The 288,358-nt window shown below is 43.4% G+C and overlaps 1 protein-coding gene across 2 annotated transcripts; it reads right to left on the bottom strand.

The window, feature by feature from the left end:
• Nucleotides 1-97,293: 97,293 nt before the first annotated feature.
• On the bottom strand, nucleotides 97,294-270,175 carry Srbd1 (S1 RNA binding domain 1). 2 transcript variants are annotated; one of them, XM_021186295.1, is made up of 21 exons: nucleotides 270,123-270,175; nucleotides 267,359-267,438; nucleotides 263,916-264,096; nucleotides 261,047-261,418; nucleotides 254,801-254,967; nucleotides 252,411-252,528; nucleotides 250,825-250,963; nucleotides 245,654-245,750; nucleotides 244,948-245,083; nucleotides 241,385-241,488; nucleotides 235,760-235,867; nucleotides 228,763-228,920; nucleotides 225,147-225,237; nucleotides 224,441-224,548; nucleotides 181,527-181,618; nucleotides 174,951-175,033; nucleotides 116,508-116,614; nucleotides 114,277-114,453; nucleotides 113,006-113,161; nucleotides 101,056-101,240; nucleotides 97,294-98,121 (listed from the first exon to the last, which is right to left on the bottom strand). In XM_021186295.1, the coding sequence occupies exons 2-21, from the start codon at nucleotides 267,436-267,438 to the stop codon at nucleotides 97,832-97,834; spliced, it is 2,949 nt and encodes a 982-aa protein (XP_021041954.1). In that variant the 5' UTR covers nucleotides 270,123-270,175; the 3' UTR covers nucleotides 97,294-97,831. The 2 variants fall into 2 exon arrangements, with proteins under 2 accessions (XP_021041954.1, XP_029327424.1); XM_029471564.1 differs by having other exon boundaries at nucleotides 113,006-113,158.
• Between the last annotated feature and the right edge of the window lie 18,183 nt (nucleotides 270,176-288,358).

Below are 288,358 nucleotides of genomic sequence, written 5' to 3'. Positions count from 1 at the left end.
AAATAGAAACAATTAAACCTTATTGGGTTTATTATAGAGTTTGTCTCTGGTTAGCTATTAGGTTTCTGCACTTACATGCTAATTTCTGAGTCAAGGAATCAGAAATCTCCCCCAGATTAGGTACCTACCACAACTCAGCAGGCTGTGCAAATCAAGTGGTATTTACACTTCCCTGAACGTTCCCTGCTTATGTGGGGTGCAGCACTGAGCGGAAGCCAGTCAGATGAGGGCCAGGTTACAAAGGCAGAAGAGAAACTTCCATGCTGGATTCACAAGGGACTGCAGCTGGGAGACATGGGGGAACCTACATCTGACCAATTCTAATAGCAGTCTGCCTGAATACCTCAGCACTCACCTTTCCTGACTCCAAATCCCCCATCCTATACCCACTGCTGCTCAGCCAGCAGCCAGCTCACTATGTTAATGTCAAAAGCAATCACATGGCTCAGTCTTGTGGGCTCTGACAAAGACAAGCAGAACTTGAGGTCTTTCACCTATAAACTAAGATGGCTCTGCCCCATCTGGGTTCCTCTTTGAGCTCAGATCTCAAGTTGTGAAAGTTTAGTTACTTAAGCTGGGCTGCCTCATCTGTAAGATGGGGACTCCCTTCTGAACAGAGGTAATAAGACAGCCTGACACCCCCTCCTGAACACCACTCACTATTGTCCTATGTCCACTTTTATTTGGGGACATGTATTTTCCACTCCGGATGTAGGAAGAGAGTACCTGTCTGAAGGTCTTACAGAGTAATAGCATATTTAGTGCACTCTCTTGCTAGGTCCTCAGAGCAGCCCTCACACGGGTCCAGGACAGGCATCTCTAGGCCATTCATATAAGGAGAAGTGGAAGCTCTGAAGTTTTGTTTTCCTTTAAAAATACTAGGCAAGTTGAACATGGTGGCACACACCTTTAATCCCAGCACTAGGGAGGCAGAGGAAGGCAGATCTTTGTGAATCTGAGACTGGGCTGGTCTACATAGTGAGTTCTAGGCCAGGGACACAGAGTGAGACCCTATCTAAAGACAATACAAACAAAACACTAGACAGAACCAGCGCAAAGACCTGAGCTCCTGATCCCTGTCAAAGCTACACATTCAGTAATTATGCTCACATCATGCTGGGCCATTGGCTATGAATCTGTTTTACCCCCAGTTCTAGGTGCTCTTGGGGTTCCTCCACCCTTAGTTTGCCCGGTAGACCCTGAAATTTCTGAAACCAGAGTCTCAAACTGAAAGGACCCTGGCCTCAGTGGCACATTTTGGGGTTTAAAAATATCCCTATATCATATGTCTAAGAAAACAGAACACTGGTCTGTGGGTACTTCAGCCAAATAGCTGGCTACAACAGCCCCTCTCCCCTGCCCCCATGAAGTCTCAGCTTATTGGCCACAGAGAATTCTCAGTTCATCTTATAGCTTAAGAGGCTGTGTGTCTATGAAATACCATTGGTTTCACTGCCCCATTTGAAACCTCTTCTACATTTTAGTTCCTGCTAACTCAGCAAGACAAACATAGTTTGGGTTAGTGCAGGCAGAGAGAAGATACTCTTCTCCTTAAATCCAGTTCACTGGCCGCCAAAGCTGGTGTGCTCTATCTATCATCTATCCATCCATCCATCCATCCATCCATCCATCCATCCATCCATCCATCCATCCATCCATCCATCTATCCATCCATCCATCCTTCTATCTATCCATCTATCTATCTATCTATCTATCTATCTATCTATCTATCTATCTATCTATCTATCATCTATCCATCCTTCTATCTATCTATCTATCTATCTATCTATCTATCTATCTATCTATCCATCCATCCTTCTATCTATCTATATATCTATCTATCTATCTATCCATCTATCCATCCATCCTTCTATCTATCTATCTATCTATCTATCATCTATCCATCCATCCATCCATCTATCTATCTATCTATCTATCTATCTATCTATCTATCTATCTATCATCTATCTATCCATCCTTCTATCTATCTATCTATCTATCTATCTATCTATCTATCTATCTATCTATCCATCCATCCATCCATCCATCCATCCATCCATCCATCTATCCATCCATCCATCCATCCATCTATCTATCTATCTATCTATCTATCTATCTATCTATCTATCTATCTATCCATCCATCCTTCTATCTATCTATCTATCTATCTATCTATCTATCCATCTATCTATCTATCCATCCATCCTTCTATCATCTATCTATCTATCTATCTATCTATCCATCCATCCTTCTATCATCTATCTATCTATCTATCTATCTATCTATCTATCCATCCATCCATCCATCCATCCATCCATCTATCCACTCTTCCCATAAGCTCCTTGCTCCACCCACATGTATCCACTCATACCCATTTGTATCCCACTACAGGGACTAGTGAGCAGTCAGTACAGTAGTGATGCCACAGAGGCAAAAGACATAATGAGGGCCAGCAGCTGCACGGAGCTCAGTGCTCTAGACCTCCACGTCTACCTTGGCGTCATTGCCCCAGGAACTCCTTTATAGGAGCTCCTAATCATTGGCTCTGTAGTCGCTGAGCTCAGACACTGGATCAGATGTCTAGAGGTCCCCACAGTAAACTGTAGGTCACGCAATTCATCATGATCCCTCACTCCAGCCTACACTTTATGTGCTTCAGGGGACACCCAGCCGATGGTGAGAGAGATAAGTCCCTGCCAGGGGCCTGGAAGGTGAAGGATTGCTCTAAAATGGAAAAAGTTACTCAGGTCCAAAGAGAAGCAGCTGATTCAAAACCCCAGGGAGGAGAGGGAGCCACCCCAGGGGACTCCACTTCAAGTCTCCATTTCTCTCCTTCTCAGAGCCCCATGAGGAAGATGCACATGGCCCTTCTCTGTATTTCAGGCAAGCTCCTAAGAACAGGGCATGGCAGGGTCTTGACTCTGAGTTCTCATCTGTGACACAAGAGCCACACTCAACTGAGGAATACGACACAGGGTCAGTATGCACCATTCCCTGGAAAGGATGACCCTTGAAGGAGTGAGTAGGTAATTTTTTGTTTTAAATCCAGTGGACTGTGCACCTGCAGAAAACACTTCATTTTATGCCCAGGTGGTGACATCTACTTGAGAGAGAGGGTGGCAGAGAAAGACTTTTTTTTTTTTAAAAAGTGTGTAGTAGCTCTTTAAGAAGGAAGAGCCCTGCATGGAGCTAGCTGTTCAGAGAGGGGCTGATCCCTGCCTCCTAGTTTGAATGAGAAATCAAGATGACTGACCTAAAAACTAAGATGCAAGTCCCCTGCACCCAGCTGACTGTACTTGCTAATAACTCCAGGACCTGGGACTCCATCCTTCTTGCTGTGTCCTCAGGCCTCAGGGTCATTTGTCCCCAGGGGCACCATTCACAGTCACCATGAAGCCTTGTACACAGGCACACCCAGACAAGCTGATGGTAGGGCCACTGCACAGCAACATCTAGACACATCACTAAATGTTTCCAGCTGTCCCAAGGACCCTGTACTATATGAGGTGAGACCCTGCAAGGTTTCACTGTGGAGGCGAGGACAGCCAAAGGGCATTCCCTAAGCTTTTTTCTATTGTCCCCCACTTGATGAAAGACTTGTGGTTAAACCTTTATCTTCCATAAACATTGAAAATGTGGTTACCTTGATTTCCATGTCTCATTTTCGTTTTATTAAAAAAATGGCTTCCTTGCAGTAAAACATCTGATACTCTGGATGTTCTGCTGAAAACAGATGTTTCTCCATGTAATAGACGTCGGCGGGCCTCTGTGCGCCCACCCGCCTCACACTCACACTCAGACACACGTGCACACACGTGTGTCTCATGAAGAACCAGGGCAGAGTTGGCTCCTGAAGGGCTGTATTATCTGTATAGCTACAAAGGCCTGGGGCTGGAGCCCCTACAACCAAAACACCTATAAGTCAAGAGGCCAGAGAAAACACAAAAACACCAACCAAGGCAGTCCAGAGGCCTGAAACAGCGCCTAGAGCTCATGGCTTCTAAGTTCCTGCTCTAAATGTGTCTCCTAGATCTTGGTGCCCTGCTGGGTCCTGTCAGACCACAAGGGAGGACGGGGCGCATCAGAGCACCCTGCTCTTTCTGTTTCTGTGGGAGATAGGACAAGGTTTAAAACCAGGCAGGCACAGTAAAACCCCATAAAAACCCCACAACTATTTTTTGCCAAAGCTTCAAACAGGCCTTTGCCCGTCTTTCATCCCTTCCTTCCAAGTCACAGTCTTAAGCTGAATAGAGGCTTGCAGGAGCCAGGACCTTTGGGAAAGCCCCGCTCTCTTTCCCCCACACTGGACACATTATGTCTACCAGCTTTTTACTTCAGACATCACTCAGTCTTTTCCCCAGAAATCTGGTTCCCCGTTCCCTCTGACGGCCTCCCAAGAACTTGCCAAACCACCCAAAGCCCATTTCCTTCCTTTCAATATATATACTTTCAATGAGACTCTGAAAAATGAAGAATTATAAACACACAAGAGAATCACTCAGAAACTGCCTTGGGTGCTGTGAGAGCTGTTTCTGCAGGAAGGACTCTTCCACCCCTACTGTGCCCTGTCAGGATACCTGATGTCTCCTCAGCCTGTTTCTTTCTATTACCTGTCCTCTCTGCCTCTCAGGCTCATGTAGGATGCTGCTCGTTGCTCCCTTTGAGCCATGTTTCCTACAGGCTGATGCCCCATGCAAGGGCTTTCCTGAAATAGCCTTTGTTTATGTCCACATAACCTCATTCTCAATAGGGTTTGCGAGTAGTTCAAATAAGACGGGGCAGGGGGCAGGAGGGCAGTAAGTGGAGCGGCCATTAAAGCAAATGAAAGAAAACCAGGTAGAAACATAAGCTGATGCACGAATCCTTGCTAAGAAGAACTATAAATTTGACTCTGAGCTCCCAGATACTCCAGAAAAGAAGTAATTCTCCCAGTTCTAGAGCTCACTGCAATGCTAAGGTAAAATACAAACCACGTCTCAGAAGAATCACAGCTCTTCTGGGGACTGGCAGGGGATGGGGAGACTACAAAGCAGTTTTCACATGGATTTGCAAAGGGAACCCCAAGGCTTGTGGTATGCCAGTGGTTTTCATCTTGAAAACCAACACCAAAAGGCTCAGCTAGATAACTCTATAGACCACGTTCATTTTAGATCGTAAAGAAATGCACTAGACAAAGCAAGTTTTCCTGGTTGGAGGGCTCCATCCTGTGCTCTGGATGCTATCCAGACCCTCGGTCCCTCAGATGGCCCAGGCAGAACATGAGTCACTGCTTTGCCATCTTTCCTGAGGTATGAGTCCCCAGAGGGCTGGTGATGTCAGGGACCCCACAGCCTGAAGCAAACAGACTCCCGCAGGATCTTAAGGACAGAGCTGGAGTCTGGTGTGTGGCCCTAGATGATCTCATGTCCAGGCAAACCTTGGAAACCAGGCCACACACCAGCACCTCATTCATTTGGCTGAGTTGTGTGGTAAAACCTCATCCTGGGTATATGACCTTCACAGAAAGTGGGAGTCTCTGTGAATGACTCTGACAAGAGAAACACTTAGGGGACAAGAAACTCTCTGCTGTAATTTGGGAGTGGGACAGAATTTCTCTACCTCCTTCCCAGAAACAAGCCTTCTACCTACACACAGGCTACCCCAGCTCATCTTGTCCTCCCTGCCATTGGGGAAGTGGGTATTCTCCTTGAACAGAAACAGAGAGCAGTGGCAACCCCACAAGAGAGCAGAGGGAGAAGTGCAGCCAACTGGTCTACCATGGTGCACTGTCTAGGAGACACATAGGCCAGCACAGGCTCCCACAGACCCTGCTCTCAGCACGTTACCTCCACTCCGCTAGAGTGGAGGTACTAGAAGGAACTGCCATGGACCCAGCTGTTTGTCAGACATCTCATGTGTAAGAGCTTGGGGGCCTGATCCTGAGTCAGAGCCTGTTACTCCCACTTAAAACCTATGCGTCATTGGGAAGTGTTTTACTTAGTCAGAGGCCGTTTTCTTCATTTGTAAAAATGAGGTGGCGCTCCTGTCATGGGTTCTGCCAGGCAACATATGCTTCATTGTACTGCAATAATAAGAACCCCCACGTGTCAGAAGATTAAAACAAAGCTTTATTGTATTTATCCAGGCAAAGTCAGATCCTGATCCAGAGAGGTCCCCAGGGCAATTGTCCTCTGAAGGAAACCTCCACTGCATAAGCTGTTTCAAGCATTTGTCTGTCACCCTGTCAACTGCTTGCTTCCCAGAGGCCATTCAATACATCAGCCCAGACACATCACTTCCACACATCAGTCATTGGCCAGAACTAACCACAGGGTCCTGCCACCAACAAGGGTGTATCCAAGGACAATCAGAGAAAAGACCCAGTTGTAAGTAAACATTAAATATGGTGATGCTGAATGAGGTACTGAGAGTAAAGAAAAAAGAATAAAGAAAATAAAGTGATAAACATTTTAATAAAAATAATGAAAGATAATAAAATAATAAAAAATAATTTTAAAAGATAATAAAATAAATAAAATAATAAAAATAAAGGTAATACATAATAAAATAATAAAGAAAAAATGTAAATCTGTAGTCTGGTTTTTGCCAGAATGTTCATCTCTTGCTTTTTCTTCTGTTCTGGTTTTCTAAGCCCTGGTCCCACTTCTTAGCCTGTGGCTTCTCTTACTCTCTAGGCTCGGGTTTGCTTGTCACTTCTCCTTTTATGATGTTCAATACTCATCATGAGACACACATCAGCCATTGCAAGAAATCTGGATGCTGCGATGGCAAGAGGCTAAGGCTGAGTCCTCGCCTAGTACACCATCACACACACACAGGGCACTTACACTTGTCAGAGGTTGGCCACTAATGTTTTATCAGCACCATCATCATTGAACCGAGATGCAGGTGGGAACCGAGATGTTTAGTGTTAAACACAGAGAAAATAACATTCTTCAGGGGATGAAGTGATGGATCTTGATCCCAAAACGTCACTCTCTTACATGTGTGAAATGGCACTGTCGCTCCTGCTGAGTTCCCTGGGTTCCAGATAGGCCCCTGAAGGGCAGGATCCTGGCCATTTGTGCTGTGACATCCTAAATGCAGTGTTTTAGGCTTTGGCTAAACATTGACAGGTGCCAGATCCTTTGGTATGTGTCTCTAGGAAAACTCATCAGTAGATTCCTTTGAAGATCTCAATGGTTTCTCTCTATCCCTCAGGGTTTCTCTCTTCAGAAGTCTGTCTGTCTTCCACCCCCTAATTCTCATTACAAGGATAATGGACATAGCAGCAGAGTACACAAACCAATACCCTCCAGCTTCCAGCTCACTGGAAAGAAGCTGTCAGATGCATTTGGGGTATGCACAGCTTCCCTGGCTGTTCCCACTGAAGCCAGAGCTCTGGGGAACAGCTCATGGCTGCACTAATCGTAACAAGGCTCCTTCTACCATCACTGCACTTTAATGCCAGCTTTTATGCGGGCATCTGGGGATGTGTGTGCTTACGAGCAATTTGTAATGAAAAAAAGACTGACCTGTAGTGGAGCTGGGAGGAGAGGGACCCAGAACACCAGGAAAGAGGGGCCCCTTCACAGAGGCCGCCCCAGGCTCTGGGGACAGGGCAGCTGCCCTGGGATGTTTAAGATACCATTTGATCTCTTGTTAAGTCCCACATGGCTTCAATTTCCATGTGCTCTGAAAGAGAATGGAAATAAGAGTCAACAGATCCATTGTGTCTTTCATTAAAGATGGGCTCTTAATCTAAAAGCAGAAGAAGAAGAAAGGGAATTCCACTCATATAAAGCCTACTATGTGCCAGGACCATGCTGAGAGCTATACCATCTCATACAAACTTCACAGTAACTTCCAGAATTGAGCTTTGTTATTATCTACTGTGGTAGATTAAAAAAAAAAAGTTTAAAATAGCCAATGTTTTCTATCATGTCCCATTAAAAACTGGAGTCAGTTTCTCCATCCTTTGGATCAAGTTTCATGATTTTTCTCTGGTCAGTGGGGCATTCAGCAACATCATGCAATTGGGTCTTTGAACACTTTGCCACTATATAAGTACAGGTTGGCTTCATACAGAACTAGTGGCAGAACTAGGAGAGTTCTAGCTAGTCCAACCATCACAGCTAGGGCCACAGGCATAGGAGTAGGCTATCTTGGACCACCAAAAACCACATAAAGATAGCCCTGGCCTAAAACATTGCCTCCTCAACCTACAGAATCATGGGAAATATTCAGTGTCTATTGTCTTAAGTCACTGTGTTAGAGAAAGTTGATTTTTCATCAGAAGCTACTTGATATAGCCCTTGTAGTTCAAATAGCTTGAGTTAATTCTCCTAGCTCCCCCAATTAGGAAAACATCAGAATGAGGACTTGAACTTGGGTTATAGTCCATGCACTGGACGGCATGTCCCCTCCCTAGATCAGTGGTTGGTTCTCCACCTTCCTAATGCTGTGACTCTTTCACACAGTTCCTCATGCTGTGGTGATTCCCCAATTATAAAATTATTTCACTGCTACTTCATAACTAAGTTTGCTACTATTATGGATTATAATGTAAATATCTGTATTTTCCAATGGTCTTGGATGATCCCTGTGAAATGGTCCTTTGATCCTCAAAGCGGTCATGACCCATAGGTTGAGAACCACTACCCTAGAACATACTAGTGATGGAGGGAATTCCTGGGAGAAATTTTCCCTGAAAAAAAATGCTAACTCCTCAATAACAAAGTAACTGTCCCATATTGGGGGACACTGGCTCTCTCATTCTCTGAGGCTTTCTGCCTGAGTGGACTTCTCTTCCTACACAGAGCACAGCACAGGTCTACAAACTCCTCCAGGTAGAATTCTCATAATCAGCAGTGCCTTCTCCACTTCTCCTTTAAGAATTCTCTGTCCTCAGCTTGGAACATTCTTCAAATGAATGTGGCAACCCTGCGGGGTCTCTTTTCCTCAGGCTAAGAGACCCACCTCTGGTCATGTGCCAAGTAGTTCAACTAACCTTCAAGTGGCTCTGGGACCCTCCTTGCTTAACAGTTATTTTGGATCTACACATTCACCTCCTGAGAAAATCATTTCCTAGCCTAACAACTTGTCCTAAGAAAAGCATACATTCTTCAGACTCAAAGACCCCAGTGGCAAGTTGACTATGTCCCAGCAGTAAGCTCATGGGCACAGACACCCACAGAAAAGTCCTGCTATGCTTGCTGGCATGGTTTCAGGCAGCATACACACTCTAATACGTACTCCTGACACAGGGCCAACATGGCCTTTATCCTGAAGTGAGGGTGATTATAAGCAGAACTGGAAAAAATGGCAGTTATGTGTCTGCAAGTCTGGGCTCCTTTTCAACCTTCTGATTCCCCCACCTTTGAATAGACTCTAGCTCTTCTCTCACGTCCACACAAGGGCTTCGTGTCCTGAAATCATTTTCCCATTGCACGTTGTCTCCTCCCCTCTTCTGTTCTCCTCATCATCTATGTGGGAAAGGCCTCTATGTGGCTTCTCTGCTCTTATTTTGGGAGTTGGTGAGACAGGGTCTCACTGTAGTCCAGGCTGATGAGGACCCTGGTTGTTTACGCTGACACCAAATTCACAGAGAGCCTCCTATCTCCATCACCTGAGTGCTGGGATTACAGATGTAAGCCAGCACACCCTACTTTGTTCTGTTTTAATTACTTCTCATCCTCAATTGGACTAATCTAGGCTCAATGTTAGATTGGACTCTAATCACATCCGGAATTTTAGATATAAACTCTATCTGCAGTGAGGAGGAAAATTGTACATTAGTCTATTTCATTGCTTAAAAGTTGAAGTCTGAACCTGTTTTAAAATGCATAATGAGAAAGAAATCTTTTGATATGATTAATGGGATACATATGGAGCCCGGGATTTATGCTTGAAAGCAATTGTGTGCAAAGAAATTAGCAGATACTAATTGCTTTCGGGGGGAAAATTGCATCTTATTACAAACTATTGGATTTTTTAAAATGAGCTTCTTCCCGGCAGTGTGAACATCTGGATTCCCAGGAGCCAGAGGCACTGCCAGATCCTTCTTCCAGCCCAGATACAGCTTCTGCAGGTTGTTGATATGCTTTGTGTAAGAGGTACTGCAGATGGAGTCCTGTCTAATGTTTGGTTTTGCATCACAGAGTGGCTCCACAGAGAGCCTGGGAAACAGGCAGTACTAGTCTGAACTCAGCATGGCACTGCAACTCTCTAAAGCTCAAGCCTTAGAACCTCTTTTCTCACTGCTTTCTATCAGACTCCATCTTTCTATCTGACCCCCATTTTTCCATCAGACCTGTACCAGTTCACAATGAAGTCCTCTACCCTGAAACCACTTCCTCCCCCATTCTTTCCAGATCTAATCCCTCAGTTTTCAAAGCCCTACCCACAAAGCAACTTCTTCCCTGCTCCCTGTAGCTCTCAATTGATAGGGCCTGGGCCCCTCCCCGGCTCCAGCATGGAAGAACTGGTTCTTCTAGGGCCTGCCTCCTGCTCACCATAAGGAAGGTGAAGGTGAGGCTAGAAAAGTCCTCATAAGCTTGGACACCTCACAGACAGCACCAACAGATACCCTTCGCCTCAGTCTGAAGACTGATGTGTCAAGTTGAGAACAGTGGGGTTTCTGGAACTTCTGGGCTCTGCAGCATAGCATGATGCCTCAAGGCAGGAGCCTTGCATGGTCTCTTCAGTAACACTAAATGGGCTGTAACCAGGAATGGTCTCTGAACTGTATGCGAGGGCCCAGCTAGCTATGCAGCCTTGATTTTACTGACAGAGGAGTCTGAAATGCAGCCAGGCAGAGCTAATCTCTCAAACAGAGAAGCTGCAATTGTGATGGGGGGGCGGGTGTCTCACCTGCCACAGCGTCCCATCTCTCCTCCAAATGAAAAGGAGCAGACACAGCACCAGTGTTGTCAGCAGATGAGGTGCCTACCTTCTAACTTGGGTGCCGCTGACACAAAAGAAGAAAAATTTCTCCCCAGCCCTGAAAAAGGAGTGGGTATCTCCAGCCTCTCTCTTCTGCTCATGGAAAAGGCATAGGTTGTCTGTCCACACTCAAGAGTTCTGCCCTAAAGCACACACTTCACCAGAAAAGCAGTCACTTGGGCCTTTCACAGTCCTAATTCAGGCAGTGGGCAGAGCTTCTTAGCACCAGTGGTCACATTCTATCTTGTTCTTGGAAGTTTATGAGGCCCAGGTCATGCACTGGAAGCCCAAGATCCAGCCCCATCCTGGACAGCTCTGGGTTATCTGAGAGCTCTTGCCAACAGCAGAGGAAGATAAGCTGGACCTCCACCAAGACCCTGCCTGAGCTCTGCCTGAGGCACATCTGACTCTCAGACAATCACTGAGGAAATGTAGAGACTGAGGGAAGGTCTTTTTCCCTTACTGACTCACTCCTAAGAATAAGTGAGTTCCCTGTAGAGTATGGAAAATTAGCAGTTAATGAAACTAGAAGGCCAACTGGTCTACCTTCTACTCTGTGGTGTCTCTTCTGTGCTTAGTGGCCTACCTACAAGCCTGGAACCCACAGAGAATGAGCCACAGTCTGGACCCATTTCCCAAGAGCCCACCACATTCAACTATAAGCAGCTTACCTACCACATGCTCCAACACCAATGTTCCCCTAAACGTAGTCAGCCCCCTGCACCTCAGAGGCCTCTGTTGTGGGCTTCATGCTCACATCTTCTTCTTGTCACCAAGACCAGACTCCTCATAATATTCCCCACCAATTAATGGTTGTAATTTTAAAAGAACAATTTCTTAAATATTATCAAAGGTTAAAAATTTCTGTGTAACATACATATGTGGTATATATACATATATGTAAGCAAACATATATGTATATATATAAACATAAACATAAATATAAATAATTAATAAATATTTAGAAATTTCTGTATATTAAAAAAACAGAAAAAATGGTAACCCCAGAATAGGAGATACATTTGTAAATCACAAATTTGATAACTGAGTGATGTCCATGATGTATAATAAATTCAACAATAAGAAAACAATTTTTAAAATGGACAAAGGGCTTGAAAGGCTTTTCTGGATAAGAAGCTACAGAAATGACCAACAAACACATACAAAGATGTCACTGTAGGATGCCACCTCACTACCATTCAGATGGATGCTACTAAAAGTAAGTAAACAAGCAGCCAGTGTAAGTGAAGGCACTGAGTAACCAGACCCCTGTCCCTTACCGACGGGGACACAAATGATGGCACTCAAATGGCAAACAGTACAGTGGTCCAACACACAATTTGAAGGAGTTACCACATACATGTAAAAGAACAGAATTCCAGTCTCAAAGAGATATCTGGATGCCCATGATTATAGGAATGTCACGTTCAGTGGTCAAAGGGTGGGAGCAACCAGGTGCTCTCACCTAGTGTCAAAGACACTGTCACTGTGAGGTTAGACTCCCTGTCTCCGAAGCTTGGGGAAATACATTTTTGTGATTTGTAAACAATATATTGTATTTTGCCACAGTGGCCCAAACAGATTAAGATGGGTCTGCATACCCAATGGAATATTATTCAACTTTCAAGAAAAGAAATTCTGGCACCTGCCACAACACAGTTAATTCTAAGGATATTATGAAAAAGTCAAACATTGTATGATTCTATTTATCTGAGATACCTACAGAAGTTAAACTAATAGACAAAAAGTTGTGTTTTCAAGGGTTGAAGGCAGAGCTGAGGGGAAGAGGAAATATGGAATTTCTGTTTAATGATCGTGAAATTTCAGTACTAGATTGCATGAACAGTAACGTGAGCGTACCTAACGCTCTAACGTTCAAAATGACTATAAATAATAAATGATCCGATGAGAACTCTCTAGATTTGAGTCTCCACACTACCACTTCCTAAGAACTATGCTGACAGCTTGTGTTAAGCTATCCTAAACATGCCTCAGCATGATGTGTCTGCAGTACACCCAGCTCCGTAGAATACCAATTGAGAGCTGCTGTCTTCTAAGACACATTCATTCCCAGGGTAGTGTCTTCATAAGCACAGAAGCACAGGCTCAGCACCAAACTGCAGCCATCAACTAGAGTAGAGAATGCCTGACCACATCTTCTGTGAGGACTTTGCACCTGCAGTCCCCGTCAGCTCTACCTTGGAAATCCCCTTTTTAATGCATGATTTAACACAGGCTTTGGATTTTAAATGGCTGTTCCACCTAAAGGCCTCACATTTGGATTTGTTTAACTTCAGCTTAAGCATGAGTAATTTTCAGTCTAATAATGTCCCCCGTGTCTCACAGGACAGCACTCACCCTGAGACACTCTCATGAACTCAGAGATGTTGTAGAATACCAATTGAGAGAGCTGCTGTCTTCTAAGACACATTCATTTCAAGGATTCTCTGATTTCGAATGCAACAAGGGAGGACACAGAATACAGGCCATTGTGGACCTGATCTCAGCTCCTGATTCATCTCCCACCCCCAGCCCTGGCCTCCTATGACCCCAAATGTGGAATTGTCTATTTCAGCTCAGAAGTCTCAAGCCTTGATCTTTCTCCCTCCCCAACACTGCCTTCTAGCCAGGCATTTTCAGTGTGGCCACCAGCTCTGGATGCTAGTCTATCATGTGCTCTCAAGGGCAGGGTCCCATCCCTATTTTTAGAGACATCATCTGATGCCTCTGGTAATCATTGTGCATCTAAGGCTCTGCCAGGCCTTCAGGCTTCCCTCAGAGCTACCTTGACTTGTAGTGACAAAGCCTCAGACTCCCCCAAACCAGGATGTCTGTCTGAAGAGGAAAGGGGGGAACCCACAACCAAGGGGCTATGATCATCTCAATAAGTGAGGCCCAAGAGACACAACCTGGCAAGTATCTCCAGGCTCTGTGAGACAAAAACTACAGAGCTGGGCCAGGGACCCTTACAATCAGGGTATGACGGAAGAAAGGAAATAGAGTCTGAAATGCAGGAATGTTCTCCAGTTCTGGGTGACAGAACTTGCTAAAACAGGCATGCAGATAGAAAGACAAACACAAGCTCTTCTTACTCTCAAACCTGGAAAGAAAAGAAAAAGAAAAAGAACTAGAAACAAGTCACATAATCCTCTCCACTTCTGGCTCCACCTCCTCTTAAGGCAGAAGAGGAGGATGCCTCCTTAGCACCCAGTGCACAGCACCTGCTCTCTTAAGAACAGAGAGCTGCATGTAAATGGACAAATGTGGGGGTGACTGCCCTATTCGATCCCCATCTTCACTTGGAACCAAAACAATGGCTCAAGTCCTAGCACTGTTCCTCTTTGTGTTCTGCCCTTGAGCAGGTGTTTGCTCTCCCTAGAACCTTAGTCTTCACTATGCAATGGTGTCCATAATTACAGCTTACCAAGCAAAAGACACTGAATGGCCTCATAGAAGACCCAGCTAATAGACCAATGCTAATTAACGTCAGCCATTAAATGGCAGAAAATGCAATCTTCCCTTCACACAGCTTACCCCATTGCAGCCGCCTCCAGCTCCGCATGATTACTGAGTGCCTGAATATGGCTGGTATGAAAGATACCTTTGGAGAATACAAAACACACACTGGGGGCCTGGGAAAGGACTCAGCTGGAAAAGTTCTTGCCATAAGCATGAGAACCTGAGCCTGGATCCCTAGCACACGGTGCAGTGGCACACGCCTATCACCCCAGAGTAGGCAGAGACAGTCGTACCACAGGACCTTGTTGGAGAGCAAGTCTAGCCAATGAGTAAACTCTGGGTTCGATAAGAAAGCCCCCATCTCAAAAAATAACGTGGTTGGATAATGGTGGTGCACGCCTTGAATCCCAGTACTCAGGAGGCAGTGGCAGACACATCTCCAGGTTCAGGGCCAGCCTGGTCTACAAAGCAAGTTCCAGGACAGCCAGGGCTACACAGAGAAACCCTTTCTCAAAAACAAAAAACAAAACAAAACAAAACAAAAAGAAAGTGAAGAGCCATTGAGGAAGGAAGACACATGACAATGGCACATTTGACTACACACACACACACACACACAGACACACAGACAGACAAACACACACAGACAAACACCCACAGACACACACACATAGACAGACAAACACACACACAGACACACACACTCACAGACACACACACACACATATACTAGGAGTGTGTGAGTTTTAATAAAACCACAAAAAGACATCTTGTTACTAAATTGTATTGGATGTTGCATTACTACATTATTAAAGTGTCTCAAGTTCTTTTTGCATCTCTTAGTGTGGCTAGTGGGACATTTTAAATTGCATACTATGTATGGTTTTGTCCCCAGTCAGTGTTGGTCTAGATGGACCACAAAACACAGGAAATCAGTAACAAACACAAAAGTGTCACAGAACAGAAAGTCATGAGCAGGTTGTAGCACTTCGTGACTGCTTGCTGGCTGAGGGATTTATTAGCACATAACTCCTGTCAAGCCTCGAAAGGCAAACTGGCTACGCTCCCCCAAGCCTCTTCTCAGCAGAAGAGCCAGCAAGCAGTCAGAGTTGTGCACAGCTCTCAGGAAAATCCCATTGAACACGCCCTCATCTTTTTTTTTTTTCAAAAAAAGAATCTAAGGTTCAGAGAGGCTTGGGATTCAGCCAAGATCACACAGCACATCATATATTAGTCAGTGCTCTCCATTGCTAATTTTAGACCCTGTCAAAGCTTTTTATAAAGATTCCCAAATCAACTTCTGTAACATTTCTGACATACATTAGACAGATGAGAAATTGAGACCCTAACGTGACAAAAAGACTAATGTGTGGCATCCGTGGGGGTAGGCATAACCCTGTCCTTTTGTCCCCTGCTTTCCTCCCATTCCAGGTTCCCTCCTCAGATTGGATGCACTGCCTGCTTGTGTGCCCTCCCAGTCTTGTGGCCCACGGGCATTCTTCCACCTAAGTAATACGGAACCACACTGATCCTTTCTTCAAGGTCCAGGGGCACTGCCCCACCATTGCTTGGAAATGTTGCTTTTGGATAACGGAATGCAAAACACCTCGGCTGCAATTTTCAAATCAGAAACAGCCTCTAAATCCTCACTTGGTGCAGAGGAAGAGGTCTTGGGAGGATCGGGAGAGCCTTGGGAGAGCCTCGGGCGGCTCCTCCCTTGAGAAGCAAAGCGTAGAGGGATACAGAGATTACTGATCTTGTGAGTCTGTAACTGGGTGTCAAGCCAGGATCCCATGAGTCAGATGAATGAGTTCCAGCCTTACTTCTCTGTCATTCCGTCTAACACGGGAGCTGTGAGAGGCTGGATAACCAGGCAGGAGAGCAAGGGGACCACACCAGGGACTCAGGGTAGAAAATCACAATCCAAGCAGGTTTCCTAGAGGAGCAGTCGCACTGAAGTCTCAGAAAACTGCAAAAGCATTGTAAGTTATTCCTGGCAGGAAAGTGAGATCAGACCAACCTCTGAGGACATGAGACCTGGCCTGGATGCTCCTTCCCGGGGCTCTTCCAGGCTCTCCTTAAGCCCAGCTGTTTCAGCAGCCTTGGTAACACTCTACCTCTTGCGGAATCTTCAATCTATAATACAAACACCCCGGGAAGTTAGCTAGGCAAACATCACCACATTCCCTCTGCAGACCAGGAATGCCACCCTTGGGCAAGTTAGTGTCCTGGTTGATGTACTCCAGAAACACCAGGAACACTGTCCAAACTGAACAAAGGGCTCTGTGTTCTGCAACTCAGCTCTGCCTGGTCCTCACAGCTCAGTAGCCAGGCATGGGAGGCCGTGATTTTGTGGACCGCCCTTAGCTAGTACCAGGTACCACTCATGTGGCACTTTACATATGTGACTGTGCCCTGTGGCTCTGATCTCAGGACCTTTATTTTATCTCCATAGAACTTATCTTCCCTCTCACAATGAGAACCACAGTGCAGCACACACACACACTAAATGCTCAGTAGACTAACAGGCAAACCAATACAGATGTCGTGTTACAAGAGAAGGCTCTATTAGAAAAGGAATTTCAAATACCACTGTCACCATGTTAATTCAGAGGTCTTCCCCAGCAGAGCTAGCCCCACTTATTGTTCCCATGGTTTCTTGAGACAGGGTTTCTCTATGTAGCCCTGGCTGTCCTTGAACTAGCACTGTAAAACAGGCTGGCCTCAAACTCACAGAGCTCTGCCTACCTCTTCCTCCTCAGTGCTAGGATAAAGGCATGCACTACCACACCCAGCTTCACTAAGCCATTCTTAACTGAGATACACAAGCATAATATGTACAGCAAACTTCAAAGGCTTAGTCCAAAACATGTTGAATGTATGTTGAAATGATAATGTTAGACATGTTGGGTTAAATAAGTATTATTGGCAAATTCATTTCACCTACCTTTTACTTTTAATAGTATGGCTACTAGAAGTATTTTAAGGAACAAAGATGGCCCAGGTGACTTTGTATCACCCTGACCTGTATGTAGAGAGGTTTAATCTGGAAGGGAAAGGATGTGAGGAATCTTCCAGAGTGAGCCTGATTCACAGGAGGCTGGGCCTCTTCTAAACATTCATCCTGTGTGTGCCTTCATTTTTTCTGTAGAATGTCCATATTTTATCCTTCCACCTGTCCAACATGATTATGATTCTTTTCATTATCTCCCACCTCCAACTAATCCAAGTCCAAGATTTTCAAAACACACCTCAGGAGCAGCCTTTACCCACGCCCCCTCATTCCTGCATAGACATTCGCAGATCTGCCCAGCTGTGAACCATTGGGTTCAACCAACCGCCGCCTTACCAGTCATGGCACTAATCATGCTGGTCTCCCAACAGTTACAGGGTGGTCTCCCAACAGTTACAGGGTGGTCCCCCAACAGTTACAGGGTGATCCCCCAACAGTTTCAGGGTGATCCCCCAACAGTTACAGGGTGATCCCCCAACAGTTATAGAGTAGTCCCCCAATAGTTATAGGGTAGTCCCCAATAGTTATAGGGTAGTCCCCCAATAGTTATAGGGTGTAATAACTGGGCAAGTAAAGAGACTCTCATGTCTGACGACTCCATTTCCCTTCTTCTCTTCTTTGTGACTTGCTCCTTTTGAGACTTCTTTCCATGACTTTAGTGAGGCTGTAGTCACATGATTTTTATGTCAGGCACCCGAAGAGTTCTTAGTAGATAATTAATTCTTCTCTATGCTAAACCAAGTCTCCTGCCCTTCATAAAGTCTCCAAGATCTCAATGGACCCCACCCTCCTCCCACTTCCCAGCTTGAGCTACATATACAGTGAGATAAGTTACATTGACATTTTCTAGTGGTTTTCTCAGTATGCATCCTTCATTCCCTTTAGTCCTGTTGCTGTAATAAACATTATGACCAAGGCAGAGAGAGTTTCCTTTGGTCTACTGTTCCTGAGGGATAAGGGCCCATGATGGTGGGGTGCTGGGATAGTAACTGCAGCAAGAAGCTGTGAACCCTGTCTTCAAACCACAAGCCTGGAGCAGAGAGAGCAAACTGAAAGTGGAAGGAGGACTTTTAGCTCTGAAGACCCTGAGTGAAGGCCTTCCATCAGGAAGAACCTCCCCATACAGCACCATAAACTGGGACCAAGTAGTCGAATACAGGAGCCTGTGAGGGACATTCTCATTCAAACCACTACGGCTAGAGTTTGTATCTTGAATGTCTCCCAACAAAGGCTCATGGCTTAGAGGCCTGGTTCTTAGCTTGGTGCTACAGGAAGGGGATGGAAGCCTTAAGGAGAGCCTACTGCTGGGCAGGAGGTTGGGGTGGCGGGGACATTATCTGCAAGTCACTGGGAGTTTACCCTTGAAAGGAGTGCTGGTACTTCAGCCACTTTTCCTTTTCTCTATGAGGATTCGTTTTGTTCTGCCATACACTCCTGGGCTGCCTCACCCCAGGCCTAAAGGCAACAGGGCAAACCCACCATGGATCTGAACATTCAAAACTGTCATCCAAAACAGCCCTGGTTTCATTTGAACAACACTTTGTGTGCAAGTGGTACATAGCTCTGGATCTTTTTTCTTTTTTCTTTTCTTTTTCTTTCTTCTTTCTTTGTTTCTCCCTCCCTTCCTCCCTCCTTCCCTCCCTCCCTCCCCCTTCCTTCCTTCCTTCCTTCCTTCCTTCCTTCCTTCCTTCCTTCCTTCCTTCCTTCCTTCCTTCCTTCCTCCCTCCCTCTCTCTCTCTCTCTCTCTCTCTCTTTCTTTCTTTTTTATTTATTTATTTTGAGACAGGGCCTCTCTGTATAGCCCTGACTGTCCTAGAACTCACTATGTAGACCAGGCTGACCTTGAACTCACAGAGATCTGCCTGCCTCTGCTTCTGAGTGCTGGGATTAAAGGCGTATGCCACCATGCCTCACAGATTTGGAATTCCTTACTAAGAATTCTGTGTTTTACCTCCCCTTGGGGCTAACCTAAGATGTAAACGATGGGAACCCAGGCTACAGGCATCATCCACTGTGTTGAAAGCTGAAGCTGGATCTAACTGCATTTGATGCTTTGAGAACAGGAGTGCATTTAAATGTCTTGTATCGACTGTCCTTCCCCAGCCAGGTAAGCTGTAAAACTTCAGCGAAGACTGAAGAGCTCTTACATCAGCTCTTATATTCTGCTTGGCCTGAAGGCTTCTGATTTTGGGCTGGAGAACAGATCCAACTATCTATGGATCCAATACCAAAGAGGCCTCTTACATGAGACTTTCCCAGAGAGACTACTGTAGCCTCAGGAGGGACTTCGATGGGTGCTCGGGGAGAGACTGCAGCATCAGATAAATTGGATCCCGGGCAAGGGGAATGGAACAGGCTAAAGCTCATGAAACCCAGGAGTCAGTCCAGTTCCCAGTCCTTAGAAGAAATCCCCCGGCACCACACCCCCTGATGTTGTGATTGTCCAGAGTCCTCAGTTGCAGTAGATGAGTCTGAGCATCCATGCAGGGCTGAGTTCAAGACTCAGAACCTCCCTCCATTCATGTGTTAACAGGAAGGTGGTGTGGACACAGGGCCAGAATATACTTTCCACAGCGGACTCAAAGTCACTTAACAGTGAATGGTCCTGGGACATTGATGTGACTTCATCCCAAATTCTGAGGATGCCAGGACCATGCCACTGTCCTGCTAGTGGGACATATAGAATTTCTACACTCCTGAAGCCTGGTCTCTCTGAAGCCTTTATTTAAGAAGGTTGGGACCGCTTCAGTAGTGTGAGTTTGCTGATGTGTGTGGTACACACCTCTCTAAAGCATTTGAAGGATGTGTTTATGGTTTTTATTATCCTCACAGGCCTTTCTACTGAGCTTACATTTTTCTGACATTTTATTGGAAGTAAAAAAAAAAATCCATGAATGTGCAGTATATAATCACTGACATGTTCAGGAGGTATGGGGGACATTAAAGGCACTGGTAGGATTTGATGACAGCTGCCAAGAATCTTTTTTTAAGAGTCACAAATGAGATAAAGACAAAATAATGAAGACAACATAAATGAAAAAAAAAAAAAAAGAAAAACCAAAAACCTGGCGTAGACAAGAGGCAGGTGTTTCCCCTGCTGGAGTTAATGATCTATCGGAGTCTGCTGCTGCTGGAAACTGTGCAGATTTCCAGAAGCCTGGGGCTCAGAAGCTAGGGAGCGCACCCCCCCCCCCATGTCCATTCCTACCTATACATTATTTCGCAGGATCATATCCTGGCTTGGAAAGCGCTCTCTCCCATGTTTCCAGTTGTTAGAATCCCTGCCGATCTTCCAAGCCTAAGCTAGAGCCCCCTCCATCCCCAAAAGACTGCCTGACTTCTGTACCTCTTCCCCCATCCCACACCCAGACTGCACCTGGCTCACCCTGTCTCCTACTCTGTGACTTCTATCCCTGGGTCCTGGATTTCTTGGCCAGCAATGGAGCAGTCCCTGGCTCCACAACCAGGAACTCTGTTAGGTCAGGGAAATATCAATTGTGCTCTTACACACTGGAGCTCAGCACTATGGTTTGAATATCTCTGCCAAGACTCATGTTAGAATGTAATCACCATTGTGAAGAACTAGGCGGTAGAATATATGAGTTAGTAAGTCATGGGGGCTCTCCCCCTCTGAATGGATGTCTCCATTTATAGATTAATAGGTGGATGGATTGGTCCTCTTGAGACCACAGAAAACCAAAAGCTAGTTTGATTCTGTCTCCTGCGTGTGTCTCTCCCACCATACGATGCCCTGGGACTAAGACTCTACAGATACTCTCCACCTACAAGAAGGCCTTCACTGGATGTAGTCTCTCAGCTTTGGACCTCCCAACTGTAAGGAGCCGCCCTCACATTGGCCATTACAAGATGGCGCTGATGGCACTGGCACCTGTGTAAACAAACCATCTGCACACGCGCTGGGGTAGTTTCCCACCCCATGTGCTCTGCCTTCCCCGTGACGACAACTCCGGCCGATGGGCTGCAGCCAATCAGGGAGCGACACGTCCGAGGCGGAGGACAGTCCTCCATAAAAGGGACGGGTTTTCGCCATTCAGGGGATCTCTCTGGCTCTCTCTCTCTGGCTCTCTTCTCCACTGACTCCTGAAGGGGTAAGCAATAAAGCTTGTGCCGCAGAAGATTCCGGTTGCCCTGAGTGTGTTCTTACCAGGGGGAACAAAAGCGGCGGGCAATACCCAACCTCTCTCACTGTGAGATGAGTAAGTCTTTATTCTCTATAAATTGACAGTCTCTGATGTTTAGCCATAGCAACAAAAATATACCTAGACTCTCAGTGAGTCAATAGACCAGGCCTCGCAGGTACTGCAGTCTCTACTGTTGATTATTCTCCAACTACCCTCTCTTCCAGAAGTGTTTCATTCTGAAACTTTGAGTCAACTTGTTGTTCGTGATACAGCCAGACTGTTTTCTCAATGGAGGCACCCAAGGGAGCAGAATCATAAAAGCTGTGTACAGAGAACGTCCATTTTTGTCTCTCACTTCACCCTCTCATCTTACTCTTGACATGCCTGATGTTATACCACTAGGGAATAGTGGGGGTGGGTGGGGGCAGAAAAGCAAGGGAGAAGGGTTAGTTAGTGCTAGTTAGTTAGCCTGATTCCAGGTCCCATGGTGCAGAACTCAGATGCCCCAGGAAGCAAACCACAGGGGCATAATTCCTCAATACCCTTTCCCTTGCCCTGGGTTGAGGCAGGATTGGAAGGCAAAGAATATGTTCTGTGGATCCAGACCCCATCCCCTTCTCTAGCAGCAAAAGCTAGCCACACAGAGAGGGAAAGACTCTGAGGTCTGGTGAAGGATTGAGTACCTGGTGGTCAGAACCAGAGGATGGGTTCAGGGACACTAACCTATCTGTGCCTAAGACCTCACCTTCTGCCTAGACTGCTCCCTGAGACCCTAGTCCCACAGTCCCCCAAAGCAGGCAGACCAAGCCAACAGTGGGGGGTATTTGACACTCCAGTTTTGGAAGCCCCTCACTGAAGCATCGATTTGTGAGCTAGAACATTCCTCCAAGTTCTCAAGCACAGCTGGGAACCCACAAGTACCAGTGTTTGGGAGGAAGACATTTAATGGTGGGAACAACGCTTAATACACAGGACCATTCTGCACAGAAGACAGACGAGGTTTCCTCAACTTTTCTCTCACTAAAGGTACTTGTGTCTGCCCCAGGGCTGGTCTCTGCCCAATGGTGCCCATCAACCCTTCTCACTGCCCAGAAAACTGCCACTTCAGGCTTCTCTCCTTGGTAATGGCAGGATGGCTTATTGTCCTGTGGATTTAGCTAGCAGAGTTGGCCCTTGGGAAGCACCTGAGTATTGGCTGCCATGCAAAATCCTATCTGGATTTTCCATTAACAAACCTCTTTTAGGTACAACCGAGGGCCTTGAGAGGCCTGGAACCAGCATTGCAGAAGAGAAGGAGGGTACACAGCCTATCGTGCTGCTGCTGGATTCCCAGGCCCATCTCCCATGCACTGAGGCCACATCCAGTAACAGTGTCTGCATGTTAAGCACCCAATAATCTCCTGTGATCTCAGCATGGAAAAAGGGCACACCCTCAGTCTCTGTGCACTTCCCCTGAGGACCCAAGTACCATGTCACTGCTGTCCCAAGACCACACTGTTAACCACTACTGTAGAACAAGGCATGAAGGGACTCTTCTGCATTGTCTCAGTATGTCCCTATGACCCAGCACAGCGCTTTGCACAATGGAAGTGGTTAAGAACAACTGGCTTGTTTTGTGTGTGTCTTGATGCCTCTGTGGCCATCTGGCATGTAGCTTTGTAGGCCCTGAAGTTGAGAAGCCTGTTACCTTATGCACCTCAGCAACCAAGGAAACCACTCAGCCTACAGTCTCCTGTAGACATTGCATAAGCTGGAGGGCAGAAGCAGAGCCCATCACAGTTAAGCCCTGTCATGCCCAACATTATTAACTGGTCCAAAATAAGGAGTGAGGCAGAAGGTAGCTGGAGAAGGCAGGGCAGTGTAGTCCAGAGACAGCTGCCACAGCCTTCCATAGCCTATCAGCCATCTTCTTGCTGTTGTTGCTCCCGTTTCCTCCCCACCAAAACCCCTCTGCCATCTCTTCATCTAGAGTTCTGATTTTCTTTCCAGTATCTTTTGCTCTGTCTTCATCTTTTAAAATATCTTAAACAAAGACAAGGTACCTTGCTAAGTGCAGAACTTTAGTGGCACCTCTATTTGAGAACAAGGCTCTGCAGACCCCGGGTAATGTCTCCTCCCAGTGTGTGGCCTCTATTGCACCCGCTCAGATTTACAAAGAACTCTCCCATCCCAAGGCTTTCTTTAATTTGGCTCATGATGTACCCAAAACATTAGACCCCTCCAGACGTCTATCTTGTGTACCCCAGGGGCTTTTTTTTTCCATAGAGAATTCTCTCTTCAGGAGCAACTACAGTACTCTCTCTGTTAGAGCAAGTCATTAGGAGGAAGTGCTAAGACAGAAGAATAGAATTAGATCAATTTATTATTATCTTAGATTTTTAAAAAAAGTAGAAATAGAAAAGGAAGTCTAGACTTATGCAAATTAATTAAGGATCCAGAAATGAAATGAAAGAATACTACCATAAAGTCTGGAAATATTCTTATTTTACTAATTTTTATTTTAGAATGATTCTAGATTTGCAGAAGTTGAGAGAACAGTGAAGAGAGTTCCTATGTACCTTTCTGTAGGGATGGTTCTGATGCTAAGGTCCTGTTCCCCTATTGGTTCTTGATCTGTCAGTAAAGAAGCCATGAGCCAATTGTTGGTCAGAAGGAATAGGCAGGAATTCTGGGTTCCTGCAGGCAAGAGACAGACGCAGAAGAGAAAGGAAGAGTTCAATATGCTTTGGAGGGGGAAAAGCCAACCAGCCATGTGAGATCTCAGGCAGAGTAGCCACAGGCCACTTCTACAGGTGGAAGGTTGGGGATGTTGAGCTAGAACTGAAGGTGATCAACTGAAGTTGAGTACAGATTTAGGGTGCTGAGCTGGGAGTTCTGGGTAGGGCACATTAGCCAAGGTAGATTGAGGGTGCCCACCAATTGTGTCACTAAGGCAAGTTGAAATTGAACAACTGTGTGTGTGTCTGTGTTTTTCATCTGCAGATCCACTATTCTCTAAGTAGGGGCTGCTAGCACAGTCCAGCTCAGGTGGCTGGAGCTTAGGTGGGGTAGCAAATGTTCATAGCAACACAGTGTTTCTCTTTCTGGCTATCTTACTAACCAGACAATGCTGAAGGCCCATGTTCTTGTTAGGGCTGTGCCCTTCTCCAGATAAATAACATATTATGGTTTATACTCAAATGTCCTCCAACTCAGGTATGGAAGGCTTGGTCACCAGAGGGCGGGGTGATAGAGAGGTGCTTAGATCCTTAGGGATCTTGTGAGAGCCAAAGTTATGTTTTCATTACTGTGCCTAAGAGATCAATGAAACAAAACCACCTCTAACCTGTAAGCCCTGGCCCAAGGACAAATACTTCGAGAGATGCTGAAAGCTGTTGTCTGGGGGAGATAATAAATCACATGTCTTAACCCCCCTTAAGCAAGTTTGTGTGACTCAACTGCATCGAATATGTAGAGGGAGGACATTCATGAGGGAGGTACAAAAGCAGGAAGTACCTCAGAATATATGCTTGCCCCTGACTGGACATGATGGGGAATATGGTAGTCTAGTGCTTTTGTCTTCTTAAGCCTCTGAAAATGTGACTCATCACTATTTTCTGGGAATCCCAGCATGGAGCTGTCCACGGTCCATCATCCTGGCCAGTATTTATTTAATTAAAGCTTACTTCAAATTTGGCTCAACATTGTGAAAGTGACTTATTCCCTCCTGATGGGATTAACAGTCTGCTTTAGTGAATGGATCAAACCCATGATGGCGTTGTAATCTCCACTCACTTTCACCCTGTCTGCCATAATGGTTCTCCCTCTCCCCAATACTGAAAAGCAGTGAATCTGCCAAAGCTCTGAAACCCTGAGCCAAAATACAGCTTCCCGCCTTCACATGGTTTCAGATAGTCGTCAAAGGAAGAACTTGCAGAGGACCTTAGCAACCTCAGTGCCGCTCTCTCCTCAAGCATGCTTGCCTGCTTGGCTGGGAGGAGGGCTAAACCCTCTCCAGAGTCCCTCCTGTTGACTTCCTACTGTTTGCCATGCAGTCCAGACTGGAATCTGTCTGACAAGGAGCAAGAGAAGACATTGTCCAAGGTCTGCAGCAACTACAAGGTTACGTCTTCATAATGTATCTCCTCTCGCCTTACCCCAGAGATGGAGTTGAAAGATATTGAGCCTGAGCAGCTCCACCAGGGGGTGTTTTCAAGGTCACGTAACTAAACATAGGCCTCCAAAAGCTGGCAACAGTAAAGGGTTATGAACAAGCAACAACCAAACATTAATTAAAAATAGTATGCACAATGGATCCAAGATGTTTCTGGAGGTGCTTGTTCATGCTGCATCTTGTGACCTCATGACGGCCTGGGCTCTAATGCAGCAGAAGCCGTCTACACTGCTCATGTCATCACCACACAAAGCCAGTGAAGGCTGCCAGATGCACCTTAGCTCAGATTTGACTATCTCACATGTTCAGTTGCAGCACTTTTATTGTTCATACAAAGTTTTCTGCTCTTATAGAAACACATGTTTAATTACAGAAAACAGAGACTTAATAGTTTTCCACCGTCTTCCCTCAGGCATGTTAGCATATCTTAGGTTATGATAGAATGTTTGATCTTAAAAATTTCAGTTTGAGTTTCTGACTTAAGTTGCATTTTTAAACATTGCTTTTTAAAAAAAAGTCACGCCGGGCGTGGTGGCGCACGCCTTCAATCCCAGCACTTGGGAGGCAGAGGCAGGCAGATTTCTGAGTTTGAGGCCAGCCTGGTCTACAAAGTGAGTGCCAGGACAGCCAGGGCTACACAGAGAAACCCTGTCTTGAAAAACCAAAAAAATAAAAAAAATAAAAAAAAGTCACTAAATGAATTTTGGCTTGAGATAAGACAGAATTTCCAATAATTTCTTAAATAGTCTAAAACACACTTCTTCCATTTCCTATTACCTATGTGAAGTAGTGTTCTGAATATTGACAATTACAAAATAAAAAATATTGATCAACTCTGAAAACTGTTGAATATTCTCTACATCCAGCAGTATCAAATATTCAGCCAAGACATGACCTTTACATGAAAATAAACAAGGACATCCGGCTAATTAGTATGTAAATTTGCTTTTAATTGCTTTAGAATAAATTTCTTTATGATTGTGGTGGTTTAAATGAGAGTGGCCTCCATAGGCTCCTATGTTTGACAACTTAGTCCCCAGTTGACAGAACAGTTTGGGAAGGATTGGGGGGCATGACCTTATTGGAGGAGGCCTGTCACTGATGGTGGGGTTTGATTGCAAAACCCTCATGTGATTCCGAGTTCTCATTCTCTCTCTCCCTGCCTTGTGGTTGTGGATCTCAGCTGTCCCTTTATTCCACTGTCATGAACTGTAACCCGCTAAATCCATAAGCCAAATTAAACATGTTCTTTTATAACTTGCCTTGGTCTTGGTGTTTTATTTCAGCAATAGAAAAATAACTAAGACAATGATTTATTTTCAGTAAATGATTTATTTGCATATACCTGGGGCCTCGTGCAGTGTTCTTAGGTGAAAAGGGTTCATAAGTGGAGAAAGCTAAGGAATCCCTGACCAGAAGGCAGGGCAGATAGAAGAATCAAAATGCAGAGGCAAGGAGATCTGCTCTGTGATTGGCAGGTCCTGAGGATGTCCCCTCCCGTCCACATGTGACTAGCTACATAGTGTAAAGGTATCCCCTCAGAGTGCTGAGTGGAAAGGTGAAGACCAGGGTGAGCTATTCCTTACTCCAAGGCCTTCTCCACACAAAACTGGCTTGTCCAGCAACCTTAAGCCAGCCCTAGGCTATGCCCACTAAGTGCCCACCATAGATGGGAGGTAGGGAGATATTCAACATGCTTGGATATCTTCTTGACACTCCTCACTCCATCCTTCCCAGAGACATAACAGCACTCCCAGATGTGATGTGATGTGTCAACACCTTCCACCCCCTCAAACCTTCACGGGATGACAAAACAAAGAGAAGCAACAGGGCCTATGTCTGGCTGGCTCTGGTCTGCTCTTCAGAGGAGGCCTGGTTTATTTGTTTTGCTGAGCTGGCCAGCTGCAAGCTGTTTGGTTTGGGGCTGGGGGATTAGTACTGTTTTTCTTTAGGCATTTGATGGAGTCAGGTGAGAGGAAGGCTTTCCAGCTTAGGACACCCAGAATGTGGACTCTTGCCTCCCATCTCTCCCTACCAATGCTTAGAATTCCTCTCACATCAACCAAGGTGGAGGAGACTTTTCAAGGGAGGGTGATTCCTGGATACGGACAGCAAGAAGTCCAGTCTGCCTCTAGGTGAAAAGACCTCTACCCTGGGGCTCTATCCCCACCGCCACCCTCTCTGTCCCAAGCCCATCACCCACCCACCCACCCCTACCTGATATCCTAGTGGAAGTCTTTGTGTCAAGGCAAACAGGCAAAAGAACAACAGTTCCTCTCTCAGGCTACTGAGTTTCCAGGGCTGTCAAAGGTAGATCCTCAGCACTGCCAGGACTTGCAGTGAGCAGGATGGGGGGTGGGGGGGGCGTTCAAAGCCTCTTTGTTCTTAAATTCATAATTACTACTACCCATGATACCAATTCCCCAGTGTGATAAGGGCTACACACTTAATTCTAACTTAGATGATCAAACGTTCTTTCAGGGTGGACACATTTTTCCATGATCCGAAGAACTGGATGAAAGTAAGCAAATCGTGCCTGTTGGATGCCGAAGCTGATGGACAGCCAGGGGGATAGATGGAGAACTGGACAGCCAGGGGATAGATGGAGAACTGGACAGCCAGGGGATGATGGAGAACTGGACAGCCAGGGGGTAGATGGAGAACTGGACAGCCAGGGGATAGATGGAGAACTGGACAGCCAGGGGTAGATGGAGAACTGGACAGCCAGGGGATAGATGGAGAACTGGACAGCCAGGGGATAGATGGAGAACTGGACAGCCAGGGGATAGATGGAGAACTGGACAGCCAGGGGATAGATGGAGAACTGGACAGCCAGGGGATAGATGGAGAACTGGACAGCCAGGGGATAGATGGAGAACTGGACAGCCAGGGGGTAGATGGAGAACTGGACAGCCAGGGGATAGATGGAGAACTGGACAGCCAGGGGGTAGATGAAGAACTGGACAGCCAGGGGTAGATGGAGAACTGGACAGCCAGGGGATAGATGGAGAACTGGACAGCCAGGGGGTAGATGGAGAACTGGACAGCCAGGGGATACATGGAGAACTGAACAGCCAGGGGATAGATGGAGAACTGGACAGCCAGGGGATAGATGGAGAACTGGACAGCCAGGGGATAGATGGAGAACTGGACAGCCAGGGGGTAGATGGAGAACTGGACAGCCAGAGGATAGATGGAGAACTGGACAGCCAGGGGATAGATGGAGAACTGGACAGCCAGGGGATAGATGGAGAACTGGACAGCCAGGGGATAGATGGAGAACTGGACAGCCAGGGGATAGATGGAGAACTGGACAGCCAGGGGATAGATGGAGAACTGGACAGCCAGGGGATAGATGGAGAACTGGACAGCCAGGGGATAGATGGAGAACTGGACAGCCAGGGGATAGATGGAGAACTGGACAGCCAGGGGGTAGATGGAGAACTGGACAGCCAGGGGATAGATGGAGAACTGGACAGCCAGGGGGATGATGGAGAACTGGACAGCCAGGGGATAGATGGAGAACTGGACAGCCAGGGGATAGATAGAGAACTGGACAGCCAGGGGGTAGATGGAGAACTGGACAGCCAGGGGGTACATGGAGAACTGAGTGGCACCTATCTGTTACTACAGGCTCTTCACAGCTAGACTAGTCTTTCTGTTCAATCGTCAACAAATATTCTTGTTGCCATGTGCTAGCTGTAGCTTTAGGTCCCTGGCATTCATTCATTAACTAAACAAAAAGTCAAAAGTCTTTGTCCTCATGGAGCTAATATGCAAGTGTTGGAAACCCAAGGTAATAAACATTTGAGAATAAATAAATATGCATATGGGACGTCAGAGTGGGAGGATTACCATGGAAACAGAATCGAGTATAGCACATACGGATAGCACAGAAGATGCAGACATGGCAACACTGAGCAAGGGCTTGAGAGAGGGAGGGAGGGGGAGAAGGCAGGAGAGTGGGAGGGAGGGAGGGAGGGAGGGAGGGGATCATGGGAATGGCTGGGGACCAATCCCCATGGTATTGAGGAGCTACAAGCAGATCTGTGGTTGGCATGGAGTTGACAGAGGTAGGGCAGAAGAGGAGTTTGGAGTTTGGAGGTAGAGTTGGGTGGCCCAGCTGGATAAAATCTCCCATAAAACCTCAGGGTTATGAAGAGCAACTAGAAGATCTAAAGAGGAATGAAGAATGCCATGATCTGTTGTGTTCTCTCTCTCTCTCTCTCTCTCTCTCTCTCTGTGTGTGTGTGTGTGTGTGTGTGTGTGTGTGTGTGTGTCTGTTTCTCTCTCTCTAACAGTCACGGGTCCAGATGAACATCAATACAGTCCCAGCCAGGATGGTAACCATGGGGGTGATGAGCCTGGGTAACTAGAAGACTGGAACTGTACCAATCAAGACAGTGATCATTGTGGATGAAGACTCAGTCTTAAAGGACCAAGGAAATGAAGAAGGCCAGCAAAGAAGACTGAGAAGCAGCAGTTCCAGAGACTGAAAACAGAGACCATTGTCCTGAGGGCAAGGGAGAAAACAGCCCCAGAGGGAAGGACGTCGTGTGTGAAACACAGTTAAGACGACCCAGGCCCAGAAACACATGATGACAAAGGCATGATGGGCACAGAGACAAAAGGCTGAATGAGTCTGCCTAAGAGACATGGGAGGAGACAAGGTGTAAAAGTGAAACACAGAGAACTTTCTAGAGCAGTTTTGTGGCATTGGGAGCACACAGGAAAGTTTTGGGTAAAGTGAGGCCAAAAGAAGGCATTTTTAAACCTACAAGTCACAATCCCATGTATGTAGGCTGATAGGGATGACGAAGGAGGAAGATTTAGGAGAGAGTAGGAAATGGGGCAGCAGTGATGTCCTTGGCCAGCTGAGACAGGACGGGTGACACACAGGTGGAGAGGTCGGCTTTGCAAGTTCTTCCCTGATATTGTCAAGAAAACAGAGGACACAAGGGTGGGTGGTGGTGAGAGGAGGGATGTGTTCTGACCATGAAGACAGGAAGGGAAGCAGGGTCACCCATCAGGAGGAATGATGAAGAGGAAGGTGTTAGGGGTCTGAAGGGAGAAGTGAAGGTACAGTCTTTCTCTTGGCGAGTGGGAGGGTGCTGTGCTCAGGCCATAGATTGTGACAACCTGTGGGCATGATCTGGATGAGAACATTCAACACTGTCATGGTATTCCCCTGACTTCCAAACAAGCATGGATTAAAAGAAAGAGTGGACTCGATCATGGGTGTGGTTTTACAAGATGAGGGGGAACAGAGGCGTCAAAGGGACATGGAGGGGAGAGGTCATAATGACTGGTCACTGAAGGTAAGTTTCACTCTAGAAGGAAGGGTTTCTGGCTCAGTAAGTGGGAACATGTGGGGTCTTTTGCTTTGCCAGCACTGAGCTGTGGATGGAAAAAGTCTGAGCCTCATTGCTTGGAGCCATCATTAACTCAGTGGCTCTCTGATGACTTCATGGAAGTGACCTGCCTCCTGAACCTGCTCTCCTAATCAGCTCGCCAAGAGACAGGATACAGCATATGGGTTGGCAGAGGAACAGAGGTAAGATGCTGTCATATTTTATTAAACTTGCCATTGGGCCACCATGGAGAACCCCATTTGTTTTAAAAAAAAAAAGAAACCGAGCTTTCCTGCCTCATCAGTCAGTCTGCCTCAGCAGGAGTAACTCCAGCAGCTGCCTGGACCTTGGCCAGGCTTCTCATTCCCTCCATTGAACTGAAGGAGCGCCACCATGCGGTTGTCTGTCCTGACTTTCTGTAATGGTTGACTGCCCACCCAGCCTGACAGCCCCACCTCAATTCAGTCCTCTGAGTTCCTAAAGATGACAGAAGCTCTGTCCCTGGCTTCTAGGACCAAATCCTTGGCTGCTCTGCTTTGGTCAGCCTCCACTCTTCCTTACCTACCTGATCCTCATCGGAGATGTGGATGGCCATTCATTGGCTGCAAGCCTCATTCTTCCACATGCAGACCCAGAATGTATTGGTTCAGCCTCATCTACCCATTGGCTGACAAGTTCTAGAATCACGACCACAACAAGGGCAGTAAATACCACAGGGAAACACTGCGAAGATGAGATCCTGCTCTCCTTGACATGCGGCTGCTAGTCAGTCTTCTTTCTCCTTCTTTTCCCATGTATGCATATGTATGCATGTGTGTGTGTGTAAAATATGGACATGTGTATGTGCACATACACATGCAGGACAGAAGTTGATCTTAGGTGTCATACTTCACTGCTGCTCACCAGCGTGTATACTGGGCACAGAGGGCACTGTTCTGTTGGCTTGCTGGCCAGCGTGCTCTGAGTACCCTGTTTCCCTGCGTTCCCCATCCTCATCAAATCCCACAGTTCCCGGATTTCAAGTAGGCTGCCATGCCTACGAAGCACTCATGTTAATCCTGCAGACCCAGACTCCAGTGCTTAAACCTGAGTATCAATTTGCCAGGCCCTTAGGTGTCGAAGTCTGAGGAATAAGCACAAGTCTCTCTCCCACATCATCTCACTTAATTCCCCCAACAACCCTGAGTAAAAGCGGATCCTGCCCTAATTTTACAGACGAGGAAAGCAGGATGACAAAGCACCACAGAGCTTACTCGTGATCAAAATAAAAGCCAATACTGTCCGCCTCTGAAACCCACTATGGGAGAAGCAAAGTCACTCTGGGCGCATGTAAGACAGAACCAGAAGTTACAACCAATGTTCGCATTCAGTGTGACATAGAACTGGGAAGCCCGTGGCTCCAGGAAATGTCTTTGACTCCCCCAGCATTGGGAAGCAAGTCCAGTGGTTAATGGGCCAACTCCTCAGATAGCTTTGCCTCAGGGATGCCAACTGACCAGCTAGGGCTCTGGAGACAGGTTCAGAAATTCCTCTCACTAGCAACCATCCTCACAGCACATCTCATATGTTCAGGAGCATGACTCGGACACTAAGCAGAGACTCGGAAGCTAAAAGTCGTGACTGTGTCATGTTACCCAGAAAACGTAACTGTCGATTGTCCAGATAAGCCCCAAATCATCACAAATGTGCTTGAAAGTGAAAGATAGAAGCAAGAGAAGAGGTCAAAGGATGCAGCGTGCAAAAGACTTGACTGGTAATTGCTGATATTGAAGATCAAAGGGGCCCCAAGCTAAGGGTTGCAGAGGGCTTCTGGGAACGGGGAAGCAGAAGGCACTCACCATTTCCAGAGCTTCTCCAAGGAATCGGTCCTCCTGACAGCTTGATCGTGACCTCACAATAGTAGAAGAAAGCCATTTGTGAGGCACCAAACCTAACTCATTACAGAAACCATAGAAGAGAAGATTCACTGGATACCCCTTCCGCTACACACACACACACACACACACACACACACACACTTTGTTTCAGTCTTGTTTTCCGGTAGTTTCTGGGGTCCTATTTCCTTGTCAAGGTCTGTGTGTGTGTGGAGGAGACATGAAAGCTGAGCTGGTGCATGTCCATATATCCGCATGTCCGCATGTCTGCATGTCCTCATGTCCGCATGTCCGCATGTCCGCATGTCCGAGGTCTCTGCAAAAGCCCTACCAGCAGACAGGAGCTAACACTAGAGAGCAGACACTGCTCTCATTCACCCGACAAAGGAATGGGGTGCAGCGAACCACAGGTTGAGGACCAAGTTTTTTTAAGATGTGCTTTCTGAATCACACTGCACGGTCCCTGGGGTTCTGCAATGAGTCTTTCTGCCTGCTCCTGTGGAAGGCCATCGTGGGGATCGCCTACTTCTGCAGGGTTGGGCCACTCCTCAAAGGTGCTCAGTCCAAAGCCGAGGGGACCAGTCGGTATGAGCTAAATGGAGGTGGAATTAGCCAACCCTCTAATTCCAAAGTGTTTAGCTTTGGAGCACAAAAAGTTAAACACCTTCTTGCAACACATTGTAAACATGTCAGTGTGTTTAACATGTTACCCGTGCTCTGTTCTCCTGCCCATGTGTTTAGAAAAGAAACAGGTTATGATGTTTAACTAGTAAATGGATGTATGTGCTCATAGCAGCTAACACTTTTTAAACACTTGTGGATGCTTAAAATTATGATGTGTTTAAGATTCGAACAGGTTTGCTTTTCTACACTCTTAATCCAATGAGCGCTGGCTGCCCTCTTCCGCGCTCACAGAGCTCGTCCATCCACCTTGCTAGGCCGGTCTGCAACAACTCCCTGCAGCTGCTGACCGACCTTCTTCTCTCTCTTAGCATTTCCATGCACACACGGAACTCTTCTCAGGTGACAAAGTCAAGAAGAGGATAGTTAACAGTCGTTCTTCAGGGGATGTCTAGAACCCTGTTTAAAAGGGTTTTCCTGGAACCCTCGATGGGGCCTTACCAACTCCACTATATGATTCAGGAAATGAAAAACAAAAGGCTTCAAGTCCCCTGCAGGTCACACAGTGTGTAAGCAGGAGTGTAAGCAGGAGCAGGGTAGGGGTGAGGTTGGAACTCCAGGTGCTATGCAGGCTTCGCATGCACACTTGTCTTCTCTATCTAGTCTTTCCACACTAGCATCCAGAAAAAGGTGTGACACTTAGCTTTGATCTTCCTGGTGTGAACTCACACTGCATAGTGCCCTCCTGGGGAAAGAGCAGGAGTGGATGCCTACTCTTTCCTCTGCTTCTCTGCGTCCTCTCACCTCGGAGCTCTGTCTTCTCCTCTGAGCACTCTAGGTATCTCCCCACTTGTCCCCCTGCCCTCTCTTGTTTGTCCATTCTTCATGCGGTTCTCTTACCTCTAGGTATGCCATTACATATGACCCTAGCCACCCTTGTTTCTTGTTAGTGTCTACAGCACCTTGGCCTCCTTTCCATCCCTGGTATTTCCTGTTCTGGGGCATTTAAACTGCTGTTCCCAGGGCCTGAAAACCCATTCCTCTCTTGGTTCACTCCCACAGACACTTTTGAATAGCAAAGCTTCAGGAAAGCTTTCAGCCCAGGTCAGGTGGCCCATTTCTATGGTCCTAGCCTAACACCCCATGCAGCCTCCCCTAGTAGCACCTAATTACCATTTATTTAGGTTGGTTTCCACCTCTGAGCTCAGTTTCCAAGGAGAGCTGGTCTGTGGCTGTCTTGTTCACCATCGCATCCCAGTACCCAGTGCCTGACACATAGTTAGCACCTAATGAACGAGTGTCCGATGGCCAGCAGGACTTCCAGCTATCCTGTTAATCTTGAAGGAATGGAAAGAAAGGTCGCATTATGTGTTGGGGGCTGTGAGCGTAGTTTCCCACCTGGTGCAAGCTGTTTAATTTCTCCAACTCTCAGCCTGGCAGCAGGCCAGGTGGGAGCTAGCTCAACTCAGCAAATGTTTATGAAGCTGGCCAAGTGGAGGGGAACTCTGCTGGACACACTGGGGGGGGGGGACGCAGACAAGAACAGACCTGAGGCGTTTGGAGCAGCTTAGAGTCACCTGGGAGAGACAGTGATATTGGGTGGGTGGATTGGAGCAACAGTGGAGAGATGGACCCCCAAAGCCTGTGCAGTACTGGCGGGTGGCAGGCTGTGAGCAGGGAGGGACGGGTGAGAGTCAGGCACTAGTGCAGATTCACACTGAGAAAAATACCTGACGGAGGCACACTGAGGTTGAATCCAGGCTGTCCCCCAGTCAAGAAACGGATGAATGCTGATTCTCAGGCCCCAGCCCATTGGCTACCGCTGCCCACATGTAAGTGGATCTTCCTTACACAGTTGAATTTATCTGAAAACAGATGTGCTTAGATGTGTACCTCCTACGCGATTCTAGATCTAGTCAAGTTGGGGATGAAGACCAACATCTCAGCATGGTTGACTCGGAGCGGGTAACCGGCTAAGTAATAGCAATTATTTGGGTGACATGGCAGGTGAAAAGGCAAGACAGAAGCTGGGCAGCATGTCTATAATTCGAGCACTCCTACCAGGACATGTGAGGACAGAGACAAAAGAATCCCCGAAAGCTAGCTAGCCTGGCATAAGCAGTGAGAAACAAGATGGAGGATGAAGCCCTGCACCACGATTGACCTCTGAGCTCACAAGTGCTCTGGCCTGTCTGCAGGTACACTCACAGGTATCCAGGCATGCACACAGGCATGGACACATACATGGGCACACCCAAGCACACAGGGACACATACACATAGAGATTTTAAAAGAGGAAGGCAAGGGACGGGGTGGAGGGTGAGATCAGGAAATGGTTAAAGACACAGCAACTTATGAGATATAAAGGTAAGGGAAGGGGAGAGAAGCCCCACAAGAATGTCAAGGCTGCAAGCCTGAACCACGGGGACACTAAAAGCAGGAATAGTGGGGGCCAAGAGAAGTGGCGCAGGTCAGACAGGCTCACTGCTAAGCTGTGACAAAGCCACACCAACACCATGAGAGGCAACAGGAAATGCAGGTCTCAAAACCGGAACCTGGGTTGATGCCTCCACACCTACAACAAACAAAAGGCGCTTACGAAGAAGCAGACACTCTGGAACGTACTGGCCACCGTGTGCACAAAGGGCTTGGCAGTGCGTATGTCTATTACCAGAACAGATACACATTTTGTCGTCTCAATTTAGGATGAAAAAAGTGTGTCTAGTTGCTTTTTCTCTCTGCTTAGAGATTAGAATTCCAGCATGGAGAGGTGGCCTGATTTCCTGAGAATGAAACCGAGCCATGAGCAAACCCAGTAAGGCACTAGACTAAGATGGACCGGCTTGGGGGCCTGGAGTTACAAAGGAGTCAAAGAATCTCACCCCCATCACAGCATAGGTCCTCACACCTAAGCAAGGTGCACACACACACACACACACACACACACACACACGAATGCAGAGATGCATCTGGACTTTGAGTCTGTGAGATTGGCTAATGGGCGTCCTGCATGTAGACAATACACTTGTGACCAGTGAGTGAGCCCCAGACCTGCCCGGTGAATGTTAGTGGGTGAGACCCAGGTAAGAGAGCGGAATGGGCTCAGGAAGAGAATCTTGCCACAGTGGGAAGTGATATCAGACTTTCCAATCCAACCTTGAAAACATCAACACTTAAACAAATCAAGAAGGCACTGATTTTCCAGCACTAACCTATTTATTTATGACTAAATGACTCTTACTAAAACAGAGCCTCAGAACAGCGTGTGCCACCAACACTTTGGCAAATTTGAAACGGGTTTTCCTTTTCCTCATCCCCTTAAGTATAAGCATCTGCCCTTCGCGCCCACCCACCGGCATCTGGGGTAACAGCCCCAAAGCCACCCCCAAGGATAATTTTGATGCCATTTTCCCCAGCTTTCATTTTCTCTGTCATTCCTTGGGCACTGGGGGGGAGCAGGCTGGCTCCCTGCAGGTGGGTCCCAGAGGCAGTTGGCTCTTGAGTGCTCTGTGGGTTCCTTGCACTTTTCTGAGCCAGGTAAACGTCTTGGGAGGTACATTAAAGTGTTTAAACTTTAGGTTGAAAATAAATAAATCATCCATTTCCTGAGAACTGCATTACTCTGTGTATGGTATGGGTTCGGATTTCAGCTGACCATGCTCACCAGCATGGGGCAACTGTCAGCTGGCAAATCCTCACCTGAGGGCCTGGTGAGGACCTCCTGCAGTGCACGTGGGCTAACCTGTGACTGTGACTGTGACTGACCCCAGGACTCACAAGGGACAGACAAGGGCCAGTGCAGGGGAAACGTTACCACAGTTCTCAGAGGGACCATGTCTGAGAGAGCACTGTAGATAGTTGAGGTATCCTTATTACATTTTAATTTGTTATTTCATAGGAGAGGCACATCACTAGAGAAGTGAGAGGACAACATGTGAGTCCTGGGACTGTCACTTCTGAAACTCTTGGAGGCTGATGCCCTCCTTGGCTTGTGGCCCCTTTCTTCCTCTTCTAAGTCAATAGTGTACCATCCTCAAATAGCTCCGTCTCCATTTTGGCTTCTGCAGCCACTCCACCCTCTGAAACGCTGACCTTTGTGTCTCCCTCTAAGAAGGACGGACATTGGTGACTGCACAGGGCTCAGGTGGAGACTCTTAGGTACTCTCTTGGCTCTAAATCCTTACCTGAAGCCTACTTGCAATGCCCCCTTACTATGTGAGACAGAGTCAAAGAGTTCAATCACAGGTATGTATCTCCATGGTGTTCAGCTTTCCAGGAGACCCACATAGTTGCTTATTTAACTAGTCTCTAGGCCTGCTCTGCGGGAACTGGCCAGTGGAGATGGCTTCCAAGTAATGGTATTCTATACTGGCTACAGTGATAGAGCTTTTCTTCTGAACTACTTGTAAAAATTGATGGGAGAAATACCATACATGAAGGAGCCAGCAGACTCTGCAATGAATGGGAAATGTGAAAGAAAGTTCTAGAACGTTCTAAATATAAATAACACTCGGCCACTGTGAATACTTGAGATGTAACTGAGTAGAGAATCTTTATGATCATTGTTAAAGCCGACTGCACATTTAAAAGATCTCAACCCTGAGGCAAATACATCAGAGGAATGTGGACATTGTTTATCCCAAATATCCATGTGGGCTCCTTACTCTTTTCTTGAAGGCTACACGACATTGTTGTTGTTATCATACTTTTTAAATATCTGCAAAAAAAAAAAAAAAAAAAAAGAAGAAAAGAATGACTCTGCCATCAGAAAGCTTGCCTGGTAAAAACAGAGGGTCTCTGAAGTCAGAGTGACCAGGAAGTCCCAGGGGGTGACTGTTCCTTGGAGAAGGGACTGTGACAGCTGTCTGTGAGCTCCTGTGGCTGTCAAGTCCTGCTGTCCTATGTGCTCAGGTCCTAGAGTCCCCTTCTTTCTGTGTACCTTCCCTGACAGACAAGTTGGGACTTCTGAGGAAGGTAGATGGGCCCACTGAGCCATCTTGGACAATGAGGCTCAGTTTCCAAGATGGCACACTGATAGTTGATTACCCCTAGGCCTCTGCGGAGGTCAGCAAGAGGTGGTGAAGGCAGAGTCTGGAATGTACCCTGACTTCTTGTGTGGCAAAGGGAACACATGAGAAACCACAGTTTGAGGATCTCCACGAAACAAAGGAGAGCAGGCCTGAGCCCACCCGTCCTGGGATGGAAATGAGTGACAGCTAGCTTGGCACACAGAAGGAGTGGGAAAAATGGGTGCATTCAAAGATGGTAGGCCAGCCAGAACCTTGTGAACAACAGGAGGGAAACTGTCACACCACAGACGCTTCTGACCAGCCAACCCTTTCCACTGGAAGAAATGTACCGACCATAATATAAGTTAAAGAGCCATGGGTGGTCATGGGTGCTTGAGGGAAGGTTGGGAGAACACATGTGCTATGAGAGTAGAGTGGAGAAGTACTGGGGCTAGAAAGGGTTAAACAGGGATGGGGTATCAACCAGCACTTACGATACAGGGAAAAGCCAAATACTAAAATATTCAGCAACTATGAGATTTAGTTAATTTTTAAAAACCTCTAAAAATAGGTAAGAATGGGCAGGTATCTTAAACCAGAATCCTGGTGCTAAGGGTGGGATAGCGCCCAGTGAGTTACTGGCTAGAGAGCGCTCCCAGCACACACCCAGAGGTTTTCAGAACAATGAAGGCTGTTGTCATGGCTCTTGGGAAATAACCAGAACTGGGTGGCATTGCTGACGACACACACTTGACATGAGCATACAGATGAATCAATCTGGAGCTAAGATGGAAGCCTTCTTCCTGCTGGCTACTGTGCATGGAGCCATGGCTGCTAGGAGAGAGAGGTGTCAGTCATCTTGTCTAGCTCTGCAAGAAACCACTCTCTCATTAGATTAGAGGCCTTCTCCTAGGAAGAAATAAGTTCCAGGCACTATGCGCTAAGAACAGATCTACGGCTGAGGATGTCATAAGCCACTGGACAGAACCACTGACATTAAGCTAAATAAATACTCACCAGTCTGCCTTCTAAATATGTGTTTTTAGACTAGCGCAGCTGTCCACTCTGGCCAGTAACACTTCTTTCTGCAATGGGTGACAGTTATTAATACAGAGTCCTAACTGGCCAGATGCAGAGACGAAATGGCTGCCGAGTCCCGTCCTAAACTGGATCCAGGGAACATCACCGAAGAGGGGCCAGAAGGATGGCAAGACCTAGAAACTGGGCAGAAACCCTTGGAAACATCTTCCAGCTCTGACATGGCTGATTTAAGCATGGACACAGACTGTAGGTCTACCCACACAAGACATTGCACAAAAAGCACATAAAAATAAGACAGGAGGTTAGTGGACTGTGGGGTAGGCAAGGAGGGTCACCCTGGTGGAAGGAACTGTTTATGATGCATTAGAATACGTGTGTGTGTGTGTGTGTGTGTGTGTGTCTATATATACATATGTATGAAATGTCAAAAACTTAAATTATTAAAAAAGGGGAAAACCGTCCTAATGTCCAGACTTGTGAGCTCCGTTTGATGAAATACGATATCCATCCTCTAGCCTGGTGTCTGAGAGAACAGTCAAGTAAGAGAGGATCCTCACACTGTTAGGACTTAAAAGCAGAGTATCAAAAGCAATATGTAAGATTACTTGCCTAGCATCATCTAAGTCCACAGCCAATAAGTAAGAGTGTCATTAGATGTCCTGAGGAGAAAACCCTACTATTCTGTTTCCAACAACGTAAAGCTGCCTGTGCTGTTGGGACCCTCACCCATGTGCACCGTCATCCCTGCCTATGTCTGAGCAGGCAGTGACGAGTATCGCTCAGCTTCGCAGGGTCCTTCCCCCATGCAACATCAGATGCCCAGGCACGAATTCAAGACTGAACACGATTATTTTAAGGCCAGGCTTACGGTTCCTTTTGTCAATTATTTTTGAGAATACACTTGAGATGTATCATCTTCCGGCCACACCCCATTTATAAAACAAAACAAAAACTACCACTTAGGTTCATATAGAGCTGGGGTGTGGCTCAGTGGTAAAGCACTTGCCCAGCCTGCACAAGGCCCTGGGTTGGATTCCCAATTCTACAAGGAAAGAACCCCCACACCTAAAGCTGTCACATATTCATAAACCTCAAACCCACAGGCTGTTCCCAAAGGTGCCAGCTGCTGGCCTCTGCCAATGCTCTCAGATTAGCAGCAATTGCCTTGCATCGCTGAGAAACCAGCTGAAGGTGCAAAGGACGCCCTCAAAGCCCTCCTCCCCCGTAGGCTCACCACCATTGTGCCAGAACACAAACCCAAGCCTTTGCTAAGTCAACAGCTACTTAAATACCACCAACCCAGGCTTCAATTTGGGGGAACCGAAGTGGTTAGTTAGTTTGCAATCCAGCAAGGCTCCAAGTCAACTGAACTCGCCCCAGCCCCCATTTAGTTCAGGCTTCAGGAAAGAGATCAGCATGACACCCTACCCCTGCCCTCTGCTCTCCCAGGACAGCTAACCTAATGCAAGGTTGACTTTGCCTTCCCTTATGATTCAGTACATACAGGAGAATGATTCCCACACAGTGACCGTCTGCCAGTTGTCCCAACCTCAGGCAGCATGCGACCTCTCGTCTAAACTCAGAGAGTCCCGCTAGGTGAGGGGGGCTTCCCTGACCAGCATGCCAGGTTCCTTTTGGAACAAAGTAGAGATTCCTGCAAAGCTCGAAAGTCTCAGGGAATGCTGACGTGGCAAGGAAACTACTATAAAGGAAACGGAGTCCGTTTCCCCTGGCCGCATGTGTTTTGTAATCCCAGATTTAAAGACGTCTCATCCCTCACTATCCAATCAGGCGTACTTACTAATTTACTGCTCCCTGTCCACTGAAGGCCTTTCTCATGTTAATCGTTACCTGGGACTCTCAGTCAAACCTAGAACTTCTCGACATGGCAGGTCTTACCAGCTAGCTGGCTTTGTGGATTCTCTACCTCTGCCCTCCAAGGTGGAAAGTATGAGTGGAACGCCATGCAACCCTGGCATTTATGGGGGTTTCTGGGGATTCAAACTCTGGTCCTCACACTTGTGAGCTTCAGCACTGAGCCCCTTCCCCAGCTTCCTTTATCCCTTTGAGATAAGGTAGACCAGGCTGCCTCAAACTCATAATCTTTTGGCCTCTGTCCCCTGAGTAGCTCGGAGTACAGGCATGTACCACCACACCCCATTTACTACATATGAAGTACACCCGTGCCCACTCTGTCCCCTTCTCCTGGCCTCATTGCCTGGCCCCTCACAGCCCACCCTGGACTCACCTGCAGCCTTTACCGTGGCTGTGTCCTGCACATGTGTCTGTCTTAGGTCTAGAGCTACTGCAAACTGTTCTTCTCACCCCACCGTGGTAACTAATGGACGTTGACTAAAGCATTGATTGATTGGGTGACAGAGTAGCCAGGGTTGGAGGTACCCTAGTGACTCTTTGCACAAGAAAGGGGAGTCCAGGGCACATTCCAACCCTGTCAGCATTGGCTTAGCCCCTGGCGGTGTAAAATCTCGTGCCTGGAGCCCTGCAAGCTTCTGGTACCAGCTGCAATGTTATTGGTGGCCTGTGACTTCAAAGGCCTCTCCTTTTCCATGGCTGGGCCAGGCTGTCTGCTGAGCAGAAGGCCCATCTGTGCCAGGGTCCTGGGGACCCCTGGGAGCTGGGCCCAGCTTGCCCTTACCTCTTTCTTTCATATGCAAAAAAAAATGTCTTTCCCAATTTACTGTGGCCAGAGCACACAGAAGGCACACAGTCTGCCTGCCTGGGAGACTTCATAGACCAGTGTGCCCCAAGTTTATAGATAAGATTCTTCTGCTCAAAGATCTGTTTGCTATTGCGGCCAGCTGGGGCTCTTCTCTTCTCATAGTAGAGAAAGCCCTTTCAAGGGTGTGGTCAGGGTAACGCTGGATTCTCACTTGCTCTCTCTCTCTCTTTCTCATCTATCAAAGGGGGCGACCTAGAGCCTGGCCACTGCCTCACAACTGTCTAGAGGTTAACTATGAAGGAACAGGTGACAGAACTCCTGTCAGAAGTCATCAATCAATCCATACTGCTGGTACCTTTCTGTAGCAGATCTGAAACTCAACCAAGGATTGTAAGATACACCCAGTGTCTGAATCTCCAATCTGATACCCCCAGCCATGTTCCTTTGGGAGAGAAACCCAAGCCCTCTGTGCCTCAGTTTTGCCATGGGGATTAGTTAACCCTGGTGAAACACTTCCGTAGTCCGTGCTAGTGCAGGTGTTGAGGAAGTGTTTGCTGTTATTGTCATATCCATGGGTATGTCTCATCTTGCTTATTTATTCCACATGAATGAATGTGGATGATCTGCAATGAGCAAGATGGCCGTCTTCCAGTGTCTCTTCTTTCTCCCATTTTCTCTACAATACAATCAGGCACACAAATCCCAGGCTGGCAGGGAAATGAGGACAGCACAGCCTCTGTCTGTCTTCACTTACTTGTTCAGTGAAACTGGACAAATTTAGTAAGTCCCACACAATCCAGTTTCCTCCTGTGGAAAGGGGGTAAGAACAACTGGTTTTCCTGAGCCATATAGAACTTACATGGTGTTTCAGTAAAGCTACCATGAAATAGGAGCTGAACAGAGCACCTGGCCTAAAGTGGGCATCTAGTAAGTATTCATGCTCCCCGTGGCATGGAACGCGATAGCTCAGCAAACGCTTGGTGGGTGAAGGTCCTTTCTGAACGGTGTGTGTTCACTGGGGAAGTGGTCTCAGCAGCTGGCTCCACCTCCATCACTGCCACACATTGACAGTGGCCTCACTCAGAATCCACTAGATGGCTTGATTAGTTTGAACTCTTTGAGAGCCAGCACTACATCTCGTCCTTCACACCTGGCAGCATCTGGTCCAGCTCCGTGCAAAGCCCCTGCGACACAACTCCACAGAAGCAGCCCTTGGCCCTCTGAAATCCTGTCCAAGGAGAAAGTGAGAGAAGCCAAAGAAGACAGAACCACTCCCAACCCCCGCCGCCCAGAAGCTTACTGGAGATGGAGACTAACGGGAATGGAAACATGACAGCGAGGGGTGGGGGAGAAATACACACCATTTTGAAGTCTGCCCACCTGGGAGTCAAGCCACATTGAAAATCAATAAGGCATTCAAGGCTGGGAGCTCAGAGAGCTGACTGGATACCTGTTTGGGCCTCCTTTAAAGTAGGGAAGCCTTTGAAGTTGCAGATGACCAATAAAAATACAGCTGGCATTTACAACTTCAACCTTCTGTCTTTGCTTTCTCCCATGTTGCTAAGGCTCCACGAGAGGCTACCCCAGACAAGAATCTTGGCCTAAGACCACAGGGCCCCTGCACATTCTGCCAACAAGGCCAGGCTGTGTCCTTGGCTCCACTGGCTAAGAACTGATGATCGACCATGCAAACCTGTCAGGTTGAGCCATTCGAGGCAAGGCTTCGTGTCCCCAAAGCCTGCAAGATAATCTCAGGTAGACACACTTTACGAGGTGACCAAGATCCTTAGGAACATTCTTGTTCCCAGAGACCATCCCTCCAGTACGCATTCCCGCCCAGTGTCGCCTCCTTCTGCACTTGTTTAAGAGACACAGCAATAGAGAACCAACAGGCAAAGAGGCATCTACAAAAACGGAGAAAGAGACCAGAGCTAGAGCCTGACTCCCAGCAGGAGCAGGGAGGGAAGGCGAGGCATCGGAAGCTCTCCCTGTTTCTCTCATTTCTCCACTCACATCCATAACACGTTCTGGGACCTACTCTTCATTCAGTAAGCACAGCACAATTTCTTGGAACCAAGGCCTCATGGCCCAGCCAAAAGCAGGAGCCTTGGAGACATAAAACATGCAGGGGAAATGGGCAGGGCAGCCACAGGATGAATAGCTGTTATACTGCACAGTATATATAGGCGATGTCAGAGCTAATGACCAAGCTGAGCTAATGTCAATAAACAGAGAACTATTAGGAAATACATTTATCAAGGTCTTGTTTATACTCCTATTTGTCAACCAAATTATTTGTTTGACTTGTGGCCTCCTAGGTTTCTTACGGTCGCTTCTGTCATCAGCAGAGGCAGAGCTGCTAGAATTTCTCACATTGCCTCTCGGAGCTGTATGGTCAGCACATGGGTTAGCAGAGCTGTGGTGGTCAGCCTTCTCAGGGGCCTGCCTTCAGTTAACAGCCATTCTTTATAATCCGACGACTGCCTGGGCCTTAATTGATCTGCTAATCGCTGCTTCCTGCTTTCTGAAATCAGCTGGAGTCACTGACCTCTGAACACCCTCCTGCTTTGGGGGCTTGTCACCAGGAAGCAACTGCAGGCTGAAAACACAGCAGTCCAGCTAACAGGGGACCAGCCACTTTCTGAGAATGCCAGGGTCCAACTCCACCCCATTGTGATCTCCACAATGCGACCTCTCACTGGTCCTCATATCCTACCTCTCCCCCATCAGTACCTTGCTTCTCCCTGTGTCTCCTCATACTCCCTCAATCGCCCCCCCCCACCCACACACACACAATAGAATTCAGGGAGGATTTGTCTCTCTTCGATCTTCTTGGATTGTAATATCCATTTATTTGTTCTACTAACACCCGTCACTCTTGACTTTGTGCCCTATTCTCTGATAAGGCAGCTAAGTTCCTGGAGGGCTACCGATCTCCCGTGCCTCACAGTTCCGTGTTTTAATCCTCAGCCCTGTTCTTCCACCAATACACATACATCCGTATGTTCACGTGCAGTGCTGGGCCAACAGCACGCTCTTAGTGCAAATGTAACTGTCCTTAGGAGGTTGGTCCCCGAGGCGTCCCTGTTTAAGGCCCTGCCCGGAAAAAAACAGGTAGGCAATGATAATCAATCACCTTGGTACTACGTAGGTCTTTGCCTCCTTCATCCCCTCTCTCTCGCTGACTTCTGGGGTTTCCCCCTCTCTGAGCACGGGCTTCCGGTCCGTGAAATGATTTCTCCATCCCCAGTGACAGATCACAGTAGGTTTCTGAGTAGCAGGCAGGGAGCCCACCTCATAAAAAGTCAACATCCTTTATTACTTTGAAGGGAAAAGGGTGAAGGACCTTGTATGGGGTGAGACCAAGATCTGATTTCTCTAGAATCACTCTCGGTAATATCTAGCCTCGGCAGCCATGCTATGGAGGCTGACACATCTCAAAAGGAGAGTCTGGAAAAAGCAACAGGAATATTTTACCTTCTGCAAAGGGCTACTGTGCAGCGTGTCCCTTTGTAGTTGGGGGGTGGGGGTGGGAGCGAGTCAAGCCATCTTGGAAAAAGCAGAAAGCAGATGCGACCGTAATTGAACTTGGCAAGGGCAATAGAAACCTCGTTATGGGTGTTACAGGCACTCACACCTCAATTAACCTGGGGGGCCGAGAGCCTGGTGGCTGCTTTGCACAGATGTCTGGGGTAAGATTTAGGTGCCAGAGACTCCACAATCTAAAAACCCAGGACCCGTGCCCAGCTTGCGTGCAGAATCGCTCTCCAGGCTTCAGAGGCTTCGGCCTAGGAGAGTGCCTGGCCCCCGGGTGTCTCTCGGGTGAACCCCCAGTTGCCCGGGCCACCAAGCCCACCCCAGAGCAGCCCCTGCGCAGCCCGAGGCTGGCTCTGTTCCCACAGCCACGACCTGGGCCGAGTTTTACTGTCCGTCATTTACCATTCTGACGGGGCAAACAAATTTAAAACACCTGGAAATTTATGTCTCTGATGGGTCGAGTTGCACTGTTCCATTATATTAAATAATCCAGGCTGTGCGCTTCAAAGCAGGCCGGCCTCCTGGAGGCCGCCTGGGCGCACCGCCTTTGTTAGCTGAGCAGGAATAGGCGGCCTCACCTGCGCCTGCGCAGAGCCTGGAGCATCAGGGCCCAGAATCCTTCAACTGTGCCTGCGCCCTAGCAGCTGCAAGCTTGGGCCTAAGAGGCTGACCCTTGGGTACTTTTCGACCTCTCTGACACTTGACCTTTCTCCTCACCTGAGCACACTCAGGACTTGGGCAGGTAAGACCTGCCATTTACACGGGCTTGAGTTCAAAGTTTGAGGTCCCACTTCTCAGGAAGGTGTTTGCTGGCTCTAACTTAGAGAAAATGGTTTCCTCTCACCAGTTAACAACACGGGCACGGCTGGCAGCAGTGTGCATGGGCTGCCCCACTCCCCAGCCACATACCATGACCTGCACAGCATCCCTCACACTTACGTAGGAATCAAAGCTGGGGTTTCTGTGAGCTTCTGTGCGATTTTTTTTGTTAGTGTTTTTGTTTTGTCCCGCTATGTCGCTCTGGCTGTTCTGGAACTCACCAGGCAGACATTGATCTCACCAAGATTTACTTCTGCCTCTGAGATTAAAGGCGGGCATCACTTGCTGTGCACCCTGCTTGACCCTCCTGGGTGCGTGGGTTTGTTTGTTGTTTGTTTGTTTGTTTTCCCCCTCCCTGGGTGAGAATTCTAAGAACTTAAAATGTCCTAAAAGTGATAGGTGGCTTCAGATCCTGGCACTACAGCTAGGTCACCGGCAGGTATAGACACCACACATGTGAACTAGGACTGGTTTGGATGTTGCTTGGGTTTCCCGGCCACAGGAAACTTGGGCAGAGTCAGCAGCTAGAGGCCACCTCACCTCTGCTCTCCTGTCTGCAGATTGGAAGGGTTGTTTGAATTTCATACCACCCAGGACAGTGTCCCAGTCAGGAAGTGTCTACCTCTGTAGTTCTGCAACAGTCTCTCCGTGTCTCGAAAAAGCCCTGGAGCTTTGAAGTGGTTTGTTCTGGTTCTAAGCCTATGAAGAAATCTCCCCAAAGTCACTGTTACGGACAACATGGGAAGGACCCAGAGACACACCTCGATGTTCTCTGACAGAGTGTGTAGAAGAGACCCATTCATTGCTAACTCATTCAAAGACATCAGATGGCAGGAGTCAGAGCTGGAAGAAGAATCCATTAGAGCTACTGGCTCAAGCCTACTTGCAGGCAAAAAGGTGTGCAAACCCAGTGAAGGGGGGAGCATGCACAGCCCTGGGGTCTGCTCTAATGACTGAGGAGTCCCTCATTAACCAGACTGTACAGATGTGTGCAGCCAACAAGCTTAGGGTGTCTTCCAAGTTAAGTAACAATAGTACTTTATCACATGGTTGTCCCCAGTGCTCTCACATAGTGTGACTGCATACATGATTGTCCCCAGTGCTCTCACATAGTGTGACTGCATACATGATTGTCCCCAGTGCTCTCACACAGTGTGACCGCATACATGATTGTCCCCAGTGCTCTCACACAGTGTGACCGCATACATGATTGTCCCCAGTGCTCTCACACAGTGTGACCGCATACATGATTGTCCCCAGTGCTCTCACACAGTGTGACTGCATACATGATTGTCCCCAGTGTTCTCACACAGTATGACTGCATACATGATTGTCCCCAATGCTCTCATGCAATGTGACTACATTATCTATGAAACAGGTGGGCAGATATCTATACAGTTGTATATATGAGATACTTGGCATACTATAATGCCAGTGATAATGTCCCATGTGCCAGATCTCCATTATCTTCCATGGACTTCTGCGCATCCAGCTTGTCCTTAAGCAGTTCTTTCCCAGAATACAAACAAGGCTTTGTTAGCATTTTTATTCTTATTTAAGGTATAGATTACATTTCCAGTTATAAAGATAAGACTTGAAACATAAGATTATGTTTGAAGTATAATTTCCAACTTTGAAAACATTTAAGTCACACATAGAATAAAACAACCAACGAAAACGCAGCAAACCATTAAGCCGTGCTTACCCTGGCATTGTGAGAACGAGGCTGGTTTCACAGTCATCCTTCACCTTTCTGTGTATTTTAAGGCCTTTAAAATAGCGTGTGTTAATTTTGAAAAATTTAAAAAAGGGGGTATTTTTTGCAAATTGAGTTTTGGCTCAGCAAGGCATGCAGGAGTTAAGACTCAGCCTGGCCCCATCTGCATCATTGTGAGTTCAGAATGGCACCAATCCAGTTGGGGATGGCAATTACCAAGGGAGAGCTTGTACTTTAGCACCCCAAGGAAAACCCCAAATTAATGGCCGTTAGCCATCACAATGGCTGATTTCTCAGGGATCACTCCAATTAGGATCTTCTCCACGGCCTACAACACCAGCCCTCCAACTTCAGACGAGGGGCATCTGTGGCACAGCTGGAGCAGCTGGGCTGGAAAGTCAATCACTGCCTAACAACTGTGCAACTGATGGCCCATCAATCAGAAACATAAGTCGTCTGCTCCATTTATAACGCACATACATTCGCTTGCAAAGCTGCAAATGTGCTCGGCAGGCCCGGCACCTCCAGCTCTGGAAACAAGGCGGCACCAGTCACTTTTGCCTATAAAGACTCACAGCCTGGCACCCCTATGAGGACGGCTCCTACTTCAGGAGCCTGCCTGGCAAGTCTCCTTGGTCCTTTCTCTGCTGGCCCTCAAGTCTCCAGCCATTCTCTTAGGCCTCCTAATACACTCAGGGTTGGCTTGAGGGCTTTACGGGCTCTGAAAGGTGCCCACTGCCACTCTGTGAGAAGCTCTCTATGCATGCAGAATTTAAGGCCTTGTAAAATGGCTCTCCTGTCTGCCTGCATCCATTGTCCTTCCTTCCTTCTAAAACCCCAGCTGTAAAGGCGCCACCATGCACCTGTGATCCCACACGCAGAAGCTCAAGGGACATGGTGATTTTGAGAGCAGCCTTGGCTAAGCAGTGACCTATGAAGAGAGTAAGAGAGACAAGAGTCTGGGTGTGTGTGTGTCAAATATCTTTTCTCTAGATCACAGTTGGGTGGAGAACAGACTTATATGCCTTAAACACCCATATATGAGCTGACTTCTGGGATGGATTATTTTCTCAGGCCCACAGAACATTGCTTCACACATTTCAGAAAGTCCCTAATAGGTAAACTCTGAACAAATGCTTGACCAAAGACCTCATGTCTAGCACTGTCCACTTGAGATTATCCCAGCCACCTCTGCTCTTTCTGCCCCCTTACTGGCCTCTGGAGAAGGTGGGCAGGCATGAGGCATTGGATCCACTGGGCTAGAAAGGTAGCCCAGCTAAGATCAGCCAAACCCATTTCATGTATGTCTCCTAATCATGATGATAACAATTACTGTCCACTGTTTGTGAGTTCTGAGTTATTGTGTTTGATTCAAAAAGGCTGAGAAATAAACCCTGTCATTCCTGGGAATAAAAAACGAAAGAAAAGTGAAGAGGAAATAAAGGAAGAGAATATTGGATGAATGTTTATTATTGGTGTGTTTGACAGTATATTAAGCACTTTTCAAATGTGAACTAATCTGTCCTTTGGAGCAGACTTGAAAAAGTGAGGCACACACACACACACATGCACGCACACATGTATGCACAAACAGGATTAGATCCATTTTACACAAAAGGAATTAAGACTCAGACTCAGAAAGGAAAAAGAATCAGAGAAATTGTAGACATCGTAAGTATGTGGTGGATAAACTGGGATTTAAACTAGGGACATCTGATTAGTAATGAAATCTCAGAGCTTTCCAACTGTAGGAAACATTTTTTTCAACATAATATTTTTATTGATTCTTGAGGAATTTCATATCATGCACCCTGATCCACACTCATTTCCCCATCCTTCCATGTTTGCTCCCCGACCCTTGTGCCCTCCCAAAAAATAAATTAAAAAGCCCCTTCTGCTATCTATCACCACTGCATGGTCAAACCCTCAGTGGTCTTCTCTTAAACAGAGTCCTTCCCCTCCCATGCCCCCTGCTGGGTGCCATCAGTTGTAGGGAGCTAAGGTGAGCATTCTTATCACTGGATTGGGGGAGGCAGGGGTTGTCACAGAAGCCTTCCATGTTCCTCTCCAACTCTGCATCTGCAGCCATCGATATCACTGCAAAAGGAGCTAGCTTGCTCTTCACAGCTGGCAGGAGCGTGGAACATGGGCTTCCTTCCACATGGTTTCTGGTGACAGCACAGACCATGAACATTGCCTCTGGCTGCAGGAGGCCCACAACTCAGACAAGGCCCTTGGAAGCGGCCCAGATCACAGACGTCACCATGGTCTCAGGTGGCAGCACAGGCCACTCACACCAGTATGCCTTCCGCCCACTAGCAGTAGCATGGCTCACAGAGATCAACACGGCTGCATGGAGGAGAGCAGACCTCAGTCATCTGCAGGGTCTTTGGTGGTAACCTGGGCCACAGACATCAATAGAGACTCAGTCGCAGTAGTATCTTAGACCCAGACATGCCTTGGGGGCAGCATGGATCTGGACACTACCATGGCCTTAGGTGGCAGTGCAAGCCATCTGCACCAGCCTGGTCCTCACTGCTGTTGTGCCCAGTCACATCTCCAGTTCCACCTGTATCCACAGCACACAGTGCTCAATTTTCTCTCTTTCCTGTCTCTTCATCACATATGGTGATGTCCTGCCACCCTCTCCATGAAGGTAGGGGTGGCCTGGGTGTCTACTGCCACCTAAGCCACAATGGCAGGGTGGCTTGGGTCTGGTTTTGTTTTTAATTGTTTGTGTAATAGCTGTAGATGTTAATGGGGCTCACGTGACATCTCAACACACATTTGCAGTGCATCAACTGATCAAATCAGTGTAATTCCAGCTACAGTCCTGTGAGTCAGAGAGACCTAGGGAAGGAGTGGCAAGATGGCCTATTGGTTAAAAACATTTGCCATGCAATCCTGACTACCAGAGTTTGATCCCCGGAAACTATGGTGGAAGTAGAGAGCCAATTCCCAACAGCTGTCCTCTGACCTCTGCGTGTGCACCGTGGTGTGCACATGCCCCAGTCTCACCACACACATACAATTTCTTTGAAAAGTAAGTTAGTAGAATAGTTGCTACCATTGTCAGGACTTTTCTGGTTGGTTGATGGACCTGGAGCTCAGTATTTCTTTTATGTAGTGAAATGCTGGACTAAGAATAGTGCAAGATAATCAAGGCCAAAGTTCATATGACTCCTTGGCGTGTTTCCTGTGCCTCAAGCTAGTGCCACTCATCCCCAAGGCTAAATGGAACTTCAGGCTTCTGGCAGTGCCACTCCATACATTCCAATACAATGCCAGGCCACCTCTCAGTCCTGCCCCCACTCAGCCTAGAACTGCATACCGGGTTTGCCTAGAGAGAAGGTTTCTGAATCCCAGGATTCCCCAGCTACACTGGTGTCAAAGAGGGAAGGCTGAGCTATCTCTGCTATTGGTTTTAGCAGCTCTTCCCTCAGTGAGCAGAAGAGAGAGCTGCCAGGGGTCTTGCTCCCCTTCTGAGAGACCACCAGAAAGCTTGAGGCAGGAGAAGCATCCTGACCAATCATACTGCTCTGGGGAAGAGCCATGAAGCCGTGGGATGAGCTGTGCTCAGGGAGCTCCGAGGTACTAACAGGGCTCAGAAAGATTGGCAGAGAGCAAGGGTTGAGCATTTATGTGTGCCAAGTGGAAAAATGACTGAACCATGCAATGCCTTGGCAGGACCTTGGGGAGACAGACTTCAGGCTGTTAAGGGAAGAACAGGGGAAGAACAGAACGGCAGAAATGCAGGAGCCTTCATGTGTAGGGTCCTTCCCCTGGAGAGTCCTTCTGAGTGTGGACGAGCCCTTGTTCATGATGCTGTGAGCAAACATGGAGCAGAAGGAGCAAAGAGTGAGACCTGAAGGTCTTTCCTGCTGCTTCCACCAATGAATTTTTCAGAATTCTGCTTCTGTTTTAGCCGCATGCCTTTTCTACCCTGTCCTTCAAACCAAATACTCGCTGACATTTTCCAGCAACCCTGGCCAATCGCTGTGCCCAGAAGAGGTGGGAACATGAGAACTCCTTTTCCTACGTCTTCTTCACACAAAGATTTAAAGCTGTTCTCCAGAACTTTCCATCAACATGCCGTTATTCCTATCTGAGCTCTCTGTGCTGTAAAAGACAGTAACTTTAGATAAAATAGGAGAATGTTACAAAGATCGAGTCCACTCGCTCAAAACCCAGATAAATACCACCGAGTAAGATAAGCCAGCAAACAGACAGCAGATTAGCTCTTTCAGGTTAGCAGCCCCTAAACGTAACCCCCAGAGCCAAAGGCTGCATTCAAACCCATGATCTAAAATGCTAGGACTCAGTCCGGGGCTTACCTACTCAAGAAAGAGGCAGACATGGCACTCAAGAGTGTAGCTTCGGGCTCTGCTTTACCTGGAGAGGCTGGGTAAATAATATATTCTTGAATCCAGGACCCAGGGCCAGCTCCCACAGGATCAGGATAGGAGACCCACGCCATGACATCAGACCTACAGGAGATACCTGGACCACAGGACCTCTACAATATCACTCAGTGGAGGTAAATGCAAGGTTGGAGCGGGAAGGAGGGAGGGAGTAAGTGGGTGCGCAGAGAAATTGCATTCAAAATAAGCCTACAAACACAAATTCCAGAGAATGAGGAAAACTAGCCCCCAGAAAGTCATTGATGTCAAATGAAGTAAGAGCAATAGAAAATCTAGAAAGCAATTTTGAATAAGTAATTTAGGCAAAGAGAAAAAAAAAAAAGAAATTAACATTTAAAAAAAATAGGGGGCAGAAGATAAACCAGGATGGGACAAATATAGAAATGAAGAAAACCCAAAACTTTAGGGGGGGGATACAATTAATGAAATTTTAAAATTGAATAAAATAAATTCTACACAGGATGGAGATAGTTAAAGAGAAAAATGGCCAATCACAAGACAGAAGTAAGGCACGTCCTCAAAACGCAGCATGTAGCCAGGTGTGGGGTACTCACCCTCAATCCCAGAACGTGGGGGTCAGAGGCAAACTGAGCTCAGTTAGAGGCCAGCCTGGTCTACATAATAAGCTCTAGGCCAACCAGGGCTACATGGCATAAGGAGATAAATAATGAGTCAACATGTGAAGAAAAATAATTTATATAAGTGGTTTAAGAGACCTAAGGATAGATTGGATAATGTAAACATATTCAGAGATGCTTTATGTTATTAAAAGGAAAGAGAGGGAAAGAAGGGCGGTAAAAGGGAGGGAGGAAGGGAGGGAGGGGGGAGGAGGGAGGGAGGGCGGAAGGAAGGAAGGAAGGACAGAGAAGCTACATTCTGAGGGAGGAGGTGCTAGGAAATTTCTGGTAGTAAGGAGGTACATCTCATAAGCTTGAAGGTAGTCACTGAGTGCAGACAGGCTAAACCAGGGCATCTCTGTGGAGATGCAGGCCACTGGGCAAACAGGATGACATAAAGATGTCTTAGATCCTGCTTCCAACAGAGCTCAGGAAAGGACTATGCAAGGAACCTTGTGTCTGGAAGCTAGAACCTCTGGTTCTTTTTATTTTTTAAATTTTTAATATGTATTTTGTGGGTGCATGGGAGCCTTCATATGGTCGGAGGACGACTTGAGGCAGTCACCCCCACCACGTGGGATCTGGGGATTTCACCCAGGTCGGCAGGCTTGGAGCCGCCTTTGCCCACTGCATCATCTCACAGGCCTTAGAACTTCTTTCATTTGTTTTTAGATAAGGAGTAAGATCAGGCCATGCTGGGAGCTCTACCTGTACACCCAATCAATCCCACACGCTCTTTACAGAAGCACTAGGATTCCTGGGAGCTCTTAGTTCCATTTGCAGTGAACACAGATCCCCCAACTTTCTGTTGTAAAAGAAATCCCGATCCCTAAAGAAACAGGTCTTGAGAAGGCATCCGATTTCTTTCCTTGCCAGTTGGTGTTTTTCTTAACTGTAACTTTTAGTTTTTCCCACAGTTGGCCACGCTGGAAAGAATGTGGAATGAGGGGGTTTTACATGTTTGAGAAAGAGCACAAACTCTGGTTGGAAAAATGAAATCTCCAACCTGGAGCCCTGAGCGTGAGTCAAACTTTCCACAGTATCAGAATCTCTACTTGCAACTTGAGAAGCAAAATTAAGTTGTAATATTCCAGAAAATAGCTAGGGCCATTCAGAATTCTACTCCTGGCTTCTTGGCTGGATCACAAACCAATGTAGAGGCAAAATTTAATTACCTGTCAGGAACTAAATAAAAAGTCTGCTTCATCTAATACTCCCAGTGTGCAGGACAGCTATGAAAACAGCCCTGACACTCAATCGATTGGCTGTTTACAGAGGCCTAAGGAGGCACCAAGACACATGAGGAGGACACCTGGGCTGGAAGCTTTCACCGTTGTTTAAACGCAGTTGCCAACCGCTCTGCTTGCTGACCTACACTCAAGCCACTGCCTACCCGCAAGAGACCTTGCATTTCTTTAAAATATCCCATAATCTTCCTTCTCAGAGGTAAACAATGGCCTCTAAGGCGAGGCCCAGGGCACTAGGTTATATATACAAGAGAACACCGTCTCTCCAGGGAGAATTCTGCTTCGTGAGGTCGGTGTTTCACATCACACCCCAGGCTGCTGTCTGCCCACAGTAGCAGCTACCAGTGATACACAATAGAAAGACTATGTTGCACCAGTTTGGGAAACCAAGTTAGTTTGCATCCATTGCTATAGAATTCACCTTCCCCAGGGCTGCCTGGAGAAAAACCTACTCGGCCCACTCCCAGGACACCAGTGAGCCTGAGGGTGAATCAATGACTATAATTATAAAATGTCCCATGGGCTCAGGTGTTGAATGCTTGGTCTCCTGCTAGAGCACTGTTTTGGGAGATTGTGAAACTTTAGGAGGTGTGGCCTATCTGGAGGACGTAGGTCCTGGGCAGTGTCCTTGACTCTACTTCCTGATCTTATGAGATAAAGACTGCCTATCATGATGCTCTGCCCAAGTACGTGACATTGCGCCACCATAGTCTGAACCGTCTGAAACTGAACTGAAGGAAACCCCTCCCCTCTTAAGCCATAGTCTTGGGGGGAGTTTGTTCACAACCATAAAAGTCTCTTCAGAGAGGTGGAGAGAGCTGAGACCTGTGGGGGAGGCGTTACTCCACTGATCAGTTACTTTATTGTCTGCTGTTGAGAGTCGAAGGTCAGGAAAGCACTTACCATTTCAGTAAAGCCGTGCCACCCCAGCTTCAGGAGACCCAGAGGCGAGCTTTGCACAGCTCACCCCAGCTTCAGGAGACCCAGAGGAGGTTTAAGCAGTAGTTTGTCAGAAAGAAACCTCAACCTTAAGACTAAGGGAAACACTTTAAAAAAAAAAAATCTTCTTTCCCCAGCCTAAAGTCAGCAGTACTGGTTTTTCAGAACCTGGAACATTGCTGTTACACCTGGCTGCACCGCTTAACTTCCCTGGGCCTGAGTTTCCTAAAACACATTCCGAAAACCACCACCGTGTGAACATCCAAATCATCATCGTTTTAACTTGCTACTCAAGAATCCAAAGGACTTCGACTCTCATTCGTCTCTCCACGCTGGCTCCCTGGCCCAAGTGAGCACTTGAATCCACTTAAAGACTCCAGCATCTTAGCATGGATGTTGGTAAATTAAAAAATTTCCCCATTCTTTCCTAACCCTGTTGCCCTGGGCACCTACCACCCAGAGCGGGGCTCCCAGGGTCAGATGACCCTGCTGTGCCTATCCACGCGTGCATGCAGGACACACCTGAGACTGCTCCACCTTTGCTGTCCGTGCATCGTTGCAGGGTCTCTACCCACATCTTCACACCCCAGCCCTTCACAGACCAACTCTAACGGCCAAAGAAGTATCCTACCGGCCAGCCAGAAGACCCAGGTGAGCATAGCTGGTCCTGAGCTAAGAACAGAATGAATGACCATACAGAGCCTCCCTCTGCCTGCTTGGTCCCCAAGCAGAGCTAAGGAAGGTGCTTCCCACGCGTCTTTAAGGACCTGATGATCAAGAAGATACGGAATTTCTAAATTGCTCTCCTTGGTGTTTTTTTTTCCTAAACAGTGCTAATAAAATCTCAAGCCCACATGGCAGCCCGCTGCTCATCAACCGTCCACTGCCCTCAGGGCGTACCAGTCTGCGTAGATTATAAATAAAGACTAAAATATGCAGCTCACTCCACGCAGGCTCCTTGGGGCCCGTGGAAGGAGAGCCAGCCTCCTCTGCTGCCTGCTGCCCCCAGTTGGGGGAAAGCTGTCCCTACAGAGCGTTGCCTGAAGGAAGCTCCCTTGGACGTTAACAAACCACTACAAGGACCTGCTATCCATCCCTGGAATCCTGGTTTAATTATTTAGGAGGAAGAGAGCGTTTGCTTCCCCCGAGCTCTGCAGGCCCCCAGAGCCCATGAAACCATTGTTCAATGCTTATTACCGCAGCAGGCCCCCCAGGCACAGTGTTACAGAGACCTCATTTCAATATTTACCACTTAGATCACTTAAGGGCTGTCAGCTTTAATAACATTTTATCAATTGGATACTTATATTATTCACGGCTTCATAAAAATAGCAAGACCTGCCTTAGCATTTCAATCATACCCCCGCTAATTTCGGTGACTGCTCAGGGATTTCATTTTTATTAACATTTAGATCCAAAGTGGCTGCGTTCCCTTCTGTGGTGCAGTGTCTGGGGCGGGCAGGCATGCGGATCTTCCACAGAGCTCTAACAGTGAGCTAGGATCACCGAGGACTCCTAAGGAGTGCCCAGTGCTGAGGATGGCTCGAGGTGGGGGATCGGTGTGTGTGTGTGTGTGTGTGTGTAGATCTGATCCCAGCTTCTCCATCCTTCCCATTCTTTCCGCAGCATTTGCAGAATGACGTCTACATGACCTGCTTCAACCCTACCCACAAGTCACCTCTGCCACAAAGCCCTCCCTCCCCTGTTCCCTGAGATCCTGCAGCCAGGTAGATGTTCAGTATGCATCTGTGTGGTAGCTCTGTTGGCCCCTGGCACTCTCAGCAACCCCAGATTCTGATTTCCTCCTCTTCCTCGGGTGTCAGAGCTCTGGCCTCCCCCAAAGCTTCCCTTCTTCCTGCCGTGCTCAAACCGCACTGGACTTCCTCTGCATCTTGCTTTTAGAATAATCTGGCATCCTGACTCCTGACTCAGAGGCAGATGCTGTTGATGGTAAACTGCATGATAGTTTCATGAGTTTGAAACTTGGACATCTTGGCCACAGCTCCAGAGATGTCCCTTCTGAGGACACACCATTTCTGCAGCGGCTGCTCCATCTCCAGTGGCTCTTGGTGTCCCCCACTAATTCATTTTCTGTCCCCAGACTTAAACGCCTCCCTCCCTTACCCACACGGCTCCACTGAGGAAACCACTTCTCCGTGCTTGTGCCTTCTGCTGCCCCTCAAGTCCACGGCTCTACAACCCTGCCTTAAACTCTCCTGGACTTCAGTTGCTCTAGGAACCACTTCTGAGTTCCCCATAGAATAATCCCAGCATTTGCAATCAGGACTTCAGGGAAGCCAGCTTCCTCAGCTGCTCCTAATAAAGGGTTGCCACATCCCACAGCCCCACAGCACAGCCAGTGCCCTGCAGAGAAGAGGCAGGCTCTCTGCTTCCCCTCTGGGAAGGTGAACACCTGGCTTGTGGTCCTCTTTTGCCAGAGTCCTCTGACCACAGGTGGACCCTCCCTGACTCAATTTACCTCTGTAAGTGGCACTGTCAGTAAATGTGTCTGTTGCTCTGATTTCTATACAGAGATACATCAGGTGCCTCCTGGGCTGTGAGTGCCTTTGGTGTGGGTGTGGGCATGGGCGTGAACGTGCACTCTGTGACAGACTTATCCCTGTGTCACCCAGGTTGCCTATTTCTGTCCTCCTAAAGGTTGCATGTTGCAGGAACGCTCACTGGACAGACCCTCCCACCCAGAGAAGTGTCTTTTGTTCCCAACAGAGGTGTTGATCCTTCCTCAGTCAACAGCTTAATTAAATCCTTAGAGATGAAAGAGGCGTTTTGACGTTGGGAGCTGATATTTATAGATGAGCCTCTCCCCTGCCCCTGCACTGGAGGTGTTAACAACTTGAGAGCTAAATCAAATAAAAATTATAAAACTCATTTCTTCACTCACAAAAATTACCAGCAAACACAAAAACTCTGGACTCTGAGCTGCGCTGGAAAACAGTTTCATCAAAGCCCAGGCATTCAGCACAGGTCTAGGCATACAGTAGTTACTTGGGAAGCATTTGTTGAATGAAAAAAAGATTATATTTTATTTCTTTATTATATGGAGAAGGGAGGCATTCGTGCCACCATCTTTGTGAGCTCAGAAAATTGGTTATCTCCTTCCACCACATGAGTTCCGGTGATTAAATTCAGGTCATTGGGCTTGGTGACAGTCACCTTCCCTGCTTAACCATTTTGCCAGCCCCATTTGTTGAAGTTTTCATGGTTTGTTTCTTGGTCAGATGTCCCTATGACATCGTGGTTAAGAGCTGGCTTGGGAATTGACTTGTAGTCACCTTATTGTTCAGATCCATGGCCTTGGGTAAGCTGTTTAACATCTCTAAGCCTCAGTTTCCACCGCTGTCTAATGGGACAACAGCACTACCCACACCCTCAAGTCTGAATCACTGTCTTTGGAACACAGAAACCTATTTAGTGTTGACTGCTTTGAGCTAATAAACTCAAGCCTTCTGTTTCTATAGAGGCCTCTGGGCTGCTTTGAGAATAGTCCCCAGACAGCTCAGTTCGGTTAAGATTAAATATTCAAGGTCCTGGATTTGTTCCCCAGATGACATACAAAAAGAATATATTGATTTTAAATAGGTGTGATAGCACACACCTAAATCCTTGGACTCAAAAGGCTGACTAGAGAATCCGGATTGTTCAAAGCCAGTCTGGGCTATATGGTGAGAGTTTGTTTTAAGGAAGAAATGGAGGAAGGAAGGAAGGAAGGAAGGAAGGAAGGAAGGAAGGAAGGAAGGAAGGAAGGAAGGAAGGGGAGGGGAGGGGAGGGAAGAGGAGGGGAGGAAAGGAAATATTTGATTCCCTCATTTGGGAAATGAAAATCAAAATTATAATTGGAATCCACTTCATATCCTCTAGGCCAACTATGTTAAAGAAAACAGAAACAGCAGTGTTGGCATGGCCATTGGGGAATTGGAAGCCTCGGGCATTGAATAGGTATGGTAGCACCTATTCAATGGAGCTGATGGGTGTGTTCAATGGCACAGCCACTGTGAGAAAGCCTAGTGAGTCCAGAACAAGGTGGAGGATTGTGAAGTTACGATCAGCCTGGCTATCCAGCAAGCTCCTGTCTCTCAAGATGAAAGCCATTAACCATCTCAACGCTCTACAGCCAGCAGTTCCCGCACGTGCTGAGCGGAACAGCAAAAATGCCGTAGACTGGTGACCACGTACTGTATGTAGTTTGTGGTTCCACTGATATGAAATGTTCCAAAGAGACACATTCACAGAGAAAGAAAATGGCGTCATGGTTGCAAGCCTCCTTCCCTAGAGCCTTGGATCACACCAGTGGGCACAAGGTTTCTTTTATCTTTCTTCTTCTTCTGAGACGGGATCTAAGATCAGTGCAGACCATGTAGCTAAGGGTGGCCTTGAACTTCAGAGCCTCTCCCCTCCATGTCTCATGCTGAGATAGCAAGCACGCAGCAGCGCTGTGTGCAGCTTATGTGCTGGAGATTGAACCCAGGCTTTGAGCATGCTGAGGAGGCACTCTGTCAGCTGAGCTTCAGGCGTGGAACTTCTAGTTGGGGAGCTAAAACTGTTCTGGAATCAGCATTTAGTTTCAAAGTAATTAGACTCAAAGTCGGTGGCATACATCCCCTAAAGCAGTGAGTTTGCACTCAGTTTCAAAGAGAATGCATTGTCCTCACAGGGACCCAAACCCAGCCTTCACTCCTGCTATACCCATGAGAGCATGCGTGGCCCAGAGGCCCCCTTCGTCACCTTGCTGTCTGAGACGAAGCCTGTGCAGTATGAAGCTTCTAATACTTTACAAATTTGCAAAATCGCCTTCTCATTTGATCCTTGAAACAGCCACGGAGGCATCTGTTGCTGCCACTAGTCTGCAGAGGTAGAAACAGATTTAGAAATATGAAACACCACAGCCAGGATACCTCAGCTGAGTGGACAAGGTTGAACTGATACTCCAGCCTTCAAACTCCAGCATCCTTTAGTTTCCCTCTAACTCACACTCAATCTGACCAGCCAAGCTTCAAGTCATTACAGCCAGGAGCCATTTCCAGAGTCCTAATTTGCCTCTGATTTCAGCCCTTAGCTTTGTCCATAGGCATAGCTTTCCTGACTGTGGGCCTTCAGAGATGTGTCCCATAGTCTAGAGACATAGAGTGTCATACACAAAGTCCCATTCTGAGAAATGGGTCTCCTCATTTTATTTCACCCTACCAAGGAGTTCACCTACTGCTGACCCTGACATTAACGATGGCAAATCCTCTGGGATGGGAAGTCCCTGTTTGTTTACCTCTGTCTCCTGCCTTTGACCTGCCTATCTGCCCTACTTAGAAGAAGGCTTCTCATGAACGTCTGCAGCTCTTCCACATAAAGATGAAGAATGAGGTGCTGGAGGAGCCCAGCCTGCTGAATCAAGAACAAATTAAGGCAAGACATAAAGCTGAGAGGAGCGAAGGGAGCTCTCTCTACTGGGTGTTGGGATGTGGGCTGAGAGAAAAGGAGAACGGAGGAAGCCAAGGGGAGGGTGTGTGAAGGAGCCATGACAGTATAGGCTACCTGCGACAGAGATGGTTCTGGAAGAAAACCAAGTGTAGTGACAGGATGTGACATCTCCATCTAACAGGCCTAGGAACCAGGAAGGAGTTCAAGGATGAAGACTGCGGCAGGTGTTATGGCTGAGATGAAACACTCTTCGCCAAACAACCTTGAGCACCAGGGGAGACACCGCCAGGGGTAGGGCTCTGAGAGGTGATCGGATCATGAAGGCTCCTGACTCCTGAGTGGATTCGTCCATCAATCTGGATAGGTATATGGGCTATTCAGCGCTGGGGATGCTAAAAGGGGAAGCAAGGTTGGAAAAACTGCCTGAGAACATGCTCTTTGAGAGTACAGTTTGCATTTAACTTCCTCCTTGTCTCTTGCTACTTTGAGGGAAGCAGCTTTCCCCTCTGTGTGCTTCAAGGCCTAGTAACCAGGCACGGAAACACCTAAAGTCCTCTTTGCTGTCTCCACATCTCCATATCTCCTCTTTTTTCTTGACCGTTTGGTCTTCCTGACACTGTATCCAACTGACCCTGGTATTCCGAGCTGCTAAGACTGTTTCTAGAAAGGAGTTTCATGGTTGATTCCCAAAGTCACTCCTGGTTAGGACTGCCACCACCGCTCAGTGTTTTCAGACCAGCAGCCAAGGCTGACATCAGAAGGGTATCAAATGGTACTCAAAGTTGGACCAGAGCTGCCTCAGTCCCTCTCACCAAAGCCTGGGGTGGAGGCAGACTACAACATGCAAGGGCAGCATTGCCAAGTTTGAAGCAGAAGCAGGGCTCAGGCACACAGTCTCTGTGCTAGTGCAAGGCCCTGGGCATTTGGGTGTTCGTACCTCCTCCACCCTACGACGGTCCCTTCTTTCCCTCAGTTAGATGGGAAAGTGACAGATTCAGGAACTGTTCCATGGAAGGGATTTTTTTTCAGTGTCAAAAGGAAGATGCCACCTGTCTTGAGTCTCCCCAAACCAAACAAATACAGAGGCAGGAGATGGTGGCGGGAGTGGATGCTGTCGGGCGAGAGACTGACTTTATAATAAGCAACTGGAAAAAAAAATGTAAAATTTCACTGTGTATTTAAAGAGCTCCTACCACAACTTGGACATGATCCTGCATATGAAACTTTGTAATAGAAACTGGCTGGGTTAGCTATGTGTGTTCTTATTGTAAAAATACCACACCCAATGAAGCACTGGAAAGTCCGAGGAGGCCACCCAGATGGACCACGGCCAGGAGGAGGGCAGACTCTCTGGAAAAGATTGCAGCCTATCAAGGCATTTTATGCAAATATAATCAGCTCCAAAATCAAATCACAATTATTTAACCCATTATCTCTGGCCCTCGGTAATGTCAGCGTGTTGCCCTCCCCAACCCCTTACCCTGTCAAGAAGAGGATAAAATCGGAGTGTTTGCTTTTGTTATTGCACATCCTGTTACAGAGCCCACTGTTGCTAAGTATGTACAGAACCTTTAACTAGGGAACTAATTGCAAGCCACTTTCAATATCTCTTGTTTTTAATTTAATGCCCTCGGAGAGACATAATTGGGCTGGAGGGAAGAATTTTCACTGAAGTCATGAATTTGCTATATAAATACAAACAAGAAAGAAAGCTAATACAGTAAGGGAATATGGGATTAATTTTGAAATTGTCTGATTAGTGGATTGCTGCCCATCAATAATCGCCTTATATTTTCCCAAGGCCCTCTCTTTATTGGAGTTTGGCACCGCATCTGCCCACAGCCTGTCAATCAGCCCGCGCAGCTGGGAGGGTCTGGAGACACCACAATTGGAAGCCTGCTGGGGCGCCTTGTTAGACAAAGCAATATATCCCAGACGTGAAAACACTCCCATCACAGCTCAGCTCAGCTGCTAATGTCTTTACGCTCAGTCCTCCTACGCTGGAGTCTGGCCTCTGTGGGACAAGGTCTGACTTTTTTATTTTTTATTTTTTAAGGAAAGAAAAAAACGAAAAGCAGCAGTGGCCCATTTACATGTCTTTGCTGGACCTGGACTGTAGTGGAGTCTGAGGTCAGAAACTCGTCTTCCTCCCAACGGCACCATCATTAAGATGAGCTGGACAACAGCTGCAATTCCTAAAGTCGCATTAGCTTTGCGGGGGACGGCTAATTGTGCTTCCTACATGTAAAAAAATAAGAAAAGTGGTCAGAGGGTATGTAGATAGCGAGTTTCTAACTTCATTAATGCTGGAAATCTGGAATGCTCTTTCAGCCTCTGAAACATTCCCTGACTCGCATCCCCAGGCCTGAGTGCCAATCACAAAGACTCTGGATCAGAGAACAGAGAGTCGAGTTTGTTGACTGAAAGCACCATAAACATCTCTTCAAACCACACTCACTATCAACACACACACACACACACACACACACACACACACACACACACACACACAGAGTTGCAGCCTGGCTAATGATATGTTTATACCACATCCATTTCCAGAAATATTTACGTCTCTCTATCTTGCCAGCAATCAGTCAAAATATACAAAAAAACGATTCACATGCAGGGATGCTTTCTTTGGAAGACAAAACATAATAAGACAAAGATGGCTCCCATCCTGCTTATTTGTGTTTAGTTTTCTCATTATCTACTGTTTGCCTTCTCTGTTTGGTAAACTGAACGTTTGTTTTCCACAGGGAGTTTGCTCTTGCTAAGTAGGAAACACTAAGGCATGCATGCAGCAGGGTCCCGGGGGCAACAGCATGGATTGATTAAGCTACTTGAAGACAAGGTCCTCTCAGTCTAGGTCCCTGCTCTGTTGGGTGCCCAGGACTAGCTTTGGGCAGCATCTTTCATCCTGTACCTTGGGCACCTGTGGTGGTAAAAGCCTATTGGGTACAGGGTCAAAGTCTGTATCTCCTGCAGCTCTGCCCCGTCTGTTGCTATGGAGGAACTGGGGGCTTCCAACTGCATCCCCTCTGATGTTCCCATCATCCCTTGTCACCTCCCCCAATGTCCCCCCATCTGCATCATTGGTGGCTGGTAGGTATCACTGCCCACAGAGACTGTTCCTTTCATATGTGCTGAGAATCTCCTAGTACTGTGAACAGTGCTTCCACAGATCCACATGAGAGATACACATGTGTGCCATGGGCCCTCGTGTCACTGCATTCTGCCTGGTACCTGGGTGATGCTCCACAAACACTTTCTTTAGGTCAGGCTGCAGGTATATGGAGTTTACAGCAGTCCCCTTCCCAGGTAACAGATTGGTGGCTCCAGCATGGCTGAGCATCTTTCCAGTATCTATTATTCCTCCCCGGTCCTTCAGGTATTGAGCTGGTTTCCATGCCAATGTGAAGGAAGTCAGTTTCTTCTCTTTGTGACCTAGATCCTCTTTGGGAAGTCGTGACTGGCTTAGTCCCACCCTCTAGATCCTAATTAGTTCCCGGGACTTTACAGTGCCCTCCTCCCCACATGTGCTCACTCTTTCTCTAAACTGGTTCATCACTCCTTGGAAGAGCAAGATTCCCCATTGATCTTGCCCCTCCATCCCCTCTGTTGCTTCTCTTCTTCCTTCATGAGTGACAACCTGCCTGCCTATAAAGCCCAGCAAGCCCAGCCTCAGAATGGCTTCCAACTGCATTCCTTCTGCTGTTCCCAACATCAGCCCTGTCACCTCCTTCTCCCCCAGCCTTGTATCATTTGTGATTGGTAGCTATCACTGTCCCCATGGACTGTCCCTTTCACATGTGCTCTGTACCATGCTTGTCTAGATGCTCATGTATGTCACTGGCTTTTATGTCCCCAGGCCTGCATTCTGTCTGGTACCTGAGACATACAAAGGGATAACTTTCTTAAGGTTGTTTTGTTTCGCTTTTGAGACATGATCTTGCTATCAGAGCCTTGGGTGGCCTGGAACTTTCTACGTAGACCAAGCAAGCTGGCCTTGACTTTGTGGTGATCCTCCTACCTCCACCTCTCAAGTTCTGGGATGGTAGGCTTCTGTCACCAGGCCTGGCCAAGGAATGCCTGCAAAGTGAGTGAATTGGTGTGCAAATGGATAAGTGGATAGGTCGCAATGTGAATGGATAAGTGGAAAGGTGGCAAGGAAATACAATATTGTTCTCATTATCACAGACACAATAACTTTCATGGAGGATTTGAAAAAAAAACTCTGTGTGTGTGTGTGTGTGTGTGTGTGTGTGTGTGTAAAACAGTGGTTTGGCAAAATAGAAGCACAGAGATTCATATCCTAGACCATAAAGAGAACTTCTAGCTCCCACAACAGACCAAAACTCAGGCCTAGCAGAACTAGAAGAATGTGCCGTGGAGCGAGGACGCTAGACCTGACTTCCTGGTTATCTTTCTGCAAAAGATCTTGTTTTGCTTTTGAGACATGATCTCGACATAAGAACCTTGGATGGCCTTGAATTTATGGTGATTTGAAGGTCAGTGGCTCCCATAGGCTCATATATTTGAATGCTTAGTCACCAGAGAGTGGAACTACTTGGGAAAGATTAGAAAGATTAGGAGGTCTAATATCCACTTATCAGTGAGTGCACACCATGTGTGTTCTTTTGTGACTGGGTTACTTCATTCAGGATGATATTTTCTAGTTCCATTCATTTGCCTGTGAATTTCATGAAGTCATTGTTTTTAATAGCTGAGTAGCACTCCATTGGTTAAATGCACCACATTTTCTGTATCCATTCCTCTGTTGAAGGACATCTGGGTTCTTTCCAGCTTCTGGCTGCTATAAATAAGGCTGCTATGAACATAGTGGAGCAGGTATTCTTGCTATATGTTGGAGCATCTTTTGGGTATATGCCCAGGAGTGGTATAGCTGGAACCTCAGGTAGTACTATGTCCAGTTTTCTGAGGAACCACCATACTGAATTACAGAGTGCTTTTACCAGCTTGCAATCCCACCAGCAATAGCAAAAAGCTTGGAATACCCATGATACAACTCACAGACCACATGAAGCTCAAGAAGAAAGAAGACCAAAGTATGGATGCTTCAATCCTTCTTAGAAGGGAGAACAAAATACTCACAGGAGGCAGAGGGTGGTAGAGACTTAAGAGGAACAGAGGAGGGGGAGAGGAAAGGGAGGCAGGATCAGGCGTGGAAGGAGACAGGGATGATAGTTAGAGGCCAGGAATTTGAACAGAGGTGTGTAGCAATGGGCAAGGGGGAACTGGGAGTAGCCACCAGAAAGTCCCAGATGTCAGGAAATCAAGAAGCTCCCAGGACCCAACAAGGATGAGATTGGCTGAAATACCCAACAAAGAGAAGGCAGAACTGGTAGAGACCATATCCAGAGGTTAGGCAAGGCCTCCGGTTGAGGGATGGGGTCCACTCACTCATCTCCAAATTTTTAACCCAGAATTGCTCCTGTCTAAAGGAAATATGGCCATCCAGAGACTGCCCCACCTGGGGATCCATCCCATATACAGACACCAAACCCAGACACAATTGCTGATACCAAGAAGTGCTTGCTGACAGGAGCCTGATATAGCTGTCTCCTGAGAGGCTGTGCCAGAGCCTGACAAATACAGAGGTAGATGCTCGCATGCCAACCATTGGACTGAGCATAGGGTCCCCAATGGAGGAGTTGGGGAAAGGACTGAAGGAGCTAAAGGGGTTTGCAATGCCATAGGAAGAACAACAATACCAACTAACCAGACCCCCCAGTGCTCCCAGGGACTAAACCACCATACAAACGATGTACATGGAGGGACCCATGGCTCCAGCTGCATATGCAGCAGAGGATGGCCTTAACTGGCATTAACCTGGTCCTATGAAGGCTCAATGCCCCAGTGTAGGGAAATGCCAGAGCAGTGAGGTGGGAGTGGGTGGGTGAGTGAGCACCCTCAGAAGCAGGGGGATGGGGATGGGATAGAGGGTTGGTAGAGGGGAAGCCAGGAAAGAGGATAACATTTGAAATATAAATAAATATCCAATTAAAAAAAAGAAAGAAAGATTAGGGGGTGTGTCACTAGGGATGGGCTTTGAGGTTTTACAATCCCATGCCAGCAAGCCCCCACTCTGTCTGTCTGTCTTTCTCTCTCATCCTCAGTATCCAGATGCAAAGCTCTCAGCTACTGCTCCAGTGCCATGCCTGCCTGTCTACCTCTTGCCATGGTGACCACGGACTAGACCTGTAAAACCATAAGTAGGCTCCAATGAAATGGTTTGCTTTACCAGGGCTGCTATGATCATGGTGTCTTTTCACAGCAATAGAACAGTGACCAGCCGGGTGTGGTGGTCACTTTACGCCCAGCACTTGGGAGGCAGAGGCAGGTGGATTTTTGAGTTCGAGGCCAGCCTGGTCTACAAAGTGAGTTCCAGGACAGCCAGGGCTACACAGAGAAACCCTGTCTCGAAAAACAACAACAACAACAAACAGAACAGTGACCGAGACAGTCCCTTCCCTCCTCTGAGAGCTCTGATCCAGCACTGGTTTTGCCTCAGCTCATTTCTTGCAGCAAGGCTGAGACAGGGCTGAATATCTAAACTGGACTTCACCAACAGTCCTGGGACCCTGAGGGAAAGGCTTAATCTATATACGAAGTCCCAGAAATAGCACGCACACACACACACACACACACACACACACACACACACGTCAAAAACGCTTTGAGCGTGACCTTTCTTGGTGATGGGTTTTGTTCACAGAGCCAGGTCACTTTGGGCAAGGTTAGGTTGGGAAGGCACAGGGAAGACTCTGAAGTGGAGTTTGGCTGTGCTTGTTCAGGTCATTCGTATTACTGACCCAGGTCGGACACAAACATCAAAGGTAAACAATAAGCCTGGAGGGAGGAATGGCAAGCAGGCTCAGGAAGCTGAGCAGCTTGGAAACACGTCGCATCTCTGTGTCTACAGATCCCATTGCACTGAAGTCCCTAAAGAAGGTGGCCTGAGTCCACTTACACTGCACCCACATGTGGTGGCTTGTCTTAGAACAAATGGTATCACCTTCGAGTCCCCTGTGATTATCAATCCAAAACGAGAATGAGGAGAAAATTCTGAGGCAACACTGCTCCCTGACCGTCGGGACCAAGCCCTGCATGTGACTGATGGAGTGATAGGAAGATGAGGACCAAAGCGAAACCCAGGGCGATCCCCAGGTAACCGGCCGCACTGACAGAGCTGGGTGCCGCCTGCAGATTAGAAACAGTCTGCACGTATCCGTGTGGAATAGAACAATCCAAAGCATAAAAGGAGAACAACATTTGGCAGGCTCGCTGCGAGCCGGTGAAGAGGCATGAGAGGAGAAAATTCCTGAAAGAGACCCTAACTTAATCAATCACTCGACGCAGGAGGCTGAAATAGATCAAAAGGGCTGTATTGGCCCAGGCATGCACACACCGTATCAATCTCTGGCCCAAGCGTGGAGGCTCCAGGCGTCGCCGCACAAGCACACCCAGAGCAGCCTGATTTTATTTGTAAATGCACGGGGAAGGCTTGAAACGCAATCGCAGGCGAGGCTGGTGGGCAGGGGCCATGCAGAGTCAGAACCAAGTGGAAATTCCCTTGGAGTTCTAGTCCTACTGATTCCATTCCTGTGGTGCACATATGAAACCTATCCCCAAACTGACAAATTAGTGAGGCTCCATCTACATCTTTGAGTCCAGAAGGTGGAAAAATGGCCCAAGGCAAAAAACCAAAAATAAATAAAAAAATAAAGGCCGCAGCTAGCCTCGTGGCTTCTTATACATCTCTCTCATGAGAATTCAACTCCCAGTGGCAGAGATCTTTCTTGTTTCCTACATCAGCATGTGGAGATCTGGTCCTCCAGCTAGCCTGGCTCTCTGCACGTGTAAGGAGTGCCACCCATAGACTCACTGTATAGTATATACTTTTAAACTTCGAAATCTCCCTTGGAAAGGTTTTCATATAAACTCTGCATGCTTTGAAGTGACAACCAATGTCTTCTTGAGCCCACTCTGTCCTCTGTCACATTTGGAATGTGACGTAGTCGTTACCTCCTTGGAAGAACCGAGAAAAGAGCCATTCGAGTGGCCTGAGGTTTGGTAAGAATGAACCTTGCACTACAGTAGACGATGAGATTTAACTGTCCCACGTGGCAGGCTGATCTCCAGCCTGCCCTTTTAAAAAGTTGATTTCCTTCCTTTTCCTTTGCTCCCTGGAGTAGAGTGGTCTTTCTGCTCAAGATTCCGGCTCACACTGGCAGTGTGACTCTCACGTGTGACATCAGGGACTCAGCTGTCCTCTCTGACTCGCTCCTCTCAGTTAGGTGGCTGAGGGCACTTTAGGATTTGGCTAAAGCAATATTGAGTTGGGGGGTTGGTGAGATGCTTAACTCACAATCACCTCTATGGAACCAACTTATGGCTAGCTGCACTCATGAAAAACCAAAACAAAGGCAAACTTTTAATTCTACTAAAATAATATCAAACAAATCAAGTAGTTTAGTTGTCCTGGGAAAAAGCTGGATAACCCTAAGAGACATGTACCCATAGGTATTCTACCTCAACTGTCCGAGATAATTTACTTTCAACTATTTTGGCATCTACTCTAACAGTCTGTTGACCTTTATAGCATGTGTTCAAACAAAATTCTAATGCTTCATTTTTTTTAATAATAAAAAAAAGAAAACCAAACTGTGGATATATAAACTTCCCTTATATAAGTAATCTAGCTTCTAAATAGAAAAATATTATTATTTGAGTATTATAAAGTTTAAAAATTAAGGCAAATATTGTCATGTAACTATTTTATTGTAAATTCCTCGATTTGTAAATGTTAGATACTATATACTAATTTCAGCCGATCTGTTTCTTCTCCCCCATTTTCTTTTTGTGTTCATGCTGGGTTATCGCTGTTGTTAAATCAATGAACTTATATTTTATATTACAAGGCTAATATTTTGGTAAACATTAAATTGATGCATCATAGCTTCCCCTTGTATAATTTCTTCCAACTAGAGAGCTGATGTATTTCCAACAAGAAGTTAAATGCAAGAATGTTGATAGGAAAGTGTCTCATAGCATAGCATGGCATGGCATGGCATGGCATGGCATGGCATGGCATAGCATAGCATAGCATAGCGCCCCTTTACTGTCAGCAGTAGAGTGGGTAAATTATGATATGTGATTAAATGCTCTGTATGTTTGGTGTTGCATACAACAACATGAATGGATGAGATAAGACACAATGTAACACAGGACTTTTACATAAGTACACAGCTAACGCATTTACTTGGAAATTAGTTCTAAGGGCTGTGCAATGACTATAAAGAGGCCTGAGGAAGGCCTCCTGGAGCCAGAGATAGCCTATTTCTGGGCAGGAACTATTTATATACATATTTGATTTGATTTATTTAAAAAGGTCATCTTGCTGGAGTTCCCCCGTGTTTTCTTAGGTGATTAAAATGTGTCTCTTGCTCATCAATAAGGTTCAGTGGGGACACAGCCATCCTCAGGTGTGTCTGCCATGTCCAACACAGTGTGTTGGTTAATTGCTTGTTACTTTAAGAACATAGCTTAACAGTGACAGAAGTCTCAGGTCATACTTTCTGCAGAAGTTATGTATGTTCTAACGTCTTTTCATCGCTGTGAGGTATGTCTGACAATCCCTGCGATTTGCCTGCCCACAGGTATCTCAAGTTTACATGCCGACTTCTCCCAGAAATGTGGAGGTCAGCGTTTATATGAGCACCAATGTCCAAGGGGGCCGTGCTGGCTCAGGATTTATTTCCCAGTGTTCATTCCTCATGGAGCTCTCTCCTTTTAGGAAATTTCTCTTGAACTCTATCTTTAAATATTTGTTCTGTCCATGACTCCTGATGCCTTCTTTGAACATTCTAGTTAATATCTCTTTTAGCCGTCGTTTCTCCCTCAGGGCTTTGCCGCTTGGTGATTTGTTGCTGCTTCGTTTTGCTTTTTCTTTCCTGCTTTGCTCCGTTCGCATTCTTTACTGAGTCTGCGTGCATACGCTCCGCTTGGGCAACGGCTTTCTAAGGGATGTGCAGCGGGGAGGGGTTTCAGAGCAGTGATTTCTATGCTCTCGGTTTTCATATGTGCCCTTCCCAAAAACTGATCCGACCCGAAACACATCTGATATTGAGACGGCTTGTGGGTTATTTTCCCATCTCTGCTTTCACAGTGGCTCACTGTTCCTGATGTCGGCAAAGTCTCCTTTAAGGAAAGAGGACCACACCCCACATCATTTTCATGCCTTGTCCAGTACACGCTCATGGTAAGATTGGTTTTCTTCACCTGTGGCCAAGGTGCTCAGGTCCTCGTGGGAAGCTAAGGCCTCTTTGGAGAGAGGCCCTCACTTCATCTGGTGACCAGCTTGGCATTCGGCAGTGCCACCCCTGCCCCCGAGGCCTTGGGCTCTGTGCACTGCATCTGCTCTGCCCCTGTCCGGAACAGTCAGCACGAAGGATGAGATCTCAGCTCTCCTCAAAGCAGCTGGTATAAATGGTGAACCTCTCTGGCCTGCCTCGTTTCCAAAGCCTCCGGTCACTCTCAGATTTGGGGGCTTTGTCTGCTACTCAGGAGCTGGCGGACCTGGTCCAGCAGCTGGCGCTGGGCCAGCAGGAAGTCCCATGCTTCCGTCATTGCAGTTCCGGCTGAGGAGAAAACTAAGGCAGAGGAGGAAGAGGAGGGGTCTGTGATATCTGTGATATAACTGGGCTTTGCTTGTTTGTTTATCTGTTGTCTTTGTTGTTAGGGTTTTTGTTTGTTTGTCTTTGTTTTGGTCTGATGTCATCATTTTCTTTTACCATATCTCTCTTGTAACACGTTCGTCAAAAGGCTGAACTCTGAAAAACAGACGAAAGATGAAGCAAGGCATTGGAAGTTGAGAATTCTGCCTGAGTTGGAGTATTCTGAACTCACTGTAGAGAGGGGTGGCAGGAAAGAGTAGATTTCTGTCTGTGACTCTCTCCTCTTCTAAACCTTAGCTGTTGACAAAGGACACATCATCCCTGGGAAGAATCTTAAGAAAGCATCCAGGGAATAGTTTCAGTACACGCTCTGTACTGTCTCCACCAGCCTGAGAATTTTGAGTGCTAAGGTGATGGCTTGGTCTACGTGTTGCTGTCTCTCCATCTGTACAAATCTTCATGATGGTACTTGAAGACCCTTCCCTCCATCTATTCCTTCATCCTTACAGGTGTAAATCATATGGTCTTGGGGAGGAAATGAAAAAAAAAATCTCGCTAATTTCCCAGTGCTTGTAGCCTGTTAATGTTGTCTCTGGAGATAGGATATATATACACATATACATACATACACACATAGATAGAAAGATAGATAGATAGATAGATAGATAGATAGATAGATAGATAGATAGGAAATAACACACACACACGTGTGTGTGTGCGTGTATGTGTGTGTGTGAGCAGTTAATGTTTTCTTAAACATTTATTCAAACTAATAGAATATTTTCATCATCTTTTGCCAGTAGATTATGGGACACCATAAGCTCATGTTTATTTGGGTATATATACAAATATATGAATCCCACACCACAAAATTATTCCTTTTCTCTGTGCATTTAATAGATGTGGATGTTAATAGTAGGAATATGCTCCTGATTCCACTGCAGATAATGTACACAGAAATGATTAATAATAGTTTGTGAGGCCTCTGCTTCATGATGGCCCCATGCTTTCCACAGAGGAGTTTCAAATGCATTCTGAAAGACAGAACAGCTTCCTCGCATAGCCCCAGACTAAAACGTCCCCTAAACATACCACAACACGATACCCCAGGCTTGCCATAGCCAGCCAGTTCTACTTAACCAGGGGCAACTCCTCCATCTCCACGTAGACATGCTTTTCTAATAATACCAGAGGCATAATTGTAAACACTCTCCTTTCAAACCATTAAGTGAATTACCAACTGATGTTGTTAAGGTTCAGAACCCCCCCGCCCCCGCCTGTCTTTGCATCTTCGTGAGACATTGCAGGCTATTCTAGCAAATCCAGCTTGATTCTACTTCACTCATAACATTAGGTCATTCTTTCTTGAGCTCTGAGGAATGGTATGAATGAGATCCTGCTGACAAGAACAAGAATAACTCATAGAAATTTGATAAGTCTTGAAAAGGTTTCGAAGAAGAGCAGAGTCACCAGAAACTGGAATGACTGGCTGGTGCTAAGGCTCGGGAAACAATCCTTTTCTGCCAGTTGGGTGGATTCTACTTCGGGATTTTTGACAAAGTGGAGGGAGAACCTGATCTAGTCACCAGTCATGGATAGAATCTACTGTTTGATTTGGGCAAGGGGATGCCTATGGCATTAAAACGGTCCCCAGCTCTTACATCAATAAAAGAGGAATAGAATTGTTCTAAGTCTGCATCAGTGTGAAAAAAATCATATTCAGCTGTAGCTATGAGATGTGATTAGAAAGAGCTTCACCCAATACCACTGATAATTTTTTAAAAGATTTATTTATTTATTTTATTTATGTGAGTACACTGTAACTGTCTACAGACACACCAGAAGAGGGCATCAGATCCCATTACAGATGGTTGTGAGCCACCATGTGTTTGCTGGGAATTGAACTCAGAACCTCTGGAAGAACAGTCAGTGCTTTTAACTGCTGAGCCATCTCTTCAGACCCAGTGATAGTCTTCTAGCCAACTGTTCTTTTTTATATATAATCATTATCAAAATTTATAACATGTACTTAGCATAATTGTACATTGCTAATAATTGCAGTAACTGATTCAAAAGAAAAATACATAGGAGGCTTATAGATATTGGGAATGATAAACAATTGTATTTTAATTTACATGGGGATTTTGTTGGAGAGAAATACGATAGGGAGAACTATAGCTTCTTTAAATGTAGAGATGCTACGCTGGGATAAGATGTCACAGAAGAAGAAAGGAAGCAGCTCAAGTGACACAGAACTGGGTTGAACCAGGCGCCTCCTAAAATAAAGAGCTCGTGTGCATATTTTCATATATGAAAACATTATGGTATTTAATTTTAATTTTTTTTTTGAGAGAGGCTCTTCCTATATTGCCCCAGATAACCTGGAACTCACTATACACTGGCCCAAAACTCACAAAGACCCACCTGCCTCTGCCTCCAGCATGCTGGGATTAAAGGTGTGTTGCCTCTGCCTCCAGCATGCTGGGGTTAAAGGTGTGTTGCCTCTGCCTCCAGCATGCTGGGGTTAAAGGTATGTGCACCATGTTTGGTGCATGGTGATATTTGGACTTGAACGGAGTTAAAACTTCTGCAGTTAAGGTGGCTCTTGGATTGTAGTTGGCTGATCTGTCATCTAGATCTAAGAAAATGGTAGAAAAGTGTTAATAGTACAGTTGGGAGTTAAATTGTATTGTGTCTTTAGCTACTGGTTTGTAAAGAGAAAAATAATGACACAGAAAAAAAGAAGGGAATATAGATTAGTATTCTCCCTGTAACCCAAAACATACCCAGCAAAGGAGTCACCCGTACTACTGGCAGCTGGTGGGCAGTGAAGCCGTGTCCTCTGTCCGCTCTCTCACTTCTTCCTCACTGATGGACACAGCTGACAGTCACGTGGGAGGAACATTTGGTCAGCCAGTTCTTACACACTCTTAGCCGCACACGGGAGTAGACTCAGGGGTGTGCCTCCTTGTTTAGCCCATGTACTTTCAGCTCCCAACGAAGTTCAGGCTCAGGAGCTCTGCCCTCAACCTATGCCTTTCTCTTGCTTGTACGTGGAGACCTTGAGCGTCACCCTCGGAACGTGCCCCACAGCTTTCAGCCTGTGGTGATCGGTTCCCTGTGATTCCTGCCTCCTGGGGCATCCACAGCTTCTGCTTTGTTTGTTTGTTGTTTGTTTAATTCAATTTGAATGATCTCTGCCTTCTAATCAAAGACTATTTAAAGTAATTGATGATGTTTTAGGGCTTAAAAGTCAGCCACTATTACTTTCTATTGGCCCCATCCAAAGTGTACTTTCAGACTCTCTCTCTCCTTTCATTTTATAAGGAAATTAATTGAATACTTTTACCTTGCATTTTCTTTTTGATTAGTTTAACTCTACTTCATTTACTAGTCTTTTCATGGTTACTCTGAGATTTCAGCATCTCGATTTGCTACAACCTGACAGAAATTCCTTTTTTTTTTGTTAATGTACAGATAGATTATAGAGAATTTTCAGTACTCTATATTTTTCTTTCTTTTTTTTTTTTTGCTGCTATCATCAATTTTATTTCTACATATCTTAAATACCTCTGAGATAGCATTTTAAGAGTTTTAACTTATTTATTATTTTAAGGTTTTGAGGGTTTTATGGGTTCTCTATGTAAAGCAGGCTGGCCTAGAACTCACAATTCTGCTGCAGCCTCCCAAGTACTTACATTGCAGGAGTGAGCCACCATTCCCAACAAATATAACAAGAGCCTCCAATGTTCAGTGCTCATGTATTGATTCAAATGTTTTTCTGGCCTTTTTATCAAGGTCATGCTGGCTCTGTGGAGTGACCTTGGAAATATTTCCCTTGTTGCTGTGATGGAAGTAATTTTGAGGATTTAGCGGTTTTTCTTCCATGCCTGCTGGACTTCACCAGTGGGACCTAAACTTTCTTTGCATGAGACATTGTAAGGTGTAAGTCCAATCTCTTTAGCAGACACAACACAGTTCATGCCACCCATTTCTTCTGGAATGAGCTTCAGGACTAAGCTTATACTTGTAAGGAATCAGTATCTACGTGTTCAGCTAGTGGTCACAATGCAGTCTTTCGGTTTGTCCCCACCTAGTGTAGAAAGTAGAGTTTATTACAGTGTACATAGAGTTTATTACCACCTGAAGTGAAACACTCTAACAGGGTGAGAATGGCCAGTGGACAGCTGGCCACGGTTCCAACCCACATTTGAAGATGTATTCCTTGATAATTTCATGCATGCCCCTTGACCATATTCAGTCCTCATTACTCCCTAGGACCTCCTCCCATTTTCTCTGGACTTCTTCCCAGTGACTTCCCATCCTTCTGTTATGTGTCTTTAAAATCAAGAAATTACTAGACATGCAAAGAGATAGGACCAAATGACACAACCCGAGGAATACAGCAAACTGCAGGACAGACTTATGGATAACACAGATCTTAGAATTATCAGGGAAATAAGCAAGTAACAAAGCACTAGAATCAACAATGACAAAAAGAATCTAAGGCTGAAAATCAAAGGTGACATTAAAAAGTCATTAGAATTAAAAAACTGAAAAAGCATACGAGGAAAAGAGATTCACTAACAGGCCATTGGTATCCAAAGTGAAGCAAATTGGGGAAAAGATGCATTTATGTGTGGATACACCATTAAGCTTACCAAATTGCTCTTTCTGAAGGTGTGATTTCTCAGGAGTTGATTATTCTACAATCAGGGCACATCAAACCCAGTGGAACAACACCAACAGTAGCACTGTGTTATGTCAGTGGTGAACTGTGCCCTACATACAGTAAGAAGAGCAAAGCTTTCAGGAACATTTGTTTCCATTCCAAAAGTCTATGTTCAGCTAAGCAGTCAAGAGAGAAGGTAGTGTCATGAGAGTTTCAGACGTTTAAATCTCAAAGTATCCATAGCCAATGTATTTCTTTCAAGAAGTCTTTAGGGATGTGTTCTGGTTAATCAACAATAACAACAAAATGTAAGAATAAACCCTCCAGTTTCAAGGAACAGCCGTCCTTTCCTGTGAGTATGACTTGAAAAGGTACGCACAGAATAGCAGATCTGCAGTAGGCTTTGAGGATAACTCACCTCTCCTGGCCCACAGAGAGTCTGTCTTCCAAAGGAAAGAGTAGAATTTGTCAAGAGTTACTGCGATAGAGGAATGGATGCTTTGATAGTGTGGTAAGCGTGTGTGTTGTGTGCTAGAAAGAATGTATACAATGTAAGCACCAAGAGAAAAAGGCGATTACAAGCCTGGAGCAGAGGGCAATACATAAGAAAGATGGCCAACTCAGATCTATTAGTTTTCTCAGGATATAGAAAAGATACAGGGGTGTCTGGAAAGTTCTACATCAACAGTAAGTGACACAGGACTTTGCTTCTTTCATCTATTTTCATTAAGTTTCCAGTAACAATATTTGCAGCCACAGTTCATAATATTTTCACAGTCTACCATAATTTAACCAAATGCTATTTTTCCAGTTTTTAAAACTGAAGGGGGAAGAAGAAACGCCACAGAGGACATAGTTGCCACCTATGTCGCTGTTGTAGAAATGACAAAACAGTACCAGACGGTGTGAGGTAACTCTGAAGCAGTCGGGCAAAAGAACTGCAGATAACTTCATTTGCCTACTATGCGAAACGATACTTCTGTGTGCATTGAAATGTACGAGCGAGTAATTTGAACTTGACCGGCAAGAACCAGAGGTTTAAATGAGTAAGACATGAGAACTAGTGAAGAGAAGAGAACTAAACTAAACTAAAGATAGCAGGTCTTCAGTTTAAGATGCAGAACGAAGGCTAGCTTCAATCTCTTGTGTCTTCTAAAATCCCCCGAAAGCAAGAAGAAGACAAACTACATCTGAAAGAAGAGATGCTATAACCCCGTGCCATACTGCAACCTAGGCTGGGCGCTCATGTCTTTGGGTCTCTCTCGGGTGATCCGCCATGGAAAAATTTCCAAGTTACTGACTTACCCTGAGAAGCAAACGTTCTTTGAAAAGCAAGAAGGAGTATAATCTCCATCCTGGCTAAAGAATCCTTTCTGCCTTGTAAAATCACAGAGATAGAAAGATCTTACAAAGAAGCCTATAAGGAAGTAGAGAAAGTAAGGATATTGAGCATTCCTGGAGAACTACTAATTCCTGTAAATAAAATGATGTAAGGTCTGAATTTATACTTAAGATACACCCCAGTCAACTTACAAACAAGGATTCACTGTGAGTTAGAACTTCCTGTTGGCCTAGAGGTTTAGGGTCTGACATCCTTTGTATACATCCTTTCCACCAGAAACGTACTTCTTCAGAGTCTTTGTTAAAGACAAACAAACAAACAAAAACCAACTAAGCAACCAGCTAAGCAAGCAAGCAAGCAACCAACCGACCCCTGAAAAGGAAAGCAGGAATTGTTTCCCAACCCCACAACTATCATTTAACATTATGGAACTGCGAGGCTGGGAGATGCTGAGCTGGGAAACTGCTTGCTACTCAAGCATGAGGACCTGAGGTCAGATCCCTAGCATCCATGCAAAAGCTACACGAAGATGCTGAAAGATGCGTCTGCAAACCCATAAGAAGGGGCAGAGAGACAAGAGGACCCCAGACCCATGAATCAGTCAGGATCAGTAAGAGTCTCTGCCTCAGAAACCAAGGTAGAAAGGAACTGAGACAGGCACCTGTTGTTAGCCTCTGGTACTTAGATACACTCACATGCCCACATAGGCTAGCACATGCACACACAAACACAAGCACAAATATACCATGCACACATATTTTTAAATTGTACACTTTAAGTGGGTAAAGTCTATTGCATGTGAATTGTGTTTCAATAAAACTTTTTAAAAAATGAATCAGGAAACAAAATAATTAGAGGAAACATGCATAACAGATGAGAAAAAAAAATCTAGAAAATGTCAGGAAAAAAAAAACATTGTGGGAGAGCGGTCAAAAATAGTGACCAAACAGCTTTACATTGATTCAAATGATGGAGTGAAGAGGATGTACCATGGGTCACAAGTACAACATACAGACAAAAAGACCAAGGAAAGAAATGAAAAGAGGTGTCGTGAGGACAAAGCTGAACCGAGCTGAAGCCGAGAAGATGCAGAAGGGTGATGATGTCACAAGCAATTCCACAGACAACAGGCAGGGCTAAAGGAAGCTAAGGAGATGAAGGGTCTGAGGCAAGTGAAGGAGGAAAGAAATGGGATTTTGAAGAATTATAGAAAAATATTCCTCTATGTGAAAGACTGATAAGGAAGAGTCACAGTTGAATTACATTTTTTTAAGACAGCAGAAAAATTAAGCATGTGTGTGCACACACACCACAATTCAAGGTATAATCCAAGAAAATCTTCTGAAATAAGACACTTGAGTCTATAAATTTCAAAAGTACTTCATCTTCCAGAGAGAACTAACAAAGGTCAATCAGCAGGAGAACATTCGCTAATAAAGTTATTGCACTTCAAAGATATGATCATTCAGATGGAAAACCAAACTGCTCTGGGGGAAGGACAAAGAATAAGGTTAGCTTTAAACTTCATTAAAGCAACAGTCTGCTTTGTAGAAACTTGCTGTCTTCAAAAACCTCAGGAAAACTATGACTAAAGGATTTTTATTTCCAGCCAAAGTCTAGTTCAAGCAGAAAGACAACGTGTAGATGATTTACACATGCAAATCTTCAAGGATAAGAACGGGAATTCTACCTTTACACCTTCTTTTAGCGGGCTGGGAGGATGGCTCAGCAGTGAAGAGCACTTGCTGCTCTTGAAGAGGACTCAGTTCAGTATTCAGTACTCTTATGGTGGTTCACAACGTCTGTCACCCCAGTCCAGCGGACCCTACACCCCTGTCTAGCCTTGGGTACACTGATATACATGCTAGAAAATTACTCATATACATAAAATAAAAATAAATCTTAAAACAAAAGAAAACAAAACAGCTACTTTAGGTAACTCCATTCATTGAAAAATAAGTAAAGGATGAAAATATTTAAGAGTTCGGTAAGTTAGAAAAAGAACAGAACCCTAACCGAGGAAGAATGCTGGCTTGGGAAGATTAAAAAGCAGCAATGCCAGAGTTAGAGAAGAGGGAAGCTGTAGGGTATGGAGTGTTCTTGAGGAACACTCAAAGCACACATAGAGTTAAGCTAATCAAATGATTAAAAAGAGAAGGCAGGCCCCACACAGCATTACATATGAATATGAAGGAAAAGCAGCTTAACTCTGAGAACATCACATCGTAAGGTGATGTCTTGCTAAGCTTTATGACATAGCTGTCTGTCCCTCTGTGTCTGTGAGGAATTTGCTCCAGGATCTCTTTGGGTACCAACATGTGTGGATGCTCAAGTCTCTTGTACACCATTTGCATCTAACTTATACACATCCTCTCTTACACTAGATAATCTTTGGGTTTATCTTGCAAAGGCCATGCATCTAGCTGTTACAATGTGTCGTTTAGAAATTATGACAACAAAAACTCTCAACACACTTAACACAGATGGAATATATTTAAAACATTTTGAATCTGTGGTTGGTTGAATTTATAAACAAGAAAAAAAATCATACGGCCAGAGGGTTGAGTATATTCATAATAGACAGATAGCTGTGGAAATACAACTGATCAAAACTCACTCCAGAAAAAGAACACAGTACAAACAGATTAACTTATAGAAAAACTTACAAGTGGATCCAATTGAGTCTTTTTAAGGAACATAGAATTGCAATTTTATTTAAATGGTTTCAGAGAATAGAAAGAAAAATATCAAAAATCTTCTCAACTCAAGAGTGGAACAGTTTAATCCCCAAACCTAGTAAATTAAACGTCAGCCGGTAGATTCCAGTGGCGCCTTACTAAATATGTACCATGGCAAAGCAATACTCGTGTGAAGAACTCAACAGTGGTCCAGTGTTAAACCTAAACTTGTTGTCAGAATATGTCTTACATATCCGTAGGGAGAAAGTCACATGTCTGAGCATTGCTGACTGCCATTGTTGAAAGGGTTTCTAATGTCACCTAATACACCCTTTCAGTTAAAACAAAAAAGCAGTGAAATACTGATAGACACATATCTGAGATCACATAAAATATACATATTTCATATAGAAAGCCAGAAACTATACAGTGAAATGTTGAGTCCCATGAAAGTCACAAATCAAACAAGGGCACATGTTACCAGAATTATTTAATTTTGTGAGGACACATACAAGCCAATACCATTGGAGTAGAGAAATGAAAAAGCGAATTCACTTAAATGTGAGTTAAACTGTGAGAGATAGTGTAGGAAGTCAACTGAAAATTCCCATCACCAAAAAGCAAGACAATTCAACAAATGGTGGAGAGGGAAACTGGAACACAAGAGTAATAGTTATGTTTGTAAAATAGGTATCTTTATAAATAGTTATCTTTATATATATAATAGATATCTTTATATCTTTATAAATCTTCATTTTATCTAGAAATATAATAGAAGAAAATCATGCAATTTATATGGGATTCTTAGAAGTTAACCTTAGAAGTGTAGGTCATTATGCTGTTAAATAAAGAAACAATGATAATAAGATGGGAATCCTTTCTAAATAAACCTGTAAAAACATTTTTTTTAATTTTGGACTAGTACTCACCATTCTAGAAGACCCCCTGCACACTAGCAGAGGAGGAAAGTAGACATCAATGGAACAAAACTATAATTCTGTGACCCATAGCAGCAACCTGCCTGTAAGACCTGCTAGTCTGGCAGTGTCACCAAGGTTAATAAACAGCCACTCTCTGCTTGTCTTTAAGGCCTGCTCCATCAGATGGAAACCGTACGGGAGACTGATAAAGTGACCAAGAACCTGAGACTAGATATACGGCCCTAGGGAAAAGCCACTACTATCATTGTGCTCAAGGAACAGGACGATAAAATATCACTGTCTAATATCACTGTACCCATAGATCAGGGCGTCACTCAGACCTCATCGGAGAGGCATCTTCTTGCAGTAGATAGTAATTAGCAGAGAGAAACCAAGCTGGAAGCAACAGGAAAACTTCCTCCTCGCTGGAGCGCGTTCATAATGCCAGCAGGTGCTATGCAGACCACCAGTAGGGAGGGCTTGTGTGTAGAAAAGCTGTGAACGATATCATCTAGCAGTGGGTCTGCCAACAGTGGGCCTGCTGCTGTGCTCGCCAATGCAATAGTGGCGCAGGGGCTATGGGGACAACCACTTCTGGATTGGATCAGGACCAACTTCATAGGATAGAATTCATTCCTGATATGCAAAACTGTCCAATAGCCCCTGGTTCAGGAGGTCCCAGACCCAAGGGAGGAACTTAACCGTTGTCATCCTGTTATGTGGACATGTTGTCAAACTGCCTTCTGAACATGTATGCATATATATGTATATATACACACACATATATATATATATATATTCTTATATACATACACGTGCATGTACATATATGCTGCCCTCAACTTTGGTCAGAAAAGATTCTTTGTGCAGTGGTCCACAGTTAACTCAGAGACTCATAACTCAGCACAAAGTGCCGAGAAGAAATGACTACTGAATGTTGAGCCCTAAATGGGACATCTGCATCAACCCGCCTCCCTCCAAGGCTCAGGGAACACTGTGGAAGAGGAGCAGGAAGAACTTAAGAGCTGGGGGAGGGGAGGGTGCTGAGGACGCTGCCTTACCCTGAGTTCCCAGCAGCTATGGTGACCCGCACACATCAAGTCAGCAAGAGCAGCCAACATCCACAGGCAGCACTGAGAGGGAGGCTCAGTGGGTTTCAATGGGAAAAGAGAGGAGAGAACATGATGTAAAGAAGGGGACTGCGGGCCTGGACCTGATCGAGACGCGTTGTAAACATGTATGAAATTGTCAAAAAACGAAAATATATCCTATTGAAAAACCCTTCATTTTCGTCCCTGTCTTTTGTCTTTTTTTTTTTTTTTTTTTGGTTTTTCGAGGCAGGGTTTCTCTGTGTAGCCTTGGCTGTCCTGGAACTCACTTTGTAGACCAGGCTGGCCTCGAACTCAGAAATCCGCCTCTGCCTCCCAAGTGCTGGGATTAAAGGCGTGCGCCACCACGCCCGGCTTTTTTTTTTTTTTTTTTTTGTCTTTTTTTTTGTCTTTTGTCTTAGCGTATCGAATAATCGGTGTATGGTAACTGTAGTGCACACAGGCTCCATTGTATGTGTCGGGTCCCTGCCTCTGTCTTTCCTGTTAGTTCGGTGGGGGCGTGGGGAGGGCTTATTTGTTTTGGCTTCATTGTTTTTAAAACTCATGAGTCTGGTGTAGTCCCTTGAACATAGCTGAGTGAATTCTTTCAGATTGCATTGATTTCAGCAGGTGTCAAGAACACAGTTAGTTCTCTCCATATTCTTGGTTTGAGAATTCTGGAGTCACTCGCACCCCATAAAACCAGCTGCATGAAATGGCATTTTTTCTCTCCTCCGCCTCCCCCTCCTCCTTCTTTCCCTCCTTCTGCTCCTCTTTTTCCTCCTCCTCCCTTCTTCCTCCCCCTTCCTTTCCTCCTCTTCTCCCTCCTCCTTCTGTTCCTCCTTTTTCTCCCCTTTCCCCTCCTTCCTCTGCCCCTCCCTCTCCTTCTTTTCCTCTTCCCCCTCCTCCTCCCCCTCCTCCTGTTCCTCCTTTTCCTCTCCCCCCTCTCCTCCTTCCCTCCCCTTCTTCCTCCTTTTTAAAGTTGTATTTTTTAACCTTAACTTTGTTTTTAACCGAAAGAATTTAAAGCATTTAGATGCTGCTAGCTGTTGTTGTTGTTGATTTTTTGTTTTGTTTTGTTCTTTGCTGTCCTGCATCACCTCTCTGAGCATCCTGTGGCTGAAAGTCAACCACCAAGCTTGGTTCAGTCCTTGGTTCTCTTGCTGTGACAGAGTAACGGCTGCATGCAGTCTCCAGGACCGCAGTCACTGTGCTTGAGGGTGGACGCTCTTTGTCCTTTTGGTTTGTTTTTGTCTTTATTACACAGAGTGGCAGGTCTAATCCAGATCTTGCAAAATTACTCCAGAGAAAAATTTACAGGCCAAACCTCCTGGGGGAGGCGTCAGTGATGAATGGAGTCACCTGCAACAATAGAGTCCACTGGAGTGGGGCAGTCAAACCTGCTTCCTCCGAGGGCAGAGTTGATTTGTTTAGTGTCTGAAAGGTCATCTGCCCTGGGAAGAGGGAGGGCACTCTGCATCCGTAGTCCATAAGCCTATCCTTGACAGCTGCAGGAAGACCCTGCTTCTTTGCTAGTCACATGGAACTGCGTGTCCATTTGCTCTCATTACTGTGCTCTGGGATGGGTTTTACTTGCTAGGCACCAAGCTCTTCACAGAAGGAAAGGGCTTCTGGGCTCCTCGAATTGCCAAAGCAGGCCCCTTCTCTTCCTGGTCCCCTGCAGGACCAAACTCAGCTCATCAGCAAGTCCCGATGAGTGTTGCTCTCTGTTTCAGGCTTCGAATCAGTGCCAGATCAGTCATCCCGATTTTAACGTCGCAACGTTCTGTTCCCTGCTCAGCAAAGCAATTGACCGAGAGTCCCAGATGCATTGAAATGCCTTTCATTTCTTTTGTTCCTCCAAAAACCTCAATGGATCCTCTTTCTTGTGGTACAAAATAAAAGAATCTCAGGTAATCGATGGAAAAGTCAATATCACAAATCCTACAAACAAGAACTTAAATTCATTTCTTAGTTTCCCTGATGGATACTGAATGATAACCACACCAATGTGTCACTGGGTTTGTAAGGCACACAGCTGTAACCATCATACCACATCCTGGTACAGCACAATAAGACAAAAGCGATACAAAGGGGACCAGAGAGGGCTGAGTCGCATGGGGGTAATGATGTCCCTGTATCTCAATGAGATCATGTCGGTATGCATCCCAAGTTGATTTAGTGGGTTAAGCTGTAGATGGCAGGTATGGAGAGACACCAAGAATATATAAATTCAAGCAAAGATATTCCCATGCAAAGGAAACTCCAAGGCAACATCTGTTACAAATACAGCTTTAAAGTCCCCAGCAAGCTAGAAGCCAGCCAAAAGCAACAATATATAAAAAGGATCATATATCATATAAGATTCCCAGGATTGCGTTAACGACATATCAGAAACGGGTATCAGTTCTGGAAGCTGTAATGTCTGCAATGAATGTGTTACAGATCTATTTTAGAACTCTCTTGTACCATGGTTCCATGCTACAAGCCCACTGAACATCAGCATCCATACGACTTTCTTCCTGTGTCTGTCAGAAAAATCCTCCCCTTTTATAAAAATGCAATAATAATACAAATGGTGCTAGATTCAGATCCACTTTAATCTTCTAGGACCTTATTTTAAATAATTATACTGGCACTGACCTTATGAGTAACCAAGACCATCATATCCTGAGGTACTGGGAGCAGAGCTGCAACATGCAGGCTTTCCAGGGCACAAGTCAACAAGTAACATATGCCCTGAGCAGCAGAGTCAAGGTTTAGTTGGCATTTGAAAATCAATCCATGTAAATTCCATATTAGAAAACTAGAGATCAGAAACTGTTATCAATCTCAAGATGAAGGAAAAGAATTGCCAGAATTCAACATCCTTTACAAAAAGATGTGTATACACATGTGCACACACACGCGCGCGCACACACACACACACACACAACCTTTACAGCTAATATCACACATAATATTGAAAAAAAAACTTAATATTTTCTAAGATTATAAACAGGGCAAGAGGGGGCTGGAGAGATGGCTTAGCGGTTGGGAGCACCGACTGCTCTTCCAAAGGTCCTGAGTTCAAATCCCAGCAACCACATGGTGGCTCACAACCATCCTAACAAGATCTGACACCCTCTTCTGGAGTGTCTGAAGACAGCTACAGTGTACTTACATATAATAAATAAATAAATAAATAAATCTTTTAAAAAATAAACAGGGCAAGAATAGCCACTGCCAATTTTTTCTCAGCTGTACTAAGGCTCCAGTGAGAGCAACTGGCTCAGCCTAAGATCAACCCAAGGAAGAGAATGACCATTTCTAGTCATTAAAGGCATCATCTTCTACATAAATACCAGGGAACCCACTAAAAAATAGACAAGCTTAGCAAGGTTGTAATATACAAAATCAAGATCACAATAAAATAATAAACAGTCAATTATATTTCTATATATTTGCAGTAACTGTACAGAAATAAATATAAGGAAACAAACCAGTTTAAAATGAATAAAATTGGAATAAGAGTAACAAAGATGGAAAACTTATCTTCTACAAACAGCAAGACAGGAGTGAAAGAAATATAAAAACAAGAAAATGGAAAGAAATCTCATGTTTGTGATTAGAAATCTTAAAATTGTTACCATGACAACTGTCTGCAGTTGGTCGACACTAACAATGGAGTCCTACCAAGTCCTCAGCAGATTTTGATGGAGAAATTTACAAGTTCATCCTCTAGCTTATAAGAAAATGCTAGGCTCCCAAAATAGCCAAGATATTCTTGAGAATGGGGGAGGGGGGAAGGACTCATACCTCTCAAATTCAAAATTTGCTCTAATACAACATTCGGGAACGTGCATTACTGAGCATCTTTTTCCTACAGCACTCAGGAGTGTGCTACTGAGCATCTTTTTCCTACAGCACTCAGAGTACGTAGTACTGAACATCTCTTTCCTACAGCACTTGGAGCATGTAGTACTGAGCATCTCTTTCCCACAGCACTCAGAGAGTGTGCTACTGAGCATCTCTTTCCTACAGCACTCAGAACCAAGCGCTACTTAACTTCACTTTCTCAGCTGGAGTTACTGGGGGCATCAACCACAGTCCAGTGCAGTCCCCATGCCCAGGAGTAGTTGGCCAACAGAAAATGGACTCTGGGATTTTTAGGGACTCTTTGTTTCTTTTTGCCATCATTTTGTCTTATTGGTCTTTTGCCTGTTTATTTATATTTTTACTTCTTATGGTTTTTGTTTCCTGTTTTCGTTTTGAGAGAGAGAGAGGAATAACATGAGGTTGGGTGGGTAGGGAGGTAGGACCTAGAAGAGTTGGGAGAGGAGAAAAAAAAAGGATCAAAATATATTATATAGAAAGTTTTAATTAAAAAAGGAGTGGACGGCATAAACATAAAGGTGTGTGGATTAGAATTGTTTATACCACACCATGGCCAACTGATTATTGACAATGTCATAAATCAAATATGAAAAAAATGTCTTTTTTTTTTTCAACACATATTCTGGGATAACCAGACAACTGGATACTGACATGCTAAAGGATCAGTTTAGGCCTCTGTCTCATTCCATACATAGACACTATGTCGTGAACTAGCCAGGAACCTGTCTGAGCTCAAGTTATTAAACATTTTTTTGAGACAAGGTTTGATACGTAGCTTGAGCTTTCTTTTAATTTGGTAATCCTCCTGCCTCAGTCTTCTGAGCATGGGCGTTATGGGTATAGCATCACCACAACAGGATTAAAAGAGTTAAAATTATATGTATTGGTGTATACCAGGAGACAAACCTAGAAGGGAAGCTACGTGAAAATATACACATGCAGGTTTATGAACGAGCAGGTTCTAAGACCCGTGAGGTGTAACAGTGCAATGTTTGTGGACAGAGTCAGCGTGGTATACATTTAGCAGTAAAACACAGTACTGGTCCCTGTATACCTTGGACCTTGATAACATAACCTTGACAACATGCCAAACCAATGACAAAAGGCTACACCCCCTATGATTCCTTTTGAATAATGTGGCCAGAACAGACAAAGCCACAGAGATGGCAGGTGGATTAGTCACTGCCCGGACCTGAGGCTGAGGCTGAGAAGGGGAAATACGGCTAACAGCGGCGAGGTTGTTGGGTGATGGAAATCCTGGAGACTTCAGTGCAGCAGCAGTTGCAGGGTCTGCGAATGCACTAACGCCGTCCCTTGCACCTTCTATTACTCTCTTGTTGGGATTCTCTTGAGGCAGGGTCTTGCTGTATAATCCAGGCTGGCTTTAAACTCAAATTCCCCTGCCTCAGCTTCTCGAGGGATGAGAGTAATGGCCTGAGCCACCCTGCCCAGATTGGCTTGTATGCACCTTTTAAATGGGTGGATTGATGGTCTATTGTAACTGAAAGTTGAAAGCACAGGGTACAGTTTCTGGAGGTGAAGCGTGGCTGCAGACTGTTTTCTTTGGTCCTGGACCTATTTGCTGGGCCCAGCAGACTGCAGTAATGAAGGGTTGGCCTAAGCCCAAAGGACCTCTCCTGATCTGTGCTTTGCTTCGAGCAATTTATTTTTAAATAACCCTTTGTCAAATTAGACATACACAGTCTAGTTTTGCATAGCCTCTCCTAGGGGGTTTGATGTTTTTATCTTGGGGATGGACTAGGACGTGGAGCGCTTTCCTCTTTGAGAGATGTGGGTTAAGGGCCATTTGTCAGCTTTAGTTTTCTTGGCCCTTGACTCACAGCCATTTTCAGCTACAGCGGCTTCCAGTATCAATCACACCGGAGCCAAGCTCTCCCTGAGCCAAAGCCATCTCCCTCCTGCTCTGAGTTTCTCATTCCCCCACACAGAAGTGCATCAGCTGCTGCAGCTTTCAGAGGGCGAGGTGGGAGCCAAGGACCGAGGGAGCAATGAACATGGGCAGGATCTGGGGCTGGACGACCTAGGTCCAGTAAAATGGGTTGCAGTTGAGGGCCACAGCACAGAATGGGGATCAGGGAACTGCCATGGAGAGGTACCCCAATACAGGAAAGCTAAGTGTGTATGTGGGGAGACCAACTTTTTTTTAAAAAGATTTATTTATTTATTTATTTAACATATGTGAATATACTGTTGCTGTCTTCAGACACACCAGAAGAGGGCATCGGATCCCATCGCAGATGGTTGTGAGCCACCATGTGGTTGCTGGGACTTGAACTCAGAACCTCTAGAAGAACAGCCAGTGCTCTTAACCGCTGAGCCATCTCTCCACCTGACCAATTCTAATATTCGTCGTGGTGGTTTATGGGGCTCCCCAGATCCACACAGAATGCCCTCATCACCTCAAGCACTATTCTCTCGGCCAGTTGCTTCACGAGAAGCCTGGGTGTGACTGTGGTCACTTAGCAGGGCACGAAGACAGGGGACAAGAACCAGAACCAAGCATGGCTTCTATCACAACCATTGCTATAGGGATCCAAAGTATCCCTGTCACACTCCTCATTGCTGACAACAGAGACCAAGAAGTAAAGCTTGGGGATATATGGGGAGCCAGTGCATATGTAGCCAGGCAAGCACTGGCCGGTTCCTCTTATGTGGCTGTGAGCAGCTTAGCTAGCAGCTCTTTAGATTTGTTTTCTCCGTTTCTGGCTGTGAGCAGCTTAGCTAGCAGCTCTTTAGATTTGTTTTCTCCGTTTCCTAAGCTCTTCAGTCTTCTCTTCCTTTTCCTGCCCTAACATTGTAGCCCCCAAAACAACCTGAGCATATGAGATTTCTCTGTGCTCCATTTTCTGCAGAAAATGAGTTAAAAGAAAGCCCAAGGGCAACACACCTGGAAGAAGCCAATTGAGAAGACGGAGAACACAGGTCAAAGCCAGAGGAGGAATGGCTAAGAGGGTCAAGATGTCTGCATTAGCATCAATAGTGGTAGACATCCAAGGTCACAACCCCAAGGGGAAGGCAGAGGGAGACATGAACTAAATGCTGTTGAGTCATACGAATGGATAGGAAATGCGGGCTGAGTTTGTGGCATGAGGGGGGCCTATAATGGAGAGCTGAATTTATTCAGCCTAGGATCTCATCTAGGTGATAAGGTGGTTCCTAGGACCTGATGGACAGGTTGGAAATGAATGTGGTTGTCCCAGTCTAAAAGGGACTCTAAGAAGGCACCATAACTGGACAAATGATAGGTGATCCTTCTTGTCATCTGGACTGGACTTGGGATCACCTCAAAGACATGCTCCTGCCTGTTTCTCTGACTGAGCCTTCAGAGAGGTGTAACTGAGCAAGGATAGCCAGTCTGGACACGGGCAGTCCTATCTCATGGGCTGAGTTTCCAGAAAGGATAGAGACAAAGAAAGCTGGGCACTAGCATGCATTGCTTTCAGACATGTGATGAGCTGCCTCGTGTTCCTGCCTTGCCGCCATGAAAGACTGGACCCACTTTTAAAATCTGACTCTGAAATAAATCCTTGCTCTCTTAAGCTTTTTGTCAGGGATTTAGTCACAGGAATAAGATGAGTGAGTCACACAGGGGCATAGTCACTTTTACTCCTGAAAGATGTCTTCCAGGTACGACTCCCTTTTTAAATGTCAAATAAACAACACATCCTATCTCACATCTTTACCCTTCATCAGCACACAGTGGTGGACACACAGAGCTGAGATAGAGATGTCACACAATGATCCCTAGCCTTAGCCCTGGACATCTCAATATGTTCATCCTCAGCAGAAGGATGCCTTCAGGACCACGAGCGGTGCCCAGCAACTGTGTCCATAGACGGCGCTTTCCTCGCTGCCCTCATGGAACTCCTGACGGAAGAGTTCAGGGAGAGAAGAGGGAAGGGGTTTGTTTGTTTTTAGTTTTAGCTCAGGATTCAGGTTCTAGCCTACCACCTTAAGGACCACATTATGGTGACCAGGAAGTAGACAACACAAGACCGGAACCAGGGACAGATATAACCTTCAAAAGTTCTTTTCTAAAGGACCTGTTCTGCCACATGGGCCCCACAGCCTTCTAAAACAGTGGCACTATTTAGGAGAAAAACTGTTCTGCCAGGGACATCTTAGACTCCAGACAGGGTCCATGATAAGACAGATATGTAGCTGTTGATATGAAAATATCATTCATACGATACATTTTATAGAGAAAAAGCAGGCCAGTCAGTAGAAATAACCCTAGTTTAGCAAAATAGTAGTTAATTTATTAGAAGTCTACACTGTGGATGTTTTAATCTCAATATTTGTACATTTTGCCAGGCAGTGGTGGCACACACCTTTAATTCCAGCATTTGGGAGGCAGAGGCAGGCAAAGTTCTGAGTTCGAGGCCAGCCTGGTCTACAGGGTTGTGTGCACCCGACTCGCCAGCAAGAACGACGCCACAACAGGATCCTTCTGCACACGTTTATTGGGAGAGCTTGGTTGCAGAGGCGAAAAGACCCTGAGCCCCAGAACTGGTGCTGCTTATATAGGCCTAGGAGAGGCGTGTCTCACACCCGATTGGTTATGCTTTCAGTACCTCATTTGCATGCCTCGGGCCAGGCAGTGACTAGGCAAAAAACTCTACTGCACATAATGGCGTATGTGGCTTCCCACACAGAGTGAGTTCCAGGACAACCAGGGCTATACAGAGAAACCCTGTCTCGAAAAAAAACCTGTATCTATATCTATATATGTGTATTTGTACATTTTATAGCACTGTGTGTGTCTTTTTTAGTCAGGAAAAAAGGTCATACAATTATGATAAAATGGCCCCCAAGAACTTCAGGTATGTGTCAGATAAAATGACAGGCCACCTAAGAATCCAGTCGTTTGAATTACTGAAGGACCAAACTACACAAATTTGGCCCAATGGACATTTTGTATTCTGTTTCATGAATCCTTTGGCAGTTTGAAGCAAAGGATCTGAGAACACTCTTTTCTCTGGTGCCACATTCCTCATTCCTGAGGGAACTGAACCTGGGACATGCATGTCAGGTGATTGAAGACAGCCACTGGGTCACATGGCCATCGAAACTCGGACTGCTTTCCCTCCTTGCTGTATGGGTGAGAGTTTTCTTCATAGTGATAGCATTTAGCAAGCATCAGGCTCACGCGTATTACGTGGATGCTCTGTAAGATACTGCAATGATCCCAAAACTGTTCTCTGCCTAACTGCTTGAATTAAGCAGGCTTCTCAAATGTTGGTTCTCCGACGATACAAGGCCATCCCATATGCACCCTGCCCCCATCTCTTAGCTACCATTGTCCTTTTGGCTTTAGATTGTCCTTGTCCACACAGCATCCCAGGCCTGTGGGTCAGCATTCTGTTGTGGGAAGCTCTGTGGCACAGCTCTGTGCCATTTAAGATAAATCCTTCCCTTACTTTAGTATAAGAATTTTTCTAAGATATTCGAGGGGTGGGTATCATGATTTTCAGGGCAAGAGAAGTGTATCTTTTCTGGGAGGTGATTCTTAGCTTCTAAGAGGTAGTCATAGAGTTAGTGCAGTTAGGAGCAGAGTCTGCATCCTCTCACCTAAATAAGAAACCCAGCCTGTGTGAACCATCCTCGCCCCGTAAGACGAGTGAGAAGGAATCTCATCTTTCTTTCTGTGGAGCAGACGGCATTGGCAAGGAGCCCAGTCACTCAGGAGTTCTCCCATCTGTTAGTAAAACCCAACTAATAATTACGACTGACTTTAGGCAGGAAGCCAAAGTGAGGAGACTAACTTTACTTCTGTTTTCCCCATCCTGTCCCTTCTTGCCATTTCCGGTTTTAACACAAGTGTTAACTTTGGGGTCGGAGTTAGAAATACAGACCTTCCTGCTCTGACCTGAGTACTCCATTAATCCAGAGCTAAGCTTTCTAAAGTCTTGTGGCTTTCCAGCATGATGAGATGATACCAATATTCTTCAGGAACTCCCACGACATTGAACCTGATGCATCTTTGAATGATGCTTAAGTTCCAGGCCCACAGTGTGGGAGACAAACTCCAGTGGTTTCTTCTTCATCCAGGGCTCCTGGCATCTGGCACAGGGCCCCATCACAACTGCCTGGGGAATGCCCTTCTGATTAGAATTTTTACATTCAGAGATCCATAGATCCATGCTTCCTCATGTTCTTTTCTTGTTTTCTACATAACTATTCAAAAATGACTCCAAGCCCTTCTCTATTTGCTTGTAACCTTTGAGAGTAATTTTATTCATATATATCCATCTCTTAATTTATTTTTCATGTTATATGACAATATGATTTTGTCCCAATTCAAAATACTGCTTGTTAACATACACAGATTTCATTAATACTAAGTTGATTTATTTGGTCCTGTTTGTCCAGCCCCACACACTGTTTAAATGAAAGCAGCTTTACAATATACTTTAATATTAGATATTTCCCTCCAAACCTCCAGCATTATTATTCCTTTAAAGAACTATTTTGCTTTTCATACAACCTTTAGAGAAACTAAACAAATAACAGACAGAAATAAGCTATTTGGAATTTTGGCAAATGCGTCTAGATAGCCTGCTTTTGTACCAGTGCTATTTTTTGAAGAACTGGTGTTTGTAATTAAAAAAAAATATTTCTTTATGTGTATGGGTGCTCTGTCTTCATGAATATCTGTGTACTGTGTATGCCCAGAAAACATCAGACCTCTGAAACTAGAGTTATTAAAGGTTATATGTCACTATTTGGGTTCAAGACTCAGACCCCTGGCCGTCTTACAGAGCAGCTGGTGTTCTTAATTGCTGAGCTGTCTCTTTAGCCCAGAGCTGGTCTTCCTACAGTGCACTGCTTTACTCTCAGCAATCCAGGAAACCTTAAGTAGTTGCTCTTTTTTTTTTTTTTTTAAATATTCAGTAGTAAAGTTTTATAATTTTTCATCTTTTATACTTTGTTGAATAGTTGCCACTTTACAGTTTATTCATGCAGTAGGGAATGCCCTTTATCCCCAGTTTAAATAAATGCCTTTTCTTTTTCCTTACATGGTGTGCAGTCCATAAGAGGCAGTGCAGGGCTACTCTGGATCCCCAAGGCCAGGCTAAATCCAGCACTGCCCACTGAGCTCACCACTGCACTGCAGCCAGCACAGCCAGCACTCCACACAGGAGAGAGCAAGGACAAGATAATCTAGGTGGTGGCACTGGTGCTCGACCTACTCACCCTTCTAACTTTCCTAGAAATGGCTTGGTGGGTGAATTCTGCCTGTACCATCCTGCAAGACCATCTCCATTCTGCCAGTACCACCTGGCAAGACCATCTCCATTAGCTACTCCTGTTCCCTTCAGTTAGCTCTCGCTCAGCAAGAAATACATTTCAGTCTCTAGAGAGACTAGGGTTTAAGACTGTCTGCCATGGTTTCTTTCCCCCCTTTTTTTCTTATGCTCACCTATTTCACTAGTGGTCTCTTCTGGACTCATGACTGGCTTTTCCAAAGTTCTCTCCTGGTCTTCAGTCTAAAATAGTAAGCTGCTCCTTCTGTGATGGTCAGTTTTAATTGTTCACTGGAACCAATCTACAATTAGCTTGGAAGAGAGTTTCTGTGAGACTGTCTAGCTGAGGCTCTTCTGTCGACAGAGGAGGATGTGGGGCCTTGCCACTGTTGGCAGCATCCTTCCCTGGGCTCTGAGTCCTAGACAATATGGATGACAGGGAGTTACGCTAGCATGCACTGGTCACTCTCTCCTGACTGGAGACCAGTTCTGTTATGTAGGTGTTATGTGATCAGATCTCTCCATCCCAACACTGTGACTTCTTGGCCATGTCATGATGGGCTACAACCTGGATGTGAGCCCAGTAAGCCCTTTCTCCCTTAAGTCGCTTTTATTGGAGTATTTTTATCACAGCAATGGGGAAAGAAACCAAGTCACTACCTAACCTAGCATGTCCCCTTGGATATACTCTACTGAACATCTGGAATGTCACCTGTCCTACATATATACTCCTTACTGCCCCTCTCATGGTTCTCCATCTCAGTAGACGCCAATTCTACGCTCCCAGTTACAGTAACCTTACAGTAACAGGAGCCTCGGGACCATCTCTGCTTACTTCCAAATATAGCCAGAATCTTGATTTTTGAACCCCCTCTACCATGCTTTTTCTCAGATTTTAAATTTCTATTTGTGTGTATCTATATTTGTGTGGGTGAATGTCCCATGTGCTCACATAGGCCAGAAGAGGGTGCTGGAGCCCTTGGCACTGGATTTACAGGGTGCTGGAAACTGAACTTGGGTCCTCTGGAGGATCAGCAAGAGTTCCTAACCACTAGACAACCTCTCCAGCTTCCAATGGTCTGCCACTGTATTTCAGAGCAGTGTTCCTTTGCAACCACAAAGACAAGCTCTTTATCTACAGACGCTTTCAAATTCTCAGTTCCTGCCTGCTAGTGGTCACTGTCTCATCTTCTATTTATGTGCTATGTCACCATCTCTCTTACCCCATCACTACCAAATCTGAGGCACTCCAGGCTGTGAGGTTATGCACCTCAGTTGGTCTTATCTCTAACCTTTATGTCCTTTATCCACACCTCAAAGTTCCTCGGCTCTACCTGCAATCCTTTAGCCTGCAGTTTCTCCCGCTCCTCCCACCAACCCCTTCTTTCCCTTGGGTTCCCACTTCTCTTTTTACCAAGTCTAACTTTCAGTTAGTAGTTTCTTTATTCACAAGCCTTTATGTTCCTGCCCTTTTCTCTAGGGTGTACGTGTTGGGCATACTTCCAAATCCAAGCAGGTCTCTCTTCTCCTGACCTGACCCTGCAGCCCATAGCTGATCTGGCTGGTGAAGCTGACTATGACGCCTTCCTCCATGTCTGAGCACGGACTGACCATCCCTCCTCTGAGCACGGGCTGACTGTCCTTCCTCCGTGTCTGAGCACAGGCCTAGCTTTCAGTCTATCTTACCCCATTTTTGTCTTTTTCTTCTCAATCCCCTGATCCTTTCTTATTTTAATAAGAAAACCAGAAGACATCCAAAGACCTTCTGTAAGTTCTCACATGAGCTCTTACCTCTGTGCTTATATACTGTCTCCTCTTCTACTCATGTGGATGAACTTTTGTATTCTTATCTTTCATAAACATTATTTTAATTTTTAAAATTTAAATATATTTGATCATATTCTTCTCCACTTCATCTACCCAACTTTAAGTTCTTTCTCAAAAATCAAACAATCAAACAAAAACTCAATACAACTGCCCCCCATTGAAGAAAACAAAATAAAACCATGCCCCCCCCCCCAAGTATCAAACTGTAACCAAATACAAGCTCACACACAAAACCAAAACAATAACAAAAACTCCTGTGGAGCCCATTGTTCACTTTATGTTGGTCAACTCCTCCTGAACAGGAGGCCTGTCCCAGAGTGGCTGGTTATCTAGTTAGGGTTTTACTGTTGTGAACAGACACCATGACCAAGGCAAGTCTTATAAAAACCAACATTTAATTGGGGCTGGCTTACAGGTTCAGAGGTTCAGTCCATTATCATGCACTATCCAGGCACGGCAGTATCCAGGCATGGCAGTATCCAGGCATGGCGCAGGCAGAGCTGAGAGTTCTACATCATCCAAAGGCTGCTAGTGGAAGACTGACTTCCGGGCAACTGGGGTGAGAGTCTTAAGCCCACAGTGACACACCTACTCAAACCAGGTCACACCTATTTCAACAAGGCCACACCTCCAAATGGTGCCACTCCCTGGTCCAAGAATATACAAACCATCACACTGGTGTACTCAGTGTCACTGGACGGGAGAAAGCTGAGTTCTCCTCTTCCAATGGGTACAAGAGACAATCCAGTTGTCACTGCATCGCTATGGTAAAGTCCCCACTGTGAACTGGATTCCAACTGAATCTATTCAATTGAGGATATCATTCAGTAACCTTCCCGTCCTCTGTATCAAAGTTCTCTCCGTTGTTAGAGGTTATCTCTTTTCTCTAGAAACACATGGGGACTCTAGGTTACATTTCACTGTTTAGCTATTATCCTATTTCCCCCTCTCCTCGACAGCCAAACTGTACAGAATGTCACTGCCTCCAACCCAGCTCCAACTCTAAGACCCACATCAGCAAGGGTCGCAGAGATGACAGAGATATGGCCCTTTTTTCCCTGGTTGGGCTATTCAGAGTTTCTATCATGTTAGATGAAAAGGGCAAAGAGCACACTGACCTGGTCCTCCTCCTGCTCCTTAGCTGTCAGGGGTATAGAGCTATTCAGGCTCCTTCATCCAAAGTGCCCAGGGGGAGGAGCACTCCTGGGAGCACCCAAGGACATCACTTAGCATTCATCTGCACACTATGAACCAGACAGCCTTGGCAAGAATGAGTAGAAAGACCAACTGAGAACACATTAGCATTCACTGTCAGGCAAAGACCAGTAAAAAGCAGAAAAGACTCACAGGAATGAAACAGGAAAACAGGGCTTCAAGATACCTATGTCCACTAGTTAGATGGGCCAAGTGTTTTGAGAATAGGAAGCCACCAGGCAGAACTGAGTACACTACTTCCTTATAACTCCCACTGGGTGGTTATAGGATCCCCAATTGGGCATCCTGAGGCCAAGCAGCAGCAGCACTTAAGTCTTCAAGGGTAATGGCTGCTTACTTATAAATTAAGGAATTGCCCAAGACAAAGAAATAGGGCTGAGCACACTTTAGTATCCGCCCTCCACACATCACTCATGGAGACTGTCCGGGCCCTGAGCACTTCACTGAGTGATCAGTGCGGCTCTGCTCACCTCCTCTGACCCTGAACTGTCACGCAACACTTACCTTTTCCACCAAACAAGAATAGAGTCAGGGTCGCTATCTTCTTAGATGATGGCTAAGAAAGAATGTGGCCTCTGTGATAAATTACGTCTACGTTAATTAAAGTCATTCTGGAAATGTCCACAATCTCCCCTCTTTCCCAAGGCACAGTTCCACAAATTACATCTTTAATCCAGTGTGTCTTCTAGCATTCACTCAATGAACAGCACACCAAAGTCACCAGCCAGTCATTTATTGTAGAGGTCACTAGAGGTCAATACATATGTCCTGAGGAACACAGTAAAATAATTCTGTTGATGGTCATAAAACATGATAATCTTTTACTAGTTTATTTTTACTTGGTTTGCTAAGGGAAAATAAAGATTATTACAAAATTATGAATTATGAACAAAAGTGCTAATAACATCTCAATAAAGTGGCAGGATTAAAGACTGCTAGTCTTAATGTGTCAATCAACACTACACATTTCAAATAAGCAAGACATCCCACCCAGGTCTAAGGCAGCAGATGTTAGCGGGAGGACGTGAAGCTGCCTGCTGTACGTGGTCAACAAGGAATCACAAAGACAGAAACTGCTGCTGTAGGACACCATTCGAGGTCTCCCGTCGCTTTCTGTGGGAGTCAGGATAGTGTGATGAACACTTCTACCCAGGAGCCCCTCTCCCCCACTCTCTAGGTTCCATGAGCTCTGGCTCGTCCTAGTCAGGCTGTAGAAGTGAGGGAACACATTTGTGTTTGGCCTTCGGTGGGGCACTCACAACACCCGGAGGAGGTCGAGTGAAATCCGAGATCGGGGAATGTCAACATTGAGGACTTTCACCTCCACTTTCTCTCCGGGGCCCAGGCCCAGGCTCCTTCTCCTCTTTGTTTTGGATAGCTTGGCTTCTGTTATGAACCGGATAGGAATTAGCCCCGCCTTCCCCACTCCTATATCCACAAAGACCCCAAACAGAGTAGCATTCTCCACTTTGCCTGTAAGGACTGTCCCAACCTGCAGGTCTTCCAGACACACTATGCTTCTCTTGAAGTCAGGCTTATCAAAATCTGTGAGGAGAGAAGAGAAACACTAGTGTAACCAAGAAGTCACTGTGCCTAGAGGGCGGATGTTCACTCTGTATTGATTGATATGGATGCTCAGATCAATAAACTCTTTGAGGGAAGAGATAAAGAAGCTAAGGACACAGGCCTGTCTTGAGAAAAAAATACATTCTGGGAGAAACAGTTCCCACAGAAAATTCAAGAAAAGTTTCCAAACCTTTCCTTTTCTCTAAGCTCAGTCTCACTAGTGGGGCCGAAAACACTGCCTGGGAGGGTCTGGACAGCTGGCTCGCCGTCCTCCTCACTAGTGGGGCCGAAAACACTGCCTGGGAGGGTCTGGACAGCTGGCTCGCCGTCCTCCTCACTAGTGGGGCCGAAAACACTGCCTGGGAGGGTCTGGACAGCTGGCTCGCCGTCCTCCCTGTAAAAGACAGTCAGAGTCTAGCTTTGCTCAATGACTACACCAGACTAAATCACAAATGCTCAGAATGGGGGAGTCCTGGAGACACAAGAGGGGGAGTTGGCTTTCAGTGCCTGGATTCTTAAATTGCTTCAAGGTGGTCAACGTTCCACTAGCTTTTGAATAAATGTGAGCCAAGTCAAATGTTCTCTCTTCACTTTAGTGAGTATTCAGGAATCAATTCTTTCTATTTCAAACACATTTATTCAACCAGAAGGTATAGGTTCCCAATTACCTATGGCTCAGAACTGCACACCAACCAGTCTGCCAGAGTTAGCCTCCCTCTTCCTCCAGTTCAGTTGATTGACCGATTACTGTCATTACCTCAGGCTGGTGCTCTGCTGTATGCCAGATATACAATGGTGAAGACCCTAGGTCCCCGTCTTAGGCTCTTTTCAGCCCTTTCCTGGCCCATCCCAGTCTACATATCTCTGTTCACTGACAGTAGCCCCTAAAACATGAACACAAAGCAGGCTAAGTGCCACTCTGGCTCCAGATAACATAGAACAACAGAGGTCTGAGACAGTGAGACAAGAAGTTTAAATGGGGCTTGTGAGTCCCCACAGCCTGCATTTACCCCTCCAGCTCAGCTCTCTGCCCTAGGATCACTGAGTGTTGATTCTGATAACAAACAACACATTCTAGCTGGATCTCCTTTACTTAGACATCCCCCTGCCCCCACTCCAACCCTCTGACCCAGTTTCTTTACCCTGATTACTTGTGGAGCTATCTTTTACATTTGTATTAACAACTGGTCACCTCTTCCTTTCCCTCCCCAGTCAAACCACCTTAAGTCCACGATCTTTTTTAGAAACTGTGCTTCTTCCACTTCTGTAAAACAAGACAAAAACCCATAAACCCTAAACCTCACTGTCCTTATTAAACACACCAACGTGGGAGTGGACTCCGGGATTTCACCTGATGCTAAATTCCAAAGCAGGAACTTCTGGTAATTTGAACCACACATGGCTGAGACCATGACAACATGAAGTGAAACTAAGGCCCAGGGCAGAGGTAGGCTGGTGCCCAGGCCAGTAAGGCAGTTTCATGCCTAGAAATCTCTCGCCTCCTTGCCTTGTAGAATCCAGTGGCTGCCAATCCCCATGGGGTTCTCATCAGCTGCTCAGTTTAGCTTGGCATGAAAACCAGAGTCAGGAACCACTCAGCATGTTCCCCAAGACAGCTGGGAGCACGGAGAAAGCAGGAAGCCTCCAGGAACCATGTACACTTACACATCAAGGGCCAAGGAAGCAGTCAGGGCACAGCACCAGTGTGCTCTGAATTAAGGAAACTAACCAGCAAGGAGGCCTTAAACAAAAGGGACGATGTCAGTGAAGAACAGAAGCCAGACGAGTGTGAGGAAGGAATAAGGCATAAGACAGGAAACACTTTTGAGAAAAGGAGAAAAGAGATGTAATACAAATACTGTAACATGGAAATACCCAAATACTGTCTACCCTGCCCCCACCTCCAAAGTCATCTGCCTCTCCCCAGGAAATGTGTTGACAGTGTGCCTGGAGAGGGAGCCCAGGCCCATCCGCAAGCTGCTCAACTAGAGGCTCCTCAAGGAGGGGCTCTGTTTAGCTGGGCTAACTGAGTGCTTGCCTTTGCTTTGAGTCCCTCATGTAACCGAGATAAAGAAGCAATCGACACCTTGATAGAAAAATAAAGATGGACAGGAAAATAAGAGTCCAGGCCACCTGTAGCTCAAGTGCCCCTGCCAACAATCCAGTGAGTGTATAGGCATATTACCAAATCCCACCCCTCATGAGACACACTGATCTTAGTGTCTCTGCAAGAGACAGCCCTGGAGTCCACAAGGGGAGGAGCAGGCTTCTCCACAGTTCTGTATTTAGGAGCAACCACTGTCTATGAGAACAACAGGCAGGCTTTGATGCCCACTTTTAGCACTGGCCTTACTCAGTGCTTTATTTTCTCCAGCTGCAGTTCTGTGTCAATGGGTCATTGCTCTCAACAACTATGGCTGTTACACTTCCTTTACCTCTCCCTGCACAGAAAGCTGAGAACACTCAGAGTTAGAAAGACAATCAGCACAGAGATATCATCTTATTTGTTCAATGTGCTCAGTGAAATGGAATCCAGAAACCTGGACGGCTGTAATTTAGGAAGAAGATTCACTTTTTGGTGTGAATGGAAAACTTTACCTCCCGGCTCTTCAGACACAAAGACAGTTTACAGGAGACTCAGGGAGAGCATGCCTCCATGCACACTGAAGCACAGCACATGAGATGTGTCCAGCTTGGGGCACCAGCACAGCAACATGGACCAGGAGGCCGAAGCCATACTTCTAGCTTTGGCTCCAGACAGGAATCTAAGTGACTGTGGAGGATGAACGCTGACCCTTGGCCCTCTCCTGTGGATGATGCATGCTGACTCTCAGCCTTCTCCTGTGGTCCTCTCCTGTCGAGAGGACCTAAGATGGCGATGGGAACTTCCTGAAGACAAGGGCGACAACTCACCTGTTCGGATGTCAAAGGTTTTGGGCTGGCTCAGTCCATCTATGATGACCTGCAGTGTGTGTGCAGTTGTCTGTAACCTTTCAGCAGTTTTCTCTATGCCTTCTTTCCCGAGAGATACATTTATTTTCTGCTGCATTTCAGGCTTTCCAATCTCACACATTGTCCCCCCAATGAACGACAAAAACCTTCAGTGGGAAGAAAAGCCCAACATTTATCAGTGATATTACCTTCTACATTTCCTTACATAGGCCACCTTCACATTCTCTTATCCCAGGACACTTACGCATCAGTCAGTTGAGAGTCTACAGTATACTCTGTGCTAAAGGCATGTGGGCAAGGGGAGAAGGGGGGTTTAAGCTTTTGTGTTATTTTCCAAGTGTGGCAAGGAACACTTTACAGTGTGCTGGTCACGACAGTTCAGTGTCACATGTGTAGTTCCTAGACAAGGCTGTGTATATTATCTCACGTTTCCTGAAATTTTCAGTAGGAAAACATTTGAATTTAGATTAACAGACAAACACGATCCATTGATAATACCAGAGTCCAACATGACATGTGTCAAGCACTCCTCGCTTTTCACACTGCTCAACTTCCATTGCCTCACTGTACATGAATAGCTACGCCTGTGGCCTGTGATTGGGAGGGTGATACAAATGCCATCGAGCCACACACAAGTGAAATGACCTAAAAAACACTCGGAGCATTCAATAGGAACATAAATCCCAGAGGGCGGTGAGGGGTGGGTGTGCTCATGCTCCCCACAGCAACACAACAGTATAAAAGGGAGGGATGTGAAAGAAAAAGTGATCCCCACCCCCCCGCGAAAGAATGCAAGTAGACCCTCAAAGCTACAATGCAAAGCTGAATGTCCTTCCATCCACTACATCCCACGGAGCAGCAACGCTACCTTAGACCTCACCTTTGCCCTGCTTGCTGCCTTCCTGGCTTGCACAGACACTGCCCAGTTAATGAGGTAAAACCATGACAACACGAAGCAACTAGTTATGGGTAAGACCCAGTTTGCTCCAGTTTCATGTGAGTTCCGGGCCATGGCTCTCTTTCCTGACATTCTCTGGCTGGGTATTTTTCTACATCATTAAGTTCTATTTCCTATGATTAATGGCACTTTAAAAATGTCAACACAGTAATCAAACAGATCCTGATCCTGATGCCCTCACAGCCTTTCCTCCGAGAATGCGTCTCAATACCGGAAGGGAAAAGGAGGCTGCTGGAGTGTGTCTCTGGCTACAGTCCCCGTGGCAGGAACTGCCCGGTGCAGGATGCACTGCGGGCCACTCCTAATCTTTCTGGGCACCAAGCTCAGGCAGAGCAGCCCTCTCACCTCGCATTTAACTAGGGAATCTCTTGGATTCAAATGTGCAAGCCTTCTACATTTCCAGAGCCATATTTTTTTCTACTTTACACTTTTTTTTCTTTTTGTTTTTCCATTTTTATTTTATTAGATATTTTCTTTATTTACATTTGAAATGTTATCCCCTTTCCCGGTCTCCCTCCAAAACCCCCCTCCCCCTTCACCTGCCCTCCCCCTGCTCACCAACCCATCCACTCCCACTTCCTGGCCCTGGATTTCCCCTACACTGGGCATAGAGAGAGCCTTCATAGGACCAAGGACCTCTCCTCTCATTGATGACCGACTAGGCCATCCTCTGCTGCCATGAGCCGTGAGTCTACCATGTGTGCTCTTTGCTTGGTGGTTTAGTCCCTGGGAGCTCTGGGGGTACTGGTTGGTGCATATTGTTGTTCCTCCTATGGAGCTGTAAACCCCTTCAACTCCTTGGGTCCTTTCTCTAGCTCCTCCACTGGGGCCCATGTGCTGTGTCCAATGGATGGCTGTGTACTGCAGAACCTCTTCCATATAAAAAGGAAGTCTGCTTCCTCTGTTTGTCCTGGGAGTGCAGTTCGTATATCCTTTCACCCTCACAGAAGCCGGCCTGGCGCAGCAGCTGCTGAGATCAATAAGGAAGTGCCATGTTTGCCTCCAGCTAATGCTTTCTATTGATCAACCCTATTTTTAAACAACCCTATTTTGGAACAAAGTAGTTTTTGCATTTTGAAAACTTTCTTAAAGTTAATCAGGTCACAGAGAAAGCCAACAAAGGGGGAGAGACTGGGAAGCAGCAGAGCCAGCCTGGGCTGGGTCTCAGACGTACTTGGCAGCCCAGGCTGGGAGGAGATGCTTCATGCTGGAGCCACTCGTCAGACCTGGCTTTTGCAGTAGCACAGGGAACATCTCCTCTACAGTCTAAAGCTCCCTCTGGCAGTGAGAAGTGTGCCCAACACAACGAACTTCCTAGCTCCAAAGTGCCAAGGGAAAGTGCACATGTAAGGAGCCTGGAGCCCAGAATAAATACATAATGACAAACGCACAGCACGCTGGGCTAGCTGCAGGTTTCACTCACTTCTAACAGGAACTTTAAAATGCAGGACTATCAGGCTGCCCAGGCCGTGCACTACCGCTGCTCCATGGAGTTTCGTATCATGTACTACGTCACTGAGTGCATATAGAAAATTACTGTTATATTTGGCCAAGACAGAAGACCGATGTGTTGGGCAATACTGTGCCAACACAATTTAATGGCAGATCACTTCTGAATATTAGACAGTTAGCACCAAGAAATCCCACAAAGAAGTTATTATGCACAAGCTTTTAAATAGACAGTTCTCTCGAGTCGATGAGTTATTAAAGCCATCTCTACTGTCTCTGGAAGGTCTTTTCCATTTGCTAAGGGCTGCTGTTGGAGCTGCTGTTTTTATTTAATATGTAATTTCATCCATCTTACTTAAAGTAAGAAAGTAGCATAAATGCAACAAATGAGCACATCATGTTCTCTTAGCACACATCTGCACGGAGTTAGAGCACAGCGGAGCACACATCATGCTTACTTTTCAAATGCAAAGCTACCCAAGCTAACACTGCTGATGGTTTCAACAGAAGCTTGCTACAAAGGCCAGGTCCTTCTCCACAAAGAAAAAGGCTTTGCAAAACTCTTCCCCCAAATAGGCAGGAATTCTCCAGACCCGTGCGTGAGACTCTGGGAATGGCCACTCAGACTTATGGAGTCATTTCCAGCACAGGGATTTAGAAGCTGAGGGGTTTGTTTCCTAGAGCAACATGACACTCTGCAGAGCTCAGAACCTAGGTGATATAACACCATCACTTTACAAAGAGCACAAATGGTGTGTAGCCATGGAGAGAGCCATGGTACCACCGCAAAGACCACTGTCCTCAGAGACTGCCATAGCTGTCCCACTTTATCCGTTCATTCTATAGGGACTTCGTCAACAAGTAAAAAAATTAAATACAAGAGTACAGCTATTTTGAAAATGAAAGGAAATGGAGAGGGCAGGTCACAACTGTTAGTATATGGAGAAATTCAATGATTTAGGGAGATCTGGCTTTTAAATGGAGTTGTGTGTGAAATGGGGGGCGGGGGGGGGGGCGGCGCACTGAAATGATTCCAAGTCCAGCAATGGTTTGGTGCTCTAAAATCTCCAGAAACTATATAGTTTCAAATCTATCAGAGAAAAAAAGAGAGAAACAACTTGAAGTCAACGTGGTAAAAGATAGCCTCCTTGGCCCTCTGCCTCAGCTGGTATATACAAGTGTGCTGCATACGAGGAGTTCAGTCTGGCTTGGTGGACCAGGTAACTATGTGACCATCTCAGCTGTCTTGTGATCACATCAGGTAACAGCTATGGGAACAGCACTGTCATCATTACTAAACATTTTTCAAATTTCTCCTGAGTAAACCAAGACACAGAGCTGAGCCAGAATCTTAAAAATCTGGGCTGGTATGAAGCCCACAAACAACTATAAACGCAGGTAAAGTGCACTTACAGAATGCCCCGCAGATGTTAACAGAATACTCAGGAAAACGCTATTTAAGTGGCTTTTCTTAGCACTGAATCACCAATAGAAAGAAGGAGAATGCTCCATAAGAATATACAGCTGACTAGACTTTAAAGACATAGCACAAGTAAATATCCTGAAAATACAATGGGGCTTTCTCTGAGGCTCTTCCACTCGGCCCTCAGAGTCCAGTTTGAAATGGTATGAACTGTGTGGGCCAGCTGGGGTATCTTTAGAGTCCTTTTGTGGCACCACCTGGAATGTCTTCAGAAGTCTCCTGCATTAGTGAGTAGCAGAGTCACCGAGAACCAAGAGAAAGCTGCCACGATTGAGGACTAGAGGCTCCTTTTGAGCACCAAGCTGCCATCTGCTTTCATCTTCGGCAGACTTAGCACATGCTTCCTTCTATGTATGGGCTGGTCAGACAACATCCAAAAGCAGAGACCTGCCACCTGTCATAGTAACGGCAGTAGACCCTGGCCTCAGGCAGCTGTTTCAGAAAATCTTGACATTCCTTAGGACTGCAGTATAGGGAATTAGCTTTACCTAAAAACAAGCGCCAGTTAAATGTCTTTACATGCCTTCCAAATGGTGAAGCATTAGGGTGATCGTATGGATAGAGACAGTTGAAGATGGAGCTCACACAATTTAACCAAAGCATGGAAGACTGGTGCAGCAATAACAAATGGTAACCCATTCCAGAAGATCTTGTTGTGAGTCTCATACTGTATAAGTATCAGAGTTTAATTCTAATTGAAAAGTAACATATGCATGCGTGTGCACAACCACGCACACACCCATACTGCAATGTTGCTATTGAAGTGAAAATGTCTAGACTCCTCTTGCCTTAGGAACGGCCTCACAAACTTACTGGTGCCATAAGGAGGTCCATTTTCTCACAGTTTTAAAGAAACGGCCCCACTCTCCCACATCCAAGAGAGTGCAATGGTGGGGGCAGGGCAGGATGAAAGCATTCCACTTGATCACCTCCTTTCTAGTGAGCTTAGGTGTTCTCAAATACACATGCCCTACCTCAAATGATGAAGACTTGCTAAATCAAAAGAATGTGACAAAATGCTGAGATCAATTCAAATTACATTGGAAAAGCATCTTAGCTTTATTTGAAAACCACTTCTACCATGTGACTGGATGGAGACCAGGCCAGCTGGGACTGTTGGAGTCCCGCCTGGCCTCTCAGAGGTAGGGTTAATGTTCAGATGCACACACACCTTCAACGTGCTCCATAAATCGTGCATTTCAGTCTCCCAAGAACCTTCTTATAGATGTAGCTTTGCACACAAGAGACTCAACCCCTGAGGGAGGAAGTGACCAGTGGGTAAGTCACACAGTTGGACTAAAGTAAGAGTTACAACCCCTCACATCTCACCCATGTCTTGCCCTGACTTTAGAGGAGCTTCAGTGTAGACACAAGATTGAGACTGCAGATAAAATTTGGCACCCAGAACTACTGTCTGGGAACAATTTATTATTATTTTTTAAACCAAATTTGAAAGAAAAAAACTTTGGCTCTTTTTGAGTTACTGAGTAAGGGTTGGACAAAATTAAGTTAGTGGTTTCAAAGGCTGCAGCCTCTATATAGTTCAAAAACACTGTGTTTAGAATTAATATAATTTAATTTACTGCCTGTAAAGCTATAATGTGGATTAGTGCCTGTGACTATTTGAAAGAGGAGGGTAAATAAAGCAATAGCATTCAGAAGCACACAGGCGGCTGACAGAAGGAAAGGCTGAAGCAAGCCACTCTAGTGCTACTCGGAACCAACCCAAGTGACAGGGAAAAACTCCTCAGAGACAGATTTCATACCACAAGGCCAACTGTCAATAATGTTCCTTTCCAAAAACTAGCAGGGGCTTACTAACACCCACCATTTCACCATTAACATCCACCATTTTTGGCTGCCCGCTGACTGGGCTAGGGATACTCCGTTAACATGGGGAAGAAGGTTGTAGTAGCTCACTTGCGATGGATGGCACAGAATCAGAGGACAGAGACTCAAACCCACAGCTGGATTGGGAGCAGGAAGGACAGTTGGAATCAATCAGGAAGGAGATAGAATCAATATCTCCCTGAGTGTTGGGCTCAAGACTGAGCAAGAGTGGACAAGAAGGACACCTGAATGCTTGTGTATCAGAAGATGCTAAAGCCACACAATTCCATGGCTGGCAGGCAGCTCCCTCTTTGTTCTCTTCCACTGGGAGGAGCAGGCAGAAAAGTAGTTCTATGGCAGAATGCAGATAAACCGGCCTTCTCCTCAGTCCCAGGAACTGGTATTAATATGAATTAACAGTGGTAACTGTGCAAATTACATCCAGATCACAGAGAAGAAAAGCACCCTACTGCCACCACCACCTCAAAGAAGCTATTGTGACTTCCCATGCTTTTCTGTCTACATCTTAGCTGACAGCACCTTCTTGATGACAGTAAAAATAAGTGATCTTTACAGTCATTGCTGTGTCTCCAGAGCTGAGTATAAGCCATGCATTAACTTCCCAGGTCCATCAGATCACTGCTAATATTAAGTCACTTAACAGACAAGAAAACTAAGGTCAGGAAATTCAAAACTATCCCCAGGTCCAACAGCCAGGATCTGAGCCCAGGCAGTCTGAAGGCCTTCAACTTCAACTCTCACTAGTTTCATTAAGAATCTGAAGGGGGCTGCACTGGGACAGTGTGTATGGTATTTCTCAGGGTGTCAGGGCATGACCATCCAGTTCTTGAGCAGGCAAATTCTCTTTCACTTTTGATATGCTAAGTAAAATTTCCTGGAAACTACAATGAGAAATTTTAGATTATTTATTACTGACCAACCTTCCCAGCCTGCTTTCTCTGGGGACCCACTGCTTCCATCTTTCCAAGGCTGGGATCACAGGTTGCCCTTTATGCACATCCAGCATTTACTTGGTTCTGGATACCCAAACTGTGACCCCACCACCACCACCACTTTACCACCTGCTTGCTTTTTTTCACAAAAAGTAACGTAAACTCCCTGCACTACAGCTGCTTTTCAGTTAGAAGCTCCGTTCCTAGCTGGGCACAACCTAGTGTAAGGTCATGAAGATTCTACTGAAAGAGAGGTCCAGGCAGCACGGAGCCTCTCCCAGTCAGTACTGGAGGCTTGCCATTCACCCTCATATAAGGCAAGACCTCCAAAGAATTTCTCCAGCTGTCCTACTGCTGGCCCAGGGGAGCCAGTCAGGGTCTTCCACCCACTGTGTGCATCAAGTGTATTTGTTCTACTTTGGGTCTTAAAAACTCCAATACAACTTCTCAATAAATCAAGTCAACATTTGTTTTTTAACAAAAGTTCCTCCCCACTTGAGGAAGCAGCATGCCAAGCTTATATGATTACTCTTGACCTAGACCGAATTTTAAATTCAGTTGCTGATGTTCTCAAAAACCACTTTGCTGCATTGTTTGTAAGATCTGCAGTAACAAGGTAAATCCCATAGCTCTAATATCCAGCACTAAGCTGGCAGGAACTACTCTTTGAGATCTGCTCACCTGGCACACGATAATGACACTACATACCTTACTCCTGCTAGGCCGCGATTTCTGGAAACCAGTCTTAAAAAATGCTGCCCAACAGTCCAAATGGAAATAGCATATACTTTATCAAAACAAGTGCTGAGTGAGTTTTGACATGAAGTTTCCTGGCATTTTTCAGCTTGCACTGAGAGCACAGCAGTGACTACCAGCAGTGCATTGAATTCTTAACACAGCACACTGTGGCTGAGTGCCAGGTCCCATGTGATCCAGAGGGCTTGGCAGAGCCTGCAGCCCAGAGCTCCCTCCTCCCCTAACTCAAGCAGGAGAAATCAGGTAGTGGCCTGCTGCTAGACCAACCAAAATGGTAGAACAAAGAGAGAGTAGGCATGGAAGGGCTGGGAAGTCGACATATTCTTGTTGGGCCCACTTCTATTCATAATCTACCTGCAATTTTATTCATGGCTACAGTATCACACACAACACAACCACTCACATGCAGATATGGAAGGATTTCTCCATAACAATAAATGCAGGAAGAAATGCCTATGGCCTTCTGCTTGTCTATTCTGTAATGTCTGAGAGGTCACTGGACACAGAATGCTCTGTGAAGGTACATGGAATTCTCAAGGATGGACTTAGTTGAGGCAAGCATGCCAGGAAAGAAAGACCCAGTGTGTTCAGAGACTATGCTCACACACGGATCTCAGCCATTTTAGACTACAGCAGAGTGCTGGAAGCAAAGCTAAGCATTCCTGCGGCCTGTGCTGTCAGTTCATCCCTCATGCTTTCCTCGGTGTGTTCAGTATTTGTTGGGTGCTATGGATACAGCTCTAGGCCAGAGTCTCACAGTCTCGGGCCAACTGCGGCTTACAGCCTACAGTAGCTAACTTCTAACTGCTCCCAGCCTAACAAATCTGATGACAACTTTTCAGATGCATTATTTATGCGATGGCCTAAAGAACAAATGTAGAGGATCACAACTTTAACTCTGCTATTACAGTACCTTTTTTGGCCATCCAAGTCTATTGTGAATATGTAAGATAAAGTGGAGAAATCACAGTCACACTAATATAAGGCATTTAATGCCAAAATTTAAATCTAATCCTACTTTTCTTTATTTTTATGCAACATGATCTCTAAGATCAGTTCAATTTTTTGTTTTTTATTTGCTTTCTATCTATGTGTATGAGTGTATTTCTTGATGTGTACGGGGCTTATGGGGCCATCTCTTCAGCCCCAACTATTGTTTTTACTGGTTTCAGAATTTAGCATATGAATTTGGTTGGTGATGATTTTATTTATCACTTGGCACTGTGGTAGGGTGTGTATAGAGGTGATCTACATTCTCAAGAAGCCTATCAAATTGGGAGTGTATTTTTCTGAATATCTAACATGTGCACCTGGCTTAGCAGTGTTACTGTTGCTGAGTGTCAGCATCACTTCTTGACTGGGCTACTGCAGTCAGTCTGACTAACCTCCCTGCTTCTTCCCCTGACCCTTACACTCTATTCCTAACAGCAGACAACAGTAGCCTTTTCACAGGTATGTCACTCTCTAGCTCAAACCCAGCTAAGAGCGTTACTAAATATTAAGTCCAGTTCCTTCTGGTGGCCCCAAGTAATGGTAGCAAATGGCATTAGATATTCAGAAAAACCTAATGCTACTGTAAGAATGGCACACAGCTCTAATTTCTGAATTGAAACAAAAGGGTTCTGCCCCACCTTACCCCGTCCCCATTTATAACCCGCCTTTCCTGATTTATACGCACCAATATAGAAGGTAGAGGCTCCAGAAATTAGTGTCTCTTTTACTATATGAGAGAGAATTCAATTAGTTCTTTTTATAAATTGAAGTCACTTGTTTTGGGGTATTGGTTGTTAATCCCCCCCCCATCACTACAAGTTCTTTGCCAATGTTCATTTTCTGCACATGAGGAAATGTCAGCATTAGTGAAAGGTACTACAATTTCTGCTGGGTCTACTCCTGCTAATTGATGAAGCACTTTTTCTACATAGGTCTCTGATTTTTTTACTCTGTATGCTAAAATTATCCATCTAAGATATAATCTTTCTGCATAAGAATTCCTGTGGGAGGATGAGTAGAAGGCAAAATAACTAAAATACATGTCATCTTTGGGTCCAAACAACCTACATGTGCATCTTGTTTCTTTTCTAGCAGAGTCAATTCTCTCTCAGCCTCAGCTTATAATTTTCTTGGATTAGTTAAGCACTTATCACCCTACAAAGGTTTAAAATAAATTACTTAGACTTTGAGTAGTTAATCAAATTGTGGGCCTTAGCCAATTAATATCCCCAATAATTTTTGAAAACCATTAAGAGTTCTTTTTTTTATATTTTATGGTTTTAGAACTTTATTGTAGAAAGCAGGGGAGAGAAGATTAGAGTAAGAAAGGTGAAAAGCTTAAAGAGTGCATGGGCGGTGGTGGCGCACACCTTTAATCCCAGCACTCGGGAGGCAGAGGCAGGCGGATTTCTGAGGCCAGCCTGGTCTACAGAGTGAGTTCCAGGACAGCCAGGGCTATACAGAGAAACCCTGTCTCAAAAAAACAAAACAAAATAAGAGTTTTTAACTGGTCTCTCCTTATTTGTACCTTTTATGGCTAGATATTTTGCAGTCCTATCTTATATCCTATATAATTAATAGAATTTTCACTTTGTATTTTTTTCAGGAGTAATTTGTAATCCTCAACAAAGCAAAATTCTCTTCAAACATTTTTTCCTAAGGAATCGTCATCTGAATCAGTCAGTAATATATCATACATATAATGGTAAATTATAGATTGAAGAAACTGTTTACATATTACTTCTAATGGCTATTGTACAAACTATTGACATAAGGTAGGACTATTTAACATTCCTTGTGGATGCACTATTCAATGATACCTTTTTAATGGACTACTATTATTATAAGCAGGTACTGAGAAAGCAAACCTTTCTCTATTATTCTCTTACAAAAGGATTGTGAAAAAGCAATCTTCTAAACCATCACTATGATAGACCATGGGATTGCAGACTGTAAAGAGCCAATTGGCTGAATGATCTTATTGATTGCTCTCAGATCTGTTAACATCCTCCATTGCCAGATTTTTTTTTTTAAAAAATAGCAAATATAGGAGAATTCCAAGGGCTGGTGGGCTTTTCTATATGTTAAGCCTCGAGTTGCTCTTGGACAAGCTGTTCTAGTAACTGCAATTTTTCTTTTGTCATGGCCATTGTTCTACCCAAAAAGGCTTGTTAGATAACTACCATAGTGGTAGGGCCATTGATTGTTCTGCCAGCAGTGGTTCCTCCATAGAAAGCTGGAGTCAGCCTCTGCTGAGTCCTGCTTATGGGCACCTTGGGCAGTCCATGACTGTTCTTGATAACAGTTTTTGATACTGTCACCAGGAACATCGATCATTTTACACTTTGTCCCCGATAATGGAGGAATGCTAATTCATGATTCTAGTTGTTGCAATAGATCTCTTCCCCATAAATGCATGGCTATATTAGCCACATATGGCCTTATATTTCCACTGTGACTTTCTGACCCTATACACTTAAGCCATGTTACACTTTGTTTTATCTGGGATAAAAAAGCCCTAGAAATTATATTGAAGAGGTCAATCTTCATGACAAGAGTTTGGAGAGATTTTTGTTACATCTGTTCCAGTGTCTACCACGTCTTCAACGTCAATACTATTTATAAATACTTTTACTTTGGGCCTCTGATCATCTATAGAAGTTTGGCAAAATAATATTCTTGTTCCTTCTGGGTTTGTTTGTTTTTGAGTTTGATATCTGGGTTATTAATGTTTATCTTCAGAGTGGAGTTGTTTAATTGTTTTGTAGATTAGTTTCTCAACTGCTGACCTGAGATGCCTGATATTAATAATTTGATATTGGTGTCTGCAAGAGGACTCATTAGGAAAATCCCAACAAGGGGTTACCCTGTCTGTCTCTTGTTGATCTACATTAATTAGTCTAGTATCGACCTTTGCCCCACTCCCCACATGTACACAAACCCAAATAAAAGTAATAAGTATTTTTTAAAAGTTTTTTTCTTTGAATACCTTTCATTAAACTTCTCTTTTACTGAAAATTATCTCGGTATCATTCTCTGTTAATGTGTTCTCACTAAAAGAACATTAGACTCTATAACCCAACAGGTTATAGAAATTCTCAGAATTTCTTGGGCATGTTGGCTGTTCATACTTTCAAAAAGGAGTTTGTCTTTCAGAGAGCCCAAGTTATACCAGGTGCTATTCAATTGAGTTATGCTAATTTCCAAGACAGACAGAGTGCCACAAAATTTCCACTGCACATATTTTTCTCCTAGAACCAGGTCTTACTGGCTTGACACAGCTCTAGGAATTGTGGTTTCCCTCCTCACTCAGCAATGTGGGACTTCTAAAAACTACTGTCATGTTAAGCACAGCCTTGTTATACCCATATAAACCTGGCTCTTGTTATACCCATATAAACCTTGCTCTTGTTATACCCATATAAAGGACATGTGCTGTACTGAACTCACTGGGCACATGGAGCATTCTGGACCTGGCCTCTGGCTCACCTGACTGCTATGTCATAGGATTCCGGATGGATGCAAGTCTGGTCCAGTGGGTTTGGTATGAGGGTGACATCTGCTTTGTTCTTCTTTTTGCCCAGCTTCTCATTCGTGACCATGGCAGTTTCCTGGCTCTGGCCTGAAGAGTCAGTGTGTTGACTACTACGGTAAAACCATGATAAAACACATTCAAAGACAATAAGTTAATGAAAACATGAAATTATAGCCCGTCTGTAATTAAAATATTACACAGGCTCTTAATTTTGACAGCAAGTATTTACTGTTTGAAACCACCTCTTTACTTGTTGGCTTATTGTCCTATGCAAGCATTACACTGTGAATCTTGATGACTGACTGCTATACTCCTAGCCTGGCGCAGAAATCTTAACCCTGTAGTGGGTTTGGCCTAATGTTGCTTGTATTCTTATGTTAATATGAGTCCCCCAAAATTGTTTGCATGAGAATCTGCAAGTCCTCACATAAGACAGGAACCCTGCCCCCAGTTGGTTCTGATGGGTAAATAAAGATGCCAACAGACAATGGCTGGGCAGGGGAGACAGAGGTGGGACTTTCATGATTCTGAGCTGAGGAACAGAGAAAAGGGAGGAGAAGGAGATTCATTCGATATGACCAGAGAAGGAGGAGGAGGAGGTGAAGGAGAAGGAGGAGGAGGAGAAGAAGGAGGAGGAAGAGGAGGGAGGAGAAGGAGGAAGAGGAAGAGAAAAAGGAGGAGTGGGGGAGGAGGAGAAGAAGGAAGAGGAGGAGGAGGAGAAGGATGAGGAAGAGGAAGAGAAGGAGGAGGAGGAGGAGGAGGAGAAGGAGAAGGAGAAGGAGAAGGAGTGATGCCTCGCCTGAGAAGGTGCAGGACAGAGAGGATAGCCATCATGTGAAGGAGTCAGGAGAGTGCAGCTCATGAGGGCTGCACAACTGGGTCCAGGGCAGCCAAGGTAGAATGATTTAGTAAGTAATAACTCAGGACTTTGGTGGGAGGTGGATTAACTGCATGGAGGTTAGGTAGTAGCCAGGAAATGAGCTGTATTAGACACATCAAAATATAAAGACTGTGTGTGTGTATGTCTTTCATTTGGGAACACAGAAAATTGGGAAGGGCAGTGTGGCACACGCCGGCACTGGGGTTTTCATAATTATTTCAATACTACACAACCCCTACGGGGTGAATGAATGAATGATGGCATCTAGAGCTGAAAGCAGGAGGGGCAACAATAGCAGGGGAGAAAGTTGGCAGTACCACCAGAGGTGTAAGCTTTTACAGTCACCTGCAGAATGTCTGGATGTAATCCTGGTTGATCCTGACGAAGCCAGCACACTGCTGGAAGGATTTTGGACCAAGCCCTTTCACCTTCTTCAACTGTTCTCGGTTAATGAAAGGGCCATTTTTCTCTCGCCACTCAATAATATTTTTGGCTCTATTGGCATTGAGTCCTGCAATATGCCTAGGAAATAAATGGTAAATTAAAATAATAGAAATAAAAGTAGAAAGAAACAAAAGCTTGCACCTAAAAAGATAATGGCACAAATCACTTGGATCTTAAAATCAACTGAAACTGCACTTTAAAACATGTCCAAATTAATATTAAAAAGAGAAAGGACAGGAAGGAGGCACAGTGGAAAGCACTGATGAGACAGCTGCTGCTTGTGATACTGGAGGAACTGATGCAGCAACAGAATTTTATCTGCTTCCCCACACAGCTCATAAGCTTTGCACCCCCCACTCAGGGAACGCTGCCCCCATCTCTGTCTCAGAAAAGGGCTTTGTGCAGTATCACACAGTTATTAGAACTGTCTGCTGGACCCACTGATAGACAAAGCTGAAGTATAGAAAGGGACTTCTGTAACTTTATTTTTTTTTCCTAATCCTATGTTTAATGATGGTTCTTTAATGCTTGAACTTAGCCTACCACCTAACAGAGGTAGTAGAAAAGAATGGATACAGTGGAAGTGGGCCTGTTTAGAAAGGTTCTTTGGAGCAACAATTCTAGTTTGTGCTGTCTGGAAACTGGCAGTTGAGTTCAGTGGTTAGCAGCGGCAGCTCAATCCACTCCCAAACACTTCACAGATATACCAGCAGTTCAGTTCTGTAGAATTTAGATAGCAAACACGAATCAGCTGTGGTAGCACAGCCTAGCAGAGACAGCCAGGCCTCGGTCTTGACATGAGTTAGCAGGATAAGTTCTCAGTCGTGCCTCTCTCAGCAAAGCAAAGATCAGTGAAGATGCAAGACCCACAACTGTTACATAGCTAGCTCTATAAGCAAGCCAAGCTCAGCTTCAGCCAATGTCCACTGAGTCAAGACAAACTCCCTCCAAACATTATGTGTCCTCAGCATGTGTGTTTCTCTCAGCTGACATAACTCTGCCAATCAGCCCAATTCCCTGGAAGTGGCAAGAAACTGCAGCACACCACTGTGTGTGTGTGTGTGTGTGTTTCTCTCTACAGAGTCCCAACAAATGGAGCTCAACTACACAATGTAAGATGGACCAATACATGCCTGACCTTAGTGAAGAATCCTTCAGCATGTGTCCTTTCATGTGCTTGCTTTAGCAGAACATTCTTTCTCCTGTGTCTGCTTCAGCTAAACATTCCTTTACGAGTCTGCCTTAGCCTTTCACCTGTGTCCACCTCAGGAAAACACTTTCATGTGTTTGCCCCAGCAAAACACCATCCAACACAACTTTCCAAAGAACCCTTAAGTTTCCACTTCTGACTTCTGTGTAAATGGCAGGGTTGGCACAAAGGCATGAAAACTGTATCAATAAGGAGTTTGCTTGCTTTCAATGAAAAGATTATTAGTGCAGAGAACTCTAATTCCACTGTGTAGTTTCAAGCATGGAATTATGGCTTTCATGGCTTGATAGGAAAGTACTATCTTAGAGTACAAAGGGTATTTTTCCACTCTCACAGTTTTGGTGAGAAGGGTCTAGATCCGGAAACTTAATATGACACACCGGCAGACCTGTATATCCAGAGCACAAGGTGAATCAAAACAAAGAAAAGAAAAGGAGAGAAAAGAAAAAAAAAGAAGAGAAGAGAAGAGAAGAGAAGAGAAGAGAAGAGAAGAACTCTTCTATAATCAGCAGGAGAACAGCCAGTCCGTGTTGACATGTGGATCACAGGTGACTTGTGGATCATGGAAAACCTAATGACAGATCTTGAACCCTCCCCACTTTGGGTTACCTTCAGCTTTGAGAAATGTGTGCAAGAGACTGGGCTAGTGAAGAATATCTACTCTCCAGCTTGGGACAACAGCACTTTCCCATGCTGGCCTTATTTAAATTCTGTCAGCAGCACTGGTGCAATCAATGGTCACCATGAGGCCTTCATTTGTGCATCACTGAAAATAACAGTTGAACTCTTCCCATTCTTTCCTTAAATGACACCTTCTTCTCTGGTCATTCTACAGAGAACATAAACCTATAGACTGTCTATGCTTGACAATGTTATACACATGTCCCCTTCTCTTAGCTAGCAAGTTAAACTCTTGTCTCACCTTAACAAAACCTCAGAACAAATGTTAATATCCACTCCCACAAAGCTGACACATTCTTCTACAACACTGTCCAGTGTTGCCTTGAGTAATGTCTGGGATACATCATGCTGAAAAGACAAAGATGCGGTAGCAATTAAAATAAAGGAGATGCCATTTGTAGACTGTTTATTCCTGCCCATATTTACTGGTAGCTGACTAATACGCACCATGGGAAATTCCTTTACTCCTCTTAAGTACACTGTTAACAGATATAGCTGAGCTGAAATGAAGGAATCTGCTCCCATATATTCTAAAGCATGTATACACATTCACATACCACACACAAAAGGAAATGGGGAAAAAAACCATAATAGACTGAAGGTGTATTTTTAGTAATGATGTTTTTATACATGATAGCTTTAAATCTTCAAAATTGAAAAGCAAATAAAAACACTTGGAATATTCCACCCTGGTGGCAAACACCAAATACTGGTAAAGACTTGGCCCCAGAGGACTCAGAGCCCCATCACCCACACAGTGCATTTTTGATAAGATGCACAAAACAAGGCAGTTTTTATGGAGGGTTTATTCTGTGTGGTTTAAATATAACTACATAAAACTTAATCAGATACTTATACAATAAACAATGTGTACTGTTAGTCAATATAAGTTAAACTACAAAGGAATAAAAAAAATTAACAAAATCCCTAGGAACTGACAGATCCAAGAAGAAACAGAAAACAGTTCTATCAAAAGATTCAAACTCTAGATCTTATCATTAGAAAGACCTTGGGTCCAGATGCTTCATTAGTGAACATGACTAAACATTTCCAAGAATAATTACTGTCAGTCCTTCTCAAAATTTCCAATTACAGGAGAGATTGCTTCTCACTTTCTCCTGGAAGGCCAGTATTAACGTAACATGAAAGCCAGACAGAGACATAACAGGAAAACAGCCCCCTTGTGAACATAGGCACAACACAACACTGACAATCCAAATCCAACAGGAAAAGGTACAGCATCTCAACCAGGAATCCTTCTTGTTCTCAGCAATAATAGCCACTTTGCAAAAGGTATAGCTATTGATTAATGTAATGTAGTGTCAATGAGATGTACATTTCTGAGTCTTTATCTGTTATAGCTCTGTCCTTTTCAATACATGAGGTATATTTCCCCATAACTGTGGTACTGATATAAGAATAAAATAAAATTAAGGCGTTTTCGAACCTTTTAAAAAACAATATATATCTTATGAATACATACATTATAAGATATATGTATATGTTATATGTTGACAAACTTAGTATGAATGAACTCAAGAACTAGATACACATATTTTTAAATTGAAAACAATCCTTGAAATTTCTAAACTTTTAATTTCAAATTCAGAAAAAAGAATTATTGTAGAACAGTATCTTCAGAGAAGAATGCCATTAGCATCTTAGCCAGGGTACTCGAGGTTGTAGCCACTCCTTCCTGAGCTCCCCTCCAGCTCCCAGTGGTCTCCGATGGAACATATATGTGGGAGTTTAGTGGTAGTTCGATGGATGCAGTCATAAAGAAGCTGTCATTTACATTTAGGTGGAAGCTTTCAGGATGCAGATCTTTGGGCAGCAAGTTAAGTTCCTGTGAGTGAGCCTGATTGAGCAAATTCAATGGTTCACTGCGCCCAAGTGGGATGGAATCATTACTTCAATCTGTTACTGGCGCCCCATCTGGGATGAGTGAATGTTCACCTCACCAGGAAACGTTCATAGAAGGAAAAAGAACTTCTTTATAGTTTTCCATCAGACACTTCAATGTGTTTTCCAAATAGTAAGAACATTGCCACATACAAGCATAATACAACTATTAAAAGCAAGAACTTTATTGGTACAAACAAAATTATCAAATGCATAGGCCATACTGAAGTTTTCTGAAGTATCCTAATTATTTTGTACAGAATTGCCTTACCAATTCAGAGTTCAACTTGGGACCATAAACTAAACATAGTTGCCTCATCTTCACAGACCTTTGCTAGGCAGCTTCCAAGATGGTTTCTACTGATCCCAAATCCAACTATTCTATATGTTTCTACCAAGAATGGGATACAGTAATGACTCTTATGTAGATAAATTATTGTTAATGCTATTATACCAGATCCAATAAGTGTGAGTGGTAATTTTGGCATTGACTCAATTAAAAATACAATAAGCAGTGCTGGGGAGATGGCTTAGTGGTTAAGAGCCCTGTCTGCTCTTCCAAAGGACTCAGGTCCAATTCACATCACCCAGATGGCAGCTCACAATTGTCTGTAATTCCAGTTCCAGAGGATCTGACACCCTCATACAGACATACATACAGGCAAAACACTGATGCACAATTAATACATTTTTAAAAACTAAAGCCACCAATCTAAAACTATGAGAAGCAAAGGAAGAAGCATGAGCATGTCCCACGGCCTGACAGGATTGTCCTCACATCCTGGGGACTGCAGACAGTTCACTGACAGCTACCTACATTAAATCTATTCTAATATTTGTGTGTTTGTTTTCTAAGCATACATAAAACCATGCTTAATCTTCCATTGGTGTGCTAGTCACTTTCCCATCACCATGCTGTTAAACAGCTTAAAGGAGGATTTGTTTCAGTTCATGGTTTTCAGTGTGCTGGAGAGAACACAGTAAAGCAATCACATCATAGCAATCAGGAAGCAACGAGAGATGGGAAGGCACCCAGGACAAGAAACATGCCTGTGTTCACAACCTACTGCAGCTCACTAGGTCCTATGTCCTCATTTACAGAACCTCCCCTGATGGAGGACAAAGCCTTCGGCACAGGTGCCTTTGGCTATGCACTTTATATACAAACCACAACAGGTGGGAAAGGTTAGGAGACTGTTTTCAGGACAATTAAAAAAATTAGATTCTATTGTAAAGAATGACATATACGCATGCTTAAATATGTGTGTTATGGGTAAGGTGACACCTCTTCCTATGGGTCAAAGCAATAGTTTCAGCCAAACATTTATTTAATGATGCTAAATGAAACATGAGGGTAAATCTGTCAGGGATTTAGAATGAGATGCCACTATTGATCAATAGAGACCACAAGGAGCTTTGCACCATGTGACAGGAGGACCATGAGAGCAGCTGACTCACTGAGGATGGTGTATGTATACAAGGAGAGATGGGAGCTCCAGGGTGAACTGGCTCTGGACTCCCTCCTCTGAGCTTCTGGTAATGAGGTTTCCTCACTGCTTAACAAATAATAATCATTTTCCTTATGGTTCTAACAACTTTGGAGCTGAGACCGCTAAGGTTTTCCAGCCAAATGCCTTATCTAGGGGCTCAGAGTCTAACGAAGAAGACAGAGGCGATGAAAAGAAGAAGCATACCAACAAATACTTTTTTATATAACTTTTTTTTTCCAGCCAGGCATTAATTTAAGTCTTTATAACATCATCTAATTGAATTCTCACAACAGTCTACAGCATGCATCTATTTCTCATAGAATCTTTACAATAAGAATATTCCAAGGAAACAGCAACACAAATGTAAGGCTGAGTATGTTGTTCCCATGTCCATCCACAGGGGGCTCAGACAAGCACATGATAAAACAGCCACACAATGATGTATTATGAAACTAAAAATCAGCCAACCAATCAAATGAAAACCAGAGTAGATGAGCTATTTTACTAGAATACCGTGTTTAAAAATGTCCATAGCCACTTTGCCCCTTCTTAGAATTGGGAACAAAACACCCATGGAAGGAGTTACAGAGACAAAGTTTGGAGCTGTGACGAAAGGATGGACCATCTAGAGACTGCCATATCCGGGGATCCATCCCATAATCAGCTTCCAAACACTGACACCATTACATACACTAGCAAGATTTTGCTGAAAGGACCCAGATATAGCTGTCTCTTGTGAGACTCTGCCGGGGCCTAGCAAACACAGAAGTGGATGCTCATAGTCAGCTATTGGATGGATCACAGGGCCCCCAATGGAGGAGCTAGAAAAAGCACCCAAGGAGCTAAAGGGATCTGCAACCCTATAGGTGGAACAACATGATGAACTAACCAGTACCCCGGAGCTCTTGTCTCTAGCTGCATATGTATCAAAAGATGGCCTAGTGGGCCATCACTGGAAAGAGAGGCCCATTGGACTTGCAAACTTTATATGCCTCAGTACAGGGGAATGCCAGGGCCAAAAAGTGGGAGTGGGTAGGTGTGGGAAGCCACACCGTTGCAGAGTGGCACAGGCTTCTGCTGGCCACCACGCATACATAGGCAGGAAAGCTTTTTGCCAAGATGAGGTTTTGAGAATTGACCAAAATTGACCAATCAGAAGAGAGAGAAATTGACCAATCAGAAGAGAAAGTAACCAATCAGATGTAGGAATGCAAATGAGGTAGTAAGCATCAACCAAAACAACACAATCCGGGTGTGAGACACGCCTCTCCTAGGCCTATATAAAGCAGCACCAGGGCTGGGCTGGGGGTCTTTTTGCCTCTGCAATCAAGCTCTCCCAATAAACGCGTGCAGGCAGCGTCCGTCGTTCTTGCTGGTCGAGTAGGACGCGCACAAGAAGTGGTGCCGAGAACCCGGGACGAAACATCTTCAGGCACGAGCGAAGACCCCCTGCTACAGGGAGGATTCAGAACTGCATCGCGGGGAAGGAGCGGTTAATAAAGGTTCCCGTAAAACAGGCTGCTGAGAAGGATCCAGCGTGGATTCAGAACTCTTCAGCTGGGGAGCGGTGTTAATAAAGTGTTCCTGCACAACAGACTGCTGAGAAGGATTCAACTGCGTGGATTCAGAACTCTTCAGCTGAGGAACGGTGGTACCAGTAAGTATAAAGAAATTAAGGTAAGTCTCTGAGAGGTATGCTTTCTTACACAGTAGGTCTGGTAGTTGTTGCTGGGTTTGTGTGGGACCAGCTGTTAAGGAAGGGCAGCGATTTTGTAGGAGTACCAGGAAGGCATATCAGAAACAGAGAGAAAGGAAAAAGAAGACGCGCGCAGAAAAATAAGTAACTTAAGAAATACAAAAAAAAGAGAAAAAGAAAGGAAGCTAAAAATAAAGATACAAAGGATAATATAAAGAGACAAAGGATAATATAAAAAATGAAGAACAAAAAATTAAGTCAATTTACCCTCCTCTCGAGGACTTTGACTAAAGAGGCAGCCTTCATCAAAGGCTTAACGATAGCTCTCAGGGAAAGAGGAGTAACTATTAGAAGCAGCCACTGTGCAGAATTCCCAGAAGAAAGAGAAAAAATGAAAATAAGCTATTTCAGAGCCCTCCTAGGGACAGAAGGAAAACGGGAGACGTCCTGCTTCCTCTCTGACTCCTATGGAGAGATTCTTAGCTCTGGTTAGGATATCTGTGTCCCTTTGAGCTGTCTATTGTCTGTTTTTGGTGCACCAAATTGTCTATATGTTTGTCAATTCATGTTTGGATGATTGAATGATTGTTGTTCTGTGTTTCATGTTGAAAAATATAAAAAGCAGTCTCAGTCTGCACAGCAAAAATTGACAAGTTAGCTGCATGGTGGCTGGGAGTCAAGTACAGCTGAAAAAGCCCTGCTGAGGGCCGATTGCAAATGGAGCTTTTAAAGGGGCAGGCAGCCTTTTGCTTGTAACAGAAAGTTAGCTTAAAATTGGAAACTCAAGGTTGGAGTTATTCTAAACAACAACAACAACAAAACAAACAGGTCATATGCAAAAGCAGTGTACAAAGGGTAGGAAGAGTAGGTTTGAAAAGACAGGACCAGGTATCTGCCCAAAATGTGGGAAAGGAAAACATTGGGCAAATGAATGTAGATCAGTCAGAGATATAAAAGGAAGGCCAATACCTCAGTTTAAAGTACAACAGCCAAAAAACGGAGTAAGGGGCCCCCGTCCCCAGGGCCCCCAAATGTATGGGGCACTCCAGACCACAGTGTCCATGAGGCCACCCAGAGACCGAGGAGAGCCACTCCGGGTTCAGCAGGATTGGACATCTGTGCCACCTCCAGAGTAATTCTTACACCTCAAATGGGATGCCAACCTATTTCATCAGATTTTAGAGGTCCCTTACCAAAGGATACAGTGGGCCTACTGTTGGGTAGGTCATCTTCTGCTTTGAAAGGATTAATGATACACCCTGGAGTTATAGATTCAGATTATGAGGGACAAGTTAAGATTATGTGTTCTGCACCCCGAGGTATCGTAGCCATTTCTCCTGGAGAACGCATTGCTCAATTGCTCATTCTTCCTAGTTTGCATAACATGTTCCCTAGTAGCCAGGATTCCCGAGGAGATAAGGGACTTGGTTCTACAGGAACTAATGTGGCATACATATCTTTAGATTTGGATAATCGTCCCACTTTACCATTACAAATAGAAGGAAAAACCTTTCAAGGTATAATGGATACAGGAGCAGATAAAAGCATTATATCTAGTAATTGGTGGCCTGCTTCTTGGCCTGTTAATCAATCATCACATAGCTTACAAGGATTAGGATATGAGGCTACCCCAACTATAAGTGCAAAATCCTTACAATGGAAAGATAAAGAAGGAAGGACAGGGCTTTTTCAACCTTATGTACTCCCTTTACCTGTAAACTTATGGGGAAGAGATGTGATGTCAGCCATGAACTTTATACTGACAAATGATTATTCTCAGAAAAGCAAGGAAATGATGAAAGGAATGGGATATATACCTGGACTAGGTCTAGGAAAAAGTTTACAAGGTAGAATTTCACCAGTTAAAGCCACAGTAAAAGCAGATAAGAAAGGGCTGGGTTTTTTCTAGGGGCCGCTGAGGAGCCTTTGCCCATTCCGTGGTGTACAGAGGACACGGTGTGGGTGCCTCAGTGGTCTTTATCCTCTGAGAAATTAAAAGCAGCTAAAGAATTAGTACAAGAACAATTAGACCTGGGACATGTAGAACCCACACAATCACCCTGGAACACCCCTATTTTTGTTGTAAAGAAAAAGTCAGGTAAATGGAGATTGTTACATGACCTCAGAGCCATTAATGCACAAATGCAAGTTATGGGTCCTGTACAAAGAGGACTCCCCCTACTTTCAGCTCTACCTAAGGATTGGAAAATTATAGTAGTAGATATTAAGGATTGTTTCTTTTCCATTCCATTAAACGAGAAAGATAAACCTAGATTTGCATTTACCCTACCTTCTGTTAATCATATGGAGCCTGATAAAAGGTATCAATGGCGAGTGTTACCCAAAGGAATGGCAAATAGCCCTACCATATGTCAATTATATGTAGGAAAAGCTTTACAACCAGTTAGAGATGGTTTCCCCTCCTTAAAAATTTGTCATTATATGGACGACATTGTGATTTGTGGACCTGAAGAAGAAAGTATACAGCGAGCTTATGGCTTTCTTAATGAAACTTTAAAAAATAATGGCTTGATTATTGCACCAGAAAAGGTGCAGCAGTCTAATGTTAGTCAATTTTTAGGAGCCACTATTACTTTACGGTGTGTTACCCCACAAAAGATTAGTATAAGAAAAGATCATCTAAAGACATTAAATGATTTTCAAAAATTATTAGGAGATATAAATTGGATTCGACCTTATTTAAGGATCCCTACTTCGGAATTAAAACCTCTATTTCAAATTTTAGAAGGAGAATCACATATTACCTCATCGAGACAATTAACACCTGAGGCTTCTGATGTTCTTAGGAAGGTAGAAGAAGCAATCCAAACAGCACAGCTAAATCGTATAAATGAGCAAAAACCTTTTTGCCTATGCATATTACGAACCATAAATTTGCCAACTGCTGTGTTATGGCAAGATGGTCCTTTAGTATGGATACATCCACATATATCCCCTAATAAGACTATAGAGCATTATCCCACCATGGTGGCAAATATGGCCCATAAAGGCATAAAAAGTTCAATTACTCACTTTGCAAAAATGCCGGATAGCATAATTGTCCCCTATACTGCTGCACAAATGCAAACATTGTGTGCGACTATAGATGAATGGGCTATTCTTAGATGCAGTTATTCTGGTTTAATTGATAATCATTATCCTAAACATCCTTTATTACATTTTCTGTTATTGCATCCAGTGATATTTCCAAAGGTAACGGCTAATACTCCTATAAAGGGAGCCATTGATATTTATACAGATGGATCCAAAACAGGAATTGGAAGTTATGTGATTAATGAAAAGGCTGTAAGGTTGCAATTTACACTAGGAGCCCCTCAATTGGTAGAATGTTTGGTGGTTTTAGAAGTCTTTAAAAGATTTCTTATGCCCATAAATATTATCTCTGATTCTGTTTATGTGGTTAATGCTGTACTAATGTTAGAGACTGTTGGAAATTTTAAGCAGTCTAGTCCAGTAACTGAAACTTTGATGAAAATACAAAATTGTATTTTGATGCGTGAGCATCCCTTTTATATTCAACATATTAGAGCACATACATCATTACCTGGACCTATGGTTAAGGGTAATGCAATTGCTGATTCAGCCACCAGAGATACGGTTTTCCTGTCACAAAATTCTATAGAAAGTGCAAAAAATTTTCATCAACTTTATCATGTCCCTGCTTCTACATTACGACAAAAGTTTAAGCTCACACGAACAGAAGCTCGAGATATTGTCCTACAGTGTGGTAGGTGTGTAGAATTTATTAATGCACCTTCCGTGGGCGTTAATCCTCGCGGATTGCGACCACTAGATGTTTGGCAAATGGACGTCACGCATATCCCAGCTTTTGGGAAATTACAATATGTACATGTGTCTATTGATACCAGTTCTGGTGTCCTACATGCCTCTCCCTTGTCAGGGGAAAAAGCAGTTCATGTCATATCTCACTGCTTAGAGGCTTGAGCTGCATGGGGTAAGCCCCTAGTGCTAAAGACAGATAATGGTCCTGCATATACTTCTTCTAAATTTAGCCAATTTTGCAAACAAATGCAAGTGAAACATATTACTGGACTGCCCTATAATCCACAGGGCCAAGGCATCATTGAGAGAGCTCATCGTACTTTGAAACAATATTTGCAAAAACAGAAAGGGGGAATAGAGGCTATGATGCCAAAGATGGCTCTATCCCTTACAATATTTACTCTTAATTTTTTTAAAATTGGATGATGCTGGAAGATCACCAGCCGAAAGGCACGGACAATGGCCTCAATCGCCCAATGAAATGGTCAAATGGAAAAATGTCCTTGATAATAAATGGTATGGCCCAGATCCTATCTTAATCAGATCCCGGGGAACTATTTGTGTTTTTCCACAGGGTGAAGAAAATCCACTTTGGGTCCCGACGCGATTGACAAGGACCGTGAAAGAGCAAGATGAATCCCAAGATGATCCTGCTATTCCTGCTCCTGATGATTAAGACCGGGATAAGTATACCTTTGTGGGCCATAGTAAGATCATGGCCAGTACTTTTACCGGTACATTCCAATTCTTCCACCTTGCCTTTGTTTTATGCAACAGAATGTTTTCTGGATGCACCTTGTGCACTACAAACTCCTCAAGAGCCACGGGTGTATAATAGTACGAGTTTTCATTTAAATTATACACTATGCTTTGTGCATGATGTGGATAGACCTTTTACACCCTGTATATTTTTAAAGAAAAAGATTATCTCTAATTGGGCAGACCCCATTATCCAAAATAAAGTGAGCTCTGGAGTGTTACTTAATGCTTTAATGCAAGTCGTCCAAGGAGAGCAATTAGGCTCAGGTGATGTTGGAAATAATATAACTTCACCTATAAACATCACCACTATTATGATAAAGGGAAAGGTGACTATTCCCAAAAGATCACGATGGCCTGTTGGCAATGCTACTGCTAAACGCAGCGTGCCCTGGTGTCATCCGGACCTCACATTTCCTATAGTTTTTTCACCTTGTCAATCAAAAATTTTCCCTCGAAAAGAAATAGCAAAGGGTTTTGTTTTGTCACCTCCTTTAGATTTTACTGTAATGAATGATAAGGAAGATGCTATAGGAAAAGAAAATATTTGGCCATATTACCAATGGATTTTAAGTAATGAGGCAGGTGCTAGTACCAGTCTGTCAGCCTTTGCACTGCTGACTGGCACCTTTCATGAGATACTGAATGTTTCAGCCACACTTTCCAATACCTCTGCTCATTTAGATAATGTGACAACTAATAGAGTTATCAGAAATATGACTACCTCTCCAGTAGAAGTTTGTGTTAGTCCTCCATTTTTCTTTATATTGGCTGAATTTCAAAATGATACAGAATGGTTAGATTGTACAAATATCACTTGTTTTTTGACGCAATGCTGGAATGGAACCAAATTCTTAGCCTTAGTGGTACAGCTACCAATCTTGGTCCCTGTACCTGTTGAGGCAGATCCAGAGAAGTTCCCAATAATGAGTCTAATTAGGCAGAAGAGAGATTTTGGAATCATAGCTGCCATTGTCACTGCCATTGTAGTGTCTGCAGCATCAGTGGTTACCGCAGGAATTGCTATGGCCAATCAAGTTAATAGTGCTGATACCATAAGTCAGATAGCAGAAAAAACGTCTGAGGCATTGCTCACTCTGCAAAGGGTGGATTCTCATATCGCCTCAGGATTAATGTTAGTGAATCAGAGAGTGGATATTTTACAGCATAACATGGAACAGATGATGGATGTCATTCAAATGAGTTGTGTGGCATCCACTCCGCATGTATGCATTACTCCCAATAGGTATATTAATAATTATTTTATTAAAAGTACAGACCTATCGAATTATCTGAAGGGAAACTGGTCGCAGGAGCTGGACAGGCTGCAGAAGAGGCTGCAGAAACAGATCCTGAACCTTAATGGAACCAGAGTAGAACCTGTGACCTTTGGAGACTTTACCTCTTGGCTTTCCTCTGCTTTCTCTTACTTTAAGGAATGGGTGGGAGTGATTTTGTTTGGTGCTGCCATATGCTGTGGACTGGTGCTCATGCTCTGGTTGGTATGCAAATTTAGAACCCAACAAAAACGTGACAAGGTGATTATAACTCAGGCACTATTGGCTATTGAAAACGGTGCCTCCCCTGAAGTTTGGTTATCTATGCTCAAGAATTAGTCGGCATCTGAGTACTCTGCTCTTGCGCATGAGAGAGACTCAACAATCATTGATCAGCCCTTGCACATTGATGCATACGACAGGGTGATCATAATTTCCCCACTAATTCATTTTTTGGCTGGCCTCTTTTGCAGAGTTCGCCCTAGGTCATTTAGCAGTTACTGTCACACAGCACTGGGGTATCCAGAGACGGGCAACTTTCCTCATGCACAGGCCAACCTAAGGCACGGGGCCCGGTGGCGATAGAGTTACCCTACGACGGGAAAAGACTGTGACATTGGAGGAACGACCTAAAACAGGAGCCACAGCAGATGGACATAATTGCACAGGCCTAGTCCAGCCTCATTTTATTAAAACAGAAAGGGGGAGATGTGGGAAGCCACATGTGCTGTTGCAGAGTGGCACAGGCTTCTGCTGGCCACCACGCATACATAGGCAGGAAAGCTTTTTGCCAAGATGAGGTTTTGAGAATTGACCAAAATTGACCAATCAGAAGAGAGAGAAATTGACCAATCAGAAGAGAGAGAAAGTAACCAATCAGGTAAGAGAGAAAGTAACCAATCAGATGTAGGAATGCAAATGAGGTAGTAAGCATCAACCAAACACAACACAATCCGTCACACGCCTCTCCTAGGCCTATATAAAGCAGCACCAGGGCTGGGCTGGGGGTCTTTTTGCCTCTGCAATCAAGCTCTCCCAAGCAGCGTCGTTCTTGCTGGTCGAGTTGGACGCACGCAAGAGGTAGGGTAGGGGAGGGGGGGGTATGGGGGACTTTTGGGATAGCATTGGAAATGTAAATGAGGAAAATACCTAATAAAAATATTAAAAAAAAAAGATACTATCAAAGGAGTACTTAGCCCATTGATAAGACCAATGAGTCTAGCTACATTCCCAAAGCCCATCATTAGACAAAAACTAAGACCTCAATCTATGACCCTGAAGGGAGACATCTCAGATTCAAGCCATAACAGTTACTTTAAAAATATACAATATTCATTCAGGGTTGCAGTTTTTTTGGATATAAAGACATTCTCATAATAAGAATATGATCAAGCAAGTTAAATTTTCATTAAATATTTCTTCTACAAAAATAAATAAATAAAAATGTCCATAGCATCCCTGAGCTTGTGTTCCCTCAGAAGCCCTTCCTTAAGAAGTCACGTGAGCACTGCTGTCCACTATCATCATGGCCTTTGCTAATGACTTCCTCTACCTTTCTGCTCAGGAAGGAGTAAATGGTCTCTTGTCTATCTGGGGAGGAGACTAAAAGTCCCATACTGTGCCCATGTCACTGGTGGAAGCAGAGGTGTCCACCCCTACTCTCTACCAGACACTGCACACGGAGCCAGGTGCTCACAAGGCTAGAAGTGATACACCTGCAATGTCTCAGAGCTTCTGAGTCTTGCTGAAGGCTGAGACATGACACATGGCACTACCTGAAGTCACTGGCCCAAGAAGTGACTACTGGCCTAGCGCTGACTACTAATAATCCCCAAGGACCTGTGCCAGAAAATGTGGACCATTCTATTTTTAAAAAGGAGTTACCCAACTCTGCATTTGGAGGGGGAGGGGTATGTGAATTGTATAAACAGATTTCTTCAAATTCAAGGGCCATTATACTTTTACATAAAATTTATGAGATTTTTAAAAGAGAATTATAGTCATTTATGCCAGTCAGTTTTTCTGAGGTCAGAATCTACATTTTTATTATTTACCACAAACTTCAGGAGACTGCTCATCAAAGTGCTTGTTTATTCTGTCCTGAAGCAAAATCATCTCACAATCATTTTTTCAAAAGCCCTTCACTTTACAGCACTTCACTTTACGTATCCCACACTAAACTTCAAGTGTGGCTCTCAGGCCGGCATTCTTTTGGAGTATTTATTTATTTATTTATTTAATCATCACTCAGGTCCTTTCCTGGCCCTTAAAGATGAACCAAACATAAAATGCAACCAGAAGCTGCCATGCAAAACAAAGCAGTGAGACACGGCACTTTACAGGAATGCCCATCCAACTGTCAGCCAGGCTGGTTTCCTTTGCTTTTCTCGCCTTGCATGTCCTTTGCTGTGATTGACATGGGGCAGTGTGAGTCCTCTGGGGAGTGTGGGAATGACCCATGGGTGAAGGAAGTGACAGGAGCCCGGGAAGCACTTGAGAAAACAACAGGACACAAAGGTCCTTATGAAGTCCCAGGAAAGACAGGACAGAGAGCCTGGCTCTAGCTCTGCCCGGGCACAGATAATTCTCACATGCAACAAGACAAATGATTTTGCAAAAACCCAAGAGTTCTTCCTAAGCACATCCCTTAAACATACATACTAAATGGCACAGAGGAGTTCTAGGCTTTAAATGAGCAAACTGTGCAGAGAACAGCTCACTGTGCTCATGGGGCCCTAGGATTAAGACAGCAAAGGGCACTAGTCTTTCAGCACCAGAGGGATTTTCAGATCTGGAAACAGACTGAAATATGGCCAGAGGTTAGGAGAGGAAAAACAACACAGGAAGAAGTCTCTGTAAATCCCCCCAGTGAAGCAGATGGTGGGATGCTGGTGACTGCTAACGTGGCAGTAAGCATCCAGTTTGCATGAGTTTTTACTATTTAGTGGGAATCAATTATTCAAGCCAATTTGACAGAAAAATCCTTGGGACTACAACTTATTTGTTCTGCACAAGACAAATTGATTAATTTTAAACGCCTAACCTTCCAGGGCATCAAGTGAGTATCCACAGATGTTCGGTGAGATTCCTTCACGCTGCATGACCAGACTCCTGTTTCCAGGATACAATGGACCTTTGGGAATCTCTGCACAGCTCACAAATCTCCAGCAACTTCTCTGTGTCTGGCTTCAAGGAATCTTGTCATATATACACCTTAATATTTGACACTGATACTAGATAGCAGGCAATGAAGAACTATTATCGGAGACAAGGAGCCTGAGGAGGAAACTCCACATAGGGTAAAGCCCCGACTTGCTGTGTGAGGACAGTTTCTAGATTTGGGGCAGCACAGCAGTCTTACTGAGCTTAACAGGCAACTCTGTAGTCTAAGAGTACTGACATACCTGGAGTTTTAAGGACACACTATTTGAAGAACAAAGCTCCAGAAGTTTGTGTAAGAGATAGTGACTCAGGATGAACACAACACCAGACCTCTAGGACAAGAGTCTATAAGAACACAGAAGAAACAGTTACCTGGTATGTGGGGGCCACAGAGCCTGGAAACACAAGATGCTGTATCCTTACTGATCATGGGGGTGGGGGGTGGGATGGACCCCTCCCCTCCCCTGCCCCAGGTGTTTTGTTGAGATCCCAGAAAAGCCAGAGTAGGCTATCCTAGCCCTAGAGTAAGAGCTAATGTCCCTAACTTTAAAAACAATAGTTTCTCACATGGACCCACAGGTTAGTTACTTCTTACAAACATTAAAGAGTAAATTATGACAATTCTCTATAATCTTACCCAGAAGAGAGAAGCAGACACAGGACTTTCTATCTTATTCTAGCCAACATCATGGCAAAACTAGGTAGAGACATTTCAAACAAACTATAAACCCATACCTCTTATGAACAGAGATGCAAAAATCCATAACATGAACAAATTAAACTCAAAATTTATGCCAAAGCTAACTATGATTTATTTGAGATAGATAATCTTAGCTCCACACTCAACAATCAATCAATGGATTCTACTTACCATTTCAACAAGCAAAACCACAAAATTCTATAAATGGATGCATAGAACATTTGAAAACTGGACACTTATTCATGGTAAAATCAGCATTATTGTAGAAAGGGAACATTGAACAAGCTGACTGACTCAACTTGATTGAAAACATTTATTAAAAAATTCCTACACCTAACATCATTAGGTTAAGCAACTAGGTTTATTACTAACATAACAATAAATCCAGGATGTCCTTTCTCAACATCATCCTCTAAGACCCAGAAAGACAGGGAAAAAAAAGACAGTGTATATATTGGAAAGGAAAACAATAAATTGTCCTTGTTGAAATCACAGGAAAGAAGCAAGGTACAGATAGATATATTAATATAAACTTCAATCACACTTCTATAACCAATGAATGAATGAAACTTGGGATTAAAAAGACATTATTATTTACTTTAGCAGTCCAGAAATAAAGAATTTAAGTTGGAAATATAAATAGTCTCTCTCCTTCTCCCATCTTTTCTCCTTCCCTGTGTGTGTGTGTATGTGTGTGTGTGTGTGTGTGTGTGTGTGTGTGTGTGTGTGTGTGTGAGAGAGAGAGAGAGAGAGAGAGAGAGAGAGAGAGAGAGAGAGAGAAGCACAAAACTTTGGCAAAATATACAGAAGAATTCAATGAGTTGAAGTTATTCCACATTCATGGATAGAACAACCCAATATTGAAAAGATGTCAGTTTTTCTCATCTTGATCTATAAATTCAAACCAATACTAGTCAAATTGTAGCACATTATTTTTGGGATACTAAAATTTATACAGAGAAGGAAAAACTCAGAATGGCCAATGGAATACTGATGGAGACAAACAATTGTGTGAACTGTCAAGACCCCACTTGCTATAAAACCCCAGTAAGCAGTAAGACACTGGGGGAAAACAAGCAAGCAAACAACAGAGTAAGGGAACAGACAAGCTCAGCGACAGTCTCCCATAAATGTAACCAACTGATCTTTAACAAAGAAATAAAGGCAATGCAGTGAAGCAAAAAGCATCTTTTCAACAAACTTGCTAAAGCAGCTAGACACAGAAAAACATTAAGAATGAATCTATCTATCTTAGTCCTGCTGAGGCTAGATGCCCCAGGGTGGGGTGGTACCCAAGGAAGGGTCTACCCCTTCTCTAAGGAGGTGGGAAAGGGGTAATGGGAGTACAGATTTGTAAGGGTGGGACTGGAAGAAGAGGAGGGAGGGGAGCTTTGATCAGGATGTAAAATAAATACACAATTAATGAAAAAGAAAACAAACAAACAATGAATGTAAACACAGAACCAGTTCAAAGTGAGTATGGACCTAAATGTGAAATCTGAAACCACCAACTCTTCACCAGTCACTGGGGAGAGAACTAAGTGACCTGGCTTACTAAGGGAATAAACTGATAAGCTGATTTCAATACCTTTAAAATCTTTTGTTCTGAAAAGGACACCATCAAGAAAATGAAAAGACAAGTCACACACTGTGAGAAAATAGATTAGTTATAACCTAATAACAAAAAAGCGTAAGAAACTCTTAAGATTCAGTAATAATTACTTTAAATGGGCAAAAGATACACAGATGGCAAAGAAGCATGTGCAGGGTGCTTTAGACTGCATCACTTGGGGAATCCACACTAACGCATTAACCAGGTCTAAACACACAAACGTTCTCTTCCTTGGTCCTTATCCAAACTTATGTCGAAACAGAAACTTTCCCTTTCATCATAATTACCCAAACTCAGAAGCACCAAGATGCCTTTAGTAGACAGAATTGTAAATGGCAGGACACCCAGACAAGATGCCTTTAGTAGACAGAATTGTGAATGGCAGGACACCCAGACAAGAGCCTGGCAGATCATGGAAAAGCATGAGCCACGTACACTGTGAAGTACAAGGTGTGAATCTCAAAGGCTTCCTACTGTGTTACTACACGTTCTGGGAAAGGCTGCCCGTATAAAAAAATGAAGACTGCTTATGGCTGACTGAGGTGAAGGTGTAGTGAACAGGCATGACTCAGATAACTTCTCAGGATGCTGAAACTATTCCACAAGACCTAGAAGCCTAGATATATGCCATTACACCGATGTCAAAATCTACAGAAGAAAAACTCTCAGGTCTGCACTTTGGTGATAATGGGTTCATCAACTGCAATAACTATACTACTATGATGCAGGATGCTAGCAGTTTGGGATCCTGCTCTCCTGTGCAGGAAGAAAATACATGAGAGCTTTCTAGTTTCTTAGTTTTGCCGCAAATTAAAAAACCTCTCAAAACCCCTATCATATTCAATCTGATCTGTTGGTAAATTTCCTTATTGACAAAATAAATTGAGTACTCTGAGGAAGAAACAAAATCTGCATTGTGTCCCATGTAAAATAAAATGGGTCGGTATTAAAAAAAAAAAAAAGAGCCAATGTGGTCTATAACAGAGGTCAACAGTTGTCCAACAGAACATTATATAGGATGGCAGAGAGAACAGGTGAGGACTTTTAAGAAAACTTTAAGCTACTAAGAGGCAAATATGATAATAAACAAACAAGTAAGTAAGCAAACAAGCAAACAGAAAAAGAAGAGAATTAGAGGCTATATCAACCATATGGTTATAAAAATGTATCTGAAGTAAAATAAAAGTAATGGACACAAAGTTATTAAGTTTAATGGTGGATTGCAGGAGAAATGTATCAGAGAACACAAAGAGACTCATGGACATCATCCAACATGAGAAATAAGATTAAGAGGAGGGACAGAGTGGGGACAGCAGAGCCTCAGTGACAGAAGTGACTGCAGGGCAGAAACCAAACTGGGTAAATGTGCAAGACCTTAGAGCAGAGAGTAGATAAAGTAAAAACGTGAGCTATGGACAGGGAAACCTTCCAGTTCTCTTGAAAAACATTGTAAAAATTCAAGCAGCAGGCTGAACTCCATGAAAGACTAGAAAACTATACATAGGAATGCTGTGAGGTGCTGAAGAGCTGAGCAAAGGGGAAATGTGAGAGCAGGGCAGCAAGAAAGGGGGCACCATACTCGAAGGGCCAAGGACAGCATGAGTATTGGCTATCAGAAACAAACAGGACAAGGTCATCTTTCATGTTCAGTGTAAGGAAAAAGAAACACAAAACCTTGTCAACTTCAAATCTATTTATCTCCCAAAGATAAAGGAAAAAAAACCAGGCACTTTCAGATAGATGAGAACTGAGTGGCAGCAGACCTGCCCTACAAAAATAATGCTAAATGGAATTTCTGACTAAAGAAAATTGACAACAGATGGGAAATGAGTGGACATGTATATAATTATGAGTTTGTAGTATTCTAATTTAACTTAAAGATAAAGGAGCACTTAAAGCAAAAAATGATAACATGGTATTTGGAGATATATATTATATATGTGACACATACACAGGGACTGGGGTAACCTGACCACTGCATATTAGTGAAAAGGTAAGAATATATATTACAATCCCTAGCCTAACCACTCAGAAAAAATGCAGAGGAGTACAGGTGAAAACCAATACAAATGAAAGTTGAAAGCCAGAAACTTTTTGACTTTTCTGTCCAAATAAAGGCAGCAAAGGACGACCAGAGGAGCAGCAGGCAGAGGGAGGGCAGGAGGTGAGGAGTACAGCTGGACTCAGGGCAGCGCCATAAATGTGTCAGCTATAGTCCAATGACATAAACACTTCAATCAAAGCAAATTTGTCTTTTATCACTTAAAGTCTTTGTATTTTTGACACATAGATTATAATTTTAGGTTAGCTGTAAATAGCTGAGGAGATGGGTCAGTAATTAACTACCTGCTGGGCAAGCGGGGAGACCTGAATTCTGATCCCAACACCGGCCAGTTGCGGTGCTGCCCTCTTGCAAGCCCCACCCAGTGCAGGCAGAGCAGGCAGATCCCGACGTCATTGGCCAGCCAGCCTGATGAGCTCTGCTACAATGAGACCCTGTCCCAGTAAGTACGATGCCTGCTGGTGACCTCTAGCTTCCATTCTCCTTCGCACAGCACACACAGAACATATAAAATAAAACTCCAGTCTAAGCTTCCAAACCATTAGCTAAGATAATCTGATTCCCTCAGCTCACGGTTGAGATGGGAATACTGATACTCAACTATGCTCTTGATCGTGGGCTTCATGGCTCTGAGGCAGGTACCTGGGTGTAAAATACAGTGCTCTGGGGTTTGTCCACTGGACTGACAGTAGAGGACCTCCCCGGACACTTAGTAGCCTTGCTTTTAAACTTATTATCTTGAAAGATAGAAGCATTCTCATCCCACCTTCCCAGACTCCGAGGAAAGGAGCACAGGTCAATAGTAAACCTGCTAGAAGCTGCTTGTGGGTCCCATCCCTTTAAGATGCTGATCTTGCCTTATAAATCCCTCGTGATAACAGTCTTAAACAGAATGTATAGCTTCCCTGTGAATCATGAAATGAGAACTGAGTCTTTCATATTGTCCTAACTGTTCAGTGTTCACATCTGAACTGACTTTCACTCTGACCCACAGCAGGTACTCTTATGTCCCCTAGTGGATACAGGATGATATAGTGGAGAGAAGATGGGCAGTTTTGGCTCAGTAAAGGCCCATAACTCCTAAATGCCTGCCTTGCCCACAGACTTCTCTAAACCAAGATCCACTCAATCATAGCAAAAAGAACATTAACACATCCAAGCTGGGCCACGCCTCATGTGTGGCCAAGCAGCTAAAACATACTCTTGGCTCATGACATAGGCATGGACAAATGCACACTAATTAGTGGCATAGTTTGACCTTATATAATACAAAGGAGTTGACATTTCTACTATAAATCTTTAGTTGTAGTGATTTATAACCCAGTCATAAAAGCAGACTTCAGGAAAAAAAAAAGAGCAAAAAAAATTTAGCCACAACAGAGAAAATTCCCTTCTAATAAAGTAGAAATGAAGAATGTAGAAAATCTGATCTGAGACCACGGGACGGGGAGAGGAAGTCCAAGGGCACACACACTCCTCGTCATAACTGTCTCCTAAGGGAGCAGAGATGAAGAGCAAAGAACCAATGCAAGGTTTTTGTTGTTTTTAAAAAGAGAAATAAGGTTCTCTGATGATACCTCTAAGTTCTAAAGATGTGTATTTTCTCCCCAAATGCATATCCCATACACACGTGGCCACATAAATCTCTGGCTACCAACTGGCTTCTGCACATTATTATTAGAGACAGCTTACTTTCCCCAGTACAAGTGAAGGCTGCCATTGCTAGCATTGGATCCACAGCAGCACACATCCACAGAGTTACAGCAGAACAACAGGCGACAAGGTTTGACTTGTGTATCCTGCTTTTCAAGCCATCATGGCAGCAAAGAGCCCAGGAGCTTCATGTGGGCTTCAGTAATTCTGCAGCCCTAGCTTCCTGCATTGCTAGGAGTGAACAATGGGCTCTGAAATGCTGCCCTCTCATTTCCTGCTTTCATCTGTGTAATGAATGTGAAAAGTAAGAAACTTCATTTCATTTCCTGGTATGCCTGGCACACACTGAGTGCTGACTCCTGCCATCTTCATGTGCCCTTCACTGAATACTAGATAAGCGGAGGATGTTTTTCTGGGCTTATGTGCCACTGGACTATTCTCAGCATCGCTGCTTCCTAATGCCTGACTGCCAGGATATGGCAGGTACTCAATACACTGGAGAAGAGAGGGTTAATCAGGGCCAAAGTTCCTGCAGTTCAGCCTTTTGATTCTTCCTGCAAAAGCTGAGGATTGAATTAAGAAAAGAGTTGCCCTCAAGTAAGAAGAGGTGCTGGTGCATGAACAGCCTGCTGATATGAGGAGACGCTGCCCCAAATGCATAGTAGAGAGGAAACCCTTCTAGCAGGCACAGTTAGCAGCAAACTCAGAGAAAAGTTTTACACTAAAATCTAAGCTGTTCTAACATAGTCTATTAACACTGACCCCAGGCCCTTGTATAGCAAGTCTGCAGAAGAATGGTTTCTGGGTGCACTTCCAGGTTAAAGAGTTCCTGCTAATTCCGACCTGAGCGAGAACAATCTCTGATGCTCTGCACTGCAAATACTCGTGCCTCTTTTCTAAAAACTCAGTAAAACCTAGCACCTGGCATTGTGAACTTCACTAATTTCATACAACTCAAGACACAAAAGGAACTGGAGGACCTTGAACCAAAGTACAAAGAAATATTACCACTTCTGCCTGGTCCTTATTGCTGGGGCAGACCCCCTAGTTGGTCTGCTCCTGTGTAGACTCCATATCCTAATACATCCTAGAGGACCCACTGCATTCAGAGCAGTTGAGGATCCACTGCACTCAGAGCAGTTGGACACTGCACTCAGAGCAATTGAGGATCCTCTGCTCTACAGCGCAGTTGGACAACAGCTTGACTGCTCCACTGAAGACCCAACCATCTGAAGGCCTCCCAGGAGATTCACTGCAGCAAGGACAAAAGATCAGCATCTTTTCTGGCCCTGTGAAGAGCCCCCAGTTGGAATGCCCCATAGGTGGTCTGATACAGTCAGGGCCACAAGCCTACCAGGAGACCTGAAGCAACTCCATACAGTCACCCAGATCAACAAACACCAGGGATATCCTGATGGTGAAAGGCAAGCACAAGAGAGCATAAGCAACAGAAGCCAAAATATGTGGGCAACATCAGAACCCAGTTCTCCCACCACTGCAACACACCTGAAAATCAGGAAAATGTCCTAAAATACTATCTCATGAAGATAATAGAATCCTTTAAGGATATCAATAACTCACTGAAAGAAATACAGGAAAATACAGGTAAACAGGTGAAGGAATTGAATAAAGCAATCCAAGACTTAAAGGTAGAAGTAGAAACAATAAAGAAAACACAAATGGAGGCAAACCTGGAAATAGAAACCTAGGAAAGAGGTCAGAAATCACAGATGTAAGTATTACCAACAGAATACATGAGGAAGAAGAGAGAATTTCTGGTGTAGAAGATATGGTAGAAGAGATTGACACAACTGTCAAAGAAAATTCAAAACATAAAAAAGTCCTAAACCAAAGCATCCAGGATATTCAGGACACAATGAAAAGACCAAATCTAAGGATAATCAGAATAGAGGAGAATGAAGATTCTCAGTTCAAAGGACCTGAAAATGTCTTCAACAAAATCATAGAAGAAAACTTCCCCAACCTAAAGAAAGAGATGGCCATAAAGGTACAAGAAGCCTATAGAACACCAAGTAAATGGGACCAGAAAAGAAAATCTTCTTGTCACATAATCATCAAAACACTAAATGCACAGAGCAAAAAAAAAAAAAAAAAAAAAAAAAAAAAAAAGAATATTAAAAGCTGCAAGGGAACATAAAAAAGTAGACCTATCAGAATTACACCAGATTTCTCAACAGAGACTATGAAAGCCAGAAGGGCCTGGTCAGAGGTCATGCAGACTCTAAGAGAACACAAATTTCAGCCCAGGTTACTATACCCAGCAAAACTCTCAATGAACATAGATGGAGAAACCAAAATATTCCAGGACAAAACCAAATTCAAATAGTATCTATCTACCAACCCAGCCTACAGAGGATCTTGGAAGGAAAACTCCAACAAAAGGAAGGTACCTGCACCAAAGAAAGGACAAAACATTAAGCATCTCACAGCAAAGTCAAAAGCAGAGAGCCACAAGCACATAAAGCTACCTACAAAAACAAACATACCAGGAACCAACAGTCACCTCTCTTTAACATCTCTCAATAGTAATGGACTCACCTATAAAAAGACATAAGCTAACAGACTGGATACACAAACAAGATTTAGCCTTTGGCAGCATACAAGAAACACACCTCAACAACAAAGACAGACACTATCTCAGAGTAAAAGGATGGAAAAAGGTCTTCCAAGCAAATGGTCCCAGGAAACAAGCAGGAGTTGCCATCTTAATGTCCAATAAAATAGACTTCCAACCAAAAGTTATCAAGCGTTATGAAGAAGGGCACTTCATATTCATCAAAGGGAAAGTCCACCAAGAGAAAGTCTCAATTCTTAACATTTATGCCCCAAATGCAAGAGCACCCAAATTCATAAAAGAAACTTTATTAAAACTCAAAACACATATTGAACTCCTCACAATAACAGTTGGAGATTTCAACACCCCACTCTCACCAATGGACAGGTCATTGAAACAGAAACTAAACAGAGACACAGTGAAACTATGAGAGGTTATGAATCAAATGGATTTAACAGATATCTCCAGAACATTTCACCCTAAAACAAAAGAACACACGTTCTTCTCAGCACCTCATGGTACCTTCTCCAAAACTGACTGTATAATTGGTCACAAAACAATCCTCAACAGATTCAAGAAGACTGAAATAATACCATGCATCCTATCAGATCATCATGGCCTAAAGCTGGTCTTCAATAACAGCAAAAACTACAGAAAGCCCATATACACGTGGAAACTGAAGAACTCTTTACTCAATGATAACTTGGTGAGGGAAGAAATGAAGAAAGAAATTAAAGACTTCCTGGAATTTAATGAAAATGTTGACACATTATACCCAAACTTATGAGACACAATGAAAGCAGTGCTAAGAGAAAAGTTTATAGCACTAAGTGCCCTGGTAAAGAAACTGGAGAGATTTCACACTAACAACTTAACAGCACACCTGAGAGCTCTAGAACAAAAAGAAGCAAACTCACCCAAGAGCAGTAGAAGGCAGGAAATAGTCAAACTCAGGGCCAAATTAACCAAATAGAAACAAAGAAAACAATATACAAAGAATCGGCAAAACAAAAAGCTGGTTCTCTGAAAGAATCAACAAGATATATAAACCCCTAGCCAAACTAACTAAAGAGCCAAGAGGCAGTATCCAAATTAATAAAATCATAAATGAAAAAGGGAGACATAACAAAACCGAGGAAATTAAAAAAAAAATCATCAGATCCTACTATAAAAGTCTATAGTCAACAAAACTGGAAAATGAAGAGGATGGTTTTCTAGACAGATGCCACATACCAAAGTTAAATCAAGAGCAGGTAAAGGCTCTAAACTGGCCCATATCACACAATGAAATAGAATAAGAATAAGTCATTATTCTAAAAAAAAAGCCTAGGGACAGATGGATTTAGTGCAGAATTCTACCAGACCTTCAAAGAAGACCTGATACTAACTTTCCTCAAACTATTCCAAAGAATAGAAACAGAAGGAATACTACCTAACTCGTTCAATGAAGCCACAATTACTCTGATACCTAAACCACACAAGGACCCAACCAAAAAAGAGAACTTCAGACCAATCTCGCTTAAGTTCCAGGACACCCAGGGCTACACAGAGAAACACTATCTCGACCCCCCCTGCCCCCCAAAAAAAGAATACCCCGATGCAAAAGTACTCAATAAAATTCTTGCAAGCTGAATCCAAGAACACATCAAAACCATCACTCATCACGATCAAGTAGGTTTCATGCCAGTGATGCAAGGTTGGTTTAATACTGAAAATCCATTAAGGTAATCCACTATATAAATAAACTCAAAGAAAAAAAATCACATAATCATCTCCTTAGATGCAGAAAAAGCACTTGACAAAATACAACACCCCTTCATGTTAAAAATATTGGAGAAATCAGGAATTCAAGGCCCATACCTAAACATAATAAAAGCAATTTACTGCAAACCAGAAGCCAATATCAAATTAAATGGAGACATACTTGTAGCAATCCCACTGAAACTGGGAACAAGACAAGGATTCCTATTCTCCCCATATCTATTCAATATAGTACTCGGTGTGCTAGCTAGACCAATAAGACAACAACAAGAGATCAAGGGGATTCAAATTGGTAAAGAAGAAATAAAAGTATCACTATTTGCAGGTGATATGATACATAAGTGACCCCAAAAATTCTACCAGAGAACTTATCCAGCTGATACACTTCAGCAAAATGGCCAGATATAAAATTAACTCAAATAAAATCAGTAGCCTTCCTTTATACAAAGGATAAAAAGGCTGAGAAGGAAACTAGGGAAACAATTCCCTTCACAAAAGCCACAAATAGTATGAAATATCTTGGGGTAACTCTAACCAAACAAGTGAAAGATCTGTATGACAATAACTTCAAGTCTCTCAAGAAAGAAAATAAAGAAGATCTCAGAAAATGGGGAAATCTCCCATGCTCATGGATTGGCAGAATTAACATATTAAAAATGGCCATTCTACCAAAGGCAATCTATAGATTCAATGCAATCCCCATCAAAATTCCAATACAATTCTTCAAAGACATGGAAAGAACAACTCTCAAATTCATCTGGAAAGGCAAAAAACCCAGAATAGTGAAAACAATTCTTATGGGACAGACATGTTGATCAATAGAATAGAATTGAAACCCCAGGAATAAAACAAAATAAAAAATACAAAATAATCCTACTGGCTGGCTCTCAGTCAGCCTTCAGAACACATTCCCAATAGCACTTACTACAGCCAGATGACATTATAACCAGCACCAACTGTGTGTGTGTGTGTGTGTGTGGACTCAGTGTGTCTGTTATCTCAGTGCTCAGAAGGCCAAGGCAGGAGGGTCTCTGCAAGCTCATGCCCAGTCTCCACATCAAGTTCCTGGCAGGTAGAGATGTTTAAGGAGACCACGCTGAGCCTCCTACTTCTCTCTCTCCTCTCTGTCTTTTCTTTAAGATACAGATTTTGAGAGCTCAATGTATGACAACAGCCTTTCCCCAGAAGCATCCCCATAGGTTATGAGAGGACAAGGGGAAAGCGCGCTCACTTGTTTATCCCACAGATTCATGACTTGCGGGAGAACCGTGCTAGAATTTTGAAAAGGAACGGACGCCACTAACCCTAACTCGGAAAGAAGAGCTGAACCGTCCTCACGGATCAGCCAGGCAAAGGTAGGACTGACTGCATTAATTAATTCTTGAGACTACCAATGAGACTCTTTTATCATTGTTGGGTTTCGAAGACTGTTCTAAACAAGTTTGGTTTTTAAGATAAATTTACACTTTGCTTCTAGTTTACTTTGAGTTTTATTTGTTTTCTTGACACTGAGAAGAAACAAACGGCAAAGGGAACCACAGAGACACTCTAATAATGGAGGCACTACTGTTTGCATCACAAAAACAGTACTGTCCGGAATATGTGCTGTTCTGAATGGAAAATCCAAAAGATGACCACAGTCCATTCCACTGGGAAGCAGTAGTGAGCTTCATCCAGTCTAAAAGCCACACAGCAGACTGCGGCTGCCACTTGGAGAAAGAGCTCACCTTGCTTTCATGTACCTGAATTCCATCTCAGCTCTGCAAAAAGGAAAACAAAGCAGCAAGCCCCACGTCGTCTCAGGCCAGCACTAAGGAAACTGAAACTCCTAAGGTGACTTTGAGTGATCCTCACAGCCTGTAATCCTGCCCTCTGCTTGTGAAAGAGACCTGGGGTTTGCAGAGTAGCATGTGGCTGTCATTCCCAAGAGGAAGTTACATTATGGGGTAAAGACAATGATCTAATATGGACGTAGTCACCCAGGTGGCAAGGAGCTGTGGGTGGCCTCCAGGAAGAGTCTCAGGTTCTTAAGGCAGAGAAACTTTAATGAGGTTGCTATACTGAATGTGCTCAGCTGGAGAGGGAAAGAGGAGGCTGAGCCTTCCTCTTTACCCACAAGTCTGGGATGCCAATTAGATTTCTAACTTGTAGACCACAGGTACAGGTGTGGAGGTTGGGGTTCCAGAGATTGATAGAACTGAAGGGATGGACCACCTACTCTTCAGATGGGATGAACATACTAAGCAGGAAAGTCTTGGGGGAAGGTGCAGGAGAACAGGATAAGGGTCCATAAGAACCAAGGGGCAACATGGAAATGTACATTCTTTAAGCAAGAAAGTCACCAAAACCTTAGTGCCAGGTTTTCTACAGTTGCTATATACAAATGATGCTGAAAACTCCACCTGTGGGAGACCGGAGGTAATGCTCTACTGTTTGTGAAGAACAGTCTCCAGTGGCATCCTGCAGCGCAGCGCTTAAGCTGTACCAGCAGGTACTCTATGTGGCTGTGACAGGGCTGGATTGCCATAGGACCCATCAGTTTGCTTACTAGTTATTCACACAAGGAGCAGAATGCAAAAAATGCTACAGGGAACCCATACAGGCTGCCAGAGTTCACCTACATCTTATCCATTTCAAAGTAATAATCTAGAAAAATTAATGTTGGGTGCTAGGAGAAGCATACAATCTTGGAATATTGTCTGAACCCATCCCCACACTGCCTTGGTATAAGAATCATTATTTTTCCATGTCATAGAAGAAGAAACTGAAGCAACAGCCTAAGTTCCTATAGGCAATGCAGCAGAACACAATGGCTCTGTCTCTGCAGCCCTAGCATTTAAATATGATCTTCCTATTAAAGAGTTAGAAACCCCAGCTTTTTTATGTGAGTTAAAAACCCATCGACTTTATCTATCTCTTGTTTTTTAAGGGCACATTTTAAAAATAATAAACATACCTTTTCTTGTTTATAAATGGTTCCCACTCATTTGTAAGACTTGCTATGACTAAAACTGTTCTAAGAGAACAGATAAACCTTTAAATTTCTGTATTACAAATCTTACCTAAGTGGTAGCAGTGTGCAATTTTAGGAGAAAAAGGAAAATAATTGATTTCTCAGGAAACAGCATGGTGACTTGCCGTGACAGGGTGCAAGTCTGAACTACATAAAACTGTAATTTCCTTCCTCCTGTTTCCTTCCCCCTAATTTTTCTATCCTTCTGTCACTAAGAAGGACCGACTGTACTATTTTATCTGACACACAGAAAATAATTATGATTAGCCATCTAAGCAAGTCAGCTATGAGTGACAGATGTACTTCCTCATCCGTGGAAATGACTACTTTGGGACATTTCCATTACTGGTAGGTTCCTGCACACAACTGGACATGAACGTGAACATGTGCGGATGCCCACAGCAGACCCAGGGAGAAAGGAGAAAGGTATCTCACCAACTGTTTTTTGTTTGTTGGTCCTTTTTCCTTCTGAGTAGTTACATGTCTTGATGAGATTTCCAAATTTATTTTTAAACAACTACATTTTAAAAACTAGAAAGAGATCATGTTGGCGCATGCCTTTAATCCCAGCACTTAAGACGGTAGAAACAGGCAGATCGCTGTGAGTTTAGAGTCAGCATGGTCTATAAATCAAGTTTTAGGACAGTCAGGGCCACACAGTGAGACTCTTTCAAAAAGAAGGCAAAACAAGATGCAACCATGGCCTGTGTCTTCTGCCACAGGAGCAGCCATGCCGTACGACTTGGTTCCCTAGGTTTGGTGTTTCTTGAGCCACGATTCAAAAGACAGCATTTTTTTTTCTTTTATCTAGAATATAACTGAGTATAAAACAGGGCAAAGTTGAAAGTCATCAACTGAAGCTCAGCAGGAAGTGAACGCCAGGTAATGATAAAGTTGTCAGTGCTCCATAGCAAAACACAAGAAGGAGCAGTGTGACAAGTTTCTCAACAAGATAATTTCCCTTTAAGGAACTGCCATTTACTATGTAATTATGACATCCCTGCTATTTTGATGCTAAGACAGTCCTTTTTCTTTTTCTCAGCTCCAACAAGGGAAAACTTTAGAAATGCATCAGATCTTCACTATCCGACTGCCTTAGTTATCTAGTGCTGTGTAACAAATTACCCCAAAGCCTGGCCACGGGCAACAAGCACTTACATCCTCAGTTTCCGAACAGCTCAGCAGAGCCTCTCAGGAGGGTCTCCTAGGAGCTTTCTGTGAAGAGACAGGCTGGAGGTACGGTCAGGTCAAAGGTTCCTTGCAAGGTTGCTCACATAACTGCCAAACTCCTCAGAGGCTGCTGCTACCACCAGAGGCTCCAGACCTCCCCATCCAGGCCACTGCATATGGCTGCACATGGCATGGGAGTTTCCTTCCCAGTGTGGGCCACAAGGACAGATGAAAGCAGTTGTTAATTAAGTCGAGATTACCTTGGATAATGGGGTGTCAGAGACACAGCACCACTTCCCCTACCAAGCAGTGGGCAGAAAGACTGTTACAATAGGGGAAAGATGAGACCAGGGAGTCAATACAAGGAGTCGGCGATCACTGACAAATACCCTGGAAGCTAGTGACCACAACAGACTTTTAGAAAATGCTACTAGGCCATGAAATAAAACATCTAGAAACTGCTGCCATACAGCAGATTCAAAGGACAGAGGGGAAGAGAACAGTGTTCTGCCAATAACTGAAACACTAACTAGCTGTTGAGACTTCAATTTCTTTAGATAAAGAGGATAGGCTAACCCGGCCTTAGATGTCTTTCTCAATACTAGCATCTTAACATCTACAATTTTACACAAGTGGAGTCACCATCTTAACTGAAGCAGTTGGGATGCAGAGCTACGCTAGCTTGTTCTGCTTTTAGCACTGTCATGGAGCCACAGCCCAATCTTCTCCTTTTTTTCCAGTCTGTAGCCCAGGCTGGTCTCTAGTTTGTGAGCTTCTTGCCTTAGCCTCTGAACAGTTCCCACCCTCTTAAAGTTAGAAACATTAAATGAAGGCTAGTAGGAATATTAAGTGAAATGTAATTTCCTGGCAAGGTCATCAGTTGTACATGGAGAGAGCACTCCTATCTCATTACTTCCCAAGAACTAACTTTTCTCTTTTACCCTTCATTGTAGTGGGTAAGTGGCTTTGTTGTAGTACATTTAAGAAGTGTGCCATTTTACTAAAGTAACTGCTTTGTATGTAATGTGAAGTTTCCCAGTGAAATCCCCATGCTATTACTGCTCAGGCAGCCCCTTCCCACAGCCTGGGAAAGAGATGCTTGCTCACACAACGTGGACGCCTGTTCAGTTGCAATGCCGTGAGGAGGTGCTCAGTTCTTTAATCATGTTTTTCTTTGTTCTCTCTTTCCCTTCCTTTTCCTTCCTTTCCAGTTCTCAGAGATACTTTATGATGGCCTAGTTTTTAATTACTTTTCTGTTTGCTACTAGTTTTCAAGAAAAAATATCAAAGGCAATGCCAATATGAGGATAAAAAATATGATAATTTTGAAAAGCTCTTTATCCTCTTAGCTAAAAATAACAATATCAACATGCTACCTGGCATCATATTCAGGGTAATTTCCTTTATGTTTTCTCAAATTTCCTCTGAACATACTTCCCAGTCTCCCAAACCAGAAGCAGTTCTTGGGGCCAGTGAAAAACAAGGCAAGGTTCTTGCTCTGTGGCTGCTCACTGTGCAGGGAACACAAACTTCTGACATAGGAAGCAAGGCCAGAAGTCAATAGAAAGAATGATGCAAATGTTCTCAAAAATATTGCTAGGGTGCTGGGAAGATGGCTTGCAGAGGCACATGTCACAAACCCACTGGGTTTGTGTCCCTGAGACCCACAAAGTAGACAGAGAAGACCAACTTCTGCAATTGTGCTTTGACTTCCGAGTGTGTGTCTGTGTCCACACACATGTACATATGTACACACGCACACACACACCATAATAAATTAAAGGGAAATATTCCCAGAGGACAAAGAAAAATAAAAGTGAAACCACACAACTAAATTAATTGACTCTCCATTTTAAGAACTTGAGGCAGAGAAAAGCCATCTTGGGCACAACAGACAACACTTTTATTGCTGGTAACAATTTATCGCTGTCATTAATGGTTCAGGCTCTGAAGAATGACAACTGTCTTCCAAATAGTTGCAAAGAACTTGACAAACATTTGTAGTAAGAAATGGAATATGTCTTAGCTTCTGTGGTCAAAACTTCTTGTACTCAGCTGAACATGATTCTGGCATAAGACTTGCACGGTTTTCAACACTCCATAAACATTAACATTATTGATGCAGATCTGCCACTTGAAATATTCTACCCATATCCTCTCCAGCAAGGAATTCTCTTTTTATCCATTAGTCTCTAGTGACATATTTGTGGCACTTACAAATTTAAAAGGCTGTCAGAATCTAATAATGGAGTCTTGAGAAGAGTCACATGGGCACAGATCAGAAAGAAATAGAATTAATTTCAGAGGATTTATTGCATGGGTTAGGGGTCACAGTATGGCAAGTTTCTGTCTACAATGTGAGATTACAGAGGCAATACCTCACAGGATAAAGATAAACCAGAGAAAGAGTTAGTACTAGTTAAGCCACAAAACCCAAGTTAGAAACACATGAAAAAAAACAAACAAACAGGGACACCATGAAAAAAGTCACATGCTATCAGTGACCACGCCTGAGCCATACTTGCTTTTAATGATGTCTGTTATTAAGCATCAGACCAGATGCTCAACCACTGAGGAAAGTCACCCATAAAACCTTTTTCCATTTCAATAAGGACTAAATTTAAAGATGTAAGTTCTAGACCTTTCTCCCAGTGAAGTTTAAGAAAGCATGAAGGAGAACAACAAAAAAGATCCTGGTTTTGTTTTTCCTTGACAAATACTCCATAGTGGATCTGCCACCAGGTGTCAGCAGCTTGGGACCTGTCTGCTTCAGTGCCTCAGCACTAAGCCCCTTGAGGAGGACACTGCAGAGAGAATACAATTGAGGAGGGAGCTTTCAGGTAGAGCCTCTCCAGAGTTCTGACTTAGTATGTGTCAGAGACCATAATGGACAAGTCAGGCTACACAGCAGTTTCCTTCCAAGACAGCAAAAATTAATAGGCCAACAACTGATGCCTGGGCTGGCATTTGTGCCAGGTGGAAACTATCATAATAGATTATCCGGAGGACCATGATAATCCTCACAGGGACAATTCTAGCCTCTGTCTTCTACACAGGATTCTAGTCCCTGTCTCCTGCACATGGTATTCTCTGCCTGTGTGCCAGAGGTCTTTGTTCTCATAAGGACATTGGTCACTGGATCAAGGTCCACATTAATCTATCATGGCCTTATTCTAGCAAGCTATATCTCAAAGATTCTCTTTTCAAATAAAGCATGAGCTTGTCAGGGACACAGCTCAACTATGACACTCACAAGGCTTACCCCAAGAGGCATGTAAAATATTTATTCCAACTCCCCCCATCTACGAGAAGTGCACGAGTGCGCGCGCGCGCACACACACACACACACACACACACAGTTTCTTCACTAAGGAGGACCTGTATACAAAGCCCTCAGAAGAAGTCCTTCTCAGTGTGGCAGGTAGATACCATCCCCTCAGGAGATCCTGGCAAAGTAGACCCTACTAAGGAAGTGGGTTCTGCTAAGAAAAACAGAGTTCTTGTCTGCTTTGGATAACTGAATCCTTAAAAAATTTTTTTATTAATTCTTTGGGAATTTCATATAATGTATTTTGATCATATTCATCTCACCTTCCCCAACACTTCTAGATTTATCCTTACCACTATAATTTTGAGTTACTCACTAGAGGGCACAGGGAAAGCATCCTAATTAACAAAATCATTTTCTCATATATATCTCAAGTCTAATTTGTGTTGCCAAACTACTACAGGGAGTGGGGCCTTCTGTGGGGCTGGGTGTGATTTTGTCTTTAAAGAAACCCAGTTCTCTGTCTCCCACAGCGATGGAATGCCAGTGGCTCCTCAGTCAGTAGGGCTTCACTGATGCTCCTCAGGAACAGGTAATTCTTTAGCTCTTTCCTTTCATATACTGTGCAATTAGCTGGGTGAGGTCTTACAGCAAGATTACCACTCACTCTTACTTGCATTTGGACCTTTTCCTTTCCCTTCCTTCCTTCCTTCCTTCCTTCCTTCCTTCCTTCACTTCTTTCCCTTTCCCTCCCTTCTTTTCTTCTTAATTGGGGGGGTGGGGTGGTTCAGCACAAGCATTGGCTTAAACATTAAATTCCCAAATGTTCATTTTCTCCTCAGACCACATATTTTGCATTTCTTTCTGCCCCATTTGCTCATTTTTATTATAGACCTATGTAAGAGTGTTCACTAATAACCAAGCAACATAGTCAATTTTAGGCTATCTTGAAATCTCCTCTGCCAACAAAATTAGTCTAAAACTCTTCAATTTGGGTTCAGGCAGATTCGTATAACAAGGACAAAAAGCCATCTACATTCTTTGCCAAAAACACCAAGAATGGTCTCTAGGCCAGTACCTAACATTGTTCCTTTCTGAAACCTGAGCCAGGCTTCAATAGTCTACAATGCTCTCAGTATTACTGTCTTCCAAGTTCCTACTTAAACCACTCAACTGCTTTCTTAATTCAAAGCCCCCAAGTCTTCAACATTACTCGAAAAAAGCCAGTATGGTCAGGGCTGTCACATACCCTGGGCGGGCACCAGCTTTGGTCTTAGTCAGTTTTTACTGTGAAAAGACACCATGATCTAGGCAGCTTCTAGAAGACAAGGCTCCACAGGGTGAGTCCATGACCATTATGGCAGGGAGCACGGCAGCAGGCATGGCACTGGAGCAGTAGTGAGAGCTCACTTCTCTATCCAAAAGCATATGGGGAGGCAGTGGGCACATTAATTGGGAATGACACAGGCTTTAGAAACCTCAAAGCTCATCCCCCCTCCCCGAGACACATCCAACAGAGCCATACATCCTAGTCATTTCCAAACAGCTGCACCAACTGTGGACCAAGAATCCAAACAATTGAGCTTTTTGGGGCCACTCCCATGCCAGCCACGACAAGCAACAACAAACTTCAGAGGTTCAAAATACGGATAATTCTTCAAGGGAAATGAAAACCAAATCACCATGGATCCTACACTGTAGATAGTAGATTGCATGCAGGAAAACCTTTAAGGAAACATTATTCTCAATCTGAATGTCTGTATCTAGCGAAACTATCATTCAAGGGTGAAAGTAAAGTATTTTTCAACATGCCAAACATTTACACACCTCCCAGAACTCTCCACCAGCGTAGGCAGGTGTGTTTCCCCTCTTTCTATGAGTGGCATACAAGCTTGTATTAAACTCTATACAGTCTATAGCAGAGATTACTTCAGTGGCTTTTCCCACCCTTTCCCCATGAGTTGTAAACAATTACTTTTAAAATGGTGTGCTACATTTCTGAGATGGGGCTTGGAGGAGAGGTGACTTAAGCCTTCATAAGATTTTTGTTTCACAGAGAGGCTTCTTTTACCGAAAGGGAAAACTGACTATGGACCTGTGATGATGGGGACTCAGCACACAGAGCTGTGGTAGCAGTTCATCAAAGGGTTGAGGTTATGACTAAGTACACAGAACAGCGGACCTGAGCACGCCTGACTAAATAAGGAGGACGAGCACTGTCCCTAGGGCAGAGATAACGGTGTTTATCAGGTCTATAGTAAACACCACTGCTTCTTCTCTGTATCTCAACACATTAACCGTCAGCTAAAAAGCAAGCAGTGGGACACTGGTTATGGTTAATGAAGCTCTAAAGAGCAACACCAGGGACCTTGGCCATCATTTTGTTTGCAGTATACAAACTGTTTTTGGCTTTTTGAGACAGGGTTTCTCTGTGTAGCCCTGGTCAGACTTCAACTCCCAGACTCACTTAGCCATGCCTCCTGAGTGCTGGAGGAGCAAGTGCTCTGATGTAGGGCATTAGACTACATGCTTACTATACATGTGTAAGCAAGCACAAGATCAAATCCAAGTAGACTTACCTTCAACTCTTGGTTTGTTCAGTTTTAGATATTTTGTAACACAGTAGCTAGCTCTCTGGGATTAGAAATGGCAGAGAGACTGTAACTTCAAAGTGCATTACTTTTATTAATAAGTCTTCTCTGATGGTCTGAAATCCTCTATATTACTACGACTGGTAATGGATAATTTTATTTCAACTACATAAATTGTTGGGGAGCAAAACTTGGGTAGAACACTAAAATCTAAGGCTATTAGAATTGTCATTTTTGTTCAGTACAAGGGTATGTGGTTTTGCTTTCCACAGTGTCAGTTCTGGTGGTTAACGGTGGCTCTAAGGTTAAATGGGAAATTTCAGAATATAAAAACAAAACAAACAAACAAACAAACAAAAACAAACCCAAAACTTCAGTTTCAAGTTCTGCTCTGTTTTGCCTGCCCCTGGACATGGATGCCTTTGTCCAGTACATCTGGGCTGTATTCACCGCCTGTGTGATGGGTCACTCAGTGGCTAGCTTACTTCAGATCACTTGTCTTGGCACCCCAGTGCCTGCATTTGAGTAACCCACACTCTACTTAGCAATGGCTCCAATATATAGGAGTAATGTATAGGAACAATGTACAGGAGCACTGATACTAGAAACTTACATGCCAAAGTATTTCCTTTAGGGTAAAATGTGAAATAAGGGATTTAGAGAGAGAACCTACTCACATACTTTACATTGTATAACTGGTCTGCATAACCATTATCACTAATCTCTCACTGTGCTCAATTTAGAACTTAATTTTTAAAACATGTGTGTGTACAGTACAGTACAAAAAAACCCATAAGGGACACATATATTCACATATAGGGTCTGCTACCATGCATGATCTAAAGAGTCATGTAGGGTTTTCCACCCTATTCCTGTGGATAAAAGAGGTAAGAACTCCTGTATTCTCAATGAACTTCAACCTTGAACCTAAACTATAAGAAAAAAGAAAAAAAGCACTAAAACACTGTATCTCTGACCAGCAGTCTTAGAGGTGGGCTGTGCAGCCCTTGCTCATATTCTTGTATGTATATAAGCTCTTTTCCTTAAAATGAACTAAGATTTCTGGAATTAGCTATTTCAATGAAATAAATTCAAGCTTCCAAAGGCAATCAGAAGCCAGACAGTGAGGTATGTGCCTACAGTCAACATGTAGAAGTCCATATAGAAGGGGTGTTTCACGTTTAAGGCTAGCATGGGCATTAATGCGTAATTTTATTTAAAACAACAATGAAAATGGGACCTCATAAAGTTGCAAAGCTTCTGCAAGGCAAAAGACAGCGTCAATAAGAAAAAAAGACCACCAACAGATTGGGAAAAGATCTTTACCTATCCTAAATCAGATAGGGGACTAATAGCCAATATATATAAAGAACTCAAGAAGGTGGACTCCAGAAAATCAAATAACCCCATTAAAAAATGGGGCTCAGAGCTGAACAAAGAATTCTCACCTGAGGAATACCGAATGGCAGAGAAGCACCTGAAAAACTGTTCAACATCCTTAATCATCAGGGAAATGCAAATCAAAACAACCCTGAGATTCCACCTCACACCAGTCAGAATGGCTAAGATCAAAAATTCAGGTGACAGCAGATGCTGGCGAGGATGTGGAGAAAGAGGAACACTCCTCCATTGTTGGTGGGATTGCAAGCTTGTACAACCACTCTGGAAATCAGTCTGGCGGTTCCTCAGAAAATTGGACATAGTACTACCGGAGGATCCAGCAATACCTCTCCTGGGCATATATCCAGAAGATGGCCCAACCGGTAAGAAGGATACATGCTCCACTATGTTCATAGCAGCCTTATTTATAATAGCCAGAAGCTGGAAAGAACCCAGATGCCCCTCAACAGAGGAATGGATACAGAAACTGTGGTACATTTACACAATGGAGTACTACTCAGCTATTAAAAAAATGAATTTATGAAATTCCTAGGCAAATGGATGGACCTGGAGGGCATCATCCTGAGTGAGGTAACACAATCACAAAGGAACTCACACAATATGTACTCACTGATAAGTGGATATTAGCGTAGAAACTTAGGATACCCAAGATATAAGATACAATTTGCTAAACGCATGAAATTCAAGAAGAACAAAGTCCAAAGTGTGGACACTTTGCCCCTTCTTAGAATTGGGAACAAAACACCCATGGAAGGAGTTACAGAGACAAAGTTTGGAGCTGTGATGAAAGGATGGACCATCTAGAGACTGCCATATCCGGGGATCCATCCCATAATCAGCTTCCAAACGCTGACACCATTGCATACACTAGCAAGATTTTGCTGAAAGGACCCAGATATAGCTGTCTCTTGTGAGACTATGCCGGGGCCTAGCAAACACAGAAGTGGATGCTCACAGTCAGCTATCGGATGTATCACAGGGCCCCCAATGGAGGAGCTAGAGAAAGTACCCAAGGAGCTAAAGGGATCTGCAACCCTATAGGTGGTACAACATTATGAGCTAACCATTACCCCAGAGCTCTTGTCTCTAGCTGCATATGTATCAAAAGATGGCCTAGTCAGCCATCACTGGAAAGAGAGGCCCATTGGACTTGCAAACTTTATATGCCCCAGTGCAGGGGAACGCCAGGGCCAAGAAGTGGGAGTGGGTAGGTAGGGGAGTGGGGGGGAGGGTATGGGGGACTTTTGGGATAGCATTGGAAATGTAAATGAGGAAAATACCTAATAAAAATATTTAAAAGAAATAATAAAACAACAATGAAATAAACTAAAAGATATCAGGACTGACAGTGATAACCTTTCCTAGTACTGTCGTGATAGGAAAACCAAACCACCCCATAGAAATATTTAAGATAAGCAGCACCCTAGTAGCTGGGAGGGAAATACATTTTTACTTACATTTTCCAAAGGATAGCAGAGGACCATAGAAAGCAAAACAGTCACATTTTCATATTAAACTCATGAGAATGTTGCTACATAGGATCAAAGGTAAAAACAGTGAGGCACTTAAACAGGGAGAATCCCTTAGCAGCTAACAGCCTTATGGGCCTGCAGTTATATAAAATAAGACACTTAATTTAAAAGTACACAGTGCATGCACTTGGCTACCTAGTACCCTGTCATTGAAATTGTCCACTGGTTGAATGAGCAGATGAATAATATTAACTATATTTGCACAGAATAATAAAGCAAACAGATCTGTATAGCCATATGTAACATACTTCTCCATAAGGAAGGTCTTTCCAAAAATTTTAGATCCTCTATACTGGGAAAAAAAAACCTTGCAGTATGTTTTAATTTTTTGTGCTGTGTAACATTAGTTGCAAATTAAGAAGCTCTTCTTAATTATTATTACATTTAAAAATGAAGGTCTGTCTTGGTCCATTAGATGTTTAAGAGGGGGGAAGACGATGACTCTATAAGCCAATTAAAGCAACTGCACAACAGAAGGATGTTGGCATGAATATCCATCACGTTCATTTTGAACACATAAGAGGCATCAGTCTTGGAGGGAAGTAAAAGGCAAAGTGCCCTATCGTGGCCGAGTGCACTATTAAAGTCAGATGCAGGGGTCTATTTAGTTTGGACAGGTCCCAGCCACAGAACAAAGTCAGTCTGTCTTGGTACCATAACTGAATTCTACAAGTTAACAGCTTTTCATGAAAACCTGCCATTTCAAAATGTCAATCAAATCTGAGCATAAGTGGGAACTCCTGCAGAAATAACCAGCTGCAGGTTTGAAAAACATTTTTCACTGAAAGTGGAAACACAAAAGATGTTTGAATGGGATCTCTTTTCATTCCTGTAACAGTAGACGGCCATTTTCACAACATCAAGGACAGAAAGCAGAGGACAAAATTGCAAATAATGTCTTGAGAGGGTTATTTGCAGGGGTGATGACTGATTCAAGTTACAAATGACAGAATTATTGGCAAATGGGTTCTCATTAATATGGAATTGTTTGTTTCTCATTACGTGATCATAGTCTCAGACTGTGTTTTAAATTACACTTGAATGATTGTGCCACATAGGATGGATTGTAGGCTTAAGTTTTGACATTTATTTTCTACTTGTTTACAGAAATTGATAATGGTATCCCCTGGACGTCTAGGAGGAAAACCTACAAACTGAGGCTTATGAACATAAAAAACACACTATATTCCTGCTCAGAATATCAAAGACAATAAAAACATTACAAAGCAATACTAAACCTGTCTTCAAGAAAGTCCTTCTGTAGGGAAGCTTAGCTACAGTGAGACTGAGGTTCTGAATGGAACACAGGTGGGAGAGCTGCCAACCATGCCAACCATGCCCGTTCAGAGGCATCAAAGAGTAAAAGAATGACCAGAAAACACCATTGAGGATATGAAAGGGAGCCTAGTGGTAGAGTCTATGTCTTGTTAGTTCAAGATCTTGGTTTGATCTATAGCACACCACACACACACATACACAAACACACAAACATACACACACACATATGGAAGACAGAGAGAGGAGGAGATGCAGGGAGTGAGGGAGTGAGGGAGTGAGGGAGATGCTGTCAGTACACAGTAGGAAGGGGAAGAAAAGCCAGAAAGATCCTTTTATTTTAAATAAATTGATACATTACAGATTTTTCCAAACAAAATCTCTTTGTATCATACTTCAATATTTTTTTCTCACTTGCTGGCAGCAATTAGGGCAGCCAGTTCATAGAGATGGTGACCCCTCCCAACACCAACTGAATGGCCAGTCTGTGCAGCAGAGCAGGCATCAATGCTAATTTTCTTTTATAGACATGAAACAAGACTGGTAGTTAGAAAGCACTGCCCTCCTGTATACATCCTATTAGGTCCTATTAGAATTATGAGGCCTGGAGTTAACTGCTTTTATTTCTTTCCAAGACTTACAGAATCTTTTTGCACTGTATTTATATATTTAGTACACCTTATACTGGTGTCATTTAAAAACAAAAAGAAAATTAGAATCCCACCTCCAAATAAATACTATAAACTGTTGGAACCAAAATGTTTTGGTATGAAATGGCATAATTCAGAGACATTAGAATTTGTCCTTAATTTTTTTAAGCTTAATTTTCTTTTCCACAAATATGATATTCTACTGTATTGTCAACACACACACACACACACACACACACGCGCGCACACACAAACTGGCCACATTTACAACAGTGATTTAATTTTAGTAGGTCCAGTCTAACTAACAAACTTATCAATTGGCCAAATCAGGATTCTTGGGTTTTACACATTGTAGGTACTTCAGAATTATTCTTGGACTTGTACAACAACAGAGCCCCTAAATCAGCATGTAATCGTACTTACAGTATTAAGTTTACACTATTGGTAAATATCATGAATCTTCCTTCTTTCCCAATGAGTCTCAATTACACCCACCATTCCAAGGAAATCTGAGCAAACGCATATGATATCAACAGACATGTTTCTGAACACGGACACTTGCATTCTGACATGATGGTGTCACCCGAGAACTTTTCACTTCCTACTGTCACCTCCACAGACCTTCCTGTGTATTCAAACAGCTGTATGAGGTTGCAAAGCTTGTTTTTAAGAAAAAGAAAACTGGTCCTGGTATAGAGTGTGAGTTTGTTCCCAGTGTCACCCAAACACAGGCATTGCTTTTACTGGGTAATACAAATGAAAATGGCTAACGTGGCATAAACTGTATACTAGGCTTTGGTCAGAGTGTCTAAAGCTATCACACTAGGCATCCATCTGCAGTCCCTGTTTATGGGAATGAAATATGTAGTCATTTGAAGTTCACAATATGTATACTGTGTTTGTAATAACTGCAGATTTTACAAGCACATTATTCTTTCCATTAGGATTAAAACCTCACCAAATAGCAATTTGTGAAAGAATTCTAGCAGGGCCCAGAGCCCAGAACTCTGACCTCTGATGAGATACTTGGCAGCAACAAACTCTAGGTCTAGGCAAAACATCTGGTTTGAGTTAGACTTCCTGAAAAAATAGCCCCTGTACTGGGGAAACTGGTATTCGCTCAGCTTTGTATATATACTTTGACTGACTTCAACATTGCTACAGGGGGGAAAGAGGAAGAAAAAGAAAAGACTCCACTAGATGCTTGTCAATCATGGCCAATCTCCTTGGTGGCCCCACCAGTGTTAAGCACCCTTACTAGAGAGAATAATCTACTTCATTTCATATTACTTGTTATTTTCTGTATTACAGCACACAGAGCCTACCATGGCGTTAAAGTAAACCCAATGTCATTATTAACAAGCAGTGCATTTCTGTAATTACCACAGAAGATGAATCCACGCACAGACTCACCTTTAGTCTGCTGACATGAGCAGAGGGTAAAAGGTGACACCATCACACTTGAGAGCTCTGTAGAGTTCACAAGGACCAAGTTCTTATTTTTATTTTTAAAATAGTTTCTTAACTAGTGTTCCTTTATCCTAAAATTTACAAACTCAATGTTAGTGGTAAAGTTTGGGAAGAAATTCTACTTTGAAAATTTGATTTGTGAGAAAAAAAAATCAGAACTCAAAACTTGCTCTTCTAATATAGATGGAGGAAAATAGTTCTGGTTTAACCCAGAGACAGGGCATAATCTAAGGGTTCTGGTCCTCTCTTCTGCTACGCAGCTTTAGGGGAGCAAATGTGGCATTTCACCCACTGCAATGAACAAATCTCTAGTTTACTTCAGAGTCATCAGAGGGCAGTTTTTAAACTGCCCTCCCTTCTTACACAAATATGCAGTTTCTTGGAGATGTTTTTATACATTGGATAGAAGATGATACCAAGCACAAATGATGTTGCACAGACAGCAAAGCATATCTAGATGAGCTGGGTTCTACACCACAGGTCGGTGGGCTGCCTTTGGTAAGCAAAAAAAAGCAGGATATTTCAGTGCAGTCCTGTCTGCGTTGTTTGTGATTTGATTTCAGCATCTTAGTAAAAGTCAACGTATCACATGATTTACTCCATTGTATCTGCATAGAATCCAGGTTATACAGGATATCATGGGAGCATGATTCCCATGATGCAGGACTAGGGAGTCTCTTAATCTTCGTGCTGGCAAACTGCCATTTTATCTCCTATCTATCGCCTTAATTTAATTATTATTTTTGAGAGAAGTAAAAATATATTCAAATTCAGTCTTTGAAAAAAAAACAGCATGGCATAAAAGCAAATGAATTGTTGTGCAGTTTCTTTAAGTAAAAATTAACTTTTCCACTCAATGGCATTTGGAAGGAGTCCACTGAACAGTTACAATTTATACAACATCAATATTCTTCTCTAACAAGTATTAAGAGTCTGCAAATCTCACTTTTACCATACTTCAGGGAGCAATTTAAGAGTGAGTATAATTATTTACCCTCTGCTTCTGGGCCGGAAAAAAAAAAGGTATTACTGACCAAAGCCAAATTCTGCACAAAGGCCCTGGGCATTTGCATGACAGTCACTTGTCTGTTGAGTGTCACAAACATTACAACTACTATTTGCCAAGTCACAAAATTTGTGTCATCTTAACATTATATAATTTTTAAAAATTATGTTTCTACTAAAGTCTTAGTTCTTCTATTCTCACCTAAGAGTAAGTACGGAAATTTCCTTTCTTGAATGAATAATTTTTAAACAGACTTATTTGCCAGCTTTAGGTAAATATCCGTGGCTCAAATTCATCGCCTCTTATCCCCACACTCCTGAGACTGTTTATACACATAAACCCCGTATGTATGTGCCTCAGTCCACGATAAAGTTAATACCACTTCATCCAAAAAGCAAAGAGAGACAGACCAACAAGTCTGAGGTTATATTCTCAAAGTAAAAATGCTTATTAATACTTTCCCACTTCAAAATAAGACAAAGCAAGCCTGTTCGGTTCAATTGAGAATAAAGGTGCTGTAGAAACAGTATAAAAAGTGCATGATGTAAAGCTTCGAGTCTTCACTGCCCTCAACGCCCACTTCAGTTCTATGTGAAAGGTCCCTTAACAATGTGATCATGCAGCCATGTGTACCTGGGTCACAGCACAAACATGCCTATGACTCGACACTACTCCTATGTTACAGGAGTGTTCATCTTGTCTGTGGATGTAAAGAAGAAAGCCGCAGTACTAATTATGAAGACAGAAACTGAGTCACTGGGATGAGGACGTCCTTGTTGCTTCCCTACAGAGAGAGTAGCGAGCAAACCATCTCCCTGGACGCTCTGCACCTCCAGGGCACAGGGCAAAGAGCCGGACTGAACACCGACAGAAAGGAAAACCCAGCAGCAGTGATTCTGGACTCTCACGCTATTTCGAGGTTGGAATTAAACAGCGGATTTTCTTTCCAAAAGACATAAAGAGCACATCACTGCTACCACATGACTTTCTGAAGCTACGGCCACAAAGGCACATTTATAAAATAAGCTCCCACTTGTTGAAAAGTAACCCTGCCTCCATCACCGGAGCTCACCTTCGTGACTTAAACAAATATAAACAGAGTTATAAACACTCTATGTTTTATAGAGTTCCATGAACCAGGAAAAAAGTCACCTTACTAAATAACCCCCGGCAAATGCAAAGGGAAGCTAAATTTGGTTTGCTCATGTTTTCTGAGTTCTCAGAATGTAAGCGGCCGTGTGTGCAACTTAATCCCTTTAGCTGCAAGATGGTTACTCAGTTCAGTTTCCATGCTGGCCTTGCTGGGAGAGGAGGGAAAGGAATTAAACAGGAGGCTGAGAGGACTGGAGGAGCACAATCAACAGGAACAACTTCCCGAGTGATTACGAGGCACCGCCCAGGTTTTAAGAAGAGCTTGCAGTCTGTAGATGGCTCAGTGGTTGAGTGCACTGGCTGCTCTTTCAGAGGACCAGGGTTCAATTCCCAGCAACCACGTGGCGGCTCACATCTGCCTGTAACGCCTGTTCCAAGGGATCTGATACCCTCACACAGACATACGTGAAGGCAAAACACCAATGCATATAAAATACAAGTAGATAAATTATTTTAAAAAGAAGTACTTAAAAAAAAAAAAAAAAGAGTTTGCCAGAGGTCTTTCTACTCAGTGAAGCTGGAGGTAGAGAGATCTTGAAAGCAACTTCTGTGATAAACAGGTATGACAGCCAGCTACTTTAGCTGGCCAAAGTGCTGAGCATGTACGTCTCTAGATTTGCACGCTCAGCAAAAGATGGTAAAACATTCCCAAATACTGCACTGTCTAGTGCTGTCCTGGAAACTGTTTATCCAGAGCACACTAATGATGACTGTCATGTAAACAGCTTTTCAAAGATAGATTGTTTTAGAGGTGTTAATATACTGTGGAGATTCTGGAAAGCTTGAATATAATTTTCAAATCACCACCTGGATGACATCAACAACAACACTTATTTTAAATAAGCCCAATTTTAAAATAAGCCCAAATTATATTCAGTTGATTAAATTTTAATTGGTTTTCATTTAAGGTCTTCTAAAGTTGAGGCCAACATGCTGAAGAAAAATATTAAAACTACCTAGAACCCTGTGTCAACACATGATGCTACTGGGAATGGTAAGTGAATTCATTCTCCAAGGAAAATTAATTACTTATGACTTACAGTTGTAAAAGCAAACAACGTAACTCTGGATTAGGGCACATTCAATTTCTGTTTGTAGTAGTGATTAAATTAATTTCATATAATTCATGGTATGTAATGGAAAGCAGGGCAAATTGAAATTCTAGACAATGACTGACAGAGAAAATGTATATATTTATGAATCTGACTCAAAAATAAAAGCCATGGATGTTAATCAAAGGATAATAACCCAGTATTTCTTAATGGTCTGATAATAATGGATTTTTTAGCACAGTTTTTGAGAAAGTATTACTAAACAATATGGAAAATGAAATAAAAAGGTGTAATAATATCCTGTGACTTCTCCTAGTGCCCTACTACTCCCCTACACAGGTCATAAGAGTCAGGATTTACATATTTTTTATATATAACTGATTGATTTTTATCCACATAAACTTAAAACAGCTGAAATGAAATACAGCATTAAATGATTTGGGGATGAAGTTCTCAAAACTACAACTAAATTTTTTCCCCTGACACTCAAGCAGTAAAGTACTGTAACTGGCTCATCTGTGACTCATTTGCCTGAACTGCACCTGAGTGCTACTAAAGCAGCAGTCCGGGCTAAGGGAGTCCTGCTATCGGCACAGCTGCGGGCGGAGACCACCTCACACTTCGCCACCTCTATCTGCTGCAACCATGGTGCTTAGTCTCTTGGTTTGAATCCCAACACAGTGGTTTACAGCTAAGGCTTAAAATAAGGACTAAATGCCCATGTTACATGTAATTAAAACAGTTTAAGAGCGGCTAAAAGATGTGACATTTTTGTGGTGTAATCAAATCAGAATGAGTCAGACTCTGATAATGACCCCAAGCATCAACCATCACGGAGGCCCGGTGGCATCACTGAGGGCCTAGTGCCCGTTAACAACTGGGCTCATTTGGCTAGACAAGAGGAAGGATTTTGATAGATACTTTTAAAATAGAGTAAAATATTTTTACAACTTACACTTTTAGAAAAGACATATGAAAGATACAGTATAAGCATAATGAAAATATATACTATAAAATATTCATTTCAAAAATTGATTTTTCACACATTTTAAGCTAATACATTCCTTCTCCTACTCAGTCTCTCACAAGGAAAGCTGCTATTCACTGTCTCTCTTTAAAATACATTTTTAGACTGAGAATACTTTTTAATTTATATAATGCACCTTTATGACCAGAGGGAGAATACTATGTCAATTATTTTTAACTGTTGAAATTTCAAATTTCAAAGCGAGCAACAAAGCAATCAAAGACACACTTAGACAATAAAAGCAGACTGGTCACACTGCAGAGACAGGGGCATTTCCCGAGGCAGCCTCTGAGAAGCACGTCTGGTCTAGAGAAAACCTTTCTTGTGTTCTTCAGTAGGATTGAGTGGAGCAGCAGCCGCTCAGCTTTCCCGCTTTGCTTCCTAGAGCACAGAGCTTCCTCGTTTCTAAGGGCAGTGCAGAGTGAGGAGGATTTACACAAAGGCCTGGGAACATGGACAGCAAGAGGTCCTTCCCAGCTGGTAGAGCTACCCTGGAGGCCGAAACATCATTGCAGAAGCAGAGCTCTGACTTAGCTCCCTTTCCTCTCATTTCTGGCTTCAGCATCAGTGACGTGAACACCAACAGTGTTCTAGGGAAGAAGGCCAGCGGGCCAGCAACGATGGCCTTTGGGACCAGAACAAGCTTTTCTAGTGTCTGCATATGTGTAGACTACATTCGTGTAAGGAAGCCGAAAACAGAATGCCTTTCAGTAATGGGTCCTCAAGAAGATTGCACCGAGGGGAAACATGCATGAAAAGCCACCGCTGCACGCCCTTCAGTTCAAAATGTACCTCGAAAGTTTCTTCAGGCATCTTTCTTTTATTACAATCCACATGCATATTTCAGTAGGATGACTACAGGAGAATCACTAATTTTATCTAAACGATGACGTTTGGCAAACATTATGATACCGACTATAAATCTCCAACAAGTCTCCAACACAAAAGAGCTAGTAACTCCATGATTAGAAACAGCTTGATTGTGAGAGGAAAGGCAGCTGTCAACAAACAGCTGCTTTCTGTTGCCACCGCACAATCAGATTGGGAGGCCCAGAACCGCGGAGATTGTTTCTGCTCTATCTGCTGTGTTTGTCTTTAAGCGCTCTACTCTCTTCTACCCCCACCTCCAGAACAGTGAGTCAACTTAAACACAGGACAACCACAACAGAAGAATCAGATGCACACGTGAATCAGATAACATGTGAAGCACTGTAGATTTGGAAAGTCGGGAGTTAATCACTAACAGAAGTCTCACATGCACGCTCTGATTCGGCTCCAAACGCCTCTCTCTCCTCTCCCGGTACAAGTGAGAGGCAGCGCAGGCCTCATTTCCTCATTCCTGGACTACGGTCATAGCGAGGCTGCCACTCTGATTCTTTGTTCGTAAGTTTTGCCCACAGCTGCTTCTGTCCTCCTCCCTTTTGGCAGACAGGAACGAACATGTTTATGTGTGCCAGTATGACCTGAGCAAGCTTGACATTGAATGAGTCTGTGAATACCTGATAAGCTTAACATATGAATAAATATTTAGAGTAAAATGGACTTTAACAACAACAACAAAAGGCCAAAGAATTCTAAAGTACATGGAATTTATTTAACGTCTCCTAAGCAACAAAAGCACATTCATGCCTTAACCTTGAGGCACGGTCATGTCTATTTTCTTTCTCTTTTTAACAGTCTTCTAGAAAGCATGTGGGTATCCTTATTTCCCAACAAAGCATGAACAAGTAAAATGATTTCACCAAGGGGACGCGGTAAAGGTAAAGCCACGATGCCCCAGGCTACATTCTCTCCACTGAACCACACTGAAACCATGATGGTGCCCTGAGAATGTTTACACAATTTAAGTTTAAGAGAGACCCTGTCTATGTCAGACTACTAGCCCTCAGGCAAACTGATTAAACACACCCTGAAGTACAGCTATTCAACTGCAAAGATTGACATAGGTCAATGAACATGGTTTTGTGCCCCAGATACAATACCTACCCAAGAATCTCTTACAAGCTTAATGATAAATACACTTTCCATAAAGTGTTTTCTTCTTCCTGTGTCACTCTCAACTGTAAGGTGACATTTACTTTAGGCTGTGCTCAGACAGCAGACTCAGGGGACTCCCTGTGTCATGTTGCCATCACTGGGCCTGAGTGTAGGTAATGCTGCTAACCTTTGTACAGATCCATATATTTGTATATTGAGAAACTGCCCAAATTGTTAACTCTCATCTTTGTAAATTTTATGCTACAAATTATGGTTGGCTCACTTTTTAAAGGATGCCTGGCTGTATTTCAAACCACATAAAGGATGGTAAGGAGGCCTGGAAGGAGGGACTAGGGAACAAATGCCGCACAAGCTACTTGGAGCCATCAGAAGGCAGCAGAGGAGTGCTTTGCAAGGTACACAGGGTCAGCCCTTCTCCAGGACGCAGGCTTTGGCAGTGGCTGTGATGATCTGCACTGAGTTGTGGCACTGAGAGGAGTAAAACTATCAGACTTTTAAAAACAACTCCCAAAAATAAATGTTAAATCTCAGCCTTCTAAACTCTAGCAAAACCCGTTGAGATGCCCACTTTTACTAGGTTACCTACTGCCCAAAGTGTCTTCTCCAAAGCCGATTGGTCCAAAATGATTGTCTTCTAGTGAGAAGACGTGGGAGCTGGAGAGACCCAGTCATTATGGCTCACAGTTTGGCTACTCCCCAACTTCTTATAAGATGAAGTTTTTGCCACAGCTGTAGCTGAAGGAGGCTGACATGTGCAGGCACACTGTTACAGGACAGCCTGGCTTGATGCCTGGGCAGCACCCTTGCCATCCACACTCTCTGCTAGCCTTACTTCACAGAAACTGGTGCTGTCTCAGATAGTAAATGCCTTCATTAGCTTGTTAATACAATGCCTGGCTGATTTCTAGCTTGTTTTTTTCTGTTTTTTCTTTTTCCTTTTGGTCTATACATGAGTGGTACCGGGCAAATCTGGAAAATGAAAAGAAAGAGTCTTTCAAAAATCGCCCTGGGAAGATGACCTATTTTCACTCACCTTCTAATCAGGTTCACATCACAGATGATGCTGGACGTGGCTTGGCTCCAAGGAAAACCACCTTCTCGGCGACCATTCAATGGTTGTTTGTGAGTACACAACAGGAGCTTTATATGCACTGTGAGCTTGTTAGACTCCCAGGTCCTCTCCTACCTCACTGTTGTCCACACACCTCTGTGTGGTGTGGCGCTCACAGCTCCTCCCACACCCACCCTCCAGCCACAAATAAACACGGGGGTGGGGGGGGGGCAGCCTCTTGCAGGACACTTTCCATAGTAGTATTTGTGTGAGGGCACAGAACAGGCAGGAGAAGACCTCAGATGCCGGACAGTCCCTAACTCCAGTCTGATTCTACACAGTTATCTTTACTTATTGAAGCCATGAAGGTCTTCTGAGGTACCCCAGAGGTTTGGAAACTGTCACAATATGCTACTCACTTTCCTAATGGCCTCACACGTAGGTTCTCAGCCTACTTGCCCCTTGAGGTCATTGGCAAGGACTGTTCCGTTTTTGACTCAGTAAGTGCCCACAATAAAATAAAGAAAAATTTCAAGTTTAAATTTAGACAAAAATATTAGAGGAAAAAGAGGAGAGAACTGTGTTGTAGATAAACTTCACGCTCTGGTGTTGAAAGTTAAGGTCCACAAATCAAACAGCAGCGGAGCAGCTCTGCAGAGCTGGGGTTTTCTACCCCACTCTCAGTGAATCATGCTGCGGTTAGTTGAAAGTGCTGTTCACATAATAAATTAACCACCTCATTTCCTTCATCACCAAAACATACATAGCACCCCCATACGGATTTGTTTTAATAAAGGTAATAAAGCCAGCCCAGAGGTTATGCTGCTGTTACATAATCATGCCTCTGAGACTTAGAAACACTCACATGTACATCATGTCTCAGAAAGTCGTTGCCCTTCCAACAAAATCTGACTGTACTCATACTCTGGGCCCATCCACTCCAAGTAAATAATGAGACCTGGGCACATCAGGAGAGGCTTCTCTTTCAAGGACACACTTGAAAGCATACACTTGTAAAAGTAAAACTGTACAGCAAACAACTTAGATACCTGATCTTATTTAAAAACATCTTATCCTGGTACCCTAAGATGTCAACCAAGTAGCAGTCTCACCCCCAAATAAAGATGTTTTCTAAAATCAGTTGTTCAAAATGTCAGGCAACAGGTGCTTCTCCTCCTATGGACTTAGAGGCAACTCCTAGCAAATGAACTTTTTGCTAGGTAATGGTATTAAATGCTGAGGACAGCAGAGAGGAAAAGAAAACTTTCATAAACTTGGACGTCTTCTTCTGGTCTTGATTTAATTTTTCCTTCTCATTTGGATTCTGGTATTCTAGGAGTACCAGAAAGATACTGTAAAGCAACTGTCCACAGCAAGAGACGGATTTGGTAGTGTTGCCTGCTGCCTGTGAGGATGCGCTCACACTGCAACTCAGCATGGCGAGCTCTCCTGCACCACATCTCATTAGAGTCACTTTGCAGACACAGGGTTCATGGTTCACCAGCCCCTCCACCCAAGTCCTTCCCACAGGAGCATGGATTCACCGTGAGCTGCCACTGTGCTACTGATGGTTCCTTTCCAGGATGGAAAATGGAACGGAATTTCTTGAGCATTCTAATTACCAGGGTTCTTTTAAAGACCATGAGTTATGAATGGCACTCTACTTATAAAGTTATGCTCAGTATTTCTCAATGTACTAGATATCATAAATTAGAAATATAGTTTTAAATGCCCAGTACAAAATGGTCCTTTTAATATTTACATATTTTCTTTCTTTTCTCAGTCACTAATTTACTAGCACAAATTTATAATCTTATAGTGCTAGGGTTTTCAACTATCCCTTCATGGTGCTGGTGCTGGGAACTGAATTCAGGACATTCCACATGAGAGGCGTGTGTACAACCACACCACAGCCTCTCAACCCCTTCTCCCCAATACGATTATTATTATAGTGCAGAGAGTTCCAAAGTTAAACTGCTTCCAAGATTCTCCATGTTGTGCCAGTAATTTCAGATATAAGTATATCTCCAAACTCAGCAAAACAGAATATCTATGTAAATACCCAAACTGAACGTTTTTAGAGTAATCTTAAAGCACCTTAGTCTATATAATATTTGTCCATATCCAACCAATATGAGGTCTAGCATATTAAAAACTTTCTTAGGGCTTATATCAAAGATCAATTAGGAGGGCAGACAAACTTCTTTTGATAGTTTTGCTCTAAAGGAAAGGCCCTATTCTAATGAATGCCACTAGAACGAAGGAATTTCTGATAAAAATGTATTAGGTAAAAGTTAATAGAAATAGATTTGCTGATTTCTGACACTATAGCAGCATTTCTCCCCTCCCATCACTGCCATGGAGAGGAGAGAAAAGTAAGAGAGGTGTGTGGACTGTGGTTCTGCCAACAGCAGCAACCCTTTCTTCCTCAGGCATTCTTTAAAACAAAAGAAAACAGGCGGTGCACACCAGCTCCTTCCTCTCAGGCAGACTCTCAGTGGCTAACAACAGGGAAAACCACACCTACTCTAACTTTTCCACAGATCCCTTACTGGGCCTCCAGGGATTTATCCCAGTTGGGAGCAATGAAGGAAATGAAGAAAAGACAGACAGATAGATAGACAGACAGACAGAAACAAAAAGCTGGGAATAAATAGATGGAGAAGCCTCACATCTTGAAGCTTAGCATGTTTATTATTCACACACACACACACACACACACACACACACACACACATATAAAGAGATGAGATTACTGGATATAGTTGAGCAACAACTGTCACATACAGACAAACGGGGAGGCAGGGAAACAGGTTTGTCCAGTCTTGGTGGGGACAGTCCTGTTGGGAAGAAGTCTTCAATCTGTAAACATCTGGTAGGGGTGGGAAGCTATGGTGGACATTTCCTGCACACACTAGCAACATCCACACATGGACCAGAAGGGAATATTTTGCCATTTCTCTCTGTCTCTCCTTCCATCGTCCCATGGGTCTGAGGTGAGAGACCTTGACACCGTTCATGTCAACACCATGGGTTCACTCAGGACTTCACATATTCAAGGGCTGTTTTACACCCACAATTTTCAATTGCTGATTTTAACTGAAAATCACTCTAGGAAAACAGTATTATAGAGAATCTTCTGAAGATGTGTACGACCTTAGATTACTGGATAAACAGTAGATTTAGTAGAGAAAGAGTTACTTTATTAAAGGGTTAATTAGTATTGCCTCCATGTACTGGACATAAAGCATTGTTCTGACAAGGAGCCACAAGAATGTAGTTGTAGTCAGCACATCACTACCTCAGCTTTGGGACAAATCACATTTAGAACATGTAAATGTCACATGGCTAGACTCTACTATGAACTAAATCCAAAGGCTTGTAGTCTCCAGGAGGGGAAAAAAACAATAAAGCTCAAAATCAGAAACTGCATCAGTGTTCCAGAGCATGCAGTGTGTAAATGAGTCAAAATATGTAAACAACACAAAACGTCTTCAGATTACTAAGGTCTTAACAGTAAGACTCTGAAAAAGAAAGTATATACCCAGTCTAAGTTACTGACATGGGGCATGAGGACTACAGTGGGGAGGCTCCTTATGAGATACTAGAGCATGTCATCTTAGGAGTTTATTGCAAGGATTCAATGGAATGAGTGCAATGCTCAGGATGAAATGCTATAGCTGAGGTACCTCCATACCCACACCTGAATCTACCCCAACACCCCTGTGGCAGTAAACATTCGCATGGAAAATGGTTTAAGCACCTCTGCAGCCAGAGCTGAACTAATTTGTAAATTGAACATAAAAAAATAAAAAACTCTAGGAATCAAAATGTAAGACTACAGGAATACAAGAGGATCTCTCTCTCTCTCTCTCTCTTTCTCTGTGTGTGTGTGTGTAAATGGCTGTGGATACAGCTCAATGTTAGAATATTTTCCTAGCATGTGTACAAGCCTGGGCTAAATCCCTTTTATCAGTCACACCCAGAGCATCTCAAATCTTCATGTCCACTTCCTGGCTCACTATTCCTCCTGGGACAGTGTCCCCTCACATGCTCAGCTTGCTCCTCTACGACCTCCAACTTTTCCCTTCTCCAATTCACACTTGAAAATATTCTAGTTCTAAGCTTCTTTAAGATCTGTGACTGTCATTCAGCGAATCCCAGATCCACTGCTCATTTCCTTCTGTCGATGTAGTAAGGTCACTCTTGTCACTGTCACAATTGGCTTTTCCTCTGTATTAATCTTACAGTTTGAAAATGCATTTGCCAACACATAAAATGTACATATTAATGAGGTATACACATACATACATATATACACACACATTGTGCAATGTTTTTAAATCGGGTTAACAATATCTATCCCTTCACATAGCGGTTCATTATGGTAAAAAAACATCAAAAGCCCTGCTTCTGTACAACTGGTCTCCCTCTCAACAACCCTGCACCAGAATTTCTTCCTGTAAACCCCTCCCTCTTTCCATTTTGAACATGAAATATGAAAGGTATATCCTAAGTTATTGTCCCACTTTCTCTTTGTGATGCTTCATATAATGCTGATGTTTGCTTCCTCAAATGCTTGACTTCACTGACTGGATTCCCTGAATATCTGCTACATTACAGACACCATAATAGACATTTCAGACACTAGAAGTCTTATGAAAATCCTAATCTGATTCAGTAATGCTTGGTGGGCCCTGGGAGGTTTGGAGCAGGATGTCTTGCTATAATCTGGGTACTTTCTAGAAACAGAATCTTACTGACTACCACAGACCAACTGAAGCAGAGTGTGTACTTTGAGAACATCCACGGGGTTATATAGCATATTCAAGATGAGAAGCATTAGAGACCAGAGCTATTAAATGTGAGCTGACAAAACAGGCTGGAAAGCTCTTTCCCCAAATTTCTTATTCTATGGGCCTTGAAAAGATGCAAGAATGTGCACTTTAAACCCCTTCTATGACAATACTGAGCAACTTCTGGGATCCCGCATGGCCCAGAAACGTCACAAAAGCTCTGTTGCCATGTGAGGCCCAACCCAGACCAAGCGAAATCAAATCTCTGAGGAGTGTGGTCTAAACTGGATTATTTTTCTTTTTAAAGCTTTCCTGCTCAACCTTAACATTTCTAATTCCGAGCACTCTGGAGTCAGAGAGCGCGACACTGCAGGCTGAGTAGTCAGACGCAGATGCCAGCCAGTCTGAAGATGCCTTCGCAGGCCTGTAATGAACATCAGACTCCAACAGTCTGTCTGGGCACAATCTCTACAGTTTCCAAGGAAGCAAAAGAAATGATATTTAATCATAAAATTTACAGAAGACTGTGTTTATGAGGTAAACATTTCCTCAGGGTATTATCAAAGCAAGCCCCAAAGACTACTGAGCTCTGTACAAGATTAGGTCTCAAAGAAAAATACCCGGCTTAGCATTTTGAAAACAAACATAATCTAAAATAGTAATTTTTTCATGTTTACTTTTTTCTGATTTTAGAAAAATCCTCAACTCTCACACATTTAGACACAAAACGTGTGAGAAATTAAAAACCAACTGAAAGACAATGTTCCCAAGTTAGGGCATGTTTAGCACTGGACCCAACTTTCTGCATATTTTTAAAAGTATAAAATATTTAACAAATGCTTTGGAATACAGCTCAGTGAAAGAGACAGCTGTTCAGATTCCTGCTTCACCCTGTCCTTGCTTCATTTAAAGCAGCCGTTATCTCAAGCACCCAAGTTTGTTTTTATATCTTTACACAAGTATAGCCAAAAGTGGCCGTGCTGTTTGTTACAGTCTAGCTTTCTGCCAGCTACATGTGCCTGTGCACACTCCACCTTTCTCTCCCCCATCTCTATTACCTCCCGTAAGGTAGCTCTCAGTGCACACAACAGTGAACAGTATAAGAATATTACACTAGTTTTTCTTCCTGTTTTCCAGACAAGGGACACACATCTGTGCATCTTCACTGCTAGAAACAGTGTCTCCAGAAACTTCTTGTCCCTGTCACTTTGCTATCAATATGAGGTGATCTTTCTAGGCTCTGTACTTGTAGCAACAAAACTGCTGGGTTGGCATCTCTACCTCCAACTTTACTGGTTTCTAATTGCTCTCTAAGAGGCTGTGCTGATCTACACTCCTATGAGGAATATGCAGGATCACCAGTGTTCTCCCTGTATGTGACCTGTCGAAATGCGTTCTGACCCAGAGAACATTTTAGACTCAAATGTAGTGTAATCTTTCCCTTTATGGTCACCTTTTACTGGAATGTGTAAGTTTTTCAGTGCTCATGTTAATATGTTAATGCTCATTTTTAAACACTGAAAATATCTTAAAGTTCTATATCTCATAATGGATTTTAGTGTTAATATATAAAAATCAGAAGATGTAAAGTAAAAAATGACATAATTTTTGTTTCACTACTAAAGCTAATGACATGCAAGGGAAAATAACAGAGAAGTTAGATATGTCACTATTAACTCAATGCATTACTTATAAAAGGCTCTTCAAATAACACCAACAATTTACACCAGGGTATGGGGCCTGCATCCATTGTCAGACAAAAAGTGAAGTTACTATTTCAGTGTAGAAAGCTCAATATAACCAGGTGTAAGAAAACTATTCAGGAGATACATTTAAAACTGATAATTTGAGTAATAATTAACAAGTACTAACATCTGAGTTTAGTTTGTTTACATTCAGTTAAGTCATAGATGAAGAAACCTCTGAATTCCAGGCTCTTTGGATGTCTTTGGAAACTCTGAAAGTAGAGATTCAATACAGCCTGTGTCCTGCTCAGTTAAGGGATGAGACTGCAGAATCATTTTGGCAGGAAATTTACCCACTTGGTTAGGTTTCTGGTGCTGTGATAAAGGCCATGACCAAAAGCAACTGGGGAATGGGAGTGTTTATGTGGCTTAGAAGTTACAGTCCATTATCAGGGAAGCAAGGCAGGCTCCTGGGGCAGGAACTGAAGCAGAGACCATGGAGGAATGCTGTTTATTGGCTTCTCCTCATGGCTTACTGAGTCTGCTTTCTTATAGAACCCAGCCCCACCTGCCCAGTGGTGGCCCTGCTTCAGTAAGCTGGGCCTTCCAACACCAACTTGTCTACAGTCCAGTCTGATGGAGGCATTTTCTCAGTTGAAGTTCCTCTTCCGAGATATCTCTAGATTTGTGTCAAGCAGACAAAAGCCAGTCAGCGCAGTGGCTAACCCCTCATTTGGAAAGTTCTGTGTCTCACATTTGCCTTAGTGAAGACACTAATGATGATAGTAATGACCTAAGCAAGTCACCCGGTTAGCTATGGGCAGCTCACAAGTCTCGCTCTATACTGACTCTTTACTCAGCAGCTCAAATGTGTTGTGTTTTAAAAGATCTAAGCAAGAAACAAAAAGATAAGCAGGCTTGCCTTTATCACCTAGCTATTCCTGTACCCCTTGCAGTTGCAGAGGGTTCTGCCCACCCAGTACTTTGACAGGAAGAACTTTCACCTTTGTTTGGTTCTGATTTACTCGTCTGTTTTTATGCAGGATTTATTCCATGGAGGAGGAGAGGAGAAAATGGAAATTGCTGCCTGCCAGGTTCCCTTTACAGTGACTCCTGCTATCCCCAGCATTGAGGAGTAAGGATGGTCTGGGAACACAGTCCACGAAGGGTTCTGCCTCCTCACTGTAATATCAGCAAATGATCTAACAGAGGCACAAAATGAGAAAAGAGGGTGTCTGAGTCTTTTCTACATGACATAAGAACCATAAGACATAAGACCCAGTACACCCATCGCCTAAACTCAGGGCACCACAAGGCCAAGTGAAGCCTTTAGCCTCACATCCCACAGCACCCAACCCAGGCCCTGCGTCATCCTGCTTTTTTTCACCTCAGACTATTTGCTTGGGAGCAACACCAAGCCACTTTTCAGCAACATCTTTAGGGGTCGATCAGGGATATGTTGTCAGTCGACCACACTGGCTGCCTCGTTCTCCAGAAATAACGACAGGCATGTGTTTTTAAAATCAGCTCTCCTCATTTTCTCAGACAAGAACTGGAGCACTGTCAAAAGGATTTTAGCTGCTATTAACCCAATGGCATTTGAGTTTCCATTGAAGTTATACTGTAGTTTCTACGACTTCATTAACACCTTTAATTAACACAATTTCTTTAAACACCTCTCATTTTCTCAGTCAACAATGTTTATCTGGCTTTTCTCTTGTTTTAAGTCAGGATGCAACTTAAATCAAAGTCACAAAGGGACCCCAACTAAAAAGAAAGTCAGCCCCACTATTGTTGTATTGTATGAAGACAATATTAAATGGCCCATAGGCTGGGATATAAATAAATAAATAAATATGTAATTTATAATAAAATTTCAGAATATATATTCAGTATAGAAAACTGAAGATCAAAGAAAATAAAACTTTCTCATCATGTTCTGCCTGTCAGACACTGTCTTCTTTAACAGAAATTCACAGCTACACTTTGGAATTCAGTTTACTTCTGTATTAACAACTTTGTGTAATTTAAATAGATCATTTCAAAAATAATTTCTCATGTTAACAGACCTTCCTTAAGAATCTGATTTTGTTTGCTTGTTTGTTTCTGAGACAGGGCTGGCTCAGTGCCCATGGAAGCTCTGCATTCTTACTCAGTCATCCCAGGGCCTGGACTATGGTCACTTGCAAGTGTGTAGGGCTCAAAACCCTGCATTACTAATGGTGCCATGCTATGGACAGGCTCTTTGTATATTGTATATAATTGTTTCAAATAAACTAACATGTAAATATATATAAACCAACAAGGAAAAAAAATCAAAATTCTTAATAGTAAAATACATAATTGTTATACAATACATATGAATTTATGGCAAATAATTTCCCTACCCTATCAGCTGGCTTCACACTTTTGTGTTAACAAGTGCCTTGTGTGTGGAGCTGTGCTACATGGTCTTTTTCCACGCTGCTTCTATTCTTGCTTCCTTTCTTTCATCTTGTTTGGTCAGATTTTTATCACTGTGACAAAACACCTCAGGAAAACTATTTCAGGGAAGAAAGATTCATTTGGCCCATGGTTCCAAAAATTTTATTACGTGAAAGATGGAGCAATGTGGTCTACCTCATGGTGGCCAGGAAGCAGAGAGAAGCTTGCCTTTTTTCCTTCATTCCTCTGTACTCTAGTCTGTTAGGTGATGTCACCCACAAAACAATCAACTAACCAAAACAAGACAAAACAAAAAACCTCACACCTTTTCTCCTTATTAACCTTCTATAGACATGCAGCAGTGTATATCAACAATCTCAAAGACATCTCTAAGCCCAACCAACACTAGACTATAGCTAGTTCTACCACCAGGTAGCATAAAATGCTAACAGTCTCAGCTGAGTCTCAATGCATGTGACACATCAGTCCAAACTCTGCCACTGTGTGCTTCTATGGCACAGCATTTTGGTTTTGTTTTACTGTCAAATGATGGGGTATAGTGAAATGATTTCTGGAGTTTCTCCCATTTCTGGTAATACAGATGCCATGACTTAATACTTTTTTAGAAAAAAAGTATAACTCAGCACCACTCAACCCCATGAAAATTAGAGTGGAAAATACTGTTCTTTAGATCTAAAAAGCACTTTCCTGCCAGGGTTGGCTTTATTTCCAACACTAAGAGTCTGAGACAGGAGGATTTTCATGATTTTGAGGCCATCCTGGACTACATAATGCCTTCCAGGGAGCCTAGACTACAGTAAGACCCTCTATCAAAAACCAAACTATACAACAACAATAGCAACAACAAGGACTACTTGGGAGGTAGGGACAAAGTCTTGCATATTGGCCAGGCTGGGTTCAAACTTCTGAACTCATGGAATCATCGTGCTTCAGCCTCATGAGTAGCTAGGAGTTCAAGTGAATATCACATGCACAGATTAGCCAAGAATTATTACAAAAAGGAGACTTCTTTTGACACAGCCTTCAGGACTCCATGTCCCGCACTCTTTATATACCTCTCCTTGCCAAGGTTCACTGCTATCCTCAATTGTTCAGTGCATGCATACAACCTCAAGAATTGGAAATACAGTACCAACAAAAGCCATAATGAGGGTGGCAGTGCATCAGCAACTACAAGACTTTAAACTGCTCTGGGTAAAATCCAAAACTAATAATGACCAAATAGAAGTGAATGCAGAAAAGGTCACAGTAAAAACCAGAGGTTCCTGGGAGGTCAGTAACAACTGAGTTCATTGTGGTTTAAACAAAGAGTCACATGCCCAATGGTCCACACTCCTTCCATGTTTTATAATAGAGTTGAAAAAGACCAGGTCTCCAAATCAAGTACCCAGTTGAACCTAATATTTATGCACCATTACACCTGGACTAATGTTTCCAAAGTCTTTAAATCTGACTATAGCCAAGTTAAAAACTTAATCAAAATGATTAAGACAAGAAAAAGCAAGAAGAAATCTCCCTTTCCCTGACAGCTTGAAACTGTATAGGCTTTGAAAATGGAAATCTACATCCAGTAATGGCTAAATACAATGTCAGGCTTAGCACTCTTTGTATTGATGGGTTTCAAAATTAAACAATCGACATTGCTTTACCTGATACATTCCAACTCCAATGTGCTTCGGGTCAAATTTCACTAGCTCAGCTAATGGATCTTGAACACGCCTTGCTATGGAAACTGAAAAAAAAAAAAAAACAAAACCCAGAATCAGAAAACAAGTTCGATTTAATGTGAAAAGCGGTGCTCAGCTGATTGCTTAGGTTAGTTCCTCATGATACAACTCTTGATCCTAGCCCCCTAGTGCCCGCCCGCCTCCAAAGAAAGACACTACAATTTAATTAAGTTTCAAAGTTCTTTTTCTCCATGCAAAAAGGAATGAATGTAAGATTTCAGACTTAATTATATGAGCATATATGTATATACATGTACATATATGTGTATATGTATATATTTATATTTATATGCTAGGCATCATTTATTGTTTTTGAGACAAGGTCTCCTTCTGTGGCCTCGGCTGGCCTGGAACTTACTATGTTGCCATGATAATTCCCCTGCCTCAGCCTCCTGAGTGCTGAGTTAACAGACATGAGCCACCATACCTGACTAATACTCCTGGGCATTATTAAGACATACATGGAAAAGACAATTGATTCAGAGAAATAAATAAAACATCTTGCTCCTAAACTCATAAAATTATCTGTTCATTCTTTAAATAAGGCATAAGTGGAGTGCCTGAAGCTTTAAAGAGTATAGAAAGATTTGTTTCAAATGATCTTGGATTGTTATCATCAATGACATATCTAATATTCTTAATAAAGCTAGAACAGAGTAATCATGAGTAGATGGTAGCGTATTATAGGCAACCAGGTTATGCTGGCAAGAGAATGCACTTGGGAGGTTTAGATGTGACTGTAGAGGATGCTCTGGAATCCACCTACTGGCTCTGATCACAACCTTTCCTCCCCATTACAATTCGGGATCAAAAAACTTGGAAGTATGGAAACCTACTACTGTAGAAGCTTCCTAAAATACATACATATAAGAAAGGAGTATAAATGGGGTAGCCAAGTAATAGGGGAGACAATGCCTCACAAGACATGCCACCAAGTATAACATCCAGTGTCAGAAATGGGTTATATCTTGTTGAATTATTGGTCAAAGGGGTCCCATGAAAACTCCATATATCACAGGCGATTGCCAAGGCAATTGGTTACCCTCCACAACTTGATAGTAAGGTCCTATTGCTGAAAACTGCACTTATGTATGTCATCTAATGTGGAGACATTCTAGTTATGTGTAACTAGAAGCTTGTCCCCTACTGACTACTGCTCATGGCACTGGAAGGCACCTTCCATGCTACTAGATGAGAAAGACAATAATATCTCTCAGTTACAAGCCCTGCAACCTCAGACTGTAAGATAGTGTAATGGCAGCATCCTGTAATGGTACATAAGTGTCATGGTGGCATACATGTGGTGGTGACATCATGTATTGTGGCATTGTTGACATTAAGTATGATGGTGATATCGTATGATGGTGGCATAAGTCTGGTGGTATAGTGTGATGGTGACATCATGTCAATGGTGGCATAAGTGTAATGGTAACATAAGTGTGGTAGTGACATTGTGTCATGGTGGCATAAGTGTGGTGGCATAAATGTAGTGGTGACATCGTATAATTGTAATATAATTGTCATGGTGGTATAAGTATGATGAGAGTAACCAACCACTTTATCTTTGAATTTAAAGCCTACTCCATGACATCGATCCCATACTTGAAACTGCTGAAATGGCCAAGAATCTGAGACTAGATAGGTCATGGGCCCTGGGGGAAAACCCACTATGTTATTCTGCTAAAAGATCATAGCAATAAAATGCCTCGTAATGCCTCACTCCTGTACCCATAGATCAGAGAAGCTTCTTTTTGCAGTACATGGGCACCAACAGAGACCCACAGTTGGACAATATGCAGCAATGAGAGACAATGGAGCACTTGGTCCTAAAAATGATGGCTTCATCAGAACCCTCAGCAGCCTTGAGAGGAACATTTCTTCCTATGTCCTAAGGATAAAACAGGTTCCAAGCTTTGGGACTTTCACTTCTAAGAAATAGTCAGAATCCTAAAATTTACAGAGCAAGCCAAATTATTGTCCCCAAAACTCCAGTAAGCAGCAGTCTTTAAACTGTGTCTTATTATTTAACAATATTAAATAGAAGTGCTTTAGTGGTCTGAGTGAAAACTGTACCCATACATTCACAGAGAGAGGCACTATTGAGAGGTATGGCCTTGTTGGAGGAAGGGTGTCACTAGGGGTGAGCTTTGGGATTTTTCAGAGGCCCAAGCCAGGCCTAGTGCCTCTCTCTTCCTGCTGCCTGCTGATCCGGATGTAGAACTTGCAACTACCTCTCCAGCATTATCTGTGCCTACAAATGCTTTCAGCCATGATGATAATGAATTATACCTCTGAACCATAAGCCAGCCCCAACTAAATGATTCCTTTTATAAGAGTTGCTGTGGTCATGATGTCCCTTCAGAGCAGTAAACCACTATCTAAGACAAGTATTTCTTTTTAAATCTAACACTCATCTCATGTTGCCAGATTTTGTTAACACAACACCTCCACCAGAGTGGACTGTAAGCAAAACTTTAAGGCATTTCTGGATGTGAGAAGGCCCAGTTCACTGGCAATGGTGCCTAGCTAGGTGGTCCTGGTTTCCATAAAAAAGCAGACTGAAGAAGCCATGGGGAGCAAGCCAGTAAGCAGCATGCTTCTATGGCCTCTGCATCAGTTCCTGCCTCTAAGTTCCTGCCTTGGCTTCTCTTGATGATGGACTGTAACCTGTGAGCCACATAAAGCCTTCCCTCCTCAAGGAGGACCATGGTGCTTTATCACAGCAATAGAAACCTAACTAGCACAGAGGGAACACAGGAAATTAATCTTCTCTATATCATAATTTGAATACTCAGAGCAAGTAGATTGTAATCTTGACCTTCTGATAAATAACTGCTATTTTCAACAAGAAGCTGACAATTGCAGAGACCTGATGAACTCTTTCTACAGCTTAACTGTGATGATGGTGGTAGCTACTCAACCAAGATGAGTTTGTTAAAATTTATAGGTGTTTCTTCGTCCCTAAGTTAGTTCTGGAGCTGCTTGGGAGGCTGCAGCAGAAGGAACCTAAGCTCCCACGTGCTGAGCCCTTGTCTAAGGTAAAGGTAGTGGACCTGTGTTGCATGTGCATAGCCCTCAAATGATGGAAATGGTTTTATTATCCCGAGAAATTGGACTTTTCATTTCTCTCATCTGTGTCCTATTTCCTCCAAGCAGCTTCTTTATCCCACTGTGTTCTGACAAGGTCTTTAATAATGCAGGGCTTTCTCACAGGAGGGGACCTAGGATTACCCTCTAGCTACTCAAAGGCCAAGGGTTGGGACCTTGTTCGGGAAGTCCTGACCCTGAGGTGTCAGTCAAGGTCAAGAATCTGCATGAAAGCTCAGCTCTCCTCTAAGGCTCTGAGCAGAATACAGACATCTGTGCAGGCTCCTCCCTAGCAGGGATCCCCACTCTAATATTTGGCTATATCCATTAGTGTAGGGGCTTTCCATATAACCTACTCAGAGAAAACCTCCAATCTCACACAAAGACAGAAACACTGTATGAAAGCAGATGTCTGCTGCTGCCATCTGGTTGAAGTGACATTTACTACACTAGGCATTTTACATAAAACACTAACTCAGTGCAACTTACTCTACTCACACCACGTGGCTGCCTTACTGAGTTCTCAAATGTTCAATTCATCGCATCAAGAGGAAGGAAATCCTGAACTCACTGAGCAGTCTCTCTATGGCCACCTCTCCCTAGTCCCTGACAAGCACACCTTCGTGCTACAGATCTGCCTATTCTACAGCCTTCCTACTGACGCAATTACACAGAACGTCATCTTTTATGACTGGCTCCTTATATACAACTTGATGTTTTCAAGTTTCCTTCATGGTGTGCATGTTTTAGTACTGCTGCCTTTTTATGGCTTAATAATATCCTAGTGTCTGAAACGTATTTTCTTCCTTCACTTAGAAAAGCTAACGCTGCTGGATGTTTGGATTGTTTCCAGCCTTTGGCTACGGTGACAAGTGCTCTGGCCATATCTGTGCTATCTTAAGATTCAACCTGGGCTGGCTGGCTGGCTCACTTACTACTCATCTGTCTAGCTTCAGGATTCAAAACTTGCTGCTGTATTCTCTTCTCATTTTTCTTTTTGTCCTAGTTTCTAATCACTCATGTTTCTCCCATTTTTTTTTTTAATTTCAGAAATAAGAGCAAGAATGAAGGCAATATTCACTCTACTATGTTAACTCAGAAATCTACAAGTTCTATCAGTTCAATGTAAATGCTTCTCATCTGTAATGTATTTACTAGAGGAGACACTAGCATATGGTAGAACAACAACTGTTTTCAATAAGCTGATAAGGACGTCCTTTTGAAGGTCATCTTAGATATGCTTCCAAAATGTTATGATTCTGTTATATTATAACATAGACAATTAATACAGCATTTATACCAGTCCATTTTCAGTTGCTATAGCTAAATACCTAACAGTGGGTCATTAATTTTAAAAGGAAGCTCATTTAAATTCAGTTCTCGGTTGTAGAGTTAGACAGTCTAAGATTGATTGGCCTCTATCTATTTGACTTCTGGTGAGGACGGAATGCATTATAATGTGGAAGAAAGGAAAACACAAAACAAAACAAAAACAAACAAACAAAAAACCAGCCATGACATGCAGAACAGGCAAAGTACATGTGTGGCCTCCTTTAGAACAATAAACTCTTCTGGAAGTAACTCACTTCAGAAGACTAGTGTTTACTGAAGGTTTTACGGGTCCAAACACCCAGGTGTAGGCCCCAGTTCTGTAAGGTTCAATCATTTATCAACATTGCCATACCTTGCCAAACTTCTAACACTAATCCAGGGAGAAACCACATCTAAAGTATAAAAGGGTTTAAAGATAAAATCCATACCTAGGTGCTAAGGTTTGAAATAAAGTATGAAATCATCCTGGGCATCAACTACTAGGAAACAGCAAAATGTCAGACAAAAAATAAGACTTGGAAAGGGAAATGGGCCCGAGGAGTCACACTGGAGACCAAGCTTCTTTGACTATTTTCCTTAAGGACAGACTTTGAAGACTTGAGAGGCTTGGTAACATGCTCTGACTCAGAATCAATTAAACACTATCACTTCTGCACAGGTGCGGGCTGAAGGAAGGAGTACTTGTCACTACATAGACTGAAAACACTGCCAGTTAATACTCTGAAATCAAAGCAAGAGAACTGGGCAGAAGTTTATCTTTTTCTAACATTCTTCCTACACAGGGCAGTGCTGGACACTGTAATCTGTTTTTACCTATGACTCTATGACATTGTTCATCTTCATGGGCCAGGAGTTTCATTAGCAGCGGGAAAACTGTTGCCTCCTAAAAATTATGGCAAAAATATTCTTCCCAACACGCCGTTACAAGAGAAAGCCAAATTCGGCAATTCTTTTACTTTTTTAAAAAATAAATAAAACTTATCATTTATTCAGACAGTCTAGACACAAATATTACAAGTACACTCACAAAATGTATGGCCTCTTTAAGCCTTAGTTAGTGTAATGTCCCCGGGGCAACTGTGCTGACAGCGTGCAGTGTCTCCAGCACTCTGGGTAGGAAAGGCTAGTTCGTAGGTTCCCTCTGCTGACTTCCCACTCCTCCCATGGTCCACACTCCCGCTGTCTCAAGGCAAGCACTAGGAGCTTGGGAAAGAGGCTGAGCTGGTGTGATAGGGGAATCCATTGCACAAGAAGCAAGGTTTCAGGTTTAGAAGATAATTTAGCCAAGGAAGTGTCTCATTTCAACAATCAACTGAAAAGATTCAACAGGGCTTTTTGTATTAAACTTTTTTATGCTTTAGATCAATGCAAAAACTTTTTAAAAATTATAGTCCCAGGTATAGAGCTAAAAATTGTAAAAGTCAGTGAAAATATTTAAGTACAAAAATTGAGACTTTAATTCCTAAGAAATTGCATAAATATTCCCCATTGCATAAAAACTAATATGTCAGATATAAAATTTTATTTATTCCAATTCCTTTCCCTAGATTTCTCCAAGTATTTTAATTTTCTATTACAAAATTTTAGCTATTCCACATCCTAGACATCAAAGCAACCAAGTACAAATAAAGGAAAGGCATGGTTTTTAAAGCAATGCATTACCATGACGCCTCAATCAGAGGCCATGAAAGATGTTCAGTTGCCAAACATTTAGCAACAAACCAAAGTCTATGTGCGTTCACACACTGGCACTGCATTTGTGCTCATGTTACCTACTGCCGAGAAAATGCTATAATAACTACTTTGTAATCATTTTATTCTCATTATTATTTAATACGACTTTGTGTTTAATTTTTACTATTGCTACAGTACTTCAAGGTATTTAAAAACAGAAAAGTACTATTGCTCACATTTTTCATAATTCCAGTTTTAGTTTAGTCTAAAACTTGCAAATGCACCAGGTCTTGTTCATGTGGCAAAGCTTTTACACTTTCATGGATATGTAAGATATTTAGTTTGTCACATTTACAGATCTAAAATGTTTCAATTCCATGCTCTGTGATGGTAACAGCTTCTCACCTGCACTTCTCAAGTTAGGGTCCAGTCCTGGCATCTCCTTGTTCGCTTCGGGGCTGACACTGTAGATGGAGGCCCCTGCTTCACTGACGATGCTGAGAGACAGAAAGTGGGAAGATTATTTTCTAGACTCTCCACTTGGTCAAAGGGCATACATGATAAACTAGGCAGTCCACGAAGAGCTGGGCAGCAGCAGCAGCATGGACTGCCCACCACAGGCAGTAGCACTGAGTTGTGCTTACCTGGATAAGTTGTGCTTTTCTGGATAGCAGACGCAAAGGCTCACACCCAGGACTCATTCACTCACTGACCAGAGCATTTCTAAATGAACACAATGAACACCTTTCCCTAATGCCAACTCCAAAGTTGCCCGAATATGTTCACCTTCTCGTTGCTTAGTGGGCATTCCTGACTGACCTTATGATTTCCATCCGAATCAACAGTCCTTGGTGTGGTAGTTAAGTGCACATGTGGACATGAGGCAAGAACCATTACCATAAACACTACTATTACCTGGTTATATGTATGTCACATATGTAACAACATACGTGGAAAGGAAAGGTCAGACAGACCACGGGCCCACCAGTGTTGTCAGGAGTGTCAGTACTGGAAGCTCTCCCTTCAGGCAGGCATTTACTTAATCAAAGCACCACATAAACCCCCCTCCTCCTCTCCTCTGGGGCACCCAGGGCTTTACAAACCACAGTGAAGACATTCTTGCAGATACCATTGGTACAGTGGTGGGCAAGCATGTGCCTACTCAAACATTTGAAATTATGACATAAAAGCAAAGGCACATTATAGATTTTGACACAACTGGGAGGCCTTCAGCTCTGCCACGTGGCCATCCAAGTGTAAAGATTCAAAGAGAATCATGTCAGTGTTTAGTTTTTATTCCCCCTTTAGCAGCCTCTCTCATCCTGGGCTTCTCAAACTCCCTTTCCAGCATCTAAGACACACTTAGATAACCCTTAACACACTGCCCTTTGCTAATAATCAAACACTAAGTCATCAAATGGAAAACTCTTTACTGAAACGTGACAACTGCAAATCACTAATGCGTGAGGTTACGCTAGAGAAGCGGTTCTCAACCTGTGGGTCACAACCCCTTTGGAGGTCAAATGATCCTTTCACAGGGGCTGCCTATCAGATATCCTACATAGCAGACATTTACACTATGACTCATAACAGCAGCAAAACAACAGTTACCAAGTAGTAATGAAATTAATTTTATGCTTGGGGTCAGCACAACGTGAGGAAATAACTGTATTAAAGGGTCCGAGCTCTAGGAAGGTTGAGATCATTGCTCTAGGGTCTGAAGACAAGAAGTAGGAGCACTGCTGCAGAAAAGCATGGCTGCTCATTGTTCTTCTGAAGCAGAAAACATGTACTCCACAGAAAGATGCTCATTGGCAAGTTAGGTCCCATTTATGGGTAGACAGTGTGTTCAAGGTTACAGCTGATGAACAACTGGGCTGGGCTGTATCCTACCTAACCTGCCTGGTCCCCAAGCATGAGCTGGAGCTGCACGGCTTTCATCCACACGACAACTCAGTTCTGCACAGCATCTCTCCTAAGATCCACTGTTCTAGCAAGGATTCCCGAAGAACTCATACCTCTCTCCCTCCCTGTGTCTTCACCTAGGACCCCAAGAGAAAGTGAGTTTGTTTTCTTTAGAACCTAAAGCATGTTTAAGTTCGATAAAACTCCTTAATGTGAGACCAAGTTTAAACTAGAAGGAATTGTGCTTTTCCTTCCAATATAAGACCCAGATTATCCTTATCTTCTACAACATGGTGTAGAAAACACAGGCTAATGAAATGGGTCAACAGATTAAAGCATTTGCCACCAAGCTTGACAACCGACCTGAGCTCAATCCCCAGAACTCACAGAGGACAGCAGAAGAGAGAACTGGCTTCTGAAAAATGTCCTCTGACCGTCACTAGTGTGCAAAGCACACATGCCTACATGGTCTCACAATAATAACAACTAAAATAAAAAATGTAATGTCATGCATGGAAGAATCTTAGTGTGGCACAGGAAGAGAAGCTGATGTCACAGACTGGAAGGGCATCAGTTTCCATACAGTTGTCTAACTGGCTTCTGAATGACTGGGCAGCGAGACGCAGGTTTACTTGAAACTACATGTGAAATGCTATGTTTACGCATACTTACCCCTAGGGAAATGGGTTAACTGGTAATCTCCAAAGGGTTATGGAACTACCACAGGAGAAGACTATTCAGTTACCAGTTATGGAAAGAACCATATCAACACAAACCAACACTCAGGCTAATAAAGGCCTTTCTAAAAAAATTTTAACTATCGACGAAATGTAGCTTGGACCCATTATTAAAAGAAAAGAATATTTAAAAAATTTTACACAAACGTACTTTACATTATTTCCAGAATTCTCCAAACTATTTATATTATATTTCCAACTATTTAAGTAAAGTGAATTTAAATGGTAAGGTAAAATTTTAATTAACTGGCCTTTAGTAGCCAGAGACCTGACAATTTGCCAAATGATTCACTTTCTCTTGGAGGTTATCCTTCTCAACAAACTAAGGGGAAACTTTTGCAAAGAAAGAAAAATACTCAGATAATAAATATTCCTCCAAATTCCATACTGCCACTTCTTTTAAATTGAGGAACACAAAACAGATGTGACACATTGCACCCAAAGATTTTAGATTAACACAATTAAATCAATACAAAATGGAGTAAATTGTGTATGCCATATTTACTGAGCAATGTGGACTCAATAAACAGTTGAGTACTAATCATGGGTCAGAAAGCTAAATGATCTAAAGGAAGATTATTCAGATAAAAAACATATATGGCCTAAGACATGTATGTATCTAAACTCAAAATAAATCAGAGGGTGACAATTTTTACCAAGGGAACTTACTGAGGACAAAAGCTATCATGTCCCTCTACAGCCCCACTCCTGTTCCAAGTTCAAGGGAAGCCACTCAGCAGGACCCATGTCAGATTAATCAGGCACTTTCTGTTTAGTGGCAGTCTCCCAGCCAACGGCAGGGAACTATGCTGATGGCCTGTAAAATCCAGGGATATGAAGAAAACAACGTCAAGCTTTGTGAAAGCATCATCTGCAAAGATGTACAGAGCATTATGTTTAAAAAGCAAGTTTCTCTCCGGTATTCTAACCTTAATATCATAACGACCTGATTACTGTATTTATTTGAACATAAAGCCAACGGGAGTAATCAGAACTTACTATTTGGGGCCATTTTAAGTGAGAAAGTTGTAAATGAACTAATGTTTTGAGACGCTCAGAGTATAATGACGCTCCTTCTAAATTATACAGCTAAGACAACACCTAGATGGAGATGTCCTACGGATTTCAGAAGCTGACATGGAATTCCACTTCCTCAGATCTACATGCTAGTATATTGAGTCTCAAGAAATAAATAGGTAATTTTAGAAACACTTTACATATTTTAGGGTTGTCTGTGACTCTTTATGAAAAAAAACCCAAAACACCAAGCTACACCCTCATAACCTAAAAAGTCAAATATCTACAATATAGAAACAATTATTTTCAATTCACTAAAAAAAAAAAATCCCCAAAACTCTCTAATAAAAATGCTATTTTTAATCCTCAAATAAAACCCAGTAATGTTGCTTATATAAAACACACCATAAATAAATAATTGATTCTTGTTTTTTTAAAGAGATATTTCGATTACAGAATTGAAATCTCTCAGCTCTCACATGGACAGACTGTATGTTGATAAAGCCTTTTCAGCTAGTTTTGTAAGTACTTGTCATAGTGACTGGGAAGCTAGGAGAACAGGGTGCCTTCTGCTTTCTCTTTTACAAAAGATGAAAGAGTGAGGGTCTCTGCATAAGAAAACCTAGTCTGCCTTGTTTGTTGGGTTTTCTGGAAAGCACAAACAGCCCCCACATTCGCTTGAAAGGCCATAAAGCTGCTTCTCTCTCCATTCTCCAAATGCGAAAATAGCTTTGCTGTTTCCTCTAATTTTAAAATAAATTACTTCCTTCCTTATGTTAATGGGAGAATTTAATTAAGAAATAATTTGCTTAAATAAAAATATAATGACTGAGATTTAAAAACAAAAAGAAACAAAAACAAAAAAATCAAAAAACAATAGCAAGGGCAGAATTCTTCCATTAACATAGACTGGTGTGCTGCTAATTCTTCCTAAGAATGTAATTCCTTCCTTTTGCCTTCCTAAAATATATGTATTACACCTCTGCTATACTGAAAAGCTACATTCCACGTAAGTCTTCAAAACAACTTTCTAAACACAGTTCTTGCAACTTTTCAGGCTGGAAACATTCATAGAGACACTGGGTCCTCTCATCTCAGTAGTAGGAAACACCAAGTCTTTGATTCTGTGCCTTCTCCTGGACTCTCTTCCTGCTGTTTGTCTGGTCTAACTTCAGTGCGTCCGTTTTTATTTCATCTTATTCTAGTCTGTTTACTGTCTTATTATCCTTTAAGAGAAACTAACAACACACACAGCAACTCCCTGCTCTGCCCATGAGTTACTGTTAGGAAGTATGAATGAATATTGGCTTATATCTCAAGAACAGATAATAAACCTAAAACTCAAATTCCACAAACAGAAGAGTCTCAAGGATTGGATGTTAAGGAATGCAATCAAGCTCTCTTAAATCTGTATTTAGTAGAGTTTACCATTTCAGAGCGTTCTCAATCCTTCTGAATAGGAGGGTCACCAAGCTGGGCGTGGCAGTTATACCTACACCTCCAGCGTTGGGGCAGGGGCTGAGAGGTAGCAAGATCACAGGTCAGCCCAGGCTATAGAGAGACCCTGACTCAAGAACCAAACGAGAAACCAACCAGTAACAAAAACAGAAGTGATCTGTTGATGAACCGGAAGATGATGGGGGAAAAAAAAAATCAAATACTGGCAGGGATATTTAACTACAAAGCTTGGTGGTAAAATAAAAATTCGAGCAAAAGTTACAAAAGCGGGGCTGGTGAGATGGCTCAGTGGGTAAGAGCACCCGACTGCTCTTCCGAAGGTCCAGAGTTCAATTCCCAGCAACCACATGGTGGCTCACAACCATCCGCAACGAGATCTGGCGCCCTCTTCTGGAGTGTCTGAAGACAGCTACAGTGTACTTACATATAATAAATAAATAAATCTTTAAAAAAAAAAAAAAAAAAAAGTTACAAAAGCTATCCTTTCTTCCCAATCCAGAAATATATTTTTAGAGTTAATATGAAATAAATATAAAACATAGAGAAATAAATTTTGGTTCAGAAGGGACCAAAAGTAATTGGAAATTCAAATCCCTATCATTAAAGATTCAATGAATGGAAAACCAGCTTGTTAATCAAAATTATCCTAAGAGATTTTGATTTCATGTAAAATATTCAAGATAAATTAAGAGAAAAAAACCTAACAAAACTGTATGACCATAATAAGTTTAGCTTCAAAATACATGTGTAAACAAAGATAATGGTTTCATGTAATTATGTGAGTAACTTAAACAAAAAGTATTCTTTTTATTTTCTGCAATACCCAAGTCATATTTATTTGTAATTAAAAAAAACTTCAAATTTAAGTATAATTGCTAACTAATAAGGTAATCTACTATTAAACAATAGTTAATATTTTGAAATGTACCCAGTTATAAATTATTCTATTTTCTGTTGGTAATGTCCTCTGAACATCACCTTTTAGATTACTGTAAACATGGTGTTTTGTGGCTACTTAGAAGGAAGCAGAAACCTCACACTGTCAGGTTTGCACACAGGCCAATGCATGAAGACAACTTTACAGGAAAGACAAGGTGCACGGCCCTAAGTTTCCATCACTAACATATTGTCCGTGGTCAACTGGCTCAACTGGTGTGAACCCATTTCAAAGCATGCCAGGAAGGTCAGCAAAGGAAGGAAGGAAGGGAGGAAGGAAGGAAGGAAGGAAGGAAGGAAGGAAGGAAGGAAGGAAGGAAGGAAAGAAGGTGTGTGTGTGTGTGTGTGTGTGTGTGTGTGTGTGTGTGAGAGAGAGAGAGAGAGAGAGAGAGAGAGAGAGAGAGAGAGAGCGCGAGCGCGTGCACTTTACCTCTGCATTGGCCTTTACGTGTGTAGCTCTAGCACCATCTGGTGGCAGGCAGGCAGGCTGGGACCAACTCCTCAGTCAGCAGTTGGGGAAAGTCCCAGCACTATTCCAAACAATGACCATTTATTTTCCTGAGAACAACATCAGCAATGGTGCAGTTACCATGCAGAGGATCCACTACAAGCCTGGGAGGCTTAGAGTGGACATGCATGAGGCCTCCATGCACTCCCACGTGGATATCCTATCAGTTGCCTAGAGAGCTATTTCAACAGAACCAAGTCCCCTGGCTAATTTTCCTGCAATCTCACAGCACTGTAGATGAAAAGAACACTTTATAAGCACAAAAGACACCTTAAAGGGGCAGATCCAAAGCAGAACTTGAACTTGGAGTCTGAGGTTCCTAATAGCACTAGCTACAAATTTTCTCATGCTATTAACAAACAAAATATAGTAAAAACAAAAAACAAAGCAAACAAACTGGCACTCTCCTCACACCTGTCTTCCCAATGGACAGTGGGGGCAAAGGCACAGGAGTTCAATGTTAGCCTTGTCAGCATTATAAACTGGTGCCGTGTCTAAGCTACATGAGGCTCTGTCTTTGAAGAACTGGAGACAGAGTGAAGCAGGCAGGAGCACCTGCTACTCATTCAGAGAATGGAGTGTAGTTCCCAGCACCCAACAGTTCCAGGGGAACTGGAACTAGACATGACACCAACACATATGAATAAAAATAAAATCTATATTTTTAAAAAGAATCAAACAACAACAAAAAAGCCTGCATTTAAGCAAAGAACCTGCCTCAGAGTATCACAGGCTTCTGTCACCCACCGAGCTACATGATGTTTCAATGTGTTAAAACAGCATATGGACCTCAACTGCTAACCAAATACCTGTATTTTGATACCAGTAGAGGTATTCTGACAACTCTACTGGTATCAAAGACTAATACCATGAGTAAAAATGTCCTCTGAGGTATAAACAACTACAATGGGAGGGGCAAAGACAGAAAGCCCTGCCTTTCCTTCTGTGTGCCTTCCACAAGAAGTACAGCAATTCTTTCCCCACACCTTCACCCTCTTTTATTTTGAAAATTTTTTCATCCCCACTCCACCTATGTATGAGACCAACTTAAAATTACTATAAAAAGCACATGGCTCCACTAAGTACGCCACAGAGCCAGCCATACAGTGAGGCAAAGGCCCTGCTGAATGCAGGACAGGAGAAGCAGCTCAGCTCCAGAGTCATCACTGACATGACACAGAAACGTGGTACATGACGCAGGACGCCCTGAGCTTGCGGGTGCTTCAAGTCTATCATCTGAACGTTTGTCACCAGTACTCTGAAATGCACGGACCTGAAAACACATCATCCTACTTGCAAGTTCCCCCGCCTCCCAACAACGGGAAGTTTAATGATCCCCTTGATTAACAGTTAACTCTAAAACAGAAAATGCTTATGTACTCAATTTGTACCTGCTCATGATAAAATATTAGCTGCATTTTCTTATTCCAATTTGATTTTAATTTACAGAGACATAGATCTGAATTGATTGAGAAGTCTGCTTCATTCATTTTACTTGTTTAAACCTTTAAATATACCTTGGTGAATTTGCTTGTTGCTGTGATAAAACACCCACCCAGTCAAAAGCAGCTAAAGAGCTTGCTGTGGTCCTCATTTGGGAAATACTGGCCCTCATGAAGGGTTAAGTCCTGGCAGCAACAGAAGCAGTCTGCTGCATTGCATCAATGGTCTGGAGGCAGAAAGGGAGAGTAGAAATGCTGGGCTAGCTTCCATGTAGTCCAGGACGCAAGCCCAGGGAACCATGTCTTCACACATCAACCTCATTAAGATAACCCTTCACAGAGGTGTCCAGAGGCTCATCTCCTAGGTGACTCTAGACGCTATCAACCTGACAGTTTACCATCACTGCATGAAGGAAAATCTGTCTAGTAATAAGCAGGCTAAAATCATTCTCAATGAAACTTATTCCAAATCTTCATTATTGTATAGCCAGACTTCAAAAACTCAGAATCTTAGACAGAGAGAACATGGTATTCTGACACCCCAATAAGAGCTCGATAACTTACTGCTGAGTAGTAAGAGCTCGAGCTTAAACAGTAAAAGCAAACCACTAAACAAATGATTGAGAGAGAGTCACAAAGTCAGAGAGAGCGACTGAGGGGGAAATTTAATTTAGAAGACAAGGAGAGAGTATAGGTGGTGAGTCCAGCAGTCTCAGCACTGGGCAGGCTGAGCAGGGAATCACGGGTGAGAATGAGGCCAGCCTGGCCTAGAGCTGACCATGTCTGAAAAACGAAGGTCTAGATACAGAGGAAGAGAGTTTGCAACAAAAACCCAGCTCTTTCATCTATAGCAATAAAGTCTGCATCACACTCTTTTGTTTGTTTGTTTGTTTGTTTGTTTCGTGACAGAGTTTCTCTGTATAGCCCTGGCTGTCCTGGAACTCACTTTGTAGACCAGGCTGTCCTGGAATTCAGTAATCCATCTACCTCTGCCTCTCGAGTGCTGGGATTAAAGGTGTGTGCCACCACACCCGGCTTGCACCACACTCTTTAATTAATCCTTTCTTAACTTCTACTGTTCACAACCCTGATTCCACAGACAAGTGAGCTGAAGTTATCATTTCCATGCTCTGGCTCCCATCCCTCTTATCCTTTCCCATCCAACACTTGTATTTCCCCACAAAAGGAACATAAGCATCCTCTCAGAGGGGTAATACGTCAACTTCCCCTCTCGGTACAAATTCAACCTATCACTTTCCAAGAGCAACCAGGTTGGATCACCAGGCCCTTGTGAAACAGCCCTTGCCATCAGAATTCCTTCTGGGTACCCAGCCAATGCTGAAAAGCATCCCAAAAGCACATGCCGTGTAATAAGCTGTGCCCTAGGGCAAGCCTTTCTGTAAGTGTAGCTTAGATGCATAACCTGTGCAGTGTAGCTGGGAGAAGGTGAGAGCTCAGTCCAGACAGCTGCTCCACTTATTCTTTATCCATAGCCACATCTTCACGTCTGCAGGGTCACTGTTCACTTCTGCTACATTACATTGCATAAATATTTAGGAGAAATAATTCCTTTCAAGGATCTAAACTTCCACCGTAGTTGTGGCAAATGAACCTGTTTATGCTATATTCGTTAATGAAGGCAAGCCTAAAAGGGCACAGGAATTTCCTAACATGTGGTACACAAACATTACAATCATAAAGCTTCTTAGGGGAACACATCAAGAACATGAAAGAAGTTTATTTTTACTCACATTGCCCTGTAATTTCCTTTAACTCTACTAGAACAACCCTTAATTTAAACCTTTCTTGCAATTACAGGAACAGTGTAGATTGAATGTACAAAAACTAGATAATACTCTCTGTACATCTCCAATGAACTCTCTGTATTCTATAGTAGCAATTCTCACAATTCAGCCTGCATCAGAATCAGCAAGAAGGCATGGTTAAACACAAATGGCTAGAAACTCCCCCTCAGAGTTGCTGCTCTACTGAAACTGAGAATTTGCACTGCTAACGAGTGCCTTGGCAGAGCTGGTGCTGCTGGTCTTGGGAACACAGTTTTGGTTTGAAGGTTTTATTAGGCATACTAGTTTCCTATTGCTCTGATAAAATACAACATCCAAGGCAACTTATACAAGGAAATGGTGACTTGGCTTTATGTTTTCAGAAGGTTATAGGCCAAATGAAGGCATGTTGGTAGGAAGAGGAAGTTGAGGACTCAGATTTTAGGCCAACAGAAAGGAGAGAGAGTTCACCTGGAATGGTACTTAGGCTTGAAGCCTCAAAGCCCACCCTTACTGATATACTTTCTCCAGAAAGGCCACACCTCCTAAGTAACCAACTGGGGACCAAGTGTTCAAATACCAGAGTATTAGAGGTGTTTACCACTTAAGCCATCACATTGAACTGTAATCTACATTTCACAAACTTACCCATCTTCAGTCCCTTGTAGTAAATGTACAATCATACTGAAATCCAAGTTCCGATGCTCCTAGCTCAGACAGGTCCTCTGTAACTCCATGTGGGTTCAGTTTGCATTCTCAATCCTGGTGCCTGGTAATGTGCCTTCTCTACACGCTTACATTTCTGTACACTTCATATTAACAATGCAAGCATGCAGTGCTTGGCCTTTTATGCCCATCTTATTCAATGTGCATGTTCTACTGTCTCCTCTTATTGCTGAATATTTCATAGTTAGAAATATACCACATCTTGGGGCTGGTGAGATGGCTCAGCAGTTAAGAGCACTGACTGCTCTTCCAAAGGTCCTGAGTTCAATTCCCAGCAACCACATGGTGGCTCACAACCATCTGTAATAAGATCTGACTCCCTCTTCTGGACTGTCTAAAGATATCTACAGTGTGCTTACATATAATAATAAATAAATAAACCTTTAAATTGAGAAAAACAAAAAAAGAAATATACCGCATCTTAAAACTTCTGGGACTGGCTAGTTCTGCTTTTTTGGTTTATGGATACTACTGCCACAACACTTTCACATTCCTGTGCATGCAAGCCATACACTTCTCACCTTGAATGTATTTCTCAGGAGTAGGAATGTTGGGCTGTAATCTTTAAATAATTTTTCAAGAAATCATTTAGGTACAATGTATGACTGACTCATACCCTTGGTAATACTTTGTTTGTTTGTTTGTTTGTTTTGTAAACCAAAGCTACTATCTTGGCTACAACAACAGCAGCAACAACAACAACTACTGCTGCTGCTGCTGCTGCTGCTGCTACTTCCTCCTCCTCCTTTTCCTCCGTCTCCGGTAAAATGAAATCTTTAGCACAACTTGGTAGTACAAACCTGTAATCCAATTACTTGCAAGGACGAGGCAGGAGGAGCACATGTTCTGAAAGGCTAGGTTTACACAGTGTGTTCAAGGCAAGCCTGGGTCACTTAGTGAGGCCCTGTCTCAACATCAAATGTAAACAGAGCTGGGCTACAGCTCAGTGGCAGAGTACCTGTGTGAGGATGAGGACTCAGGCTCCTTTCCAGGACTGCTAGGAAAATTTGTTCTTCATTTTGAACTGGCTCACCTCCTAATTAATCAGTTTTAAATGTTCTTTATTCTAAATACAAATCCTTTAGCAGATACACAGTTTGTAGTTTGCCTTTTCATTCTCTTCAGAGTCTTGGAATATAAAAGTTTTTAAGTATGGTGAAGTCTGGGACTATACTTTGAGAAGCAATGTTCTAAAGCTTCAAAAATGCAAACAAACAAACAAAAAAAAACAAAAAAACAGACTGCTTGAAAAATGTGAATGCTCACATGAATGTAGCTACTACATGAGACACACATTCTGGATTCTGTACAAGCTGTTACACTAGGAAGGATCCAATTAAGAGATGAAGAAAGGCACGTTTAAAAGAAAAGATTTCTTTATATAATTCAATTTGACCTAGAAAAAAACCAAGGTTTTTATTACTAAAGGTTTTATTACAAGGCTTCCACTGTAACATAATTTCAAACATGTATGTTCTATTTGATGGCTCTTGTTAACATGTTTGTCTTCCTTGCTTTCTAGTTGTTAAGGACTATTTCCCTTCATCTTTGTAAATCCTACAATGAACAGGCCTGTTGACCAATTTCACTCTTCATTTCCACTATGCCACTCAAAGCCACTGAGAGGCAACTTTCCAAAGAGAAGCCACAGGGAATGACCTCCCATTAGTGCAGTCTCATCAGTGTTTACAGTATCTGCTTGTCAACTTTTTTTTTTTTTTTTCAATTGAAAGACTGAAGTTATGGAAGCATCTTTCCCAAATCACTCTGAGTTAGACCGTGGTTAAGTCAGACTTGAGATTCAAGGTGAATGGAACTTAGGCAATAGTTTACTAAATTGCATAGAGCCAATTATAATTCAGTCCTTAGTTTGCAAGGTAAGAATAAACAAAGCAATAGCAGCAGCAGCAGCAAAACAGTCTTCTAAATTTTCACTTATATGCCGGAGTTCAGTTTCATTCTTCAACCCACTAAACATCAGTAACGTTTGAGAAGCAAACTAACTAAGTTACCACTTTTTTTGCCTTAGCTTAAACAACCAACTCAAAAGCTGCAGTCTCCACTTCGGTTTTTCATAAACATAAGGGAGGAGCAATGAAGGGAACTCTTGTCTGAACTCTTACCTAATGAAACCCAGAAGTGATTATTAAAACACTTCCTTATCCGAACAGCATCTTTATAGTCATACCAAGGAGGTTCGAGGGAAAATAAGAACTCTTAAAACACAACAAAGCTTTGGACACAGATTTTGTGTACACTCTCTCAGAACTAAGGGAAGTGTGCTTGCTACTCATCAATTTACCCACAACCTTCAGGGATGCCCTCAGCCTCCTTCAGGGATAGAGAGGAGGATCAGCTAGATCTGTCTTCATCCTATCTAGAAGTCCTGACATTTTCCAGCAAGTACAGGTTCCAAATGGCAAGTGCCAGAATGCCTTAATGTCACACGTGGACCTGGAGGGCAGAAAAGGCAGCTGCAGCATGTGGTCATAGCTGAGCCACAGACGCTGCCTGGAAACCTCAGACTCAGTTAAACCAGCCCACTGCCAGATACCACTCTCAGTACAAGACTCTAGATGCCCAGAGAAACATTCAACTCAAGACCCTTACCAAAAGGGAAAGGGCTGAATGCAACAGCATATGTATAGTCTGTCTATTTAACAACAGGGCTCCATGGATCCTCAGGCAGGCAGGAACAGAAATGGATAGTACTTTTTCAGTGTCATCTTCTGCTATTCTAAAGTAAATAATACAAATCTCTTACATTTGCACAATGCAACTAGTGTCCCTTGACAAAGGGACATGTGAGAAGTGTGTCAGTGAGTAACTGTCATTTCCTGAGGGTCACAGAGCATAACTATACCAACCATAGCGGCTGTGGCATCCTTGACACATGACTATATACAGCTTTCTGAGAATATAGCAAGACCTATTCAAACTAATAACTCTTTCATAGTCACAGCCTTGGAGCAAGTCTGTACCATAAACAATCTCATTTTTGAAACAGAATGACACTAAAAAGGAATCAGACCAATATCATCTAAAGTCAAGCAGTAAAACAAAGATTTAAAAAAAAAAAAAAAAAAAAAAAAGTCCTGCCTCTGGACATATCCACCCAGGGCCGCTCTCTCGGCCACCCTCCTCCACAATCTTCCTGAAACAAATCTGGCAAGATGCTCCCTCAGTTTCCCCTCGGATGGGATTTCAGAAACCGTGGCGGTGCCAGGAGATTATCAAAAGCTGAAGGCACTGGGAACAAATAGATCATTTGCTCAGGAAGGAGCAAGCATCCCCAACTCACCAGGTCAAATCTATAAGAAACTAAACAGATGAGAATCCACTCAGCGCAGCAGGAAATGGTTAATGTCCTGCTCATGAAAACAGTCAACTCAGTGCAACTTAGGGTTCTATACCCAACCGTGATCTACAAATACCAGGACCTCAAATCCACCTGATGCACCTTACAGGACAAAGCACAAACAGTAGGGGCTCTAGTTGGATTGAGGTTAAGGATTCTATTCATGGAAGCAGTCCCAGTGAAATGGCCTTTCAAAGCATTATGGTAGAGAAGATGTTCTAATTCTCTCATGGAGTGTTTCTATCTTCCCTGCTTTCACTTCTATGACTGTATCTCTGATCTTCATGCATTTGCCATACATTTGTACCTATTTTCCACAGACACAACTCAGTAAAGCTTCCGTTGTCTAGTCTTGCTGTGTAAACAGCTGGGAAACATGGTTCTTCAATACTGGGCAATTACACAAGTATCTTTTACCTTCATACTTTTAGATCTTATTCTAAGCGAATTAAAATAAATGGCACCAGAGCTGGCGAGAAGGCTCAGTGGGTACAAGCACTTGCTATGCAAACAATAAAGATCCTGGTTCAAATCCCCAGCATTCATACACTAAAATGTCAGACTTGGCCGTAGGCGCCAGCAGCAGTGGCACTGGATAGGATAAAAGGAGGGTTGCTGGGGGAAAGAAAAACGGAGCTCCAAGCTCAGTGAGGCCTTGTCTCAGGGAGTAAGGTAGACAGAGGAGAACAGTCTGCACCTTCCTCTGCCTTCCACACATGCATGCAAAGGCACATGCCTCTGCATGTACACAAAGCAGAAACATTCACACATGACTAAAATAAAATACCACGAAACAAATAAAAACACCAGCTATTTATATTCATATAAATATTAAAAATTCTCACATTTTCTATAGTTCAAAAATCAAATTATTAAATAAAATTGAACCTAAATAAACAGAATAAAAATAATTTTTCTGAATTAATTTAATTTCAGCATGTATTTTGCAGGTTTATATTACGATGTCTGCTGTCGTTTTTCCTATACCCTCTGCTGACTTAATTGATTCCAGACTTCCCAGAATTACATTTTTCTATTTTACACATTAAAATGTAAGGCTGTTCTTTTCATTCTTCCTCATGAAGCTGGACAAGAACCAGTCTGTGCTCATTACTGGAAAGATGAGTGTGGGTGGAAAGCAAGAGGAAGCTGTTTGCAGAAATGGTCACTGCTCGGCCACACAAATGTCACAAACACAGGAGGGGACAACTACTGCCATTTCAACTGAAACACAAGCAGGACAAAGATGAGTCAGACTCAATAAAATCCCCAGTGCTGATCCAGGGTCACAGTGACATATCAGTACTGATGCAGGGTCAGAGTGACATATATCAGTGCTGATGCAGGGTCACAGTGACATATATCAGTGCTGATGCAGGGTCACAGAGACACACATCAGTGTTGATGCAGGGTCAGAGTGACAGTCAACAGTGCTGATGCAGGGTCAGAGTGACAGTCAACAGTGCTGATGCAGGGTCAGAGTGACAGTCAACAGTGCTGATGCAGGGTCACAGTGACAGTCAACAGTGCTGATGCAGGGTCACAGTGACAGCCAACAGTGCTCATACAGGGTCACAGAGACAGTCAACAGTGCTGATGCAGGGTCACAGAGACAGTCAACAATGCTGATGCAGGGTCACAGTGACAGTCAACAGTGCTGATCAGGGTCACAGAGACAGTCAACAGTGTTGATGCAGGGTCACCGTGACACACATCAGTGCTGATGCAGGGTCACAGCGACAGTCAACAGTGCTGATGCAGGGTCACAGAGACAGTCAACAGTGCTGATGCAGGGTCAGAGTGACAGTCAACAGTGCTGATGCAGGGTCAGAGTGACAGTCAACAGTGCTGATGATGCAGGGTCAGAGTGACAGTCAACAGTGCTAATGCAGGGTCAGAGTGACAGTCAACAGTGCTGATGCAGGGTCAGAGTGACAGTCAACAGTGCTGATGCAGGGTCACAGAGACAGTCAACAGTGCTGATGCAGGGTCACAGTGACAGCCAACAGTGCTGATGCAGGGTCACAGTGACACACATCAGTGCAGATGCAGGGTCATAGTGACAGTTAACAGTGCTGATGCAGGGTCACCGTGACACACATCAGTACTGATGCAGGGTCACCATGACACACAACAGTGCTGATGCAGGGTCACAGTGACAGTCAACAATGCTGATCTAGGGTCACCGTGACAGTCAACAGTGCTGATGCAGGGTTACAGTGACACATATCAGTGCTGATACAGGGTCACAGTTACACACATCAGTGCTGATGCAGGGTCATAGTAACAGCCATCAGTTTCTCAGTTTACTTTAGAAAGCAGACCGACTAGGGTACTGCATTATCACTGGGCTAATGGCACTAAAGCAAACTCCTTGTCAAGCCAAGCTCAGAATGCTATGTTTATTAAAGTTTCTCCGAAACAAAAATGACAAATAGTCCATTCTCCTTCCAAGCTATCAGCATTTTCCAATGTTTTCTTGGCATTTCCTAGCAATCTTAAAACCTTATTTACTTGGTCCTAATTTTCAACAAATAAATTTTATCTATAATTCTCAATGCTAAGATAAAATCATTAAGTGGCAAGAGAGTAATGCAAGGAAGGCCATGACCAACAATAGCAGCAAACACGTTGCTGTCCAATCATATATTTACCTGTCTTTTCTGAGTTTCCTGCTCCAAACAGTTAAAATATATATAATCATGTTTATATATACATATATAAACATGATTAACAAAGGTACGTATTTTTGAAATTAAGAACCAATATTAAAATAATACACATTTCTGAAGTTAAGGCAAGTTTCCAAAGGTGAGGGAGGAACAGTCCTGCTGTCACTAGCGTGCACTTACTGTGATGTGTAAAGCAAACCTGCACTATAATCTGATCCTTAGGAATGTAAACTGCAGACTTCCTGAGCCCCTGTCCAGCAGCACAACAGTGGGAAGAACTTGTGAGATTATTTTGTTTCCCCTAAAGCTGATTTGAGTCTGAGTCTCCATCCCAAAGTAAATTTTATACAACTTGATGTTCCAAAAACATGACATGGTATAACCATAAGTTCCCAAAAATTTTTTGTGCTAATTTCAAGTTTTTTAACTCAAACTTTTAGAAATTTAAGTAATACTACATCTTTTAAGATAACATTAAAACACTTATAGTCGTAGTCCAACAGTTTTCATTTGCAAGATTTAAAAAAAAAAAAAGAATATAAACCCAAGTCCACCATACACTATGTTAATGTTGACTTTTTTCCTTAAAGAAAATTTAAATAGTGGCATTTTTATGAACAATTTTTTGGTTTTTTGTTTTGTTTTGTTTTTTGTTTGTTTGTTTGTTTTGGTTTTTCAAGACAGGGTTTCTCTGTGCAATCCTGGCTGTCCTGGAACTCACTTTGTAGACCAGGCTGGCCTTGAACTCAGAAATCCGTCTGCCTCTGCCTCCTAAGTGCTGGGATTAAAGGCGTGCGCCACCACGCCCGGCTTTTATGAACAATTTTAAACAGTGGATTGTAAAATGTCATTTAAAGGTGACTTTTTAAAGTGATTTATATCCCAAGTCTCCATGGGAAAGTAAGGCAATCAACAGTCAGCCAGCCACCAAGTCACCCAGATCTGTCAGCCCCTCCCCCAAACAAAGAGAAAAGGAGGAAGGGAGGGAGGAGAACGAGAGGAAAAGGGAGGGAGAGAGGAAATAAGAATTCACTAAAAACTTTAACCTTGGCTGGAGAGATGACTCAAGGGTTAAGAGCCCTGGCTGCTCTTCTAGAGGTCTCAGGTTCAATTTGCAGCAACCACCTGGCAGCACCCCCTCTGTAAGTCTAGTTCAGGGGATCCGAGGTCCCCTTCTGGCTTCTATGGGCACTGAATGTATGTGGTACACAGGTAGGCAAGCAAGCAATCATCCATATACATAAAATAAAAGTGAATGTATCTTAAGAAATTAACCATGATTTATTAAAATAAAAACTAATAATGTTTTCTAGTGAAAACCAGGGTCGGTCAACACTGGCCAGTCTCACTCCTAGAGAACATTTTGGAAAGGAAATAAACACCCTGGGTGTTTACTGCACACAGAGTCAATCACAGTCATCGTGGGGTTTCAGAGTACTCACTTCTAACCACATCTACTAGATAAGAAACAAAATGTCACATATTAGGAATTTGCAAAATCAGAAAAATGTGTGTCTAATGTTTAGAGTCTGTGGTTGCTTCAAGGTTTGACTTTACTGTTTTCCATAGAAGCACACACAAATAATCTGTTACCATTTTCAAGAGGAGGGATGTTAAAAATACTATTCTAAGAAGCCCATCGGCCACGCTGCCTCCTGGGCAGAGTACCTGCTTAGCTCACGTGGGGCACTGGGCTCCAACCTTGCCCTACAAAAAGCTTTAAAAACATACACTGTAACACATGGAAACGAGGACATACATCTTATATGCTGCACACATCAACTTAACTGTCCTTCTCAAAGCTCTTATTACAAAGAATTTATGGCATTGTCTATTTCACCCATAGTCTAATATCAATAGAAAAATGTCCAGTAATGTCAAGCTCTGAGCGCAGCACCTACACAAAAGCAGCCAAGCAGCTGTGACTCGCCTATGGAATGGCTCGCAGCGACTTTCAATAGGCAGTTCCCACACCAAGTTCACAGTCACCACTAGAGAAGCTTCCATTTAAGGCACGTGTCTAAATTCCTTCCCCGAATTGTTTCTTGTCAAATTAAAATGTCAAAAATTATTCTATCAAACGTTGTCCCTAAGGAATCTAAGCTCAATCCAAAGAGCAGCTACCAATTAGCAAAGATAGGCTTCTGAAGGGAGGGGGTGTGCATTTCTCTTAGTATGTGAAATTAGCAGGGTCCAAAAAGGAAAGTTTCATCTCAGCAGTTAGTTTAAGTGCTACTGATAGCTATAATCACACACAGGCTGCAATTCCCACTGAAAGGCTTTTCAAATGAACAAATACAAAAAGAAAGGAGAAACACAAGTGTTTTCATGGTGAATGGCTTCCTAGGATTACAGCACTGTCAGAAGCCAAGGCTAGAGATCCAAATATGCCTGAGTACTGTGAACTAGCAAACCCAAGTCAAATGAAGTCTCATTCACTCTGCTGACAAGGTCAGTGCACCTATCCCTAAGCACAATAACCAATTTAAATTTCAAGTTAGGGAAAGGGCTCTGAGAAAATAAAATTCCACAAGTCACTTAATGTCCTCTGCTGCCTTGGATGAGCACACAGATTCCTCTAAGAAAAGCATTCGCTCCTCATCCTGTTTTACCAAAGCTGCCCAGCACTCAGACTACAGAGCTGAAGAGCCCACTCATGTGCAGGACACTGTGCAGACTGGATACACACTCCCTGGAGGTCAACTCACTCACAAGGTAGAGGGAGCTTTTACAGTGCATTTATAATTTACCCACACGAGTACTAGAAAAACTCTATGACTATTTACAATCTTCCCCTCCAAAATTCTAAAACATTGTTTCCAAGGCTAGGAAGACAAGCATTAGACAAAACATACGACTCTCAGAATAAGACTTTATATGAAGCATGCTCACGTGATATCTAACTAATGATTTGGCAAAAAACATCTGATGGGCTATGCCACATAATTAAAGAGGCCGTTACTGTTGCAAGGGATGGGGTTAATAGCAAAAATCCAAGGGCATACATCCCTGGGCATATATCCCTTCCACATTTTTCACAAAAAGCCCCTTGACTTGTTATCAAACACTTTTCTCTCCCGATGTCTTTTAAGGTCTCTTTCCAGGTAGCAGATTTCCCAGTTCTGTGGCTCAAGCGATGACAAACATGCCATTGCCCATTCAATCTACTTACCTCGTGGAGCCTTTGTGAACTCAGTTATGTAAAGAACTATTTTCAACAGCCACCTTCAATTACAAACGTTTGACGTGATCACAGACTTCAATGCCAATCTCCTTTCATGTTTAAATACCCACACAAGGACTCTTTGAGACGCCCAGCATGGCTGTTTCCTGTTTTCCCTTGCCCAGCAAAGAGCCTGAGGTACACTGCCTCTAGATGCATCCCTCTCTAGCAGGGCAGCCTGAAGTCCCACAGCTTTGACAAAGGTTCTCTTGGTTAGAACATGGCTTCCAGAGAGATTTTTCTAACCTGACCACTATCTAAAGAAACCATTTTAATGGGATTTACCCCATTTCTCCAGTTTCCCACCCACAAAACATACTTTTCTTGTATATCTTCATTTGCATGATCTGTATGTATTTAGTCTTCCCACTGAACCAATTCTACCTGCAGAAATGTTCAGTACAGTGTGAGGAAGGAAGGATAACTGTCATCTCTGCCATGACAAGCCAACCTGTGTCTATAAAGGAGAATCTCATCAACATAGACATTTTACTTATTTGATAACAAATGAAAAAATTTAAAGAACAACTTGTTTCTGACACACTAAAATCAGGGATTTTTACGCCAATATGTATTGAGTTCTTTGTTATTTCTGTAGGACAACTGAGACTTTGGACTCAAAGATGAAGTGGGTAGATTCAGGAAAATCTACTTTTCCTAAGTATTTTCATAACACAAATTTCCTTCTCCATGCATCATATGTGCAATATGGGAGCTAACCAGCTATCTGAATATAAAGTAAAATCTTTACAATGCAAAGGAATCACTGGGGGAGCAAATGCTTGCCTCTCCTTTTATAAGCTTTTAACTTTAGTTATATCTATTCAGAATTTATGTAAGTGCACAATACCTTTCCTTATTCCTATATCATATTTATGCTAATCATGGAAACACGAGTCCTTCATGTTCTGCTGGGGGAAAGAGAGAGAGCTCACACCTTAAGCTAAATGTAGCTTCTGTTGGGAGAAGTGAGAAGCAGTGCAAGCCCCACGCTGAGGGGCGGCGAGCACACAGCTGGCTCAGGAAGCACAGCACAGTTCCTTCTCAGGGACGCAGCAGTCACGCTTCCCTTTCATATGCCTTCCTGCAGCTCACGCACTATTGGAACACTCAGCCTCTGTTCCAACAGAACAGGACAGCACAGCAGATGTGCTGGGCAGACATTACATTTCTTCCCTGCTTTCTTTACCATGTAATGGAGTATCCGTCCACAGCTAGTTCTCCGTGACTATTTCATGACACTGACTAAGATCACAGGCTCAAAAATTGTCGGAAGATAATGACATGACACATAAACTTATCATATATTAAGGTAACAATTACTTTGGAAGATTCACTCAGAATGCACCTTAAAAAAACAAAAACCTGACCAGTTAATGAAATAATCAGTTTCAAATAGCACAGAAAATTAGGTTCAATTTGAATTCCAAAACATTGAAGAAGATGAAAGATTCAGAGGCGGCATTACATTTTACAACCTCAGTAAGTTTTAAAACTATTTGAAAGAGTTCAGGACATAAGGTCCCAGATCCCTTCCAGAGAAGAAGCTGGACTAGATCGGAAGGCATTCTGCCTCCATTCCATCTGTTCTCATTCACAAGTTTCTTTTTGTTTCTTTTTGTGCTCAAAGGAAAAAGGCTTACTGACTCTCCTCAAATCCTCTGACCACTGCCCCCACACATCAATGTGGAGGGGAAGAGGCCGAAGGGTGTACAGAAAAACAGACTGGGTTTTGATAGAAGCTGGCCTCTGGTCTCCCTTCCTCCGATTCTTTAATTCAAGCAGGGGTCACTATGAGAATTGACTTTGAAGAGGTATAGAGGTGCTCCATACACAGCACTGCACACATTGGCTACTACACTAAAGTCTGAATTTACTTCAATCAACCTTTATTTGCCTCTAAGCACATCACGGTGTAAGTTATACCATGTGATTTACCATTCAGTAAAAATGGTCAAGTATGAACTATAAGATCATCAACTAAAGGCAAGCTTTCTGATTTTTTTCAACCTTAACAACTTGTATTTATAGCCAAAGACACAAACTGTCTAAGACTCTTAGTAGATTATGGACACGAAGCAGATGCTTGTGTAAGGCCAGCACTTAGGAGAATCACCAGTGTGTGAGGCCAGCACGGGCCACTCGGAAAATGTTTCTCAAAATACCTAGGTAAGAAAGACCACACTCTACACCTGGTGAGGTAGTGAGAACAAGAGAGAAAGGGTGAGCCATGTGGAAGCGTGAGTGAGCCGTGTGGAAAGCAGTGGCCAGCATAACAGCGAGTCAATCCAAACAGAATCTCACAAACAAATGGGATAACACAAAACAAGAAGCGAAGGTGAGAAAAGATTCTCTCAGTTCGTCTGTGAGAAAGGGGAAAGATTAGTTTGGCTGTACACTTACCACTAAGTGAACAACGAAAACCAAACAGCAAGCCACAGCTCAGAAGCGATGTCAGCACAGACACTTCAGCTGACTTTCTGGGTGAAGCGAGGCAGGAACATCTTCTTCTTCTTCGATTCCTGCAATAACCCACGGCTAAGAAGAAAACAACTATGCCACTCTTCTAGGCTGGTGTTGGAGAAGAGCAAATGGCTTGGGAGAAGCTGGCACTGTCTCCGTCCTGCTGGCTCCATCATTATGGAAACCAGTGAACTGTCCAAGTCAGATTTCCAAAGGAAGTATGTTTTCATCTCAGTGTCTCTGAAATACTTCCCGAATGTTCCACAGTTTATTTAAACCACTTTAAAAAGCTACTAACAACCTCCTTACACCTTACAAGTTTCATAGCACTGGCAATTCCAAAGCATTCTCAACCCAACACTGCAAGTCTTAGATGAACAGCTGAGACAGACTCCGTTCTCCACCACACATCCTTATTCAAACCTTTAGTCTCCTAACTTCAAAGGGAATTGTTTTCCTTATAAGAAAACATACCGCTAAGCAATGTGACAAAGATATATTAAATATTAATGGTAGTTCAAGGACAACAAATTCATGATAGAGTAGGTGCGAGTGCATGTGGACTCGCTTCCCTGTAGATGTACAATGTAGAGCCTCGCATGATGACATTTCCTCCTTGCTGCAAAGTGCTAAGAGTTCCTAGACTCAACTACACAACTAAAGGACGCACTGACTGTAAGAATACATGTGTGCTAATTTTTAAAATCTTCACAGTAAGACTACTATTAGCCTATATAATGAAGAAAGTGCAGCTGTTCAGAGATCAGGGAGCTATGAAGGTTATACACAGTTACTGACAGAGGTAGGATCTACAAGTATCAACCTGACTCAGGATCCTGTGCTCCAGGCCACTACTTTGAGCTATTTGTTATATCACCCAACATAAAGATCTGACACGATACACACACACTTGAGAAGCAGGAATTATTATCTCCATTGTATTAACTAGATAAATGAAGCCTGGGAAGACTAAGAGGCTTGTCAGCCCGCTAGCAAGGCACAGAGGAGAGGTCCCAGCTCAGGGCTGTGTTGTTGAGAGGCCTGTGCTTACACTAAAGATGATGCCATCTCCCAAGAAGTCAGTGCTGCTGCACCGTAACAGCCTCTCATCAACAGCCAGGGCTTTTCCACCTGTATCTTGCCACTGACATAATAGATAAGTGTGGGACCCAAGTAAAGGCTGTGAAGAAAACAAGAAAGATATGAAAGCTAAAAACAATCAAGAAAGATACGAAAGCTCATATAAATATTGTGATATTTCTAAGTTATCTCTACACAGAAAAGTTATGCTGACCACGAAGAAGAAACACTACCTCCACCACCACCACCCCGACCCCCCCCCCAACCATCATCCCTTCCACAACCACAAAGAGGCAGGTCATAAACTGATCTTCTCACAAGCTCCACCATTCCCAAAGACAAACTGAAAAGGGAGTCCTTGGGAATAACTGTGATTCTCTTCAGCAACCCTGGACAGTCAGTCATCTTTTCTATCCCGCAAAAAAGACTCCTAGCCAAGCATTCAGTCTCAACTTTGAGCCCAATGAAAACATCTCCCATGAGCTCATATCAAAGTACTAGAAGCCAATTGGGTTCACTTCAAAAATAGGATTTGAGGATAAATTATTGAACATACAAACTGAGTGAAAGACTAAATGGAGAATCATTTGTTCTAAAAAAGGGAACAAAATGAACATTCCAGATATGTAAATAGGAATACAAGATAGCACACTATTATTCAAAAAAATATTAAGGATACGAGGTTTTATTCTGATTGGCAAAATCATGTGCTTAACTCTCTGCCAGAGTCCATATTAGGAAAAGTAACCATAAAATAAGCATAATAAATGCTGCTCACAGATTCCTAAAATGTTATATGTAACACAATGGTGAAGAAATGATGGAACTTGCTAATATTAAGTTATATAACAAACACACCTGTAGAACAGAGGCAAATCCAGAATCCTGTACACCAATATAATAATAATTATTACTTCTGAATCTTGGGATACATATTAAATTTCTGTAGTGCTTGCTGGATTAAATCTATTTTTCAAACTACCTGCACGGGCCCATATTTCCTCAAAAGCAACAATAATATCCTCATTGTCTTAGTATATAAAGTACATAGGCATAACATTTGAATTTCACCAAAACAAGCATTGTTTTTAAAATGATAAATATCACACATACACACACCCTAATAGAAATTACAAAGTGGTTCTGAAGGAAAAGCCATTTTGAAAACATAAATGCAAACCAAAATACCCTAGTACCCACAAGCTCTGGCTATGTAGGATATACTTAGTTATTAATACTCAAGTGAGTTAGCATGTGCTAGACACTGCTCTATCCCTGGAGACACATCAGTGAACACATGGCCAAAGGCCCCTCTCATCAGTGGAACTCTACATGCTAGCAAGTATTTAGAAGTGCTAAGTTTAAAGTACAAACACCAACAGGTAAAGCTAGGACCGTACACTGTAGCCACAGAAAAGCTCAAGCTCACACACAATGAGCTCTCCAGAAAGATTGGCTGGGCCCAGAAGTCAGGAGTGTCTCTAGCCCACCAACATTCAGTAATAGTGGATAGTATTTAAATATTTGATTAAATCCATTCAGTCATCATTAAGCCATTGATTTGCTATGGTAACTCTAACTTTTCAATAGTTAGCTGTTTTGACGTCTATTTTATTTTCTAACTGCTACTATTTCTGAGTGTTTGCTTTGTGATATACCTGTTAATTTCAATTTTTCTAAGATTCGACTTTCTCTTCAATGAGAATTTTCACTGAGAAATGCTGTGGTGAGAAGCCAGTCTAAATAACAAGTAGGGTATAGCAGGGTAACTCAGAGCAAGGAAACTTGCTCAATCCCTCAGAAGAGATGAAAGCTACCCCAGAGAAAAGAGGGGCTGCTGCGACAGGCTTTGAGCAAGTCTATATCCCAGCCTCCCTGCATTAATTTGTCAGAAATCACCTGCTGACTCAAAGGCAAACTTCACTCTCAAGTGAGTCTTTGAATACATATAGAATTTCAGAGATAATTTGGCTGATCTTATTTTAACATTTTTATTATAAGAGTAATCTATGATAAAAATTTATGTCTAGACAATTCTAAAAGCTCTTGGTGATGAGAAAGTACAATGACACTTTAATAGGCAGGGTTTTAATAGTTGTATAAATACGGCCTGCCTTAAATTAATAGTGTCTCAGACTTACTGAAATGGATTAATTTATTTAGCCCCCAGAATAATCCTCTTAGTATTGTTATCGTCCCTAACTCAGAAAACTGACGGTTACATCATTTACCCAGGGACACAAAACTAGCAAACTATCAAAGCTGGCTTGGAATGCAAACTCTCCCTTGTCTCTATTGTACCTCTTTGTTAATTAGCTCGGTCCACACTGACTCTTCAAAGAGTTTCCTGAATATCTAAGCAATTATCACTATCATCACCCCTCAATTTACTTGAACATTACTGTTTGAGATAATCTTAAGAAAAACGATTCAATGAACATGATGAAGCCACATGTGCCCTGTTACGGCAACACCGGCTGGGAGGGGGGAGGCGGTAGAGGGCCAGGAATTCAAGAATAGCCTCGGCTACATAGCAAACTAGAGGCCAACATGAGACCATACCTCAAAAAACAAACAGGCAAAGTGGTTTTATCCAGTAATGTGGAGCTAGAAAGGTAGTTGCTGCAGTCAGTTGTTCGCTTTGGGAAAGAGAATAAAAGAGAGGTTGGCAGAGGTTCAGGGCCTCAGGCCACGCCCTTCATTTCCGTAATCCATAGCACCTTGCTGAGAGCCAGAGGGAAGCATAAAGTAGAAACCTTTCACTTTACACTTCTTAGGAACCAAACAAGGGAACAGCCTCTTTGTGTGAGGATGGACTATAAAGAGATAGTGTGGAAAGGCATGGACCATAAGAAATGCCCTGACAGATTTCTATATAAAGAAGTTGGCTATAGTCAAATAATTAGGTCTAAACACAAGTGCCTATGTGACTTACTTCATATACATTAATAAGCCAACAAGTTACAAACAGAAAAAGTGAGCTTTTAAAAAAATCTATAGTTGCCATCTTATAATTTTCTCCAGAAGAATCAGCAGACTTGGCTTTGTCCACCTAAGACGTGAACAGAAAGCAGACAGGTGGCAGAAGCCATGGAAAGCACAGAGAGACAGTTTCTGATTCATGATGCTTCCAAGGTCCCAACGCTGGCATTGTAGGGTTACAAAAGGTGTATTTGATTAAGTTTGATTTTACTGTCCCCTACCTCTCAAAATTAATTCATTCATACTCCTTTCATTACACATATTGAACAAGTCTAGTGTTTGGTGGGAACTCTGGAGAGATGGCTAGGCATTTAACAGCATGCAGTACTCTTACAAAGAGCCCAAGCTCAGTTTCCACCACCAAGTTCTAGGCTTCTGACCCCCTGGACCTGCAGCTCCAGAGGACCTTATTCTCCTGGCCTTCTTGGGACCTGCATTCGCACATACATTCCCAACCTAGAACACATATACATAGTGTACAATAATAGCAAGTCGTTTTTAAAATAAAATTTTGTAATTCTATTGATTCAACCATACAAATTAATTTGAGTTTTTAAAAAAGCAAAACTACTTGTTTTAGCTGGTGAGACAACTCAGTAGGTAAAGTACTTGTCAACACACACTCGCGCGCGCGCGCGCACACACACACACACACACACACACACACACGTGCATGCACACAGACATACCTGCTTCTCAATTTTCTCAAATTTTAACTTTAGATTCAACATTTCTCCTTCTCAAGAGGACAGAATTTTCTCTGCTGCACGGTGGTCTAGTAGACCCCTCTCTTACCTATATTAACTCAAGCTTAAATATGAAGAAAATCCAAAGAAATGACCTGATCAAATCCAAAAAGATGAATTAAATGACTGAGTAGGATTCAGATTTATGCAGACTAGAGTTCAAGGGAGAGCCACCTTCAGTGTACAAAGTCAACAAGGATGAAGAAAATAGCACTCAGTGCCATCCTCCAGGCTCCACACAACAACACACAATGTGGTGCCCACACATTCAAATGAACCCTAAACACACATACATGTACATGCATATATAAAATTTAAAAAAATCAAATTTTTAGAATAAGGAAATCCAAAGGAATAGTATATACATACATATGTGTGTGTGTATGTATACATATATGTGTATGTATGTTTATCTATATATAATACATTCAGCAAGGCTGCAAGATAAATCAGTTATAAAAACCAATTGTATTACTATGTGCTTGCAAAAAATAATCCAAAAACAAAATTTAAAATATTTCATTTATAACAGCATCAAAAATAGCAAAATATTTAAGAGTAACTTTAATATAAGAAGTAAAAAAAACATATACTCTAAAACTACCAAACATTATTAAAATATCCCATGTTCACAGAGACTGCACTAGAGCGAAGCACTCAGCTCCTAAGTCAGGAAACAGGAGGGAAGTGTGGGATCCCACAGTCCCCTTCAAAGGCATGCCTCCAGTGACCTGCAGACTCCCACTAGACTCCTAAAGCTTTCACCATTTGCTGAAGTATCCTATCCACTGGAACTACAGCTTTGACATGTGTGGTTTTATCAGACGTACACCATAGCAACAATGAGAGTGGGGAGGAGGAACAGCAGGAGGAGAAACAGCAGGAGGAGGAGCAGCAGGAGGAGGAGGGATCAGGAGGAAGTGATAGCAAAGGATTCAGAGCTCTTTGCTCTTGATCTTTGTAGGATAATCAAACACTTTCTAAGTTGACAGTGGTGACACCTGCAGTGTATGTGAATGTATTACAAATATTGACTTCTATACTTCCAAATGAAAGAACTATAAAGTGTGTGTTTTTAATCTCAATAAACTATTATTTAGAAAAATAAGTAATTTCAGCCTTCAAAAAAACAGTATCAAATGTGACTCAAATATTCATCAACCCTAAAATAGAAAGATATGTATAATTATGTAAGACAGCGCCAAATGTGAACAAATCACAGATCCATGTATAGACACGGGCATTACTTAAAAAATTTTAAAGTATCTCCAAGAAGAAAATGGAAGTCCTATATTACATGCAACAGGGTTCTATTTGAAAAAAGGAGCTATCATGAAAAATATCAAAGGAATCATCAACATAGAACAGAGAGAGAGAGAGAGAGAGAGAGAGAGAGAGAGAGAGGTCTGTAGGACAGATAGGAGACATGAAGGAAAATAGACCAAGGAGCTTCCAATGGACTGATATTTCATCTTAAACTAAGTGCTGGATGCACGGTTCACTAAACACCACGGTCCCTGCTATTTCTGTGACTCCTTTTAATATAGGGAACAAAGTAGCTCAGGCTGACATCAGCTCTGTAGCGGAAGATGATTATGAACTTCAAGCCTTCTTGCTTCCATCTCCTCAGTGATGAATCTCAGGCACAGGCCAGCACACCCAGTTTATATGGTACTGGGGGAGGGGGGGTGTCACATCTTACTCATTTTAAGTATTTGAGTATCACACCTTACTCAAAAAGAAAAATCCTACAAAATAGGTCTCCTTACTGTCTCCACTCCAAAGAAGACAGCCAGATGACTGAGTAATGAATGTCAGCGCAGTGAAGAAGACTAGGAAGAAGAAGTCTGCAGAGGAGACGTGTGTGGAGGAGGGGAATGCTTATCTGCACATCATTTCAGTAGTGAGGGAGCAGTGCAAGAGCACACATAAAGCCTGCTAACCAACAAGTCACGCTATGTAGGAGGGCAGGAAGGCAGCCTGAACTGCAGAGCCATGCTGTCTCAAGAGGGTAAGCAGACGGGGCATGAAACCAATAAGCCAGAACTGAGGCACTGCTATAGAGCTAAGGTCAAGTGGGCACTGGACAAGGTTTACTCACTCTTCGCGTCCTCTGAGTCTGGCACAGATTTAGATTCTCAATAAGTGTTTGCTTAGCCGATGAGTAGATGGAGTTTGATGGTCAAAGGAGAAGGAAGGCAGTCATCTACTCTCCCCAGAAGACTCCTGAATACACGAGCAAGGGTGAAACACTGGTGACCCTGCAGGGCATCCCGCACATTCAACTATGTGCAGGAATTCCAAGGAAACACTTCACTTCTGACATGCCAAAAGTGACAAACTTCTAGCATGATATGGAAATCAAGAAGACAGTTACATTGTACATTTCCCACCACACACAAACCTGCCAGTTCTCACTAAGGAAAGGTAAACAGAGAGAAAGCAGGGAGGCAGTAACATGGATGAAGATGAGTAAAGGCAGATCAAACCTGCAAGATCTAAGATCTGAGACACTTCAGAAGCATCCCTTAGACATTCCCAGGTTTGCTGTCTTTATCTTCTTCTTGGGTCTCCCTGTCTAGATTCAGGATTGAGAAAAATGTCAATCCTTGATATGAAAAGTTGTGTTAAGGGTCCCTAGAATAATCTGCATGAAGAAAAAGCAAGTCCCAGAGTATTACATGCAACAGAGTTCTATTTGCAAAAAGGAACCATCAGCAAAATAGCAAAGGAATCATCAGCACAGAATGTGTGTGTGTGTGTGTGTGTGTGTGTGTGTGTGTGAGAGAGAGAGAGAGGGAGGGGGAGAGAGAGGGAGAGAGGGAGAGAGAGGGAGAGAGATCTGTAGGAAAGATGTAATACATGAAGAGTCTTTCTGTACCCAGTTAAATTCTTATAAATTGAAAACACTTAGTTTTTGGCTCAGATATTAATCATTACTTTCCCCACTCAACTGTAAAACATCTAAAAGCAGCAGCACCTAGTGAGAATTATATGTAAGAAGGTCTCAAAAGGCTTGAAAGGTGTAGAACCCCCAAAGGAGAAGAGTCATTCTTTCTCTTGTATAACTAGTGAATTCCAATTGAAAAGCCATCCAGGACCCTGAAGAAAGGGGAGTCTCTGAACGCTACACTTAGAAGCTATGGTTCAAACAGGGATGGAACACACCCTAAGTATTCTCCTTACTGAAGACATTCTAAAAGCCTCTTTACATTTACAGAACACCCAAGATTTGGCAGAACCAACATCTGAATTCTAAGTCAGAAACACCTCAAATAACATTCCTGAAAGTGACTTAACATACCAAGTGGAAAACAGCAATTTTAATGAAGGCAGCAGCAATGTGATTTCAAAAAATTAGAACTGCCTAATTTAAACCTGTAATGCATTAAGAGGGAGGTCTATCAACGTTTTTATGGTTCTTCATAGTCCTCAGATTCATGCCAATCACTGTTGAAAATGCTTTAAAGAACCGTAATAATTTTAGGTAATCAAGGCAACTGAACGAGGAGCAGGCTTAGTTGTGCACTTGCCAGGATTGTGCATCATCGCCGCACACGCCTGTGAAGGCATCACTGAGGACAGGCCACATGAATGTGGGCAGCAGCAGAAAAGGAATCGGAACTGAATACAATGGGGAAAAGTCAAAGGCCAGGTGAGCATGAGCACCCGTCTCCCTCCACCTGACAGCAGACTCTGCGTTACCAACATGCCAACCTCTGTGCCTTCCAACTGCCATGATGGACCCTAGTTCCTCAGACCAAGAGTTAAAATAACCCTCCCTCCCTTAAATTCTCTTCTGTCAGCTATATGATAACAGTGTGGAGAAAAATGACTAAGACCACAATGATCTATGAATCAGTCTTTTGATAGTGATGACTGCCAAGCTGGTGGCTCATCTGCAAGTTCAAATTGCTTACTACCAAGCAGCCAATAAACAACACTTCCTGATTGTTTTAGTCAGAATTTCTATTCCTGCACAAACATCATGACCAAGAAGCAAGTTGGGGAGGAAAGGGTTTATTCGGCTTACACTTCCATACTGCTGTTCATCACCAAAGGAAGTCAGGACTGGAACTCAAGCAGGTCAGGAAGCAGGAGCTGATGCAGAAGCCATGGAGGGATGTTCTTTACTGGCTTGCTTCCCCTGGCTTGTTCAGCCTGCTTTCTTATAGAACCCAAGACTACCAGCCCAGAGATGGCACCACCCACAAGGGGCCTTTCCCCCTTGATCACTAATTGAGAAAATGCCTTACAGTTGGATCTCATGGAGGCATTTCCTCAACTGAAGCTCCTTTCTCTGTGATAACTCCAGCTGTGTCAAGTTGACACAAAACCAGCCAATACAATTGACCCCTTGTCAACTTGACTCACAAACACATCACTAGTAAGCCTCAACCCTTACATTCTTATTTATCCCCAAGATCTAAATAACTTTAAAAGTCCCACAGTCTTTACATATTCTTAAAATTTCAATCTCTTTAAAATATCCATCTCTTTTAAAATCCAAAGTCTTTTTACAATTAAAAGTCTCTTAACTGTGGGCTCCATTAAAACAGTTTCTTCCTTCAAGAGGGAAAATATCAGGGCACAGTCACAATCAAAGAAAAAATCAATCTCCAACCATCCAATGTCTGGGATCTAACTCACGATCTTCTGGGCTCCTCCAAGGGCTTGGGTCACTTCTCCAGCCATGCCCTTTGTAGCACACGCGTCGTCCTCTGGGCTCCAGATGCCTGTACTCCACTGCTGCCGCTGCTCTTGGTAATCATCTCATGGTACTGGCATCTCCAAAACACTGCATGACCCCTTCAGTCCTGGGCCTTTAATTGCAACTGAGGCTGCACCTTCACCAATGGCCTTCCCACAGTGCCGCACAGGCTGCACTTTCCATGGCCTCTCACAGTGCAGAGCCTCAGCTGCTCTGCGTGACCCCTTCATGCCTTCAAAGCCAGTACAACCCTTACACATTACCAAGTCCCGCTGCAGCAGGAGTACAACCTTGGCTATCTCTGGAACACAGCCTCTTTGTGCTTTCAGAAAACACTTCCCAGAAGATGTCACCTGAATGATGCTGGTCTCTTCTTAATCACCGCTAAGTTCTTAGCTCCACCTAACCAGCATCAATAGTCCCAGTAATGCAAAGTTTTTGCTTTAGTAGTTCTGGTATCTTGTTAACCAACAGCTGATTCTTCAGCTCCAGCTTGCCAGAACTACAAAATCTTTACAATCAAAACAGCAATGCCCTGAAAAAAATCTTTAATTTTCCCTCTGAAATTTCACAAGCTAAACCTCCATCTTCTGCATGGTTCTCAACATTATCTTCCAAGCTCCTACACAACATCTGACAGAGCTCTTAACAACGAATGGATATTCTGGCCCAAAGTTCCAAAGTCCTTCCACAGTCCTCCCCAAATCATGGTCAGGTTGTCACAGGAATAATCCACTATGCTGGTACCAATTTGTTTTAGTCAGGATTTCTATTCCTGCACACTGATCCTTGATTATAATAACGCTGGTCAATCCAGAATAGCCTGCAGTTGGAATGTTTGAATAACAACATACATAATACTGGGATGAATCTATGTGCTTTAACTATGTTGATCCTCAATAAGGTAGAATACACAAAACCCCAGAATTTTAAATAAATAGCAACAAAAAGAAAAAAGTGCTTTCTAAGGTGCATTGATTCGCTGTCAGTGACTATAATAAGCCAGAAACCTCCTGTGAGGCATGATGTCACATATTAATAGTGCAACACTCTGAAGGCTAAAGCAATCTAATCATGTTTGAGGGCAGCCTGCATAGTAAGGCAATGGAATCAGACAGAGACATCTCTACAGCCTTCACTTTTCTTATCCCAGAAAAGATAAGACTGGGACACGTAAACAAAGAGCCACATATGGAATATGGCAATGATGGCAACAAATTCTACATTGCTTTTATTGGCAAGTTAGTCAGATGTACCTCTCCCATCTGTCTTTCTTCATCACAGAGTTTGACCTCAAATAAACTGCACATAGACTCACCCTCATATTGACTAAGCTATCCCCCTTCATAAACCCCAAAAAGAGATCTCGGCAGTTCAGTTTGTGTTGATCACTACAGAGTGTCAAAATAATATGCTTTTCTGAGAAAGGCTATTACTAAACTGCTGCATGTCACTCAAGTGTGGGTATCCTATATTCTACAAGCTAAGTCTTTAGTCCAATAAACTTCTAAGACTAGGCCTCAGTTGAAATTTATTTTCCCATCACATATGAATAAAAATAATCAGAGAAGTACACAGAAAATTATAGAATATGAAAATATAGTAATTTGGAAGTTAGAGAAATGGCTTTGCAGTTAAGAAAGCTTACTAGTCTTTTAGAGGGCTCACGCTCAGCTCCCAGTATCATCTCCTAGTAAGCCCACAAATCCTAGTAAGCCCACTTCCTTGGGATCTGATGCCCTCTTCTGACCTTCTTGGCCACCTGCATGCATGGTACATATAAACTCATACAACACATAAAATAAATAAATCTTTTAAATGTATATATCATATCATACATAACAGTTTTACAGTGTTTTACTTAAATGCAAATATATGTTAACACATACTGTTAATAAGAGCTCTTACTGCAATAGACTGTAAAGGACTTTTACAAGCCCATGTTATGTGGGTGTGGTCAAATGTAAGTCTGAAGGCAAATAGATATCACTTTCTAAAGCAGGCCACGGTTTCTATTTTCCACTATTTGGATGAGGAAAGTTGATAGTAAAGATGATGGGTATAAATCCTGGGAAACTGGTGAGAGCCTTCAAAGTACACAGCTTTGACGTGTTTCCTCTTAGGTAGGGAAAAAAACAATCACTATTTGTAAAACAAAAACAAAAGTTCAAAACTTAGCTACAAGAAGTTGTACTCTCAGACATTTGTCCACAAAGAGTTCTCAGCCGCTAAGCAATCTACCTACAGAAGTATAGTCCACAACAACACACGGCCAGCCTTCTCTGGATCCCACTTTCTTTGGCCTTTATTCAGACTCTGTTTCCCATGAAGTATTCAATTGTAAACAGGCTATGAAGCTCAATTGTTTAGACAATCTCTGGAAAGGATACTAGCATTGCCTTTTTCTTAGTCTGTCACAGAAGTCTGAGGGATTTTTGGCCACTTTTCAACCTTCTGATAACCAAGGTGCATGCTTGCTCCACTGAATCCTAGCAGCGCTCTGATCTCAAACCCCTCGGCACACCAGAAAACATAAAATGAGAGCAGGAGAAGCAAGCTGGAAGAGCATGCTCTTACCTCTCATTTCCTCTCTCTCCTGTCTGACTCAGTCCTCGTCACTACCATCGCCACCACCATCCCTACTACCCCACCCCACCTCATCCCATGAACACTTGAGACAACTGCTTTAAATTTCTTTTAGTGCAGCAAGCAATAGCTTGTAAAAGGATGCAAACCAGCTGAAGCATTTGACAGACAATGTTAAATACCAGGGAATTCCTATCAACCATTTTACTTTAAAAGGAGCTTTGATGTTGGCTATCTTTCATGTACCTCTTTCATGGCACATTAATAAAGAAAACGGAGCTGAAGTAAATCAAGATCCAAGGTCATGTCTAGAATTACAGCACTGTAGGTACCTGATGAAATGCGGATTAATGCTGCATGAGTAGTGAATAAATAAAAGCACCTCAACCCGCCAATCAGGCAAGCTTTGCAAGCGCTTCTGAACTTTCCTCTGCAACGAGACCTGCGACACCTCTAATCCTCTACGTCCTGGAAACCTCATTATCATAACATGAACCCAAATGTTAGGGTTCCTTCAATATGCAAGTGCTATGAAGCAGAAAAGCAATGGGAATTAAGTTGGGTGTAACCTTAGAAATGTGCGGATGTGGGGGAACTTAAAAGTGGTATTTCGCTAAGTTAGGAGTACCTAATACAAAGATTTAGCCACATAAAACACATTAGAATTAAAAAAAAACCACTATACCATGCCAAAAAACACAAATAAGGTGGATTTAAGAGCTCTTATTTTCAACTCTGAGTTTCTGGTCCCTGAATCTACAAGTCTCACAGAAGCAAATGAAAAGGACTGTAGCAAAGAATTGCTGCATTTGTGAATTCTGCTAACAGCAATTGCAAAGCAAAGAATCTAGTGACTCTCTGACCCAGACAGGAGCTGTAAGAAAGAACTGATGCATTCCTGACTAGCCAGCAGAACACTTCTTTTTCAAAGTGCTGGCCCAAACTTACGGAAAACGGAAAGCACAGGGGAACAACAACAACAACAACAAACCATGAAGGAGAAGAGGCTCCGAGCACATCTCACAGTACAAATGGTCCCTAAGACTTACCACTCACCCTCACATGAATTCACATGGGAACCACGAACAAACGGTGCTAAAGTGACTTAAAGTTATCTGTCCAGGTGCTCTGCATGCCTGTGTTCCCCCAACACAGAATCCAGCACAGACGGCATTGGACCCTAAGGGATAGCTACTAAAAGTCCTGCAAGGCAGGCTCTCCATCTCCCATAGTGTGGCTCCCAGCACTAGCAAGAATAGTGTCACTGGAAAGATAACAATCCCACTCACTCATCTATTCACAAGCATTAGTCCTTTTTTTGTTGTTGTTCTTTTTTTTTTTTTTAAGATTTATTTATTTATATGTAAGTACACTTCAGACACTCCCGAAGAGGGAGTCAGATCTCGTTATGAATGGTTGTGAGCCACCATGTGGTTGCTGGGATTTCAACTCTGGACCTTCGGAAGAGCAGTCGGGCGCTCTTACCCACTGAGCCATCTCTCTAGCCCCCACAAGCATTAGTCTTTAACACTATTGCTTTCTACTAACATCTCCAGGTCAGAAGCAGTGCTTATCTGATATATATGCTTTAAGAAGCATATATAAACATGAGATGGATGAATTCTTTACTATTTTAAAATCACAGTAAACTGTCAGTTTACAAGAATATAAAATTGTAGATGCTCAAATTGAAACTACAGAGAAAAATATATTAATAACTGTTCAAAATAGGCACTATTTCTTCCATAAGCTAAAGATTATCAGAAACAAGACTCCCAAGTCCATCACTTATTAAGGTGCTGCTCAACAGCCTGCTGCTGAATTGACATTACACTCTGCTCCAGCATGTGCACTTGTCTAAGAGAACATCTGTTTTAGTTACACTACACTGTATCTTTGGCAAGAACGTACAATAAAACTAACAAAAACAATCAAGAATCTGTATTGGGACTGGCAACAAAAGTAGATTTGTAACCAAAAACCTTAAGATGCAAAGTGACCATCTCTGGGCTCTAGGCCAGTTCAAATCTAAGTCAATAAACAAAGATCTACAAGAAGGGATGTAGTTAAGGGTGGGTTGGGGCAACTCCTACAGATATTTAAATTGGACTTGGAGACACAAAAGCACATGGGTTACAAAATTGGTAAAACACATTTTATTTTGATCAAAAACTGTCAAACTGAATTCAAATCTAAACATTGTTTTGAAAAACCCTCTCCCCTTATTATGTATTCCTTATGCCCCCTTTCGCACTCTATTTAGCTGAAACAGTCTATTTAACTACATATGTTTAAAAGCATTCTGGCCTTTTAACAAAAGGAACATAAATTTACTTTTAAATTGACTGAATTGCACAAATATTCCAACAAGAAGCCTTCTTGAGAAGACTCCAGTGCTTACGGCCAAGTGTTGGGAAGGAGAGGACACTGAGAGGTCAAAGGAAACAAAGTTCTACAGTGCCTTACATCTTCCCAGCCTGCAACTACAGAGCATGCAGAATGGGAACACCTCATCGCTTCACCTTGTCCTGACTTACAATGACCACGCTGAGACTCATAAAACAACGGAGGCCATCCCAATTTCCAAGAGTAATTCATGTCAGCCACAGCACCACATGCCTGTGGCCTCAGAATTAGGAAGGCTAAGGCAAGAGGATCACAAGCTTGAGCCCAGCCGAAGATACACAATGACATCATAGGATGTCCTTCGTAATTACAGAGAAAGAAGGGAAGGAGCTACATTAATGAGAAAGAAATAAGAGTGACCACATTGCCTCACATAAAATAGTGCTGACTTCAGAACACTGGGTTTTACACAGGTAAATACATCTGGGCTGTGCAGTGAGGTTTCGTAATTTGTTAGAAAGTAAGTTTCTTTCAACTAAAGGAAAAGGTTCAGATGGCTCGTGTTATTTAAAAGAATTGCCCACAATCAGAAATCAAGGAAACCTCAGAAATCATCCCTTCAAAATCTAATGGAACACTCTAACACCGCAGGAGTCATTCATCCAAATGATAGCTCACGTGACAAGACTGTAGCTAAAACCCAAGGCCTTTCATAGCAGATTCTAGTGTCCACAGATTTGAAAAGGACACCTCCAAATCTGACTATAATAACCAGTCCTCGTGTGTGTGTGTGTGTGTGTGTGTGTAAGGAAGGTACTGAGGCCTTTGCACCAGACATTAATCAACATTCCTCAGGAAGTCACATAGCCACACCTCTGGTTCACTCACAGGGTCTAGAAAGACTATCAAGGAGTGTGGCTGAGATCGAGGGTTCACTAGTCTAGTGTTTAATTTCTAGGTGCACACTGACTTCCTGAGGTTACTACCATTTTGCCTGACAAGAACACACCCAACAGCCACTTTCAGAACTTTATTTCTTCTTTGGGACAGGACAATAGCAACCATCTGTCTCTAGTTCCCAATCCCCTCAGCAACCACACTGTGCTTTCCTGATGTCATTCATAAATGCACCCACAGCATCAGGAAATGCTTCATCTGCACAGGATGATAAAGTAAAAACTAGTACCCCTTATCTCAGAGAGGTCCTATTTCAATTACATTCCTGTCTTCTTCTGTGATACCCATTCCTATCTTTAGCCCGAAAATCATTTTTTTCTCCCAGACCTGAAGGAGAGGTGAACAATTCTTCCTTGTCTGGTCATTCACCAATGGCAATGAGAGTCTATCTAGAAGCAGTGGGATCCACTTACCTCTTTCCTCTAAGGTAATTATTAAAAGCCTTCTATGTTATACTTAGCACTAAGAGAAGAAAAAGAAATGCATTTTAACCTTAAGCTTTAGTCTCTGAGAACTATTTTCAATATCCCCTCTTAACAAACATCTTTGGTTACTTATACTTTTTCGGCTTTTTTTTTATGTCTTTGTAAAAGTCACGCTTGCAGGAGGTCTGCAGTCAGTACATATAAATTGACTTTCACTTTTAGTTTCAACTTCTTTTTCCTACTGGCAAAGCCCTGGAAATCAATTACTCTCTTCAGAACATGATGGAATATTTGCATATAAAACATCATGATTACCTACATAAGACCTAGATCAGATACTAAACACTAGCAGATGTCAGAAGAAAATGTTTGAGTGTAAAAGAAAATTTGTTCCAATCTTAGTTTAAGCAGAGGAAATTCAAGCTCTTACACACACACACACACACACACACACACATTACAGCATTCTAAATACACTCCTTAATGCAGTCACCTGGCACATGGTAATGGATCTAAGACTTGTTTGAAGAACCAGTCACCCGAACAGTTTTGGTTTTCTACAACAGTACTTTCATATTCTCTTTTGAATAAAAGTCTACTCTTAGGAGTTCATCTCAGTTGGCCTCTATACTAGAAGCCTTTTCTCTTACAGTGAAATTTCAATAAAAAACCCTGACATGAGTTAATAGCCAAAGTATTTAGAAAGTTTTTTTCTGACACAAAGAATCTTGTGAGAAAATTCTATCTTAATTTAAAAATTTCAGAAAAATTTGGAAAGGATTGTGGTTTTGGTTATCCAGGTGCAGCCTCAGTGTCTGGGTCACATATTTTGTGCTATTTGCATTATTTTCCTATTTTCTTTCAAAACGAGGCTCTTTTGTCATCTTACAAAGTAGCCCCAATTCTATTTCTAAAAACTTCTCACCTGCTCAGCCAATTTTTCTCTCAGCAATTCCCAAGCTTTGTAAGCTTTTAAACGGTTGCTAGGTTTCCTGTAGCAATGATCCTCAAACCTGACTGACCCTGCCACTGAGAAGAGCAAAGGCACGGCACACTACAACCCAGCACACACTACAACCCAGCACACACTACAACCCAGCACATATATACCCCAGCACACACTACAACCCAGCACACACTACAACCTAGCACATATATAATCCAGCAGTCAGGACATGATGTCTGGGCTCCATTTTCTGTTCTTCTCAACTAAAATGTTTTTGAACTTTTACCAATGGACTGAACTCTATGTTATGAAAAACACAGCTCTAGAGAACTCATGTAAGAATAGTGAGAACAGAAATCTAAAAGTCACAGATAAATTAATATACACATACCTTCCTTCAGTGTGAGTGGCTTCTTAAGATCACAGCGACAGCATCTCTGTGTACCTGGAGTCTGTACTTCTTGCCCCTCTATACAACCTTTGCTATTACTTCTCCATGTGTAATTTACCACTAAATCACATGCCATATATAAAATCCATGCAAATTTATCTTTAAGTTTTCCCTACTGGCATAAAAGCTGTGCCTCTCAGAGAAGCAAAGATCAGTGAAGACAAGACCAGCAAGCTTGCTCTATGTAGTGGCTATTCCTGGTTGTCAACTTGACTATATCTGGAATGAACTACAATCCAGAATTGGAAGGCTCACCAGTGACCCTTATCTGGAGGCTTGGAGATAGAAGTTTCTGATCTGGATCTTGGTATGGAGATCTTGAGGCATAGTAGCTATGGATTCCAGAAGATTAAATCTCTGAGGTCAAGGTCATCTGGGATTAAAGGTGTGGTGGAACACACCTTTAATCTGGACTACACCTTCTGCTGGAGACAATATAAGGACATTGGAAGAAGGGAGTCTGGCTCTTGCTTCTTTGCCTGCTTGTTGTGTGAGACTGAGTAACTGCTAGATCCTTGGACTTCCATTCACAGCTACTACTGAACCATTGTTAAGAATTGGGCTGCGGACTGTAAGTCATCAATAAATTCCTTTATTATATAGAGACTATCCATAAGTTCGGTGACTCTAGAGAACCCTGACTAATACAGTCTATAAGCAAGCTAAGTTCAGCCTCCATCACTGTTTATCGAGCCCTGTTTATACTCTCTCCAAACATCATGTGTCCTCCACAGGTCTTGCCTCAGCATGTGTCTATCTCAGCAGACATCACTCTACCAATCCACAGAAGCAGAAAGAAACTGCAGCACATCACCACAAGTTTTTTGGTGTGTTTCTATGGAGCCCCAGCAACTGTGCAGTGTAAGGTGAACCAAGGCATATGTTGTTAGTAAAGATTCCTTCACATCCTTTCACCTGTGTCTGCTTCAGCCAAACATTCCTTCATGAGTCTGCCTTAGTCTTTCCCGTGTGTCCACTTAAGCTAAAACATGTTCCTTCACATGTTTGCCCTAATAAAACAACATCCAATTGACTTTCCAAAGAACCTTTAAGTTTCCACTCCAGTAACATGAACTTTACTTTCAGTTTTGAAAAAAGCTTAATGTTTTTATCTTAAAGTAAAGGTCTATTTATTCCACAAGGGAGTTGACCTTTCAAGGCCCATCCAATTCCCTATAATTGTTAGCCTCTGGAAGAAGGTACATAAACTTACCTCAAGGGAAAAAGCCTTATGCTTCCTTAAATTATGTGTTCTTCCTATTAAAAGTTGCTAACACACTGGAATGAAAGAAGAATGAGCATCACTGTCTGTTTCCCAGATGTCTACCACCGGGCTTTTCTCCTAGCATGATCTAGTCGCTTCTGTCCCTCAGTAATCAGGCCGAGGCTACGCGTAACATTGGAACCACACCCCCAGACACACACACAGCACCCCACTTTGCTCCCTTGCACTGCACACTGTAATTCTCAATCCATTCCTCCCAATAAAAGTGCTCACTGAAAAGTTTTCTTATTTCTTTTGAGATCTGCCTGCTAACATCCATGTGTATAGGAAAGTTTTCAGCACAGAAACATAAACAAGTAAAGCCACAGAACAAACCAAACTGTTCTACATTTCTAGACACCAGGTTTGGAGCGACTTCATGTATCTATGATGCTCCAAAACATACACAGAAAAGTGATTTAGAGCAATCTTTATTCTAAAGCTTGTCAATTGGAGATTAAAATATAAGATACTAAATATTAAACATTTCATATGAAATATCTATTTTCATAATTCAATTAGACAACACTACCATATCATAATTTTATTGATAAAATCAACATCTAACTTGAGAAAATATTAACTCTATAAAAACCTAAATGCTCAAAATCTAAAAATTTTTAATGCTGACATGACACAAATAAAAAGTTCCATATATGGTTTTATGTGATAGGTCCTGGTCAAAGCATAATCACATTATAAATATTGCCTAATTATCTTTGGGCTTTGTGTATAAGGTTTATGTAGAACATAAAAAAGACTCATGTTTGAGTTCAAGTCCTAGCCACATAATATGTTATTATATATATGGAAGTATCACAAATTTAAAAAAAAATCTAAAATATTAAATATGTCTGGTCCCAAGCATTTTATAAAAGAGGTATTTCAACCTACTGTAAGTCTAGTCAATAGCTGAAAAGATTTATGTGATCAAAACCAGTTTAATGCTTAATGTTAATAAATATGAATGAATTCATAGCAGGCTACAGTAGATAAAGTACTTGTTGCTTGAACATGGGGGCCTGTGTGCAGACTCCTAGCATTAATGTAAAAGCCATACACAGCTGCAAAGGCAGCAACCCCTGTGCAAGGTTGGATGGAAACAGGAAAATCCCAGTGATTTGCTAGCGAGCCAATCTATCCCAATGTCTAGCTCCAAGTTTAGGTGAGACTTGGACTCAAAATATAAAGTGGAGAGGCCGAACAGATGGCTCAGCAGATGTAACTCCTAAAAGAGCACATGTAACTCTTACATTTTCAGTTGCACTTTCAACTTTAAATGTAAGTGACTGACTAAATCCCAGTTAAACTCTGACTCTTGGATCCAGCTTAAAATTTTATCTCCTTTGTAGTTATGATTTGAAAGCCTGGACAGTTTCTTTTCCCCAGAGTATGGAGAAGTTTCTGAGATTACAAAGTGTTTCAAGGGTAGGAGTAGAGACACTCGAAAGAAGGTGAATGGCTATGATATACGTGGAAGGAGTGCTGTAAGTCAGAGCATCCTAACTTAAGCAGCAAATCGTGATAAAAAGCACTCCAGAGCGGACGAGGAACGTACTAGAGGCTTCACTAGGACAGTTTGAAAAGATTTAAAAGCAGATTGGCAAGATTCTGAAAATACATAAGAGAAAGCACATAGAATGACAGACAGAGAAAGCATGGAGACAAATGGAAGGTCCCACATTAAACTGACCGGTGACAGCAAACGAAATCAAATACTGATTTTCCTAATGCAGTTCTGATTTAGATCTCTGCAACGCTTAGAGACTTCACAAGTCAATGGTAAAGTGCTAGCAAATAGCTCTGAGCAAACAGACAAGCATACTGGGGCTAATGTGCTGTGACAATTGCATTAGAATGAGAGCCGGAATGGCTGCTCAGGTACAGGAATAGACTACAACCTGTACACAACAGTTTCCTGATATTCTCAAGAGGGAATGGAAGAAATGAACAGTAAAAGACACACTACTGCATATCAGGCACAGCCACTCTACAGTACAGTGGAACTGTATATTTCTACAGTGTCTCTGGAACACAAAATTACAAATCCATGTGCCTTCTCACTTCTAGTAACTCACAGCTCAAATACTACAAACAGGAAATGGCTTTTACAGGACTTAAGTATGGTTGTTTAAAGACCAGTCATCTTTATTCCATCAAGTTTAATAATTCCAGATTTTTATACCATCATGGTTCATTTTTCCTTATATTATATAATACCTAAAGCTCGTTGAAGACATGCTCCATGAGCACGTTTAGATCAAACTCAAAATGTTTTAACTAGTTTTATTTTGATATTTTTGAGGCAGGGTCTTACTGTGTAAGCTCATGCTGCCCTCAACTTGTAGATGTTCTCCTGCAACCACCTCCCAAGTGCGAGGATTACTGTATTATATATAAAGTATTATATACCATCACTTCCAACAGCATTTTTTAAATGATTCTCAGGTTCCATCTGCAACATTATTGTTAACAGCCAGAGGCAGTTAGGGAGGCACACAGACATATATTTTCAAAAGGAAAGGAAAACTCATCACAAAAGGAGCCTGAGAAACTCCTACACACTTCAAGAAACAAGTCTTCCTTCTGTCCTTACCAGTAAACGACATCCAGGGGTGCGAAGTAATTTTTCATTATCAGGTCAGCAAAGTAAGCTTCAGTTTCCCGGCAGGCAGTTCCATTTCCGATCACCACTGTTCTGCAGCTTCAAGGGAAAACAGAATGAGAACCTGGATGAGTCTCAGGCACATTTCTGAAGTAAACCAGAGAAAGCACACAGAATGCACAAGTGCTAGACACAGCTCTTCCTCTCGCCTGTATCCACACAACCTCTCCTCTGCTCTAGACTACACAGCACGCTGCATTTGGTAAGGGAGAGGGGAGAGCACAGAGCAACCCTTTACTGTCATCTTAAGGACAGTCAGGCAGCTTTCTTCTCATCTACAAAGAGTCAAAATAAAGGAGTAACCTCGGGCTCATTCCAAACTACAATAAATACAACTAAATTATACGATGTTAATTTCTGAAGTTCTTAACGACTGCAATATCCCTTCATCAGGAGAGAATGGAAGGGAGGGAAGGGGGTAGGAAGGATCTCCCAGTACCAGAGCATCCCCTCCACTTGACAGGAGGCGGAGAGAGGAAAAGTATCCCACCACAGTCTCCATGCATGCGTTCCCAGCAATTCCCCCTAGCACTGTGCACTGGGGCTTTCTTTCTCCTCGGGTGTTTCCCTTAGTCCCGCACTCCAAATTAGGAGCTTCCAAAGCGCCTGTGATTAGCCGAGATACTGATTTTCTTACTTGAAATGCAGCAAGAGCCTCTTGATCTTCTCGGCCTCCCGGAAGCCTTGTCCACAGTGCAAATAAACCACATCCGTGTGAAGGATCTGACCTGAAAAGGGCAGGGGCGGAAAAGACACTTGCACACCAGAACTCACTACTGCTTCTATTAAACAAGTTGCAACAGAAAATGGGACTGGCTTACCTTTTAAAATGCAAGCTCAGGGTCTGTGAGCTGCCTCAGAAAGCCAGTGTGCTTGTCCCACACCTGCCACCCTTAGCTGGGTCCTGACACCCACACGGTAGAAGAATACAAATGATCACCTCAAGCTCTCCTCTGCCCTCCATGAACGAGTGTACATGCACACACGCACACAAGCTAAATGTAAAATAGGATACTAAAGTCTGATGCATGCACAGTCACTAGATCAGGCTCTTCCCAAGGACTCACAAATGCTGTTACTTTCAAAGTAAAAGAGCTCCACTTTTCAACACGAGACCATTACTAGGTGGACATTATGCTATGGCACCTTCAGGAGAAAAGGCTTTCAGAAAGCCAGCCTCATCATGGGCAGCAGCCATAGCTCACACTGCCTGGCTACCTGCTGAATAGACCTGGCTCGGTCATGATATTCTAGTTCTTTTCAGTTGCTGATATATGAATTTGTTTATTCTATTTCTTTGAGCTATATATTTAAGAACTTCAGGCTTTTTCTATCTTGGCATTATATTACACATAAAGTATTTTATTTTTAAATAAATTTTCTAACTGAAATAAAAGTTTCAGGGTGATCCCTCAATGAAGAGAAATAAATGAACTATGTAAAGATGATAGGAAATTAGTAAGAGTCACGGATAACCTCCAGAAAGAAAGGGGTAAGAAATAAGTGATGTGATCCAGGACTGAGCAGACACGCTGGGGAGACTGCCTCAAGTTCTCTGCCAGCAGCCCTTCAAAACTAACTAAGGAATAAAAGGGGAGGAAAAACTACAACAGAAAGGGTCAATTAAGTTTCAAATAAACTATAAGAAAAAATGCTTTCAGTAGTATCAAGAAAAGGAAGATACAAATATACTAGAAATAAAGAAGCTATATAACTAGGGATACAACATACCAGCATGTACAGAAGAAGGTACCAAGGTCAAGTTGAAGTTACCTTTAAAATATATGTAATCAGACATTCTCTAAACAAAACTCCTTAGCAGGGCACAGAATCCCAACATTCAGAAAGCTATGGGAGGAAGACCTCAGCAGGGCTACATAGTGAGCTGAAGGCTAGCCTAGGCTACAGAGTAAATTTAAAGAACTAAAACACTAAGGAAAATCATCACAGTGGCACAGTAAGGGACACAGTAAGGGACAAGCATCTCAGTGGGTACAGAAAAAATCCTGCTATTGCTGATCCTTCCCATGTGGGAAACATGAATAGCATAAATGACAACTAGGAAAACAAAAGGCAAAAACCGTGGCTGTACCTGTGACAAAGGGAACAAAAATCCTCCAAAAGCAAATACCAAGCGGCTGGGAAGGGCACAGCACAGCACAGAGACTTCTGTAGGAAGCCTCTGCGGGGCAGGGCAGAGCTGATTGCCCAAGAGAAGAGTTCCCATACCGGGGAGCACAAGAGTCAATCTGAGGAGCTAACACTGGAGCCCACCAGGCTACAGGCTGCCCAGTGACCTTCTGGAGACTGAAAAACTGACCCTCATGGACTCCTGAAGCAAAAGAAGACAAACTATAAGAGTGCAAAGAAAGAGCAAGAATCAGGTCTAAGTGAGCAAGGCAAGGACAGAAGAAGCAAAGGACCCAGGTCACACAGGAGAAGGCAGCAGACAGCCCACGCCAAAAACCACTGGCCAGCTCCAGCTGACATCTCTAATAACCACCAAACATAAGACAAAGTAAGCTTTACACAGTGAGAAGCCTGTCCCCACCCAACTCACCTTCTCAAATACTAGAAACATAACCTAAACAAAACAAAAGGATGATGGGCAAACTGTAGACACATTTTCTTTCTTATGGCAGAAAGTAAAAGTCTACCATAATATACCCAGAAAACAGAACATGATATATGAAAATGAGATTTTTTTAAAAAAGAGAATATTATATAACCTATGAGGTTAATATACATCAGAATCATAAAACCACATGAATGAAATGGCAAGAATTGATTTCAGATGGAAGAGAAAGCATAGTCTGGATTCAACAGCACATGTACCAACCCTGGGTCAATACGAAGGAGGGCAGCACAGGCCAGCGAAGGACAGCGTGAGGGGAGACAGCACTCCAGAGATGAAAACCCAGCCAAGGGACAGAAAACAGATGTCTTCAGAGAAGCAAAGCAAAGAGATAACAAAGATGACAAAATAAAGTGAAGATGCTTACCAGAGAATTATCATGTATAACTACATATCAAAGAGAAACTCTAAAACCATAAAAAAATTACATAAAGAGACTCAAACAGACAGATCTAATAACAGCTTAGAGAAGACTGGAGAAATACTAATCAGTAGAAAATAAAGTAAAACACTGAAAAAGAAGAAAGGAAAATGAGAAATATATTAACATAATGGCCCTCTGAAATGGAATTCATGCCGACACATTCACAGTGTTAAACATATCACATAAAAACTTTGAAACAAACAGAAAATTTGGCACCAGAAGGAACACCTATAAGTCTCTAGATGAATTACAGAGGAAGAAAAAAAGCTATCAGCCAAAACAATAAAACTAAAACCAATAGGACAATATCTTTAAGTAACTACCGATTAACCAATCTATCCATGAAAATAATCTTCAAAAATGAACACAAGAGCAGCTTTTTCAGATAAAAACTGAGACAACATTTTGTCAACTAACTCACAGCCCTCGGGAGGCAGAGGTAGCGGATCTCTGTGAGTTCAGGCCAGCCTGGTCTACAGACTGAGTTCCAGGTCTACACAGAGACCCTGTCTCACAACAGAAGAAGAAGTAGTAGCGTGGAACTTTTCAGACATGAAGATTTCTCAAATGAGAACACAGAAGTGTGGAAAGGAGTCACAGGAAGGCTAACTACACGGGACAGGAAAACTACAGTAACTGAATATTCACAGCTACAAAATATCTGATACTTAAAATGTATATAAAATCAGAATACACCATAAAGAGTTGAAGTTGATAAGAGCTATGAGTTCAAGTCTCAGCACCAGGCGTTCTATAGAGCGCAACTGGAGAATAATTGCCTGGGCTTGAAGGGTTAGGCACTACATACACAGATGCGCTAACACAGGCCTACAGAGCCAAATTTCAGGAGAGACAGAAGAAATCCTGAGTTCAGGGTTCTCAGCCACCAAGAGTACCAAAGGTAGCCTGGACTACAAGAAACTGTGTCAAGAAAGAAAGGAAGAGAAGGGGAGGAGGAGAGGGAGAGGAGAGAGAAGAAAAACAGAAAAGAACAAAAGAGGAGACCAGGAGTTCAACCTGACACTAACACTAGTTAATGGAGAGATAGAGACATGATGAGAGTTCTGACCAGACATACTGGAAACCCTCTGGTCCCCACAGCCCCGTGAGAAAACAATTTCTAAACAACTAAATCTATGAAGTGGAATTTAGGATCAACCAAAAAGCTCTCATATGAAAAGTTGAAGAACTTACTAGTAGGAGAAATGATGGCTAGTTTGCATCCATGTTTGTAGCCAGGATCTACTCCCATCAAGGTTCGGCCTGGCACAGGACTTGTTAAAAGGAGCTGGCGGAGGTTCTGTCCAAACATCATTACTGATTGCTTCTCTGCGTCTGATGTCAGTTTGGCTCTTTAGAAATAGAGGGGAAGGGGGACAACACAAAAAGTACTTAGATTTTCATTCATCCAAATTCTCTTCTCAGAAAAAAGAACAGAAGGTATTTCGTGTAGTCAATCCTCAGGGATGAAACATCCTGACCCTGAGTCACACTGGGTCTACTTCTGCTCACCACAGAAACATAACACCACAAACAATTCCAAAGCAAACTGTCTACGTTTTCATACCTGTCTTCTACAACTGCTCCATCAGATACAAGTTTTAAGTTAAATATGTACAATCACGAGAAAGAGCCTTGAAGATTTGCAAGTCAAATTAAAGCCTAGCAGATGATTACAAATATAAACCACAAACAAGAATGACAAGGCATGGCAGCACAGCAGCCTCTTCCAATGTTATTTAGTTTAGTACTCTCAATGTCTTTGTCTGCGTTCCACTCCACATCTCCTCCTCCCTGTCATGTGGCAACGCCACAGTTCCTAAGAGCTGGTACAGAGTCAGGCCTCATATAACCATGTCTCTGTTTTACGCAGACACTGTTAGGAGTGCACTTTTAAAACCTTGTCGAATGAAAATACGTCAATGATGAGCTTAGAGATAGCGGGAGCCGTGAAGAAATGTATCAGCTCTTGAAATTCATAAGAATTATGTCATAAGAAGTATTTCTTTCCTATTAGACCAAATAAGAAACAAATGCCATTGGCCATAAGAAAACTTAAAACAAAGTAATTCGAAATATGTTTTATGTCTGGGGAGGGTTAACTAGATATGTGTGAAGATGCACATGCTACTGTCTATTCATCTTCTCTAACATTTCATTGTAATTCTCTGACTTCTCCAAAACAGGGTACTTGTAATATCATTACAAGTGTTTTTAAACCTTTATTTTGAACGTCATTTATTGTGAAGTCATTGGTTGGTAGTCTTATCAAGATTGTTTTAAGAGATACAAAGCTGAAAGACCACACCCTTCCCAGAAGACCACCATGATGGAAGGAGCAGAAAGACAGACAGAGCAGACTATAGCAATGACGAGGGCTAACTCAGGAGGAACCTATACAAGGAGTGGCTCAGGTGAATGAGACAGGAAATGTAATGGACATACAACAGAGGTGGGGACAGTAGACAGATAACCTGGATGAGACACTGCACACAAGGAGAGTGGCACAGGTGTCCCAGGAGTGGTGGCACACACCTTTAATCTGGGCCACACTTTCTGCTGGAGACCTACATAAGGACATTGGAAGAAGGAAGATTCCCTCTTCTTTGCCTGCTTGCCTTGTGGGACTAAGCAACTACTAGATCCTTGGACTCCCATTCATAGCTGCTGCTGTTGGGGAGTTGAACTACAGACTGTAAGTCATCAACAAACTCTCATACTATATAGCGACTACCTACCCATATGTTCTGTGACTCTAGAGAATCCTGACTAATTCAGAAGTTGGTACCAGGAGTAGGGTGTTCCAGAGATAGCCAAGGTTGTACCTCGTGTTGCAGCTATACTTGGTAATGTATAAGAGCCACCCAGGTGGTACTGGTTTTAAAGGCATGAAGGGGTCATGAAGAGCAACTGAGGCTGGGCAGTGTGAAAGGCCATGGAAGGCCATTAGTGAAGGTGCAGCCTCAGCTACAATTGATGATCCAGGACTGAAGGGGTCATGCAAAGAAGTCGAGGCTTCACACCATGAAGAGAGCCTATGAGAGGCTATTGGTGAAGCCTAGTTGCAGCATAAGACAGCAGTGTTTTAGAAATGCCAGTACCATTAGATAACCACCAAGAACAGCAGCAGCACAGAGTACAGGCAGCTGGAGCCTAGAAGACAAGGTGTGTGGTACAAAGGGCAGAGCTAGAGAAGTGACCCAAACCCTTGGAGGAGCCTAGAAGATTGTTGAGTGGATCCCAGACATTAAACGGTTAGAGTTTGATTGTTATTTTGATTGTGACTGTGCCCTGATATTTTTCCCTCTTGAAGGAAGAAAGACATCTGGGAAAGAAGTATGTGAACAGATCTTTCCAAATGGGCAAAGGATATTAAGATATTTGTGTCCCATGTAAATGCTCACCAGAAGGTGACTTCAGCTGAGGAAGAGGTTCAAAGAATCAAGTGGATAAGATGACCTGTTCTGTGGATAGTCAGCCTCTTTCCCCAGCCATCCCTATCATTGGTCAATGGGCACATGAACAAAGTGGCCACGGTGGCCGAGATGGAGGTTATGCTTGGGCTCAGCAACACAAACTTCCACTCACCATGGATGACCTGGCTACAGCTGCTGCTGAATGCCAGATCTGCCAACAACAGAGACCAACACTGAGCCCCAGATATGTCACCATTTCTCAAGGTGACCAGCCAGCAACCTGGTGGCAGGTCGACTACAATGGACCATCTCCTCCATGGAAAGAACAACGTTTTGTTCTTACTGGAGTAGATATTTATTCTGGTTATGGATTTGCCTTTCCTGCACATAATGCTTCTGCCAAAACCACCATCCGTGGACTCACAGGATGCCTTATCTATCGTCATGGTATTCCACACAGTATTGTTTCACAGTATTGTGATAAAAAAAACTCATTTAACAACCAGAAAAGTGCAACAGTGGGCCCACTATCATGGAATCCACGCGTATTATAATGTTCCCCATCATCCTGAAGCAGCTGGTCTGATAGAAAGATGGAATGGCCTTTTGAAGATGCAGTTACAGTGCCAATTAGGTGGCAGCAGTGTGGAGGGCTGGGGCAGAGTTCTTCAGAAGGCAGTATATGCTTTGAATCAATGTCCGATATATGGTACAGTTTCTCCCATAGCCAGGATCCATGGGTCCAGGAATCAAGGGGTGGAGAAGGGAATAGTACCACTCACTATCACTCCTAGTGACCCTCTAGGGAAATTTTTGCTGGTTCCAGAGGGGGAAGTGCTCCTACCAGGAGCCACAACAAAATTCCACTGAACTGGAAGCTCAGACTTCCCCCAGTCATTTTAGGCTTTTAATACACTTAAACCAACAGGCCAAGAAAGGAATAAAAGCGTTAGAAGGGGTGATAGATCCAGATCACCATGGAGAAATTGGATTGCCTCTCCACAATGGAGGTAAGAAGGATGATGTGTGGAGTGCAGGAGATCCCTTAGGGCGTCTCTTAGTACTACCATGTCCTGTGATTAAAGTCAATGGGAAACTACACCAGCCTAATCCAAGCAGGCTGACAAAGGACACAGATCCATCAGGAATGAAGCTATGCAACACTCCTCCAAGAGCAGAGCCAAGACCTGCTGAGGTGCTTCCAGAGGGTGGAGGAAATACAGAATGGGTAGTAGAGGAAGGTAGTTATAAATACCAGCTAAGGCCATGTGACCAGTTGCAGAAATGAGGATTATAAAGTAATATGAATGTTTCTGTCTTATTTTGTTAAGAACACATTTGTCTTTCTTCCAATTTCTTTTTAATATCAATTGGTATTTAATTTGAGATACTAAAAGAATGTTCCTAAGGGACATTGCCCCATTGTAAATTTACAAATGCATTTGCGATTGTATGAAGAACAGTTATATCATGTTAGGCGTATTCATGACTTTGTTATTGTTTCATGTGAACATAAGGTATTATTTATATCAAGTTGACAAGGGGTGGATTGTAGTGGCTATTCCTGGTTGTCAACTTGACTATATCTGGAATGAACTACAATCCAGAATTGGAAGGCTCACCCATGACCCAGAACTTGAGGCAGGGAGATACAAGTTTCTGGCCTGGATCTGGGCATGGAGATCCTGAGGCATGGTGGCTATGAATCCCAGGAGATTAAGGCAAGAAGATCTCTGAGTTCAAGGTCAACTGGGACAAAGCAAGTCCCAGATCCAGGCATGGTGGCACACACCTTTAATCTGGGCCACACCTTCTGCTGGAGACCTACATAAGGACATTGGAAGAAGGAAGATTCCCTCTTCTTCATCTGCTTGCCTTGTGGGCCTGAGCAACTGCTAGATCCTTATTGGACTTTCATTCACAGCTGCTGCTGACCATTTTGGGGGAGTTGGACTATAGACTGTAAGTCATTAACAAACTCCCTTCCTATATAGAGACTACCCATAAGTTCTGTGACTCTAGAGAACCCTTACTAATACAGAAGGCTCAGTGTCCAGAGAAAAAGAAAGTGATTTCATAGGCTAAGAGAAAAAGAAATGACACGGACACTGAGGAGACAGATGAAGCCCATCCACCTAGTCATCAAACTCTTCTAAATAGCCGCAAGACTCAGAGGGACGGTTTTAAGTAGACTACTGTGAAATGATGCAATGGGACTTTAAAAGGTCATGTGGGGCAGTGAGATGGCTCACCAGGTAAAGGAACGACTGAGCTCAGGGCCTCAGCACCCACAGAAAATGTCCGCTGACGGCAGGCTCCTGTGACTACAGCTGAGCCCAGATTTGAAGTATCAATAAAAACAAAGCGAACAAACAAAAACCCTAGAAATCAATTTTTTTCTATCCTTATGATAAATTTCTTCAGAAATAAAGAAACAAAATATTTTTCTTCAAAATACTGGTAGAGCCATCCTTGACTGCCCTCTTCACTACCGCTCAGATAAGCATTTCTAAGGAAGCCCAGCTCTGGGCAATGCCTGCAGACTATGAACAGAAATGGGCTATGCTGTTTTACCTTGGGCAATTTTAGAAAAGAACACGTTCTTGCTTACCCACAATGCAAATGAAAAAAGGACTGTGTCCTACAGAATCCCACACCACACAGCTTAGTAGCAATGAAATCATTCCACATGCTATAAAGCAAAATATCAAAATACCACTGGATGTTGAACGCAACATGAAGAAATCAAGGAAAGAAAAAGAAGTACCACATTGAAATTTTACATAAGATTATTTTCCCCTTCAAAACAGAATGAATAAGCCCCAATAGTTCACTTGCTACATAATCATGGCAACTAAAGTTTGGATCCTAGCACCCACATAACAAGATGAGTATCCTGATAATGCCTGTCACCCCAGCTCCAAGCAGGGCGTAGACAAGGGTAAGACTTGCTGGCATCCAGCCTAGCTCAGACACAAGATGCAGGTTCAGAGGATAGAGGGTACCCACTGCCCTCTTCTTGCCTCTGCACACAAGCACCTGCACCATGTATGTACATGTATATACACTCACACACAGAGACACATACACAGATAGCTGCACACACACACAAGCACCTGCACCATGTATGTACATGTATATACACTCACACACAGAGACACATACACAGATAGCTGCACACACACACAAGCACCTGCACCATGTATGTACATGTATATACACTCACACACAGAGACACATACACAGATAGCTGCACACACACACAAGCACCTGCACCATGTATGTACATGTATGTACACTCACACACAGAGACACATACACAGATAGCTGCACACACACACAAGCACCTGCACCATGTATGTACATGTATATACACTCACACACAGAGACACATACACAGATAGCTGCACACACACACAAGCACCTGCACCATGTATGTACATGTATGTACACTCACACACAGAGACACATACACAGATAGCTGCACACACACACAAGCACCTGCACCATGTATGTACATGTATATACACTCACACACAGAGACACATACACAGATAGCTGCACACACACACAAGCACCTGCACCATGTATGTACATGTATATCCACTCACACACAGAGACACATACACAGATAGCTGCACACACACACAAGCACCTGCACCATGTATGTACATGTATGTACACTCACACACAGAGACACATACACAGATAGCTGCACACACACACAAGTAAATGAACAAATGAAAGACAAAGCCCTCAAGTTTATGCCACAGCACAGAAAGCAAGAGACATCAGATCACACGGGCGACACAGATTTCCAAACAGAACAGTATCTGTAGGGGCCATCTAGGCCACAAAGGATGAAACCAGACAGTGTGGCATGGAACAGCAGAAATGGAGCAATGAAGCACCTCATCTTTATAATGTGCACTTCTACTCTGGATACTTGGAACTCAAAGGTCAAAGGTACAAGGCAGGAATAGAAAAGTCCCAGTCAGCTGGAAGTCCTAGCGAGCTGACCAGATGGGTGCAGCCGCACCACTCTCAGGCAACCTGGAAGAGTGAGGATGAGCATGTGCTAGCCCACCGTACACACCAAGGACCGACTGTGTGACACCATGCTGGTCGCTGCAACTTAACAACCAAGACAACAGCTAGAGAACAGAGAGAGACAGAGAGAGAGTCTGCTGCTGTGTGACTCTTTCGTTCTCTTTGCCTAAGCATGTCTGCACCTCACAGAACATCTTGGAGCCTGCTGGTATGGTTCTTGCAATCACCTCCTCACCTGTGCTTGCTGTTGCTCATCCAGAAATTCCCCCTGTGAGATGAACACACATAATTGCTCTCTCTCCTCAGAGCACCAAGATCACCCTGTTGCTTACTCACCAAGCTCCTTATGCTTTCTTTGGCTCTATTACCTCCAGAAAATGCTTCCAAGTAACCTCTCCATTAACTTCTCAGTTTGTTTTTCCAAGTCAGATCTCTAATCAATAAAATCATGTTTGGCTTGATTGTCAAACTGAAACATCAACAATGTAGAACTGGAAGCGGTGTAAACACTAAGCATTCAGGACTAAGGTGTATCACAATTAAGAAGAATACTGTAAGATCTATGCATGAGAATAAATCTACAGATTAAAACCAAGGCTCACACTGAAGACCTGGTTTGAAGGTCAACTTCTTTGGCTTGGTTCAAATTAACAAACATTTACTCCGTACTCCTTGAAGACCGTACATAATGCTAAACAGCACACAAAATTAAACAAGATCCATACCTGAACTCTCTACAGAGGAGAGGAACAATGAGGCGCTTAAAGGAGTCGTCCAGTGAATTATGTAAGATCTTCATCAACTCTGGACGTGCAAAGCCACGTGGCCTCCACCTACAAGAAGGAAAAACTCAGGACAACACTGAAGGGACAGAGAGCAGGAAAAGACATCTGGAAGAGGGGAGCTGAGGAGCAGGTAGAGCCTTTATAACATTATCTGGAAGGAGGGGCTGTCCTGAGGCTTGGTGTCTGAAAGGGATTATGTGACATGTGGAGGGGAGATTTTGAGGGGGAGATGGTCATTTTGTTTATGGGTTCTTGTTTTGACTTTTTGAAACAGGGTCTCTGTCTGTCTGTCTCTCTCTCTCTCTCTCCCTCCCTCCCTCCCTCCCTCCCTTCCTCTCCCTCTCCCCCTCTCCCCCCCTCACACTCACTACAGGACCTAGAATTCACTACACAAACTACATTTGCTGTGACTGTCCTCACCACAGTATTATTAGTAAAGGCTAAACATCAAAGACATCGCAAAGATAGCAAAACCTCCTTAACTGCACCCCCTTCCCCAAATCCACACGTGGAAGCCCTAGGCGCTAGCATCTAGGCGAGGCATCTATAGAAGGGCTTTGGAGAGCATCCACATACACTAGAGCCTGCTGTCCCCCTATACTCTCTGTGACATGACAGAATGACATACAGGACTTAACTGTGTGCTCCTTGATCTTCTACTTCCACACCTCTAAGACCGTGAAACATTAATTTTTGTTGTTCCCGGCCCCCAGTCTACAGTGTCCTATGTCTGTGACAGCTTTTCCCATCTCCTTATCTTGTCTATGAAGCGTCAACAGAGACTGTATAGAGGAGAACCTGTCAAATCCTGTTTCTAGCATCTCCTTTTCTTGGTAGCAAACTTTGACTTAAATCTTACATGACAAAAACCCAGTGTACTTCAGTTCAGGGCAGGGGAGGGGAAAAAGGAAAAAGAAAAAAGAAAAGATGAGCTATCAGGAACAGCCGCAGCCCAGAGGCTCCAGGTTTCCCTTCACACCCAGCATGTCTGCCCTTGCCTTTCAAAGCCTTCTTCCACTAACAAAGCATGGATGGTTTTTAATACAGCTGATGCTCCTAAGATGAGCCCCTCTCCACAGCTTAAATGCACATGAAACCTCGGCAGACACACGTTAAAGATCACATAATAGCAAATAGCTGAATCCCTCCCGAAGGGTGTTAGGGCAGCAATGTATAGGTTTGTTTTCCAGTTCAAACAAATGTGCTTCTAGGCAAGGCATAGGCAACATCATTCTTCCCACCCAAACCTCCGTTACTCCCTCAGTCCTCCCTTCAGGAGGGGAGGAAGGAAGTGGGCTGGAATCAGACACGAAAGCCCATGTTATTTAAACCTAGAAGGTTCCCAATGCACTTAGATATCAAGCACTTTTGCCTCCCCACTTTGCACACTGCTTTGCAGGGTGTGGGACCTTCGGGAAATGGGGCCTGGCTGGAGAGAGGGGGTCACGTGGTATATTCTGGACCTTTGCACCTTCCCATGCTCCTTGCCTACTCTCACCACATCCTGGTCTGAGGCTGTGAGACTAGCTACTGCTCCCTGGCCACCATATGAAATGGTTCTGTCCTGATGGATTGACAATCTCTGGAACCATACCCCAAGTAAGCCACTCCTCTCTTCAGTTGTTCCTGCTGAATGTTTTGGTCACAGTGATACAAACTGCAGCATAGCCGGGCGTGGTGGTGCACGCCTTTAATCCCAGCACTCGGGAGGCAGAGGCAGGCGGATTTCTGAGTTCGAGGCCAGTCTGGTCTACAAAGTGAGTTCCAGGACAGCCAGAGCTATACAGAGAAACCCTGTCTGGAAAAACCAAAAAAAAAGAAAAGAAAACAACAACAACAACAAAGTGCAGCATACTGCTTTCAGGGAGACAAATGTTTTATTGAGGCATGGTTGTATAGACTTGCTATCCCAACACAAGTGAGCTTTGGGGCAAGAAGATTAGCTCAAGGGCAGTCTCAGTTACACAGTGAGCCCCCTGGACTACATGGGATCCTGTCCCAAAATAAAATAAACACATGTTCAATATATACCAAAAACAAAAAACAAAAAACAAAACCCCAGAAATCAAAAAAGATGAACACATAGACCACCCAAAGCATGGATGAGAGCAGTGCAGTGTACGAGCTAGCAGCAGGATCTGAGCCACGCAGCTGCTTTAGCTATATCTACACAGGTTCATAATGCTGGGGCATCCAAGTGGCAACATCAATTCAGAAAGACAACACTAAAAATATGGCAGTGCCCAGCTCATGAAGGGTCTCATATGTCACACAACGGAGGCTGGCTAATTGGAAGAACATAGTTCTGGGTCCTACGACAACATGCCAGGAAAACAGTGCTTAGACACAAAAAGTCTAAAGGAGTGGTGTCCTTTTTAATGTATACATCCAATGTCAGATGTCTACTAGAATGGGTTCCCTTTAAGCTCCAAAGTTTCACCACTGTTTTCAAAAAAGCTAGAAATTATTATCTGTCCTCTTAAAACTGCACCCTCTGGTGTAACTTTTAAGTCATAAGATGTTCCGGTAGCTTAGAGCACTCTGCTCTTCTCCCTGTGAAGAAATTGTGGGTGTGTTTATATTATAGATACACATCACATTGTTTACACGTGCTCAGCTCACCAGGCTCAGTCCTGCAGAGAACAGCTGTCTGTATTCCAAGCACTGTACAAACTCCTTTTAATTCCTTCTACAACAATTCTGCCCCTTTACTGTCTTCCTGGGATCTAGTTACAGCACTTAGCAAACTAAGGTTCTGAAATCGCACGGGGAACTCAGTCATATCCCTTATGGCATCCTTAGACAATGCAATATGTTTGATTATAGGATGCATTTCAGTGTAACTTCTTGTGACACAACAGGTACATACCTCTGAAAAACCTTTATGTCTTCACTAACCCCAAATTTCACAACACAAAATACTCCCTATAAGAGATTCATTCAATAAAGTATATAATGAAAACAGGAATCATAAAACTTGAAATACTGGGGGCTAGAGAGATGGCTCAGCAGTTAAGAGCACTGACTGCTCTTCCAGAGGTCCTGAGTTCAAATCCCAGCAACCACATGGTGGCTCACAATCATCTATAATGAGATCTGACGCCCTCTTCTGGTTGTGTCTGAAGACAACTACAGTGTACTTACATATAATAAATAAATAAAATCTTAAAACAGACAAACAAACTTCTAATACTGTAAGGTCGAGGCAGGAAAGACTGGCAATAACTGAAAAGGCCCATGCCCCAAACTGCGTATTTTTGACAAGAAAATTCTTTGTTGAGCCATTGTATAGAGAAATAGCCTCCACTCTGGCAAAGAAATATGTTTTTCTTACTTCTCCGAGGTAAGACAATGGCGAGCTCTCTTCAGCTAGCCTTCATGGCTCTACACTTACACGACTAGCTACAGGAGACAGTTTCCCTTAAACTTGTTTCTCCACAAGGCAGACACACAACTCTGCAAATTCAAAATGGACCTGCTGCCAAACAATCCAAGTCATGAGTTGGATGCACTAAAAGCACTCCCTCACACACGTTCTTATTTAAAGAACACAGAAACGTGGATTACTGGACCCTCAGTGTCTGACAAGCTCAGGGTCCTCTTCATCTCTATCTTTGTGAACAAGAAACATGTCCAACAGAGGAAGTGTTCCACTGCTGGGCTAGGCCTACATATCACTTTTAATACACAGTCAATCCTTGCCAGTGTAATTAACTTAATAACAAGATTTCAGTTAACCCATTCATACCATAATTATATAGTATGCAACATTTTTATTTTGTGACGGTAAAGAGTGTCATCTTCTAGTTTGTTCAAGTCATACAAATGTGTCAACTCTTTGGCCCAGCCAATCTATCAGTCATTTAATCAGATACTGTCTAAATTCTGCCCCTGTAGAGTGTTTAATTCTATTTACAACTTCCCACCATTAGCACCTGAGTCTAAACTACCATCATCTCTTGCCTCCATACTTGATTCTTTCTAAATAACTCTCTACTGCAGTAAATATGATCTCCAAAACTGGCCCTGCTAAGTAGAACAAAACCAATTCTTTAACACAGGAAAACTGAAATAACTGTATTGCATCTGATCACAATCAAATAAAGTTACCTATCAACAGCAATAGAAACCGCAGAAAGGATACAGAATCCTAAAGACTAAACAACATATTACTGAATAACTGAAATCAAAATACAAGAAATCAAAAAGGTAAATAAAAAGATTCCTAGCACCAAATAAAAAGGAAAACACAGCACAGCAAAATCTTTCATGTCTGGATCAAAAATCTATGACTAAGGTGGCCACAGACTTCGGAGAAGAGCCTAATACTGTTATATTAAACAGCTATGATGTTAAACTGCCTTTCACTCAAGTGTTGCTTCTAACTCTGGTCAGATAGATTCTGTTGCAGTGGCTATGAGCGCTCAGCTACAGGTGAATCAACTCTGTTGACTTCTCAGCCCCATGCAAGGATCATGGAAGAGCGCAGCAAAGCGGGCAGAGAGGAGTAAAGCTGGGAGCTGGGGAACTGGGAGATGCTGACTTCTAGACATGCCATGGTTGATGCACATCAGCTCTCATCGCTGTGGTCACTGCACAGAATCAAGACAGCCACAACCCTAGCATGAAAGGAGGATGGTCCCCAACCTTGGCGGAGCTACTGGAGGTTGATGTTGTAAGGGGGAGGTAGTCACTCTCCTTTGAGGATGTCTCTGGTAGGCTGTCCATACACCAGTGGATGGTCCCACACCCATGTTCATATAAGAAGCACAAATTTGGCTCAGAGGGTTACTAATAACAATAACAGAAAAAGGAAGTAATGGAATTGGGAAGGAAATGGAGAAGGGGACACTAGGGGAAACTAAAGGAAGATAATAATGGGTGGATATAATCAAAATAAATTCTATAAAATTATCATCAAATAAAATATTATTTAAAAATAAAAATAATAATTATACAGAAAGCATAAAGCCTATTGGAGCTGGGGTTCAGGCTTTCAGACTTCCTGAAAAGCCCACTAGGGTTTACTTAAACTTCTACAGCACCATTCAACTGTGAATTCTCTTGGGAATTCTTTTTCTTTTCTTGCAGTTACCTTTTCTCTTCCTGCTCCTTTAGCTTTGTGCTTAAAAAGCAAAAGGACTTTTCAAATCCATAATAATTATAAAACTACAACCATATACATGTTTTGTCAATAGCCAGTTTATAAAGCACATGACTACACTGAAGTAAATGCCCTCTCCTCACAGACAGTCATCATTAATAATCTCTTATCCCCTTCACAGACATTTTCTATTTAAGTCTATGTCTCAAGCATACTTATTTTTTTAAATATTAACTTATTAGACAGTAAAATGTAACTTTTGGGAGTTGGTAATCTCCTACTAGGGCTCAAACTCAGACAACAAGTGCCATCAATGACTGCGCAATTTCTCTACCCCATACTTAGGTTTCTAATGTAAAAAGAAAATAATAATATTGTCACTTGCTTTTTAACATAACATATATCTTATACATTAGTTGGTATTTTAGAAAGCAAATTCTATGGCCAGCCAACAAGCAGACCTGTTCTGTATACACCACCGACAGAATTCGTTCTTTACTCCATCAGAAATGTTGACTTTGACGGTCAGGATCTTCAAATTCTCTCCTCGGTTAATGGCCAGAATCTGACAGAAACATACGACAAAGACGGATAGTCAATAAAGCAATGATAAACTTAAGGAGTTCATATTTATGAAACAAATCAAGCACCTCTCTAGCCAAGAACAGGATTGTTTTATTATTTACAAAGGAATGTATTAAAAACAGTTTGTTTATACTTTCTTCAAGTTACACGTCTTTCTCACAAAGAAAATTCTAACGGGGCTGGGGAAATGGTCAGTTAGAAAAGTGTTTACCACACGAGTGTGAGAACCTAAGTTAGGACCCCCCACGCCTACATAGAGGCAGGGGATGGAGGTTTGTGCCTGTAATGACAGCACCAGGGCAGCAAAAATAGGCAGCATCCCAGAGCTTACTGGTCAGCCAGCCTAGCCAAATCCATCAGCTCCATGTTCTGTGAAAGACCTTATTTCAAAAACTAAGATGAGAAGCTAGAGAGATGGCTCAGGGGTTAAGAGCATTTGCTACTCTTTTAGGACTAGAGTTGGGTTCCCAACACCCATGTCAGGCAGCTCACAACTGCCTCTGACTCTAGCTCCAAGGGAGTCTACTGCCATCATCAAGCAAACACAGGAGAATGCATGCACACACTCTCTTAAACCCATTGATCCATTGAATTATGTCAATTGACTAAAAGAGCTCATGATCGCCTTAATAGACTCAGAAACATAAAGTCTAGCAGCCCTTCCTGAACAAAATACTCAACAAACTCAGAGCTGAAGGTACTGCTTTTATACATGAGAAATCAGAGCTTGAGGCAGAAACGGAAGCTAGAGCTAGGTAGTAGGATACAGCAGAATTACTACAGAGAGTAACAGCAAAGAAGAAAGACTGAAAACAGCATAGGAAGTCAATCAGTGGGTCAACAGACAAGAACAAGGGTGCAAAGGCTGAGGGGTAAAGTCAGGACCTCACTAAGGACTAGTCTGCAAAAGAACAAAGCCAAGGGGAGGTGGATCAGAGAACTTGGCAGACAACAGTGACCCAGCGGGGCTTCCCCAGAGCCTCTTGTCACAAAGTCCATCTATCTACTGAGGTTCATATGTTCACCCAGTTACATAGAGGTCGAAAAGCAGAGCTCACTACTGTGGGACCATGAAAGGTAGATTGGTCCCCAGTTGAGCTAAGGCTCAAAGACCAGAAGACCCTGAAGGGATAGTAGATGCTTTGCCTGTTTCCAGACACCAGCCCCGTCACTAGCCACAGCCCCCCATAGATTTATCTAAGGGCGACACCCCAAGCCCCTCCACAGTAGAGGATGTGACCTGTGGTCACATAGGCTCAAGACAGGTCTCCATTTTAATGAGGTACCTAGAGGCCTGGAAGGCTTAGCCAATAAGATTTCCTTCCCAGGCATTTCTCCCTATAAAAGGTATTTAATTTCAGACTCATCCTGAGAAGTGGGGTATGAGTTTACTGATTCACTTTCCACCATGACAATAAATGCCTCAAAACCATGGACTGCCTCCTTTCGTTGGGATCCACCATGGGAAGCCACAGAGAAGGCCTCTGTCTATGCCATCTAGTCTCCCTTAGAAGGCCTCTCTGTGCTCCCAACCACAACCAAGCCAAGCTCAAGCCCACTACCACTGACAAGCTAAGGACTCCCCCACGGGACCTGGGGCTCCTTCCATTTTCCTCCCAGCCCCAGGCTAGATTCAGCCTGTGGGCCCCAACTTCATTCTCAGCTCGGCTTCCATTGGCTCTTGGATGACCAAGAGCCTGAGAACCAGACAGCCCCAGCCTTGTTGAAGGCTCGAGAACCCCTGAGCCAGCTCTAGCTGAGGCAGGTGGATGACCCATAATCCTACACACTACCACATACTAGATGAGGTGATCATGAGCTCTTTTAGTCAATTGACATAATCCAATGTATCAATGGATTTTAGAGAGTGTGTCCATGCATTCTCATGTGCTTGCTTGATGGCTAGAAAGCTATCTGCTATCCAGCAGTACCCCTCTGGCACACACAAACATAAAAAGCTCTTAAAACACAGGAGTAATTTTCAAAGAAACATTCTAAACCACTCTATTTTGTCAGGCTTGAGAAGCCTGGATCAATCACAAGTTTAAATCCAATCACTCAATTTTTCTTAAATTCAAGTACTCAGATATGACATTTGTAACATAAAATACTATTTAAATTCTCTCTGTCTCTGTCTCTGTCTCTGTCTCTGTCTCTGTCTCTGTCTCTCTCTCTCACACACACACACACACACACAGAGGGTATAAAATTAGATGACAAGATCATTTCTGCAAAATGAATTTTAGTAAATTTATATAGTCAATGGAACATTTTTAGATATACTGTGTATGTGTCTATGTCTGTCTGTCTATATTTCTCTCTCTCTCTCTCTCTCTCTCTCTCTCTCTCTCTCTCTCTCTCTCTCTCTCCCTCTGTGTGTGTGTGTGTGTGTGTGTGTGTGTGTGTGTGTGTGTGTGTGTATGTGTATGTGTGTTACTGAGGACTGAAAGCCAGTGCCTCCTATACTCTCTACAACCCCTTACCAGAACTACACCCTCAGCCCTCAACTGCGGATAGTACTGCAAATCACTGTTTTAGTATCTTATATTTGTAGTCTATAACTAGGTAAATACAGCTCCCTTGTGCCTAAACTTTTAAAAATTACTGAAATTATCTGTTTCATCACCTATGACAAATCTAGTGCACAAAGAATTACCATAAGCAATTTTAGACATAATAAGGAAATGTGGTAGGGGAGGGGCCTAGAAATCACTTATAGCTCTTATAGAAGACCAGAGTTTGGGTCCCAGCACCTACATGGAGGCTCATAACCATCAAACTCTAGTTCCAAAGAATCTTGTGCCTTCCTCTGGCCTCTGTGGGCACCAGGCAAGTCAAGTGGTGCATATATATATGTGCAGACTGTCTTAGTTAGGGTTTTACTGCTGTGATCAGACACCATGACCAAGGCAAGTCTTATAAAGGACAATATTTAATTGGGGCTGGCTTACAGGTTCAGAGGTTCAGTCCATTATCATCAAGGTGAGAGCATGGCAGGCTAGTTAAATCTCATGCTGCACAGTACACAGCCTATGAAAACATTTAGTAAAAGGCATAAATATGTACTTAGGTAGATAACCTGAAAGAGAAAATTAGAAGGCTGACATACAATGGCTATGGTTCATAAAACCAAATGAGACCATACCTACTCTACTCTAAAATGGACTACTGTTGTCTTGGGAACGGTCTGTGTTCACACCTAAGCGCAATGGAAGCAGGGTCTAACATATGTCATCAGCCAAAAGGAAGTCATGCGGGCTATCAGAGTCAGCTCTGTTAAATTTTTAAGTGTCAGTAACTCTTCTGGGCCTTCAGTTCTCCATTTGGGAAATCAGGGAACTATGACAACATTTTACAAATGTTATACAGACTAGTCGACTGGCCTAAGTTCTTACTAAAGCATCACCATTGTCACTGTCAGCACGCAGGGCCTTCTTACCTGGTGATGGTGGATGGTTCTTATGTTGCAGGAGAAATTCTGGTAAAGCTGAAACTTATCAACTTCTTTCTCATTTACTTTTTTTGAGGACACTTTTGCAAGAGATGACTGGATACAAATGTATCTATGTTTACACCTGGTCAGATACACAAATATTAAAAAAGAAACAAGCATTTATTTGTGAGTGTTTTACATTTTACAAATTTATATAAAAAGGATAAAAATAACTTAAGCTATTACCAAATTTGGCTAATGATGCCCATCACCTTTAATCTCAGCACAGGGAAACTTTTGTGAGTTTGGGGACAGCATGATCTACACAGAGAAATCCTGTCTCAAAACAAGCAACCATACTAGTGTATACTCTGAAGATCAATTTATATGTCAACATAAACCATCCAAAACAGCTGAGATCAGGTAGTATCTACCCTCACAGAAGGCTGAAATGATAGATGGTAATCAGACCAATCATCCGGTCACCCTTCTCTAAGCAGGTCAAGAAGGCAGAGCTCCAGGCACCCTGCTTAGAATCCAATTAAAACATCTTTAACTATTTTAAATATTAGGGTTCAATTGTTTGATCACAGAATTGTACTTCAAAAAAAAAAGCCTGAAAACCAAATTTTAAATAAACACTGGTTTAGCACTAACAACACTTAATAGCATAAGTCCCACAAAGAAGAAAGCTAAAAGAAAAGCTACTTACAAGCCCCGAATAAAGTCGAGCGTATCTTTGTCTTTAGCAATCATGTCTGCTAAAATATGTTGTACTCCTGTTTCGATATCGTTGAGCTCAGAAAGGCCTTTAGAAGGGTAGAGGGAGACCAGAATCAGATGTAAGATTGACTGTAAGGCCTATAATTAAACAAATTAAACTAAATTCCAGTTCATAAATTCTTACATTAGCAGACTTAGGAGAGAAAGGCATCATGGGAGTGACTTGCTTCCATGTTCATAGAAATGATATCCAGAAGCAATGCTGCAGGCCCTTTCCTAACAGGCTGAGAAATGGTGAAAATGCAGCTTTGGGCTCATCTGGTCGACTCTTGGCCCCACCACTCAACAATCCTAGGACCTAGAACAGGTTATTTGCCTTCCCTGCCTCAGTTTCCCATAAATATAGAGTAATCATTATCTCCCAGATGTGGCTACAAAGATTAAATGCTGTAAGAACCAAGTCTGAATCAATCATATCCCAAGATATGTAATTTTATGGGACATAAAATTTTGCCCTTTCAAGTGATTTCATTAATATTGCTATTTGAGCATGAGGCATTACCACGTTCTAAGTGACCCATAAAATCTCAAAGATAACACTAGACATTCATCTTGATGAAACCATCTACAGGCAGTACATGAAATAGAAAGCCTTTTTCTATCCTCTTTGTATAAATTTTTAAAATGTAAAGCACTCTCCACTGGCAGTTTACAGTCCTGACTGCCCCAGCATGGCTCTGTGGTATCTATCGCCTCATGCGCTCACAGACAGCATCTGCCTGGTGCTCTTCCATTTCTCTCATCTGCAGTTTGGTTTTGCTGATTTACATCAAGGCTTTAACTATAGAAGCACTGAGTGTCATATGGCTATCTTTCCATGAACAAAGTTTCCATGAGTAAAAGGTACAAAACCAGTGAGAACAGTGCAACAGACTTCTTTGGGCACAATAAATAAAGCTAAAAATACTTGGTGTGCTATAATAACTTCTGGTAACTACTGAAACAGTACTCTATTTTAAAGAAATCGGGATCAAAATGAGTAGAAATTCTATTTCCATCTTAAAAGACCTTGAGTGACAAGCTACCTTTACAAACAGAAACCTGCATGTGTTAAAGATGTCTACAATGTCTACAATGTCTGCAGTGTCTATGCATTCCTGAGCTACTAGATGAGCCACAAGCTAGGAAAACTATCCACTCTGCACTAACACCTGGAGCCCCAAGCACCTCAGAGCAGCATTGCAGGGAGACATTACAACAACAGGCTGAGAACTCAGTAGTAAAAGTGGCTTACAATGAAAACCGTTACTGAAAGCGGTGAACAAAAAGGTACAAGTTTGCTACAACAAAGGGACTTTGGAAACCCTCAGCACACTGGAGAACACCATTTGAAAGTCTTATACACTCAGTGAATGTTTATAATTAAAATTACACTCGTCTAAGGGCTGCCCTTGGTCAAAAATGCAGATGCTTTGATGACAGGAGCATCACAGATGATTCTGACAAAGCTTTTTAAAACCTCTGCTAGGGAGAGTCACTGCCTGAGTTGCCTCTCCTCGTGGTAGCGGGTCTCAGCAGGAGGGAGATATGACCAGAGTCACGTGGGGAGCCTTTTCTCATAGTGCATAGCTGCGTGCTCTAGCCAGAACGACCAGAAGATGTCCACATGTCTGACAAAGCTCCACTCCTAGTTGCTTCAGGCTTACTACAGGCTTCACTTCAGGCTTACTACAGCCTGCAAAGTAGAGAGAAGGAAAATCAAAGCAGAGAAGCCGATAATAAGATCTCCATAGTGACAGAGCTGGAAATGCTCTGCAGTAACAGCTGTGCCTGTTGAGGAATACTGACATTCCAATGTCTCTTTATACTCTCTCTGTACGTAGGCCTCCTCACAGCACAGAGCCCTCAGGCCCTCCGCAGTACAGGGATGCCCAGGCCCCAGACAAAGCCCATCCCTGGTATAGAATAGGTTTTCATTTCAGTCAAATTCTTAGTGTGTAGCGAGCAAGAAATGTCTTCTACTGAAGAAAAACTATATATGTCTGGTTTCTAAAATATTTCTAGGAAGAATGATGGGAATGATTAAAATACTTCTTTAGAAAAATCCCACAGTAATAGAACTCAAAGTGATCATGTGTATGTGTAGAGCACAAAAAGTGAAAGGAAATAAGAAAGAAGAAACATCTCAAACAAAGTTTTAAAAGCAGAATGTGGTAGTCAGAAGAGAAATGCCCCCCATAGGCTCAGGCATTTGAATGTTTGGTGCCCAGTTAGTGGCCTTGCTGAAAGGCCACTCACTGGGACAAGTGCTGCGAGTTCAAAGCCTCACCCTGCAGCCAGTCTGCTCTGTGCTTCACACTTATGGCTGGCTGCTGCTGAGGCCATGCCTGCTCCGGCCACACCTCTCTGTCAGGATGGACTCCCATCCCTCTGGAACTGTATGCTAAAATGAACTCTTTCTCCTAGAAGTGGCTTTTGTTCAGAAAAGTCCTGACACACAGTACAGAGTTAACTGGAATTCACCATAATTCTCTGTATTTGTGATTAGAATCAACAAGTGAGTGAAGCCCAGACTAAGTCCTGCGGGGTCTGTGTTAGTCACATGACCTGAAGTGTCAAAGCCTGCTGTCAACCATCATGTATCCTGTGTCACCGTATGTGACCGTCAGAAGGGGATGGTCAGGGTTACCCCGCAGACCAGCGCTGCCTTCAACCATGGCCCTCCTGAGAAGTATCTTTTGCAGTGGGCTAAAGCTCGTGGAGCCGCACAGCTAACAGAAGTGCTGAGAGTGAGTAGGCCCTGCATTGTCTATCACAGACTTCAGAGAACAGAGAAAGGCGTGGAAAGAGCATGAGAGAGAGAAGACAAAGAGGAGTTCTGTGAAATGCTGAGTGGGGGACAAGTCATGGCCACTGCACTCGTGAATTCCCTGCAACTGTGGTTACCCACACAAGCTCAAGCCAAGAAGGCCAGTCAGTATTCCAGCAGGCAGCAGTAATGGACACAGTGAGACCCACACACACAAAACAAAAATAATAACAAAAAAACAACACCCAAAGGAGACATGAGGAATGATGGTGGGTTTGAGGACAGCCATGCTGAGGGTTCCCAGAGGAGTGAGGGGGACATGGGGTAGATATAATCACAGTATATACGGCTAAGCCTGTCAGAGGAAAGAACTTTTTAGGAGATACAGGTATCGAGACCTGTTTAGTAGGAATGTAATATACCTAGGAACCAAGGAGACCACTGTACCAAAGAAGACAGGAAATGGAAGGCAAAGAATCAACCATAAGGAACAACAGGCAGCACACCTCCTTGCAGCTAGTCTCCACAGCAGACACAGTCCAGCCCCAGCAGTGAATCTCAAGGCTACTAGGGCTCATCTGTCATTAAAATATGAAATGCTTTCTGCAAAAGCAATACAGATCTGCTGAAGGAAATGCATACACAGGACTCTGGGTCCAGTCCCCAGAACACTGCCAAGAAAGAAGATAAATGGACTTTGTAAGGCTGCAACTGAATAGACCATAGTATAACAATCAAAATAAAACCTTAAATGCTGTAAATCACTGAAAGTATAACTATAAATAAGTATTAAAAACTAAGCAAATATGGATTATATTCATTTCAATCCATCTCTAACTTCAAATAATTCTTTACATTACTGTCCTTTCCCAAACATATTAAAATGTATGTCTGTGAACAGATAGTTTGCAGTTTACAGACACAAATACTCAGTTTTTAAAAACACAAATTCAACTGGCTAGAATATGGCTAGTGCACCATATTCCTCCATAGTTAAATACACAGCATAGATTTTTGTTATCACAGACTGCCCCCTGTTGATAAGTACATCTCCCAGTTTGAAGAATCAACAGAAAGTCAAAAAAAAAAAAAAAAAAAAAAACAGGGATGGAGAAACATGGGTGTAAGTTGGAGCTGACCTATAGCTGGACAGGCTACAAAGCCAGAGCATCTAATGTGCAGATGAGGACTACAGCCTATTACACAGCATACTGGGATTTGTTAAGAGAGTAACACAGGTGCTCTTACCACCAAAGAAGAAAAGGCAGCTGTGTGAAATGACAGTCATATTAATTTGACTTCAGGTCAATGTTGTCTGACCAATTAAACTTCATTAAATTCATTAAAATTCATTAAATAATGCTTGTATATCTAGACAATGTCTATATTAATATATACAATTACTAAAACATAAAAGAATCAATGGTTTTTTTGAGAAATAAGCTTAAAGATGAGGCAAGAAAACTGCAAGTTCAAGTCCAGGCTGAAGAGTAAGGCTCCAGAGAATAATAATCTTTTAAACCTTTCTCCTGTGCCCTGTCTCATTCTCTCTCACACAAAGGACAGAATACATTTGGAAGCAAATTTTAGAAAAAGCCCCCTTATTACATAGGAAAAAGTGTTAAGAGCAGAAGCCAATTTGTTCTTTGTGTATGCCAGAAGTATTAAGATTCTTTTTGAAGAGAAAATCTAAGTTATATGGTTTTTAAAAGGCAGAAATAAAATAAAAGCTTTGAAAGATAATAGAATTTTTATAACCTTGGGGTATAGAGGGATATCATTTAAAAGTAAAATCATCAATTATCGGGGCTGGTGAGATGGCTCAGCGGTTAAGAGCACCAACTGCTCTTCCAAAGGTCCTGAGTTCAAATCCCAGCAACCACATGATGGCTCACAACCATCTGTAACAAAAATCTAATGCCCTCTTCTGGAGTGTCTGAAGACAGCTACAGTGTACACACATATAATAAATGAATAAATAAATAAATAAATAAATCTTTAAAAAAAACATCAACTATCTTAAAAGATTAATAAGTTAATAAAAACGCCCTGAGACCTTCTATTTACTGAAGATGGCATTAAGAAAGCCCAAGTAGGAAGTGCATGTTGTGAACACAGGTCTTAGAGACACGTGTAAATAGAGAAAGAGAAACAGCAGAGAGTGGGGAAGTCACCAGAAGCAGGAGGTTGGCCAGGACCCGTGTGTGCGAGTCATCTGTTCTTCATCTGCAGTTGACAGACAGTTGTACAACCACTGGTGAAGCCAGGCCGGGTGGAGGCAATGAGTGGAGCCAGGCATGTGCATCTAAAAGCAGAGCAGCAGCAGGCCGCCCTCTCCTGGAAGCCAGTACCTTTAACATCAGGCTTGATGTAGGACAGCAGGTTGAGCTGCCCCGGGTTCTCCAGCAGGGTCCGCGCTGCTCCTTCGAGTCCCAACTGTTTTGCTCTCTGGGCTTTGGTGCCCTTGCTCCCCATTTTATACGGAGCAGTCTAGGAAAAAAGGCAGAGAATATATCACAGGAGTCTGTTTTACAAAGTCAAAATCAAAACAGGGACGCAGGACTAGGACATACTGAAACACCATAAGCATCTTTCTCTGGATTGTCCTGTGCCCTCAGAGATGAACTCTATCAGACTACAGGGGTGCTTTGTGTTACGGCTTTATCTTCATCATTTTCTATGTGCTCAGTTCATTCTCTGCTGGCATTTACTCATCTCTAAAACTCACCATCTCAACTCCAAAGTCCTCAAACAAGCAACCCCCTGTTAAAGTCAAAGTTGTTTCATGCAATACAATACTTCTTCTTCCTCCTCCTCTTCTTTCTCTTCCTCCTCCTCGTCTTCTCTCTCCTCCCTCCCCCTTCTCCTCCTCTTCCTCTTCTTCTTCTCTCTCCTCCTTCTCCCTCCTCCTCTTCTTCCTACTCTTCTTCTTCTCTCTCTCCTTCTCCCTCTTCCTCCTTCTCTCCAACCGTTCCTTCCCCACTTCCCTTCGCAACTCTTCCACCTGCTGGCCTGCTGGCTTCTCTTCCCACATAGCCTGCTGAAGTATTATGTTGAAGGTCCACAGCACTTCCCTAATGATAATGATTTTCAGTCTGGATCTTGCCCAAACCCCCTGCTACAATTACTATTCATCACCTCACTCACAAACCTTCTTCTCCCTGATCCACTTATGTCACCTCCAGATTCTCTTCAGCGTTCTCTGATGATTTTTCTCAATATGGACTCTAGATTCTGACTTTTATTTCAAAAGTTGCTGGTTCCCAGCGGCCATACTGACCTGCTAGTCCATAATCCCTTCCGAAAGTGAATTCTTCCAGTCTCATAGCTTCTAACATAAGCCTATCAAAGAATCCATGAGGGGCTGCTGGCTTCTGTGAATACCAAGTCCCTTACAGAAAATAGCCTGGTGCTTCCATACAACCCATGCACTGCTTCCTATAAACTTAAATCATCTCTAGATCACTTATAATAAAGACAATGTACGAGGTATGTGAATGCTTCTTAGGTTATATTATTTAGGGAGGGTAACTTTAAAAGTATGCACCTGTTCAATACAGACATGTTTTCTACCTATGGCTGGTGAAGCACACAGATGTCAAACCAACAAGTAACCAGAGTGCCAACTGTTCTAGTTACAGGCTGAAGACATTCATGTGTAGGTCTCCAGTTCTGCCATCGCCCCTGCACTCCACACTTGAATAATCTATTCTTCTTCTTCCTTAACTGGAAAGTCCTGAGGGCAAGGACTATTGACTACAATGCCCTTATGTGCAAACCCAAGTTCCTAGCACACAGACTAAAAGATAAAATCACCAGCGAATTAATTAACAGTGGCTGGTGGCTTAACTTTTTACGTCTTAGTCTTCCTCAGTGATAAAAAGAGACCCCAAATCATAAGCACTCAGGCATCCCACTGAGAGACGCAGTTCCTTACCACATGCTCTAGTTCCTCGAACGTTTTACAGTTCAACAAGGCTTGCAGCAAGCACTCCGACATTTTCCCCTCCTTCTTAATTTTCTGGATTCTACTATGAACCTTCTTGGCAACATCCCTGAAATTAAAAACTTACATAATATATACAGTATCTATGTCCAACCTTTCTTCTCAAGGCTAGCTCACACTTACAAAAACATAGCAGGGAAAAGAAAAGGGAACTGCTTGATTTTTGACCAATTTGACAGTAGATTCACCCCAAATACATTAGTATGCATTTCCAAGAAAGAAGAATCTATAACCTACAATAAAGCCATCAGGGTCAAGTAGTTAACACTGATCCATCACTGTCTTCTCCCTCACAGACCTGAGCAACAGTGCTGGCAACAACCTCTGTGGATTCTCTCCAGAAGGTGGGTAGCTGTCAGATGCAGTCTCTCTGGCTGAAGCAATGTTCCAGGTGTTCCTAGACTTTCAAAGTCTCAGTACTCTGAAATGCTTCCTACCAGTTACTTTGTCATGTCTTCAAGTCTGGCCTCCCAGGAAATGTTTCCTTACAGTTAAACCCTGGGGCCTGCTGATGGGGATCCAAGCTAGTGACACTGCTCTTCTTACTGCAGCTCACTGACAGAGAGGCAAAGGGTTCCAGGGCAGCCTGTTACTGAGAGAACATCACCACTTGAGGAAGTGACACTGGTTTCTGACATCAGCACTTCCTCCCTTGTAACTAGCGTGTTTTGTGGGGGGAGCCTTTGAGACGCTCATTCCTCAATAAGCTTCCGACGTATGCGCTGATTTACTCCTTTCACCATAGACTTTGGTTTCTTATTTTTATTTAGTGGTTACAATCCACCACTGTGACATATTTTAATGCCCAAATTATCACCTGCTTGGCCAGAAGTAACCCTTTCAAACTAAGTGGTGAGAGCTTCTGACAAGGCACCCCAGCTCACCTTTGACCTTCCATCCTGAGCACTAACATCCAAGACTGGCCACCAGGAAGCACCTGACCTCTACTGCACTCACTGACGCTGCAGCAAGGCTGCTCAGGTAAGCACACTCAGCACATGGGACTGCTTCTGAAGACTATTCTCTACTGACAAAGATCTAGGGTTCAGACATGACTCTAGGAATCAATGCAGATGAGTCAGTGCACAGCTGGGCAAGAGGAGGGGCAGGCGGGCACAGCAGTTCTAGCTTTCAACAGTTATTTTTCATTATGGGTGTGCAATCCTGCTGTCTGTGTCATACGTGCCATCTTATCTCATCACCTGTTCTTATTTACAAAATCTGCCCAGCAATGGCACTGATACAGGTAACATGAAGGAGGATTATGTATACATTCATACATGTATTAAGGAGAAGCATGTATACGTTAATCCAAGGCTCTCGACTTCAGGTCTCTGCTGCTTTGATTTCCCTACAATGATGGGCAATAACCTGGAATTGAAAGCAAAGTAAGTTCTTTCTCCCTTCAGTCGCTTTTGTTGGATCATTTATCACAGCAATAGGAGAAGAGACCAAGCTAAAATCACCGAGAGTACAGTATGGCATCATTTCCTTCATGATCACATGGCTGACCAGGAGCAGTGTAAGAGTCATATAGCATCCTGCTTGCCCATGAAAAAAAAAAACACATAATAAAATAAAAACTCTAAATATTCAAAAAACAAAACTCAAAATATTCACAGGGCAGTGGTGGCACACGCCTTTAATCCCAGCGCCTGGGAGACAGAGGCAGGCAGATTTCTGAGTTCGAGGTCAGCCTGGTCTTTAGAGTGAGTTCCAGGACAGCCAGGGCTACACAGAGAAACCCTGTCTCAAAAAAAAAAACAAAAAACAAACAAACAAACAAACAAACAAAAACCCCAAAATCAAAACAAAACAAATCCTCAAAATATTCAAAGTAGAGTTTAAATGCTTGCGGACTTGACTATCATGAAGCTGCAAAACTAAGTCACTCCACTGTATGTTGAAGACCATCTATACTGGCAAGAACCCTCCATCTGGGGACTGTTGAGCAGTAAGAGGACAATGTTATACAAGCTTATGCAAGCTGTTGAAGACTTAGACCAGCATTTTTAGCTTACTAAAATGTTGGCAGTCCTGATCCTGCCATTATATCTAACCATTCCAATGAAAAAAAAAAAAGATGGTCAAGACCAATAGATACATGATCAAGTTAAGCATGTAGCAGAGGGAGGCCATGCCCTAATATAGCAGACAGACCTGACTCTCTCTGGCAGAAGAGGACGGCACTCAGATGACAACAATGAAAAGACACAAAGCACCAAAACTATGCAAACAGCCACTCATTCGTGTCCTTGTTTCACGTCAAGAGACCACAGCTTGTTTCCTACATGACATCCATCCCTGCTCAGGTTTCTTACCGTAGCTCATCTAGGGTTTGACGAACTTCTCTTAAGAAATCAGCATCAAGGTTATTAATGAGCTCTTTACGATAGCGTACAATGAAGGGGATTGTGTTGTCATCATTAAAGAGGCGTATGATGTTGGCACAAACCCAAGGTTCAATATTAGTTCTCTCAGATAAAACCTGCAAAGAAAGATACATGATTCAAAATACTGATGCCTATAATCCCAACACTTTGAAGGCTGAAACAGGAGGACTACCATGAGTCTGAAGCCAGCCTGGGCTATGAAATAATATCCTATCGAAAATTATCATCATCAACTGATTAAGAAAATCGGGCCAAAATATCAGATAGAATTGTTTCAAAACAACAGATGCAGTAAATGGCTAAACTCTCTCCAGGCTTGGCTCTTCTCCACATTACCACCAGACCCATAGACAATTATTTAGGACAGTCTCCCAGACAACGAATGGTTATCTCAACCCTGCATTTGTAAAATGAGGTTCCTGTCAAACTCATCCTCCAATCTCCTCATGTACTACCTATTCAAATAGTAACTCAAACTAAAAAAGCCATCTACCTCCAATTCTCAAGTCTGATCAACTCCAATTACAAAATATGTCTTTACTCTCTTCCGTTCTCCCATCCCCACAGCAAGCCTCGTTCTAGCCTACACCACTGAGGCCTTTAGCTACCCTCCTTGCAGATGCTCCAATCTCATCTATTCCTATTTCCATAAGGAGCACTATGAATATTCCTTTCAAAATGTATACAAGATCATGTAATTTAATTGGTCAAAACCTTCACTAATATGCCATGGCACCTGGAATCCAAACTCTGTTAGTCATAAATAAGAGTTAGCAGCATTGGAAGCAATTGAGGGCTGGTATTAGAGCCACCTTCCATTTACCTTGCATACAACTTTCCCTCCTGGCTAAAAGAACAGAATACCTCTGGCCCTGGGAAATATGATATTCTCATCTGCTCCAAAGATTAGACCATACTTTTGTTACTGTTCTTCTTCTGAGGGAAGCTAACTCAACTAGCCCTGTCAATCATCTGGCAGGAATCTGCCCCCCAAATCCCTAGGAAAGTTGGGATGCCTGAAAACATGGGCAGAGATGGAGGAATAATGATCTCCTTAAGAAGACAACATACTTACGCCCTCTTGAAAGCCCCGACCCTGATGGACTAACTTGCAGACCTTCCTGCTAAGCATTTTTTGAGTTCTGAAAGCATAACTTTTCCTTTCTTTCTATGTCTTTTTCCAAAACCCTAGGCAAGCCAGGCGTGGTGGCACACACCTTTAATCCCAGCACTTGGGAGGCAGAAGCAGGTGGATTTCTGAGTTTGAGGCCAGCCTGGTCTATAGAGTGAGTTTCAGGACAGCCAGGGCTACACAGAGAAACCCTGTCTTGAAAAACAAACAAACAAACAAACAAACAAACAAACAAACCCCAAATCCCTAGGCATATTGCCCCAGTCTACACATCTTTCCTTGCTAATCTGGGCTTTTTCACATACTCTCTGAAGCTCCCCACATCCTTCAGCCCTGAGCTGCATGCCAGTCTTCACATGTTTTCCAAGTCCCAGGGATGAGGAGCAGCTCAGTGGTAAAGTGTCTGCTGAGTACACACAAGGCCCTGGGTCTAAGTCTCGGCAGCACAGATAATCAATAAAGTAAATACCAACTCTCTCTCCAGAAAGCTAACTGGGAAAGAAGTCAGTCAAAATCTGATCTCCCACTGCTCCAGTTCTGCTGCTGCGTCAACCCGTACACGCTGCGCCTTGAGAGTGCATGGGCTCTGTGGGTTACACCAGCAGTTCAGTCTACGATCTTCAGAGCAGCAGCATAAGCAGCAGCTACAGCCCTGATGAGAATGCACTCTATCAGGCCCCACCTACCATACACTGACCCAGAAACTCTAAGCGAGGCCTGGCTATCCTGCCTTAGAGAAACGAGGCAAACCCAGCAGAACAGCAGCGAGCAACCCTAGAGAACACGGAAAGGCAGAGCGGGAGACTCAGTCTTTACTTTACAGTGTCCCCTTTACTTACTTATTCGTTGACTTAAGTAAAGCAGATATGTATTTACTAAGGGAAAGTAAGAAAGAACGCACAGAGAGGGAGGGAGGGGCCCTAGGGAGAAATACCATAACAATTTTAATGTTGACTTTTACTTTGTAAAGAGCTACTGCTTTGTGATTTATGATTTAGCATTGACTCATTTAAATTATTTGAGATAGAAGCTAATATTATCATTTTCTACACACGAAAACTTGAGCTCAAGAAGTACACTGTCCCAAGTCCCACTAGCTGTATTACCTCTTCAAAAATGCAATTTCTAAGCAAAGCAAAAGATTTATCAGGCAAAAGTACAAAGTACTTGTGATGGTTTATATATCCTTGGACCAGGGAGTGGCACCATCTGGAGGTGTGGCCTTGTTGGAATAGGTGTAACCTGGTTGGAATGGGTGTGTCACTGTGGGTGTGGGCATAAGATCCTCGCCCTGGTTGCCTGGAAGTCAGTCTTCCACTAGCAGCCTTTGGATGAAGACATAGAACTCTCAGCTTCTCCTGTGCCATGCCTGCCTGGATACTGTCACACTCCCTCTTTGATGATAATGGACTGAACCTCTGAACCTGTAAGCCAGCCCCAATTAAATGTTGTTTTTTATAGGACTTGCCTTGGTCATGGTGTCTGTTCACAGCAGTAAAACCCTAACTAAGACAGTACTTAAACTGTCTCCTCTCTCCTGAGCACATGCAGGACAGAGTGTCTGCACACTGCCCTCTAGCTGCTAGAAACATCCAGAAAGATGCCTTCTTGTCCCCAGTGTCCCAGTGATCTCTTACAGGGAAAACTCCCCTCTGCTCAGTGAGAAAGAAAACATCTGGGCATCAGCAAATCCACTGCCACTTTAATCACCCAGCAACACCTGCACTTTTAAAAGAGCTAACCTCCAGTTCAATGACTCGCTAATGAATAGAAGAGAATTTTCTGTTCAGTCAGAATCATCCCCAAGCAGCCACCTAAACAGCTCCTTTCTGAAAAGTTGCTGACTCTGTCTACCACCTGACCCAAAGAATTGATTATGTCACTATGTCACATAAAACGCTTATGTAAAGACGTAAGTGGGGACAATATACACTGGCAGAAATCAGAAAAGAGGAAAGAGGTATGAAGGGGAGGCTGCTGTTCTTCACAGCCCAGAAGTTGTTTGGTCACACTTCTGGACATCCTGGGCAACTGCACATATGTCTGTAATACATCAAAGTTTGCTGATGGCTTAAAGCCTCTAACAACTCTACCAACTAGGTTATAATAACTAAAAAATAAATAAAAAGCAACATTTTAATTTAGTTCATGTCTCCCAGAGCAAACAGGCTACATCTACACTTAGTGCAGAGCGGCAGTGAGGCTGCCAGCTCAGACACTGGCTCCCTTTCCACTTCGTTCCGACTTCTGCCTTCCTGGACATAGCTGTTTCACCTACATCGTCTCTTACTGTCTCTCGAAACAAAGGGGAAGAGCTAACAAAAAGGCTCTGCTTGCTTTTCTCCCTAATTTAGGAAAGGTTACTTAGACCCACAAAGCCACTGCACCTGCCCAGGCTCATCCTTAAAATAAAGAAACCGTATCACAGCAATCACAACTTCAGCACGGTTTAATCCCAACTGACTGTGCTGCTTGCTTTTCAGTTTTTACTAACATACTTACGTGGGACATCAGGGGCTTTAACCAGGACAAACTTCCCATAGCAACCATACATTCACAGTTTGGGAGACAGATGAAAATGGATACATTGCTTCCGCTGAAGAGAGCATCCTCAGCTGCTGGCCAGGAATTACACACAAACTATGTTCATAGGTAAAGTCTAAACACTAAACAAGCATAGGCTGTGCAGTGTGCAGTCTGCCCTCTTCACACAGGATGATGAGGTTCCTGAAAAGCTAACCTCAACAGAAGACCAGAAGGCCAAGGCAGGGGTTAGCAGGGCCATGGGAAAGAGCCAGCCTATGGGATCCTATACTGAACTGGCCGTCAGAAATGTGTAAGTTTTAGATGGGTTCTCTTTAGCTCCTATTATGAAAACAAGACTGCTTCTGTCTGCTCTGCTGACTATAACTAACTTTTTAGATTTCCCAGTTACTTCTTCAAATGTGCCGTAATAATAAAGATAAACACTAACGCGTGTGCTCTGGAGCCTAGTTCATAAATGAACGGCAAAGATTGTTACCTTTCATCATTTACAGACCTGTAAACAAACAACTGTGAGCCCAGTCTTCACCAAGATTCATAGCTTTACATTCTTCACAGCTGTCTCTTGCCATACTACCTTAAAGACACATGATCTCATCAAAAGCTCAACCCTGAAGGACACTGTTTTAGGTAGCTGACTTACAGGACTCTCACAGAACTCCCCTCCCCCTGCTCTCATACACACACACACACACACACACATACACACACACAAACACTCTACTAAACAAATGTAACATTATTTTTAAAAAGAAAGGGTTTTTTCCCCTTGTATCCCTTGTAATCTGGAGAAAAATTCTAGGGTTGGGCTATATTCCTCTTTTTGTCCATGACAAAGAGTAGGGGACAGAGCATAAAGCAAAGTGCCTGGAGAAGGCAGCCCTGCACTATGAAAAACGGATTATGTCTGGAAGCTCAGAGGGTTTCAAACTTTGAAACTCCTCTATTCCTCCTGATTACTGCCAGCAGCCAGAGGTGGAGCCACCTTAGTGTAGCGGCACTAATAAAGGGCAAGGCGAGGGAGCTGACACATGCCCACCACCCTGCAGCTCTGAGCCAAGGGTGAAGGTTAAAGAGAATCTGAAGAGTGACTTCCATGTGGGCAGCCTGTGACCTGCCTGATCTGTGAAAACAGCGCTCCTGGATCTGAAAGCAAAGGAAGACTTAGATAGCTGTTTACTGTGACTGGTCTTTGAACCTTGTGGGTTCTTTTTATCATCCTTTTTCTCACCTCCTATCACTAGTGATGAGAGAGAAAGAAGGGCAAGAGGGAGGAGAGGGAGAGAAAGAGATCCCTGAATCTATTTTCTTTCCTTTTGTTTCTTCTTTGAGCATAGCTACTAACAAACCACGACCAACCTCCCTAAACGACCAACCGACCCCAACTTCACTTATCAGGGCTCTATCATTTATATACTCTCTGAAAAGTTCCCAGAATTCCAAATGTCACATGATTGCAGAAACTATCTACAGCTAGCAAAAATCATGCCTTGGCTAGAGCATGAGGCAAATCACAGTCAGCTGCTGCAGACAGTGCACACCTGGGATTAATACAAAACTCATTCTTATAATAGCTCTATGTTTTTTAAAGAAACCAAAATTCTAGAACTCTCACTACAATTTAAACTGTTTCTCAATGACTCTCTGCTTAAAAAAAATAAAATAAAATAAAATAAAAAACAAAAAGAGAGAGCTATAAGACAGCATTCTTTAGTGTGCCAAAGAGAAGAAACATAACAACTCAAAACTACTAGTGACAAACTCTAGGTAACAGAAAAAGCAGCATGGCCTAAAACAAGGCCCTCTGAACAGCAAAGATGTCACAGAGTCCCAGTCTTAGAACCCCCAGAAGTCCTGGGCTCTATAACAGCAATTTATAGCAAAGGAGAGGACAGGTAGGTCAGAAGGTCACGGGGGTGTAGCCTGAACTGGCCCAGAATGTGTTGGAGCACACGAAGTTAAGGCTCGCTGCTCATAGCCAGCCTGCTAGTCTCCAGCCTGCTAGTCTCCTCTGCCACACCCCATGCAGCTACAAAGGTGGTTAGGCAGAGGGACAGGAATGGAAAGCTGGGAGAGATCAAGTTATAATTCTTAAAGAATTTGTCTTCGAAACATTCCTGGGTCTTATTCCTAATATACTTGATGCACGAGTAGCCAATGACCTAATCATGTATGGAGAATACAATCTGCACTCAAAATTAAAATGTAGCAGTGAGCCTTTAAGGGCCCCATCTGTTGGTGTGAAATATCTACACTGTGATGTACAGAAACAACCACCTTTCTTAACTGATGGGACAGCTCACACTAGCAGAAAAGAGCTGATGATGATAAGCCAGACTACAAATAGTATAGCCAAGAAAAGAAACAGATGTCAAAGCTTGATTCCAGAAATCACTGACAAACGGAAAGTTCCAAACTGCCAGCACGCCCCGTGGTGAGCACGGTGAACTCGCCAGTCCAGGACTCAAAGCACACAGGTGACACGAGGCTGTACTCACCTGTACTATGTCCCAGTTCATTTCTACCTCCTCTTTAATGTCGCTGGCACCGTCGGGAACCCTGGCCGGCCTCCCCTGAGGACATGACTCAGTCCTGATCCTCTTTACCGGGGACTGCCCAAACGTGAAGCTGTCCTCGCTCTCCTCCTTCTTGCACACGTTTCCACAGGCGCTTGTTGAGGGGGTCTCCACATTACTGCCTCCACCCTCCAAGGGGCTGGCTTGGCTGGTTTCCTCATCAACTTTCAACCTTTTTTTGGCCCTTGGAACTGGTTTTTTTTGCTTTTTTGCTGCAGTTTTAAGAGTCTTTGTCGTATGCAACTTGTGGCTTTTCTCTTCCAAATCGGCATCAACAATAGCCACCGGGCTGTTCTATAAAGTCACAAAGAGAAAGCATGAGAATTTCAAAATTAGAAACCAATTGCCCTGGTATGCTGCTCTGAAGTGAAAAAGAACAAATTATCAACGCATGCAACAACTTAAATGAATCTCAAAGGAACCATGTTAAGTTGAGACAGCCCCATCCCAAAGTTACACACTATAGGAGCACATTTACATAACCATCCAAGGCACAGAGGAGCTCACGGGGGTCGGAGATGCGTGGGTGAAGGAACATGATGATGTAGATATGCCAGGGCAATGTAAGAGGTCCTTTTGATAGTTACACAAACCCACACAGGTAATAAAACTGCACAGTGCTAAATACAAACACACACACACACACATAACACATGGAAAGCCAGAGCACTCTAAGTGAACAGAGGATTTTACCAATGGTAATATCCTGGTCGTTATACTTACATGAGACACTCCAATCTTACCACTGGAGGAAACCAGATAAAGAGTACCTAGAGCCCCTCCTGGTGTTTCTTACAACTGCATGTGGACGACTTATAAATAAAGTTTAATTTCACAAAACAAAGTAAATGATGCGTCTACATGTGCCAGAAAACCAAAAGTAAGCTGCAGCCACGGCTGGAGATGCAGCACAAGTTGGAGAGTGTGCTTGCCCGAGCAGATGCAAAACCCTGGTCTGATCCCAGCGCCTCATGAAGACCAGGCATGGTAACTCACGCCTGTAAGCCCAGAACCTGGAAGGTGGAGGCGAGTGGGCTGGAAAGTCAAGCTTACCCTCAGTTACACAGCCAGCCTGTGCCACATGAGACCTGACTTAAAAATATAAATAAATTCAGAAATTGACAAACAAATATAATAAAAACCAAACCAACCAATCAGAGGGAGAAGAAACGCATCTACATGCTTGTGAAATTCAGAAGACTACACTCCTACCTGCTCAGACAGGAGGCAGAGGACTGGACACAGAGCAACAGCAGCCAAATGCATGAGGCTTTCTTTTGTTCCGCTTTTTGAGATAGGGTCTCATGCTATAGCCCTGGCTTCCTAGAACTCACTGTGGAGCCCAGACTAACTTTGAACTCAGAGCAATTCTCCTGCCTCAGCTTCCCAAGTGCTAGGATAACAGATGTATGGCACCATGACATCCTTTTCTTTGAGAGGAAGCTGCTCAGGAGCCTACACAGGTACCCAGGAAGCAATCTCTGCTCCTTGTCAATGTCACTTTACCTGATGGTCATCTTAGCACTCAAGATAGTGGCAATAATGCAAAGAGCTGCCCTTGAGAAGTTTGCAGTCACAGGCTGGCTTGTCCATCCCTCAAGTGACACAGGCGGCACAAACACAGCTCCCAATAATGTTTCAGTCAAAATTAAACTTCTATCAGGGATTTCTCAAGAATGACTGAGGATGAGCACTGAGAGCCACATTAAGGACCCTTCCTAGCCCAACGCCAGCTACCACATGTGTACATGAAACACACAGTAACACCCTCTGAGCAGTACACCTGCTCAAAACATAATGGATCCAAGCAGAGACAGGAAGATACAATGGCAAGGTCTACAATTCACAATCTAATCAAATGAACTGGCATAACTAAAGAATGTGTCCATCTTAAAGGAAGCTGTCTAAGAGAAAGAAAAGGAATGCACAAAAGACCAAGTATGATCAGCCTTCTTCTACCTATAATAAGACAAAGGAAAAAAAAAAAAATCAACAAATAGACTCTGAATGTTTCAGCCCCAGTAACCAGAGAGCCTGCTGGGAGATGACTGCTGCAGACTATCTTAACTCCACACCATTACAACCTGCAAGTGTCACTGTGATGACCATAGCCAAGACCACAGGAGGCAATCAATAAGCCCACATTGATCTGTCTAATTTCTATTCTCGGCCCATACTCATCAAGCAAGTTTCTAACTATTTAATTTCCTACTTCAGCCTCTGAGAAGAAAAGTGCTGCCCCTAAAAGCTTCAAGTGATGCTTGTTTCTAAGGATTGCTTATTAAACCAGCACTCTGTGGATACACATCGCTCTGGCAAGCATGGTTGATATAAAAGTACCCCTGAGAGGTATACTGGCTTTTGAAGTGCTGACTCAGAAGCCCAGCCCCATCACTCACTATCTGTGTTCCAGGAGAGTCACTTAACACTCCCTGCCTCAGCTTTCCTATCTGTAAAATCAGGATGGCAACTACAGCACTCCCAGTGGCCGTACCCATCCCGTGAGATCTTCAGGGGGAAATACTGAGTGTGCTGCTTGGATAACAATACACACAGATATTTGCTGACACCACCATCCAAACTACCACTTCCACACCTAGCCCACCTCCTCAGAGAAGAGAACAGTTGCTGCAGTAGTTAAGTATTCCTGAGACTGTGACCAGGGATACCAGTGCCCTGAAGTTTGTGTCATTTACATGTTCTGTCCCGCTCCCTGTAAGGAGAAAGAAACAGTCCCTCCCATGTGAAAAGCACTGGGTCTTCCCCACATCTAGAGAGCAACACCACCTACCAACTCCTCCTTAACAGCCACATCTTTTGATTCGTCATCCACCTGTTGGGAGCTCTTCTTCGCCCTGGGCCCCTGCTTCCGTTTGGATCTCTTGGAAGCAGGCTGTCTACGATTTCTGGGAACTTTCTTCTGAGGTTCCCAAATGCTGTCGTCCTTGTTCTCTTCTTCAGAGCCAGATGACCTAGAAGCGGATCAACAGAAGAACTTCCAGGAGAAAACAAAAGCATGCTTCATAAATGATAGCTGGAAATATGCAATATAAAAGGAGTGATATGACCACAGAACATAAACAATTAGTGCTAAGAAGTGAACAGGTGATGGGGGACCCAGAGAAGTGCCTTCTTCCTACAACACACACTCTTCACAGGTCTGCTCTCCTTCTCTGACCTGACGAGCATAACACCTACTGTCAGGACACAGAAAATCCATCATTACCTTAAGTAACTTACTGGGTCATGTCACCCCACTGTGAGCCTTTCGATCTTAACAGTAAAAAGCACTCACGTTCCTGAATGCCGACCAAATCCATTTCAAATGTACTAAGTTATTCAAACCAATGAAAGGACTGAGAAAGAGTTTTTTAAACACCCCACACTGCATAAAAACCAAGCCAGCACCAAGACCCTCAACTATTTTATTGACCTCCTTTTCCTTTCACATAGACCTATGCACCAGAATAGACTGAAAACCTACACTGCCTTTCTGACCAAGAATCAAACTCCCAAAAGAGCAGAGGAAGCAAGCGCATCTGGGCCTCTGTTTCCCCACCCCCCCCGCCCCCAAGGAGGTCAGTGCGTGGGAGAAGAACCTGAGCTGAGTCGGTGAAGCTTTCTGAGCTCTCAGGCCTGCTGACAGGCCACAACCAGACTGGGTGACTTCTCAGCTGAACTATGTCCCAGGAAAACATAATGATGGCGGGGCAAACCACTGACATCATCAAAAAGTTCTTCTCAGAGCTGGTAAGCAGCCTGAGACTAGCAAAACGAAATCAATCAAAAATCACTAAAACAGTGGATCCAAAGGGAACCATAACCTAAAACCCGGGTTCTACCGGATATCCCATGGAGTGCTTGGGAGTCTAAGGGCAGGAGGATTACAAGTTCTGCCTATGTTTACCCCTACTCTGCATACGGACAAGCATGCGCACACGCGCACACACACATATGCACACACGCACACACAAGCACATGCACAGAGGAGGAAGGGGAGGAAAGAGAATAAAGGAAAGGGGAGAAGAGGGAAAGAAAAAGAGGAATAAGGAAGAAAGAAGGGGAGGAGGAAAAAGGAAAAGGCAAGGGGAAGACAGAGAAACTTAGGGTCTCCTCCTTTGTCAATTGAACAAGGCATCTTCCTACCCAACCATCTAATCACCCATCAAGAAAACAGCTAACTAACATTTTACATGGGAATGTGGCTAAAAACACAAGGTTTTGTTTTGTTTTGTCTTGTCTTGTTTTCATTATTATGAAGAAAACCCAAGCACTCAAAATCACTTGTCACACAGGAAGGGGCTCAAGGCAGCTATCAACACTCATCCCCGCATCCCAGAAGAGCACAGGAGTGCCTGGCAATGGTCCTACAAAGCTCACCTTCCTTAGGCCTCTCTTCAGTCCTTTTGACCCTCTCCGCTCTCCCCAACCTCGATATGTTGACAGCTCCAGAGTCTTAGTCCTCAGGACTCTCTAGTTTACGCCTTACCCTCTAAGGCTCAATGTTACATCTGCAGGTGTTCTTTCCCCTTGGAGATCTGTGTTCAGCTAGATGTCTAGCAATCACCAACAACTTGCCAACAACAAGACAGACCTCTTGGTTCTAATGCTCCTGTCTATTCCTCTGGTCTACAGAAAGCCCATAACCACCACGTCCTTTCCATTCTACCTTCAAGAGTCTATCCAAACTGGACTAGTTCTCACCTTTCTCACCCCTACACCAACCTCCCTGCTTCACCCTCACACTTGAGTCTGTTACACACCAAGAACCCATAAAGATGCTTTACAAATATAAGCCAGATCAGGTCAGATCAGGTCGCTGTCCACAGCACTCCAGTAGCTTCCCAACTCACTTCTAATGAAGTCCTAGCGCTTCCTCATAGAGCCTAAAATCCCACCAATCACAGTCTTATTTCCTGTCACTCTCTGACATGATGGCTCCAATCTGGCCATGCTGTTCTTGCTACTCCCCAGACACAATTCACTGCTGCCTCAGGGTCTGTGTGTTTGCTGCTTTCTTATTTGTAACCTAATCTAAGTTCTTATTTGTGAGCTTTGTGTCACTACACTGACACAAACGGACATAATTTAACTTAATAAATGGTTTATTTATCTTAGAGGTTCAGTTTCAAAAGCAGGTAGCCCCATTGGCTTGAGCCTCTGATGAAGACAGTAGGTGGCAAAGGCAGGCATCTGTACTGAAACACATTCACATCTTGAGGCAGGAACAAAGAGAAGACAGGCCAAGGCGCTACAATTCTCTTGGAAGAGCTTGCCTGGAGTGACCTAAGAGCTTTAGACTAGCCCCTAACTCTGTAACATCCCACCACCTCCCAATAACTACCCTAGTAACAATCTTTCCGACAACTATCCAAACTACAGCAACTAGTCAACCTCAGGTGGGTCTCTCGGTGTATCCTCCAAAGAGCACCGTGACTGTTCTTTCCAAAACGCCCCCTCCCACGGCCATACAGTATGCTCCCTAACCCCTGACCTGCTTTCATTTTATCTTATATTACTATTATGGCCTAACATTAATCACTTGTTTTCTCAATAAATGTCAGAGGCATATGTTATATGGTACTCTATAGCAAAGATTTTCAACTGAGGATGATTTTGAGCCTCTGAGACATTTGGCATTATCTAAAGACATTTTTGGTTGTCATATCAAGAACTGTTGCCACATTTAGGAGAGGCCACAGATGCCACTAAATGTCCTATAAAGCATCAGGCAGCCCCCAAAACAAAAGGTGACCCTATACACAGTAGCAATGCTAAATGGGTTAAGAGCTACAGTCTAGGGGCTGTAGAGATGGCTCAGCAGTTAAAACACTGGCTGCTCTTCCGGAGGACCTGGGTTCAATTCCCAGCACCCACATGACAGCTCACAACCATCTGCAACTCAAGTTCCTCAGGATCCAACACACTTACACAGACATTCAGACAAAACACCAACGCACATGAAAAATAGCATAAAAAGGAGAGAGCTCTGCTCTAAAGCAGTGTAAACAACAGCTGCCCTCTTTCACCTGTGCAGGGTCAACATTACATAACCTGTTAGCTGCTTTCTCTCTCTTGGATCATGGCACAAGTATAACAGAGAGTTGTTACATAGAGCAAGGACAAGGACACACAAGCCTTCCACCCAAATGACTTAAGTGTCTACGGGACAGACCACATTACTCTTAAAATAGTCACCATTCCCCCAACAACATATGACACTAATATACTTACAACTCAGAGAGGAAAGAGCATTCATCTTTGGGTTCTGCATTCTCGGCCTGTATTTTCGTTCTTTTGCGCAATGAGGGCATCTGGGAAAAAACGGAACACAAATCAGAGTCCGCATGACATGAGTAGGTTTATCATTTCGTCCATTCAAAACTAACACTCCAAAGCTCTGCTGTCAGAAATGCCATAGAGGGGAGAAAAATATATGGCTCATTCGCAAGCCCAAACACTGGCTCCCCACAGGATATAACCTGCTGATCAGAAGAGAACCCTTCCAATGTTCAAATACCTTATGACGCCGAGACCATCTCTTGAAAAAGACAAGCCCCTCCAGGGCAGTCAGTAAGTCTGCTTTAGAATTAAAGGTTGGAGTATTCTGCAAGTATTATTTTATAGTGATCCTGCCAGTCAACAGATTACAAAGATATTTATTGTACTATTTCTCAAATATAAGAAATGTTTTCTCTTCCATATCTTTTCATAACATTAAAGTGTCTTCACAAAGTTAGGAGTCAATCAAATGCCAATCAACTTAGCCAGCAATGACTTAGGAATAATCTATACTCCTAAAACAAAGCAAACATCCTCTTGCAATATCAATGATTAGCCACTATGCCACTAAAAATATTTACCATAGTCAAAGGCTCGGCATAAGACAAATGACAAGAGGAATCACATAATACAACAAGATAGTAAGTTTATCGAAACTGATAACATTTATTACCTAAAGAATGTCAAAACAATAAAGAATGCATTAGACTAGCATGTTCAGAACAAGTCTCTGGACTAGAGGAATATTGTAAACCTTGGCTCTAACACACTTAAAAAAGGAGGTAATACCTCACAGAAATACTTAAGCAGTTGTCACAAAGAGGAGCCTGATGTCCCAGTATCTCTGTCCTGTGAGTGCAAAACTGAGGGAGATTGTGTGTAGAAGGAAACAAAGGCCAGCAGGAGAACAGTCTCTTAGCAGCAGACAGGACAGGACAGGTTATGGGAAGAGGAAAATATGGTTTCATATGAACAGTTTGCCATTGTAAAATTAAAATGTAAAAAAAAAAAGGGCTGAATAGGAAATGTGGCACACCTTTCTTTAACCCTAGCATTAGGGAGGCAGAGGCAGGAGGATCTCGAAGAGTTCCAGCCAGGTTGGTCTACGTAGTAAGATCCTATGTATAGATAAATAAGTCAATAAGTAAGAAGTTGGTGGTTGACACAGTGCTAATTCAAACCAGGTCAGGGAAAAACTTGCCTTCACTCTGTAAACGGAAGAGAGACAACTAGCTGCTCCTCTGAAGTGATTTACACACAGGCCTTCCTTGAGAGCAAACCCATGTTCTAGGAAAGATTTAAACTACAAAAAAAAACAAAACTTTGAAAGTTCTACAGAAAGCAAAGGCGGGTTGTCTTCAGAGCATTGAACAAGAGCAGAACATGCAACTGTCCCTAGCCATGACTCAAAACTCACAGTGAAAACATTAACATGTTATTAGGTAAGTCCCAAACATCTGAGACCAAGTCAATTTATCCTTCAGTCTCCTTCATTTTTTTTAAGTTAGGAAGGAAGGAAAAAAAGGACAGACAGACAAACAGAACAAAATGAATGAAAAGAAAGGACACGTGGACAAGAAAAGTGAGTGCTAAAATTTTTAGGACCAAGGTTGAGGGATCTGGGGTTGGGTATACTCTGCCACAAAAGGATTTTTCTAGGTGAACTAGCCCACATGTTAAGATGCACCCAACCCACAAAGATACTGGTGCGCACCAATATTTAAAAGGGGGAAACAGCATTTAAACTTCTAGGGTAGTAGTTCTCAACCTTCTTAATGCTGAGTCTCTTTAAAACAATTCCTCACGTTGGGATGACCCCAACCACATAATTATTTTCGCTGCTGCTTCATAACTGTAATTTTGCTACTGCTGTGAGTCGTAAATATCTGATATGTAGGGTTTCTGATATTCCACCCCAGTGAAAGGATTATTGTTCAACCCACAGTTGAGAGCCACTGTTCTAGGAGAAAAAAAAGAGACAACTCTAGAGGCATCTAAATGTTTCCCTGAGGGGATTTTTAAAAAGATGCTTCAAATGTCGGCAGACCCTCAAGAGATACAACAAAACAAAGAACAACAAGCCATCTAGCAGGACAGCAGCTAGCCTTCGCTAGGAGAGAGAGAGAGAGAGAGCCCTGCTGTGTTTTTATGAATGAGCATCTTGAGACTCCATGGGATGGAAAGGTTTGCTCCAACAATAGGGGTGTGAGGCAAAGTCCTACAACTGAGAGCCACAGGTACCAAGGCTCGCCCTGCGCCTCCCTGCGCACAGGAGAACGACAAGCTGCCACGTGGGAAGGAAGACTGAGGAAAGTTGCTCAGAGTTCTCAATCATCCTTTCCCTCCATGGCTCGAGCGCCTCCTCTGTGCCCAGGGCACCTCTGAGGAAGGCGCGTGATCCCGCGCGCCACGACTGACAGCGATTCCTCCCTCAGCTCCGATTCTTCCGGGTGAAACAAAACAAAACAAAACCAAAGTCGCCCTGGCTTTCTCACGCCTGCCATGCGCGCTACCAGCCGGTTCAGAGGAAGCGCTATGGTGACAGTGCTGAGAATGTACAGTGTAGACTGTGACAGACCGCTGGTGCTAAAAGACAGAAAATCTTCATTTTAAAAAAAAATTCTTCTTTCCCAAACGAGCACTCATAAATACCGCGGCCGAAATGCGAAAACGGCCGGCCCGGAAGCATTGCCGCTACGGCGGACACAAAGCTCACCTTCGGGCTTGGCGAATCTGGAGAAGAGAGTTCTGCTGAGGAACCTTCCGGTTCCCGCCGGAAGTTTTTCAAACGCCGGAAGTCCCGCCTTACTTTACTGGAGCCACACTACCGGGGCGGGGCGGGGCGGGACAGGGGTCAGGGCGAGGCGGAGCTTGAGAGGGTCCGGTCCAGGAGTGTGGGCGGGGCGCGGGCGGGGCGATCGCGGGAGGGGGCGGAGCGACCGCGGGAGGGGAGGGGCGGCTAGGAGAGAGACTGCTCCTCTGGTCCAAAAGGAATTTGTGTAAGTCGTTACCCTAGGGGAGGGGCAGAGATTTGGCAAATATGTGTCCGCCTCTATATTTCCACTTTTCTGACAGACCTCTCTTGGACTACTTTACACGCTTTTCACCCATCCTTTCATTTTGTGTTTTGGATTGGTTTTTGTTGTTTTGTTTTTTGAAAAAGACTTACTCTGTAGCCCAGCTCAGTCTGAGTTCGCCACGTTGCCCCCGCTGCGTTGTATTTTTAGGCCACAAAACCTAGCTCGTCCCTTTTATTTTTCCTTCTCCCTCCACCCTACCACGCTATGAAAGTGTCTGAATTTTTCCGCCTTTGCTAAGTCCTTATTCATCCCATGGGAACCTTACTTAATGAGAGATGTTAGCTAGAGTCATCAGTCTCTTCCTCCAGTCTCAGGCAGTTTGATAGACTGCCAAGCAGATCCATTTGGAAGCCGAGGCCGCTTAGATACTTCCTAGAAGATTTATGCAAATTGCTCTTTGCCTTTAAACCGGGTTTCCCTGGGTCCCATCTCCAACTCACAGTACCTGTTAAGATACCCAGAACACTGAAAATAATAGTCACTGGGTCATTAACTCGAGAAAATGCAGCTCTCCTGGAGAATCAGAAACCATCTCATATTCAGAGTCCCGAAAAGTGCGGTGAGCACAATCCTGGTAAACGAGCCTAGGCACAGTTTCCTTTACATGCAGTGCCGGATTTTCCTTGTTCAGAGCTGATAAAGCACTCATACTTGTCAAGTAAGATGATAAACCAGGTTGGACCCCGGGAGCCCATGTAAAGAGAGCCAACTCCACAAAGTTGTCTCCTGACCCAAAAATAGCCTCTACCTTTTGATTAAATTGGGCTTAAATAACCCTTGTCCACAAGGAGACAGGTTTTTGTTTAACTTTTGTTTTGTTTTGTCTCTTTTGGTCACATCAAATGCCTAAGCTGTTGCACAGTCAGCTCATAGTGAATAGAAGATCAAATTGTATACCCCAAACCACAGAAAACTCCCATGCTGCTTTCTGAGTTTGGAAAAGGTCAAATCTTAAACCCGCTGTGATAACCTGAATCCTACCTTTCCCCCCTTCCCCCAATCATTCCAATTTTTAAATCTATAAATCATTCTCCAGAAATTCTTTCCATTTACATCTCAAAATCAGTTCCCAGAGGAAATTAAAAATTACTTATCTCTTTCCTTGCTATCATTTTTATCAGCCCCGAGAAACTCACAGAAACAATGTAAGAATAAGGTTTTAAACTAGAGAAACAAGACTTGTGAGTCTAGATTAGAATTTCATCTATCAAGCAGAACAGAACCTATAATCCCAGCTTGGGGGATAGAGGTACATCCTTATCTAAATAGTGAGTTGGAGGCCAACCTGGTCTATATAAGATTCCCTCTCACATGATTTCACAGATCAGAACCCACGGATTGACCGACAAGACAGCTCTGTGAGTCAAAGCGCTTGCCACTAAGTCTGAATGCTAGACTCCACATGGTGGGAAGAGAAAAACCAACTTCTTAAAGTTGTCCGCTGACCTACACATATGTCCACCCATACAGACACACAAAAAGATCTGTGTTGTTCAGGGTTCGCTAGAGTGACAGAACTTATAGAATGCCTCTATTTATTAAGGAAATTTATTGTGATGACTTGCAGTCTGTAGTCCAACTAAACCACAATGGGTCCGCTTTGGGTGGGAAGTCCAAGAATCTAGTGGTTGCTCAGTACCACACAACTAGTTGCTTGAGCTCATCTTCGGTAGAAGTAGATTCCAGCAGCTGTGCTGGCAAGTAAGCAAGTCGTCAAAGAGTTTTCCTTCTTCCAATGTCCTTCCACACCTCCAGCAGAAAGTGTAGCCCAGATGACAGTGTGTGCCACCACACCTGGATATGGAACCTGCTCTGTCCCAGGCTGACCTTGAACTCAGAGCTCTCCTTGCCTCGGTCTCCTGGGATTAAAGACGTGTACTACCTTGCCTGGGCCTAAGCTTTTCATGGCCACTATGCCTCAAGATCTCCATGCCAAGATCCAGGTCAGAAACTTGTGTCTTCCAGCCTCAAGGTCTGGATCACAGGTGTGCCCTCCAATTCTGGGTTGCAGTTCATGTCATGTCTGAAGCTCCTGACACGCAGAAGACAGGGCCTCCTTTAAAGCCTACTATACTTTAAAAAATGTAAGCAAACAATTTTGTCCTTAGTGTCAATCACTTAGAATGATGATTGGTTTTAGATTATCAACCTGACTGAGTTAACAGACACCCACCAGATGGAGAGGCTTTACCGCTCCGTGCCTGTCCCAAGGACACTGACATTTAAACTTATTAGATGAAGGGGGATTTCCATATGATGTGGCTGAGTGTTGTCCAGTTGTTTGAGAGCCTGAACAGAACAAAAAGGTGAAGGGAAGGGAGTACTCTGTGCTCTGCAGCTGGAACAGCCCTTTTATCCTGCCCTCAGATGCTGGACTCCAGAGAATCTACCCTTGGAATTCTGGGGCTTAGAACCAAATTTTGTTCTCCAGTTTCTCAGGTTAAATGCTGGGGCCTTTGTATTTAGAGTAAGCCACGCTTTCAGCTTCCCCAGTTGTCTAGACTGTAGATGAACTAGTGTGGGACAGCCTCCATAATTGTGTGAACCAATGCCTATGATAGATAGGCCCTGTCTGCCTATCTACCTGCCTATGTGTCAGTCATATCATAGCTTCTCTGTGTGTCAATCATATCGGCTCTGTTTCTCTGGAGAGACAAGACAACTATAAATCGTAATAATGGAAGAGTGCTTCAAGTGATATACTGTACAGATTGAAATGAAAGAGCAAGCAAAGGTAGGAGCAGTGTTTATAGTCTAGTATTTAAATAAGAAAACTGTTGTGGTTAATATTGCTCTGTGGTTAACATACTACTTAGAACATATAGTTCCCAAATAAAAGACACAAAAACCTTTGCATTTATAATAAACCTTCAAGCATTAGAGCTGGGCAGATCTCAACCCTCTGTGCTACTTTCCCTACTTCCCTGTCAGTGATCCTGAGATATCACTTGGCAGCTTCTGCGTGGGCCACTCCTGCTCCAACAGGCCAGCCCCTGTGGCCATGCACTCACCATCGATCGCCTACCCCATGACAACTTCTTTTTTCTTCTCCTCTCCTCTTCCTTTCATGGAACCTTTGCTCTGGCCCCTCTCTTCTGCCCATCCCAGGCTGTAGGCATCTTTATTAAATACATTTAACACAACAAAAGCTGGCATGCATGAAGATTTGCTTGGCCCGGAGCAATCAGATCTTGGGGTACAGAATTTAGCATTTGAATACAAAGAACACCAGACCATCTCCTACAGAAAGCTCCATTTTCTGTAGATTGGAACAAATTCATATTCTTTAATGTTGAAGCTAGCTATAGGAACCTGGGGCTTGTTACATGTTAAGATAGCAACCTCTTGTTTCATTTTCAGTGCTAAGGATTGAACCTAAGACCCCATCATGCATGTGTGACCAACATCACATTCCCAGTCCTAAGTTATCAATCAAGTTAAAGAGTAACTTTATGTGAAATTAGGCCTGTTCCAAGTCTAGAAATTTTGTCTATACTGCAGCTGAATAAACCAAAGAGGTTGTTCGTGTCACTCTTGAGCCTTAAAGTTCGATTTAGTTTGCCCTGGCCAGCTAACAAGAGTGAACCACGAAAGCCAACAGGAATTGATGCAAATTGCCCTGGATGCTACCCTCACTTACAGCCAACCACCATTGACTTGGATTCCATGTCTATTGAATTGGAAAACCATGGCCTTGTGAATCCCTCCTCTCCCCTGTAGTCACTGTTTTTACTGCTTGAGGCCCGACATCAATTCTACTTCTCAGGATTACTGAGATTAACTTTTTCCCACTTTAATACGACCTATGTGTGCACATAACCTTCAAAGTGGCTTTGGGAGATGGCTATTTGCTTGTATAAATACCATCAACAGGCACGGGTCAGCAGTGGTGTCTCAGTGACATGGCTGAGTCTTCTGGTCACTGCCTGTGGTCACCTCATCACGTTTGAGCAATCATGATAGCGTGACTTGTTAGCAAGTTGACACCAGTCCGGGTTTGTGCTCTTCCTCACACCCTCTCCCTGGATGATGCTTAAGGGTTCTTCTGGAAACAGGAATCTAATCGAACCAGAACAATGGATTACTTATTCCTTGCCTTGTGGCACAACTTCAGGGTAAAGAAGGCAGTGGGACAAAGTTGTCGAGCTCAGCTGTACTGAGTAAGGCTCTGGTTAGCATTCTCAGGAGACTGGTTATCTTAGGGTTTCACTGCTGTGAAGAGACACGATGACCACGGCAAAGGAAAACACTAAACTGGGCCTGGCTTACAATTTCAGAGGTTCAGTCCATTATCATCATGGAGGGAAGCATGGTAGCATCCAGGCAGACATGGTGCAGGAGGAGCCAAAAGTTCTACATCTTGATTTAAGGTAGCCAGTAGGAGACTGTCATCTGCAGGCACCCAGGAGGAGGGTCTCTTCCATAGTGGGTGGAGCCTGAGCATAGGAGCCTCCTAGCGGCCCACACAGCGACTCACTCCCTCCACCAAGACCATCTTATCCAACAAGGCCACACCTCCTAATAGTGCCACTTCCCTTAAGCTGAGTATATGCAAACTACCACAGTGGTGTTTGGGGGAGGATGAGGTCAGTTGGAGTTAGTCTCTGACCAGCTGCCATACTGGACTTTGGATGAAGGACAGTATACATGTTGGCCCAGTCCTAGCCTTCCTGTGTTGACTGGCCTTCATTAAGAATGAGTGGAAACCTGAACAAATCTTAGCAAAACAGTGGGGTCCAAAGACTTGTGTCCAATTGTCCTTTATAAATTAGAGTCTATTATTAAAATGTTGTATTTATTAGTATGTTTAGCTTAATTTGAAGTGCAAGATATAAAAGAACATGCAATAGACATTCTGTCGGCTCTGGAGTTCCTTATCTATATTCTTATACATACTTGTAGTCTCCGATCTATCTTTGTCCTTGAGATTCTTCCCAGAGAAAATGATATGTATAGTTTCCAGCAGTACATATCTATTAAGCCCACAATTCCACTGACTGCAGTATGTACCATGACCATATTTCCACAAAAGAAATTTCTCTTTTAAAGCCCTACCAAATAAATTATGAGGTGCTGTATATTATACAATACTTCTGATATCAGAAACATAAATGGTGAAAATATGTGCATACTATAATTAATGAAATATGCTGTATATTCTTTTCTTCCAATATTGTGGTTCCAAACCATACTTGTGTCAATGATATATTTTGAGCATGTTCCATATTATTGCAGAAGACATTTTATCCTTTTCTAGTTGAGGAGTATTTCCAGCAGAGCACAAGGGTAGTCAAAGTTAAAGGGAGGGAGCAAAGGCTGGGATAGGATGCCTATGTAGTCAGTCAAAGTTAAAGGGAGGGAGCAAAGGCTGGGATAGGATGCCTATGTAGTCAGTCAAAGTTAAAGGGAGGGAGCAAAGGCTGGGATAGGATGCCTATGTAGTCAGTCAAAGTTAAAGGGAGGGAGCAAAGGCTGGGATAGGATGCCTATGTAGTCAGTCAAAGTTAAAGGGAGGGAGCAAAGGCTGGGATAAGATGCCTGTGTAGTCAGTAAAGGTTAAAGGGCGGGAGTGAAGGCTGAAATAGGACGCCTTTTGGTAAAGACAGTAGATACAACTGCACGTGGGGGTAAAAGCACAATAATCCTTAGTTAGCTTCTCTTTCCTTTAAGGATAAAGATCTGCAAATGGAAGAATCTAAGATCAAGAAGACGGACTCAAGTTTGACAGGAAAAAAAAAAAAAAGAAAAGACCAGAATAATAGCTACACAGTGTATAGGTGATTCTGATTCAGATACAAAGCACAGCTCTAAAGCAAATGCCTGGGGTGATAGAAATCAGTTGACCTCAGCTCTAAAGCAAATGCCTGGGGTGATAGAAATCACAGTTGGAAATTTTGTTCATGGAATCGGGAAGAAGAAAAGAGGGAAATGAAAATATGGCAAGATATTTTCATCCGTGTGGCTTATACAAAACACAGACAAATCCCATACACAAGGTTTACAGCATTTCTCAACCTGTGGGTCATGACGGGGCTAAGACCACTGAAAAACACAGAGATTTACATTACAGTTCATAGCAGTAGCAAAATTACAGTTACAAAGTGGCAATAAAAATAATTTTATGGTTGGGGGGTCATCACAACCTGAGGAATGTATTAAAGGGTCGCAGCATTAGGAAGGCTGAAGACGACTGGACATCACTGCTTTTTTAAAAAAAATTTAAAGAAAAATGTGTGATTAGAAGAATCAGAACAGGGACTGGAGAGATGATTCAGCAGCTGTGAGCACTGGCTGCTCTTCCAGAGGACCCAGGTTTGACTCCCAGCACCCACAGGACAGCTCACAACCATCTGTAACCCCAGTTCCAAGGAACCTGACACTCTCTTCTGGCTTCTTTGGGTACCAGGCACGCGTGGGATATATGCAAAACGCTCAAACACATAAGACAAAAATAGATTTAAAGAAGAATCAGAAGAGGTTTGCCAGAAAATGTTGTCACCACTAGGTGGGGGCAGGTGTCAGAGGGCTGCAGGGATGAGTGCTCAGCGCTCATGCCTCATCTTCTCTCTTAGCGACATAGGAGAACAAGCTATGACAAGGGTCCATTGTGGACAACACTTACTTACCTTAGGCTGTTCTCTCCCTCCCCCCTTCCTCCCCCTCCCCCTCCCTTTCTCCCCCTCCCTTTTCCCCCCACCATTTCCCCTCTCCCCCTCCATCTCCTCCCTCTCCCCTCTTTGCACCAGACAGTGGTGCCACATGCCTTTAGTTCTAGCCCCTGGGAGGCAGGTGTAGGTATATATCTCTGAGTTCGAGGCCAGGCTGGTCTACAGAATGAGTTCCAGGACAGCCGGGGCTACACAGTGAAACCCTGTCTTTAAAATAAATAAATTAATTTAATTAAAATAAGGAACATTTATCTTTTTGTTTGTTGTTATTGTTGTTTTGTTTTGAGATGGGACTTCATTCTGTAGCTCAGGCTAACTAGGAACTTACTATGTAGCCCAGGATGGCCTCAAACTCATGATAACTCTCCCGTCATAGTCCTGAGCATTGGGGTTATGGATATGGGCTACCACACCCACCTATATATTGGTTCTTAAGTAATTTTCTACCAATCACATTTCATGCTAATCTGACAAGTTGTGAATCTGGAAGGTTTGGGGTTTGTTGGTGTTGGCAGTGCTATTTTGGTGGAGGTGATGAATCGGGATTAGGCACCATCCACTAACATATGGAACCTCGCCAAATTTATGACACAGAGCAGAGCCACCCAGTTAAGCCATTCCTGGGTTTCTGAGTTTGGGAACCATATGATATACGCTGACAGGTTTAAGCCACGAAGGTTTGAGGAATTTATTTCACAGCAACAGAAGACTAACACGCAGATACCTGAAGGGACCTTAACAAACCTCAGTGTGTCCCAAAGATCATCAGGTGGGCACTGGGATCGGAAGCCCTGTTGTTTGGTTGGGCTGGTTTGAATGAGAATGGTCTCTGCAGGCTTAGTCCTCAGGTGGCAGAACTCTTTGGGAAGGATTAGGAGGTGTGGCCTTGTTGGAGGAAGTGTGTCTCTGGGGGCCCAGCTTGGAGGTTTCCAAAACTATCACCATTCCCAGTTGGCCCTCTCTGCTTGGTGCTTACGGAAAAAGATCCAAGCTCTCAGCTACTGTTCTGGGACCATGATGTCTTAGAAAGGTAATAAAGATGGTGAGGTGTGCCCTTGAGGTGTCTTGTCTGGGATGAGGGTCCCAGTTTGTGTACAAGAGACTTGTAGACTCTGAAGGGGAGACCTGCTGTGTGACCTAGCAGGCAAATGCTAGAGGAAGAATGTTCAGGGCCTCATTTCAGAGCCACTGTCTAGCAGTCATAACTGACCCCGTGAAAGGGGCATCCTGAGGGGGAATTCACAGGTGAGCCCTGAAAGAAACTTCGTGACGCTCAGCAGGGTGGCTGATGGGGAGCCCGTGCGGGAGTGAAAGGCTCCTTCAGGATATATGAAGGGATTTTTTTTTTTCACCTGGTTGGAATGAAGTTTTAGGACACTTTACCTGCATTTCGGAGTGGATCACAGACGAGCTTTCACTTGAAATGTAACTAACATTCTCTCTACATTAAACTACAAACTACTGACATTTAGGATCTCTGCCCAGTGTTGAGTTCTGGACAATGGGATGACAGCTGTGTCATCTTGGAGGGATGACATTTTTTTTTTTCACAGAGCTGTTGTTTACATCTGCACTGGTCTTTAGAGTCCTCAATGCCTTCAGCAGCCTCTGTGGCTGGGTGCTGCGGTGTAAGTAGGTGGCAGTGAAGGTTTGCTCTCTGGTTGGATGAAAACACTGGCACTCGGAGACCTTAAGTGGTTTACTCCAGCTCACACAGCTGGTGACTGCTTAGACAGGGACTTGGAACTTGGCTCCTATCCCTGTTCTAAGAGAAACAGCGTCATGAACTTGAGCTGTCGGTGAGCACATGAGTGTGGGGGGCAACCAGAGGAGCCTTGATTGGCCTCCAAGCTAATCAGAGCAAGTGAAGTGCTGAAGAGGGAGCCGAAGAGGGAGCCGGCCTTCACAGGCAGACTCAGAACCCTTTCCCAATCCGAGCCTCTTCATTTCCTCTTCTCAACCTCGTTCATTAACTCAAGGAACAAGTACCGGTTTGCTTGATCCGAAAATTGGATAGTTGGACAGTTTCCTTTCTAGGTAAAGGCCAATTACTGCCTGAAGAAGATAGGAGTTGGTTAGGAGGAAGCACAATTTCCCCAAACTGTGGGATATAAGAGAAATGGGTGACGATTCTCAGGAAACTTGGGGATTTAAACACTATGGTCTTGCCTGTAATATTCTCTCTGCTTAGCTTTTTTTTTTTTTTTTTTTTTTAACTTAAAAGCTAATCTGCTGGGCTGGAGAGATGGGTAAGTGGTACTAACTGCTCTTCCAGAGGTCCTGAATTCAATTCCCAGCAGCCCCCATGGTGGTTCACAACCATCTGTAATGGGCACTGATGTCCTCTTCTGGGGTGTTTGAAGAAAGTGACAGTGTACTCATAAATAAATCTTAAAAATAAAATAAAAATAAAAATAAATAAAAAGCTAATCTGTTGCTCATTGAAAGGTTTTTTGGAAGGGCTGGAGTGAGGGGGACTCTGGCTTTCTTCCCACTTAATGTACACCTGAGACTTCCTGGCCCAGTATAAACAGAATGGATATGGCTTTCCTAGGAGCCTCTTGTTTTGTGGACCAGAGAGTGTGGGCTGGGGCCTAGGGCGTGTAGGCTAGACAAAGTCAAAAGCAAGACCCTTTGCCAAGGTTGCTTTGGCCCATACCCATGCCAGTCACCAAACCTGGGCAGTAACAAGCCCCACCCTTTAGAAAGGTTAATTCCCTCTTTCTTAGGAGTGACCAGTAGTCCCAGAGGGACCAAGCAGCAAAAGCTGTCAGTGAGCCCCATGAAGGGTGGCTCTGAGGCCCTCAGAGGGGCATCGCTTCCTCGACTGTCCTGACCCATCATCCCTCTGAGACTGGCTGTCGCAATCCAGGGTTTCTGATATGCATCCACTGTCCATAGGCAAAGAGCGGCCGAAGCATAAACCAATGTTTCTCATCCAATCTTTGACACTGTTCTAAAGACTTTTCTGGATTCCTACAGAAGGTAGCAACTCCTAATGTAGAAAACCTGTCCATTGAGTCAAAGAGATGACCTCAACCCTGCTTCCATTGCTCTCCAACTGTGTGATTGTGGGTGTGATGTGCCCCCTTGGCCTTTGTTCGCACGTATATTATTACTACTTGTTCTAGGACAGTGGTTCTCAACCCTCTTAATGCTACGACCTTTTAAAACAGTTCCTTATGTTACAGTGACCATGAAATTATTTTGTTGTTACTTTATAACTATAATTTTTTCTATAATATAAATTGTAATGTAAATATCAGTTATGTGGAATATCTGATATGTGAATCTTGTGAAATGTTCATTCTACCTCAAGGGGTTGCACCCCACAGGTTGAGAACCACCATTCTAGGAGGTCCTTGTGGGTTCAAGTGAGATTTTTCTTCTTTATTTAACGTGGGATCTAGCTCATGACGCTTGTGCAACAGGCATTAATTTTTTTGTCCCCAGATTCCTTCCTGCCTTTCGCAGATTTTCCAGCTGCACGAGTTGCCTGAGCAGATTCATCAGAGAGCATCAGTCTGCCACGTGTGGTCTTCTTCTGATGGAGACCCAAAAGCTTACAGTGAGGGTCCCAGCATTGTATCCACAAACTTCCTGACGCTCTGACAGAATACCTGAAATAATATAAAACTGTGGGAGTCAGTCCTTCCCTTCTACCAAGTGGAGTCAGTCCTCCCCTTCCACCATATGGGAGTCAGTCCTCCCCTTCCACCATGTGGGAGTCAGTCCTCCCCTTCCCTCATGTGGGGTCAGTCCTCCCCTTCCCTCATGTGGGGTCAGTCCTCCCCTTCCCTCATGTGGGGTCAGTCCTCCCCTTCCCTCATGTGGGGTCAGTCCTCCCCTTCCCTCATGTGGGGCCGGTCTTCCCCTTCCTTCCCTCATGTGGGGCCAGTCTTCCCCCTTCCACCATGTGGTGTCAGTCATCTACTTCTCTCATTTAGGGTTAATCCTCCCCTTCCCTCATGTAAGGTCAGTCCTCCCCTTCCCTCATGTGGGGTCAGTCCTCCCCTTCCCTCATGTAAGGTTAGTCCTCCCCTTCCCTCATGTGTGGTCAGTCCTCCCCTACTCTCATTTAGGGTTAGTCCTCCCCTTCCCTCATGTGGGGTCAGTTCTCCCCTTCCCTCATGTGGGGTCAGTCCTCCCCTTCCCTCATGTGGGGTCAGTCCTCCCCTTCCCTCATGTGGGGTCAGTCCTCCCCTTCCCTCATGTGAGGTCAGTCCTCCCCTTCCACTATGTTGGTTCCCAGTATCAAATTCTGGCCATCAGGTCTGGCACAGGCACCCTTACCAACTGAGCCATCCTACCAGTTCAGTCTGCAGTTTTTAAGTGTCCTTGGAAACATTACCAAATCAAACTCTATCCTGGATTATAAAGTAATCCTCAATTTATATTTAAAATATATAAACTATATTATATTAACATACTGATCAATAACAGAAAGATATCTGGGACTCTCTCCCTCTAAACTTGGATCTCTCTCTCTCTCTCTCTCTCTCTCTCTCTCTCTCTCTGTCTCTCTGTCCCTCTCTGTCTCTGTCTCTGTCTGCCTGTCTGTCTGTCTCTCTCTCTCTCATTTGTAAATCATCCATTGATCAGAGAAAATATGTCAAGGGATATTTTAAAAATATATTAGAACCAAATGAAACTTATATAACTAAAGCAGCCACCCACCAAACCTTTCAACCAGTAAATGCTTAAGTTTGAAAACAACAGTAGGTAAAGCACCAACCAATCAACAAAACTACACCCATAATCATTCAAGAGCGTTGATGGAAAAATATTGATGCAAAAAATCCATAAAGTAGTGGTAAATTAGATACAGAAATATATAAAAATCAATAATATCGTTTTGCCAAGTGGAGTTGTAGAGTTTAATTCTGTGAAGACAAGGCTTGTCCAATATTTTAAAACTGATCAATGCGATATACTATTTTAATTACACCTTTCACTCCTTTGCTTTATGTGTATGGGCGTTTCGCCTCAGTTGCACAGGACAGTTAGCAAGCCATGACAGTTCCCTTGTTTTAGTTCCCACCATTATACAGGTTCCTTGACTTTTCCCCCTGCAGCCTTGAGTGTTCTTGCGGGGACACTCGGAGTGTGGGCTCACCCAGACCCGGGCGTGTGGCTCTTCTTATTGTGATTCTGGGCCCAAGGAAAATCCCTTTGTGTTCCATGAGTCATCCCAGGGGAAGAGGCTGCTGTCAGCTGGTGACAAAGGGATTAAGAACAAAATGTTCCCTAGGGAGGGCATTTCCTGGGAATTACTTGTGCCATGTACTGTTCCTACCCATAATTCCACACTGTTGTCATTCTGTACAGTCTATGCTTGACTATACTGAAGCCCATGAAAAGACATGTAGTTTTACTCAGGATCCCAGAGCAAAGTCCCTGAGCATTCAAACTGGATATGTGCTGGAGGGACAGACACTTCAAGCCAGTCATTGGATTACCTAGGTGACAGTGCTGAGGAGTCCCTGTGGGCGACATCGACCAAACACACACCGAGGACACTTTCTTTTCATCCTTTTGTCTTATCCAGTGTTTATGGGAGCCTACTGTGTGCTGAAGACCCCAGTGATATACCAAGGAAAGTGGCACACAGTCCCTGATTCAGGGAGCTTGCTGGTCAGTGGTGTGGCATCACAGACCATCACAGGCTGCGGAAGCATCCATCACAGCAGCTTATTTGATCGCAGTGTTCTGCTCCAACGTCAGGAGCATTGACTTCTTGTTGGCTGAGTCAAGGTTTGAGGGGATATTGGACCTCACCAGACAAGAGACAGAAAACCTGTGTGTGTGTGTGTGTCCCTGTGTCCTCTGGTCTCTTCTAAAGACAAAATATATTGAGGTAGGAAAAAAGTACCCGACATTAGCCTTAACATTTTGCACGTATCTACATGCACGCACTCAAGTAAAAGAGAAAAGAAAAATGTTTAACATACCACCATTCAATAGGGGGATCCATGCTGATGTTTTATTTAATTCTGACCACCCTCCTAGGTACCACTTCTACATAGCAGTATTGAACCAAGTTTCTCTCACCTGGCTAATCCCTTATGAATGGGGAGTTAACTCTATATTAGTTACTTTGCTGGGACCAAATGTCTGGACAAAGCAGCTCCCTTAGGGAAGAGGTTTTCTCATGAAAAGGGATTCAATCTACCATGGCAGAAGGCCTACAAGGGGGCTGGCCCACACCATCCAGAGGTGGAGAGAGGAATCCAGATGTGCAGTTCACTTTCTTCAATTTCAGAGCGCACAGGCCGGGAATGCAGTGGAAAGTTCAAAGCCAATACTGCATCAGTTCTCTCCCATAGGACAGCAAGATGTTCTCAGAGGCACAGAACCCAGGCAGATACTGAGGACAGGGCGGATAGCTGCTTAGATAACGGAGGCAAGCCTGGTCAGAGAGAGAAGCCTCAAGCGTTTAGAAGTCTATGAGGCCCATTCATCTAGACATGGTGCTGCTAGCCCTCCACAGAACCGCTAGGTATTCTCAACAGCTGTGCTGTGCTTCCTTACTGGTCATTCTACTCTTCCTTGATGGTTCTAACTCGCATCAAAAACAAACAAACAAACACCTAGCCAGCTCATTGGATTACCCATCCCCCCTTTAAATTAACCTACTTTTCAGGATGAGCAGTAGGTAAAGACACTTGCCCTGGATCCTGACCAACAGTTAGAGACCCACATGGAAGAAGGAAAGAACTGGCTACTGAGAGCTATCGTCTGACTCCAACATATATTAAATAAATGTAACAAAAATTTTAAAAGAAAAAAATTGACTTTTTCTATTAAAATGCACAGCCATAGGTCTGTCACGGCACCTTCCTATCCCTGTGGCATTCACTACACTCTGCTTGTGTCTCTGTCGCTTTCCTAATTCCCTTCTCCGTGCGGTTACCCACCCCGCCAGCTTTCCTATTTCATGCCACCCATTCTCTGTTTCTCCCCTCTCATGAGATCTCTCCTGAGCCCCTTTGTGGTTTTACCGCGCTGAGTTCACACTCATTTTCAAGTCTCACGAGGTTCCTGTGAAATCTGTCCACCAGAAGCTCTTCCAGCCTCTTGTCCAGGCCCATTCTCCACCTCCACTTTAACAGAGGGCTTTTCCTTGTCACCCGAGGCCAGGGCGTGCTGTCCATCCCTTCTTCCTTCAAACTCACAGTACCTTATGGTCTTGCGCTCCAGCATCGCAGTGTTCAGCATTATGCCTGCTGAATAAGGATGCAGTTAAGAGAAAGGCCAAAGGAGAAAAACAAAGGAAACAGAAGAGGAGAAGCCATGGAGAGGTTGGGAAGGAGAGAAACAGGAAGAGCTCAGATGTCATGGAAACCAGGGAGAAAGAATTCCGAGGAGGGACAGTTTGTTCAGGTAGAGTCGATAACCCAGTGCCCAGGATATGGAGAATGGAAGGCAGTCCTGTGAGCACAGTGGGCAGGCTGAGGAAGGAGTGGGCAGCACAGCAACTGAGCAGGCTAAGGAACTAGTGGGAGGGGGGCTCAGTGGTGGCAGCAGAGGAAGGTGAGGTGAAGGAGGGTTAAAAATATTGTATCTACCGTAGGCAGAAGCTGGGCAGAATGCTGCATAGCCAACCTCTGCCCTTCGAAGGCACAGTAGTCACAAAGATGAGAAGCTCATTCAAGGCCAGTGCAGAGACCTAGGGGAGCCAGGGCAGCCTCCTTACACAGTGAGACCACATCTTGAGATGGGGACTAATGAGGGTGCCTTAGTCAGGGTTTCTCTCTCTCTCTCTCTCTCTCTCTCTCTCTCTCTCTCTCTCTCTCTCTCTCTCCTTCCTTCCTTCCTTCTTTCCTTCCTTCCTCCTCCTCCTCTTCCTCTTCTTCTTCGTCTTCTTCTTCCTCTTCATCTTCTTCTTCCTCTTCTTCTTCATAGAATAGAGTTTATTAAGGACATGGGGAGGGGAGTTAAGAGGGTAGCAAACACAGAGAAAGAAAGAGTAGAGAAGTAGAGGAGTAGAGACTGGCTGTGAGCACATGGGGGAGGGGGAATGGGGAGAGAAGGGGGAAGGGATGCAGGGAAAGACCATGGGAGGAGCAAGAGAGCAAGAGAGAGAGGAGGGGCCAAGCAGCCCCTTAGTCAGGGTTTCTATTCCTGCACAAACATCATGACCAAGAAGCAAGCTGGGGAGGAAAGGGTTTATTCAGCTTACACCTCCACATTGCTGTTCATCACCAAAGGAAGTCAGGACTGGAACTCATGCAGGGCAGGAATTTGGAGGCAGGAGCTGATGCAGAAGCCATGGAAGGGTGCTGCTTACTGGCTTGCTTCCTCCCCTGGCTTGCTCAGCTTGCTTTCTTATAGAACCCAGGACCACCACCACTCACAATGGCCTGGGCCCTCCCACCCTTGATTACTGATTGAGAAAATGCCTTACAGCTGGATCTCATGGAGACATTTCCTCAAGGGAGGCTCCTTTCTCTGTGATAACTCCAGCCTGTCTCAAGTTGACACACAAAGCTGGCCAGTACAGTGGGGAAAAAGAGGTCATTGGAGTCCATGAGACTTAAGCTCAGAAAGGAGGGGACCAGAGAGCAGGGGCAGAGGGGAGGAGAGATAAAGGAGTAGGGAAGGGGTGGGGGTGGATGTAACAACACAAAAGGTGAGGGAAGCATGACAGCATAGCTAGAAAATGCTTTGGTAAAACCCATCGTGGTATGTGTGCATTTAAAATTATTTAAAAACACAGGAAAGTTGGATGATGAGGCTTACTGATAGGAAGTGCTGCTGGAGGGGAAAGCTGAAGGAAATGGTGACCACAGAGCAGAGCCCCTAAGGAGCAGAGACAGGTGGCTCCCATGCAGGTGGAGGCCAGAGCTGAAGGACCTGCTCCTGTGACAACTGGTGAGATAGGGCTGGGCCGCTTGCCCTTCCTTCCATGTGGCTTGTTGGTGAGGGGCCCAGCTGGCGAGCAGCTTCTGGCTTCTGTGTGTTTCATAAAGGAGCAATTCTGAGCATTCCTGACACTGACCATTCCTCCTCACACGGGGGATGGGGAAATAGGTAGTGAATCTCACTTCGTGTCAGGAGCTGACCTCGGTCCCCAGAAATGTGCAGTGTGAGTCTCAGTAATATGCTTTGAGGCCCCCAGGATTCCCTCACCTTCTGATTTTAGTTTGCTAAACACATGGACCACATATACATATATATCATATGCATGTGTCTGTGGTGTGCCATATATATATATGTTTGGCTAAAAGCTGGGCATGTTGGTTCATATCCAATCACATACACACACAGACACACACAGACACACACACACGTATGTACCTGGTAGCAGCATCTTGTAATTGTCTCACACTTGTGATGGCCATGTGGATGAACCCCCTGGCTCCATGTACAATGGTCTTCCCTTTGACCTATCTCTGTAGCTTGCTATTATGTCTATACCATGGGCGTGTGGTATGTAACACAACAGTCTATACAGTATTATGTCTAAGAGAAAAGAAAGCTTCCAGAGGGTAAGTCACACAGCTTTAATTGAGCTAGAATAATGAAGCCCCCACCTACCATTGTTACCCTCTGACCCTTCATGTCAAACCATGTGTTGACTCTATATCGATCCTTTGTGCCCCTGACTTGTGTGTGTGTGTGTGTGTGGGGGGGTGACTGCTGCATTCTTGTATCAGATGTGTGGGGTTAGCATCAGGATTCAGAATTCTCCAAGGACAATGGCCCATAGCACCTTTGTCCTTCCTAAGCTTAGCTGTCTCTTCCAAACACCCCCTCAGAGATAAGCAGAGACCTTTCCCTTTTCTCCCCCGCTGGCCCCTGTCCTGAAACACTTTGCGGGTGCTTGGCACGAGATAACAAAGCCTCTGGAACCCTCCTTAGACTCTATTCCAGTCCGTTCAGCACCAGCTTGGACTGTGGTGAACTGGGGGACTCACTGCATCTCGAGAGATGCCAGAGCAAGTCTGGGCAAGTGAGGGGTGGTTCTCATAAGCTCAGCTCACACTACGGAAGGTAGCGTCTCTGCCAGCGTCCACCAGAGGGCGCCATGGGACCGCAGAGCCGGGGAATGGCATGAAGGCGCTGACCAGGCTGTCCCTAATCTACTGACTGGGTCACTCATTTGGACAAACAATTGGAAACCTACAAGATTTAGAACACCCCCTTTCTTTTAAACGTTTCTAGAGCAAAAGTTATCAAGAAACCGTCCTTTTGTTTGACTCTTGTTATCCAAACAACTTAAAGAACCGTATCAGTATCATTGTCTCACCAGAGTCATTCAATTATTACAGTACACCCAAGATACCCAGGAGTTCCAAAATGAGTCATGCTTGAGCCTCTGAACTTTTAAACTATTTTGAGTGTGTGTGTGTGTAGCAGATTAAGGCAGGTATCAACTACATCATGCAGAAGGAGGTATGGGGAAGAAGATGCAAGAGTTCTGGGGGGGGGGGGCTAGAGCTTCTCGGAAATAGGACAGTGGAGGCCCTGTCCACAGAGGACCAAGGCCTTTACCAAGGGAAGGTCTACCAACAGCATGGCTGCTGCAACAGAACGGGTGGGGTTAACAGCTCTGGTAGTCTGCTCTATAGTGCCTGACTCTTATCAGTGACAAACAGCAATATTCCCTGCCCTTGAGCCCTTGCTGATTCTAAAAAGGCAGGTAAGAAAGTAGCACTGGACCTGTCGGCTCACGGTTGAATGTGTGCTAGAGGCATGGCAGCCAGCGGCATCTGGTACACTTGTCCAGGTGTCAAAAGCCATATGAGACACCGAGGTAGCTATAAGTCATAGGAATCAAGATGCACCAATCCAGGGGCCAGGCCAGGCGCGGTGGGGCGTGCCTTTGCTCGAAGTGTTTGTGGCCCAGAATCTGGAGAATCTCTGTGAGGTCCAGGCCAGTCTGCGAGTGCCAGGTCCAGCAGTGGAGCACAGTGGTATCCTGTCTTGAAGCGCGCTCGAGCACACACACACACACACACACACACACACACACACACACACACACACACAGAGAGGGGGAGAGAAGGGGAGGGAAGTGGGGAGGGGAAGAGAAAGGGGAGGGGGGAGGGGGAGAGGAGTTTGTTTAAACCTTTTAATGGTCAAAATAAAGCAAGCACTCCATCAATACCATTAATACCATTGTCCTTTGGGAGTTTAAGTATATCATTATTATAATATGCTGCATATTTTATTAAAAGAATTATATCATACTGGTATAA

The sequence above is a fragment of the Mus caroli genome, unplaced genomic scaffold (genome assembly GCF_978045245.1).
Source record: "Mus caroli unplaced genomic scaffold, Mus_caroli_1 scaffold_18, whole genome shotgun sequence".
In the NCBI taxonomy this organism is placed as follows: Eukaryota; Metazoa; Chordata; class Mammalia; order Rodentia; family Muridae; genus Mus; species Mus caroli.
The sequence above is the reverse complement of the archived record's forward strand: the minus strand, read 5'-3'. Positions and strand labels throughout refer to the sequence as shown.

Coding starts and splice junctions, on each gene's coding strand:
- Srbd1 (XM_021186295.1), bottom strand. CDS start 267,438: ATGCCCTCATTGCGCAAAAGAACGAAAATACAGGCCGAGAATGCAGAA. Junction 250,964..252,410: donor TCGAGGAACTAGAGCATGTG/GTAAGGAACTGC, acceptor CTTTTTTCCTAG/ACTGCTCCGTATAAAATGGG. Junction 98,122..101,055: donor AACCTTTGACATCCGAACAG/GTGAGTTGTCGC, acceptor CTCTCCTCACAG/ATTTTGATAAGCCTGACTTC.